Source organism: Ictalurus furcatus, chromosome 4, assembly GCF_023375685.1.
Source record: "Ictalurus furcatus strain D&B chromosome 4, Billie_1.0, whole genome shotgun sequence".
In the NCBI taxonomy this organism is placed as follows: domain Eukaryota; kingdom Metazoa; phylum Chordata; class Actinopteri; order Siluriformes; family Ictaluridae; genus Ictalurus; species Ictalurus furcatus.
Genome location: NC_071258.1, coordinates 8,565,485 through 8,853,842, shown reverse-complemented (window position 1 = coordinate 8,853,842; position 288,358 = coordinate 8,565,485). Strand labels below are relative to the sequence as shown.

The 288,358-nt window shown below is 37.9% G+C and overlaps 3 protein-coding genes across 4 annotated transcripts; 2 read left to right on the top strand and 1 right to left on the bottom strand.

Moving 5' to 3' along the window:
* The first annotated feature begins 2,938 nt into the window (after positions 1-2,938).
* On the top strand, positions 2,939-26,775 carry LOC128606576 (protein arginine N-methyltransferase 8-B). Its single transcript, XM_053622815.1, has 10 exons — positions 2,939-4,040; positions 9,428-9,667; positions 11,323-11,478; positions 14,615-14,678; positions 15,586-15,728; positions 15,799-15,886; positions 19,409-19,524; positions 22,730-22,880; positions 25,369-25,490; positions 25,594-26,775. Exons 1-10 carry the CDS (start codon positions 3,972-3,974, stop codon positions 25,675-25,677), a joined length of 1,233 nt encoding a protein of 410 aa, XP_053478790.1. The 5' UTR covers positions 2,939-3,971; the 3' UTR covers positions 25,678-26,775.
* Positions 26,776-27,184: 409 nt separating this feature from the next.
* On the bottom strand, positions 27,185-50,786 carry cracr2aa (calcium release activated channel regulator 2Aa). Of its 2 annotated transcripts, none has more exons than XM_053622813.1 (18): positions 50,506-50,786; positions 46,553-46,833; positions 41,236-41,347; positions 40,787-40,979; positions 38,991-39,137; positions 38,040-38,130; positions 37,777-37,872; positions 35,239-35,426; positions 34,990-35,061; positions 34,840-34,885; positions 34,668-34,744; positions 34,155-34,521; positions 32,991-33,123; positions 32,300-32,381; positions 31,693-31,807; positions 30,782-30,883; positions 28,952-29,028; positions 27,185-28,792 (listed from the first exon to the last, which is right to left on the bottom strand). In XM_053622813.1, the coding sequence occupies exons 2-18, from the start codon at positions 46,763-46,765 to the stop codon at positions 28,708-28,710; spliced, it is 2,196 nt and encodes a 731-aa protein (XP_053478788.1). In that variant the 5' UTR covers positions 46,766-46,833; positions 50,506-50,786; the 3' UTR covers positions 27,185-28,707. The 2 variants fall into 2 exon arrangements, with proteins under 2 accessions (XP_053478788.1, XP_053478789.1); XM_053622814.1 differs by lacking the exon at positions 50,506-50,786 and adding an exon at positions 50,152-50,454.
* Positions 50,787-114,330: 63,544 nt separating this feature from the next.
* On the top strand, positions 114,331-224,520 carry tmtc2b (transmembrane O-mannosyltransferase targeting cadherins 2b). The gene is made up of 12 exons (XM_053622812.1): positions 114,331-114,991; positions 171,979-172,555; positions 199,462-200,293; positions 200,882-200,996; positions 202,168-202,253; positions 203,797-203,981; positions 204,112-204,190; positions 207,602-207,723; positions 210,244-210,325; positions 213,423-213,537; positions 216,742-216,805; positions 219,949-224,520. The coding sequence occupies exons 1-12, from the start codon at positions 114,909-114,911 to the stop codon at positions 220,126-220,128; spliced, it is 2,520 nt and encodes an 839-aa protein (XP_053478787.1). The 5' UTR covers positions 114,331-114,908; the 3' UTR covers positions 220,129-224,520.
* The last annotated feature ends 63,838 nt before the right edge of the window (positions 224,521-288,358 follow it).

Sequence of the window (288,358 nt, the reverse complement as noted above, 5' to 3'; positions counted from 1 at the left end):
CTTTATTGATCCAAAGGGGAAATTAGAGTGTTCCAGCAGCATACATAAAAGACAAGACACAAATTCACATAGCCTAAGAAATGAAGTAAGAATAAAATAAAGATTAAAATAATTATTGAAAATACATGTGTATATATATATATATATATATATATATATATATATATATATATATATATATATATATATATATAAAAGTAAAAATATAAAAGTGTATGCATAGCTAGATATAATATAAATAGTAAGCCTATATATTATGTATAATATACATCTATAATTATGATAAGGTGCAGGAAGTACAGTAAATTGTGTTGTAGTTCTATACAGTGTAATAGTTATGTATCCAGTATTATCCCCAGATGCGATAGTTATCCATAGACGAGGTAGTTTCAGTTGCTGTATGTGTCCTGTGCAGATAATGCATAGATGTACTACAATGATACATGGATTGCAAGAAGAATGGAAGTATAACATAACAGAGAAATAAGCAGTTGGTGTAGTATACATTTGGCATTGTGATATAGTGTATACTCACAAAAATTTTCATCCCAGTTACAGCCCTGAGATAGCCTCCATTTGTAAAATGTCTATGGAGTAATCTTGAGAAGCCTGACACAATGTTGTCATATACATGAGGTACACCAATCAACTGTAAGATTAAAACAACCTGCATAATATTATGTAGGTCCTTCCTGGGCCAGCAAAATAGCTTTGACCCGTTGAGGCATGGACTCCACAAGACCGCTGAAGGTTTGCTGTGGTATTTGGCACCAAGATATTAGCAGCAGTTCTTTGGAGCCTCCATGGATCAGATGCTCAATAGGATTGAGATCTGGGGAATTTGGAGGCCAAGTCAGCACGTTGAACTCTTTGTCATGCAGTTTTTGCAGTGTGGCAGAGTGCATTATTCTGCTGAAAGAGGCCACTGCCATTAGGGAATACCGTTGCCATGAAACAGTGTGGTCTGCAATAATGTTTAGGTAGATGGTACATGTCAAAGTAACATCCACATCCACATGAATGCCAGGAGCCAAGGTTTACAGAGGTGGGTAGTAACACGCTAGATTTACTTCATTGCATTTACTCGAGTAACTTTTTGGGAAAAAAATTACTTTTAAGAATAGGTTTAACTAGCCATACTTTTACTCTTACTCAAGTTAATTTTTAATTAAAGAAATGTACTTTTACTTTGTTACATTCTGTGGCGTTCCTCTGTTACTGTTAAATGTGAATGAATATATGTGGTTCTAATAATTAGTTTATAGCATGTATAATGAGGTCATAAGTCTGGCGATATGCTGCATTGGCCTGAATGCAGACGCAACAGCCGCTCACTCATTCCTGGAAGATAATGGCCGAAGAGTGGGAAGAAGCAAGTCAAAGGAGGCAGGACACACACAAACATACTAACACACAAAAACACTCACTTTCTCACTCTACACACACTTTCTTTTCTGTTCTATTCCATAGTCTGTCCTTTTGTTCTCTGTTGTCTTGTTTAAATGCAGATGCTGACGAGGTAGTGTTATTGTTAACATGTTAACATGTTGTGAAAATAAAGACAGTCAACTGTTGGGAAAATGTTTGTGTTTTGGGGTGTGTCTGTGTGAGATTTTGTGTTGAAAATAACAGGTTGTGTGTTATTGCACCCGTCACAGGACTGGGATATGCTGCTTGATCTTGAACGCAGGTTTTATATCACATAAACAGAACAGACAGACTTTCAAGGAGAGGTGTGACTTACAGTTCTCCATGTAGTCTGAGACTCAGGATTTTCCCTTCATTTTAATCAGATCCGAAGTAACCAGTAACTTGCTACCACTCATTGGATACTTTATTATTCTTACTCAAGTAATTATTAACATTATTACTTTTACTGTTACTTGAGTAATTATTTTTATGTGTAGTTTTACTTGTTCTTGAGTAAAATCTTTGGCTACTTTACCCACCTCTGGAGGTTTCCCAGCAGAATATGGCCCAGAGCATCACACTGCCTCTGCCGGCTTGCCTTCTTCCCATACTGCATCCTGGTGCCATCTCTTACCCAGGAAAGCGACGCACACGCACCCGGCTGTCCACAAAAGAAAAAATGATTCATCAGACCAGGCCATCTTCTTCCATTGCTCCATGGTCCAGTTCTGATGCCCATGTGTCCATTTTAGGCACTTTCAGCGGTGGACAGGGGTCAGTATGGGCACTCTGACCGGTCTCTTGTTACACATCCCCATACGTAGCAAGCTGCGATGCACTGTGTGTTCTGACATCATATCCAGCATGAACTTTTTCAGCAATTTGTGCTACAGTAGCTCTTCTGTAAGATCGGACCAGACGAGCTAGGCTTCACACCCCATGCGCATCAGTGAGCCTTGGGAGTCCATGACCCTGTTGCCTGTTCACTGGTTGTCCTTCCTCGGACCATTTTTGGTAGGTACTAACCACTGCATACCGGGAACACCCCACAAGACCTGGTGTTTTGGAAATGCTCTGACCTTGTCGTCTAACAATCACAATTTGTCCCTTATCAAAGTCGCTCAGATACTTACACTTGCCCATTTTTCCTGCTTCCAACACATCAACTTCGAGAACTGACTTTTCACTTGCTGGCTAATATATCTCACAATGTGACAGGTGTCATTGTAAGGAGATAATCAGTGTCTGGTCTGGTCATATGAATGAAGTGTAACAGCGCAATATCGTCTGTGTATGAGCAACAGTTTAAAGAGAGAGAGCTAGAGAGAGAGAGAAAGCTAGAGAGAGCGAGAGAGAGAGAGGGAGAGAAAGCTAGAGAGAGAGAGAAAGCTAGAGAGAGAGAGAGAGAGAGGGAGAGAAAGCTAGAGAGAGAGAAAGCTAGAGAGAGAGAGAGCGAGAGAGAGAGGGAGAGAAAGCTAGAGAGAGAGAGAGAGAGAAAGCTAGAGAGAGAGAGAGCTAGAGAGAGAGAGGGGGAGAGAAAGCTAGAGAGAGAGAGAGAGATAGCGAGAGAGGGAGAGAAAGCTAGAGAGAGAGAGAGACAGAGAGAGAGAGAGAGAGAGAGAGAAAGCTAGAGAGAGAGAGAGAGAGAGAGAGAGGTGTGTGTGTGTGTGTGTGTGTGTGTGCGCGCGCGCTCCACACTCAGCTGTTCAGATGGCGAGATGAAAGCGGCTCTCAGTGGCTCTCACTGGCTCCCCGAGCTCTTCATCTAAAGGAATCCAACTAATTTGTCCTTCAGGATTAGACAAGAAGGTAGATCACACACCGATATGCAGGGCTAAAACGACCTTTTCTTTCTGAAAGCCTGGCTGTAACACCGCGGTGTGGACATTTTGTGTTAGATTTCTTCCGTGAGCGAAACTTTCCGTTGTTCCACGCGGGAGGGGGAATAAAATAAAATAATGCGACTTGGAAAAGAAGAGCAATTATTTCACATCCTGAGCACCTGAGATCAGGAATGCCATCCGTTAGAAGAGGAGACATGAAGGGCATTCCGTGTCGCCGACTCAAACTTGTGCTTTCATCTAAATCTGGTTGCTTTCCTCGTGTGAAATGAAGCCTCGCGCTCAGTTCCACAGGAGGTCCTGGTTAATAGGCTGTATGAATGAATGTCACCTTAAACACCGTGTAGTTTCCTTCACACTAACTAACCGGTACACAGGAGGAGACACATGACAGTCTTAGTGGTGCTTTCTATCATTTTAATGCTGCTTTCTTACATTTTAACAACAGAGACACATCCACATCGTAAAGCATCCAGCAACAGTGTGGACACCTGATAACTTTTTACCCCATGGATTCAGGAAAGCCTTCGAGTTTTCAGGTGTGCGTGTTCTCTGGGACTTCACCTTGCTCCAGGTTTTAAAATTAACCTCATTTTTAGCTCCACATTGCACTCTTATTCGATTTCACACGAGTTTTTTTTTTAAGCTTGTGAGATTCGTTTAGGATATCAGAGCGTCTTTATTCAGTTCAGTCTAGTTGAACACATCCCGGTGGCTCTTATGGGAATGAAACACTCCTCCCGCTGTTTGCTCCTACGGAGGAAAATGGCGGAACCGGACAGCCCTGAGGTAAGTGGTGAAAAGACTGAAACAACACAAATACTACACTTGTAAAAGACCTTAAATCCGGATATTTCTAACCGTGGTTTCATTCGTATCTGTAATACAGGCGAAGGTAAAGATATTTCGACTGTTTGTATTTATTTTTCTGTTGGTTTGTTGTCAGTGAGAAGTCAGTTTACTACCACACACTGATTACAAACTGCAGGAATGTTCTGCAGGTGTGAATAGCAGCTCACAACATCGACATAGTGCTGTTCAAGGGGACATATTCCTATGTTTATTTATCTATTTATTTATTTTTTAAAAAAATATTTATTCGGAAAATTGGTTTGTCACCAGCTAAGTTTCATTGTTTTCAAGTGTTGTGCTTTAGCCGCGCTTAACATATTTACCTCATGGATTTCAAGAGCGCGAGCGCTGTCCTTGGTCCTACACACACGCGCACGCACGCACGCGCGCGTTTGTCGTGCTAAATTTTGTCAGTGAGGACCACTGACATAATTTACATAATTATTTTTTGTAGCTAATTAACGCTAGGCTACAACTAAATACCCTGACCTAACCTCAGTAAGCAAAAGGAAACATTTGCTGCATTGTTTTTATTGATTGATTTATTTTTAAGCAGTTTTACTCATGGGGTCCAGCCAAATGTCACCACAAGGTCAAACTTTTCAGACAGTCTTATCCCTGTGGGGACATTTGGTCCCCACCCAGCTACAAAAGCAAGCCTAATTACGAATGACTTGTAAATTGTTGTTAAGAAAAACGTGCGCTCGTTGATATGGTGAAGCTTTCTTCATGGAGATGTTAATTTGACATTTATGACTTTACAAAAGTCTTGCTTTGTAACACATTTTCAATATGTTTTCCACCACAAGAAAGTCTTCAAGACAGAGGACTTTTTGTGCTATGGTTTCTCTGTCACACAACAAGCTGTGTTTAAAAAAAATAAAAATTCAAGAAAGAAAAAAATAAAATAGAACCTGGTGAGGGAACAACTAGTTTTAATAATGTAAGTGATAAAAGGAAGTAACTTGTTGCATGCACATTCCACAATATTAAATGTAACAATAAATCATACAATGCGCTATTCATTAATACATTTTAAATAATGTAAGCATTAGCTAATTGCTGTTGTATGAATGGAATAAGATGCTTCAGGGCATGCTGTTGTTGAAATTTCATGGTGGTAACAGTAAGTCCACTTTGCCCTAGAACACATCAGACACACCACCCAACATTATTTTACTTTAATGGAACACACCCGTGTGTTTTATTCCTTACTTCATACAGTCCTCAAGTGAATCTAGACCTTTCCTTGTCCACCCATTGATCAAGATGAGGACTGTAAACCAGTATAACAAACCAATACAAATTTTTAACTAGTACCCAGTTATAGCTAATGAAGTGGTGGTGAAGACTCAATTTCGGTGAGGTAACACCACAGAGTGATTTTTTTGAAGTGTCAGTGCCATAAATATCAGTATCAGTATATGGGCTTTCAGAAGTGAATTGCCTAAGCAATGTGTATCATGAAGTCATTGCTTGTTTCCCTCATCACTTTCACAACATCTTAAATATACAATGGTATAAAAGACTTAATTGAATGGTGGTTCCATATGGTTCGCAAATGACCGAGTGCCAGAGGTTATTAGTTGCATAGCCAATTAATACAAGGCGGGAGACACCCTAGGCAGGGTGCCAACTCATTGCATGGCACAATCACACACACCCATTCACACACTATGGACAATTTGGAAATGCCAGTCAGCCTACAATGCATGTCTTTTGGACTGGGGGATGAAACTGGAGAACCTGGAGGAAACCCCGAAGTATGGGGAGAAATGCAAACTCCCCGCACCCAGGGCAGGGGTGGGATTCGAACCCCCAACTGTAGAGGTATTCCTAAACAGAACTGTAATATATACAAACAAGAGTAAGTTCAACACTTATCCGATTTGCCATATCTTGGCCTTTTTCACAGCTAAACACACCACGTGAGACCATTAAGCTGGTCTTAAAGATGTTCTTAAAGTCATCAATATAGATAATAGAAAAATATCATTTGTATAATAGAAAAATAATGCTGGCTTTTGACCTAAACTTGAAATAAACCTCTTTTTTCCTCTTTTTTTGTTACAGCTCTATAATTTAGAGAACCACAATTCTTGCACTTTTTTTTAAATAATCAAGAAGCCTTTGCCTTTTGAAAACAAATTCACCATGTGTCCTGCCGTTGCACCTAAACACTTGATGTGTGGGTTTGTTTTCTAATTTTTTGTATCACTCTCACAAACAAAACTAAATTTTTAAGTGCAGTTTCAGCCTCTGGCTTTTTTTTTTTTATTTGGACTAAAAATAGACTGTGTAATGAGATTTGTTTAGTTGGCTGCAGAAGGAAGGACATTCGCGCCTCTCTCTTGCTGCTGTTAGATACTATCTTGGCAGATGGATGCCTCTTGAAGTAGCCACTTTCCCTGCTGCTTACGTTTAAATCCTCTCACAGTGTGGGTCAGAGATATAGGAAATCTAGATGCCGCATTAGCCGCTGGTGCTAAACCACTTTCCTACATCAGCGCCCCAGGCACATTAGCAGAGGTGAGAATCATTGGTAAACTAGTGCAAGTCTATAGAGACATGCAGCTCTACCCTTGGCTGGAACAAAATTTGCTTTGTTACAGGCGCCATAGCTTTTTCCATATATCATGTGCTATAAAGGGTATTCTACAGGGAATGATGATAATTTGATTGAGTCTAACTGCTGGAAAATCACCTCACTAGTCTGCCTCAACTACTGCAAAAAGCATAAAAACAAAGCTTCTCGAAGCTTTCTCCTGTTTAAAGTAATTCCTTGTTCTCTTGCTTTGAAATGTCAGCTATTCAATGCTGCCCGTTGTGCTGGCATTTTCCCTCACTTCAACTTAATGGGAACAATCAAGCAAGTCGCCCCTACCAAAAGGGCAGCACCAGAAACATGTGAATTTTAGCCCAAAGGGTTTGGGTGGTCACACACGGATGGACATATACATACTCGCACAACATGGTCACACACACATCTACTGTATACTCACAAACATACACAGACACACAGTGAAAGCCCCCACTGCTAATAGAGGATGTCTGAGTGATGGTTGTCAAACTTTTTCTAATACCTGACAGCATAAAGCAAACTATTCAAGCTGTGCAGGATAGCGCAAGCTAACACGCAAGCTAATGTTTTTTCTAATGTACACTCATGCCATATGTTCAAGACACATCTGGGAAATGAGACAGACTCGCTCTCAGTGAAAGAGTGGATACTGCACCGATCAGGAAAATACTAAATATAATAATAATAATAATAATAATAATAATAATAACAGTAATAAAATAAATACCATTGTAAACATACCTCTTAAGAAATTTGTAATGGGAATTTCATCTCCTGTCAGTAAATCAGATTAACTGACTCGGGTAACTAATAACAGTTGGCTTTCATTTCACTAATTCAGCAATAATGCCATGCCAGCTGTCTCTGCCATGCCTTAACTTTTCTGTTCAGAAAGAATGTTTTTTAAAGAAGAATTTGAAAAAAGTTGTCTGTCTTTGCATACTGAACCAACATCCTGATACCTGTTCATCCACCCATCCATCCATTTTCTGTACCGCTTATCCTACACAGGGTCGTGGGGAGCCTGGAGCCTATCCCAGGGGACTCTTGGCACAAGGCAGAGGACACCCTGGATTGGGTGCCAACCCATTGCAGGGCACAGTTGCACACACCCATTCACACACTACAGACAATTTAGACATGCATCTCATTGGACTGGGCTAGGAAACCGGAGTACCGGGAGGAACACCCCAAAGCATGGGGAGGACAAGCAAACACAGAGTGGAGGTGGGAATCGAACCCACAACCCCAGAGGTGCAAGGCACACATGCTAACCAGTAAGCCGATACCTGTTCAAGAACGACACAGAAGTTTGATTTGTCCCTCTATACATTTTTTTCATGTTTTCCCCAAGAGATGCTCCACGGTAGAACACCTTTAGGAAGCTAAGAAACCCTAAATATCTGAAGAACCGTTTTTTTCCCCAAGCATGTACACCACATACATCATCATAATGAGCAGAATTGCTATGAGGCTTTTGTACCTTGGTTACACACATCTGAGAGACCTATATCTTGTTCAGCAAGAACATCATATGATATGATCTATAGGTTGCACTTCCAAAAAACAGTTTATGCCTAAGTCTCACTCTTTCTTCTGAAGATAGTCTCACCTGTATAGTGTAGACTTGCACCTAAGGCTCCTTCTGTAATCGTAAAGACTGTCCGGTGCTCCTCCCAGGACCTGTAGTCACAATTTGCTTATACTGAACATATTTTCAACACACTTAGTACTGTTTGCCTTTATATGTACAGCTGTATATTGTAATGATTTATAATCACACTATTTGGTATCACCTAGAAGAGGATGGGTTCCCATTCGAGTCAGGATCCTCTAAGTGTTTCTTCCCCATGTCATTTCAGAGCGTTATTTCCTCGTCACTCTCACCTGGCTACCTCATTAGGGCTCTAAATCTACATCTGGATTTCTGTAAAGCTGCTTTGTCACAAGGTCTATTGTTAAAAAAAGTACTTTACAAATAAAATAGAATAGTATTGTCTTCATTTCCCAAAAAAAAGGCTTTTGAGATATTCTAGTCAAATCCCAGTGTTCACCTAAAAGCGTTTGCTTAAAGATCCAACTCGCTTGCGAACAGTATATCACAGTAATACATGACACAGCTTTTAATGAATGTAGTGCTTTCAGAACACAGTGCTTTGGCAGATGTGTGCAATATACTGAATTTATTTTTAATTAGTATACACCACATCACTGTTAATGGGTCTAGCACAAGTCTTGGTTTCATTCTGTCTACTTGAATGCAGGGTGTTGTTTAATCAGCTGCATTATGTCAGCGAGAGCACTGTCGTCCCTTGTGCTCTCTCTCTTTCTCTCTGTAGGTAGTGAATATGTTAATCAGAGCGAGAGAGGCCCACCGTATGTGCCACTCCTTTCACCGGCTGCTTTCTTTCTGGCCCTGACACGTCTGTTAGTATATTGAAACACTCCCCCACCGTCTCACACAGCCTGCACAGAGATGCTAGACGACCTGCATGTGGACGAGGATTATATTATTTGAGTATCTCTGCACTCAATATAGAAACTGTCTGAAAAGCAGTGAAGGCTTGATATTACAGTGGTGGTATAGATTGTGTTGATAGGTTAAAAAAATAGTGCCCTAGGACATTACAAATGGGTCATGAAAGATAATTCTACGGTGCCTTGTCTAAATATACCTCATGAGTACCACAGTAATCTTTCTTCTCTTTTTCTGTGCCTTTCTTTTTCCTGTTGGCTCTAACAGCAGCAGCCCCTCAGCTCAGCACCATCTCATTCAGCACAACCTTCTCCTTTGCCTAAACCAGTGCCCTCGGTCAACCATGCCCCACGGCCCACACACCCCTCACACAACGCACACACTCCCCACGCAGCATCCTTGCTCACCTGCCCCGGCCGAGGAAAGATGGCCAAGTTTCTTAATCCAGAAGAGATGACTTCCAGAGACTACTACTTTGACTCCTACGCTCACTTCGGCATCCATGAGGTAGGAAGAGTTTCAAACAAGTCTGAGTGTTCCACTAGGATGTACTGTAGATGCTTTCAGATTACAATATCATCCCTGTTTAGGTATAATGATTTAGACTGGAAATTTGTAAAACATAGCACTGGGAGATGCAGAGAGAACAGAGGGAGGGGACTAGGCCAAAAGAAGGGGGAGTAGACCAAGGAGAATCCAGTGAGACCTAGAGATGCATTATGTGTCATTTTTAGTATATAGGTCAGGTGTTTTTCCCCCCATTTCTTTTATATCCCTAATGTACGGTATTTGATTTTCTAAATGTGAAACAAATGCAACAAACATTGTTCTCAAATGTCATAAAAGAAATAGTTGTTTCATAGAGGTCTGAAATCATTCTAAGAAAAAATACCATCCTGTATTTTTTGTTCTTTCGCCCAGTCCCATTAGTAGAAATCTAGTCACGACATACCGCTGACACTTTATTATAAGGTCCAAAGATATATTAATACTTAACTAATGCTTACATAATGATGAATTAATAGATGCACTAATCCTTAGCACATTAGGAAATAATGAAGTGTATACATTAGCAGCCTCTGAGTCATGCAGTATGAGTAGCCAATAATAATAATAATAATAATAATAATAATAATAATAGTTAGGTATTAATATCCAGTTAACTCATTCTCTTATTATAATGCATTGCAGAAGTAATAAAAAAGGATATTTATATTACGATTTCTGTGTTTGCAGACAATATAGGTTAACCCAAATTATAGGCTATAATATAAGTTCAGGTAATTTGCGACCCCCCAAATCTAAATTAAATCCAAACAGATGGTATTATAAATGCAAATGAAATGCTATGGTGTGAAAGATCACATAATATAATATAAGGCTTCTAAAATCACCTTTACACACAACTTTAAGTTATAGGAATAGGATGTTATAAATAGGAATATAAATAGGAAATAGGAATAAATAGGAATTACTCTTATTGGCCTATGAAATAGTTCTTTTCACATGCTTGAATGGATTTACCTGCAGATGCATTTGAATGGCAGTTCTGTGGGAAGAAAGTCTTGTTGATGAGAGCGTCCAAAGGAGAATGGCTAGACTGCTTCAAGCTGACTGTACAGTCTACAAGCTACAGTAACTCAAATAGCCACTTTGTACAACTGTGGTGAGCAGAAAGGCATCCCAGAATACGTAACATGCCAGACCTAACGTGGCCAATCTCCTCTGACCTCTGAAATACTGAAATACTCAAACCAGTTCATCTGGCACCAACAACCATGTCACAGCCAAAGTCACTGAAATCACATTTTCCTCCATTCTGATATTTGATGTAAACATTAACTGGAGCTCTCAACCTGTATCTTTTTGTGCATTGCCCCGCTGCCACATGATTGGTTGATTGGATAATTGCACGAATGTGCACGTGTATAGGTGATCTTAATGAATTGGTCAGTTAGTGTACAGTATATGCTTCATTATTTATGTATTAATTTATCATTAGCATTAATTCAATAATAATATATTACTTATTTGTGGACCTTATAGTAAAGTGTTACTGACAGATTTCATGCTATAATGCTATATAATTACTAGATATTTCTTATTCAATCAATTAAGACTTGCATATGATTGATTAGTGTCTTCATTGTCTTGTATTGTAGGAAATGCTGAAGGACGAGGTCAGGACACTGACCTACAGAAACGCCATGTACCACAACAAACATGTCTTCAAGGACAAGATTGTGCTCGATGTAGGGAGTGGTACTGGCATCCTGTCCATGTTTGCTGCCAAGGCCGGTGCCAAGCACGTGTACGGGGTAAGAAGCCTGGATCTCTACAAATCTGCAGGGCGCTGCTATGTTGGAGTTTGATTACTAAAATAGCATCATAGATGGCTGCTCTTCTCTGGAGAATGAGCAGATTATTACCTCTGCTACTGTACCAGCACTCTCACACATCATTGGCAGGCTCGGATGTACCTGACACTTCCATCTCTTATTATGCGAGTGTCAGCAGAGGCAGCTTTCCTCTATGACATGTGTTTTGCACCTTGCTGCTCTGAAGTTGCAGAATCTCTCTGAAGGGCGTCATAAGAGCTAAATGCCAAAGAGTTAAGTGTGTAGGGTGATCATGTGTAGGCGTTCATTGATTCAAATGCCTACAATGCAAAAATTGAAGGATGAACCTGTGGGCTCACTCAGACTTGTGATATTAATGTCCAAGACAGTGAAGAAATGAGTTTGTACTGTACACTGCAGTAATCTGCATCTGTCATTTCCATTCTGCATCAAACATTCTGAGGACACAGCATACTGCTGGAGCTCACACCCATTACTTCAGAAACAGCTGCATCAGCATGTTGTGAAATGCAGAAACTGACATTGTAATTGGGGTGTATATGTCTATATCTAGGTTGTAAAAGTGGCAATGCAGAGAGAAAGAGTTGAGAGATGGGGAGAACTTTCAACAAGTTTTCACCCACAATCACACAGAAATCAAAGGGAGTGGTGCATTGTCGTGATTAAGTCCCAGAGTGGCTATGCTTGCTGCTCTGATAATATGTCAAACCGCTCCCCTCCCCTCTACCTATAGTGGTGGGCAATGTGCTGGGTGAGATCGAAGCACTGCTGATTGCAGTTCAGCTGTCATCTATAGTTGAGCTTGGTCTTTTCTGTGTTATGTATTTTTCTCTCTGAGAGCAAGTAAGACAGTCACCCATGTGATCTGTCTACACATGGGAAATGCAGAGTGGATGGGGACGGCTGCTGCAGACTCTAATGAAGGGTACAATTCTGACAGCCTAAATCTAAATTTCTCCCTACTCTCCATCCAGCCTTCTTTCCCCCGAGAACAGTGTGCTGATAATAGCCAAGATGCAGTGTTCTCATTAATGCCCTTTCCCCCACAATGTACCTCAGTCCTTTGAGTGTGGAGTCAGTCGCTGTTAAATCCTGAGGAGGGTTCTCGTGGCCTACTCTAATGAGCACAGGGGAGCGTGGATAGTATAGTGAATAGAGGGTAAGGAGAGGACACAAAACCTTGTGTGCTTGTGTGTTTAAACCAGCCTTGGTATATCTACATTAGCTGGCTGTCTATGTCTCACTGGCATTTCCTAACTGTGAAAGAGAGTGAAAAATAAAGGAATAAACAAGGAAGAGGGTGGTATGGTGGTGCAGCAAATAATGCTAAGTCCCTGATTCGAAACTGAGCTTGGGTTACTATCTGTGTGTGGTTTGTATGTTTTTCCTGGGTCTGTGTGGGTTTCCTCTGGATTGGCGGATTTCCTGAAACCTCCCAAAAATAATCCAGTAGATTGACTGGCTACTCTGACTTGCCCCTCAGTGTGTGCATGGTGCCCTGAGATAGAGGTGTCCTCTCTCCTGCCCCCAGGGGAGGCACTGGATCCACCACAGCCCTGACATGGTTACTATTCTCTCATTTCTTCAAAAACAGTTATAACCAGTTGTCTCAGTTGGCAATCGTTCCCACCAGAACTAGCTCCCGGGTCCTAAGCAAATGGCGCAAAGTGGCAAACTATACAGAATCTGCCCTTTAGGCAGCCCCATGTAGTAAGATTTAAAAATGTCACCAGTCCTGATCCTACTCAATCTTGCTACAGACTTCAACACAGTTAACAGTATTATGTATTTCTTGAGTTTCAACAATCCTGGAATTTTTGGTTCAGAATAGCAGAGCTTTTTGTCCTGAAGAGACTTGTATCAGGCGCTCCATACAGATTTTCCACTGGTATACATTGAGCCTCAGTACTTGGTCGTCTTCTTTTTTCCCCTCTCTACTCATTGTCTTAGTGATGTGACATCTTCACATGGTTTCCCCTAGTCTGTGCACAACCAGCTTATCCTCCTCTCTTTCCCATCTTGAGATACTCAGGTTGCTACTTGAATCTTGACAGGTCTGACAGACGTTTTATTATAGATGGTATATCATAATTTAAAGCTGAATCCCAGAAATATTGAATCCCAAAATATATTGGCATTGCCATCTCTTTTGAGAAGTCATTCTGCACAAATTTGTAGTGTTGAATGAGTTATCGTTGTTAGCAGATATTGCAAACATTACTCTGTTGTGCAGGTGTCAGGCATTTCTCCCCATGGTACTTGTTTAGTCCCTTGGCATCTCTTTGACTTGACCAGAGCAACTTGCGCCTGGCTGGTCTTAATTTAACTGCTAATAGGTCCTTACACCCGATACAGAATGTCTTTGATCTTTCTGATACACCTAAGTTTCTCAACTACTGCATTCACATTATTGACTTAATTAAACCAATTTAAAACCTTTATGGTTTCCTACAAAGCTAGACATGGATAACACCCTTCCACCTGATGGTAATGGGTAGATTCAGGAACTTTCCTCAAGCTCTTCAAGCCATAACTATCCGACCCACCACTCTTTAAGGCACAAGCAAGGCAAGCGTCAATACTCTTTTCTGTACTGCTGGTCCCTAGATACCAACTTCCATCGGCTTTCTGAAGAGCAAAGTCCCTGAATATCTTCAGAAGCAGACTGAAGACCCATATATTTAATAAGTAATCACTAAGCACTAATCATGCAATTCAGAAATGCATTGCTATATACACCTTTTAGATTAAAGCTTTAAAAGGTATGTCAGTGCTCCTTCAGGCGCAGTTATGTACCTTAAATTATTTTAATGGTATACAGGTACTCACTAAAGGTACAAAATATGTCCCCTTGATGCTGCCACCCAGCAACAAGGAAAAGTACAGTTTAGTTTGATTTATTTCTGAGAGTGTATCAGCACAGATTCTGAAGCATGGTCTTATATTTAGACCCAGGCTGATCTATAGTAGCAGTAGTTGTTTTCCAAATAGATTGCAAAGTATTTCCGTACGTTTACCTGGATAAGAGCACATGATAAATGCCATAAATCTAAATGCAAATGATGCTCTGTTGGTTCTGATCTTGTCATTTTAGATTGAATGCTCCAGTATATCAGAGTACTCTGAGAAAATCATCAAAGCCAATCACCTGGACAATGGTAAGAGCTCTGTGAATATTTACTGTGTATATGTACATTATATATCCGTATAAATGGTTGGGTCTAAGTAAAAGAAAACAAAACATTAACAAGCAAGCTGTACAAATAATTATGAACTGTTAAATGCAAATGCTAACAATGAATGTCACAGAAGGCATGAAAATATTACAACAGACAGCACACAAATAGACAATTATATGAATGAGAGATTTATCATTCAGAGGTGTTTTCTCATGTAAATGTGAAATCCAGAACATAATTCAAGCTACATTGAGCTTACTGCAAGACTTTAAACAACCATGGCATTCACCATTCATCTTTGCAAATATGCATAAAATGAGACACTAATGCATGCTGGTTATAGGAGTTTAGGTTTTTACCAAATAGCAGAATGGAGCAGAGCTGCATTCTGGCAGGGCAGCTGGTGAAGGGTATAGGATGTTTCAGGTTTCATGCTGACAAAGTCTTTTCTTACCGAAACAAATTCAATAGCTCCCCAAGGAAGCTGATTGAAATCTGGGCTGTAAAAATGCCAGTTTTGGAACAGAGTGACCCTGCTTACCTGGCAAACAAACAGGACCTTCCACAGACATAATTATTAATGCAGCGAATCAATGCTATGCCTCCACCTAAATCTAACCCGAACCGTAACTTTATTAAACAAAAACAAACCTTTTGGCAATTCTAGTTGTTTTTGTTTTTTGGGTTTTTTAAATAAATAAATAAATAGATAGATAGATAACCAGTTTTCCTAGTGGGGACCAGACCAAGATAGAAAAGCATGCCCACACACACTCAAGCTGTTCTGCAAAAATGAGATCATCTGTTTGTTGAGACACAGACTGGAGACTCATATTTGTACACGGTTTCTGTGTGGGTTTCTACTTCTCATGTTTTTGTATTGCAGTTATCACCATCTTTAAAGGAAAGGTAGAGGACACAGAGCTGCCAGTGGACCAGGTGGACATAATTATTTCAGAATGGATGGGCTACTGCCTTTTCTATGAGTCCATGCTCAATACTGTCATCTATGCCAGAGACAAGTGGCTGGTAAGTATGTGTGTGAGTGCTTGGATGTATGTGTGAGCTTTGACAGTGAGTCTCTGTGCTGTCTTGACAGAAACCTGGTGGCCTGATGTTTCCAGACCGAGCTTCTCTCTATGTTGTGGCCATCGAGGACAGGCAGTACAAGGACTTCAAGATTCACTGTGAGTGCATACACACCCACACACTGAGGAAGAGACAGATAGAGACAGCACTGTATCCACTAAGGCTGAGAGTACAGGCTTGTGTGTGTGTGTGCAATACACTTGACACAACTTTATTTCATAGTCACACCGCTGCAGGCTATGTGATGATAAGTAGTCCAGTAAAGTCAACACACATTATATTTGAGTGACATTGCTCTATAAAGCTGAAACCCTAGGCAAGCTTGTTCACTTCTCCTCAACACACATACTCACACTCATACACATCCCATAACAGAATCGGAGTTAAAACTATTTGTATTAGCCTTGAGACAAGGAGGAAAAAAACAGAGCCTTGTGCTTGAGCTGCCTCATCACTGAGGAATTACACACCAGGCATATACTGTGATCAATTGCACAGGATTTTAAAGTTATGCTTAACTTTATAAATCGTTTTTTAATGAGTAAATCATTTTGGGGAATATTATTTAATAAGCAGATTGGTGTGACTTGGAAAATGATTACCACAATGGTTTGTTTTGCTTTCTTTTAAGAAACCAGGGTCTGAAAACTCACCGGAAAAACCGAGTTCGCAGTGAATATGACAGGCATGTGGTATTTTCTCGTAAAATATAAGAGTCTATCATGTTTTTATAATCAAAAAAGGTTTGTGTGCAGACTGAAGATCATAGCAGGGGTGTCTGTGAGTGCATATTGTATATAGAAATATAGACGTGGTGTTGAGTCTATATACAGTCCCCTCTGAAACTATTGATAAAGGAGAAAGATGAATATGAAAAGAGAGTGTAGAATTTCAGCGTTTATTCCCTGGTATTTATATGTAGATATGTTAAATGACAGAGCATAGCACATTTTGTATCATTTTAGGCAAACAAAAAATATTGGAACATGTGACTGACAGGTGTTGTTGCCCAGGTGTGTCCTGTTAGATTGATTATTTAAACAATAAATAGCTCTGAACATCTACTCTTGGTTTTAGCCTTCAGTTTCACCTGTAAACACTACATTTGGTCTTAAAAAGGATAAGCCAACATGAAGATCAGAGAGCTGTCTATGGGAGAAAAGCAAGCCGTTCTGAAGCTGAGAAAAGAGGGAAAATCAATCAGAGGCATTGCATAAACATTGGGCATTTTGGAACAATTTGGAGTGTCCTGAAAAAGAAAGAAACCACTGGTGTACTGAGCAACAGACACTGAATGGGTCGGCCAAGGAAAACAACAGCTGATGACAGAAAGATCGTGAGAGCTGTGAAGAAAAACCCAAAAACGACAGTCAGTGACATCACCAACAACCTCCACAGGGCAGGGGTGAAGGTATCACAATCCACCGTTTGAAGAAGACTTTGAGTGCAGAAAAGTATAGGCCACACCACAAGATGCAAACCACTCATGAGCAGTAAGAATCAAAAGTCCAGATTGGAATTTGCAAAGAAATATAGAGATGAGCCACAAAAGTTCTGGAACCATGATTAACCTCTACCAAAGTGATGGAAAGGCCAAAGTGTGGAGAAAGAAAGGATCTGCTCGGGATCCAAAACATACAAGCTCATCTGTGAAACATGGTGGAGGTAGTGTCATGGCTTGGGCTTACATGGCTTCTCCTGGAACAGGCTCACTAATCTTTATTGATGATGTAACTCATGATGACAGCAGCAGAATGAATTCAGAAGTTTACAGGAACATTTTGTCTGCCAATTTACACAGAAATGCATCCAAATAAATCGGGAGGAACTTTAACATGCAGTAAGACAGTGATCCAAAACGCACTGCCAACTCAACAAAGGCCTTTATCAGGGGGGAAAAGTGCAAGGTTTTAGACTGGCCAAGCCAATCACCAGACCTTAACCCAATTGAGCAGCATTTCACCTCCTGAAGAGGAGACTGAAGGGAAAAACCCCGTGAAGCGAACAATAACTGAAAGAGGCTGTGGTAAAAGCCTGGAAAAGCATCAGAAAAGAAGAAACCAACAATTTGATTGCAGTTATTGCAAGCAAGGGGCATGCAACCAAATATTAAGTGTTATTTTAATTTACTTCAAGGCTTATGTGTTCCTATACTTTTGCTCAACTAGAAATTGGGTGGTCTGATACAAAAAGGTCTATATTTTATGTTGTTTAACACATCTAGCTGTAAATACCAGAAAATAAAAGCTAAAATACTAAACTCTTGTCTCATATCCATCTTTTGATCTCAAACACAAATGTCTTTGATGTATAGCACAAACAAATGAATTGGCCTTGCTGTTCCAAAACCGTTGATGAGAATGTTGGTGTGTCTGAGTCCATACAGAGACATCTTCATTTAGGAATAAGAACCATTGGCATTCATATATGCATTTTATGAATGCATAAAAAGTGCAACAATTATTGGCAATCCTATGACTTCATTTGAGAAAAATATATTTGAAATATTTTCCCATTGATATATTAATTTTTTTTAAATACCTTTTTAAAAATTCCCTTAGTCATTCATAACAATGGGTAAGACCAAGGAATATAGCGGTGATGTGCGGCAATAGATTGTTGAGATTCACAAAATGGGAAGTGGCTATAAGAAAATAGCAAAAGCATTGAAAATGTCCATTTCCACCATTAGGGCAATAATTAAGAAGTTCCAGTCAACTGGGAGTGCTATGAAACCCTGGTATATCAACCTGGAATTGGACGTGTGTCTATATTCTCAAAGCACTGTGAAGAGTATGGTTCGAGTGGCCAAAAAATCTTCAAGGATCATAGCTGGAGAATTGCAGAAGTTAGTTGCATCTTGTAGTCAGAAAGTCTTCAAAACTACAATCTGAAATCTCCCACATCGCCACAAGTTGTTTGGAAGGGTTTAAAAAAGCCTCTACTCTCATCCAAAAGCAAAAGGTCAGAAGGTTAAACAATTTAGACAATTTTTGACAGCCTTCTTTGCTCATATTTATCAATATTAGGGTGTCAGTATTAGTGAAGGGCACTGTATTTGTGGTATGTCCGTACCACAAAATGCCCATCATTTACAATCTTCTCCAAAATGTAGGCATGTCTGTACCTTTTTATGATGTCTAAGGCTGCTGTATTTTTCTATGTAGTCACCGCATCAAGCAATTTATTTATTCCACACAGAAAAATTTCTTTTTTGGTCTTCAAAAGAAATTTTGGCTGATGAGAGGTCAGAGCATCCCACATATGAGACAGGAGCAGAAAGAAAATAAGGGGGAGTGGCATACTGTATTTGCATTGTATTGTGCATGTTTACAGTAAGACATTTTTAAATGTGGACTGGGCAGGTACCTCAGACTCTGTGGTGGTCTTAAAAAACCCCATTAAATCTGAAATACCTCCAAGATTATATACAGCTCTATCTCTTCTAAGTATTCTATCCTTTTGACGGATGTTTTGGTTTGATGGTGTTTGTGATGAGACCAGAATTGAAGCATAGTAATTTTATACAATTTTCTGTCTCTGTCACTGACTGAACTCTTAAACCAAGACCAAGACCATGAAATCTGTATCTTTGTGTGTGCGTGTGTGTGTGTGTGTAGGGTGGGAGAATGTCTATGGCTTTGACATGACCTGCATCAGAAACGTAGCAATGAAAGAGCCACTGGTTGATATAGTGGACCAAAAGCAAGTGGTGACCAACGCATGCCTCATCAAAGTAAGCAGTGTTTCCACTCTTCCTCTTTTGTACAAGTTGTACAAAGTTTGTACAAGTTGTACAAAAGTGCATAATGATATATGTATATATATGTGTGTGTGTGTGTGTGTTTGAATTCAGGTATACATGTACAGATGCCCCTTCTCTAGTCAGTTCATGAAGACATCACTTCCAGTTTGTTTGTGATTGTGTGTTTTAGGTTTGGAGTTAGTAAAATATTTAGTTTGTGATAACTGACTGTGAAAAAGATCTGCTTTATAGACTTTTGCCTGATCGTTAGTTCACTAATGAGGCATGGCTGTTGTTTAATGATTCATTGAAATGAAATCTCATTTCACAGTGAAGTGCTGGATAATGGACTGAGAGAGATGATGATCAGGTTCATTTAGATGCATTCAGGGAAGTCTCACAAGGATTTGAAAAGTCATGTAACATATTTCAGCAACTCAAATCTGTACAAACACAGATATTTTTGCCAGATGTACAGTATTCAATAAAATACTTTGCAAAATAAATTATTATTATTTTTTTAAAATATTTGCCTGTAAGCCTATACTAGGGATATTCAACTCAGGTCCAATTACATAAAATTCCTCACTTACAAATATTCAGATAAGCAACTAACATGACTGAATATTAACAACAGTTACCTTTTAATGCCTAACCACTGATCATGCGTTTATGGGTGTAAATAAGACAATTCAACGTGTTTATGTGATGTTATGATGATTTTGTTTTGTAGTGGCACTTCAAGTTACCACTTATGACTAGCCCCATGGACTCTGAAGAGATTAGACAGTTGACACAAGGCGAATAATCACATACTTCTTTACACATTTTGTTTTTCATCACTGACTTTTTGAAAACCCATGCCATCGGTTCGCTACTCAGAGGTTAAATAAAATGTAAAATCGATTAAATCTGTGACAAATCCCCGGTGTCCTGCTAAAATCCCCCATTGGTCCTTCTCTATCATGGCCCCCTAATAATCCCCATCTCTGAATTGGCTACATCACACTCTCCTCTTGACTAGTAGCTGGTGTGTGGTGGGCGTTCTGGCGCACTATGGCTGCCGTCGCATCATGCAGGTGAATGCTACCCACTAGTGGTGGTTGAGGAGATTCCCCTCCCCCATACTATGTAAAGCGCTTTGAGTGTCTAGAAAAGTGCTATATAAATGTAACTGTAACTTTGTATCTAATGTTTCCAGCTCTGTCGCTAGTTTCTGGCCTGATGAGCAGCCTGCAGCTGAAAGATTTACATAAATGCATGTGGTTGGATAAATTGCATCAGAGGATCTGCTCAAAGCCCCAACAGAGGGAGCTTGGTGGTGCTGGGGCTTAAACTCCTGACCCTTAACCCAGAGCCTTAAGCAGTGAGCCACTACTGTGCCAGAGTGTGTTGTTTTGTTTTGAGAGTGTGCACAGCAAAATAATTTATACCCCCTGAAGTCCGTCATTTTACTAAGAAAATGGACAGAGTAACTGAGACCGAGTGTGCTTACAACTGAGACCCATTCCATAAATGTTAAATAAATATTTCCTTCCCCACCTCAACGATTATCGGAATTGCTTTGTTAAGCAACAACCCATTTTTAAATATATTTATTATTATTCTTATATTATGTGGAGCATCCACCATACAAGTCCCTGTGTATGTATACCATTATTATAGAAACAATAACATATAAGAACGAGTGAATTGATATTAACCCATTGTTCATGTTACAGCCAGAACTACATGTGCTGTTATATGAAAATAACACACACCTTCTGACCAATCAAATCTGACCGTTCAACTGTGTTGTGCTAACTGTTTCATATACAGCTGAAACAAACCCAATATCACTCCTTTTCCTGCTTTTCTCTTCTTTTTTTGCCTCAGACACAGACACAAACACTCTTGTTTACACAGTGGTAGATTTTAGTAATATAGGTTTTCAGTGTATGATAAGTAAATAATGTAGACTGGATGCCTGCTTACATCTTCCTTTCTGATCTGGATTAATTCCTTCTTCTGTAAGAGATGTTTGTACCGCGGTGCGGTAATTCAAATAATGAGTGATGATGTTTGTCTGATAAACACGCTGTGCTCATCTGAAAGGAATACAGTAGAGAGATGAGTGTTGTGCATCACTCCCATGATGGGAGTTTTGATATTTGATTTATCTCGAACAATTGCACCTAATGTGTACAGCCCAGTGAGAGCACATTAATGTGATTTCCACAAGATTACTATGCCTACAATCTGCCACTAATACAGCTTCATAATAAACTAAATGCTAGTGATGTTATGTAGCTTTATAGTGGACAAAATAAAAGAGAGGAATTAAAGCTTTTATTCTCCCTTTTATATCACTAGTCATCTGTAATGTTCTAGCAAGGCACATGTTTTTCATTCATTTTGAATTTGTGTATTTAACTTATACCACATTGCTTTTTGATTCTCAAATCTGATTGGTCAGCAGCTCTGACCATCTGAAATGCAAGTTTATGTTTATATAGTATGCTTGTTTTAATACATTTTCTTTTTTGTATATAATAACCATCAATTCAGGATTATGTGTGGCAGATGCTCACATTTAAATCTAATAAAAGGATTTTTAAACAGTGCCATTATTTAACACAGAAAAACGTATATCGTTGGTATGGTCAAGCTTTCTGCAAGGCGAATGTCTGATTATACTGTAGCTGCTCCCTTTGTTGTTGAATTGTCCACGAAACAAGTTTGTTCATGGTCTTACTTTCATTAGAGCAGCAATAACCACCCATTCTGCTTGCAGCTTCACCATAGCGGTGATTATACCTTTCTCTTTGTTAAATAGCAAAAAAAATATACATCAGCCTATTGGTACACTTAAATTGTGACTGACATGCACGTCTACTTGAGTTAGTTACTATAGAAACTATGACGTATTAGAATAAGTGCCTTAATATAAACTTGAGATTTGTCTTGCAGCTGGCACTGTTGTCCGAACTGGAGTTATAAAAGATTAATCAACACCTTCTGACCAATCAGAATCAAGAATTCAATAACATTGTGGTATAAATGAGGATACTTCCTAATCAATGGTTTTACAAATGCCCATGTCAGTGAAGATATGTTCTTACACTGATAATGTATTACTTTTCTATAGCTGATTGTTAACATGTTTAAATTAGTAATTAAAGTGAGTGTTTAACAAAACCTGCTTTGTCTTCTTCAGGAGGTAGACATCTACACAGTGCAGCCAGAGGACCTGTCCTTCACTTCAGCCATCTGTCTGCAGATCCAGAGGAATGATTATGTCCACGCACTCGTCACCTACTTCAACGTCGAGTTTACCAAGTGTCACAAGAAGATCAGCTTCTCCACAGGTGGGTACCCTGTAAACCTGTCCGAAGGCACTGCTTCGCACATTCCACATTATCCACATTCACATGGATTTCACTTTTTTTTTTAATGAAAAAGAGCACTTTATAGTCAAGATATTGCTCAGCTATAAGTGCACGTTGAGAATAGACTACGTTATGTTTTATTTTAGTAAGATGGCAGAAGGCTTTGTTCCCACTGAACAACGTGTGCATTCAATATTCTATAGGATTACCAGTGTATTTATAGTCATGCATGCACTTATGATTACACCAGGAAGTAAATCTAAAAGTAAAGTGTTTCTCTTTAACTTCTCTTTAATTCATTTACAAGAGGACTGATACGAACATGACTGATATTAACACTAAATGTTTTTTTTTTTTTTTTTTATGAATAGTGACTGCCCTCTTGTGGTTATACCATGTCAGAGAACAATGACCATCTTTTACACGTTTTTGAGATCTCATTTCAGTATTGATTAAATGTCCTAAAGTTTCAGGGCCTCTGACAGTTTTGATCTAATTAATATCTAGCATGAGTTTGTTTCACTTAAATGAAGGTAGACACTGTTATTGAATTACACTGTTATTCTAAACAACACACGTAGCAATATACAGTATACTATACTCACATGTAGTGATCTAAACAGTAATTAGACATTTTATCAGGTACAGCTATCATTTAAATACACAAAGATGCTAGCTCATATGCTGATATGAACAATTTGTCAGCCTTCTTCCACAACAGTATCTATCAGTGGAATGAGACCCTGTCGGACCACCATTGACTAGACATTACTTGGGTAGTGAACTATTCTCAGCATAGCAGTAACACAGTCATTGTGGTATAATAAGACTGCAGCAGTAACACTAGGTGCTGCTATGAATGGATCATGAACAGTGGTGCTGTTGGGGGTTTAACAATATTTATTCTTGCTGGCCACATTATTAGACACATTTACAGTACTGTACCTTGTTGGCCCACCTTCTAAGTATATAGTTAGAGAATCTTCTAACATATATAGTGCATGTTACTCATCCTCTACATTTTCATCAGTGTCAGTTTCTGACCATAGGACTGCTGTTGCCACAGTAGTTTTGCATGGTAGGCTGTTTCTCAACTAATCAGTAAAATATTAGTTTTACGAACACCAGATAACCACCAGGGTTCCCCCTCACTTGGAAAATTAGCCAAATTCAACAAAATGGTTCCAAATGGTAATGGCAGACATTAATGATGGCATTTTATAGTGTCATATGGTCACCATGTGACTTTGTGTTAAAGGTTATGACATCCAGGTGTTAAAACAGCACCTCTGGTGGTTAGGAGGGGTGAAATAGAACTGAGATTTTTTTTTAAACCCAAGCTTCACTGGAAACACTTGTCCCATCGCCACAAACATTACCATGTGAGCGTCACTGCAATGCTGAGAATGATCCACTAACCAAATGAGATCTGGTCAGCAGTGGTCCACCATAGGATGCGGAGAGTGAAATACCTAATGGCTGTATCTTATGTACTAGTTGAATGGGATAAGATTTCAGGACGTGTCTGTTAAATAATGTTGCTGGAGGATTTCTGTAGTATTTATGATCGATTCACATGGGATAAGCGATCTCTGTTTGGGGGAAAAAAAAAAAAAAAAAAAAAGAGAACGATAGAAATCACAGATATTTGAGTGTCTTCAGTATGTATGCATGGTTGTCACACAAAAAATTCCATGCAGCTCATTTTAATCAAACTGTATGTCACATGACTATAACATGTATGTAGGCTATACCTGTGCTAGGAACTCAATAGCTTGCCTAAATCCCTAAATTTTTACCGTGAATTAAACTCAATACTTGCTTTAGATAGAAAAGTCAATTTGCTGTAGTGTTTTTACACTAAAGGAAAAAAACATAAAACCTCGTTTCCCATAGTATATAATGGAATCTTGACCAATCTTTAACTTGAAGCAAAATCAAGACTTTACCTCTAAAACAAATAGTGGGTATCTCAAATCAACAAATTTACAGCATGTTTAGCAGACCGCTGACAGCAATTCACATATACTGTTTGTTGCATTAGAATAAAATTCTTTGTTTTCAGTTTCCATCTAGTATTTCTCATATTCGGATTAAAAGCTCATTCAGTAGCTTGATGTACTATAAAGGTTGCACTTACCCTCTCTCAGGACCTGGTATGAGATAAACTGGACCCTGAGAAGAGCTTTAAAGCAGAGAAGGGAAAGTCCAGGCCAGAGCTTAGATCTGAGCACATATTATACTTCTCTTGACCTTTGCAGCATTATCAATCAGAATTTTGGTATTCTGGTCCTATTGCCTGGGTCGAGTTGCTTAAAATTGTCGAAGGGCACCAAGAGATAACTGCTTACTAACAAATAAATGTTCACAAACAGACTCTTTGATATGGTTGCACATCATGAGAGAAATTTGATATTTATCTAGGTGGATTTTTGGTCATTCAGGTTTTGACGGTTTTGTTTTGTAGCACCGGATTCTCCCTACACGCATTGGAAGCAAACAGTTTTTTACCTCGAGGAGTATCTGACTGTGAAGAAGGGAGAAGAGATTGTAGGCACAGTCACCATGAGGCCCAATGAAAATAATGCAGTGAGTATGAAGAACAGCCTTAAGATTTAAGCACCATCCCAAGAAATAACGAAAATCCTAATACTAAAATCTTTCTTCATACTCTCTTTCGCTCTTCCTACAGCGTGATTTGGACTTCACGTTTGAGCTGGATTTTAAGGGTCAGCTATGTGAAGCAGACATCTCTCATGACTATAAGATGCGTTAAGCGTCCAGCAGGGGGCGAAAAAGTGCCCGAGTACCACCATGGGGACCGAGGAAGTGGCACTTCCCCATCCGCAGTGCCAGAGACCAGCACAGAGGCTGAGTGCTTAATAACCTGGGCCACGACTCTGCTCATCTTTGAGAGATGTGCTAATATTTCTGGAGCTGAGTGCCTCTCTGAGCAATAGCATCCTTGCCATGGCCAATAACAGCGTGCACTAGTCCAATATTTCTGACTGTTCACAAGGCAACTTTGAATGTACTGCTAATCAAGCTCAAGAATGTTACTATCCTCATGAATGTGAAGAGTCAGTTTACAGTTTCTTTTGGAAAAGAGTCAATGGAACATTAAATTGTGGTTCTAGTGAGAGTCTAAAGATAAAGATGTTAGCTTATTTTAGCTGTATTTTCATTTGTGGTGTAAAATCAAGATGTTAGGCCATTTTACTTTAAGCACTAATCTACTGCACTACAATAGAGTATTTTAGCAGAATTATATGTGCAATCAAGTGGAACACACTAATGCAGAACTCTCAAATTTAAGGGTTATTTATATATATAAAGTTTTGTTCAAGAAAATTCATTACAGTAGCTATTAAACATACAGTATTTAGGTGAATTAGAAATAATGGTAGCACATTTATTAACTTTTCTTTCTACTGTGCAATATGTAGTGAGTGTGAAGGTGTCTTGTTCCGCAGTGTCAATATTTGTTATAATGCAAAAATTGTTACATATCCAACTACAACTACCAACAGATCAGGGTACGAGAAATGGACAGAGAATAAGAACAAACCGGAGTGGGATCATGCAGAAGTCTTTCAGTACAGCAGGATGCGTGTGTGTGTATTCACCTGTGCTCTTACTGAACTCATCACCGAGGTACCTCCTCACCTTCTGTCCTGCTTCAATCCAAAGTTATTCTGGTTTAAATGACATGGTAATTCACAGACATTGATTATATTCAGTTTCACCAAAAAACCTGCTGTGATAAAGAGTCTCAAAAAGAAAACATTCTGATGTGATTAAAGCAAAGAAACAAACAAAAAAAAAACAAAATATGTACCTCTTGAATAATGTTTAAAAAGAGTTACAGAAGTAAGAAAGCATATATTAGGAAACACAGGAGTTTAGGAATATTTCATTCATGGAATCCAATCATCTTGAATCATCCAATCATCTACTACTACTAATAATCTTGTAGAAACTGTGTAAACCACGTAATGACCACTAGAGGGCAGGAAAAGCACAGTGTCTGGGCTAACAATAAAGTTAAGTATGTTCTATAGAGGACAGCTGACTTTGAAGGGAATTTTCTTTATGATTTTAATGAGTAATGCACATTAATAATGCTGCAAGATAAATGGAAAAAAGGCAGCACATTCATGTCAATGAAATCTATCAATATTCACAGCTATCAGATGTTTTGTTTGTTTTTCCAACTATTTTTTTCCAGCAAAATCCTAGCTGATGCATGTTTGGAGACACGTTTAATTTGACCATGATTAATACTATTTTTGTTCACCTTTAATTACAGGAAGTGCAGAACCCAATGTTTCAACATTTAACCATTAATGAAAACATTCATGTAAATTACTTCAAAACAATTATACAATAAAGTTCTATTACAAAAGTGTTACCCTTCATGGGAAGTGTCTATCTCCAAATGTTTTAGCATTTTGCCCACACTCAACAGCTTGTCAAGTAATCAATAACCAAGTCCTTCATGTATTTAGAGCAGGGAAAAGACAAATATACAGTACATTACAGGGGAAGTGCAGGTCTAGAAGTGGGAACTGTGCTGTGTTTGAATATGCAAAGCTCACACACGCACACACACGCACACACACGCACGCACACGCACGCACACACACGCACACACACGCACACACACGCACGCACGCACACACGCACACACACGCACGCACGCACACGCACGCACGCACACGGCATGATCTGTTAGCATGATGTAGATTTGTCACACAGGACAGAAGATGGTCAAACCAAGCACACATTACAGACAGTACAATTTGAGATCCAAATCACAAATTGTTTCATGGCCTCAGACTTATTTAATGCTATAAAAAACAAGCCCTTCTTGATCCTTTCAAAGTGCTAGAGTCTTCAATATTTATCCTTGATACAGAGGCAAAAAAAAAAAAAAAAAGTGAAAAATAGATAATAGCTGCACTACAGGGAGAACATGGACAGCTCTAAGCTTTCATTTGGCTGTAGAGTCAACATTGTTTGCACTAAATCTGTAAAAAATACTACTAATAAAAAAAATTCATTGAGATTTGGCAGTGTCGTCAACACTGATTGCACTAAACTGCTTGTGCAAAGTTAGTGGATTTAGGCCATGTATCAAAGAAACATTACAACTAACACAAATGAACATACAGGCACAAACCCTGCTTCCCAATATGAGTATTTTGAATTCACACAATGGGCAGCTTTCCTATCAATTGTTCTTCACAACTCTTCAGAAACTCCTAAAATAAATGTGTTTGTTCAGACAGTAAAATAAACTATAATAATCCTCTTCTAGATGAGCTTGACATTTTGTTTCCCCCCTCATAAAACACACGGAAGGCAAGTAATTTCAAATAAACACATTTGGAGCTTTAAGTTTAGAAATGTAAACGTATGTACTGTAAACAACAAAAGTTTAAATATGAGATTTCCTTCATCTACTTTTCTCAATAATTAATATATGTTGGTGTAAATACTATGATAAAGCTTGCTTTTGGTATGATGAGCCTATATTTTACATGTACAGTTGATCTACCAAAAACCTATAGTGCAAATCTTCACCCATCATAACACTGCTCATTTACTCTGTTGTCAAAGTTAAAAACAATTACAAAACATGTCTAAAAGTGTTATATTACGTTAAAACACAGGTGTAGAGGGTGAGAAGTGTGTAAAACTGTACCCTTGAAACCAGGGAGATGGAGGTGAACAAGCTGCCTTTAAGCACTGTGTGCGCGTGTGTGTGCGTGCGTGCGTGTGTGTGTGTGTGAGGATCTCTCTGCTAGCAGCAAGACTTCTTCTTTGAAGAGGCATCAACCAGGGAGACAGTTTTCTCTTTCTCTCTGTCCTCTTGTTCCTTCAGAATCCTACAAGAAAAGAGGCTTTGTAACACAGCAACGCATAAACAAGAAGAACAATGTCAGCATATTTTTGAGTTGAATGGATGACAATCACTCACGTACACAACAGGCTTTATGAGGATAAAAATCCTCCTTGCATTCAAGTGAAGCTTTAAGCTAACATACCTTGCCAAGTGCACCATGGACTCGGTCACATTGTGGCCAGAAAAAGCGCTGCACTCAAAGAAAATCAGCTGAGACTCCTGCAACACAGCAGGATAATAAAACTGCTTAAGTACATGCATTATTACATGACTAATGCAAGCGATAGCATGTAATCCATCTACCTTCTCCTTTCAGCTAGGCTCATGAAATAAAATAAAAAAATGTTCAAGTGCTTTTATTAGCTAAAATGGACTCAAAAGCACTCAAAACATCACAGGAACCTCAGTGTGGACATTGGAGAGGGGAAAGGATAAGAGCAGATGAAACACTAATTAAATAAATACAATTATTTATGATCTACTTCTTGGAAAACCGTGTTTCATCTCTTCACTTATGCACTTAAGTTCTTTTCACAATAGGTGGCTGTTGTATAGAAAATGTGTTGCCTGATATTTATTTATTTCTGCACAAGCGACTGTATGAGCTAATTACAAATCATGTGAAAAAATAAGTACACGCCATGGAAATTGTTGGCTTTTTTGACATATTTAGACAAGCAAACATTTGATCATCTTTGAAACAGTGCCTATTAATAAAATTGATATACTTGAACAAAACCACAAGGTAAATTAGCTTTTTTCAATCATTTATTCAACAGAAATATCAATAGATGTGATATTCTTCTGTGGAAAAAGTAAGTATACCCTTGGCCTCAGAAGCTAGTATTGCCCCCAGAAATAACTTCTCGTAGGTGTTTTGCATAATTGTCCACCAGGCTTGCTTGAATTTTTTACCTCTCTTCCATGCAATATTCTTTCAGCTGCGAGATTTTTGAGAGTTTTCTTGCATGTACTGGCCGTTTCAAATCCCCCCACAACATTTCAGTGCGATTCAAATCTGGGCTTTGACTAGGCCCTTCCATAACTCAGTCAATGAAGGTCCAGTCCCTGAAGCAGCGAAGCAACCCCAATCCACAACATTTCCACCACCGTGCTTCACAGTTGGTATGAGATGCTTCTCCAGAAAATCTGCCTTTGGTCTGCGCTAAACATGTCTGCTGTTACTGTGGCCAAACAACTCTATCCCTGATTTGTCTGTCCAGAGGACATTATTCCAAAAGGCCTGGCATCAGATGGTCGTTTTAAATCTGTGCCATTTGTAGATGATTTTCCTTACAGTGGAATGATGTATTTCAAATAACTTGGAGATCTTTTTAAATCCCTTGCCAGACTCATAGGCTTCCACAATCTTTTTTCTGAAGGCCTTATAGAACTCTTTAGATCTTTTCATGAGGACACCACACATCTTAATAACAAAGGGAATACCAGACACTAGATATGAGAGGGGTATAAATAAGACCGGTTCCACCTGCACTTACTATGCAAGTTCTAATCACTGATACCCAAAATGTCTATTTTAGGTGTCATTTGATAGTGTATCAACTTAATTAATAGGCACTGTTTCAAAGAGGATCAAATGTTTGCTTGTCCAAATATGTCAAAAAAGCCAACAACTTCCATGGGATGTACTTTATTTATTTATTTATTTATTTTACATGATCCTAGGCAGCTTAGCTTCCTATCTGGATTAGATTTATTATTAATAATAATAAATATTGGATTTACTATGGTGAGAAGTGTTATATCAGATTCTGCACATCATTTAGCTTTTTCTAATAGCACTCTATTATCCATCTTGGTTGTTTTCATAACCAAGTCCATAGTTTTATATTAAACGGCTTGATTAAAAAAAAAAGTTTTAATAAATAATTGGCTGCATTCACACGGTCTTACAGCTTCCCAATGGCCATGTCAAATTTTGAAGAGAAAAACCAAATGTGAAATCACTCACCTTAGCCAATTTCTCACCCACTCTGAACTGGATCTCTCTCTGGCCCTCTAGATCTGTCTTATTTCCCAGCAACATAACAGGAATGTCATCTCCTGCTCCTTCCTAAAGGGAAAAGAAAATAAATGATAGAAAATAAGTGAATAAGAAAATGCTATACAGTGTGGAGTTTAAAAATTAAAAATAAAAACAAAGGTGGTTACATGTCATTCTGACTCAAGTCCGTGCATGATAAACAGCTTGAGAGGGGAGCAGTATTAAGTCCACTGACTGACAGTTTGATGTAACCACAATACGTATGTCACAATGAAATTCTGTTTTGGGCAGTAAATACAATAAAAAAATAAATAAATAAAAACTTTGGAATGCCATTCAGGGCTGAAATTAAATACATAAAAAATGATTTATTAATAGTATCATCCCTGTACATTATTTGTTTGTTTGTTCTTGCAGAGAGGAGACATGTCTCTTAATCAGAGACCATGCCGAGGACTGAATTTTACACAGATAACATTATTAACATGAAACTACACTTACTTAAATTGAACTGTAAGCACAGCAGAAAAATACTTTTGTCACCTTATCCTTCAAACCACAGGTACATTTTCTTTATAAGTAAGTGCACAATTAACTGTTGGTACAAAATATTAAAAATTAAATATATTCCTGTCCTGACCTGCTGCATTATTCAACAACAGATACAGCATCTTTCAAGCTTTCTGTCAAGACACTATTACTCATTAAAAATCAGGCAACCTTAGAGATGTGAACTGCATTGTAGGTCATTTTAATCATTTGTATGGGCTGCCCAGAAAGTCAAACGAAGCATCTGCGCAGCCCAACTATGAATATGCATAAATATTTACATATCTTTGAGCTTAAGAAAGGTGTGCCCCTTGGCCATCATGGATTACCTGTACGCTGGCTAGCCATGATCTCACTGCTGTAAAAGTCTGCTCACATGTGATGTCATACATGACCACTACGCCATCTGCCTTGCGGAAAAACTGCTTAGTGATGCTGCGGTACCTGCCAGAACGTTGAGGATGAAATTAGTGTAACTGTAAAGTATTACACCATCTAAGCCTAATAATAAACGGATTAAAAAAGGCATTGTAATTTAACAAAGAAAAAATGGCTAATCATTGATATGTTAAAGCTTTTGGAAAGGAGGTATTTTTTAACATTTAAGGTCAGAGTCTTGGTATGTTTTCCGACATGGGAGTCTTTCTCAGCAATGTGACGAAGTGCATTTTTTGTCTTAGTAACTTCAGGAGAGAGAAAAAGAGAGGATGGTGAATTAATGACTCTGTATAGTCACCATAACGCAAGTGACAACAGGAACAAACTTGTCTTGTGGATGTTGAGCTGCATAAAATGTAACTATAAATGGTAAAAAGTATGAAGTGTCATTCATTAATATTTTTTTTTAATTGTTGGCTGTGTGCTGTGGTATAAGCAGAATAAAATGCTGTTGAAGGAAAATAAACAACAGCTACTTAAAATCAGTAGTGCTCTTACCTTTCCTGCCCAGCTGTATCCCACATCTGCAGTGCTACCCGGCTGTTGTCCACTATAAGCGTCTTTACACTGTAGTCAATACCTAGATGTAAATGGAGAATGGCAAAGAAATTACTTCTATACAAACGTGTGATGTGTTGCTTCAAATCGTTGTCAACAGCTCTGCTCTAATGTGCTTCGTCTCTACTCTTTGAAGCTTTCTGTCTCACTGTGGCTTCATAACAAATCAATGAGCACGTGAAGAGTGTAGCTTGAGAGTAAAGGGCAGAGATGATTGATCTGAAGTTGGGACAGACAGTGATATTGATGTACTGTAACAGGGAATAAGCATCCACCTCCGCACTGACATTCAAATCCAACTTTCAAACAAGAAACAATTCCAGTGTCAAATGATGACGTTCTATAGTGCTACCCAGTTCTCTGCACGTCAATATGTTAGAAACATGTTATCTTGGGAAAGATCTTACACTACAGAACTTATAGACACAACAAAGTATCATAACCAAATTGGTGTTTAGGACAGAAAAGCTTCTTCAGCTCTCTATGCTGTTAACACAGTCAGCAGGTTTGAAATTCCTAAACACACAAGTGAGAAAGAACCTGTTCAGAGTTTACCCACAGAACAGCCACAGGCTGAAAAACTGATGCACGTACACACAGTTGATAAGAAATGCACTATGGGGAAACTGACCGACAGTCGCTGAGGTTCCTGGGTGGAAACAATCATCACAGAAACGGCGCAGTAGAGAGGTCTTGCCAACACTGGAGTTTCCCACAAGAACGATCTTAAACAGACGGTCTGGTCCTGAGCTTGCTCCTTCCTCCTGAATTAGAGAGCAGAACAGCTACCGCTAAAATAGTTTATACCGCAGCACTGCTGAATTCTCAAATCTGATTGGTCAGGATGTGTTTATTAACTTTAGGTTATATTTAAATGCACTCATTCTAATATGCGTTTAGCATTTATACAGTAACAACTTACAAAGGGACTTGTATATAGACACTCCACATGACCAAATTTGAAAAAGTGTAACTGGTGAAGTTTTTTTTTATTTTTTTTTTATTTTGGACATTCTAGGCTTCCTAGAAGAGCTTTTTGTCCCCTAACAGCTCTTATTACAAAAGGCATAGAGGAAACAGTATGAGTGAATGGCAGGATTTGGTGAGTATGTTCATTCCGAGTACATGAGAAACACTGGGAAACACTACACCTGTAAATCAGTCAGCTGTCTTATCTAAGGGGGCTTTCACACTGGCGGTTTAGTCCGAAACAGAGCAAGGTTTGTAGGAAAAATTTTTAGGTAATCTGACAGTGAGCTGGTTTAAGGCCTACAACAACCTGTCAACAATGAAATGTATCTATAAGTTATGAGATATACTGTACTAGTGAGGTGGTAGCATTGCTACTTTTTAAAATGAGTGTCATGGAAATAGTTAAACTATTTGATCATGGAAGTAGCAGAGTAACATGAACGCTACATTGCTGCATTTTTTTGATGTACATAACACAGACAGTGTTTTTAATTTCATCATGTCGTGCATTTCTTTTCAGCTGGTTGAATACACAGTTGAGTGCACATAATGCTGTTTCCATCCTGTGAAGATGGAAACAAGCTCAATTTCTGCAGATGTAAAAAACAAAACAAAAATGATCACACTGTCTTTTCAAAATCAGATACGTAAATAATAAAACATGACAGGGCATGCTGTTATGGGAAAGTAATCAATGATGGGGTGGTGTGATACATGACCTATAACAGCATGCTAGCTGTTTTTGTGATTTTGGAACATCAGTGTGACTAATAACTACTACACTACAAGTATAACTGGACACACAGGTGAAATGGCTTCTCACCGATTGGCCAGTCTCCTTGCCCACAGGTTGCCCCCTGGGTGAGGTGGGGGTGTGTGTATGCCTGCTCTCTGGTGGAGGACACTGTGAGATTGGTGTGCTGGCAGAAGGGAAGATACTGGTCATCTGGAGGTCAATGCCGTGTTCCAGGTCTTCCTCTTCCTCACTCCAGTTCCTGAGCTCGGCCTGGTACTCTTTCTGCAGGAGCTGGGGGAGGTGGTCTTCCTCAATGGAGATGATCCTCTGTAGCTGGTGTGTAGGAGAACACCATCCCCCTGCTTGATCCTCCTGCCCTCGAGCCAAACTGTGTCCCTTTATACTAATTGCACTCTTCCTCTTAGTATGTGGCAGTATGTCCTCTTCATCATCACTGAAAAGTGCAAGAAACAACAAATCACTGTTTTACCCCTTATAAAATACTTAACATTTTTTTAATTTAAACGTTTTAGCACAGTTATCTGATTATATATGTTCTTCAACTGAAATGCACTGCTATTTTTTTTTTAAAAAACATACCTTTTAAATGATTGTTTCCTTTCTGTGTATCCAGATCTCTGTGTCCTTGATGCTTTTACAGCTGAGTTCTTTGGTTTCTATGGGACCCAACATGATTATATAACCTTCCTGCTTTTAAGCCCTTTACAAAACTGCCAAGTCAAAATAATGACTATAAATTCTATTAACTCACTTGATAGCACAGATCCTGCTCATCTCGTAAATGTTTGTTCATTTCCCTAAAAGAGAAACGTTGAAAAACAGCTATTTGATCTGTTCTGACCTTTAGCATGGTATAAACAAAACAGACTGTTGTTTACTGGATTTGTAGTAGTATTCTTGCCTTAGTAAATCTAGTTGCTTAAGTAGACTTGCTCTTTCTCTTTGCAAACCTTCTGTAACTCTGTACATCTCCCTGAAAATCAGAAAACAGCATAAAGTAACTGGGAGCAAAAAGACAGCACTACATGCTCATGTAATGCTGGTGGGCAACTTGCTGCCATGAGCAAATCCAGTGTACAGCACATGACCCTGTGAATGTGTTAATAAGTAAAGTCTGTACAGGGTGTATAAAGTCTGAGTGGGTTCTCACAGCTCTCGCTCTTCTTGTAGGCGAGAAGCTTGTCCCTGTAGCAGACTGAGCTGCTCCTGTGCTAAGCTCAGTTCCTGAGTGGTGTTCTCCAGCTCGTGAGCCAGCTCCTCATTATACTGCTTCAGTTTCACATTCTCTACTGCAGTCTCCCTTTGCTCGCTGTGCAGCTCACGACACTGTTGCTCTAACTGACACACACACACACACACACATACACACACACACACGACAGGAACGCATTAACTCAAAGCAGATTAGAGAAATACAGTGGCCTTGAGAAAAACTGGCATCTTTCAGGAATTTATAAAAAGAATAACGTGCAAAAACGGATACAATTACAATTACTATTTTGTGTCACATGTCCTGGAGAGAATCACAGCAGTCTCTACCTGTAATTTCTAACAAGGTTGGAGAAATCTCTAGCGGGAGCTTGGTCCACTCCTTAATGCAATACATTTTAAGCTCGTTTATAGTCTTTGGTTTATGTACGTGAAATTCCCTCTTCAATTCAGACCACAGGTTTTCAAATCCAGAGACTGAGATGGTTATTGCAAAACAATGATTCTGGGCTTTAATGGTTTCTGTGTTGATTTGGAAGAATGTTTGGCTCACTTCTTGAAAATACACTGAAATATACTGGTAAATGTTCTTGAAAATTTGTCTTCTTGAAAGTATACTGGTAAATTTTCTTTAGCTGAGTTTGGCAGCATACACAAGGTAATCAATTTTCTCCAGAGTCTGTGAACTACAAGCACCACCCCCCCCAACAAGTCCCATAGAATCTATGATTCACCACCATATTTTATGGCAGGTATCAGGTGTGTTTCCTTGTATTTAGCTTTTGTGCTGAAAGTTCTTTGGTTTTTCCCATGGTAGTAAATAACAAGGGGATTTAACATATGTGCAATATGATATTTATACCGCAGGAGAACTGGGCAAGTTCCTGTATACAGAGAGCAAATGAAAAATGATTATTCTTTTCCTTATTCTGTTTGTTTAAAATAATAAAAATTTATCCAACATATTGTGGGACATATTTTTGAGAACAAATACTTTTTTTTTTTTTTTTTTTTTTTTTTTTTTAAAGTAGTTCCAATGAGAATAATTTTTTTGTTAAAGCAAATATAAATCATATTGCTTATTGTTTGAGTGGAAATCTTTAAATCATTTAATTTGAATTTATGCGTGCAATGTTTATTTTATACAATCATTTATGCTCATATTTATTAAGGGTGCTAATAATTCAAGAAGGCATTGTATCTTTATAATGTACTTCATTTTTAATTTAACTGTAATGAGGTGAAACATCTTCCTTGAATCAAAGAACAGGAGTACAACCAACAAACCATCGTAAACAAAACACTTAATGCGCTTAACACTTAACTATAGAGACAGTATTTTGAGTGCTGTCAGAAGAGAGATGTCCAGCAGTAGAGGACCATGTGCAAGGACCTGTTGGATAAGAAAGTGGGTACAATGGTGCCAAGCACTGCATGATGCCGAAAATAGACCTTGAAATACTGGATCATTACACAAGCCATCTCAAAAGCAGAGATGTACTGCGCCCAGATTAGACAGCATTCAGTGTTAATGCTCTGATAAAGAAAACAATGGCGGTCCACTGTTGTTTTTGATTACTTGAACAATAGAAATAGGTCATTTAAAGAGAAAGGGCTAGTTTTAGACACGTGCTAATTTTTTTATTAGCATAAAAAGATCCAGCTGCCTTGTCTCTTCCTCATGTGCGGCATTATGATGTCAGCAGCATTAGGTTTTTGAACGAATAGATGTAATTAACTAAGGCACATCTTCAATGAAGGGAGAAATGTCGAAGTGAAAACATTCTGAAAAGAATAAACGCTGATTGAAAAGTTTCTTGGGATTAAAACAATTTTTTCTCTTTCATCCTTTCTGAATACTTAACCTGTACCACTGGACAAACCACACTGCATACATTATATACTCACACACACACGTATAAGACACATGCATACGTCTCTTCATACATAAATGCGCCACGTATGGCCACAAACAAATATACCATATCCAAAGCATAGGAGTAAGTCCACCTCTGAATGACTCAAAAAAGCAAAATTTAAGTTTTGGAGTGGCCTAATCAAAGTCGTGACTTGAACCAAATGAGATGCTGTCGCAGGACCTTAAACAGGCAGTTCGCACTCGAAAACCCTCCAGTGTGGCTGAACTAAAGCAAAGTGGACAAAATTCCACCACAGTGCTGTGAAAGTCTGATCTCCAGCTATCAGAAGCATTTGGTTGCAGTTATTGCTGCTAAAGATGGCACAACCGGATTAAGTTTAAAGGGGCATAGGTGTTGGGTAACTTTTTTTTGCTTCAGTAAAAAAAAAAAAAAAAAAAAAAAAAAAATTATATCTGGTTGTATCTAGTCCACCTGAACCCCATTATGAATGCAGCTGCATTAGGAACTATGGGGAAAATACTTTTTCACAGCAGTGTATATGCGAGTGCAATTACTTGCAAGTACGTAGAAACGTCTGGGAAATCAAAACACTCACTTACCCGTTTCTGTTTGTTTGAAAGCAGTTCAAGCTCCTTCTCTTTGCTAGAAAGCTGGTACTCGAGATTATGACTGCGAGTTAAGAACCTTTCAGAATCCTGCAGGACACATCACACCTTATAAAAAGAAAGAAGGCTCCAAGCATATAATATGCAAGTAATCAAACATGGCGGAGTGTGCTGTTATAGGAAAATAATACAATTATCATGATAAGAGCATTTCTTATTCTTAAAGAAAACTAAAACGAAGCATTACCATATCTTACCTGTAAAAGAATCCTGTCTTTCTCATTTTTGATCTGTTGCTCCATTTCCTCATAGAGACGCTGGATTTCATCATCATGGGATGCTGCTTTCCTGTATAGGACATATCAGCTCTATTGAAATTAACTGATACTTGTTCAATAATTTTTCAGTGTGTTTTGTGCACCCACAGGACACTAACATTCATCAAAAACCAAGTGCTAGTAATTCAGAGAGTGAGAACTCCCACCACAGAATGCATTTCCTTCATAAGAGATATTACACCGGATTTCAAAACAACACGTTCATTTTTGCCAGGACAAAAACAGCTTACTTCTACATGTGCTGGCTCATTTGATTGCAGCATCAGGGTCAGAAAGACAATATTATCCAAATCATTAAAAGAATAATTTTTCTGAGGTAAGGTATTTGGCTTTGTAAGCTCAAATCAAAGCCGTTATTGTCCCTGAAGTAGGTTACGTAACCATTAATTAGGTTTTTAACAGCTACTTCTCTTTTTATTTATTTTCAGCATTGTACTGTAATTATGCTTGTCTCAATAATATCCACTGGTGCAGAGAAATTGGAAAATAACAGAGAAATTAGACAATAACAAGTACATTAATGTTATACAGGATGTTAAGTGGAACATAGGACAATTGTTAGAGGTTTCCAGATTTGGGACATCGAGCAGATTTAAAATATGAGCTTCGTGAGCACCTCTTGCTTTTTTGAAATTTTGGCAAGAACAGCTGATACCAACTATCATGACATTTAAGGGTAGATCTCATGAAAGCTTCAGCCATAAACCAGATTGGCAATATAAATTTAATTAAATGAAGTTCACAGACACCTGACTATCAACTCTCAGCTCCCAAAACTATTATCGATCTCAATGTAATATTTCTAATCAAGCAATTAAGAAATACTGCACTGCACTGATCAGATAAGAAATAAAATAGTAAACGACTGACCTTTTCAAAGCAGTTTCCATCTCGCTCTTCTCCTGGGTAGCTTCTTTAATTTGGTAAGTGACCCTGGCAAGAAACTCCTCAAAGTTAGATAGGAGATGAGGCTCATCCCTGCGCAGCTGAGCCCACAGACTGCGAACTGCTCCTGGACTAAAACATCAGAGAAGATCAAATAACTCACTTCAAAAAATACCGTTGGATGATTGTGGTTTTTAATTATACTTTGAAACATGCATCCTTATCAAAACAGCACCTATTGTTTTTTTATACACTGAAAAACATAATTATTGAATTCAAATTTGTTAAATAAAAAATAGAATACAACGTCGATGCAGGTTTCTAGACACTGTAATCTGACAGAGAAAATATGTTTCACGCCTTTCTAATATTAATTCTTGTTTATAGCTTATCCTCCTAAACATCAGAGCAACTCTTAATTCTAATATTATCCGTATTCATATCTTCTATACAAACCTTCAATTTGTAAAATAAACAGAAATGCAAAATATTTTTTACTCATATCATCAGATGTTCAGCATTTATGATATTGCCTATGAAATACTGGGACAGTTAAAGACAGACATACATCCACAGAACCATGTAATCCAAATGGTCACCATGAGCCAATAGGATATATGTCATCAACTTGATGTCTCCCACTACAATTCTGTTCTGCGTCATAGAACAATTGCAATGTGGTACCGGCAAAACTAATCATGCAACACAACTGATATTTGCTTCTCAAAATCAAAGATGAAGGCTGAAGGATGAAGATGACGTCTAATATTAAAATATCTCTGTTTAATCTGGCGGGGCTCCATTGGGAACAGTGTAGTCTCACTATAGAAAATTTCAGCCTGTGTTACTCAGGAGCTTTCTGCATTTTTGGGGAACTGAAAGTTACCAAACACTGATCAACTTCTATTCTATTCAGGAGTCCAATTACAGTATGTTATCCAAATATAGCCTAAGGAGAAGATTCCGTTTAAAAAGCAATCGCAGCAGTAAAAACGTGAAATACAACACAGAAACTGTAATGATTTTCATTTGTGATATGCAGAAACATGCAACACTCAAAACAAAACCTTCAGTGCATTACACTTAAGTCACTTGATCTCTTTAATTATGGCATGATGCAATATAATATAACATAACTCACAGGTCCTGCTGTGAGCTGTAAGTATTTTTAATCATATTAATACTTTTATCATATTTTAGTAGTAAATCTGTAAAGCCTGTTGACTAAGGGTTCAACAGTCAGTGCAGCAGGAATAAAGAAAAAATGAGTCAGTAAGAAACAATAAAGGGCGTTCCTTTATATGTACAGTAATGTCTCATGGAAAACGACACTCCAATTACATCCACGTTGCTGAGTAAGGCTTAGAGCTGAGATTGGACAGTGAGTACATTTCAGTGTGACAACATTCATGCACTGATAAAAATAAAATAGAATGCGACAGGGAATTATATTCATTTCTGGAAGTTTAATTCTTGGAAGAAAAAAAAAGCAAATTCCCTGACTGTTTTTCTCTGAAGAAACTTAAATGCAATGCAGTGAAGATTTTCCTTTTCAGTCTGGAATGTTTCCGCATGTTACAAATGAAATACAATACTGTTTGTGTATTGTTTTGAAGCTTTTTGTTTTGTTTTGGGTTTTCCTTCCCACAGCCGTGACTGCTTTTCTCTCTGGTGTGAAATCATCTCCATAACATACATAGAGTATCTGACAAAGCTCAAAGAGAAATGCTGTCAGTCAGCATACTGTTCAGTGAGTGAGTTTGTAAACATGTTACACCCACTCCTCGAAGACATTGCTGGCTCCCAGGTTCTCCATCAGAATGCAGAAATGTTTCTCCTCGTCATCCTCGCTCACATTGAGTTTATCCTCCCACTGACTCTGGTAGAGCAGATCAGGAGAAATCGGCTCTGCGAAGTGCTTTGGAGCAGGCTGTGGAGTTGCTGCGGATGCTGCAGGGCCAAATATGAACTCACCTGCACCGGAAACATGCAGAGTATTATTAGAAGGTTTTAGGTCTCCCCCCCGCTACATCATCCAGCCCACCCCACTGGACAAGGTAACACGTTTACAAGTTGTATACTGGATAGAAGATTATCAGATTGCTCTGGATAGTAATAACAATAACAAGACAAAACATAAATACACTAAAGCTAGACTTGCTATACTTCTTGTTCAAAATTAAAATACAGAATAGTTTTTCTTTGTCCGATTGATAATATAAAGACCCACTAAAGCCAGAGGAGAACTCCTCTGGTGTAAGGTATCCGTTTCCATCCGTGTCCAATGTATCAAACACATTCTCCAGTTCCTCAGCACTCAGAGGAAATTCTCCAAGAAGCCTCTGAAACACAATAGGGGATAAATGTACTATGCATTTAAAAAAAAAAAAAAAAGAAAATTATATTTATACCACAGTGCTGTTGAATTCTTCAATTTGATTGGATGTATTCATTTTCTATAACAGCAGCTCTGACAATACAATATAATTTATTGAGGTGTTATTGTTTTTATAGCAACAGCTCATTCACAAGGACCTGCATGGCATACACTCCACATAATCCGTGGCTAATAATAAAAATGGATTAAACATGCTGCTATTTCACAAACTAAATATAGACACTGAAGTGGTGAAGCTTTAATAAGGGAATATTTATGGAGTAAGTTTTCAGATTCAGCAAGTTTTCTGCCACAACAGAGGATAGAGGGCTTTGCTATTTCTCAGTAACATGGCAAGCTGCATTTAAAATCTTAAGCATTTTATGAAGTCCGGACTCAGCCGTCAGCCTCTCACCCAGGCTTACAGAGTCGTTGAAAGTATTCCCATCAGCGGCATTACCGTACATTTTGGAAATACGGCTCTGAGCTACACTCTATGGAAATATTATACACACAACGTAGCAGGAGGAAAGCGCAGAACATTCTTAGTAGGGATGTAACGATTCATTGAAGCCACGATGCGATATGATTCACGATAAGATTTTCTCATGGTTGCTTTTTTTTTTTTTTAACAAATTGAGATTTAAGACAAAAAAGTGTCCTTTTATTATTTCTCAGACAAAATGCTGCCTCATGCCAAATAACAAAACTGTAAATTTAAAAATAAAAAAAAGTAAATTTTAAAACAAATCCCACATCAAATAAATAAATAAATAAAAGAAATCTCTTCATATAAACAAACTAAGGCTTTGACTGTGATCTTTCCTAGCTTGGATTTGTTTTTTAAAGTTTTTTTTTTTTTTAAAGAAATACCAGCATATCCGCATTTTCCATGACAGAAAACGGCCTCATACCTTTTGCCATGAAAACACTGATGCACCTTGCGATCCCTGTGGCTCTCACACTCGTTGCCAAGAGTGGGGCTGCAAATCCACCGGTCAGTGTGGTTTGGCCTGTTTATAGCTTTTTACGTGCAGGTGGAGGTGACTGGAGCTTCTCACTGTGGTGATGGTTTATATACTGCATCCAGGTTGTTGTCCCATTAGTGTATATTAACATCTTGCAGTATATGCACACGGTTTTTGTTTTGTCTGTTACCACCTCACTGCTTTCACTGTTAGTCTTCGGAAAGCCAAAATGCTGCCACACCTCCGATTTGAATAAGAATGGGGCATCCTCAACATCTACACTTGCCACCACCATGTTTACTACTAATGCTACAACTTGCTCGCTCCTATCACGCCTGTAAAGCGAGGTCACAGTATACAGCTTCAGTGCCCCTGCTGTTTACAACGTGTCACGATTCGTTTAACATCTCAACCGACTTGAATCATCACATATTTACATCAATTTTCAACTGGCTCAGAGTACATCGTTAAATCCCTAATTCTTAGTGATCAAAATCACCCAGCTCACTCTATGTTCAGGTGGAATAACTCAGGATATAACCTAAGTCATCAAAGGCCAATCATAAGGCATGTTTTTAATAATGGTTTTTTTTTCCAGCCACTGTCAGACTGATTGCAAAAGACATTGAGGCTGGAGGGAAATATTACCCCTCCCATCTTATTCAAGGACACTTAATTCATACACTCGACAGTCTATGAATGGCTTGTGTTTTTAATTATCTTACTGGCTATGCCAGATAGAGTTTTTATATAATAATTTATTTGTATGTATGTATGTATGTATTATATATATGTGTGTGTGTGTGTTTTGTAACATTGTGTTTAGTGTGTCATTCTAATATTACTTGACTCAAAGGGTTACGCACAGTAATTCCAATGCACCTGTACCTCCTCATACCTGTGCAAATGGCAATAAATCTAAATCTAATCCAAATCTAATCTAATCAACTTCAAGAGAGAGAAAAAAGAGACACTGGTAGGGAAATGATTGTTTAAGATTTGTTTTGTGGCTGCTCCATAAAATTAAAGTATGGATAAACCAGTGATGAGAGAAATAAAACACGTTGTCACATTCTTGTTATTCATGTTATAGGAAAATAATCAACTTCAGATTACACCAAACTGTCTCACATCAGTTACGTTCCTTACATATTATACATGCATGCTGGTGATACTTAAGACCTATAGCTGAAGAAAAGTGGGACGATTTAGTTATGTTCTATTACGCAAATAGAGATATCTACAAATGGGTGAAATAATATTTGGTAATGTGAATGTTTTAAAGCACTGGTGAATTTGTTGCTAACATTATGAATCAATCTAAAAACTTATCTTAATGAAAACAAGCAATTATGTTACTAGAATAGATTTGTGGTGTTTAGAATACAAAGAAACCCATGTCACACAGGGAATTACACTTAATTATAATTTAATTATGGCCTTTTTTGAGAGGCTCATCATGTCTTCCAGACTTATTATATTTCAAATTAGAGACTGAATGACCTAGATAATTACGTGTTTACGTCTCAGTGCCCAACCCCATAGATACAGTGTAAACAGCCCTATTCCTTAAAGTAAATAACACACCCTGTACTGTGATTAAGCAAACATTTACAAAGACAGGCAACTGATCAACTGCCTCATAAAATTGAAAAAGTTCTGTGAGCTTGATGGTAGAACTTTTAGACTAAAGCTTCTGAACAAACAGTTGTTATCAGGCTTAGGCGTAACTTGTTTGTCAGCAGACTATTCTGCTGTGTGGCTTTAAAATGCAAGTTGTTAACACTTCGGGTTCTGGTGTGAAGAAGTAAGCACAACATGCTAGCCAGTACTCCTCAGCGTGACTGGAACGCTGTATGAGTTATACAGGGGGGAAAACTAGCCTGGCCACATTGTCTTTTTTTTTTTTTTAAATAACCATACATGCAGTCTAATACACAGATTAAAAAAATTATATTACAAATGTGCAATGAGCTTAGCCATTTCTGCTATGCTTCCTGTTCAGCTGAAAGGTAATAAACTGATGCATTTATAATAAAATATGAGCAAATGAAGAGATATAAACAAAACAGTAGAATCCAAATCAGTAGATCCAGTATTCATGTCTAAATGTTGAGCCTGGTCGTTCAGCAAATATGCACATATTTCGATATTAGTTAGCATTCAAACTGCATTCACACAAATAATGAAGTAAGACAGAAAGAAATGAAATGGAAACGTTTAGGGACTTGTGCATTCAAATGTGTTGAGATTATTTATACAGAAACTGAATAAAGATGTGGAGCTGATGGATATCAGTGCATCTCCATAAACAGTGGATCAAAGGTGTTATGGCTTCAGAGTGTTTGCCTATGAGTGGGTCATCAAAGAGAACAGTCACAATAGCCTGGAATCGATGAGGCTGGCCAATCTGCACAATAATACAACCGAAGAGGTGGCATCTCAAAGCTCTGTCCTCTACCCTTTCTCTACTCATGGCTGCCCAAGGTGTTTCACAGACTCCACTGAATTAGCAGTGGCAAAGTGTAGACTACATCTCCACACATCTCGGCTGGTCTGCATGTGCTGTGTCCTCATTCAAATTCACTTCTAGTGTTAGATAATCTGCTATTTAGATAGCGGGATACAATCATTCCTTTTTTTCTGCTGGAATGGATTATGCAACTCTCAAAACACCCTTGTAGTGAGTCCACACTAACTAATTTCAGCTGCCAGTTGCAGCTGTTGAAGATAAGCTTGATTTAAAAAAAAAATCAAGGTGAAAAGTCGGTCTGAAACCATAAGGTGAACATAGTTAGTTTAAAACCAGCATGGTTACATCAAAGAGATTTAAGTTACGTCGTAACAAGTAATGCGTAAGGTGACTGTAGATCCAAAAATTTATCGCACAGAAGGACGTATTTCACCAAACAATCAGTAACACAATCTGACAAACAGGACGTACTACATCCATGGCCTGTCTTTCTCAATGTTTACTTCAAGCAAGGTCTGTACTTGAGTTAATGATTTTAATAAAATCCTAATAGACTTTGCTTACAATAAAGTGGTGACTCAAATTACCAGTCTCTTATATTTGTATTTTATGTGCTTGTCATACTTGGGTATTTTAGTAAGAAACCATAGCAACTAAAAATAAAGACCTGTAAAACATTAAAGCAGAACATAATAACATTTCATTAATGGCAAAATGTTTTAAATATTTTGTAATGACCTTTGGTGACATTTTGTGCTAGAGTAAAGTGCTTGCTACAGTATGTTTATATAAAAAAAAGTGTATCCTATTTGTAGCTTATCCTAAGATCTCTTAAGTTACAAATGGTGTATTTCAGTGAGGTAGCCATGTCTGATGATCACAGACTACAGAAATAAATAAAGCATAACACTTCTCACAAAATAAAAAAAATACATTTAAAAAAAGTGCATTTAATGTCAGTAAACATGCAATTCTTACTTCCAGGAGCTGCGTTTAAGTCAAATGTTACATCTACTAGGGGGTAGGTGTAAGTTTAAGTTATAATTTAAAGGCCACACTGAAACCAGTGCAGTTGGTAACCTGGTTAACTTACTCGCTATTACATTTAATCTAGGCTATGATAGAGAGAACATTCTGCTGGTGCAACCGACTGTAGGACTCAACTAATATCCCCACTGTGATGAGTGAATTCCAGACTATTAGGACTCAGGCAAGGAAACATAAAGATAGAATATTGTTATTGTAATATGTTACGTTACAATATAATTTTCTGAAATATTGTGGGTATCTTCTTATAACTTTTTTTTAAATAAAACTAAATCATTTGTTGGTTTAATAAACTTGAATCGGAAGCAACTGAATCCTTGTTAAAAATTTGCACTGAATCTTTACCATTGTAAAATATTTTTAAACAAATTTTGCCTTTTCAATGTTAAATTTTGCAACACTACTGGTTTGTGGGCAGCTTGTTAGCAAACCTATAGATCATATATTGTACAAAGGTATCATGATAGTTTTGTCACATAGCCCACCCCTAATTGAATCTTACACAACTTACTGACATTTCACAACTTTCTATCTAAATTGTAGTTATACTTGTGTTTTGATCGTCCAGCTAAACAATTCCAATTAAATATTGCGTAGTGGCATATAATATACGATATTTACTATTACTAATGCAATTATTCAGAATGCAGCACATTTTTTCCTGAGCATGCTGGAGTCTTACCTGCATGTCCCGTCGAGTAACGAAGCCCTTGTCCTCAGTGTCACAGATCTGAAAGAATTCCTGACTCTTCTCCAGCACAGTGCTACAGTCACTCTGCTCCTGAGGACTTCCACACACATTGGACTTGCTTTTCATGTACATTCCACGGAGCTTGGATGTCCGACTCACCTTAGAGTCACAGGTGTCACTGAAAGCTGCCATTATAGTGTCCATGTGTGTGTAATTGGTGTGTGTGAGAGAGAGAGAGAGCTCTCCAATCTCCTTCCTTACATGGGTTAGCTCTAGATGGGAAAATGAAAAGGACACAGAGCTTTAAGTTTCGACCGAATTGCATAGCCTTTCAGAAATGGTTGCTGCCCGCCATCTCTTAGCAACTGCCTCTTTAATTAGTCAATGAAGCTGCAGAGATGTGCGGAGGTAGCGAGACAGAGCAAAAGGGAGAGAGTGCTTTTAAAGCATAAACACAAGGTTAACGGGTATGAAAGTGGTATGTGATACACAGTAGCATAGACAACTAGTTAGTAGTACAAGTAGTAGTAGAACATGTTAGGTATCATTGCTGTTAGAGTTTGAGAAAACACAAACATCTTGAATAAGTATGGTTAAAATGGTTTGAGAGTAGACTGGAATCATTATCAGGCTTGAAGCCTAATTGGCATAACTGGTTGTACAAAAGAATGGAGGTTACATTACATAACATCTCTGCTTTTATTTCCCTGACCAGATACCAGGCTAAAATATATACTAACCCTACTGGAAGAGAATATTATAAAAGGTAATAGCTTATCTAAGTAATTCTAAGTAAGTAGTGATTGTGGGATCCTTTCAGAGTGTCCTCTAGATTGGTTAAATATAGCGGAAACTTGTTTGGACTTCTGTGACATGCCATATCAATATACGGCACTTACCTGCTACAAGGGGTTTGAATCTCTGACCTGATGATGAACTCATTAGTTTAAAGGTTTATTAGTTTTCAATTAGATTCAAAACTGATTACTGTAAATGAACAACGTAATTAAATTAAATGCAGAAAATGTATTAAAAGCATTGAAGGTACACTACATGGTCAAACGTTTGCGGAACCTGACCATCAAACCCATATGTGCTTTTTGAGCATCCTGTTCCAGATCTAGTCTCTGCTTTGTTGTTATAATAACCACCACCCTACTGGGAAGGCATACCACTAGATTTTGGAGGGGGTCAGGCACTGATGTCGGGCAGGGAGGCCGTGTTCAGTGGGGTTGAGGTCAAGGCTCTGTGCAGGCCACTTGAGATCTTCCACTCCAGCCTTGACAAACCATGTCTATATGGACCTTGCTATGTGCACAAGGGCACTGTCATGCTGGAACAGGTTTGGGCTTCTTACAGTAGTTCCATTTACAGAAAATTGAAGCTAGAGCATACAGAGACATCTTATACAATTTTGTGCGTCCAACATTATGGTAACAGTTTTGGGAAGAACCACATATGGGTGTGATGATCAGGTGTCCCCAAACTTTTGGCCATGTAGTGCATTTCCAAAAGATTAATATTTCTCAAGCGCACATTTCGGTTATTGATGGTTAACTTATGACTGCTGCTTGAGTCACTTGGCTGTACAGACAATAAAATCTGAAGAGTATGACCCATCACACAGCACGTTCAAATATTTTTGGTTTGATTAATAAAATCTTAATTCATTGGCTTTTTGACCTTTTTCATTTTAATTGCAATACAATTGCATTAGGAGGAATTTTTAATTCACACATCAAGAATAAATGAACGATTTACACCCTTACTCCCCCTTATACACTAGTGTCAAAAGCTTTTTTTTCCCCCCTTTTAAATGTGAAAAACTTATATATTTAAGAGGTGGAGGCCCACAGGTAATGGTTAACAGTAGCTAAACACTAAGTACTGAAAGCTGCATTTTGTATACTACGAATAACAAACACATAAAGAAATCTTTAATGTGCAATATGAAAATGTATCAAACGTTGAGGACAAATTTTGAAGTTTTATTAGGCTAAGCCACAAAGGCATCAATTTTTCCAAGCTGAAAAGTTTATCAAACTGGGAAGTGATAAACTCTTGGCAAACTAATGGTTTCTGCTTTTTCCACACCGAGGCTGTATTTGTAAGACTAACATTATCAGTGAGCCGTCATTCTTTTCACTCTATATATTGTTCTCGCATGCTCCACAGAACAAAAGGAACTTAGCACAGTACAATACACACACCCAGCCTTACGTGCATGTACACAAACTTATATTTGGCATTAATGTTGTCAAACACAACCCTATTTCCATGGTATTTGCTTTACTTAGATCATTCATTCACTACAAGGTCAGAAGTAACACAGTTGTGTGTAGCAGACAATTAAACAGCACCACTTTGAACAGCTTAAAGCTGAAACCACCCGACTGAGCCTGACGTATGAGAAAACTTCCTTGGTCACACTGGCTATTAGTAAGAACTGTGGTTGTCTCAGTGCCCATAGTCATTCCAGGAAACTAGAATTTCTGCTTTCCATGCAACCTTTATCTCTCTGTTTGACCTTCAGAAAAATGTAGATTACATCAAGGTTCTGGATGGAAATAGCAGCACTGCAAGTTGCAGGATCATATACTGTCAAGTTTGTCAATGTTTACACGCAATTTCTGGGGACTGCGCACTAATTTCTGCGCACTAGGTGGAGGACAGCCTGGACATTGTGCCAACCCATCACAGGGCACAATCGCACACACATTCACACACTATGGACGATTTAGAGATGCCAATCATCATGACTTTGGACTGAGGGAGGAAACCGGAGTACCCGGAGGAAAGCCCTAAAACACGTGGAGATCATGCAAACTCCATGCACACAGGGCAGAGGTGGGAATCGAACCCCCAACCTCGGAGACGTGAGGCAAATGCCAAACAGAAACACTGGTAATATCATTGCATATAATCACTAGGCCAAAATTTGAGGGGTTGAACTTGACTGGCGAATAAACAACAGGTTTTGTTTGTTTGTTTGTTTGTTTTTTCCAAATTCTACTGCAGAACTGGATTCATTGCAAAGAAGAAGTCAGTCTTACACACATTTGAAACTACTCCAAGAAAAAAAAAACAGAAGTTTCGCAACCTTTTTGTTAAGAACCCATATCAAAGCCCATCTGTTTGTGTTCTTGTGTCTACATCCTGGTTTACTGGAGGGATAGAGGGTTGAACCATGAGCAGTTTGTTAGTTCATCTGTTCAGTCATTCATAACCTCTTATCCGTACATTCATTCCGGATGTCTTGGCTTGGCGTTGTTGGTTTGTACTTACAAAACCAGTGTGTGTTTGAAAGCGACTAATACTGCACAACCAACACACACACAGAAAATATACTCCAATTGAACAGCAAACGAAGAAACTATTATCTTCCAATCTTTTACAAGTACCTACTAACTGAGTCCTGTTTTTTTTTTCTATGTATCATATGTCGTTTCATTTCCAACAGACAAAACGTGCCTGACCACTTTTGAACAAACGCCCACAAACACAGGTGACGAAAGAAAACGTGTACTGAGAACGTTAAAGTCAGAATAAAAAGGGAAAGAGAAACAATTTTTGAAAGCTCGTGTTCTTACAATTCACGTTAAAACAGAAGAAATCAAGCAAAGCTCACATTCCTTCTTTCATCTTTGGTGGATTCCATCACAAACACTGCCACAGGCTGAATACCAAATTACTCCCTCTCGGACACACAGTGCCCTACATAGGGTGTAAAATCCAGTACTTCCTCCTCGGTGTGTAGTGCACGTATGTAAAGCGTATAGAGTGATTTGGGATACAGCCGTAGCCCTGTTCAAGTTTATCTACAAGGGACGCACACGTTCACACTTCCTGCTGAGCCACAACAAGCCAAGGACATGGCAACTAAACGTATATCAGTTATTTAAAGCCAATTAAATCATTAAAATAATTACAAATGATTCGCCTACCTTGTGTTACTTCCTGGGTTTAAGCGTCGTTAACTCATCTTCATGGGAAAAAGTTTCGCTCCGGTAACACCTGTCCAGTTAAAGCCTGGGAAATTTCTGGAAAATTTTCTAAGGTCAAAGTAATGATGGATAACCTCCCACAACTCGCTGTTATTGGTGTTTGGTTTAATTTACACCTTCTTTGACCTTGTTTCACTTCTCTCTCTCTAAAAGCTTTGTTTGACTTTTGCCAGCTGCTGTCCGGCTGAGGAGGGAGGAGCTCACATCGCGCGTGCATTGTTTGTTGCTATGGCATCTAAGTAGTGAAACGCGCGAGGAGGTGAGGGAATTTTGCTCAATATCACTATGTGTACTATTGATGGGAATTGCACAGTAGTACACTGTGTACAGTGATTGTTTTTTTGTTTGTTTGTTTGTTGTTTTTTTTTAATTATGCTCCATTGTATGTTTTCCAGCGTTATATTCCGCTATGATATATTGATAGAGCGCAAAATGAATATTGTTAAAGAATTCCTCTGCTGAAAAAAAAAACACACACGCACACAATAGAAACCATCACAGAAATTCTAATTTCCACAACAAATATCATTACAAACCATCACCTAACCATTAAAACCATTACCATTAATGGTATCCACTAGACATAGCATGCCACCAATAGAAGGCAATAAATTACCAGTAGAGACCCACAGGGACCATCACAGTTTCTATTAAAATCAGTACAATTCCCATTGTATCCATTAAAACCATTACCAATTCCGTGAGGGTTTAATGGTTAGCACGTTTGCCTCGCACCTCCAGGGTTGGGGGTTCGATTCCAGCCGCAGCCCTGTGTGTGCGGAGTATGGGTGTTCTCCCTGTTCTGCGGGGGTTTCCTCCAGGTACTGCGGTCCTCCCCCAGTACAAAGACATGCGTGGTAGGCTGATTGGCATGTCCAAAGTGTCCGTAGTGTATGAATGGGTGTGTGAGTGTGTATGTGATTGTGCCCTGCGATGGATTGGCACCCCATCCAGGGTGTACCCCGTTTGTGCCCGATGCTCTCTGGGATAGGCTCCAGGTTCCCCGCGACCCTGTAGGATAAGCGGTATAGAAGATGGATGGATGGATGGATGGATTAATATGCATTAAGCAATTCTAAAAATTACCTCTGGCATTAAAATGTCAGGTCCTAAAATACCCTGCTGGAAAAATACCTGGTTACTATTAAATACTACCACCCTCCTTTCATGGGCAAATAATTATCATCAGTATAAAATTATTTAAGCCAGCAGGAACCATGGAAAACAGCATATCCCATTGAACTACCATTACAGACCACTGAAAACACATTAAAACTCATTACGAATAACTAGAAATCTTTAATGGTTTTTTTTTTGTTTGTTTTTTGTTTTTTTTTAGCTGTGTACATGTGTATTTAATTACTTACTAACAAACAATCTAGCAAACTGCTAGTAAATCAGCTCAAATATATCCTGTGTTGCCAAGATCTGATTATACTATTTGCATCATCATATTCTCAGTGATTTATTTCGCATTAGTCAGTCCTGTCAAAATCTACCCTAACAATCAAAACTATTGTGTTCATCATCAATATTAGCCAAGTTATCTAGCTAGCTTAGCAAACTAAGTTCTACAGCCAAGAGGTGTAACCACAGCAATCTTTTATGTTATGTAAAGCCATAGATATTTTGTGACACAATCTGAGCTTACAGGTAACTCTACTGAGAAAGTCAAGAAAAATGTTACATTTAAAAACAAATGTTTACATTCCGACACTTAAAAAGTTGCCATGCAGTGTTTTAACAATAGATGTGTCTTATGCTTTAGTTATCTGATTGGATATCATCTTAATGCATAGATCAAGTCAATGAAGAGAAAGTTAGGTATGGTGATCTCATGTGCTCACATTTGTTAGTTTTTGTATAATCATTAACCCATACATTCTTTTAGGGTGTTATGTAAATGCAGAGTTATATAATTTGAGTAGCCTTACTGCAGTTCTTTAACAAATACCATTGCATTACTTGACAGCATTTTCTACTTTATCTGTCTGTGTCAGAACCATGATCCAGCTTGCTTGGGCATAAACTCTTCAGTCCTCACCAGTATGCATCATATCCCTGACTTCCAGCTGTAACACCCAGCAAGGGCAGACTGTCTGTTAAACTGGGCTCAAGAGAGCCATTTCAGCAAGTAAAGAGGAAAAGCAGAGATAGCTCAAGAGTGAGAACATATCAGTGGGCCAGACTTCACAGGAACAGAAGTGAAGAAAGACTGAAATAACACTTGGAGGCTTGACATTAAATGTCATCTGCCTATCTGAATAAGTGTAAAATCTGAGGTGTAAAATAGTGCCAATGAAAACACATTTTTTTATCTGGTATTAACAATATATGCATACAGACCATGTGCGACAGCATACAGGTAGTTGGTTATTTTGTCATTTTTACATATTGTACATTTCATGTTTATTTTTTAAAAAATATATGCAACAACATATGAGTTACTAGTACTGCAAAATTAACTCCAGGTTGTTGTTTTTTTCAGTGGAATTGATTAAGTTTTCTTTAATGATACTATTATTCCCTTCTCTTTAACATTTCAGTTACAGTTTTCCTGTTCACTGTATAGTGATCATAATAGGGAGCACAATTATAATTCTAAATACTTCATTCACCGACAGTGAAAAGACTTTGAACACAATGTATAAACATTTTTTGTTGGTCATCAAGGAATGGGTTCAGGTTAAATACTCTAGAGGTTGACGTGAAATAAGAAATGTTTATGACCTCGTAGATCTCTCTAATTAGGTACTTGAAGCAGACAAAGTACATGTATATTGTGGATACACTGTCTAGTCCCAGAGTCTGTGGTTCGATTCTGCGCTCGGGTTACTGTCCATGTGGAGTTTCCCATGTTCTCCCCACGTCTGTGTAGGTATCATTTTAGGTTCTCTGGTTTTCTCCCACCTCCCATACACATGCATGTGTAGAACATCCCTCCAACAGCAGTGTGTCTCTAGCTGAGGATTTCCAGTAGAACCTCTTTAAGAAAGAACCCTTAGAGGAACCTTTTTCTGGCATTCTAGTCCAACATTCCACTTCTACTTGTCACTGATAGTTTTACAGAGTTATATTATGAGCACATGTCAATTTAATGGTTCATTTTACCTGGGAAAAAACATTAAGCCCAGCTTGTATCAACACTATGGTTCCACTAGGTGGCAGACCTTTCTCATAAAACAATGCGTAGTAACTGACGAGACTCTAATCTTCACATATATTACACATAACCACCGTATCCTGGTTCTGAAATTAATTCATTTGTTTAAATGCTTAAAATGTATTACAGGGCAAACACTGTTTCCAGTTCAGCAGTTTTATGAATGTATGCAGCTTTACCTTGCTAGTTTAACACATATGTAAACATAAATATGAAAATGATGTTTTTTATGTATTAAATCTGGTTTTAGGGAGATTAGCAACACACATTTTATTTAACAGCTCAGTATTTTTGTAGCTAAATTCATGGTGACAGGGGAAAAAAAACCTTTATAAAAGTTCTTTTATTAAAAGATTTCATTCATTTGGAGAAATTGGCCAGACAATGATCTCTTTGCAATCGTGAATATATTAATTCCTTATTAGAATGCATGATTTAAGCTCAAATAGCTATTCTGCCAGTGTCCATAAAAAAATTCCATAGTTAAGAAAGCTTTCACCAGATTTTATCCAAACATGCAGAGCATGCTAATTACACGCCTCATTTTCAGCCCGATTTCCAAACACTCTGACTTAGATTGCCTTGTCAGATCCTCCTATGATAAAAATGCAGATTTGTCCCTGCTGGCGATGAAAAAGCACAAAACCCTCAGCCGGGTCCAATTCAGATTATCATATACTTATCATTACCATTACATTAAATGGCATTAAAATAAATTCTGTTTTTATCCTACATGAAAGAACATAAGATATTCTTGTACAAATTTAACATGAAAATAATAATTACACTTGTAAGCGACTTTCACTATTGGTCTCTCTCCAGAACATATGGTTTTCATTGCACTGTCAGGTTTGCCACAAGCTACCAGTTATAAGGCTACCAGATATTTCACAGGCCCTTTACACCAGGAGCAATGTTTACTGACAGGCTGTAAAATAAAAATTCAATACATTAAAGTATGTTTCTTGAACAACAAAGCGTTAGTATTTTGCTTAGGCCTACAGAGAAGCATTACTTGGGAAAATATACAGCAACTTTTTCATTTTCCTAAAGCCATAATGTAGTTGACTGTTTAAGCTCCAATACTATTGTTCCACTTAGGCACCAACATCTGCACGAGAGACCCTTTAAGTCGGCCTCTTGTGTAACCCAGGCAAGTGAAAACATTATCTTTTTGTCTTTTATTTGGCTTGCTTTCTCACAGGTCTCTTAAAAACGCTGCAGGAATTAAAGATCTGCTCACTACAGAGAAGAGAAAGCAAAATGCTCTGGCTTCCATTGCTTCAGCAGAAGTGTTGTGTGTAGATATGAATTACAGGTGTTATTTCAATCATTTCAGTGGTCTGGTTAAAACATATTGTAAAGGGTTTTTTATAATGAATAAAAGCAGTTTATGGGCTTCGGCTCCTCAATATAAAGCCAGGCACAGGTGAAATCCTGCTCTTTTCCACATCCTCTCCTGCAACACTTTCAGCTTCCACTCTGTCAGTGCCATTCAGAAATGAGCTGATAAAACTGTTATAAGAAAATAAAACAAAACAGAGTAGGTTTTATTGTGCTGCACAGATGCGGCTATCAAAAATGCTGGAAATTAATAAATGTGAAATGTACATAGATATTTTTGGCAAAGCATAGCCTCTTCACCCCGGAATGACAGATAAATCGTCAGTCTCGCCATGTTGCTAATGTTATCTAAACTCCATGCATGTAACGGATAAACTGTGATAGAAATAAATAAATACTATGCATAATACTCGCTTCTGTCTCAGCAGGGGAAATCTCATGCAGCCTCAGTGATGTTTTCTTTATTTTTGTATTTTCCACAAAATATGGTTTATTACTTACATTCAGTCTTTGAAAATTTAGTTTGGAAATCTATTTCCACCCCTTTCTGTGAGTATACTAGTGGAGAAGACATCAAACAAACATCCAAAACAACATTTATATATATATATATTTTTTTTTTTTCAAATGACACCTTTGGCCTTCGGCCAGAACTGTAAGAAAAGACCTTTGGCCAGAACTGTATCTGCCAGTATCTGAGCAGTTAGTATTAAGGAATTTTTCATCTTAATGCATTAATATTTATTTTAAAGTTAATTTCATTGTACTCTTATTTTAATTGGGAATTATAAGGTTCTAACTGACAACATTGTGATTTCTGACTCAGTAGAGTCAAAACTGTTACTTAAATATATATATATATATATATATATATATATATATATATATATATATATATATATATATATATATATATAAACAGGTAGTAACCTGAGTTGATGATCGTACTAGGGACCCTGGAGCTGTGAGATGATCAGTAATAATAGTCAATAATATTAACAATTACTACTACTGCATGAACTAGCTATTGCATTTTAGTAACGACTAAGCTTGTAAAACAATTTTTCTTGGAATGATCTTAGCTGTTCTGTGGACTTTCTCTCATAGTAAATACACTCAAATCCTTCAAATATCAAAGCCCACAAGATGATGTAAGATTGTTTCTTGCAGTGCAGTTATCAGCATCATATTCTATAAAAGATCATTAAGTTTCCCAACATTACACATGTAGCTGTTGGATTCACATTCGATCATAAAATTGTTACAAGTTGTGGCCGAACATGAATGTAAAAGACCAGTCATGTTGTGTTCTTTATAGGATCTGCCATAAGTGATTGATTGATTTATAATCCTCATGGGAAGCCAGGTTCAGATATGTCCTGTGTCCTCTAAAATCAGTATTGACTCTAAATGTTGTTTCAATTGTATTTTCAGCTGCTCATTACTTTGGTCTCCAGGATAGTATTCCCTGTTAAACTGTAGGAAAGCCACCTGGGTCACTGACGTTTTATGGCTCTCGGTTCTCATTTTATGAGCAACTTATCATTCTGGCTAATAGAAGCTGAAAGCTCTTTAATATTCTGCAAAGATCAGCAGCTGATGGATTCAGGAAATGGTGAAGAGTCACGGTTCAAAAGTATAGGGTTTGCAGAAAACTTATGGATATTTTGCAAACGTAAATATTTATTTTGAACACCATTCAGATATTTGTCATTTGAAGCTAGTAAGAGCCACATGTTCTGTTTAAACAATTTAAACCATGAATTATGCATTTCGAGCTAGAAGGTAATGTCTTAATGCTGTTTGTACTTCATCAGGGGAGACATATTATATCATACTATTAAATACTATAATGCAAGACATGGATTTCCTGTTAGAGTCATCAAACCATCTGATGAGAAACACTGACAAAGTTTTAGAAACTGTAGAGAAACTGTCTTGTATATTTACTGTGCTTTTGAGGTGTGTTGTGTGGTAGAATTAATACGATTTTTCTAGATCAACTGAGTAAGTGACAAGCGGGAAAAGATCCACCAGAGGAAATGAATATTAACCAGGCGGAAAATCGTATTTCACTTTGAAATATGTACTCTGTGTTGATATGGATTCATTACACAAGCTAAATGTCAACCTTTTTTTTTCTTCTTTTTTTTCTTTCTTTCTTTTTTTTTTTTTTTTTAAATATGTGAATTATTTTTTTCTCAAAAACATCCGGAAGGTGTACTGTAAACTTGTCATTTTTGCTTTAATCCATATAATTTCGGAAATAATTTAAACAATATTACATGATTAAACCCATTCTATATTAACTGCGGAAATTTACATATATTAAATCAATCATATACATATACAATCATATACAGTATTTAGTGTGAAAGTGTGCAAATCTAATGATATGCAAACATGGTACTTAGATTTTTGTTGTGAGGTAGAAGGGGGGTGGGGTTTGGTTTATTATTAAATGAAATGTTAATTAATTATTTTTTTTAAATAGTGCTTTCTTTCAGCTAATCAATGTCTTGTTGTCTTTCAGAGGGATCTTTAAATGCATTTTCCCCTCCCTTTTCACTGTTAGAGGTAACCAGACATTAAAATGTTTTTAGATACAAACACCTAAAATGTGGTTCAGATACATTCAAAATAGAAACTATTTCCATTTAGAAAAAACAATAGATATTTTTAATTGAATAGTAGAAAATGTATTCCTAAGTCACCAGACATATTCATAATTGGAAGATTAACATCTTATCAGTGATCAGAATCCAACATGTGTCATCCATGTACACACAAACACGATACCAGAGTACACTGTGTACCTTCACTGTTATTTATACTGAATTAGAAAGATTAATTGCAGTTAAAGGGATCTTAAGCAAAGTGATAAAACAAAGTGATATGTTTACCACATGTACCTTTTCCTCACTCTTTCCATTGTCTCACCCTCCACCCAGGGGCCTTCATGTCTGCCAGATACATAACATACAGCAGGGTGTTAGATCACACTTTTACTGTTATGAGCTGTGAGAAATTTACATGTGAAAAGCAGCAATGTATATTAGGATACAATATTTGACTAGAAATGTGTTGAAGACGCACAGTTTTATGCCTTGATGCAGATCAAACCCCCATGAACGTGGAAAAAAAAATACTTTTTTTAAAACACTGCAGTATTTATTTAAAAAGGAAAAAGTCTAAATGACTCACACAGTTTCCTTTTGCTTAGTAAGGTTAAGGTTAGGCATTAATTACCTGCAATAATATTTATCAATTTATCAGGGATAGAAAGAAAAAATACATAGTGTTTGTGTGTGTTTCATATTTCATATTAAATATGAAATTGTGCTTTTCTTCCATCTTCATATAATTCATCTATCCATCCATCCTCCATACCGCTTATCCTACACAGGGTCACAGAGGAGCCTGGAGCCTATCCCAGGGTCGGGGCACAAGGCAGGGGACAGCCCAGATGGGGTGCCAATTGCACAAAAAGGACACAATTGCACACACTATGTACAATTTAGAGATGACAATCAGTCTACAATGCATGTCTTTGGACTGGGGGAGGAAACTGGAGTACCAGGAGGAAACCCCTGAAGCATGGAGAGAATATCAGGTCAGAGGTGGGATTCAAATCCCCAACCCCGGAGGCGTGAGGCAAACATGCTAACCACTAAGCCACCCTGCCCTTCATATAATTCAACATACATGTTATCAGGTTAATCTCAAATTTATATGCAGTATATTTAAAAGGCAATTTACTTAGTTACTTTACATTATCTGGATGTGCAGTCACTACACAGCATCATACAGTGTTTTAGTTTTGAATATAGTCTGGATCACTCGGTTGTGTGATAAGAGAAAGCAGATATTTTACAAACCTTTGTAAAATGGCACTGTGTGATCGCTGGATGATTGTCATTGCCATTTTAGCCATCTGTCACTAAGCAGGCAGAATGAGAGAAGGAAAGAGATAAGAAGTGCAAAACAGAGAAGACGAAATAAAAATTGCAAGTCTGTCACAATTTTAATCAGCTTCACATGAAAAGGAAAAGTAAAAGTGTCACAAATTGTTTATTTCTTTATTAGCTATACTGCAACTCTAGTGGCATTGGAAAGGCCAGTGAACTCTGTTTATAATTACTGCTGGTCAGAGAAGAGAGGCCAATTTGCTCAAATGTTTTGGACCCGACAATCATAGAGCTCTTGGCTCAGAGGCTATCCTATTGAAGTTCTATATCATTACATTACATTACTACCCTTTATACTGCATACTGTAACACTTTACTGCTTCATAAAAAAAAAACTCTCCTGTTTACTACACACAGGCACCTCACAGTTAAACATATCCAGGGAAAATAAAGACAGAAGCCAGACTCAAATAATTTCAAGTTTCTACTGGCAATGCATGGAGAGAACACCACAGCACACTGCCAAAATGTTTGCTAATGGCTTGGTCAGTTTTTGTTTACGTCACAAATAAAAAAAAAATATCAGGAGTTGTTTTTCTCTCTTAGTTTGTGGCAGTGCAATTAAATAGCAAGCTAGGTCACCATACATGAATACATTACATGAACTACTACTTTTTAACCTAGTCAATGAGTTTTCAAAGCATGGAACTATCCAGAACGTTGTATATAAGCCTGGATTTCTCAGGCAATAGAAAATGACCAAAATCAATCATCGGCTGCAGGTCTTTGTTCTGTAAAGACACAGATATGGCCATTACCATGTGCTCATTACAACACACAACTGCCTTTCATTGTGATTAATACCTGAAAACCATCTCAAAATTTTTTTGCTTTGCTTTGGAACTGAAAGAAAGAATCCAGCTGAGCTTGTTTTCAATGGGTTTGCTCGGAAATGCAATCGTAATGATATAGTGGTCCGTAATAAATGGTCTCATATGTCCAAATTCAGCCATCAGGTTTTTAGTGTGATCTTTCCTATTCTGCACAGATCATTGAGAGCACTACACATTTATCAAAGGAAAATACTCCCTCCAAGCATCTGACCTCTGCCAGATGATGGTCAGCAGGCTGTAAATAATACCCCCCAATAAAGCTATATTGGATTAGGAAACATTTTTCAGTCACTAGTCTGTCATAATATAAATGATTCTGCACAGCAATTCCAACTCCAAATTTCAGAGAATTTTTACAATTACTTTATTACTTTAATGTTCATTGAAACTAAAATGACTGCTCAACAATGGTCATGTGTTTTCCCCCTCATATGTACTGTAAGTATGTAAGAAATATGTTTAAACACCAAATTATTAAATGTAGTCAAGTCACATGTAGTAAACATTTGTTATTTTTATGACGGTTAAATGGAATTCTAGTCAAATCATTTTAATTATAACACTTTTTTAACCCTTATTTGGACATTTCAGTAACATTGCATTCATTCATTTACATTAACCACTTTATCCTGGTCAGACTCTCTGTGGATCTGGAGCATATCATGGGAACATTGAGTATGAGGTGTATAAAATAAAATAAAATAAAAAAATATGTAACTGTATGTGGAGGGGCACGTTTGCCTTGCACCCCTGGGGTTGGCGGTCGGATCCCGCCTCTTGCCCTGTGTGCGCAGAGCTGGCATGTTCTCCCCGTGCTTCAGGAGTTTCCTCCGGTTTTCTACCCCAGTCCCATAAGGTTTTCTACAAGATGTGCATTGTAGGCTGATTGTCATTTCCAAATTGTCCCTAGTGTGTGAATGGGTCTGTGAACGAGTGTGCAATTGTGCCCTGCGATGGGTTGGCACCCTGTCCAGGGTGTCCTCCACCTTGTGCCCCAAGTTGTCATTCTCAAGGATCGGTCTATGTTTATCTTTCCTGGTTTTTAACTGATTATAGCATTTTGTGCACTTTTCTGTTTCACTTTTGCAGTGGTGAATTTAAAGAGAAGTTTGGCAGACACTAATATTTATTTTATTTCATGATATGAACTTATAACACCATATCCACCACGGTGTTAAACTCAGGCCTTCCAACTCTAGTTTGCTTGCGGTCTGATGGAGACACTGCACCCTTTATGACATCAGCAACTCTGAACCTGGGCATGTTTGTGAATTATACTTCGACTCTGAGCTCAAAACTCACAACTGGATTTGTTTGTGAACCAAGTCTTACTGTTGTTTCTCAGCTGTGATTCTGGACCAGGGCTGAGTGTGTGCTGGGTTCTGTTGATGTTGCGGTGCTTCGGTGGATCACATGGGAGTTTTCTGTGGATGGTGCTGTCTTCAGCTGCCGGGGCCCAGCCAGTTGTCTATTTGGGTGTGTGTGGTGGATTTCGCGCTGTGTTCCTCGGAGTGTGTGCATGCGCCCCCTTGACCAGCAGTTCCAGTTTTGATCGATCTCACCAAATTCCCTCCCTTTTTCCTCCTTCCTTGAGGGAAATTGGCTGAAGGTAAACTATCTGAACTATTGGAGATTGCCAAAGGTGTCCCCCAAGGATCTGTGTTAGGGCCCCGTTTATTTACTATTTACATAAATAGTCTTGATTATGACATTCAAGATACTAATTTTCACTTTTATGTTGATGACACTGTCATGTATTGTAGTGCTTCCTCAAAACACCAAGCCCTCCATAAGCATATGTTATTTTCAAGTTCAAAGAAAATCTCACTTCTCTCCAGACCTTACAAGGAGTCAGTAAAAGACTATAAATGCCTTGGCATCCTTGTTGATGACACATTATCTTTTAGCGCTCACATTACTCAACGAAAGAAAAAAATGTCAATAAAGTGTGGGTTTTATTTTAGAAACAAGATTTGTTTTTTATTTAACATAAGAAAGAAATGAGTTTCTGCTACCTTTCTACCCGTACTTGATTATGGTGATGTAGTCTATCAGTTTGCGCCATCTTATCTTCTTTCTTCTCTTTATGCTGTGTATCATGATGCTCTAAGATTCATATCAGATTGTAAACCTTCAACACATCATTGTACTTTGTATAACAGAGTAGCTTGGCCTTCTTTGTCCACTAGAAGAAAAATGCACTGGTATTTAATCATTTAAAAAAACCAAAGTATTACATTGTCATACTCTCTCTGTTCTTTCTGTCCGAACTGAACTGGGAGAAAAGGCTTTTATGTATGCAGCTCTGTCTGACTGGAATTGTCTCCAATCGAAATTGAAATTACAAAACTTGTTGTCTATGGAACATTTTAAATCTATTATTCAGCAACTGGGAGATGGGTCAAGGATGTGTAATTATTTTTACGTGTTTTCATTTGTTGATTCTTCTTTGTAACTTGTGATTGTAATTGATTGTGTACCTCTGTCCATCTTGGCCAGGACACTCCTGTCAAAGAGATTTGTAATCTCAGAGACGCTATCCCGGTTAAATAAAGGCTAAATAAAAGTTCCCTGGGATAAGCTCCAGGCTTCCCCATGTAAGCCTACAGTATGTAGGATAAGCGGTATGGAACATGGATGAATGGGTAACTGCATGTTTGACAAAACATTTCATATGCTTTGAAAACCTGAATTGGATCATTAACATCCCCTGAAGGTTAAGCACCAACTTTGATTGATGCTTTTTTAAATAAAAGAGTAGTTGAACAGATTCAAATCCAACGTAGTACTCTTATACACATCACTTACACACACAGTAAAAGTGTCAAAAGTCTAAAAAGAAAGTTCTGACAAAAAACATGATGAGCAGATAGAGATATTAATAGTTATTTGTTCATGCTGAACACTGTTTCTTCATTTAATTTAGGGAAAGAAATGACAATTTACACTTACAAGATTGTATTTTCCGCTGCTTGTTCATCTCAGCCTTTTTTTCTGAAGGCACTAAGTACTGGCTTGCTTATTTTGTGGTTCTTTTATGCCCTTTTTTGGCCAAGAAGTGGTATATCAAACAGTTCTTCAATTTAGATTGAAAGCACTTAGTTCTATTGGACTTAGTTAAGTATCTTCCAGAAGTCTCAGTGAGTTAAGAACCATATCTCCTTAGACGATGGGAAGAGACAGTTTTGTTGAAGAACTATGCCTCCTTTTTTCTCCACTGTCCACTGATTTCTATCCAGAAATTATGTGTACATCTGTGCCAAAATGTACATTGGCGCCAAAATGGCTGATGCTAATTCACATTTAGCACAGACAGCCAGACAGTCTCATTAAACCACTCAACGATGAGGCCACACATATTTGAGGCCACATACAGTATACTGTATATTTATATTATATATATTATGGTGTCTTGCTGTTTTGCTGGTGCATCACAAACACCTACTTCTGATATAGTGGCTGTATATGAACACTGACATCCCAATGTTGCGATCACTCAGACTCGGCCACCCAGATATGCACTGAGTGGGCATGGCTGGCAGGCTGGGTGGCACTCAGATTAATTCCTGTGCACTTGTGGATGAGCAGACTCTGTGATTGAGCAAAAAGACCTGGTTGGGTTCAGGGCTGCTGCGTTCCAGGCTGTCACTCATGCATAGAGAAGTGGAAAATGCCCCTTTGTAATTAAGAACCCAACAAACAAGGAGATCTTGTTCAAGGTTGGTTAAGAGCGGCATGGTTCTGTAATGTTGGGTCAGATGAGTTTAGTCATGCTTCTTTCATCACATCATTAAATCTGAGAGAAGTCCCTATGATATTACAGGTGGAAATGATAACTCTAGTGCACAACCTAGCAATTAGTTCACCTCTAACCCCTAAAACGCCAACCCCACAGTATCCTTTAAAAAAAATTTAAAAATAAATAAAAACTTACTCTGGCTCTTACACCTCTACTCTGCACACTTTGCTTTTCTAGAACTCCATTAAAAGATCTTGTATGGTAGCACTACTTGTATTGTTCTCCGCTTGATGTATCGCTTTGCTTGTATTTCCTCATTTGTAAGTCGCTTTGAATAAAAGCATCTGCTAAATGAATAAATGTAATGTAATAAATGTAATTATTTGTGTCCTATACTGTTTTTTGGCATTTGACTGCAAAATCCTGACACGTTGCACTTCTCTATGTAAAATACCATTTCAGGAAATTATATATAGCGACTAGGAATCTATTTAAATAACTCTATCAGTTACAGACCATCATGACATCACCTTTCCTATATAATTTTCACTTCTCCAACACTTTTCTGCTAATCATGTCAGTCTTTATTTACTTTTTGGCCCCCTTGTCCAAAAAAGAGCTTTAAAGAGAATTTAAAACAACTGAATCTGTTAACTCTTGGCTCTGCAAGATCTCTGTAAATGTCATTTTATGGCCTGTAACTCACTGAGCTTTCTGGTCAGCATTAGAGACAGCATATAAAGTTTGTAGAAGAGACTGTTGTGATTATTTTTCCCCAGTCCCAGAACTGTGTGGCTCTTATGTTCTGATATTATAACAACAACAAAAAAAAGTTGAGCAGCATTAGGAATCTGTCTAGAAAACAAGTGGCAGTCATTACTTTTAAAAAAGAAAAGAAAAGAAAAGAAAAACTTGCTAATGGCAACAACATCAGGTTTATCAAGCAGGTCTACTGTGCATGATATCTGAGCCTGGGACAAAACCTATTCAAATAAGGCTTTTCTACATATCAGTGGATCTGGGATAATGTGTTGGTTGTTCCTTCGTCAGTGACGCTGTCATTAAGAATTAACTACAGTGCCCTCCAATAATATTGGCACTCTTGGTAAATATGAGCAAAGAAGGCTGTGAAAAATTGTCTTTATTGGTTAACCTTTGAACTTTTATTCATATTTTGTTTTGTAATTTTGTTGCAAATACAGCACAGGTTTATCCAAAAAAAATTATTGGCACTCCTATGAATTCATGTAAGAAAAATATATTTGAAGTATTCCAATTGATATTTCACATTTTTTAGTACACCTGGGTGACTATGAACAGGAAATTGTTCAACCATGACTTCCTGTTTCACAGAGGTATAAATATGAGGTAACACATATGCCAAATGTATTTAGTCATTCATAACAATGGGTAAGACCAAGGAATATTGCGGTTATGTGTGGCCAAAGGATGTTGAGCTTCACAAAAGGGGAAGTGTCTATAAGAAAATAGCATAAGCATTGAAAATGCCCATTTCCACCATCAGGGCAATAATTACATTTACATTTACATTTATTCATTTAGCAGATGCTTTTATCCAAAGCGACTTACAAATGAGAAAAATACAAGCAAAATGAATTAATTAAGAAGTTCCAGTCAACTGGAAATGTTATGAATCAACCTGGAATTGGACGTATCTATATCGTCTCACGCACTGTGAGGAGGATGGATTTGAGTGGCCAAAAAATCTCCAAGGATCACAGCTGGAGAATTGCAGAAGTTAGTTGCGTCTTGGGGTCAGAAAGTCTCCAAAACTACAATCCGAAGTCACCTATATCACCACAAGTTGTTTGGAAGGGTTTCAAGAAAAAACTAACCTCTATTCTCATCCAAAAACAAACTCAAGTGTTTTCAGTTTGCCAGACACTACTGGAAGTTCAAATGGGATCGGGTTCTATGGTCAGATTAAACCAAAATCGAGCTTTTTGGCAATAAACACCAGAGGTGGTTTTGGCACATACAGAGAGATAGCCATATGGAAAAGTACCTCATGTCCACGGTTAAATATGATGGTGGCTCTTTAATGTTTTGGGCTGTTTTTCTGCCAGAGGACCTGGACATTTTGTTAGGATACATGGCATCATGGACTCTATCAAATATCAACAGATATTAAATGAAAACCTGACTGCCTCTGCCCGAAAGCTTAAAATGGGCCTTGGTTGGATCTTGCAGTAGGACAATGATCCAAAACATACATCAAAATCAACACAAAAATGGTTTACTGACCACAAAATCAAGGTCCTGTCATGACCATCCCAGTCCCCTGACTTGAAACCCATAGAAAACCTGTGGGATGAACTGAAGAGGAGAGTCCACCAGCGTAGACCTCTTAATTTGAAGGGTCTGGAGAGATTCTGTATGGAGGAATGGTCTCAGATCCCTTGCCATGTATTCTCCAACCTCATCAGGCATTATAGGAGAAGACTCAGAGCTGTTATCTTGGCAAAGGGAGGTAGCACAAAGTATTGACTAAAAGGGTGCCAGTAATTGTTGCACATTTATATTTAACATATATATATATATATATTCCATAATTGTATGCCCCGAAACACATGTGAACTTAAGTAAATCCATGTGACATCATGTGAATAATATGTTAAAAATGTTGGAAAATAAATAAATAAATAAAACCACATACCCTACAATGAAAAAAAATTCACTTGAAAATAAATGAATCGTGTCAAACAATCGCATATGGAAAAAATGCACTAAACTTTTCTGTATGGGTGGGAATGCAGATATAAACTTTTTTTGTTGTTTTTTTTGCTAAATAGTCAGATAGCGGCTCATAAGTTCCAAGGTCCAGTGTCTACTTATATATTACATCATATGAAAATCTGCTCTCTGGAATGTCTGAGTATAATATCTGAGCATAATAAAACTATTAAGGCTTTCAATACCAGAGAAGGACAGGGCCATATTTCCCAAAAGCATCCCAGCACCAAGATCATTGTCAAATGTTAGACAAAGAAAACAAGACTTTATTTTTTCTCATAAACATTTACAGTGCAGTAAAATTCTTTTCTTCGTATATCCGAGCTTGTTAGGAAGATCGGGTCAGTGCACAGAATCACCCATGATACAGCAGATAGGTTTACAGGTCTTGCTAAAGGGCCCATCAGTTGTAGGTCCCCATCAGAGACCCTCGACCTTCTGATTAGTAACCCAGAGCCTTAACCACTGGGCCACCACTGCCCATAGTGAGCATCACACTGAACACCCTCTCTCGCAGTTAAATGATTTTTCCTTTGCGATGCTTTTGGGAATGTCAGCCCAGACTGTTATATCTTACCCTAATACACTCTGAAATTATTCATTCTTTCCAGCATGGTGGACAATTTATAGAAAATTACCAGTGTTGTCTGAGGAACTAAATATCAGTGTAATCTCAGCGTGTGTGTTATGCTTGAAAGAAGCTGTACATTAGATTGTTCTTCACAAACATTCATTGCTAGATGAAATTGGAATCTAATATTCTTTTGTAAATTTGGTGCAGTTTACAGAGCATCATTTCAGAAAAAAGATGAAATACATTAAGATAAGATCTGTAGCAAAGCCATTATAAACAAAACTATCTTTGCAAACAAGGCGAGTAAAAAGAATTCCTTTGTTAAATCTTATTCATCTTTTTTTGTGTGTCTTTTGTGTGTCTTTTGTGTGTCTTTCAGTAGGCTTTCTGTGAGACTGCCTGTGATTTCACATCTTTTGCTCGAGGAAAGTTAGTCTCCTGAGTTGTGTTAGACATCGCATCCAGCTGTTACTACAATGTCAGAGAAGGGCACAGAGAGGAGCTGTAAACTATGATAAAAAACCTGTGATTAAGCTGCAGCTTGAACTTAGATTTAATGGAGAATATAAAATCTGCTTTTATTCTATGTTTCATTGCATCCAATTGTGACATAGTACAAAACTACATTTTCTTTTACTTTGTTTTAAACATTATTTATAATATGATTCGAATTTTCAGGAATTGTGCTGTAGTGCTAGAGCTCAGACACAGTTTATATTTGTAGGTAGTAATGGCTGGTCATGTGATGATGTGAGAGCTATACTACAGTATATAGGTTATAGTACAATAACTACAGTATACACTATAGTCTCTTCTTTGTTTTAATTTGTGCTTGTTTAACTTAATGTGTGCTTAGTCTATATCCTTTTAGTTTCTTCTCCAAAGAACATTTTTGGGGAAAAAAGGATGATAGAGTAAATATTCATTTTCATTCGCATTCATTACACCCCTGATTGTATTTCCCACGCATCTTCTCAATCACTGCCGCTGATGAGTGATGGATTAGTTATTAGTGTGTCAGCGACCTGGCTGAAAAATATCAGCCCAACTGGAGATCACATCTATGGGGCATTTTATTGTGTGTAATCACCGGACACACTGATAGGCTACATGAATGTATAGTCTGAGCTAGAAAGAAATCAGCTTTTATTGGTCACATATACATTACAGCCCAATGAAATTCTTTTTTCACATATCCTAGCTCATTAGGCAACTAGGGTCTGAGCAGAGGGTCAATCAAGATACACCACCCCTCTAGCAGAGAGGGTTAATGGCCTTGCTCAAGGGCCCAACAGTGGCAGCTTGGCAGTGCTGGGCTTTGAATACCTGACCTTCTGATCAGAAACCCAAAGCCTTAACCATTGAGCCACCATTGCCAAAAATACAGAGTTCTGAAGAAGTGCATTATTCTCAGCTGCCAAAACCCAGGCTTGAACAAGAGACCTTTAGCGCTTCAGTCTAATACACCTACCTGGAAATCAGCCCCAGCATCATGTCTTCATTCCTTTCTGTTTATTTTTTCATAACCAATGGTGGTGCTGTTGCACTTGCTTCCACAAAAATCCAAAATAATTTGCTTTTACAATCTACCTAAAAGGGTAGACAATCTACCTAAAAGGACGTTCTTGGGAAGTAGAAGGAAAACAGAGAATCCAGAGGAAACCCACATGGACACAGGGAGAACATGCTCATACAGGAACCCAAGCTCAAGACTGAACAGGGGTCCCTGGAGCTGGGAGACAGCAACTCTTCTTGCTGTGCCACCATGCTGCCTGTATTAATATTTAGCTAAATGTGTACTTGAAACAAGCCATTATTTACATCATACATGAAACATTAATTTCTTTTTAAGGCAAAGTGCTGACAGGAAAAGATAATATATCGCACAATATGAAATTTAAGATATAGACCTCTGAAAACCGAGGTAGTGTGCCCAACAGTCATAAATGTACTACTGTAAATGAGCATATTAATCAATGAATGAAACAATATAACAATATTACAAAATAAAATTGTGCTTTGGCAGTATGTGTTTTGCTCCCCACTCTCCCATGGATACTCTTTCACAATGAGCCCATAAGTCTGGAAGAAAATCTTACAGCAGAAGGTTGCATCATTTGGTATCAAGCATCAAAACAAAGCACCTCTGTTGCATATAAAACTCACAGAATTAGAAACACAGAAGCTTATGAGCTTGCAAGGGCTTTTCTTTTGCAAGTTGTATATTTATTTCAGCTGTATTAAGTATTTGTTCTGGCACTTGTACTTAACTCCATACAGGATTTCACATAGTTTTTTATTTCTGTGATTGTTGCAGCCCAGAAATGCTTGATTTTGCTGCATTTTTATTTATTTCTTTATTTTTGTGCTTTTTTTTTTCAGAAAACTACTTGAATTGGTGAAATTGCAGTTGCACAAAATTGTTCTGCACTGTCTTTTATAGTGATGTTTGCTGGTAAATGAGACCTTTCAGCTGTACTCATGTTCGACATGAATCAAAAAGGGCTTTGTCTGAATGCGTGTTCTGATGATGTCAAATGATGCGTCTTGACAAAAATCTGCGGTAATTTAGAAATATTGCAAACGCTCCTTGGAATATTGCAGCGTTTGCTTGATTCTGCGTTCATTTCTGTGATCGCAAAATCACAAAATACTGGAGGGACTGAAACTTGATTTTATTCATTTATTTATTTATTCATGTATTTATTTATTAGAACACACACCAGAAAGAGTTCACAGACTATTGGTTTGAGACTAGAATAAAAACCTTCCGGTTTAGGCCACGCCGACTTCAGGTTTAAATCCATGGTCCAGTCTTGGTTTAGAAAACAAGCTCCTGACCCTGCAATTGTCAGTTGTGAACTAAAATGAATGAAATATTATAACAGCATGTCAGATGCTTTTAATATACAATACTTTCAAGACAAATCTCAAGGTCATGAATGTTATTGGACTTAAGCCGGGATGTTTCATATGGTTTAAAGCAGCACTCACACCCAGCCGTGTTCACTCATTCTTTGTGTTTGTCATGAGGTCAGGCAACAGCACAGACTTGCCTGAGATCCTGACATATTCTGAGGCCAAATCCAGCTGAAAGAGTGGAACATTTTGGAAACACACATACCGTGGCTGCTGATGCCTAAACTCCTTTTTGGAAATAAATCTCCTACAGAGATCCATTATTGCTGGAGGACTTACCTTGGACAAGAGCTGCACCACCTGCTCGTTTATGTCTCACATTTGAGGTTCCAGGAACAATAGTAACCATCATGTGGACACATAAGCAGGAGGAATAGATACACTACATAGAGTATACTACAATATACTATTTCACTCTGATACTCTGATTGATTTGTTGAAAGAATGTCTGCATATCCAGCTCATCTCAATTACAGTTATCAGTAGAGAAAATAATGTTGATACAACAAGATATCAGTGACCACAGTCCTATTTTATATGATCTGTATGGAGAGTTGTTACTGACTGAAACCATCTGAATGTGTTTTCATTCTTAATGTCCAGTTTGACAGGCTTTCTTGTGAAGCTCTTCAAGTATGCTGAGGTTGGAGCATAAAAGTGTTCAAGAATGTTTGGTATCAAAAGCAAGAAAGTAAGAAAGTGTGAAATAAACCACACCACTCCAACTTCCTTTGATGATCCCTGTATAATGACTGTGGAGGGCAATATGCCTAACAGATGTGTGGCCCGTACCTCAGACTCTCCTGTGGGCAACATCATCATGTTCAATCAGCTCAACCTAAATGCTTGCATTTGGAACTACTTTCTGTAGGTCTTTTGCGGAGATGAAGGCTCTTCATCTATTTAAAGTATTAAAATATATTAAAATGGTGACTCTGGTCGGTGTAAGACACTGTTATGAAGTCTCATTTCCTCCACCAGAAGCAAAGTGTGATCCAAAGTGGATTATTTTCTATAACAGCATATCCTGAAGTGTTTTATTCCTCATATACCACAGCAAAGCACTAAGGATTACAACTGCAATTTATTAATAAATGTGTCATTGTGCTTTTTAATAGTTTATAGTTACAAAGTTAGTGTTGTGCAACATGTGCAAAGGAAGTTAGTTCCTGTTATCAATTGTTTGTATCAGCTATCACAGTTGTTCTCTCACCAGCCTCTCTTTCACCTCTCTCGAAGTGAATTTAATTTAGTGGTTAGCATGTTTGCCTCGCATCGCTGGGATTGGGGGTTCGAATCCTGCCTTCACCCTGTGCTTCGGGGGTTTCCTCCGTGTACTCTGGTTTCCTCATGCACTCCAAAGATAAGCACTGTAGGCTGGTTGGCATTTCCAAATTGTCCATAGTGTGTGATTGTGTGTGCAGTTGTGCCCTGTAATGGTTTGGCACCCCATCCAGGGTGTCCCCTGCCTTGTGCCCCAAGCTTCTCTGTTGGTTATATCTGAGCTTATGCACATTTTCACAATATCCCTGGGGCACACCAGGTCACATTGACTATCTTCCAGTTTCAGCTTCTTCATACATTCTTAGACGTTTTCTTTTGGAAAATGAATAACCCTGTCAAAAGAGATAAGAGCCTGTCAAATTGTGTGAGGGAGAACGAATCAATTGGTCTATGGACGGTAGACATGTGTTCACCACATGGATTGTAAATTGCAAAGTACCTGGCTGAGGACAGAGATCTCAGGCCCTTTACCCTTCCTATCTTCTGTCTGTCTGTCTGTCTCGTTCTCTCTCTCTATCTCTCTCTCTCTCTCTCTCTCTCTCTCTCTCTCACGCAGGTCTATGGAATGTTGGGATGTAAAATACATAATATATAATACAAATACAAAATGCATATACTGTACTACATGTTTGATCTCTGAACATTAATGCATTAATGAAGTTCTGGGTAAATGTTTTTCTTTTTTATTGCCAGCTTTTATTTAAAGTTGCTCCTCTATTCTTTTTATGTTTGTATGCATGTTTTTTTTTGTTTTGTTTTTGGTTTTTTTTTAAGTTCTTTTTTTAGGTACCTTGCCCTTCAGGACCATTATAGCAGACCAAAATAAGGATGTTTTGTTCAATCTCTGAACAATAATGCTGGGTTCTGGGTAATGTTAAAGTGAAGTCAAGGAGGTAATATGCACACTAAAATAAAAATAAATAATTACAGTAGTGGAAATTTTGTTATTTGTCATGGATTTCTTCTAAGACACTTTTGCAAAGATTACAATGGCCAATGTTAAATAAATTGAAATAAGCCATTTTAAACCAAAAAAACAACAACAACTGGAATGCCCTGAATTCTCTCCTGTGGTGAAGAATTTGATACAGTGCTGACACAAAGTGAGACTCCGTCCATAAACATAAAATATCAACTTCACCATATCAGCATGTTGTTCTCTGGTAAATAACATCACTGCAAAGTCCCTGCGTGAGCAGTTAGAAACGATAACATTTTAGAACAAGTATTAATTTGTCTTGCAGGCAGAACTACTGTCAGAGCTGCTGTTATAGAAAATGAATCAGCTCCTTTTGACCACTCAAATCCGAGTTAACTACTTTAACAAAAGTTGGATTAACATAATAGGAAATAACCCAGAAAAGTGACCCATCCCCTCATCCCAGCAACTGGATTGTAACCCAGCATTTTTTATTCTAACAGTGTAATATAATTAATAACGAAAATGTTCTACAACTGTTCCAAGCTATTTAAAACATTATAGTCTGAACTTGTGCCCTGTGGCTTTATGAATATTTCACTGTGCGTTCTGATTAATTCTGACATTTGCTTGCTATGAGTCATGATGTCTGAAAAGACAGGGTGGAAATCTATGTCTTACTATAAATCAAACCAATATAACAATATGATGTAACATTCTTTTAGAGTTCTCCAGGAAAAATAATGCAGTAAAAAAAGTAGTCATTTGACTGCACATTACACATGCATAGTATATGATGATGACTTGAAATCCTCTGACTTATCGCACTAGTCACTTCTTTTATAGTTATCTACGGCATCTAAGCATTTAACATTTGGAGCATAAAGAGGATTTTAAAGAACTCGGGTCCAATCATTCCTAAGACTAATTCATACAATGGTGGTCGTTGTTTGGAGATTAAAACAATACCACATGGAATATTATCCTGGAATTATACTTTTTTCAGAGAAGTAGGAAACGACAATAAGAAAAAGTGCTGTCATTAGCTTTCATCCAAAAAAAAAAATCCATGGTTTGAGGTCATGGGAACTCTATATAAGCCAACTCACTGCATTGCTTTTCTGTTGCTGTTTTCTGTCATATTATTTCTGGACCCTTTACAATAAGGCTGGCAGGATGATATTTTTAGCAGGTCTAAGCAGTCAGAGTATCTTTGGACTATGCATTTCAACATCTGCACCCACGTTAGATATTCTTATACCACAGCGCTGTTCAGTTCTCGATTCTGACAAGTCAGATGGTGTTGATTATTCTTCTGTAACAGGATAGCTCTGGCAGTAGTTCTGACTGCAATGTTTATATTAATGCACCTGTTCTTATATGTTTGTTATGTAATGGAGGACATGGGTGCAAGTGCAAGCATTTTATTAAGTAACAGACAAACAAAACATACAAAGTCAAACCAAGAGTCCTAATTTGAGCAATCGAGAGAGAACAAAAGAGTGGCTGCTGAAGGAACACCTGTTTACATTTCACAGATGTTGCACCTCATTATACATAACTATAAATGAATGAAAAGCATTACATGTCATTTTTTAATAAATAAAAATTGTTAGCATTGGCAAACTGCTGTGGTGTAAGAGGATTCAAACACTCTGGGACATGCTAGTTTAGAAAATAAAACTTCACATGGCCCTCTGCTTCATGTCATCACACCACCCCATTGTTAATTAGTTTGCTATAACAGCACACTCTGCCATGTTTTAGTCCTTAGATAGTAAATGTAATACTATTTGTATAATAATCCATAAATGATTAGTCCAGGAAAAGAAGTCCAGGTCAACTTTTCCTTAATCACTCACGAATAACAAAGATGCTTTAATCACAAACTTCACTATAATCCCAGATGTAATTATGCTAATCTCAGGCTGAACCCATCCATTCAAGAGAAAATTACACGTATTGATAAATTACTACAGCGTTTGATCTTTAGGATTCGGCTGTGTGGCTCTATTTGTATGCTTTACAATGAGTAAATGCTAAAACAATGCCAGGCTGTAACTTTCATTAGAGCTATTACACCAAGGCCCATGGAATGAACTCAAGTTTAGGAGTTTCTCAGGCTTTTGTGCTCACTGGTTCTTACAGTGTGTTATCCAGCTGCGAGATCAAAAGATGGAGTAGGGCTAATGTTAGACAACTGCTGAAAATGCATGTCAAAACACAGCGGTTGTGTCCTATTACACCAACTCAACATGACACAAGTTCAAAACCAAGGCCAGGAAGAGTGTTGATTTTTTTTCCATGCTGACTCGACTTAAGGATGTTATTGATGTGGAATTTTATTCATTAATAAATAATAGGTAAGGAAGAAAGGTCATGTATTAATTTTTATGTAAAATGCTCACTATTTATATATGGAATTACTAGTTCACTAGTTCACTATTCTATTCATGACTAAATATGAATGAGCATAAATTAAGTAACAGCATATTTTTAAAGATCAACTGAAATCAACCATTCCTAAATGACGGAATCCATCAATTATTGACACATTAATTTTGTCATTAAACTAAACACACTAATTAAGGCATAAATTCATATTGACTATTGTGGATGTATTAAACATTAATTATTACAGGTGTTATTAGATTAGTTTTTGTAAAATCAGTTAATAGAAGAGCTGATACAATTACTTAATATTACATTACAATACATTACACTGTTGAATTCATAGAAGGTGTTGATTCATTTTCCCTAACTGCACATCTGCAAGACAAATCACATGTTTCTATTAATAGACTTGTTTTAAAACATTATCATTTCTAGAGATGAAAACATTATCATTTCCAGCATTTCCAGATGGTGGACAATCCACATAATCTAAGGCAAACAATAAACAGACTTTTTCAAATGAAAAGAAACAGATATAACCCATTGTTTGATATGGTGAAGCTTTCTGTTCTGTAAGGAGATGTTTATTTAACATTTATGTAATGGGTCTCCAGTGTCAGTACTTTGTAACAGTCATTAAGTTTTCCATAATAGGAGTCTTCAGGACAAATGACTTCATGCTTCCCAGTTTCTTGTAGTGTTGTGATGTTCATTTTTTTTTTTTTAAATTAATTATTGGCATATTGCAGTGGTACAAGAGGAATAAAACACTGTAAGAAGTGCTGTTATTGGCAAACAGTGAGCTTCACTGTGATAACAGTGACTCCACTTCACCTTAGGGCAGCATCACAACACTCCGTTGTGAATTATCTTTAATAATATCAGCATGTGCTGTTGTGTCTTGTTCATTGCTTCATTTGATTTGTTTGAAGTGAACTATTGCTAATAAATAGTTCATCCAGCCTAAATATAAAGTGTTTCCAAGTCAATTCATATAAACTATTCATATAATCATTGACTTGATTTTTTTTGCCTGCAATACAAAATCTTATAGATTTGTATTCAATAAACTGTTTTCCTGCTTGAAATCACCTGCCTCATCTCAATCAACCTGATCTGAAAAAGTCAGGTTGTGAAATAAGTGAAATTTTATTAGATATCACATGAACGAAATTGTAAGAGAAAAGCGGTAACACTTTACACTAACAGCATATGACTAATCATGCACTAATACCTGAATTAATACTTACTTAAATATGATCTAATGATGAGTTAAGGTATGTACTAATCACGAACTAATGAAGAGCTAACCTTATCTACGACGTGAGTCTTATGAATTCATGCGTGAATAACGACCACCTTAAGTACGTCAGTGCCTGTTTGTTAGTTAATGTATTAATTAACACGTATTCGTAAACTAAATCAAACATGCTCTATAAGAAAGAATATGAATTAAACGTACATCATTTTAAACTGTTTAGATAATTTACCATATGCAGCTGCGTACACAAACATCATTGGATGGTGCTGGATTACTTTCATAATTTTCATACACAGGGCCTCGTTATCGAACGTATAAAGACGCACTAATAATAAACACCAATAATTTAATCTCAACCCATTTTGCATCATTATCCATCCATTTCTCTTCAAATTCCACTGTAGTACTAGTTCATGCTCTGGGTAGCTAGGGCCTGGGGAACTGCTCCTTTGCCCACAAGGGTGAAATTTGATTTACTTTATGCCTGAGTATTAATTAATAAATTAGCAAACAAACGTAGTTAAGATGGTTGTTATTCTTGCATGAATTCATAAGATTCACGTCGTAGTTAAGGTTAGCTCTTCATTAGTTCGTGATTAGCACATGCCTTAACTCATCATTAGTTCATATTTAAGTAAGTATTAATTCAGGTATTAGTTCATGTTTGTTCATGTACTGTTATTGTAAAGTGTAACCAGAAAAGCTATAAACAGTAAGCCCATCCTTTATTTTACTCTTAGCCAATCTTCACTGTTCATTATGATTTCCATGTGTGAGACTCATCAGCTCATTACCAAGCCCTTCATGGATGTGTTATGAGTAGAAACAGGGAAAACGCTAAAATGTGTTGTGCATGAGTACTCTAGGACTAGAAAATGCTGACCAATATTAGCACAGTGTTGTAATGGAAAAAGCTCAGTGGTTTGGCTATTGTGGTTTTTCCTGTTGTCTCCACTGCCAGACATGCTTAGGCTGGATTTCATCCACACACACAGCCTCTGCCATCATGCTGTTGTCTTATTGTAGTCCATCAAAACATACTTTAATTGTTCCTGGCCTCGGAGAATAACATTTCTCAGAAATATTGATAGTTAAATATGACTATGTAGAATTATATTTGACAAATCTAGACTATTTGAACAAAATCCTAGCATACATGATACAATTTCATATCTGTATTATGGCTAGGAATACAGCTGGTAAGCAGCCTGTTATCCCTCCCTGAATCTTATAATGCGATGCTCAGCTCTCAGTAATCTTTTCTTGTTGCACATAAAAAATATCCAGGTCACAGGCTTTCATTTCTTCAGACAGACTTTCAGACAGTTTTAGTGAAGTATAGCCTTAATGGTTGATGAAAAGCTAAAGGAGAGGTTAGTCTGAGACCGCTTTTCCATTACTCCCAAAATTATCATAGGGAAACTTCTTTCCTAAGTCCTTCTAGGAAAATATGGGTCTGAAGATCTAAAAGGATGAGATTAGGACAGTTTCCTTGCTAACGTGTAATCTGAAGATGAGGCTACCCTTTTATTACTTTAAAAAAAAAGGGTGAATAATCTGATCTTGTCGCATAGAATATGGGTGTTCTCCTTTGAACCTGTCAGATGGGTTGATGGATTGCTCAAATATGTGTCCCTGTACTTTCTGTCCAGTGTTTATGGTTACAGAAGTGAGTTGGGTAAATAAAGAGATTATAACAGAGGCTGGATCTGCCTTATGTCTGTGCTACACTGTTGGAAACCTGCGGCGTTTACCTCAGTGGCTCTACTGCTGCAGTTTTCCAGAATCCATTTTGAGTTGTCAGGAGTATCAGAGTGTGTTATGTAAAATGCATGAGATGGAGAACAAATTACTTTTAAACCACCCACCTTCTTGTCACTAAGCTGCGTTACACAAGTGTAGTCAGGAATTACTGAACTTGTACATATCGATATTTAGACCTCAGACATAACTAAGGACTTAACTCCTTCTCAGACAGTTGCACAGGAGTTAAATGTACAATGTTACTCAAAAAGTAACAGGTTAGGGTCCACAGCAGTTTATTTGTGTTTTATTCCTCTTATGCCACAGCAATGTGCCAATGTTTATGCTTTCATTAATTAATTAAATGATCATACGTCAATCACTTTATCCATTTATAGTTACATTTAATGTTGGGAGTATCCACAATGCAAGTTAATTCATGTAATCACTAATGTTAGAGCAGCTGTTATCAGTCATTCTATCCCCAGCCTCACTTTATACTTTCTCTCTCTTTAAGTTAATCAGACCAAAAAAAAAAAAAAAAAAAAAAAGCATCTTGTCATGTTGCTGAGAAACCACAAAACCGTCTGTTCTGAAGCCTTTCTCATATAGGAAAACTTAAAAACAACATTTATTTATTACAGTTATTTTACCTCTGATAGATACTGACACTTCACCATAAAACTTAGACATTTTATTACAGCAATTACACACATTTTAATCAGTTTACATGGAGCATCCATCATACTCATCTCTGTGTAATATAGAAAGTTATTATAGAACTAGCTGGAACTACTGTCAGATTTGCTGTTATAGGAAATTAGCCAACACCTTCTGGCCAATCAGAATAGAGAATTCAACAGCGCTGTAATTTAAGCTTATTTTTTATATTCTTCTTTCTGCTTAGGGAAGGAAATTGTTCATGGAGGGATCAAGGAGAATCGAGCAAATAAGAAATTGATGAGACTTGGCAGGAATGATCCAGCCTTTATAACCACCATAAAAGTAGGGCAATCAGTAAGGAATTACAAATTGACGTAACAATGAACAGCTCTGACTTTAACCCAATGATGTGGTACTGATTATTTCTGTGTGATGTATAAAACATATTCTAGTTTAACTGCTATCTAAGTATTCAGTATATGGCAAAATGAGCAATCTTGAAATTTGGTCAAGTGTATGAATAATGGAACTAATGTACATGGTAGCACAAGTCATTACATGGATATGATGGGGAAGAAAAATGCTCTGTGTGAATTAAACCATGATACAAAGCATATGGCTGAATGATGCCCCTGTTACTGTAAAGACAATCTTCATGTAGTAAATGTAAAGTTATATCCAGATTTCCTTTTCAACCAGCATGAAAAAACTCACATGTCGAAAGCTAGTGTTACACAGAAGACAGTAGCCAAAACCAATTAAATCTAGCCCACTCCAGTCAACAAGTACTTGAACCCTATACTGTATAATGCAAAAATAATTGCATTCTATAGTCTCCTGGACTCAGCTTTCACTTAGCATAAAACTCAGAGCATTCCTGCTGTCCGCCTGTGTGTCTCTGAGCTGAGCTTTATGAATCTTTCATCACAAAGATTTACCTTTTTTCCCCCCTTTCATCACGAAGATTTTCCAAGTCTGAAAGTCCTGTCAGAAATATATGAGGAGAACCACCCAATTAAGGAAGCTTTCATATGTTCATTGGTTTAAGATCAGCTCACCATGAACTCAGACCTCAGTTTTATTCTACTATAATCAAATATGATTGGACTGATCAATTAATGCACTGCAAAAGGGCAAGATGGTAATGTTTAGTACAAAATCAACTGACATATCAAGGCATCCTATGATTAATAATGTCATTTTGTAGTAACACTTCTTTGAGCACAGATCAAATCAATCGTAAGTCCATGCTATAATGAATAAACCAGGTTCCAAACAGAAGTGAAGGAAAATGATCCAAACAGCACTTTATCTTCTATGACAGTCAGGCATTTTGCAAAAGCTAAACAAACTCTAATTGTACACAGTGCATCACTGAAGTGCTTTGAAGGTGGCTTTAGAGGATGTCTTTAAATACATTTCGCTGACACACACAGTGGTGTGCTTAGAAACTTGGAGCAGCAAAGAAATAAACATGGTGACTGTCTGAAGGGATCTTTGGATACTTTAGCCATCTGTGTTTAGGAGCTGACTAGACACTCCGGTGATTATAGGAGAAAAAAATTAAAGAGGCATCACTTTTTCTGTTTGTGGCATTTATAAACATGCATCTGTGCAAAATGCTAATTACACAGAGTAAAGATTTGGTTCCCACATTATACCACAGCACTGTTGAATTCTCTATTGATTGGTCAGAAGGTGATTAATTTTCTATAACCGCAGCTCTGACGATAGTAGTGCCTGCAAGGATTATATGAAAGTGTTCGTTCGTGTATGGTGGATGCTCTAAATAAATAAAAAATTGTTTGGGACTTTATTTAACATTAATGGAAGGAGTCTCCAGTGTCACAGCTTTGATTTTGAACAGTCACAGATAATAAGATAATTTTACATTTTCAGACACAGGAAGGTTTTCAGGACAGAAATGTTCCATTCTCTCCCTGTTGAAAATAAGAACCAACCTTCACAGAAATTTAAATGGTTTCCACTACAAACACCATTACAAACCATAAGCCAACCATTAAAACCATCACCATTACAATTATTTGTCCTTAATGGTATCCACTAGACATGGTAAATGGTAAAAATGGTGCACTTATATAGCGCTTTACACTGTGTCTCATTCACCCATTCACACACACACTCACACACCAATGGTAGCAGAGCTGCCATGCAAGGCGCTAACTTGCCATCAGGAGAAACTTGAGGTTCAGTGTCTTGCCCAAGGACACTTCGGCAGGTGGAGTCATGTGGGCCAGGAATCGAACCGCCAACCCTACAATTAGTGTACAACCCACTCCACCACCTGAGCCACAGCCGCCCCGACATATCATGCCAACAAAACAATTTCCATTAAAACCAATACAATTCCCATTATAACCATTAAAACCATTACAAATTCTATGAGGGTTTTTATTGGTTTTTTTGTTTGTTTGTTTGTTTGTTTTCTAGTTTTGTTTGTTTTTCAGCAGGGCTGTAACATGACCAGCTGCATGTATTTAAAAAAAAGAGAAAGTCTGGTGAATTATGACTGGTGAATTAGTTATATGAATTATAACTATTTTCACAATAATAAACGTAACTATACAGTAAATGGATAAAAAGTATGATGTGTCTTTAATCAATAACAAAATAAATAAATTTGTCACATTGCTGTGGTATTAAACGTATAAAACACTTCAGGACATGGAAATTAATCAGGATGCATATCCAGCATGCCTTTTTTTCATGTCATGTTTTATTTCTTACTTAACCAGAAAGTAGGTAGGAGTAAACCAGGACAGGGCTAAACTCCAACTTTAAAAAAAACAAACATATACATCAATTGTTTGTTACATCTGAAGTAAAATGTAAATGTACAAAATATTATTTGGAATGTCTGGAAATGGGAAGATAACTTTTATGACTCCCATAAGTAAAGAAAGCTATTTGGAAGCTACTCTTGTTTGGGTTGCCGAGAAGTGTGCTCTAGATTGTGAGATTTCCACAGATGTTTCAGCACATGGGGATCCCTGATGCTATGCATTAAATCCAGCATGTTTTACTATAGGCTACAATTAATCTAAACCTCATCCAAGAAGGACATTCTCCAAAAAAATGCCTCCAAAATATGTTTGTCCACAGTGCTCTTTGAAAGGCTGATGTCACATTTGTTTTGAGGCTTGAGGCGCATAATGTGGGAATTATGAACACTGTGACATGTTTGTAGCTAACAACGTGTTAACGCCCTACTTTGTTTTTTTGAGCTGAATAGTGCTTTTTATTAATTCATATGACAATGATACACTAGATCACCACGGCCATATGTGCCGAAACGTCCCCAAACTGTTGCCATAAAGTTGGAAGCACACAATTGTCTAGAATGTCTTTGCATACTGTAGCGTTAAGATTCCTTTCAGTAGAACTAAAGGGCTGAGCCCAAATGTGTTCCGACATGACAATACCCAAGTGTACACAGTGAGGTCCATGAAGACGTGGTTTGCCAAGATTGGTGTGGAAGAACTTGAGTGGCCAGCACAGAACTCTAACCTCAACCCCACTGAACTGTTGGAATGCCAACTGTGCCCCAGGTCTCCTCACTGAACATCAGTGCCTGACCTCACTGATGCTCTTGTGGCTGGATGGCAAATCTCCACAGCCACAGTCCAAAATCTAGTGAAAAGCCTTCCATAAAGAGTGCGAGATCAACTAAATATTAATGCCCATGGTTTTGGAATGGGATAGTCAATATTCCGGTGTCCACATACTTTTGGCTGTATAGTGTATAATGACATGGAAGGAACTTTTAATAACTTCAAGTATATGTTCAAAAATATTTATTTTCATCTGAATCACCATTGAGGATTTATTCTACTAAAATAACTACTATAAATGTTTTGTTATAAATCTGATTATTCTACGCCAAACCAAAGTGATTAAAAATTTGTACAAACTCAAGAAAGAGCAAATATGTTGGATTTTATTAATAATGGCTGCAAGCTATGGTTCCTAACTCCTACCATAATCTTAACCATTTGTAACTTCATACTCATTGACTCGTGAATTCTTTTAAATTTCTATTCATGACACTATGTTTACTACAGTGTTTTTACTACTGTCCCATTGATTGAATCTACAACAGTATTTCTTAATACCTGCTTTTGTTTGATCAGAGGTGGGTGGTAGTCATCGACTGCTTCCAATTCTTGTTAATATCTCAGGACACTCATCTGGAGTTTGGTGTAAGACCTGTAGTAAGTTTGTGTATTCCCCTGTGTGTCATGTTTTCGTAGGTCTTTCTTTTTCCATGCTTAATCTACCTTGCCAAAACTCTATATCATTCCAGGCCTCTGGGTGATTCTCCTTTATGAGACTGGGGGAATTTTCCAACATCTTTACATGCAGTTCATAAACACTTCCTACCTGAACCACCAGTTTGCTTAATCCTGCTGGGAGAGAAGCAGAGGCCCCTCATCTTATTAAAGCGCTTCATATATTCTTATATCACTCCATGAAGAGGAAGGCACATCACTGAGCCAGAGCGATGGAAATGATATGAAGGTTTCTCATCATAATAGAGTACCTGAAGTACAGTGAAGCCATGGATCCCCACAGGGTTTTATCATCTGTCTGTGTTCTCAACTTCTCTACACACTATGTTCATGAATAATTATTTTGTGAGGTGTCTTATGAAAAAAAAACTTGGCTGTGAATATGTAAGGAATAAAATATTAGTTTACAAGCACTGGTTGTGCTTGTATGAGAAAATAAACAATGACAGTGTGGTTTAATGCACAGTTGGATATTACATATTATATTCCATAGTATCACTTCCAAAAGTGTTTTATTCGTCTTATACGACAGCAATTAGCCCATGATTGGATTATTAATTATTTTTAAAAAATGATGCCACATATAATCTCTCGATGCATGACGTTTAGCTATCTACAGTACAGTTAAATTTAATGTTATGGAACATCCATGAAACAAATTAGTTCCTGTTATCACTTATGTTCTGACTGGAATTATTGTTTATTCTAACAGTTATTAACATAAGTCATTCCATTACTCAGAATTAATAAGAAAAATGCAGCTTGTAATGTTATCGAGTGCTCCGTCCGGAAGACTTTCCCGTGGAGGAAACCCTACTCACTGTTACAAAGCACTGACACTGGAGACTCCTTCTAAAAATGGTAAATAAACATCTTTTCACAGAAGTGAAGTTCACCATATCAACAATTGTTTGAATGATTTTTTCTTTGTTGAATAACAGATTTGTTTAGGCTGTTTATTATTAGACTTTTTTTTACTATAGAAAAGATAACTTATTAGAACAAGCACACTGATATACTATTCACCCCATCTGTATATACTGTATGTAACTGTTTGCATATTGTTTTGGCAAAGATGTTAGTCTGCGCTCTCACAAAATCTGTCTGAATGTCGCCATATTAGCGAGTAACGGCATTAGATTACTTCAGAATTATAGGGTTAACTCCATTTCTTTCTTGTTACTTGTTCTTGTTACTCCATTTCTTGTACAGGGTTTTATTTACTTAAAGGAAAGAACAATGTACTACCTACTTTACCTACAAAGTCTACCTACTTTGTTTATTTTAATTAAGTTCTGAGATCATAGTGCAAAGTGGATATGTTGGCATGTTACTATATCATGTAGCCATATAACAGAATTCGAATGCAGATACAGTGTAGAACATTTTATTTTAAAATGTCAATTTGGCCAGTTCATAATAATACAAATTTACCATTCCTAAACAATATATTATCCCTTTATGAATAATACGGAACCACAGAGTAAGACTATGCCTTATACGTGAGCTGTATTCCCAGGAAGCAAGGTCAGATATACTACTAGTTAATTATGCATGCCTGAACACAGGTAGTGTCCTTGACGTCTAAATGTCTTATTTGTTTCCTGTTTATTATGTCTATTCGAACATGGTGGACACACCAGATAAGCTCTAACATAATGCATAATCGCAAGCAAGAGACAAAACCTGCTACAGAAATGCATTACTGCAGGGCATTATCTCAGATATATGCTGCTTTTTAAAGCCAGCGGCTTCCTTCACAATTATTGAAATTCACCATGCGAGAAGGCCCGTTCTCATTATGGCACCACAATGGAGGCAATAGAACAGCCGTGTACATCAAAAGAGCAATATTCTCTGGCAGCTAATTATCAGTCTCTAGATTTTAATGGCCTATTCATGAAGGTGAGAAGCAAAATCAATCAGAACTGTTGCCCAAAGATGGTCCTCTTTGAAGGACCCAATTTGTTTACGGGTCTACATCAATACCAAAGTAAATGCAAAGTAAATGGAAAGCAGAGCGAGGTGAGAGAGGATGGACCTGGCAAGTTAGCACTAGTATCTGCAGTGGTGTTCAGTATCAGGCAAGGGGGATGAGGAATTGGGCTTGAGCACCCGCTTTCCACTGAGCAGCAGCTTGCTGTTGTCAAGCAGCACATTGAGCTCTCCCTACACTCCCATCATCATCACAGTCATTCATCACTGGCTGCACCAAGCAGGTTGTCTGTTTGGGCACTTTTCCAAGATTCTGATGCAAGTAGAAAGAGTTGTATGAGACCCCAGCAAAGAAACCCCTGTGTAGGTTTCTCAGTGAGAGTATAAACGCTTATATAAGATGAAATTAAAAGAAAAGGAAAGAATACTAACACAAACATTAACCCGTCAGTTGTGCAAACTGTTATAAATTTGCTAATGTCACACTAGATCCGCTCTAACATAATGCATAATCACAAGCAAGAGACAAATCCTGCTGCAGAAATGCATTACTGCAGGGCATTGTCTCAGAGATATGCTGCTTTTTAAAGCCAGCAGCTTCCTTCATAATTATTGACTTGTCAAGCATTGCAAGATTTGCATAATTATTTGTTTTGATGTGCATGTGAGCAGGTAGAACAACTTCAAAGATTGGAATTGTTAAGCATTAGCCTGACTCTATAGATCAGTCAATTTATGATAATTAGAAAAGTCAAAATAATCCCAAGGAAACAAATGGATCAACCTATGGGGGGAAAACAGGCATTTAATATATTAGTTTAACTGAAATTGTCAGTGATGTTATGCCTACTGGAAGTACACAAGCTTTCATTTCAAAGGTCATGTGTTTTCAAACTTTAACTGTAAAATAAATGTCACTGACCTCCTCTGAGAATAATCCAACTATTCAAATATTAGGCTCATCATTTAAACGCATACAAAAATATCTTGCCTATTTATTAGAGAAATAAAAGGTTTTGTTTGTTTGTTTTTTTCTGAACTTTCCATTGTTTAAATTGACCTACAGGCTGATCTATTTTTTTATATACCTATTTTTCAGTTATTGATGTTTGGATACAACCCATTGAATTCAAGTCAAATTAGCCAATAAGTATAAGAACTCAACAATAAATAACTTAAAAATGAAGAACTATATCACAGATCCACTGACTATGCCTCACAGAACCCAAGGTGGCCCCATACACCACTTTGAGAGCCAATGTCAATTATTATTATCTGATCTTTGGTCACAATATATTTTGTCTGTAAATACTCTTAACCAATCCAATTTGTGTTTCCAGCCTGTTCTTTATCTTGATGGCTAACACTAGCCAGATCTCTTGCTACTGTTGGTAAAAGATATATTTGTCATGACCTTTATGTCCAAAAACTCCCACCAACTGTGAATGACTGATCGAGCAACTTGTAGCAGCTCAGTACTTGTGAGTATTTCGATATATCTTTTTCTTCCCCAACTCAATAATAATGTCTTATTATTAACATTAACATTATTAACAAACTCTTACACACCTTAATACAACTTAATACAAGTGGCATACAAATATCCAAGCCATGGATTCTGGGAAACTTAACAAGGCATCATGACATATACTGAAAGTATAGAGTAGTGCTTAGTGTCCTGTCAAATGCAGAGGAAAGTCAGAGAAAATGATGGGGAATTAAATCCCACAGTGCTGCAGACCTTTACTTTACCTCGCCCTTTTTGTGCAAAACAAGGACAAGCTTCATCCACATAGTTGTTGGTACAAACTACCCCCACTGCAACTGTATGTATTGCTTTAATTGCTATTTTGAATTCTTGGCATGGTTTTAAGATCTATAAGAACTCCAACAATTTTAAACCCCTTTTGAGCCAAAAACTAATTTAAACTTCTTTAAAAATCTAAGGCGGTTGTACAGCATCACCTTCTAAAATGGTCTACAATGACAATCATAATCTTTTTTTATGCTTTTAAATTTGTGCATTTCCGGAATTAGTTTAAGATTCTGTCATGATGACGCTGCACAGGAGTTTGACTTCATAGGAATGACTGAAACTCTAAAGACCAGGTCCCCTGCTTCTTTAAAGCTCCATAACTCAGCTCTGACATGTTTGAGCTCGGCTGTTCATTAGAGTACCAAAGCGCTCCCGAAAGGGAGGTTGGTCTCTTATCTCTAAACGACCCCCCTCCAACATCTCGCCCTGAAGCTAAATCTTTTCCTATAAACACATGGAGTGATATAAGGACCAAACAGACTAAGTACATGGCCGCTGGTGGTTAGGTCAGTGCCTGAGAGTAGTTCATGTGTCAGTACACAGCGATCGAGTCCAGATGCTGAAAGATCTATGGCTGCTTAACAGTGGCTCTGTAATATGAACATGTAGAATGAGAGTTCACAGAGAGAGAGAGAGAGAGAGAGAGAGAGAGAGAGAGAGAGAGAGAGAGAGCTGTGCCTCTTCTCTTGAAATGGAAGTGTGGGCCTCATTGTAATTACCATTCTCCATGACCTGCTTGAATGCTGTCCTGATTGTAGTCTCATTATCAAAACTGTAAAATGATTACAAAGCACACAAAAGCTTTGTTATTTGATAATTAAAGAAATTCTCCAGTATATTTCAACCTAATACGTATCTGTCCTCCACCTCTGTAACATCTGTGTTCCATGAATTGTAAAACATTTCCCTGTGCTGAGAAAAAAGCAACAAGCTGTTAACGTTAAGCTCACTTATAAAGAGAGTTGTTGAATTATTACAACGATACTACATAATGCAAGTTTAAAAGGACTCAAGACACGAAAGACCGTTTGAGCAAAGTTGTTCTTATTCAGTTATTTAGTATTTCCAGTACCAGAGAAATAAAAAGTAAGTGAAGTTACTTGTGCAACAGGTAGCATTGCCGCCTCACAGATCTAGGGTCTGCTGTTTGATCCTGAACTTTTGGTTACTGGCTGCAGAATTTTGCATGTTCTCCCTGCATCCAAATGGGTTACCTCTGGGTTCTCCCAAAAACCTGCTAGTAGGTGGATAGGTGACTCTAAATTGCCCCTAGGTGTCAATGAATGTGTCAGTGTGTGTGTACATGATGCCCTCTGATGGACTCTGGGCCAATCTAGATTGTATTTCCACATCGCATAGGCTCCAGATCCACTAAAACTAAAAGTGGTTACCAAAGATGAATGAATGAATTAATGAATGAATGAATTGTGCTATCCATACATGCTCAGAACTACACAAATACACCAATTAGTCATAGCATTAAAGCCACTGACAGGTGAAGTGAATAACACTGAGTATCAATGGCAACTGTCAAGTGGTGGGATATATTAGGCAGCAAGTGAACAGTCAGTTCTCGAAGTTGATGTGTGAGAAGCAGGAAAATGGGCAAGCATAAGGATCTGAGCAAAAATAAAATGGAAATTTCCCTCTGAGATTAGTAAAGTTATCTATCTATCTAACTGTCTGTCTGTCTTCTAGTTGTAATTGTATAGCTCATCACTTCCAGGAGATAGATTTAAAAAATTTATGATTCGTATCTAGGCAAAATGTCACGATTGTCCAATTAAATGTTCCCTAGAGTCATTTACACTGACCAGCCATAACGTTAAAACCACTGACGGGTGAAGTGAATGAGACACCTGTCAAAGGGTGGAATATATTAGACAGCAAGTGAAATCAGTTCTCGAAGTTGATGTTATTGGAAGCAGGAAAAATGGGCAAGCATAAGGATCTGAGCAATGATGACTGGGTCAGAGCATCTCCAAAACGGCAGGTCTTGTGGGTTGTTCATGGTATGCAGTCATTAGTGCCTACCAAAAGTGGTCCAAAGAAGGACAACTGGTGAACTTGTGAACAATCTGAAGCTATTTGGTCTTCCAATATTGTCATATTCACCCCATTAATTTTAATATATATTATTATCATATTATCAATATTATTGAATATATGTACTTACAAGTGGCAGATAATCACTGCTGAACTCATATCTGCTTAGTGAATAGTCCAGTGAATAAGACTGCAAGCATTTGACTATGTTTTTCATTAAAGAAGAGATTATTGGGCCTATTAAGCTGCGTCTTTTTTCCTTTCTAAAGATGATCACTTTGTTCCTCTTTTAATCGTGCTGTGTTCGATGTTCTCTGTTTGTATAGAGTAATTGCATGGCTGGCTGTAGGCAGGGTAAATGTGTAATCAGTAGTTAAGCACAGTGAGAACACTGCACAGTCATAATGAAGGGAGGAAGCATGAGACTAATTGGGCCATAGCAAGCTTGCGTCTCATCAGTCTGGCCTTTATGATGTATGGGTGGAGCGGACCGGAGCCAGCCAGCCCACCACTTCAGAGTGCACAGCAATACAAATAACACTGTGCTGATGAGATTAAGCAATTCAAGATGTGTGTGTGTTCATTTAAAGCACATAGAGAGGCGTTTTTTTTCCACCAACCGCCCCCGCTGACGTGCGACCACCGCACACCACTGAGTATACAACCACACACTAGATTTGTCCACAGTAAACAGAACTCAACTCTTTCCTTTGTTGTCTTGTGTGCCTTGCTACAGTAAACATACTGAATGATTTCCTGTAAAGTCAAAGCATGTGGGGAAAAAGAAAAGGGCACAGGATATTGTAAAAGACGGTCTCCAAAAGCGTAGCATTGACGAGAAACAATGCTCTCTGCCACATTCTTGGTGAACCTGTATGTAGACAAACCAGATATAATGGAAATTCAAAGACAAGATGAAGAATGGGGTGTGATCTCAGCCTTTGATCCAAGCAGAAAGAATTGTTTCACACTTAAATAAAAAATAATAAAGAACCCACAAAAAGTAAAGAAATTTTCCATTTCTTTAGCCAGCACATGACAGGTCATGGGAACCTGATCTGAATGCTAAGTTCTAAATTACAGTCTAAATTAAAGTCATTTCAACAGTTAGTTTTAGATTTTTGTACACAGTCATCCACTGCTCTTCTGGGCCAGATGACCTGCTTTCCAAACGACCACATACTCCTGATTAAACCCACACAGAATTTGGATTTCTTTTCCCACTGAATCTATCTCTAAAGAAACAAATATAATCAGGAATGTCCCCACCCTTTATAAAAATCCATCCAACGGCAGACCTACTTGAGATTTTGGAACAAGATTTTAGAATGTACTCTTCACCACCATGATTTAAAAAAAAAAAACAAAAAAAAACTGAGGGGATATCTTTTGGAAGAATCTTGTCCATCCCTCCAGTACTGTTCTGGCGACGTTTAAAATCAATGTCAGGGTACAGTGACACTTATATAGAGGCTTGCAATGGCTCAACACACTTTATGATGGTGCAGTGTACTTCAGTAATGATAGTAGATATATCCATCCATCTACCCATCCATTTTCTATACTGCTTATCCTACACAGGGTCGCAGGGAGCATGGGGTGTATCACGGGGGACTCGGGACATGAGGCAGGGGACACTCTGGACAGGGTGCTATCCAATCGCAGGGCACAATCACACACACATTCACACGCTACAGACAATGTGGAAATGCCAATCAGCCTACAACGCATGTCTTTGGACTGGGCGAGGAAACCGGCATACCCGGAGGAAACCCCTGAAGCATGAAGAGAACATGCAAACTCCGCACACAGAGGGCAGCGGCGGGAATCGAACCCCCAACCCTGGAGGTGTGATGCAACCATGCTAACCACTAAGCCACAGTGCCCCACTTTATAAAAAAATATAAGGTTCAATATAAATCAATATAAGGTTTCATTTTTGGCATCCACATCATGGTTTTGCTGTTAACAAATGTCTTAAGGCAGAGTTTTGTGAAACCGAGCACAACAGAGCACTAATGCATAGTTTTATATAAATGGCCCATAAAGACAGTAATAATTTGTGTGTGTGTGCATGTGTGTGTGTGTGTGTGTGTGTGTGTCTGTGTGTGTGTGTGTGAGAGAGAGAGAGAGAGAGAGAGAGAGGGAGAGAGAGAGAGCGTGCTTGGGGAGATCCAAGGATACAGAATGCATTCATCTCAATGCATTCGGAATTCAGCCTGCTGCTCCAGCCTCAGAGGTGAGTGGTAGCGGTGTCATGCTGATAACACCCACCCACCCAGCCACACACACGTACTGGTTCCAGAGAGAAGACACAATTACCATCTCAATATGGGCACATGAGATTACAGCCCTGAGTCCATGACCGAAATTATCCCATCCACCTTCCACTGCAATGTTTATAGAATTGTTCAGTAATACATTTAAAACACTTTCACCTTTTATCTCAGCAATAATATGCGATCACTTTCCCATAACCAGATCACATACGTGCATAGCATTTTAACCTAAGGTTAACAGAATTGCTATTCAGGCTATTTCTTTAAAATGCAAAATATATCACATACTGTATAATCCATGCACAATTCATGGCAAAATGTATCACCTTCATTTTGCATTACTAGAAAATCAACAGGAAGGCGTTCAGTATGAGAATGAGGAAACCGGTGATGATGCAAATGAAGGTACAGTTGCAGGCTTGATTAGGATGATTGTTAAATTCATTACAATGCATGTCATTCACAACTCACAATTTGTTTTTGTTTTACTTACAATAAACTGATTGTATAGTTTTGAAATGATAACTTGATGATATGATGGTTTGGTAATACTTGTGTTCCACAATGGTACTGTGTTGCCTGAGAGCAACAGCTGGATATGAAATGCTACTTTTTATTAAATATGAAATGTGCAAAACATTAAAAACTAGATAAATCTGTTTGTTCAAGTATTTGGTTAAATTTGCTTGTATTTTTCTCATTTGTAAGTCGCTTTGGATAAAAGTGTCTGCTAAGTGAATAAATGTAAATGTAAATGTAAATAAATTGATGTTTTCAATAAATATATTGAAAATATCTAAATGATAAATTATTTTTTTCTGCATGAAAATGTCAAATGTTTCAATTTGTATTTTTGTTGTACAATGTTGCCTTGAGGCAACAAACTTTTAAAAATAAATAAAAGTCAAACTAAAGAAAATGTTTATTGATATTGTTATAGTGCCCCATTTTAAGCAGGAAAAACATCACAATTAATTTTTTTCCTTATTGATATCATTTTGCATACCATAGAGGGTTAATGCACTGTAATGCAAATGTGATGTTCTTTTACCTCTACATTTAGTCATTTAGCAGATTCTTTTATTCAGAATGACATGTAAAATGTGTAAACTGCTGAAGGAATAGCAATTTAAAGCACTTAGGGAATATGCTAATATCATTGCCTGTGAGACAATATGCTAGTTGTGCTAGAATGGTAATGCAATACCATTGTCTGTATCTGTGTAATGTTCCAAATATTCATATCTATATCTGTATTTGGATTTGCCCCCGATGTGGGTGTGGCCTAATGTTTTTTTTGTTTGTTATTTTTGTTGTTTTTTTTTTGTTTTTTTATGGGACTGTTTGTGTGTGGGACTATTTTTGTTGTTGTTGTTGTTGTTTTTTTAATATAAATCCTGCTCACATGGTAATTTGTTTTGTTTGTACCTGCCTGTGGAAATTTCGAACAAGTTTAGTTGGTTCTATTTGACAAAAAAATAAACAAACTAGTCTAGGAGTCTGCTTTAAGCCACTGTGACCATGACCTGGCAGTTACTAAGGATGAATGAATGAACACTGTAATAAAACAGCATCATTCATGCTCGCACGAATGAATGTGGTCTTTCTTTGTCCCCAGAGCTTCGCATCTGACCTACAAACTTCATGTGATCGCCCGTATTAAAGTAAAAATCCTCCCAACTGTGTTCCTTTTTCATGATGCACACCTATATTTTGTGAAGTCTCTAGATTCTTTCTCATGAGCTTTCTTTTCTTTTTTTAAAAATCCTCCCTGTATTTGTTGCAGTTTAGAACACATTATCTGTTCATTCTGAATAATATATTCATATTCAGTTTTCCCTATTATGCACACAGTAGCTGCGGTCACCTTTTAACCGCAATTATCCCAGCAGACTGGTGCAAGTCTCTGAGGATAAGCATGTGCCACAATACTGAAGAATCTGACAGAAATTATTTTCTCTGTTCACTGTGTAGATCCGTGATATATATAATTAATTTCAATATAATTTCAGCCTCGACCCTCAGTTAATTGTGTGGCAAGGACAGCCATTTTAATTTAATGATGCTGCCACTTTAAAGCATATTGTGTACTGAATCTTATAAAGTAAGGCACATCACCCACCTGCCTCTGCTGTTGGACACAGCAAGAAAAAATGGGTGAAATAAATGCTATTAAACCTGTACTAATTACAAAATAATTGAGTGAGAACAACATTACCATTTATGAATGAAGTGATTAGTAGAAGCGGTGGCTCAAATAAATAAGTAATATGTAAATACTGCCTAAACAGTGTATAGTGTGGCTGCGTTGCTAAACTGTTTACAGCACTCCGAAGGTAAAGCAACTCCTATAATCTCATTGAATCTGGCAACTGGTGAGAAGAGTCATAATTTATAAGTTGTAGCACATAACATGGACAGCCACTAATATAAATAATTCTGTTCAGCACATACAGTATTCCATCTCAGATACATCATCACAGCATGCTACTCCATGAACCTTAGCTAGGTCTCTGAAATGCAATCTTGAAAACAAAATACACAGATCAAATACAAATGCCAAAAGCAAACAGAAGCATGTGTTTGCTTCTGAAGACTGTATTCTAGCTAGCTGGAATGAAGCCCTGTGATACTGTTGGTTCTGCTCACCCTGTGGCACAAGCTGTGCTGAGAAATCTGAGCATAAATAAATCTTTTTTCCCTTCAATAGAGCTTGTCTTTTAGGTAGCTAACTAATGTTAGTTCGCTAAGTAAAAGACAAGCTCTTATCACAGGTGAGACATTTTAATGTTACAGTCACATATTGAATAGTGATAAATTTACTGTGAACACCCCCGTCTCCGTTCCTTTATTAGCACTTTCTTTGTTCCTGTGTTAACACCTTTAACTCTTCCCAACAAGGTACAGACAGATAATCCTCCTCACCATTTGCATATTCCTTTGGCTCCCAGAATATCATTTGCATACATTTACATACCTTCCTGAATATTCCAGTGCCTTCCTGAAAACCATATATGGAGTTGTTCCTGTCCTACATTGATATGATTCCTGTTTTATGCAAATATGCTTAGCTTCCACCTAGCTAATCAATAGTTAACCCATGGTCTCTGTTGTATGTCAAGCATGATATATACTCTGCCTTTCTTGGAATAAATGAGACATCTTGCCAATTGAACTTTGTGTGTCTGTGTTATTTGGCAAACTTTCCCAAGCTTGGTGCGGGAAGTGAGTAGCAAGGCGAGGGCGCCGTCTTGCCTGTGTACTTTGTGTACTCGCTTTCTCTCTTCTTAAGAATCATAACCCGGATATTGTCCATTCTCAAATCCCCACAAATAGGTGTTTTTTTAATTCTCATAATTATATTGTAGAATTGAGGATTTAATGATAGCATTAGCATGTTACATGTTAACATTAACATGTTACTGTACATCCTCAGAATCTCAAACATCAGTACACTGTTTTTTATTTACTCTTTGGTGTGTAGGATGTACTTTGGACCACAGTCTTGAATTCACCTTGAATATGTATTGACTTGTTCCTCGCAGCTGTCAGATTAACCCTCATGGTAGATTAAGCCATATTCTTCTACAAGTAGCTTGGAATAGAATATTCCAATCAGTAAGGGCTTCTAAACCCACAAATCCAAAACTCTTCCATCCAGCTAAAAAGAAACAAGACTAGTTGTTCCAAAGATTAAATATAACAGACATGATAAGTCTATGATGCTGAAATGAAATACAAATTGCAGACGTGCAAACGGAAGATGTGTACATACCCATGTTCCCATAAATCTTAAAGTCCTTGAACACCCTAAGAGTTCTCCTCTAGTTTTAAAGCGGAATTAAAAGCAAACACATGGCTGTCTTTCATCTCTTTATTAAGCATGGTGTTGACCTGTAGCCAGGCAGTATGACCTCACCATGGAAAACCTGCTCGAAATCACGGTTCGAGCCTCAGATTTGGCTACGCTCATGCACTCCAGCACTGTCATGTCATTGCTTCCATCTGAAAATGATCTACCACCCTGTTTTCATTGCCGTCACATCATTGTCTTAGAAATGAGACAGAAACCAAATTTTCAGACTGTTTATTTGCCATTTGCATTCACACAGTCTGATGTTTGTCATTCTGATAGACAGAATTGTCTATATGTTTACAGTGTCAAAGGCCTGAACAGTTCGTTATATTGAGTATTCAGCAATATGGTTTTCTAACAGAATCAGACGAGTGGTGAAAAGTTTTTAGATGGATATACACACACAAATTGTGTGGTTGACCAAAACAGGAACTGGAAATAAAAAGCATATTTCAACCATGTTTATGATGTATGATTCAGTGTGGGTGTGTGTATATCTTGCTTGTGCAGAGTGGAAGCAGTCATGGCCTAGGGTTATGGAGAAAGAGATTATGTTGTTGAAGGCTGTCAAAATATTATCAATCAGTATGACCAATCCAAATATTTTCCTCCATGTTCTCCATTCCTAACTTTTATGCCCATCAACTGACATACCTACTGTGTGGAACTACTGCCCACACAAAAGCCATTTCACATGGACAAATAGACCAGAGCTCACATTTAGTACTGAACCAGGGACCAGGGAGATTGTTTGTCCACCAGACAGTATTATAACCAGCTTGACATATTACATACACCTGAAGAGTTTGACTGTACTTCAGAGCTTAGCCTTTTCGATGGCCATTATTTCTGACAGAATGCATGGCTGTGCAGAGATTTCCAGAGATTTAATCTTTCTGTCTTGAAGCTCACCACTTTCAGATCTTGAGTGTCTTTCTACCATGCTGTTATTATAACGTTATTAAACACACAGCCGTGAACAGCCGAGATGTTTTCAGCCTTATACCAAAAGAATAAATAAAGTAACTTGCTGTATCACGGTTGTTCTTACAGCTGCTTTGTACATCATGTCAAGATAATGTAAACAGATATGAAATATCTTCATCACCTTCATGTTCTTACTCCGGTTTCCTCCCCCAGTCCAAAGACAGGAATGGTAGGCTGATTGGCGTGTCTAAAGTGTCTGTAGTGTATGAATGGGTATGTGAGTGTGTATGTGATTGTGCCCTGCGATGGACTGGCACCCTGTCCAGGGTGTACCCCGATGCTTCCTGGGATTGGCTCCAGGTTCCCCCGCGACCCTGAAGGAGGAGTAAGCGGTAGAAGATGGATGGATGGATGGACCTTCATGTTCTTAGATGACTTCATGTGCTGTATTTAGAAAATGCATGCATGCACAATTGTCGAACAGAAAGAAAGATTAATCCCACATATAAATAGTGCTAATAAATATTTATTTTTTACTAGTACAACTTGCATTGTTTGAAGAAGAGGGCCTCGTTATCTGTTTAACTATCCTGCATGATGGCCTGTAAGTGCAGAACACATAAACAAACCAAAAAAACACAAGAGCCAAAACCAAAATAATATCACAAATGTAAAAACACTATAGCTTGGGGGTTGGGGGTTTTAAACCCCTTCTCTGCCCTGTGTGCACGGAGTTTGTATGTTCTCCCTGTGCTTTGGCGGTTTCCTCTGGGTACTCCGGTTTCCTTCCCCAGTCCAAAGACAATAGTAGGATAAGTGGTACGGAAAATTAATGGATGGATGGATAATGCTAGGTCCTTAGTGAACATCACATACGTACTCGTTGCTCATTGACTTCAATATGCATGAGTCTGAGAGATTATGGACGGTTGGGGGGTTCAAATTATAGAGGAAATAACAGGGCTCACTAAATGAATCTACTGATGCTTTTATTTATGATTATTTTATCAAGGGCATTCATTTGATGTTATTTTAGCTAGGCTGTCAATTTTGCACCGTATGAATATGAGTATGTGTTTACTGTGAAAACCTGCCTAAAGGAAGCTGGGTTATTCAGAAGCAAGAATTCCTCACTATAATAGCATAGCTTACATACGAAATCATTTTCTCTAGACTTGCTAGATAAGAGACTGAAAATGAACAGTTGTTTTTCATTGTTATAGTCATCCGCAGTGTCCGATTGGAAATATGCAATGTTCAGTAAGACCATACCCTTTCTTTTGATGTATTGCTGAATTTGCTGGGGTTTTTTGTTGCATTTTCTGATGTGTGATTGGTTTGCTAAAATGCATTTTATGGACCACCATACCTCTGTTCACCTACTCCATAGTAACTCAAAGCACTTAGTGTGAATAAGGTTTAAGTGTATGTGTTTATTGGTAACTGTGTCACATAGGCAGTGCTGACAAAATAAGTTAGGTGCAATATTTTATTTTATTTGAAAGTTACAATCTGTTTTAGGAGCCTGCCTGGCAGTGGCCATGAACCAAATGTTAAAAGGGTACAATAAGCCATTTCACTGCAGTACAGCTATGTATAAACACACACACACAAAAAACCTTGGAATTCTATCTAGGGACTTGAATGTGGTTTCATAAATACTCCATCAATCCACATCATGTTTTAAAGCAAGGTGTGGTTTTATGGTATTTTACTGGGAGCACAGTCCAAGATTATGAGCACAGCATTGCCCAGATTCAGTGTGTGCATTACTCAATAGTAGGAGCATAAATACATAATCATTACTGAGAATTTACTGCTGTAAAAAGTTCATTCATCCAATTAAAGTCACTTAATTCCACATTGATCAGTTTTTTAACCAAGACAACACTTCAGAACACATAACTGAACCCAAGTGACATATTTAAAAGCAATATGTCCATGATGGACATAGATATATAGTCCCTTTTCAAAACGACGTCAGAAAACGTCTGCCTTTCCGCAAAGCAGTGTATGTGTATTTCCGTTTGACCTTACGCTCGCTGGATATTTCAGGAGAATGCAGGAACTTGCTAACTAACAACATGAAATAATGAATAGAATTATTAGAATTATTATTTAGAATAATAATGTTTACGTATTTATGAGTTCTAACATTTTGATTCTTTTGATCACCTATCCCGGCACTGATATTTAGAATAACTGCCTCTTAATCAAAGCTAAATTTCATTCAAAACTGTATTCCAATGCAATGTTTTGGCAAAAGGGCACAACATGGATACATTACTGACTTTTATCTAACAATGCACAATCTATAGCTAACATCAGTAATATGGAAACATGATTGCAACAAGGGTTTGCGGTCTGTATTATAGTAAATGAATCAAGAATAAGGACTTAAAGACTTTCTATTTGCAGAAGAGAAATCTAACAACTACCGTTATCCTAACTCCATCACTAACGTAAGCTGGGCTGGACAATACAAAAATGCTTACCTTCATAATCAAACTGGTACTGCTCAATGAACGTGTTGTAAGTGAAAATTTGTCTGCAAGTCACTGTACATCATCTAGACATATTTCTGGCAGATGTAGAAGGGACTGCGTAAACTCCATATGCTGGCGGAAGTAACCATACACTGCTTTGAGTCAGAACGGACGTTGCGTGATGTCATGTGAAAAAGGGTCTATTCCTTTGCAATTTCCAATATAAAGTAGATAATGACAAAGGTTCTTGCTTTATTTTAAAATAGCACAGACAGACTTTTTTTCATCTTTAGCCTTAATCCTATGAAATATTTCCATCATGATGGGAGTCGTCGCTTCCAGCTTGACCCCGCCCACATTCACAAGACACAAGGGCTCACTGAATGGTTTAATGAGTATGAAAATGATGTAAATCATATTCCATGGCATTCACAGTCACCAGATCTTAAACCAACTGCAGACCTATGTGAGATTTTGGAACGATGTTTTAGAATGCACTCTTCACCACTATTATCCAAACACCAACTGAGGGAATATCTTTTGGAAGAATCTTGTCCACCCCTCCAGTACCGTTCAAGCGCCATGCAAAATCAATGCCAGGATGCAGTAACACTTTTATAGAGGCTTGCAGTGTCTCAACACACTTTATGATGGTTGAGTGTACTTCAGTAATGGTAGTAGATGTATCCATCCATCCATCCATCCATTTTCTGTACAGCTTATCACGGGGGAGCTTGGGTCACGGGGGAGCCTGGAGCCTGTCCCAGAGCACAAGGCACGGGACACCCTGGATAGGTTGCCAACCCATTGCAGGGTACAATCACACACACACACACACACACACACACACACACACACACATTTACACACTATAGAGTATTGGAAATGCCAATCAACCTACAACACACGTCTTTGGACTGGGGAGGAAATTGGAGTACCCAGAGGAAACCCCCAAAGCACAGGGAGAACATGCAAACTCCACACACATAGGGCAGAAGTGCGATTTCAACCCCCAACCACAAAAGTGCGAGGCAAACCTGCTAATCACTAAGCCACCATGCCCCGCTGATAGTAGATGTAATAAGCTTAATACACAAATACACAAAGTTTCTAGAGAAACCTGTCATTTCCAAATTGGACAGGACAGGACAGAAGTCCTGTTCATTTACTACATTTATGTACAGAATATGTATAACTATATACTCATATCAACAGACAGACACACACACACACACTCACAGTATTTCAGTGCACCAGTGACTAAGCCCTCTGTCACTGCCACTGTCATTGTTGTCACCTCACAGCAGGAAGAAATGGAGGAAAAAAGAAAGAAAGTGAAAAAAAGAGATAGACAGGCAGACACACACACACACAAAGAGAGAGAGAGAGAGAGAGAGAGAGAGAGAGAGAGAGAGAGAGAAATCTTGTTAATATGCAGGGCAAGGCTCCGTCCCATTAGAATTCAGACAGTAAAGCCAGCCTCCACACTCCTGCCTGTACACTAAAAATAAATGACTGAATCTACAGTGCAGTTATTGCAGTTACACACACACACACACACACACACACTGTTTACAAATAACCTGGACATTCACACAATATGAATTCTGAATTAAGACAAATAAGTATGTGTATGCATTCGATATTAAATAATGTAAAAATGGAAGATTGGAATGATGTAAAGAGCTGTATGTACAAACTCATATGGCAGAGGAAAAAGATCTTCTGTAGTTATTTTCTCATATACTGTAATTGTCTCAGTAGAATGGCTCTCGGGAAGGTCATTTATAAGTCACCAGTTGTAGGAGCAATTCAGCACGGCTTCCTCAGCAGGGCTTAATGCTGCCCTGTACCTGGTTGGATAGATTCACAAGAAACTAAAAAAAACTACCCACTCTCTAATCATTTCCTGTTTTAACAATTTACTCTTTTGCTATTACTCTGGCAAAGTAGCACTGTGTCACTCACCCTCTCTCTCTCTCTCTCTCTCTCTCTCTCTCTCTCCAATTCACATTTTTTTTAAAATAAAAAAAATAAACAGAGGAATGTCAAATTTTTTTTGATGTTGTTTCTACAAACCATGTCAGACCAAGATTCAGGGCACACAGCTCACTCCTCTCCCACACCACATCATTACTTTCAACACCTGCTGTTTATGTCAGAACACTGCACACCCGATCGAACCACATCTTTCTCTCTGACTCTCTGCCTTTGTTTGCTGCTGTCTCTCTGTGCTACCTCTCATTCCTATCGTATACTTTGTATGCCTACCATTAGATCCACAGCGTTAAATTAAGTCGGCATGTATGTTAAGTACTTTTATCCTCATAAAAGTACTTAAAGTAAAAAAAAAAAAAGGCTACTACAGAACACAGAGTTCACATCAAGGTTATTTAACTCTTATACATAATCAGCATGAGTAGGCAGCAACATGAACATGCAATTTGACAGCCTGTTATAATTCCACTTCCTATTATACAAGTACACAATGCTGTCAGGTTCACGATTCTGATTGGTCAGAAGGTTGAATCATTTTCTATTTATTTTTCTGAAATATTTTCCAATTCCAAGTGCTTATTCCTGGATGGTTAACATAACACACATAGCTCATACAACACAGCTTATTACATAATTATAGCACAATTACTTCACAATCAGGAATAACAAAAAAGAGTTGTAAAAAGTATATAATTACTGATATGGTGAAGGTTTCTATGAAGAGATGTTTATTTCGCATTTTAGAAGGAGTCTCTATTGTCAGCACTTTGAAACTCAGCATAGCGAAAGCCGTTTCTTTGTTTTACCAGCACAGCTTTGTGCTTTGTGGTTTCCAGGTAACATCAAAATCTGTATTATTTTGTCTTCTCAATTCCAAGAGAAAGAGAGACTGAACAGGGAAATGACTGTTTATAGTTGCTATAAAGTGATACCAGGAGCTAACTTATTTTTCTGATGTTAAATGTAACTATACATGGATTTTTAAAAATACAGAACGTGGTTGTCTTAGTGGTTAGCATGTTTGCCTTGTCTGTCTGAGGTTGGGGGTTCGAATCCTGCCTCCGCCCAGTGCATGCAGAGTTTGAATGTTCTCCCTGTGCTTTAGGGGTTTCTTCTGTGTACTCCGGTTTCATCTCCCAGTCCAAAAGACATGCACTGAAAGATAACTAAAAGATCCTGTACCATATTTCCTCTACATAAATGTATTTTCCTGCTGTAATTTCTTGTGTACCACACCTTATTCACAAGGCAGAGCTTATTTATGGGCCATAAAAAATATACACAGAAGCCTGAAACTAGGTCCACAAGCTTTTGACATGTGCTGGAGGAACCAGCTTGATGGAGAATATTGTTTTTCATTAGTGAAGTCCATGCCTCAAAGAATTCAGACTGTCATAAAAACCTGAGGGGGAGCAACAAAATACTAACTGATGATTCCATAATTTTTTTCCTCAACTTGATCTGGAAAAAATATGCCATTAATTGAAACAATTGAATTTAATTTGTTTGAGGTATGTTTCATGATGCCGGAATGTTCAGCTATTAAACAAAAATTGCTTTGTGTCATATCTGTGTCTTGTTTATTTGCTACGAATTAAAAAAGCCGGGTGAACATCCTCTAAGTGTGGTGATTCTATCGTCTTTTACCAGGAGTTGTATGTAGGCTGTGATAAAGCATGTCGTGAATTCACTGATTAAGTAGTCTATCATTAGATTTAAAGATATATTCATATAAAATAAAAATAGTAAACTGCTTTTACTGTATGGATCTACTTCTTGTGCATCAGTGAATTGTTTTACTCAATCTTTAAAGGAATCTTTATTTAAGACAAAACAGTAACAATATGAGAACTTTTTCAGGACCTGGGTGAAAAAACTTTTAGGAAAACTGAGTAGATTGAATGTTGCTTTATTAAAAATGTATTTAATGCTAATGGTTTTTTAAAAAAATGGTAACAGTTCTCTAAATTATGGCACTACTAAAAACAAGTGTGCATTTGATCTTCTAACCGTACTTCCTGCAGTAGGACCGAAGAGGATAAGCACCCCCTTCTAAATCTCCATCCCTTTCAAGAATTCTCCCATATCCTGTCTCAGGGAGCTCATGTATACTACTTCCATCTCTGGCTTCCTTCCTGGGCTTCTATAACAAAACCTCAGTGAACACTGCTTGTGTCTATATCATTTGTGAATTGTCGCAAATAAAAATGCACCGAACTCTTTTTTATGCATGACACATATTCATAAAACAATTACAACTGCAGTGATCATTTGTAAGATTTTAATACTGCAATATTACTCTGTATAGAATATGACCAGATGCATGGGAATTGTATATATATAATTATATAACGAAAAATTTAACACACCTGCTCCACATTCACACCTGAGACCTTGTAACACTAACAAGTCACATGACACCAGGGACGGAAAAGGGCTAATTGGGCCCAATATGCACATTTTCACTTATTGGTGTACTCACTTTTGTTGCCAGCGGTTTAGACATTAATGGCTGTGTGTTGAGTTATTTTGAGGGGACAGCAAATTTACACTGTTATACAAGCTGTACACTCACTACTTTACATTGTAGCAAAGTGTCATTTCTTCAGTGTTGTCACATTAAAAGATATAATCAAATATTTACAAAAATGTGAGGGGTGTACTAACTTTTGTGAGATACTGTATGTATATATATATTCATACCTCACACCATTCTTAGACATCTCAGTCTTGGGCAGCTACTTTACTTTCAGAGTAAATGCTGTTGTTTTAGGAATGGCCGCATGACTGTCCTACATGCTGTCTGCTGTAAGTGGGTATTGAGTTGCGAGGAGTGGCAAGCTTGAGCTTGTGTCTGAGCTTTAAAGGATGATTCAGCTTTCTGCCAGACGCGTTAGCTCAAATCAGCTGGGATTCCCATCACACGCTTCTCGGCTTCAAAATGGCACGAAACTTACCGCAACCTAATGCTGCTGCATCTCTCACAGCAGGAACTTTCATTAAAGACCTGTAGCCAGAAACAGTTCAGTTGCCTTTATTTTACTTTTCTTTCAGGATTGGTAGTGTGTCGATCATGTAAACAATGCATATCGCTTTTTTTCTTTTCTTTTTTTTTTTTTTTTGGCTGGTAGTTTTCAACACTTTTTTAGTGCTGACTGGTATGAAAAGGCACACGATGAGCCCTTACCCACGCCAACACATGATAATGTGCAAATTCCTCAAGGCGATTTAGCTCTCAACTGGGTTGGATAATATGATATGAATAATAGAGTGTTGCAGAAATATCTCTGTCCTGCAAAACGTTCACAACACAGGAATGCTCAGCACGCAGTCAAGAAAACTTAAGGAATACTAGCCCTTATCTTGCAGATTATCCACATGGTTATGGTTTAACTAACTACATTCGACAGATCATAAAATGGGAACAATTGCACTGCTACAGCATCAAATACAAACTGTTTCGAAAGGTAGAACACAGAGACTCTTCCTCAGAAGAGTGTGTTAGTTTTACTAAATGCTTTACTAAATGTTATCAGGTTGCCTTTTAGCAAAACAGCCCAGCTACCACCTCCATCATTTTCTATCAACCTTTAAAAATATGTTCAAAGAATAGAGTGTTCCTGCTAACTGTGCTATTCTCCAGTACAACGCGTTCAGAACAGACGAACGCTGAGCACAGCACGGAGATAAGCGACAGATTGCCCATCACTCACAGGTTCACGATGAACTGAAAAAATGAAATTTACTGCAGACCAAATTGCATTTATATAACTGCTGAAACAACATAGACAGGGATGGATTAAATAAATACATGTTTATGTTGACATTAACAATGTAAGACTAGACTGTTTATCTTTAGCAGCATTAAATGAAGCAAGCTTTCCCTGTGCAGTGGAACTACTTGGGCAGGATCATTTCATTATGTAAATTAAGTAGGCAGAGGTGGCTGGATGTAAACCAAACCTGATTCAGACTGCTATCCAAGCCTTTCAATGACAGTTATTGACCCTGTCCTGTCTATGACTGATTGGGGAGAAAACCACAATCCTGCATCAGAATAACATAAACATCAAGAAGGCTTAAAATATTCAGGAGATCGAGGGAATGTGAGTCCACAACAGTATCAGGAATCAATGAAATAAATAAACCAAGGAATAGCCGACTGACGGAAGGAAGCCAGAAGGGAAAGAAGGAAAAGGAATGAATGAATGAAGCAGTTCAGACTGATGACAGCCTACTCCAAAATCTAATCTAACATCTTATCCAAATACACACTTAAAAGAGAAGTTTAAGTATATGAATCTTTTGAGGCCTGTGTTTTTGTATGAGAACTCTTTCTTGTGCCAGATAAAGCTCATCAAAAAAAAAAGGAAAACGTTTTCCAAATACAAACGATATAGTGTAGACGCTTGGATTTAGAATAATGTTTTATTCATGGCGGGATATTAATGAAGAACTATCCTGTTTCCAAGGCTAATACAGCAGGCTCCGGTGTTCTTGTTATCATTGCTAAGGTGTCTAAGGAATCATTCAAAATGTAAAATGATTTATAATGCAGTACGTTAGCACGCAAGGGTGGCACAGTGGTGCACTGAGTAATGTCTCTGGTTCGATCCTGAGCTCAGGTTACAGTCTATGTGGAGTTTCACATGTTCTGCTTGTGTCTGTGTGGGGTTTTTCTGGGTTCTAAGAACTTTTTCAATAAAAAAAACAAAAAAGTTTTATCTGGTTCTCTGGTTTCCTTCCACCTCCAAGGTGGACTGAGGTTTCTAAATTGCCTGTAAGTGTGAATGAGTGTGTAAAGCAGCCTGTATTCCCACTTTGCACTCAGGGAATGTTCCTGGAATAGGCTACAACAACCCTGACCAGGATCAAGTGTTTGTTAAAGATGAATGAATGAATGAATGAATGATGTTGCAACAAGTTTTCAACATGTTATACCCTGAAAAAAATTGTAAGTAAATTTGTCATGTGATCACATGATAATAAATGAACCATGCAGAAAAACAAAAGAAAAAAAATGAAAGAAAAAAAAATCACACTAATTGTGGTCTTAGTGGTTAGCACATTAGTCTCGCACCTCCGGAGTTGGCACTTGATTCCTGCCTCTAGCCTGTGAGCTGGGTTTGCATGTTCTCCCTGTGATTCGAGGGTTTCTTCTGGATACTACGGCTTCCTCCCTCAGTCCAAAGACATGCGTTGTAGGCTGATTGGCATTTCCAAATTGTCTGTATTGTATGAGTGTGTGCGCTTGTTCCATGTGATGGGTTGGCACCCTGTCCTTGGTGTCCCCCACATTGTGCCCTGAGGTCCCTAGGATAGGCTCCAGACTGCCCTGTGTAAGATAAGTGGTATGAAAAATGGATGGATGGATGGATGGATGGAAACTAATTGTGCAAAAATGACAAGTGAATGAAAATAAAGGAATCACATAAAAATTGCAAGTGAATGAAAATAAAGGAATCACGTAAAAATTGCAAGTGAATGAAAATAAAGGAATCACGTAAAAATTGCAAGTGAATGAAAATAAAGGAATCGTGTAAAACGACACGTGAAAATATATGAAGTATTAATCATATGCAAAAATAAATTAATCATGAAAATAAAACATGTTGAAGTAAATGAATCATATGAATAACATCTTGGAAATGAAGGATTTGTGTAAAATACACAAGTGAAAATAAATGAATCGTTAAAAAAACATGTAAGGGATCCTGGCACAATAAATATTTTTAAAGATTTCTTATAAAAGAAATGTAAGCCATACCATCTAGAAGAGTTCATGATTATTTTTTTATTTTTTTGTAATAAAACTGAGCAGCAGAATAAAACATCTGTTCATGACTCTTATTTAAGACTTGGTATTTTTTTCCCCTTGAACATGACCAAGTCTTAAATAAGAGTCTTAAACACTACTGAGGGAAGAAATTTGTTGTTCTCATACAGGTTATGCAAAACATACTACTACTACTACTACTTTCCATATTACTTTTCCTCATCTCTCCCCTGTGAGTAATCAGAGGTTTCAAGGCTTCCCACCTTTCCTGGAAACCTTGACCTCTTCTGATGCGTAGCAAATGTGTGCAGGTGCAGGTAGTGAAGCGGAAAATATTGATTCTTTGAGCTTTATGGGCATGAAACACATTGGCTCAGCTCATATAATCAAGAGTGACTCAAATGGATATGGCCCAAACAGAGAACTCTCTCCTTCTCCATTACAGACCCTAATGATTGGATGGCCTCTTTGATCGATGGTGGATGTGGATTCTCTGGCTTATTTATCCGTGGCTCATGGAATCCAGGTTTGTCAAATTTCATTTTGGTTTTGATTTGAGAATTTCTCACAAGAGCTCATTTTCCAGCATGATTGTTTTTCAACACAATTTTTTTTGGTATTATATGATGAGTGGATCCCCATGTGGCCATTTGGAGAAATAATATTAAATTGCTTGTTCTGTCTGAAAGGCTGGAATGAGTTGAATATCTGTCTCCACCATGGTGTGAAGGACAGCAGATGTCCCAGAGTGAAATAAAAGTAACTCGCTGACTACTGAACTACCACGCTCAAATATACCCCACCTGTAATTGTGATTTTTAATTAAATAGAAAGCTTCTTGCCTTTAAATAATGAATATGCTTGGGAAGTTGCATCTTTAAATGTTCTCACTTCTGGATTGTATATTAACATCATCATAGTTCTTAACCTCTTCTCTTTAAAGGTCACCTCATTTTTTAATGTGAGGCAATTTCAGTACTCTCCGTTTAGCTCTGGAAGGGGGCCAGACACTCAGCTAAGCCTGGAATTATTACAAAAAATGTTGCTTAATTCTCCTCTCATAACCCTGATTAAATGTGCACCATTCAGGTTTTGGAGTGTTTATTGCTTGTCCGTTTATATAGTGCTAAAATGCATTATGCAATCTGTAAATCCACTCAGCATGACTCTAAGAAGCTAATATGACTGTATTAAACCACACAGCCTCTTTTATTACCTCTTTAGCAGCCCAGCACTCACAAACACCAACAGCACTTTGGAGAAATATACAGGGTGTGAGCATTATTAATGACTACGTCACTGCTCCCATTCTCATGATGATGAATACGCTACTCTAACCATTCGCTCGATCTATCCATCAGTGACCAGTCTTTTTCTATTACCACTTCAATGCTAAAAAATGAGAATGGGATTTAATAGCATCCACCTGATACAGACCTGCTGAGAAAGTGTTTTCAGCTGCATGCATTTGACAAATGAGAGAGTCGCCTCCCTCACGGCTGTTCACCATTAGCCACAACAAATCAAGCCCAAGCAGAAATGTCTCATATTTTTCCACTGATGGTCCAAAATGATTTTGTACATGCAGGTCTTGAACATATGTTGTTGTTTTTTTTTAAATGACCCATAACCTTTGCTCTACAATATGACACTAAAATTTACGATTAGTCAGCAGGCTAAATTTGAGAAAATGTCTGGGATTCAGCTTTAGTTTCATTATGATGTGCTTATGGTTTAATACTGCATCATGTGTGCGCATGTTTGCATTGCTTTAACCCCCTCTGTAATTCCCGCCTTCTCACACACCAATTGGTCGATTATAAAAAGCTTGCAGTAACTATTGGCCAAATTCCTGCCTCTCAACCATTAGCCAACTCTCAGCAAATACGCGAAGGTGAAGTGCTGTTGTGTACACTGTCAAACAGAGCACTAAAATAAGCTGTAAATAAAAAGTATTTTAGATCATCTTGCTTTTCTCTTGACTTTATTTATATATGTGGCCTTGAAGTAATCCAAAAATTATCAGATTACATTACTTTCATATTGTGATACTTGGATTGCGTTACAGTTTTTTATGAAGTAATATGTAACTCTAACAGAATACCTTTTTAAAGTAACCCTTCCAACCCTGTTAGTCAGCCCTGATCAGTCCAAACTAATAGATTAGATTTACAATGTTCGGCAGACATCCTTTTCCAGAGAAACTTACAGAAGTGCTTTGTAGTCTCCATCAAAAACATATCCTTATGCTAGTGCAAATAGATCAGGATCTAAAAATACAATCAAACTAAACTCACTTAGAGAGGAGTTAGTGCAAGGAGTTAGTACAGCAACAAGAACCATACAAGTTTAATTTATCTATTTATTTATTTATTTTAAATTTGTGCTTGGTGAAGAGATAGGTCTTCAGTCTTTGAGGACAGTATATTAGCTGTTCAGATAGCCAGGGGAAGTTCATTCCACCACCTGGGTGATAGTACAGAGAAGAATCTTGATGAATGTCTTCCTGGTGTCTTGAGAGATGGTGGATCAAGTTAAGTCATGCTAGAGGCTCTAAGGGAACGTGATGCTGTGGGGTATGATAAGTCTTTGGCTTTGTACGCAATAGGGGTGTAACGCAATGATACTATCTGTGTCTGTACTGAAAGAAGGCATAGTCTAAACCAGAAGAGAGTTGTTTGGAAAAACCTGGGGAAAAAACTCTCAGCATGGTTTGTGAATACATGCTCTGACAGTTCCTTGACCTCAGCTGCATCATTTGAGTGCGTAATTGGTCTCAACTATATCCACTATTTTAATCTATCTTTCACAGTTATTATTTTCTTTGTACCTGCCTCATTTCCTTAGGAATTTATTTGGTACTATTTCCCAAAATATAAACAAACTAGTAGATTAATTTAAACCATTGCAACCCTGACCAGAGAAAAACTAAAACTGTTATAATTGCATAACATAGCATTGAATGTTCCTGTTAATAAGTGCGAGCTTTCTTTGTCCCACAATCTGTATATCTGACTGCTCGCTTTTTTGTTGTGTCCCATTAGATTACAGTCCCAATGCACACCTATACTGTAGTCTCAACCCTGATGATCGCTCTATCAATTGTTCTTTAAAAAAAAAAAAAAACACACCTAGAATATATATCTGTATTTGCATCTGTTTAGAGCATATCTGTTCATTCCAAAAAAATGCATTTGTATACGGTTACTATCTCTACTAGGCAAGAATCAGTGTTTTAAATCTGATGCAGGCAGCTACAGGAAGCCAGTAGAGGGGACACCGCAGTGGTGTGATGTGAGAGAACTTGAGAAGAAAACAAGTCATAGAGCTATATTCTTGTTCAGCTACAGGGCGTACCAGGAAAGACCTGCCAGGAGCTAGCTGCAGTAGTTCAATCTCAAGATAACAAGTGGCCAAACAAGCATCTCAATGGCGTCCTTGGAGAGAAATGGAGAGAAACCTTCATGACTATGTCAGGTTAGCAATACAAGAAGAGATCATTCCTATTTGATTTACTGACAAAATTAAACTGATCTCTCATAGTAGCTATCAAAATTCAACTTCATCTTTAGGTCATTTTGACATTTGTAGTTCTCCTGCTTCATTTCTATACAACAGTCATTCAGGCCCCAAGCCATGGGCCTGCACCATTAATTATCCCACTCACATTCACTCGTACCATACCTCTGAGATGGAAAAAAATTAAGGCCTAACTCTAAAACAGTAGATGTCACAGTGCATATCCCTGACTGAATACATGATTTCAGCCAGAGCTGGAACAATCATGTGGGTGTGAAGCTGGTCCAGAGCGGCCACAACTCTAACACCCAGGGAAAAGCAGGACAGAAAACAATGTCATAACTCAGAGACTATAAGCATAGTGGAGCTGAAACAGAGCTCAGCAGGGGATAGTAATAACTCACCCAAAGAGACTGATTACAGTAGTGCTTGAAAGTTTGTGTTTAGAATTTTCCATATATCTGCATAACTTCACCAAAAATATCACCAGAATCCTAGTCCAAGTCCTAAAAGTAGACAAAGAGCACCCAATTAAACACATGATACAAAAATATTATATTTTTGCTTGGGTATATACTTGTACATTTATTATTGAGGAAAATTATCTAATATTTCATATCTGTGAGAGGCAAAAGTATGTGAACCTCTAGGATTAGCAGTTAATTTGAAGGTGAAATTAGAGTCAAGTGTTTTCAATCAATGGGATGGAATGTCTTCAATCAAGTGTGAGTGAGCACCCTGTTTTATTTAAAGACCACAAATCTATCAAAGTCTGATCTTCACAGCACATGTTTGTGTATCATGTGTTGAACAAAGAAGATTTCTGAAGACCTCAGAAAAAGTTGCTGATGCTCACCAGGCTGGTTACAAAACCATCTCTAAAGAGATTGTACTCCACCAATCCACAGTCAGATTGTGTACAAATGGAGGAAATTTAAGACCATTGTTACTCTCCTCAGGAGTGGTCGACCAGCAAAGTCCAAGAGCAAGACCTGTAATAGCCTGCAACGTCACAAAGCAACCCAGGGTAACTTCTAAGCAAGTGAAGACCTCTCTCACATTGGCTAATGTTAATGTTCATGAGTCCACCACCAGGAGAACACTGAACAACTACGGTATGCATTTCAGGATTGCAAGGAGAAAGCCATTTCTCTCCAAAAAGAACACTGCTGCCCTTCTGCTGTTTGCTAAAGAACATGTGGACAAGCCAGAAGGCTAATGTAAAAATGTTTTGGTGAGGGATGAGACCAAAATAGAACTTTTTGGTTTAAATGAGAAGCATTGTGTTTAGAGAAAGGAAAACACTGTACTCCAGCATAAGAACCTTATTCCATTTGTGAAACATGGTAGTGGTAGTATCAGGTGTGAAACGGGTGAACCTTATCCCGTATGTGAAACAGGTGGTGGGTGTGATTTGCTGCATCTGTGCCAGGATGACTTGCCATCATTTATGGAACAATGAATTCTGTAATATACCAGTGAATTCTAAAGGAAAATGGCAGGACATCTGTCCATAAACTGAATCTCAAGAGAAAGTGGGTCATGCAGCAAGACAATGACCCTAAGCACACAAGTCGTTCTACCAAAGAGCGGTTAAAGAAGAATAAAATTAATGTTTTGGAATGGCCAAGTCAAAGTCCTGACCTTAATCCTATAGAAATGTTGTGGAAAGACCTGAAGCAATCAATTCATTGAGGAAACCCACCAACATCCCAGAGTTAAAGTTGTTCTGTACTGAGGACCACGCTAAAATTCCTCCAAGCCGATGTGCAGGACCGATCAACAGTTACCGCAAACGTTTAGTTGCAGTTATTGCTACACAAGAGGGTCACACCAGATACTGAAAGCAAAGGTTCATATACTTTTGCAACTCACAGATATGTAATATTGGATCATTTTCCTCAATAATTAAGTGACCAAGTATGATATTTTTGCCTCATTTATTTAATTTGGTTCTCTTTATCTACTTTGAATACTTATTTTGAGGAACATCTAATGATGTTTTAGGTCATATTTTTGCAAAAATATAGAAAATTCTAAAGGGTTCACAAATTTTCAATCACCACTGCATTTACCTAGTCTGTAGAACATATTGCGTATTTCTGAGGTATTTAACTATCTGATAAATCTTATACATGCATTTATATAAGCAATCCCTTAAAGAACTAGATTAAATAAAATGCCTTTCATATCATATCAAAAATGTCCAACTGTAGTAAATTTTATGTCTAAATTCTACAAATGTTTTTATTCAATTATCACAATGTTAACTTTAGATATGCAGCAAATCTGATACACTGTCCAATTGAATATGTTACATACTAAGCTCAATGTCTTGTAACGACTGGCACAATTTGATCTGGATCTTTAAAGCTGTTTACATTCCCTGAAATAAGTGCCTCTTGGTTTTTACATATTTTATAGTATCCATGTAATATTAATCTTGCAACGCACACTATACTGCAGACATCAGAAGTTCACTGCAGCCGTAATGTAAAGTAGCAACGTTTCTTTTAGCAAAAGCAATTTCGAACAAATGTTAAAATAAATACATTCTTCTGGAAATTCCAACCTGATTACAGTTACACTCGTTTACATGATAAATATGAATTTGACGTTGTTGTCAGAGACATGCACATGGATATATTTTCAATTTAGCTCTGCAGTCTGGATGGAGCAAAACACACACACACACACACACACACACACACACACACACACACACACACACACACTACTAACCGACTCAAAATAAACACCCACTTTCCTTGCAGTAGAACCATGCACTGAGGGCAGACCTGAAGGGTATTTCACTACAGCCATCTGCATATGGCATCCACATATGGATGGCTTACAGTGAAGCAAGGAATAGGGCCTAGTTACAGTGCTTGCTTTAATTAATAGCTCAAATAGATTACATCATAGTGTTCAGTTGTCCTGTGAATAGCTACATTGAGGCCTGCTTCAGTGGACTGGCTCGGGCTATTGAAACAGGAATGCATCAATATTCACTGGACCGTACTGCATTCTTTGTCTCTGTAGCAACTCCAAGATTAATTCTCTCGTGTTTTCTCTTTCTCCTCCCCATATTTTCTTCTTCTTCTTTTTTCAACTTTAAGTTTATTCTTTCGTTCTTTCTTTCTTTATTTTTTTAAAAACATTTTTTCAGGTAAAAACAGCAGAAAACTTGTATGTATCAGAAATGATTAGTTGGAATCTGTGAAAGAAAATGTGATCTTTTTGGTTTGCCCTTCACTGGATGTTTTGCAATGCAGCTTGTCAATGACATTGATTACAGTCTAAAGAAAACTATGAACCTGGCTTATACAAAATCCTCTATATCAGTGGTCACCAACCCTCTTGCTTGAGATCTACCATCCTGCAGGTTTCAACTTTAACCAAAATCTAACACACATTTTAGTTGATCAAGAACATCTTAAGGCGATAATTGGATGGTCAGGTGGGCACGATTATGGTTGGAGCTAAAGTCTTCAGGAAGGTAGATCTCTAGGAACAGGGTTGATGACCATTGCTGTACATGAATACTATGTTTTCAGTTATTAGAAACTATTACAACAATTTCACAAAGACTGTAGCTTTGTGGTAGAAACACCTGACTTCACTGCATATCACTTATTTGCAAATCAAATATACACTTTATGCACACGCTAAAAGACAAACACGTCAGTATTTGACTGCAGAGCTGATTATTCAAAATATATTTAAAACCTAAAGCCTATGGGAAAACATTTTCATGTATACAAGGACATGTAATGCTAATAATGATGCCATTTTATACATGTATCTAATGAAGGGGGAGTGGTAGCTCCGTGGTAGCTCTGTGCTAGCGATGTTGGACTACAGATTGGAAAGTCAAGCTGCTACTGCTGGGCCCTTGAACAAGGCCCTTAACCCTCAACTGCTCAGTTGTATAAATGAGATAAATGTCAGTCTGGATAAGGGTGTCTGTTAAAATGCCACAAATGTAAAGAAATATGCCCACTAACAGTGTAATTTAGTAGTGGACAAGTTCAAATCTCTGTTCAGAAATGCACCAGGTTATGAGTTTAAACTAGATAAGATCTGAAGTGCAGATCAATTTCATTGTGTTTACAATGTCCATCCATCCATCCATCAATCTTCTATACCGCTTACTCCTTTTCAGGGTCACGGGGAACCTGGAGCATCGGGCACAAGGCGGGGTACACCCTGGACAGAGTGCCAATCCATTGCAGGGCACAATCACATAAACACTCACACACCCATTCATACACTACGGACACTTTAGACATGCCAATCAGCCTACCATGCATGTCTTTGGACTGGGGGAGGAAACCGGAGTACCCAGAGTGCCCGGAGTGCCCACAGGGCCACGGTGGCAATCGAACCCCCGAACCTGGAGGTGTGAGGCGAACATGCTAACCACTAAGCCACCATGCGCCCCTGTGTTTACAATGTATTTAATTTATTATTTTTAAAAAATAATTTGCTCAATCCCTGGATTAAAGTTAGATTAACATGGAACCGCAGACCACAAACTTGAGTATCTTTTACACAACCTGCATAGATGGATATAAGCAATTTAAGGAGACACTTGGGACTTTTAATCCCTTGAAATTCATGTTATAACCACAAACATTTTGAAATTTTAGATTTTAGGACTCCTACATTATCGAGTCAGTACAAAAACATTTTAGATTTCCAAGCGTTAGTTTTCCAACATAAACTTAAATGTTGCAGTAAAATGTTCATATGTCAGTAAAGAAAGCAGCATATTACGAGACCACTTTTCACACACACACACACACACACACAAACACACACACACACACACACACACACACACATAATAAATGCTAGTGGATTTTGCTGCAAAAATACTAAGAACGTGTGACAGTCAAAGTCTCCAGAAGAAACGTGGCTTTGTTCTGCAAGATGCTCAATAAAACTTACAGCTCATTTCCTTATAAAACTGCACCAATTCTACCTGAGACTACAATTTTTGTTTGTTTGTTTGTTTTTAGCAAAGGGTCTTCACACTACACATTGACTTTGCTTCATTTACTACTGTTTACTGCTCTTTATAGTATATATATATATATATATATATATATATATATATATATATATATATATATAGCCTTGTGCACAGTACTGCACATGGACCTAGGTAAAAGGTACAAAAATGTGACCTCTTGAGCAGTATCAAAGAAAGGGCAAATATAGTAAACTTTAATTTATTTATTTATTTTCTGAGAATGCAGAAACACTTGGCACACATCCCCCAAATATTGTGACTTGAACGAATTAAAGGAGTCTCTTGATGTTTTCTAATCACTCGTGTGTTCAGTAATATGATTGCTCGAACTCCTTCTGTCTTGCTGAAATCGGTGCCTTCTGTCTTTAATTCTGCCCGGGAGAGGGAGACGCGCTCGGGGGAGGTACCGGGCGCATGCGCACTGCTCACACCGACCACACGCGGCTCAGTCGCGACGTTTATTCGGCGTCCACCATGCAGCACTACACTACACAAACACTCCGGCTGGAAGGAGACGCGCGCGAGAGAGCAGCTTGTCTTCCTGTAAACACTGCGCGCGTCCGCGGCTTACACTGTGGATCAAAGCCGTGCTGGTCATACTCATCATGGGCTAAGAGCAGCACGCCGGGATTACGCGCTTCAGCCATGGAGACGCGGATTTTTTGCTCTGATTTTCCTTTTTTCCCCTGAAGACGGGAAGCGCAAATAGTGAACTGATAGAGGGGATCCATTAACCCTGTCGGCTTGTGTCTTGGTTTGCTCTGCTTGCTGTTCTTTTGGTCTTGTTTTTGGGGGAGAGATGATTGCAGATTTGGTGTGTAGCGCTGTGGCTCTGGTCCTGTATGTCAACACACTGGGCGCTGATTTCTGCTACGATGACAGGTACTGACACACACACACACACACACACACACGAATGAATATCTGAATACATGAGCCCCACTCATCCCCCCTCTTTCCTAGTAGTGCTAAACTCCTAGTCTGATTACGCACATCTCTCAGCATTGGACTTCCGTTTTCTCGGAATGATATTATTACGTCATAATTCCGTGCACCACCGATCTGACAGAATTCATACATTTATCCATGCTCCTATTAATGCATCAGCACATGATCGGTTACTAAACCGACACAAAATTAATGAAATCAATCATTTCGTTATGATTTGACAGAACAGTTGCTCGAAATCTTGTCTCCATTACTCTCATCTACTTGGACTGTGTTTATATTCAAAGCTGCTCCGCGTAACTTGAGCATTTGGATTGGATTGGATTTGTCCGGATCACTTGAAATGCACAGAACCAAGCCAAAATATATTCCAGTGATCCAACCTCTCCTCCTGATCTAAAACAAATACCTACAATATATGTGCACTTTAAAAAAAACAAAAAAAAAAAACAAAAAAAAAGAAGTCCTATTTCCATCACATATGGACATGTTGGTCATCCAGACTAAAGTGCTTTCTATGTACTGCACATGCGCTGAGACTCGTTCAACAATTTACATATCATTTTCTCATCATAACTCTTCAGGTGCTTGTTCCAGTGATGCATGAATGAGAGCTCTCGAGCTATAGCTTATCGAGTTTATTCCACATCTCCTGGCATCAGAAACATGCAGGATGTGGAGGAACGTCACACGAACTTCTTAATGTAGAAGACTATAAACAGTGTATTATACAATAAACTACCGCCACATGACGCCAGAACAAAATGGGCTTAATATTTCAAATGCTTCCAAATCAATCCATCAATAATAACGCTAATAATATGTTCAAATTAGTGTTCTATTCCTTGATGTTAATCCTAATATGACCTCTTCTGGTCTGAGCATATGTATGTCGTATATATCTGCTTTCATAGTCATAATCATCACACCATGGGTGTTGAAACTTTTCACACACACACATCTGAACATAATCCTTCCATTCAAATATTTAGGCTCAGTGTTTGTGTACAACCCACATATTAGCTTTTTTTTTATTCCTGAAATCTCCGTCAACAGAACACATTAGGTCCAAGTAAACATTATTTATTACTTTTTAAAAAATATTTTTTTTTGATGTTTGGATTAAATCCACTAGATCTGAGGGACCAACAGGCTAATAACTAATAAGATCTCAGTAATAAATAAGGGTGAAACGTCAGGCTTCCACACTTTACAATGTAATTTTAAATCCTGAAGCAATGATTTGTTATTTGATGAAACGATTTGATATGTTCAGTAGCCTACGATCGATGTATGACCGACTTACTGTTAATTTAATTGGCAAATGATGATGTAGAGAAGGACTAATTTAAATGTAGCAGAGTTATGAGCAAATCACCTTGCTAGCGTATTTACACAAATCATTTTCAAAATATGAATATACACTTTCATATTACTTTTTTACACCCCCTGTTGATTGTCCTGTTTTGAGTCTAGTCAATTTATCCATTATACTTAATTAATCCCTTATACAAAGTGTCCTGAAAGTCTCCGTACATTGGTGGAAATGAACACTTTTTGGTAAAATGTCTTCCAAAATTTTTCATACTTCATTTATAATGTATATATTTTTTTCAGATAGGCTTTAAGAATGCCTTTGACAAAAGAAAAACATATTGGAATCATTCTCATGGCTCGATCAGTAAGTTGTTGCAACGTTGCGATGGACTTTAACAGGAAACATGCCGAGCACATCACACACGACACTGCTGGCAAACTCATTAACAACTACAAAATGACTGGAAGTATTGTGGCCCAATCGAGAAGTGGACGTCCACGAACGTCTACTGACGAAGGCACAACCGACGTGGTGCTGGCGTACATAGTCCCCTGTGTATGGGGACTTTTGGGACACATTTTTATTTATTTGATGATAATCGATTTGTTATTGTTGCATCGAATCATCTTAATCGCTGCCTTTTAAATCGATGGATTAATCCAGATCGCTGGATCGATACACCCGTAAGAGTAAAATAAAGTCTTTAATGATTATAATCGGTAGTGATTTCCACCTCTGCAGCACAGACGCCGCTTTGAAAACAGCTGTAATACACTGAGAAAGATAACATGTCTAGATTAACGATCAGTGTGGAGACTACTTGAGGAACAAGGTGGTGATGTGATATAGAACTCCTAATTCAATCAGCAATTGAACCAGCAAATAAAGCTCTGGATAAATAGATTTTACATGCTCAAACCAAGATATTTTTTTCATTCAGCCTGTGTTTGCGCTACAGTGGAATTTATTATGGCATGTAGATTTATTAGAGAAGCAACACAAGTAGGCCTGTACTTTATCTTTTTCTGACCTACAAAGTGTGATGCAGTGAATAAAATGTAATTGATTTAGATCCTCCTCTCGTCCTGTTTGTGCGTTGTTGCGTAACAGTTTACTCACTCGGTATTACAGTAAGTGTCTCGGCTCAGAAGTGATCGTATTCCTGCTGCTTTAGCTGCTACCTCTAATCTCATTCCCAGCAGTGGTCATGCTAGAAATAATCCGTATGGGAGGAAACGGAGCAGGCATGGTCCAGATTGTGTAGTGTGACCTTTCTGCTGGGAGAGATAGTGTAAAAAAGGAAGACACAAAGGAAGTGTTCATTTGAAAGGAGGCTTGGGGGATAACGTGAAAAGCATGCGGTTCATTTATAGCAGGTTTTCAGAATGTATATGAGGATATGTTTTTAATATCGGGGTGATATGAGCACCATGAACGTATTATGTTTGCAATGTCATCTGGAGTATACTTCTCACACATGTTTTGATTACTTAGATCCAACAAACATTACCAGTATGTCACTGATGTAGAGTTTTAAGATGCTACTACATAAGTGCTAATACATACATCCTAATATCATCTGACTTTAGTGACTAACTAATATACACCAGATACCAGTGTTTCTCAAAGTGGGGTCCAGAGACCCCCAGGACCCCAAGGATCTCCATGGGGCCTTGTTTGTTTTTTGGTTACAGAAAATCACAACCCACCATTTTCAAAGCTTTTATTTTGGTATTAAATTACATTATGTTCATTATTCATCCATTTTACACACTGCTTATCCTACACAGCGTCATGGGGAGCCTGGAGCATATCCCAGGGAACTCGGGGACACCCTGGATGGGGTTCCAACCCATTACAGGGCACAATCGCACACACATTCACATAATACAGACAACTTGGAAACACCTATCAGCCTACAATGCATGTCTTTGGACTTGGGGAGGAAACCGGAGTACCCGAAGGAACGAGAAGAAAATGCAAGCTGTACACACACAGGGCGGAGGCGGGATTCAAACCCCCCAACCCCGGAGGTGTGAGGCAAAAGTGCTAACCACTAAGCCACAGTGGCCCCCTATATTAATTATATAATTTAATATATACTGTTACGTATATTTAGACATATATAAATAATTGTATTTTGCTCATAAAATAACTTTCTACTGAGAGGGGGTGAAATTTGTTTTCCAGTTAAAAGGGTCCTTCAGAGAAACCATGCTGTATACTGTTACACCCTCATATGCTATTGGTTACAATAGCTTACAGTGTCATGGGATTTTCTCAGTCAGTTTGCTTATCCTGTTTTATGCATGTTTATGCCTCTTGATTGATCCTGTTGTTTTGTGTAGTTAAGGCGTAGTCATGTGTATTTATTGTGTTACCAGTTCTTGAGTTGTACACTGACTTGTCATACACTTCATATAGCCCTTACATTCTGAAGGCACCATATTTCTTCTTCATATATTTCTCATATTTCATGTCTCTCTGTGTGCTTATTTATGGATGGGGATGATGATACAAATCTACTTGCCTCAAGAAGTTTTAGTAGAACATCATGGCCACCTGTAGAGGATTACAGGTCTTGTACACTTCCCACAACATCAGGCTTGTATCCGTGAGATAAACCCTGCCTTAGTGTCTTCCGCCAATGTCACTCATGCGTACAGCATGTTTTTCCAATTTCCAAATTCCATGTGCATGTTTGGCAACGTGTTTTTTTTTGTTTTGTTTTGTTGTTTTTTTTTCCTCCATCAATTGTTTTAGACTATGATATATTTAGGTTCGCAATTAGTGGGCTTAATTCCAAACTGAAATAATCCTCAGTCCCTTAGTCTCACCTGTTGTGTAGTGTGAGGAAAGGGAGTTGAAAGCATCCCATCAGCTTGGTCCTGGCCAGAGTTACACAGCTCAGCCTCATTATTCTTTCATTTGTGTTGAGAAGGAGCAGATGTGGCGCTGTAGGAAAACGGAGCGTGATAGACGTGTGCAAGCAGGAAATGTTCAAAAGGAGTGTACGGCCATACCCAGGCTGAAATGGACTGCTTTTACTTCACATACAAGTGGAGATTGAAGTGAACAGAACTCCCTTAGATAACCACAGCCATGTAGCTGCTTTATTAAAAAACGGGAGGTTGTTATGAGAGTTCGAAGTGCAGTAAGAGTAAGGAAGGTGATTAATGGTTTTTAACACTGAGACAGAAAACTTGGCTTTCATTAGACTGGCCTGAGTAATGCACAAAACATCTCATACCTCATATAAAAGGTTTGCAGAAGTCTGAAAATTATCTATAAAATAAGGCAGAATCAATGATAGATCTTCATTTAATTCCTTTACCTTATCAGCATTATTACGGTATTTAAAAAAAAAAAAAAAAATTAGTTGCTTGACTGTTATTTATTTTTATTATTAAGCGTCCATACTAAATAGCTGAACTTAATTAATTAATTAGCTTGGCATAATTATTTAAATTTTATTACATACAGAAAAATCAATTTCTCTGATGGTACCCACATTTCTTTCTTCCTAAAAGTAATAATACATAGCACAGAAAACGGATAAAAAGCCTATTTATAAATTGAACAGCGAAACGAAAAGGCGATTTGTGAATCAAAGCAGAGCTTTCCATTTAGCTAATGGTTAAATATTAAAAAGTGATGCAGTCCAGCACCGATGTCCATGGAGACTCTCTTGGACACATCGGTACTGAGCAATGCCAGAGGATAATGCATTATGATACTCGCTCATATTTATGCAAGCTTTTTATGGTAAGCATTTTTCTCTTGGCTTAAGTAATCACAGAAAATGTACTGTTTTTCCTTCGCTGGAGTGGAGCCAGCGTCATAGCCAGCGTTAAAGCATAAATTCTCATTAGGTATTCACGTCAACATAAAAGCAAAGCTCTCTTTCTGTTATGGGAATGTCTTTGGTGAACAGCTCGCATGCCGGTGACATCACGTCACCCAGGTTCATGTGGTTCTTAATAAGTAGCTTATTAAGGTTGGGTGATGCAGTTTCCCTTAAGGGGAATTGTGTTTGTTCTGTAATTCCCAGTGCTTTGGAGCTGACGCCTGCAATAAGGAGTATATTATTTACAAGTTTCATATTTCTGCTGTAGTGAACACCTAACCCAGGCTACAGATGGACAAATGCCAAGGGTAAAATATACCTGGTCTCTGCTTCGTGCAACAAATCTGTCCATAAACCTGATGTACAAACTCATCTCAAGGCTTGTGCTGAAGTGATGGTCAAGGTTGCTGCTTTTTCTGGGCCGTAGTGGTGTTACAGGTTGAAATTTTCATGGTATGATAACCTATTCTAAAAAATATCAATATGAAATATCAAAAAAATATGACGTTCATGGTATCACAGTAAGCATTTAAAAACTGGCGGTGAAAAACTAAAGCAGATAATTATTAAATCCTTGCATGGACATCTTTTTGCACATCCAAAAACCAAAAGGAAACAAGAAGATCCTTTAATTGCTGTTCAAAGCTCTTGCATTGTTAGTCACACTGTCATTATAAGCTCAAATAGAGAAAGGCTGTGCAGAACAGCAGAGCCCTGAACAACAACAACAAAAGTCTAAATAGTGAAGCACTTCTTAGTCAAATGTGGATACTTGTTTTGTTTAGCACACAGTGGTTGCTGATCATGGCAGCCATTAAGTTGTCAGATCACGTCATTCTAAGAAATATGGCCCACTTATTGACTATGTCGAAACAGAGATATCGTAAAAATCATCTGTTTTGTTTTGATTGTCAGACTGGCACAGGACAGTTTAGGGCTGGGTAATATGGACAGGATCTTATCACAATATGGATAATTTCATATCTTGAAATTTTTTTTGAAATCTATCTATCTATCTATCTGTCTAACTCGCTCTCTCTCTCTCTCTCTCTCTCTCTCTATAGATCATGATATATATAAAAATTTCTCTAAAATTGATGAAAAGATTATCTGCACACATTCATGACTGGTCTGAAGTGTACCTTCCCTTTCTTGTTAGTGTCTGCTATACCGAAATCATATCAAAATGATAGAAGTGCTTTCCTTTTTAGATACAAGTTCCTTATCTTTTAGTTAGGCAGATGCCTGTTCTGTGTCGGAGTGTTGCGGGGAGTTTGGCTCTGTGTCACGCTCCTCCGTGATTGTTATTGTTTGTGTTACAGCAAAAACGTAATTTTTACATCATCTTTAGTGACGTAAATCAGCTGCAGGAAAGTGTTTTTTCCGACATTGGTGATATAGACGATCTAGGAAAATATAATCAATAGATGTTTTTCTGTCCTCTTGCGATATGTATTTGCCAGATCACACAGCTCTAGAACAGTTGTGTTTATTGGTACCTCTTTGTGATTTTTAAAAAAAATTGTATAAACAATGGAAATAATATATGGGCACCCTCGGATTCAAAACTCATCATTTTCTAAGTCTGATTTTCTGTTTGTTTTTTGTTTGTTTTACTGTACAATGCGTATAGTATGATCACGTTACGAACATGCTAAGAGTGCCGGCAGAGATAACATGTTTACAACAGTTTTACAGGATTACATAGTCAAAGTGTTTTTCAGTGCAGTTGCATCCCCTGCGTGGAGAACTGGAGCTTGCTGTAGTATGATCTAGTCCAGAGGGATTGGGTTAAGAAATATTTGGGCAGCTGCTGCTATACACAAAAGCATGAGAACCACAGGATTAAGGAACTTGATCGTGTAAGAAATGGGGTGTACCCGTCCAATCGTACACTGTGACTATCTGCGACGCCGTGACACCATGACCATCACCCTAATGGGCGATTTGGCCATTTGTCTGCCTTGAGGAAAATGTCACGCAATTTTACCCCAATTTGACATATTAAGTATTATATTCTGCAGAGTTTATTTCAGAAAGCTGAGCCTGGGTATTAATCTAAACCCGCTAGCATGTGGTTGCGTTTCCAGGGCCTGTGTTGCAAGCCTCAGCGATGAGTTGGTGTGTACTGGAAATAGGTGTGTGTGTGTGTGTGTCTTCATGGGTATGTCTGTAATGTCCTCATGCTCCGACACCACGGTTGTGGCGAGATCCGAGGGCGGCAACCCAGAATCCGAGCATCTCCCTGTAATTATCTCTCTCTGAGGGAGAGAACGAGAGAGACTTACTCACCCTGTGAGGCCTCCTCTAATCCCCCAACTGCTGCGTCCAGATGGCCCTGTTTTTGCAAAGCATTGTGGGATTGTGTTGTGATTTTTATTCATATATATATATATATATATATATATATATATATATATATATATATATATATATATATATATATATATTCTTTTTTTTATTTTTTATTTAGCGAGTACTGAGATTAATGATCTACTGAGTTGTGATGCAGTCATCAACACTACAGAAGATTTAGCAGCTGGATGTAGGAGTGAGAGTGAGAAGAGCGGTTCTCACATATTGCGTAGTTCTTTTTTTTTATCTCCAAAAATATCATTGAGACTTTGTTTATGGAAATAGTTTCACAGTGTTTGTTTATGTATTTGTAAAAAGACCGTGGTCATCATGTGCTCAGTTGTCCTAATTCAGACTGGCACTTTGCTCTATTGTTGAAAGCTGCATATGGCCTTCACATCAATTTTAAACAGTCATAACACTTTTTTTCCCCCCTGAAGAATGTGATATATTTCTGAATAAAACATGTTTTTGATCAGTAATATCTGGGGATGGGAGGAGGATGGATGAGACAAAATGTTATGTAATATTATTGATTAAAATAGGTGGTCGTGGTGCCATTTAACCATTTAATAAAAATGATTTTCAAAGTAGAATCTAAAAAAAGATGCAATTAACCATTAAAAAAAAAACTCCTGCAACTATATCTAAGTTTTATGTCAGAATTTCTTTGCTGTCATTGGCTCCATTTTGCTCTTGAAGTGCCCCTGATATCACAACTGATGTTTCAGAGTTTTTGTTTCTTTCCTTTAGTGTTCTGGAGACCGACACCTCACTATATATATCTGAAAAAATAAAGTGGAAATTTCCCTCTGGGATTAATAAAGTTATCTATCTATCTAACTGTCTGTCTGTCTTCTAGTTTTAATTTTATAGCTCGTCACTTCCAGGAGAAAAAAAAAAAAAATTATGATTCGTATCTAGGCAAAACATCACGATTGTCCAATTAAATGCTCCCTAGAGTCATTTACATCGATCAGCCATAACATTAAAACCACTGACTGGTGAATTGAATGAGACGCCTGTCAAGGGGTGGGATATATTAGGCAGCAAGTGAAATCAGTTCTCGAAGTTGATGTGTTGGAAGCAGGAAAAATAGGCAAGCGTAAGGATCAGAGCGAATTTGGCATCTCCAAAACAGCAGGTCTTGTGGGGTGGTCCCGGTATGCAATGGTTAGTACCTACCAAAATTGGTCCAAGGTAGGACAACCGATGAACCAGCGACAGGGTCATGGGCACCCAAGGCTCACTGGTGCATGTGGGGAGAGAAGGCTATCTACAGTTTTCATCTGTAGGATGTGCTGGACAAACTAGTCTGATCCATGGAAGGCCGCACCTCGCAACTTACAGGACTTAAATCATCTGCTGCTAAAGTCTTGGTGCCAGATACTACAGCACACCTTCAGAGGTCTTGTGGAGTCCATGCCTCGACGGGTCAGAGCTGTTTTGGTGGCACAAGAAGGACCTACACAATATTAGGCAGGTAGTTTCGATGGTATGTCCTGCTACTGGAGGCAGGTCTTGCCGTACAGTGTGTTCTGTTAGCAGCAAACATGGTTTGTCGATGTTTTCTAATCACGTCCTTGAGGAAAAAATATGGCTGGAGTTTTATTCCTTTTGAAGTGGGAGGAATTAGTCAGTTGGCATTTATTTAATAGGCAATTTCTGTAGTGTTTCACCAACTTGGGCCTTTTCAGTGCTGGAATGTGTCATTTGTTGGGACAAAAGCCAAAGAGACACCATTCTAGCTTTTATACACCTTCGGGGCCTCTCCAGCAGTAAAAGCAGATAAAATATCTCTCTAATCTTTGTGATGTTCTACATATTTAACTAGCTCATGAAGCTGCTGTCAGGGTTTTAGATCGTGTGTCCCAGATGACATATTATATAGTATATACTTATACTATTCACTATACACTCTGCCGTCTGCCGAGTGTATGAATTTTTAGAAGCGTAGTATCGTCTCAAATCACGATGCATTTGCATTTTAAATCGATAATCATCCAACACTAACGATCATTGAATCAAAAATCATACTTCAAGATCGATGCATCTGGATCGGCAGGATTAGTAATCGATGCATTGAGAAAACGATTGAATCGTAACACCCCTAGCAAATATGCACAGTGTGGTTAACTAGCATCCACATTAATAGCATGAGGTCATTTTAAGGACATTTTTTATCATGATAACATTTCAGTAGGTAGGTTTTTTAATGTTTAAAGTCATTTATCTGAAATATGCATATACTTGTGAAACTTGGGTCACGTTACCTAAAGCCGGGTGCACACTGTGCGATTTTTAATAGTCCTTTGTGATTGTTGCTTGTCAGACTGTCCGAACATTATCCCCGATGTAAGCCATGTCACACTGTAGGATCTCAGCTGTCATTAATATCGGATTGTACAGTCAAGACGCGAAAAAACGCACACACAAAAGAAGACTCGTATGGTGTAGGAGGAGCCACACTAGAGGACTGTGCCTCACATCTTCTGACACTGCCAGAATTTAATCGGGGCAAAATTTGATCGCAACGGCCGTTAATCGGCTGTCGGGGAGCATGTCAAACTAGCGAACAAAGACTACAGATTTTGACCTAGGATTATAGGAATCTTTTAGGATTCTCAAAATTTGTCTCAGACGACCAAACCGTGGCCAAAATCGTACAGTGTGAACCCGGCTTTAGTTTCGAATGTCTTTACATACATATTTGTGAATATAATCTCATTATGACACAATTGAAACCCTGATCACCCATATAGTGTTTTCTCTGTCTGCTTGTGCAGGATGATGATCAGAAATCAGAAAATATTCAGAGGCAGACAAAATGTGTTGAATTTTCGGTAGATTACAAAGAAAGACAAATGTTGTCTTGTAATAAGCGATGAATGGCTCTGTAGAATCTCGCACAGTGTGAACAAGAGTATGATCTGAAGAAGTAAAGAAGGGTCAAAAGAGATAAACTTTCCTATATATGCCCTTACTGCACTTTTAGTTGTCAGTATATTGATTAATGGTGGTACAGCTACCAGAATAAATGATTGTTTTTTTTCTACTTGTGGTGATTTATCCTTTTCTCACACTGTTCTTTATCATGGCAGTGAACTGGAAGAAGACAAAGGCTACCATTTCTCTGTTTTTTTTCCAAAGTACTGCAGTGTTGTGTTTATATATATATATATATATATATATATATATATATATATATATATATATATATATATATGTGTGTATATGTGTGTGTGTGTATGTGTATGTATGTGTGTGTGTATATATATATATATATATATATATATATATATAAAATAGATATCAAAAAATTATACGTGGCAGCATGCATGAAGCTTAACAACCCGTTATGGTATGAACAAGGGATTGGTTTAGTGTCCAAAGCTCAAATTCTGAGACTATGAGACACTTCTCATAGCTGGTGTTGCACAGGTGGGAGGCCAGATTGCATTTTCTTCCCTTCACACCACAAAACTATGATATGGAACGCACATGAGAGCTTATCTGCTGCTAAAAATAATGTTGGTGACCTACTGCAGTATTTTGTGTTTCACTGCTTTACAAGTACTCCTGGATCTAGGCACAAGAGTGCATGTGGTTAGAGGAACATCATCAACAGCTGGGTGGCATTGTCCTCAATTCTGGGTCAGTGGTCCCCTCAGACATCATAAACACTGTTAAACATAACTTACTGTAGAGACAGGGGGAGAAGAAGAGAATGTGTGTGTGTGTGTGTGTGGGAGGGAGAGAAAGAGAGAGCACATCACATGCTTATGTTAAGTAATTTGACCATCTTGAGCACGACCTGATGAGGTGAACTGTGTCCTGCCATATGCAAAGGTTAAATTGTTGGTAGTACACAGGAGAGTGGAGGTCCTCCATCTTTTGCCTTATGTGAAACAGAGCTCTTGGAATATAAATGTAAAGTTGATGATCTATAAATGAAAAGTTGATGATGTTAGCTGGACTGTTAATCATCCGGGATTGAGCCCAGATTCTTCTCCATGCATTTTTTTTTCAGCTCAGCTAGTAGGCTAAGTTTTGTTTTATGGAAATGTCTGTAACTTAGCTGTCAATGTATGACATGATCAGAAAAAATTGGAATTATTATAAAACTTGCCTCAGGTGTTTTCACTGTTTGTAGAACTAACAGACCGATAAAATATAAAACTAGGCTAGTTTGTTGTCGCTAGTAAGCTAAGCTATCATTGTATGGTTTTAGCTGTTACAGTACCATGCAAGGTACATTATCTTTCCTTATGCTCTGCTCATATCATGTTCACGTAAACTGGAACTCGTATAGACATTTACACACCTTGTTTTCCTGCTCAGCATGAGAGGATTTTACTGTTTCAGTTTCAACCCCTTTACTGGTTTTAAAAAAAAAAAGGCGCATATCCATTTTCCGTCACACTGACTGTGAGCTAGTGTTTGGGAGAATTGAGATCTGTCAGCCAATAAGACACAAATATTTAAACATATTTTCCTGTAAACCCTGTCTGATTGTTCTCGCCTCTGTTCACTGAAGATATAAAATTACAGGCAGTCTTCTTTTACTGATGTTCAATTAAAGTAAAGACAGAAAATGTGCTTAGTTATAAAAATAAATAAATAAATCATTTAATATATAAAAATGGATATTATAATAACTTCATAAAATATAAATAAAATGAGAAATGAAAATGTTTAATTACTATGGGTTGAATTTAATATCAATTTTACATTAAGCTTAGTTCCCTATTTCATTAGAAGGCTATTAGCCTTTTTTGTGTTAATTTACTTTTAATTAGGACTCTTTATTGTTTAAGATATATAAAAATAAATATTTTATGCTTGTTTATTTATCAATTAACCAATAGTATTTCTCATTGCTATTATTTTAACTCAATTAACAGTGACCATGAGCAGAGAGCTTACATTTAAATGTTTATGATAGATCTCCTGATTAAAGTTTAAACAAAAAAAGATTGGTATCTAGATCGATATCAGTTGTAAAAATCTTGATCGGTGCATCCCTAATGAACACCATTAAACTAAAGTGCTTTGCATCTGATGGGTAAATGAACTCACCCAATCACATCCTATATGAGATTATTCAGATATATACACAATATACACAGAGCGGTTTGAGAACTGACTCCAGCCCAGAACCATGACAGTGGAAAATGTGTAATAGTGTAGCTTTAAATATATTTAAGAGGAGCAGACTTCAAACACTGAACATTGATGTTTACTGTATTTGTTTACAAGGTGGAACAGGTTAACAGTTTTTTTTTTTGCATACAACCTGTAAAGTTAACTGAAAATATTACATTTAGTTTTATCAGAAGGTAAATTAATTTGTTATGGCTCACACTATGTTCCTAAATTTTGTCATAATTGACTAGCTCAAATTTTCTCATGCCTACTTTCGTGTTTTATTGTGGCACATTAACATTACCATCTCAAAAAAAATAATAATAATAAAAAAAAACTAAACTTCAACCGTGCTACAAAATTTTTGACTGTTCTCCTAAATTTTTGTAATTTTGTAATTGTAAAGAAAATGTTACCGTAGAGCCCTGAAACTGGTTCTCACAACCCCCCCCCCCCCCCAAAAATGTGGATGAAGATTCCTCCACAGAGAAATCCGTATTATGGAAAACGTTTTAAATAAAGTTTGGAAAAGTTGTCGGAAGCTTGGTGATGGTGACGTTGAAGTCGAGCGACCGTGGTGTAGTTCGTTCATAGCATACGGTTAGCTGTTTATTTCTGCCGATTGTATTTAGGCTTCAAACTTCATAAACGTTGTGTTTATTTGTGAAAATTATTTTGATGGACAAAATGTGTTAGTGTTATAAATTTTTGTTGATCACAGAACTTATTTTTTTTGCAATAATCCAAAAGCCTATATGAAAATCCTATTGGGTTTTTGTCAAGGGAACCGCTACGATGAAACTTCTGGGTTCCGGTACAAAATGACATCATCCCTGTGTCACTGCTCTGTTGGGTGATTTGGCTGCGTCTTGCTCCTGTAAACACTGTTATTGACTTTTCTGCATACGCCTGAATTGTTTTCATTTGGTTGCATATTGTTATATTTGATGCATATTTTCATTTGGTTTATGGCATTTTTATTTTTACTTATCCTATATTTTGGGTACAATTTTATTTATATTTTGCTTCTATGAGATGATGCACTTTAAGGATCAGTCTAATTTCATGCAAAGATTTGTACATTAGCAAGAATGTAGCACAGCATGGAGGTGAAAGCAGCGGTCTGTTTATTTAAATGTGAAAGTGCAATAAAAATGTTGTCCCTGAAATAATTGTGATAAATAATCGAGATCTCAAGCTTGATCAAAATAAACAGGATTATCATTTTAGCCTTAATCGTGCAGCCCTAGTGTATCCCGATAAGTCTTCATGTATTGTGATGTGATGTCTCTTTAAAAAGTTAACATGAGGTGTTATTTATGATGGCATCTTGGAAAATGGGTCAAGCACATGTGAGACAATGCTGGGCCATGTGATTTGTTTATTTTCTTAGTGCTGGTAGTCTAGGGATCTAATCTCTGGCATTCTGCTTGCTAAGTAACTATTGTTAGACGCTGTCTAGACAAAAATCTGTGCAGATTGTCAGCAAGCCTGTTTTTTTAAACAAAATTTACCCCCCTGAAAAGTCAGTCTTTGGGATGTGGAGGGGATTGTGCTCCTCTCCAGCTCAGCTTCATTACTGAAGTGGTGCTTAGTAGTGGGGGAGGGTGTGTGTGTGTGAGGGGCTGGATTGGATGCCTCTTATCATGTTCCATGGCGAGTAAATGGGTTCCGTGATTACTGGGGCACATGATCGGCATTCGGGTTCCCAATACGCACTGAAAGGAACTGTTGTTCATAGATGCTAGGCTTACAGAGGACCTCAAATCAGGCAGGATGGTTCAGGCAGCGAGTGTGCTTGTGCGAGGGCAGAAATGGGGCAGGTTTGCTGCACAGTAATAGATGAGAGAGGAGATTAACTTTAGGGTACTATTCCGAATCCCCTTCCTGTCTCCCATCTCTGCGACCGTTATTTAATTAAAACCAACAGCTTATCTGATCAAATCGTATTATTTTTCATTCATTTTACCAGGTATTAAGCTGATCACATTAGCCACTTATAATTAAGATGGATTCTCTTTAATTATTAGTGGATCATTTCGCTACAAGCGTCACACTCATATCCTGTACATCCAGCATCACCGAAGCATGTCTGTGTATCAGCAGATTAAGAGTAAGTCTTGTGGGTAATGAAGATTGCCGTTTCAGTATAATTAATCACTCCAGTTCTTTAAGAAGACAATAAAACTTGGCAGTACAGACAGACAGATTAATTTCACTGCTGTTAAGAGAACGCTGAAAGGAGGCCTTTCAGTAAGTGTAATGTTTCACCCTCATCAGGCTTCTCAAATCCTTTTCGCTAGGTGGCTAATGACTCTAGACAAGAGCTCTGATTTAACACTAATGTGTGCTGATGGATTGGAGAACCATTCCATTTCTATCCTGCCTATATTTTAATGGGATTAGAAAGGCTAAAGATGGCGACTAAAGAGTGAAAAGAACGAATTTGATTCATTTAAGGAAAAAAATATTTTTTTGTAAGAGTGTTTGGAAAAGAAAGTATCTCTTTCCTTTTTGACCGCTGCAAGGTGGTCCGACAATGCACTTACTTTTGTGCAGTCCTGGATGGTATGTGTGTTCATTTGGACAGTCAGTACTTGCCAGCACTTGCCAGTGAGCGGAAAAAGCGTGTTTTGTTGACTGATGGCTGCGTCGAACAATGGTGGAAGTGTCTCTGGTTTGGAGCAGAGGGAAGTTGCAGTGCCTGTGTGTACCAGCCTGTCCAAAACCCTCGGATCATCGCTGTGTGGTTGTAAGTTCCTGTGTGTGTTTCCTACACAGACTAAAGAAATGAGGCTTTGCCATATTAGTCCTTCTCTGTGGCTGAAATAAAGGAAAGAACAGGGAAAGGCATTAAAACCTCTAGAATAGGTTTTAGATGTATCCGATATACATTTTTAACACCACAGTACTGTTCAATTCTCAATTCACAATGGTTTCAGAAGGTCTTCATTAATTTTCCATAGGAGCAGATCTGAAAGTAGTTCCAGTTCTAATTCAGATCGTAGGTTCAATATATAATATGTTAATGTTTTTATAGTAACAGCTCACTCACAGGGACTTGTATCTAAATCTGTAATCTAAAGCTAATTATAAACCATTTTTCTTTTTAAAAATGACATTATTTAACAAATAAAAATGTATTATCATTGATATGGTAAAGCTTTCTGCTTCATCAGTTTCTTTCAGTTTCATGGAAGGAGTCTCCAGTGTCAGTGCTTTCTATTAAGTTTTCCACCAAGAGTCAGCTTCACCTGCATATGAATACAATGGCTTTTTATTTCCCTTATTCAGGCTTTGTTAATGGCCCGTTTCTTATTGATGCTTGAGAAGTTTTTTATTTTGTACCCAAGGACACATAACGCATACAAACTAACATCTTTCACTTTCTTTTGCTTCTGTTTTATTTATTTTCTCAACACCAGGTGTATTGGCTCTGAAAATAGTTTCGCTCAGAACCCACAATAATCTGAGCTCTCATATTCTCCATCCTTTTATGTTGTCTAGTAATAAAATCTTTTTTTTTTTAAGTGTTTCACCATAAACGTTGCTCTTTGTTCTGCAGTCTTCTTAAAACATTTGTAACATCTTGCATAGCTTTCTTACAAGTTTCTATAAAATGTACCGCAGTGAAAAACAAAGCAAAATTGTCCAAGAAAGTTTCCCCTCAAATTTAATTTCGTGTTTGTTCAAGTCTAATTATGTGTGTAGTCAGCAAATAATGTGGCAAAAAATAAAATAATTGACTTCTGCACTTTTGGACAAACACAACGTTTAGGGTTCGTTAAGCTTTAATTATTGTTTGACTTTGCTGTTTATTTTAAAATAATCATGTTATCTTGTTTATCAGAGGCTGAAAAGCCTGAGTAATGAGCAGTCTAGTTTTAATATTTGTGCAGAGTTTAAGGTTACACGACAGAGACTGGAGTTTTATTATAAGTGGATAATTCACTGGTGTTGACTAATAAATGCTTTAAACATGAAAAACATTTACACACACCTGCTCATAGAAGTGTTCATTTCTTCGAATACTAATGAAGATATTATCACTATGAAAAAATATGGGATTTTTCAGTAAGCAAGAAAAGTATTAAACAAATCTTTTTTTTTTTTTTTTTTAAATTCAGTTGATTCATATGAAAAAAATTTTAATGACATGTAAAAATGACATGATAAATTTGATAAAACTTTAGCAATTTTTTTTTTTTGTTTAAACCTGTTTCTCGCCAGGAAAATAACCATGGTAGCTGGTATGTTATATGTTGTTATGTTATGGTAAATTATAAACAAAAAGTCCCAAAGTTTTGACTTTGTGTAGGTTTTAGGTCTACTGTGTGTTAGGATTGGTCCAACTCAGTCACATAGAAAAGCATGTTTGCGTGCAACTAATTTGCAGCACCTTCTATACATCTAAGCTTAGCGTTCTGTCACACACATACAATATATACATGTGTGTGTGTGTATTTACATATATGTGTGTGTGTGTGTGTGTGTGTGTGTGTATTGTACCACTCTAATTTAACCAAGCCCACCTCGTTTTTTTTTTTTTTTTTGAAAAGATTTGTTTGTATTAAATAATTTAGCCTTTTTTTCAATATATTGTACATTGCCCACTTAATGTGTTAAGTTTGTGCTTTTCGTGACATATGATTAGACATACTGGGCTCGTGAAATAAGCCTCATTTCTCCTTTTCTCTGGTAACACAATCAAGCTTGCAAGTCATGTGGTACGGTAATGCAGGAATTTTCAAAACATGGAAAGTCTTTGTAGTCTCTGTAGCCTAAAGAATACTCCATTCCAATATCACTTATTGTTTAAGAGTATTGTTTGGGATACAGAGACTTTTCACATTTTGAAAAATACCCTCATTGCCACGTGACTTGTGTTACCACATGACTTGTGTTGATATTCATCATATAGAAAGTGCATAATAAGTAGCATAATAAAGTTTATTTAACATGGGTTGGCTTGGCTTGGCTAAATGTCATTCTTTACTTTGGTTATTGGGTCACTTGTTTTGTGTTTATGACAAAGCCTGTATTTTTCATATAATTTTTTTTTTCAAGCTTTTATAATGCTATTTACTGTCTCCTGGCTCTCTGCAATCCATCTCCATCCCCCAAGCTCTGAAAGAAAAGTGAGAACCTCTGTTTGTTGAACAATCCTGCTGACTTTTATCTTGGTTAGGTCTGGCTGGAGTTAAAGGTTTCAGTTTAAACCCTCTTCAGTGTAGCAGGGTCTCAGGTGTTGGGTGGCATATGAAGGAATGGAACGAGAGATGCCTGTAGGCTCAGTCATCGCTCTTGACTTCATCGTTGTTTTGCTCTCTCCCTACTCTCTGGCTGCTATAGCCATGCTAGGCATATTGGACCGCAGCTGTGGGAAGCATGTGTGCTGTACTGGCTCTGTTCCTTATGTTCTTGCTTACCTCAGACCTGGATGCCTACAGCATGACATCATTCACACGCCTGACATCATCACGGATGATGAAGTTGAATCCATAACACACTTGTCCTCTGTAGAGATGTACAAGCTGACACAGCTCCAGATGGCAAAGCGCTCACGCTGCGTTGTGTGCTGTAAGCCAGTTGAGCTTTTCTGCTCATTTCTGAGTCGTAGGGGGTCGATATGTAAGGAGGAATCAGTGACACGGAAGTGTGATTCTCCATTACCCACAAAAAAGTTTATCTTTTCCTATAATAGCACGTCTTAAGTTTTTTTTTTCCCCTCACATACAGAGGAATATAGAAGGTGCTGTAAAAAAAACTTTATTATACACAGGAATTTTCCAATGAATAAATTGTTTTGTATATTAAGGAACGACACAGAATGTTTCTTATAGGCCTCTCTAAGACTTGAAATACACCTGGCAGTGTTACTGACAAGCTGCATGCTCTCCTTCATGATGATTTTCACCTGGCAAAAAACCTTAGTTATAGCTTTAACCTTGACTCACACTAGAGACTCCTTCCAAAAATGCGAAATAAACATCTCCTCACAAAACACTTCATCAGATCATCAATTACACATTTTTTAAAGACGTTTATTTGGAGCATCCGCCAAATAATTCCCCGTGATTTCCCTAACAGTCGGAACTATTGTCAGAGCTGCTGTTTATAGAAAATTAATCAGCACCTTCTGACCAATCAGGTTTGAGGACTCAACAATGCTGTGGTCAGTTTAATGCTGCATGTATGTATGTAATAGGGCTGGGCGATATGACAAAAATATATTCATATTTCGTATACATTCATATTACGAAACCTGAGGACATTTCTACAATACACGATGTGTATCACGATTAAATGTAGTAAAAAGAACCCATTAAACTGAGTTTGACGATACTTTACAATAAGTTTTTTTTTAATTGCATCAAATCAGTAGCATCCATTCAGTACCATTTAATTTGTAATTATTAAAAATGTTAAAATACATCACCATACCAACGATATCTCCGAAAAGTGTATCACGTAATCATTTATCATGATATTGATATTATATTGATGTATCACCCATCCCTGCTGTAATGGTTAATAGACAAGCCCTGACTCAAGAACTTGAGCATCTTCTGTGTAGTTTGTGTTTATTAATGCTTGTTTCTGATGTCCTGGCTTACTTTCAAGACTTTGAGTAAAGAGAGCTAGAGGGAATTTCTCTTGAGCTTGCGCAGCGGTATGTATGTGCTGCGAGATCATACAGAGATAGTGCGGTCTTCACCAGAATGATGAGCAAACAAGTTAAATGAAGTTTATTTTTAGGCGCCATGCGGCGTTTGAGTTTCGGTTTAATTTTCTCATTTCATGCTTAGTAACTCTTGTGGGAACCCATGAGTCAGTTAATGTATATTCCATTTCATTTCATAGGTCTGAAATGTAATATCACACATTTAAGGCAAATGAAATGTAGGTTTTTTTTACACAGCAGAAATCTCCAAATCAGTCTCTAAGTTGCATTGCGAATAATATGGGCGAGCTCTGTGGGCCTGCTGCCAATGATTCGAAGATTTATGGCTGAGGAGATGGCAGATACGATATTCTTCTTAGGGCCGTGAACATTCGGTTCCTCCCAGAAGGTCTGAGCCAATTATAGCTCACCAGTCAACTGTCTCATGGTGAAAACATCCTGCTTAATTAGAACCAGTTCAAATGAAGCAGACCCACTGCAACACGTTTTGTGAGAGCGACTGCTGGAAGATTGAGGTCCTCACGGCTCCATTGTAAGCAATTCTTATCAGAGGGTGAATTCTTTTAAAACAAAGAGTTCCTCAGAAGCTCAGAGGGCTGCGGGGTCTCTAATGAGGGTCTGATGCCACTGTCTTTGAGCGGCCCGTGTGATTTTAGCAGACATGGTGATCTGGATTCATTTGACATGATGGGAGTTTGGGGGAAGGCAGCTGCTGGAGATGAAATGAACTTTGGTGAACTTTTGTTGATCATGATGTACCGCTCTTCCTTTCACTGCTGGAATGCTAAAATTGTAGTCATTTAGTGTTTTTCAAATGCACATACACCCACACACACAGAAAATTGAACACATTCTTTTAAGATGAGATTTGGCTCGTACCTTTTGTGAAAATCATTAGTAATCAGTGATAAGCTAAAGTCATTCTTTGAATATCCAGATGTTAAGCCATCTGGCCTTATCACATAATCAAGATACCCTCCACCTAACTGTATGATTGACTTTCTCACTTATTTATTCCTGAACATCTGTATATTAAACTTCAAATCAGTACTTTCTTATTGTTAACATTACAGGAAAGCATGCTTTTCACCACACATTGAGACTGTTCTATCTTGGGAAAGGTTTGTGAGGAAGTAAACAGTGTCTGTGATTGATACTGGATGTCAGTAGAAACAGATGAATTGGCAAGCGATAGGGCCTCACTCTCACACGTTCGCCTGTTAAATATGCCTTTAATTGCATGATAATGGCTTGTCATGAGAAAAGACTGAGATGGCTAGCCATCCCAAGCTTTGGAGGAAATCAAATTTCATGCTTAATTTCAGTCGGTAGTTCGCCAAAAAAATAACCTTTGTCCTGAAAAGAAGGAGTATCGTCATCTTGCACCATTTCATCATAAGTAATGTAGCAATGCACAAGCTTAAAAAAAATAAAATAAAAATAGACACCAAAGTGCAGTGACTTCGAATTCTTCGTTTTGTCCCAGTTGCATCCTCGGGTTCCTCTGTTGATGTCATCGCTGTGAAAGTGCCAGCTTTTAGCTCTCAGAGCAGAAAAGCATTTACATCTTAACAATCTTAAAGTGGCAGCATTGAGATGCTTGTTGGGGGATGACACACAAAGGCCTTAGATCGAAGCTGTTTCAATTGCAAATTATCATGCCTCTCACACCAGACACATCCTTTGGTTGGCATTTGACATTGTCGCAGCTGTTCCTCCTACCTTATTTTTTTGCTCACTGAGTGAATCAGAGGGACGGTTCTGAATGTTGTGCTTCCTGATAGCTAATCAGATGTTATTCCACAGCCTGGAACATGAACAGTGTGGTTTCATTCCTTCAAAATAGAAATACAACTAACTACGGTTATTCCATGGCACTGTTGAATTTTCAAATCTATTTGATGTGATGTGAGATGTTGATTCATTTTCTATAACAGCAACGTTGACAATATTGGCAGCTACAGGTTAATATTAATGTGCTCGTTCTAATATGCTATCATTTTTACAGGGTGTCTCAAAAGTCTCCAAACATAGCGTAAATTAGCACTTTTTAGCAAAACGTCTTCCAAAATATTTCATACTTTAACGCATCGGACTTTAACAGGAAACATGGCGAGGCACATAACACACGACACGACATTGTTGTCAAACTTATTAACACATTCAAAATGTCTGGAAGTGTCACGGACCAAGCGAAAAGTGGACATCCACTAACATCCACTTACGAAGGCACGACCAACGTGGTGCTGGCAAACATAGCCCCCTATGCATGGAGACATTTGGGACACCGTGTATATTAACAACTTACACAGGAACTTGTATGCACACACTTCGCATAAATCTATCTATCTATCTATATCTATATCTATATATATATATATATATATATATATATATATATATATATATATATATATATATATATATTAGATAGATAGATAGATAGATAGATATATATTTTAAATGTATGTAATTGTTAATTATGGTGAAGTGGAGACGTTTATTTTGCATTTTTGGAAGGAGTCTCCAGTGTTGGTACTCTGTAACAGTTAAAGTTGAAACAGTTCCTTTAAGTTTTCAAACACATTAAGGTCTTCAGGACAGAGAGAAAATTGCTATGACATAAATGATGAAAGGAACTTCTTTTGTAGACACTGTTCCACAGCATTAACTGTACCTTTAAATGGATAAAAACAACAGCAAATTGCTATTGTGTTAAGAGGAATAAAACACTTCAGATTGTGCTTTTTCAGGATTGTAGAAGTTTCAGTGGCACACCAGCCCATTGTTGAATATTTTCCTATGACACTATTCCTTATTAAGTTTCTGCTGCCCACTTCCTGTTGTGGAATTTGACAGCATGTGTAAAGTAGCCATCTGAAACATCTTAAGACACTTTTATTTGGTAACAAGTCTACGGTGTCTCCGAATCCCTTGTTTTTTTATCAAAGCAAGCATGAGTATTGGATCATTTCTGTTTTGGTGGCTTGCTGTACTCTTTTGACACTTAAACTTGATTTCCGACCTTCCATCTGAGTGCATTCAGGACAGCTTTTCAGATGCTTTAAAGTATCCGGTGTCATTCTGGATCGGATCTGTGTTGCATCAGTGGCACTGAGAGACATTTATTTCTTAGCTCAATTCTGATTTACAGTGGAAAAAGACTGCGTCAGAAGCCGCAGGACCCCATGGCTTTTCACAGTATTACGTTCATTGTATTGCGAATGCTTGTCAGTGGTTATTATCCTAAATTCAGGCATGTTTAGCATACTTTAATCAACTGGGATTTTTCCCCCCTGGGATCTTTCTCCAGGGATTGCTAGAAGCAGCTGGTCAGCATCCGCACAACGTAACCTGATCCACTATGTGGACACGTGCTGGAGATATGCGTGTTATCAGCAAATATTGTGGATAAAATAATCTATGAAAGTTATACCTTTGTACTGACACTAACTAAAGTGGATCTGTTTACCCCTTTCATTAATGTGTTTTGACCACAGTTGGATCTCGTTTGACTACATTGGAGAAAGAAAACACAGGTGAAATTGCACAGAGGATACTTGCTGAGTGGAATGTGATCAGACCAACCAGGCCACCTCAGCGGTGCTCAGAAAAGGAATGAAAATCAATCACTCTGAGGAGAACGATTGCTTTTCAATTTCCGTTCATGCATTCCAACCTCAACATAACTTTCATAATTAGGTTAGAACAAAACAAAATAAAACAATTACTTCCATTTCTTTTACATTAGTTATATGTAGTCCTAATATTAACAAGAATAGGAATTTAACCTAGAAGCTGTGTTTGTACTGATAAGAACATGTGTACACACACACACACACACACACACACACACACACACACACACTAGTCTTTGTGCTTCAACATGTAGGTAGGACAAAGCCCATAATAATTTACCAGATGTTTCTATTGTTATTATAACTCTAAACACAGTGTTACACATAGGGTGCATCTCAGTCAGCTCACTAGTTCAGTAGTCATGGCATTGATCAGGGTGTCGGCCATGTTAAGGTCTGTTTTGATCACAAAATTCTTCCCGTGCACTGGAACGTTTGCTCCTTAAAAAATCCCACAATGCACCACAAAAACCAGAGAGCATCAATGCTCACTATGTTCCCTTACTGGAAATGACTTCATATTTTCAGAAGCCTCTCAGCTCGAAACAAAAAAATGTTGGACGAAGTCACAGCCGACTTCGTCTACAAATGTAAGTAGCTTGTTATTGTTGATGTAGCGCTCAAATGATTATTTAAATTAGCGATTTTTTTACTTTATTTGATGTTCTATATACACTACCGGTAAAGTTTTGACATGCTCATTCTTTATTTATTTTTTCCCCCCACATTTTAGAATAATAATAAAGTCATCAAAACTGTGGAATAACACAAATGGAGCTATGGGAATTATGTTGTGATGATAAATCTAAAATAAATCAAAATAATTTAGTATTTTAGCATCTTCAAAGTAGACGCCCTTTTTGCCTAGAATTTCCAGAAATGTATTCTTGGCATTTTCTCAACCGATTTCTTGAGGATCCCTGAGATGCTTTTAAACAGCATTAAAGGAGTTCCCACCTACGCTGGACTCTTATTGGCTGCTTTTCGCGCCGTCATCCTTTAAAAATATATATTTTTTGTAAATAAAATGTTAGTTTTCTAATGAAAGAAATGAATATGTTGGCACGATTATATTTTTGTCTACAACACCGGTTTCAAACATTTAATCATACACCTTCAGATCAAAAGCTTTTTAAGATCATGAAAAACATTTCAGTCGAGTGTCTCTGAACTTTTGACCGGTAGTGTACCAGTATGTTTTTTTTTACGCGTTTAATGATTTTTTAAAAATCCACTAGCTAGCCTACGATAGAGTACCATGACAGAAATGTGTGATTAAGCTAACAAATTTATATGACATGTAATGTCAGAAAGATATCGGTCCTGCCTCTTGTTGATAAATGCCAGTGGTGAAATTGAGTCGTCAGTGTCCCAATGTGTAGTGAGCCAGGGTCCTTACCAGTGCCTGAACCCGTGTGCACGATATACTGATTCACAACTTGGGGAGTTAGGGAGCTAATCGAGACACACCCATGGTCAATAGAGTAAATTCTCTGTTTCAAAATACACCTAAATGCTAGCTGGCTAAATGTCTATTGCTAGTCTGATTCTCACAAGCGTAGTGCAACAGCTTTGTTATTTGTCTAATGCAAACCTTAACATTATTAGATGTTATGTGTAAGTGTATGGTATGTATGGTATGGTAAGTATGGTATGTTTTGTTTGTTTCTTTATCCATGGACCGAAGTCATGTAAGGTTATAAACTATGCTGCACAGCATACATAAATCATAGACGTTTGGAGGCAAGACATAAATAATAAGCTAGTGAGCTATTCTGATTGAATTGGTAAGGATAATTACATGAGCTGTTGTGTTGCTGTTCCTGCACCTTAGGGCTCACACCTGAACAGTGAAATCTCATCAGGTTGAGTAAATCGATAGCACCTGTCTACATGTTTACGTCATGAGAGCAACAAAACAACCAGAGTGAAGACTTAACTTCTTTCTGTTGTTGTTTAAGTCAAGTTTGTTTGTCATATAATAGACAACTTGATGTTGATGCCATCCTTGCCAAAGTACTTGTACCAGTAAGTGAGTACTGATTATACGGGAAAAAAATTTACTTTCTGCCATGTCAACAGCTGGCTGGTTTCTCACACTCTACAGCTGGTAATTGTAAGCGTTCTCGCTGCCCATGCAGTACGTAAATAAGCTAACTAGATTGGATCGCTTATAATTCAGATACCCAGACACAGACAGTTATGGTGTAAATGTGGTGTAAGGTGTAAATGGGCCCAAAAGTCTCATTTCATCAAGTTTAATGCAATTTAAAAGACTAATACAATTTGGTCGAAGTATATTTCTCAATCAAGATTATGTCTTTGTTCACCAAGTAAAAAAGAAAAAAGCTCACAGAAAACACATATTGGTTGTTTTAATTTCACATGAATTAATTGTATATCAAAAAGCTACAGAAATTCAACTTTTGCTTTGCTACAAAATATGCTGCTTTCCGTTGCATGTTTTCTTCCTCTACATTCACTCTAGCAAGTGACACATTGGTTGTTTTGCTTGTCGTTTGTCTCTCGTGGCTGTGTGGGAACTGCTTAAGTGGGTGACGAAGTTAAATAACTAATGCTTAACTAATTGCGCTTGAAAAAAAGTTGAATGTGGAACTGAAATATGTCGGTGCACACGTGCCATAGGATCTGAGGAATCTGAGGAGACAATGGTTCAGATTTGTGCTGTCACTCTGTCTTGCTGAAATTGCTGCTCCGTGGTGCATGTGTACATAGAAAATTCCGCGTGCAGTGTAAGGTGACTGTAGGTTAACATCTATTAAAGCACAATTTTTAAGAAACTCATCCATCCATTTGACTTATTGCATTACTGCCCGCGGTGAACTACATAATGAGTTAAGCCTCCGTAGATGAGTCGGAGAAATCCCTAAACCCTCGCTGTGATTTATATCCGTCTCCTCCGGTTGGGGGTTGCATGTCTGCGCTAGTGTAATTGCATTTCGAACCCAAACATCACAAGAAGCATCTGTTTTATCGTTGCCCCCAGACAGAAATGAGGCACAGATTCAGCTCAAACCTGTTATGCAATCATATTACTAATCAGTGGCCTCGCATAACATATGAAAATATGATTTCCTAGATTTTGATTGACTTTAGTAAAGCGCAGTGAAGCTTTCGTTCACATACAACTCTTGTTGATGTGGGGCTTTGAATTTGACAGTTCAGCATATTGCAGCACGAGCCTGGCTGAAGAAAGAAGCCTGGAATGAAAACGATTTCTGAAATCCTCACTGGAGGAGGTCAGTCTTTTTTTTTTTTTCTTTTTTTTTTTTCTTTTTTTTTTTTATGTGGCAAAACTGATTGGCCTTGGCGAGGAAAAACAAGGCATTCTGACAGGTGTTGTAAAGGGCAGTGCCGACTCCTTCTCCGGGTCTTGTTTGGAGTGAGCGAGCGAATTTATTAAGACCATGCACGAGCATTTCCAGCTGTGGAAACTGGACGTGAACTTACAAGCCCCATCCATGAGAGCCTTACAGGCACTTATGAATTCCACAGTTACTGTCAAGAGTGCTTCACACATTATCCTTCAATTTGAAAAGACAATCTTATCGTACTTGAAAGAAAAACAAGTTTGATTTATTTCCTTTGCTAATGCTGGTACTCCTGCGATGCTCTGGCATCCCATCCGGGGTGTATTCCTGCCTCATACCCAGTGTTCCTTGGTCGGGATATGCTCCGGATCCTCCTGGATCAGGTTGAAGCTATTAATGAAGATGAATGCATGGATAGTGTTTGTACTGATTCTAACCATTTACATTAGATCTTAGTTTACATCTTATGATATTTGCACCAGTACAATTTATGGTTCTTTATGTGTTTATGAGGCGGCACGGTGGCTTAGTGGTTAGCATGTTTTCCTAGGACTTCCGGTGTTGGGGTTTTGATTCTCATCTCCGCCCTGTGTGTGCCAAGTTCTCCCAGTGCTTCGGGGGTTTACTCAGGTTTCCTCCCCAGCCCAAAGACTTGCATTGTAGGCTGATTGGCATTTACAAATTGTCTGTAGTGTTTAAGTGGGTGTGTGACTGTGTGTGCGATTGTGCCCCACCGTCCAGGGTGTCCCCCGCCTTGTGCCCAGAGTTCCCTGGGATAGGCTCCAGGCTCCTCAGCAACCCTGTGTTGGATAAGCGGTATGGAAAAAGGATGGATGAATGGATGTGTTTGACGTAGAGCCTGATAGGACAGGTTTCATTGCACAGCAGTCTTCTTTACTGCTGGCATTTAATTCCCAAAATTATTTATTTATTGCCGTTATAATGTAGGTTCTGTCTGCACATAATGTATGTTTGATTTACAGGACATGATTTGCACCAAATGTCTCCTCCCTACATATTTCATAAAGCTTGATGCACCCCTTCTTTACAACCAAACTAAATGAATCAGCCAAGTGCTTTATTTGTGAATTGTAAGTCATTACTTGGATATTGAATTTTATCACGAAAGTGGAAATCTGTCAGAACAACCTTCGTCTTTCTGAGAATTGCATTTCTTTTGGATTAGTTTTTGTAAAATCAACAGTCAGTGTAGAAAATAGGAGTGTTGTTTGACAGAAGAGACAATAATGTGTTTATTCTGTGTGGAAAGCAGCTGGGAAACAGGTCACTGCATGCTTTGAAATGTGGTTTGCATGGATTTTAATGGCAAATTACATGTGTCAAGGTCACTAAAAACAGCCAGTGTTGCTGATTGACTTTTTGTGTCTAAGCTTTTTTGCATTAGCACTGACTCTTTAACATTAATCATCTCTTTGTTTACTGATTGCACTCGCTCTATCCTGGATATGGTTTATTTTTTATTCAGCTGCTGTTATAATAACCATATTTGGTCGTCCCATGTGCTAAAAGAACATCGAGTTTGTTTCGAACTTGTTTCTGTTCTCGGTATGCTGTACTCAGTGTTTTTTCTTTTGTTGTTGTTGTTGTTGTTGTTGTTGTTTTTAGCTGGATGGTGTGTTGAGGTCACCGCTGGTCCGGTCTTTCAGGGACGTTGAAGGCCAGGTCCATTAGTGAAAAACCTGGCTTGCAGCCAGTGATGCATAGGCAATTCTTCTTTTTAGGCCTTTGCTTTGTATTGATGAAAACAGATCACCATTGCTGACCTCAATCAACTCTATGGTCCAGGCTTTTAATCCGCTGTCCTTGATTTCCTAACTGTAAGCAATTAATCAATAGGAACAGGGCTGCTGTAGGACCGATTTGTTCATGTCCTGTCCACTGGTATTGGCTCTGATCGTACACGCCGTGACTGATCCAGAGGCCATCAGCGGGATGAGGAACTGAAGGACTGTCTGGGCTCTAACCCAGTTTAATGGGGGTTGGCTCGCCTCGGGCTAGTCATCTTCTGGCTCGTCTTCACACAACATTCCTCAAAGAGACAAAGGCACACAAATGGTTTGTCGGTTTCTAAAGGCGGCGCTAGGCATTCTCAAAAGAGATTCTTTGCATCATTTCAATGTGTGCGATAGAATGTACAAAATACCTGTATACATGGTTTTCTAATTGTATGCTTTTCTCTTCTTTCCCATTTATGTTCGTCAATGCTGACTTGCCTGCTCTCACATCCCATGACTTCAACACAGGTAAAAAAATAAATAAATAAAAAAAAGAACGAAAAAAACGTTATTGATATTTTTATATTTATGAAATATTTTCCAGCAGCATATCCTTTTTTTAAACTTGTAATTTTATTTTCACATTAGGCACACTGAATGCATTAAGAACAGGGATAAAACAAATACAAAATACCCCAAATGGTAAATGGTGCTTCTGATATGTTTTAAAATAAAATACTATACTACTACAGTATTTTCTATTTTGAAAATTAAGAAATGCATTGGGGGTTTGTTTTTTTTAGTTTGATTTAGAAAAACATGAGATGAGTAATGCTATTTTGGTTGATGTTAACATTTTTGTGGATGATAGTCTAAAAGATTCCTAGCTTTAGCTTTAGCCGTTTTCACACCGAGTTTGCTTGATGAAGTCCACACTGGAGTTCTTTTGTTTTGTGATATTTCTCAGTTGGTTTAGCTGTTTTGTTTCATGTTGTGGTTTGAGTGGCTTTGATGGACGACTTATTGGTTCTCATGAAAGTGATTTTTACCACTTTTAGGTGAATTAATTAGAGAAGACTATTCTCATTACAGATCACTTTACTGTTTTTATATTTAATATTATAGTATTAGTGTATAGTGCATTTTTATTAAAAGATGGTAACATGGCAGTACTAGTCATTACTCACACTGAAGTCATTGGGCTGACCCCCATGCGTCTATTACCATTTGTTTACACCCATTTCTGTTGAGCTATTACATGAAATTGTACATCACTTCATATATTTGAAATACAAAAATGCAGAACTCAAAAGCATTTTGATGCATTTACCCACCCTATTTGTTTTCATCAGTTTTGTTTTATAAAAACTGTGTATTTTTAACTAGGAATTGTAGCAGAAAAGATTGAAATGTTCATCACCATTGTCTCTTTTCTGAGTTCTCCAACTGCAAACCAAATGATTCCAGTCATACTCTTTGAGAAAGCTGCCTTATGCAGTTTGTGGCCCTTAATGAAGTATAAAAGCAGCTGGGCTGGCCGGAGTGTCCTGGCCTCCAACAGTGTGCTGGCTCTGATAATTGATTTGATGGAGCTTTACCCCGCAGATCAGAGACCAAACCACAAGAGCAGACTAGATGATTTCAAAGAAGGAAAATGTTCAATTTAACTGTTTAAGATGAAATAAATTTGACCATACACTGTGGTTAGCGTTACAGATCTCGCCATTAATAATACATCGATATTTCTTCATAGCTTTTAACTATCTGTCACTTCTGTCACCTATAAAGAAGTCTGAAATTAATTGGGCATAATTTGGAATACAAAGTGACAGCTATTTATGTACTGACTGTGCCTGTATGAATGTAGTTAACTAGCTTCCCATCCTTTCTTGCATTATGTTAGCTATTTGGCTAATAAATTTATGGTTTGTCCAGCCCTGAAATAGGATTGCTAGATTTTCTAAAATTTGTCAAAGCTACATGTCTAATGCAGGTGTCAAGCACCAAGTGCTCCTATGTGGAATTTACCTATGTGAAGGTTTCAAGTTTCCACGTTCTCTTTAGTTCTGTGCCTTCATACTTCCTCAAGATCAAATCTGCTCCTTATCTCTTATCACTGTGATTGACTGTTTAGCTGTTACTTGTTAATCTGGAGGTCCTCTTAGTTTTGCTGTACCTACTATTTTCAGAAATCCCTCCTATTTTGGACTCGGAAGTGCCGTATTTGTATTCCTTGCAGACTGACTACACCAATAGTCAAGTCATGTGGGTTTTTATTGTCATCCCTGTATATAACTTGTATAAATTGGAATGAAATGTCATTTTTCCAGGACCATGGTGCAGCACGTAACAGTACGGAACATTACATAAAGTGCAAATACACAACGCTGTGAAATGAGTCCATGACCGTAAATACACAGAACAGAACAATAAATTCTCAGAACTTGAATTGTTCAATATAGGAATCCATGGGATGGGTATTTTGCAAGGCCGGTAGCTTTGTGGTTGTCTTTTTACTGTACTTTTCTTTTACTTAAATGGTGGAGTTATTTCTTTTAGCTATTGTTAACTGAAAATGAAATAAAACGGAGAAAATGTCGTTTACCGTATACATAACTATATGTCAGTAGAATGGATTGGAAAGTATGTGAGAAACAGATACTTAGGACCAGATTGGTGCATCCCTACTGTCAATATTTCTATGTGTGTTTGTCACTTGGTGCAGCCTCTCAGTGCCTGCTGCATCTGCCTGCATCTCGTACCCTGTTATTAGGTGCTGGATTGCTGCAGGGGCTTTTTTGCTCCGTCAGAGCCTGGCCATTTATGACTTTTTTTAGTTCGTTCCAGGAACCAACCTGATTTGTCCTGCTTCCACAACATATGGAGTAGACCTTGTTAATGTGGGCAACGCCTGAGCCAGCATGTCTATCTTTGTCCATCCCATTTTCATATTTCAGAGGGGTTTTATTTCAGCACTTGTTCTACTTTTAAAGCGGATATAACTGTGATTTTATGGCAGATTTTCTGCATGGTAAACACTCTAATTCTTCTGTTTTCATGCACTTAGCCTGTGTATACCTGGCAACTTATTTTCTGAGCAGTAAAACTCTGAGAACACATAGTTAAATTTTTAAATCTCCTTTACAGGTTTGGGTTTTTTTTTTTTTTTTTTTTTTAGAATTTGTGACCAAAAAGCAAAAAAAAGGAGGAAGGGTGTAGGGTGAAAAAAGAATGCCCTGCTTTGCACCTCGTAAATAACGAAGTATGAAGGAGGTTTTCCCGAGCGTTAGGCCACTCATCGTCTCCGAGTGTTATTTGAAGTGGTTTGGGAAGAGCCAAGAACACAAATCTTTCTCACACGTTTCAGCCCTCATTTCAGGAGATAAAGGCCAAGGACCTGTTTGCTCTGGAAGAAGTATGATACTATAAGACTCTTATCTGAAGACTTTGCCCTGCTTCTGTATGACTTTTTTTTTGTACAGCTTTATTGATTCAGTTTGAACAGGGGGTTGTTTTACATTGTCGTAACAGAAGTCTGGAGAAGACTTGGGTCCTTTTGACCTCCTCTGGTTTCCATAGCATGGATTTGGCACGGGGTGAACAGCGAGATGCAGGGCATTGTGCACTTAGATTATGCGCGTTAGGCCACACATCCAAGAAGTTGGTCTGTGCCTGTGGCTGGCGAGCTGAGCTGAATATGTCTTCTGTGTGAGGGCTTTAACCCACTTTGTGTGACTTGAATTTTTAATGAGAGTTAAGCAGCAGGAATGCACTCTCCAGAGCTGTAGATGTGGTAAACTCTCTCTCTCTCTCTCTCTCTCTCTCTCTCTCTCTCTCTCTCTCTCTGTCTCACTTTCCCTCGTTTTCCTCTGATTGAATTATTCAGAAGAGGCGTGGGCAGACGACTTACTGATGCAGAAGTGGTGATTAGATTCACCAAGAGTACAAAAGGAATGAGACACACGGTCTGGATCAACAGAGCTGTCTCTTCAGAAATCATTAAAATAATACTGGTTATGTTTTAAGTGAAAGCAGTAATGGCATCATGAACAAATTTTTAGTTCTTTCAGTTTCTGAATTGTTCATTTAAATTAATTGCTGAGCAGATATTATGTTGGTGGTGGACCGTTCTCAGTGCAGCAGTTGACATGACTTTGACATGTGTGGTGCTGGTACAAATACTATCATGTTTAAACACATCATCATCACTGCTGGGGTGATGTTAAGCAATCAATCCATCAGCAAAAAAACATCCAATTAACACCAGACCTCTTGCAGCAGTGAAGGATTAGTCAATGATTAAGCTGCACTGTGCATGGAAAAAACATTATTGAGTATTTATTGTCTAACTGTATAAGAAAGATTCCTGTTGAATGCCTTAATACCTAAAAACACCAGCATTGCTGCTGCACCTGATGCACCTGGACAAGAAAGTTGTTCTCAGAAATCAGACACCATGCGTATATCGTTATGATATCAAAAGTAAAAAGCATATTATGTATCTTTTAACTTGTTTTTGGTAGTGTGTAGCTACCTGTTGAGAGCAGTTTCTTCATCAGTTGAAGACTTGCGTTTGGTCAGTAATATCAGAAAAAGGTTGCTTTTAATGTATTTGCATTGTTTCTATTAATTCCATGCATTAAGTCCACTGGTTGTGTGCAGTTTGTACCCATGTCTATGTCGTATCCCTTCCCCCACTACAGTTTCTGATTGACAGCTGCACTTGTGGGTGGGACCTTGTCTCGTGTCTTGCTGGGCCCCTCAGATTTGCAGTGTGCCACTGTCTAGACCTACAATAATCATGTAAATGAAAGGCACCATGTACAACCTGACATGCGGAATTGCCATGCACTGAATGTTGTTTGTGTCTTTCTGTTCCTGCACCTGAGCCTATGTAGGTTGAGCAGATTTTCCAATAAACTAATCACCTGTGGTATTAACCACACTGACACACTGGCCTGGTTTCATATCCTCCACCTGGGTTTCAGTTGAGGCTGCAACCAAAGCCACCGAACTTCAATTAATGGTTTTAATACCTTTCTCTTTGATTCGGCGTGGTGTTTTTACATGCTAATTGAATGATATTTAGGATTGTTATGTAGGTTAATTTACACGTGCTGTAAACATTGAGATGACGCAAGAGACAGCTAGTCATTATAAAGAATAAGCGTCACATTATGAACCCTTACTAGTTAATGTTTTATCTGCCTCGAGGACTTGTATGTAGTACAGCTCTCCTGTATAATACATGAGTAAATGTTGTGATGTTTCAGCCCAAGCTTCAGTCCTACTTGCTATTGATTCTATGAGTCTGTTTAACAATAATGGAGGCATGATCACCATTCTTTCAAAAGTGGGGTCTAAAACGTCACTTCAAAATCTTCCAGAGAGAAATCTCTCATTATATCATTTTCATCCTCATCAATCAGTTCAGTAAGTCCTTATGCCATGGAGATGTTTCAAAACTCCACTGTAGTAAATTCAAAGGAGCCAATATCTATGGTTTAGTGGTAGCATTTATGATTTTTGACTGCTTGCTAGACACTTGCTGATCTGCTTACTTTTGCTTCATGTTGACTTTATCCAAGTGAACTTTGACCTATGAATTTGCAAGCCTCTGTGTCTGTGACTCAATAGAAAACAAGAAGGCAGGACTGTGGTGTCTTAGGTCAGTAAAACAAAATGGAGGAGTCGCTTATTATTAAAGTAGCAGATTTGTGATTCACTGTTTTCTTACTGTTATTAAGTGCACTTCTCAAAGGAAAGTGTTAGGAATGTTAGGATTTTCTTATAAGAATTTGGTAGTTATAAGTATTTCTTATAAGATGAAGCCTGGGGCAGACAACAGAGGGCAGGCGTGGATGCCTTGCAACGTGTACGTATTGACGGTTAATCAAATGCACTCCACATGCTGCTGTGTATAATCTTAAAATGTGTTTGAAATGGTGGTCGTGATGAATGTATGACTGTCTTGTTGCAGCTCTTCCAAACTAATGAGATAAATATGTTTGAGCCCATGCTGCTCTCAAATAGTGGCTTTGAGCATACGTCGAGCACTGCCAGGTTTTTGTTGTTAGTGTGGGAAGCCTCCATAGTTTATGTTCTTATTTAACAAGCTTGCGTCTGTAATATCCTACAGCTTGGATTTACTACCATGGATGCCTATGGGATGAATCTGCTCGGTTCCCAGTCATGCTGCAGACCTCCCAACTTCACATTTTACCCAAGCTGCTGTAAACAGGTGGTCCTGAGGACACATGAACACAAACATCTGTACAAGAGCAATTTTATTGTCTTAAGTTCTCCTGTTTTGGGTTTACTTGATGGCCTTGGTGTGAGTCTCACTCCTATTTACATTTTATGAGATAACGCCAACACCTCAGCTCATGGCCATGATTTGCTTGGTCACCAGGACACTAGTTGGTCAAACTAGATCCTTAAAAATGTTATAGCAAATGTTTTTGGGCAAGCCATTTGTTTGCTTTCCTGTATTACAGTGGCTTGTAGCTACAGCCGAGTTGGAAAGAAAAGTGCCATAAAAAAGCTATTAATTGCTTCCAGTAGGTTCCCTTCCAGCTGCCCTCAGGTCTGTTGTTCGCACCCTTCATGGCACTGCTAAGTTAAATATTATCTGGTATGAGAACTACTTGAACCTCTGGCTCATTTTACATAACATATCCTGGGATTTGTTTTAAAAGCAACCTTGCATGAAGGGTAACAAATCATATTCATATATAATGCATTGATCCATAACATTGTTTGTATGTATACTTCTACATAATTTCTTAGATTTTATGACCTAATACAGATGTCAGCAAAAAGATGTTTCCTCAGATTACTTATATTTTATTCTTACTTCGGGTGCTATGACTAAGAGTTTACGGGGAGTAACAGATGTCCAGCCCTTTCCTTCTGAAAACATTATCACAGTTCACAGTTTGAAGTAGCTGAAGAACTCCAGAAGGCGTGGTTTGGTTGTATTTGTGCTGAAACAAAAAAAAAAAGGTCTAGGATTGCATTTTCATGCATTTTCAAGATTAATGGTGAACTAACCCACAGTAAGCATGAGTGTGTGTATGCTAGTTGAGAAAGTGATTGTCCTTGTGTTTTTTTGTTTGTTTGTTTATTTGTTTGTTTGTTTGTTTGTTTGTTTTTTAAGCAAAATATTCCAAGGAGGCTCTTAGCTGTCCATCAAACAAGTGGTTAGGTTAGTGAACAGCATGAATAGGTAAAAGCACCTGTTTGCTGTTGTGTGTTTACATAAATTGGTAGTACTCTTCAATTGAGACAAGAATGTTTCAGGTTTGTATATTAAGCAGAATAACTTGTTGTAAAACACTTATTTGAAACACACGGAAAAGTTCTGCATATAATGTGAATTTTACGCAATTGTTAGGCTATTATAAGGCTTGAATGTGATTACTTTAAAAAAAAATGTGTTTAGCTAAGTTACAAATTATTCCACATGAGAACAATCACTAAACACAGACTTCATAAAACAAAGCTCCATTTCCGCTAACATGGCTAAAAATTCAAGTTCCCAGCAGCTTCTACTCCCCTTCACACATCAGCACTGGCCAGATGCTGTGGAGGTGTGCAGCCAGTTCTGGCTTTTTTGGCTTGCACAGCCACTTTTATAAACTGCTGCTCTCCGACTTTTCCGAAATGCCTTTCTGATGCTTTGTTCTGTTCTGAGACCTGTTTAGACAGAAGCATGAATCAGACTTAAATAAGGCTTCAGGTATGCCCAGATTCAGTTCAGTGAAAGAATAAAGCCACTTGTTCCTCACACCAACTTTGCACAAGCATGAAACCATGGTTCAGTTCCAACTGTTGTCCAGCCTCTACTCAGTAAGCTCATTATAAGAGGACAAACGCCCCCAACGGACTCAAAAACTGTAGAACAAAAGCAAAAAAAAAATGTGTGGTTCATTCTTTTTGGTAAAATATTGGAATTCTGTGCAAAGTCATCACCACAGACCTCAAACTGATGTATTGCACTGAATAAAATTGCTGATAAATGTTTTCCCAATAAAAGTGAAGCGCTTCAGATGATTAATGCTGGACAGAAGGGGTCTGAATTTGCTATGCAGAGAGAATAAGAGGATTTGAAAGAAGAAGAGAATGGCTGCAATAGCTCTTTCTCTCTCTCTCTCTCTCTCTCTCTCTCTCTCTCTCTCTCTCTCTCTCTCTCTCTCTCTCTCTCTTCTTACAAGATCTTTTTTTTCAGGTTCTTCCAGCAGATGACTCAGAGAGGCAATAACTGTTGAAAGCCTTTGAATAATTTCTGCTTGGATTTATAGGTCACTGTGCCATTTTTATCAGACCCAGCCAGTGATGCAATGACTTGTCCTCTCTCTTTTTTTTTCTTCACATTTTATCACTCCCTTTGGCCTAACCCTCTTAACCCAAGAATGACCCAGAGTTAACCTCTCTCACAGCCTCGAATAAATTATAATTAACAAAAAAATAGTGTTACAAAGCACTTTTCTCTTACTAGTGAAATGTGTCCCAAAGTGCTTTATTCCTCTTATATACACAGAAATTTGCCAACTAATCCATTTCTATTTATAAAAGAACACTGCATACTATCTGAACATTACACGTAACTGTAAATGTAGTGGAACATTCGCTAAACAAGTTGGTTCAGGTTCTCATTTATGCTATAAAAGCTATAAACAGTTGTTCCCTCACCACCCTCACTTTTTTTTTCTCTCTCTCTTGAAGTTAATAAGACAAAAATCAAAAAAGTGCAAAGTCCTGAACACGTTCCTTTGGTGAATTTACAGACCGCTACAAAGCTCTAACACTGGGGATCTCTTCGTTGTTAAATAATAGTATTTTTAAAAAATCTGTTTATTATTAGCCCTGTGAATTAGCTGATGGACCATGGTTGACCTCCATGTTTCTGGGGTGAAGTGCCTGGTTTGGCGCTGCTCTGGAGCCAAGTGCATCGGCCTCAGATCCTTGCCCTTTCTGCTAGTGAGCACTGGAGGCTATGGATCACGTTTTTTTTTTACTGTCTTTACTCCTATTGGTAGTCGCTGCGCCAAGTCGCTCCACATTTGAGAAGTTAAACTTTTCTCAACTTTGTCGCATCACTGGACACACCCACATGAGACACAGTGTAAAGCGCTTTGGATAAAAGCACTATATAAGTGCGCCATTTACATCTAGTTGCCAACAGTCGCTATCGCTCATGCCGCCGGAAGTCGCCAGCTCTCGTTGAAAATGAATGGTGTACGGTCGCGAGTCACTGTATGTGTCAATGTAGCTTTAGTAAACAACGCTGGCATTTTCCACAAGTGCTATTCTTTATCAGCTTCTGTTTACTTTTCAAGTCATTGAATATTCAGATGAAGAAGAGGGAAGATCCGCAACCTTTATTCTCCACTAAACCAGATTCCTGCTGAACTTCTCAAGTGTTAGACAAATCACTAAGTTTCTCTGATAGCCTTGTCCAAGTGTTTTAGGATCTCTCTAGTAGAAAGAGATATTTGCTAATGCGTTCTTGGTGCTTGTTATACAAGCACAGCTGTTTCTGCAATTGTTATACATTCTTTGGAGTAAAACACACCGTGTTTGAGTGTCATTGTCGACATGGATTCTTCACCACGGGACATTTTATAACTAATGATAGGGCTTTATAATAGCAACTAAAATAAGCCATCTCTACTCAGCCAGGATTTGCCGGATTTGAGGCTATGATGGAAAGATTCGGAGCTGCAGGTTACAGTGATTCATGTCTTCGTCGCTATTAAAATGAAGTACAGATCTATCAATCTATCCACAGTCTAATCCTCAGTGCTGTCATTCCGTGCTTAGGAAGTAGTGCAGGGACGATCGGTCCACATCAGATGGCTTCGAGACGTACGTGGAGCGCGGCTTGAAATGTTCGCCTCACTACAGAAGCCAGTTTCCATGCTTGGTCTTCTCTGATGGATCTCAGCTGAAGCAGCCAGGGTTGGACGTGCGCTCAATACACACGCAACAGCAAAGACCTCACACTGTTTCTTCACAATATCTCAGACATGCACACACACATCTGTCAGCACTGGTAACAGTCTGATGACATGAGGATGTGTGTGGTTTATGTGAGCGCTAGAGCCTGTCACACGTACAGGATATGGCAAGAAGCCCATGGAGACTGCAGTCTGTCTGAATTTCTGAGTAAAAATGCTTTTTTTTTTTTTTGGATGAATGATTAAAGAAATCATTTAAATGTGGGGAGCTGAGTGTGTCGGTCAGCTTAGGCTCTGCATTGTATAAGAGCTAGCGTGATGTCACTGCCCTCTTCACCTTCCGGTCTGCATGACCCCTTATCTACTGATGCGCAACACACACACACACACGCACACTCGTGCGCACATATATAATAGCTAGAAGGCTTCCTGCCCTGTGCTCCGTGACCTGGCTCCAGGGAGGAAAAACTTGATGACGCGTGTTAGCACAGCTGTCGGGATGCTCTTCGAAAATATGGACAGCTTGGAGCGTTTGATCTGTGCAAGAACAGTTCCTATCTATTTGCTTCTCACTTGGGATTTGGGAAGAATAAAAGTACTATTTATTTTCATGAGAATGTTTATTTTTCAAGAATGTGTGTGTTTTTTTTGTTTTTTTTTTAAATAAATACACAGCATTTTTTATGCGCCTTTTCTTACTTACCCCGATTTGACTTTCTGGAATAGAATTCCAAGCTGTGCCACCACCAGGACCGTATAAACATCACAATAATCCACCAGTAGGATTACAATCTTAGCAATGTTTGTGTGTTTCTTTTTTTGTTGTTTTTCTGTTGTCTGTCAGATTCCACACTCAGCTTGAATTTATTGTAAAAAATAACTTAAACAGCATGCTCAAAGCAGCCTTTCCCTTACCAAAGAAGCAAATAAAAGACCTCTGAGATTCTCTAGCAAGGCACGCACTACGTTTTTTCCTCTCCTTTCTCTCCTTCTTTTTCCATTAAGCACCTGTCAGTGTGGGTTTTTGTTTTTTTCCTTTTTTCTTTCTCTATCTTGCTGATTGAGCTTAAGTGGCCTTACCTTTCAGCTCTCAATAGCACTCTTGCTGCTAATGAATGGACTTAGCTTGTTTTAAGAAGCCTTTTCTAAGCTCCAAGGTCCACTCATCTTTTTAAAAAGGAAAGAAGAAAGGGGGCTGAGGGTGTGACTGCACTTGCTGGTGCGATAATGGACCACACATGGACCACGCTGGCCTCCTGTTGCTATGCCCCAAACCACCTCATCTTCTCCGCCCTCTTTGCAGCTGCTGGAGAGCCACAGTTGTTCCTTTATGTGGTTTGTTCGCAAAGCTGTCATATTGACAGAGCCTGGGCCTGTTTCATTGTTCTCATCGCTGGGGGGAGAGGTTCGGTACGGCCCTCCCTTCGTCTTTGTCCCCTTCACCCATTTGTGACAATACGCTACCGGTGAATATCTCCGACATGTTGTTAATGCAGCTTCCCTTTTGTGAATTAGAGCGATAAAGGCAAGAAAATTGGATTTTGCATCGCAACCTGGACAATTGTTTTATACCGTATTCCGCTGAAGAATGGTTCCCAGTTGGAGATGAAAATTTTCCAGTTATTATTATTTTTTTCTTTTTACAACCTGATGAACGTAGCCATCTATCAATAGTAACTGTGGCGGAATATCTCCATGATTCCCCAGGAAGAGAACCGCAATTTCTTCTGTCTAAAATTTTCACGTTCACCAACGGAAAGAGTATTTGGAAGCAATGTTTATGGCTAAGATTTAATGACCGGTTAAAAGACGATGCTTTTGTGACACGGAGCTTGACATGTTTCTTCAATCCACAGCACTGTATTTTCAACCGCAGAAATGCATAATTAGGGTCAAAGAGCTGAATCTGGAACTTTATTTACGATGCCACATGGACAGAAAGGAGCTCAGCTTTCTGTACCATAAACATACCTTCTATTCTGCAACATTATATACACAAGTCTCCGTTTCATTCTTTTAACATGGACCCATAAATCTTGCTCAATGTGAAGGGATTATAATTGGCCATATCGGGTTCAAACACGACGCCGTTTGATGTGTCACCCGCATGTTGGAGACGTTTTCTCCGTGTCATTTCTGGTGATGGCAGAGGCCCAGGGTAATTTCTTCAACTGCTGCACTGCCGTGGGATTCTTCCCAAGTCATTTAAACTCCTATAAATGATATTGGTAGAGATCAGTGTATTCTTAGGAAACATGTAGTAAAGGTTTACAGATATGGCATTTTCAGATTTTCTAGATTGTAGATATTGGTTAGTTTATATCTTTCGAAAATATCTGCAGTGGATGGATAAATCATAAATGAATTTGCAAGTCCGCTAGACAGATCAAACCTCCAAAGTTCTTCCCAGTCCCATCTTTTAGTTGCCTGGGAACTCAATAAACTAAGCTAAAAAAGAAGGTACTCGCATAATAAAGACAAGTATAACCAGATAATTCTGGGCATTAATACATTAAGGAAAAGGGTTGAATACTCGAATCCCTGAGAGCAGTGAGTTTATGTAGCCACAAACCTTATCCGCTCCTGATAACGTTTCTGCTGATGAAGCATCATATTAGCGCCTGCCACAAAAAGGCAGAAAGGCTTTAGCTAACATTTTGGCTGTGAACTGTGGTGTCTCACACATAAAGACATTATCTGGCTACCGTCTTACAAGCGAGGTGACTGGGTGTTGCGCTAGCTTTACATTTATAGCCTTTGGCAAACACTCTTATCCAGAGCGGCTTAGAAAATTGAATCGTTTTCAGAAGTGGAATTTATAGCCATGCTTCCAGAGGAGACCTGAATGTGTAGCGCCTTAGATCACTCAGCCATCCTGACTTTAGACAGTAATACAGTGCACTGTACTGTGTTTTGTTTTTTTGACCACCATTGGTATTCCTGATTTTGGAAAGCTTGTCTAGATTCTGTGCCACCTAATGTCTGGTAAAAGCTAGTTCTTACCAACAGCCAGCCCACATCCCAGGAACGTCACTTTTTGTCCTTTTTCTGGATGGTCGAGTAAGGAAAAAAAAACATCCTACTGAACCTACTTGTCCGCTGGGCAACTGTGAATGAATTTGAATGTTTGTCCCAGATGCCCAGGATATCAATTTGACCCCCTAACCCCCAAACCCCAACCCCCATACCTGCAAATTTCTTGCATCTTGTCATATGTTCTCCATATGATCAGGACTTATGTTCTAGGCTGTATAGAAGTAATGAAATACACTTGCCTAAGCATGTGGCTCTGGCTAAACAGGAAACAAAAAACAACAATGGTTATTTGGTGGGGGGAAAAAGACTCGCCTCGGGCTAGTTTTTACTTCCAGAAGAAAGTAAAGCCCTAGAAGAATTCTTGTATTTTGTTTTTCACTTAGACTCTTTTGAGCATCAAGCGACATTGAGGCTCATCAATCGTCATACAGTCTCGATAGGAAGCATGGATGTTCTGAGCAAAGTCAGCAATTTCCTGTCCTTCCCAAAACCTGCTGACTGAGCCGCAAATATTCCTCAGGCAATCGCTTTTTATCGCCTTTTCTCCAAGTCCCGACCTGCACATATATGATTTCTCTTCACAGATCAGTCATATGCGTTCTATTCCATTGTCACTGTTTCCAAATATAGTGCAGGACGATGTGCAGTAGTATCTGATGTAGATCCTTCTGTAAGGTGTTCCATCAGTCCTATCTGTTCCTCAGGGATTCTGGATGCATGTCTGGAGATCATTATGCAGGCAGCGGAGATGGTGGAGATTTGGGCACATCCATCTAGGCCAATAAGGAGGATCCGGGCCCTGAGTGGGAGAATTTAGCATGCGGTTGATGGGGTCCCCTATGTGTGGTCAGCTGCAAGCATGCACATACTGTACAAGCACAGTAAGCTCGGCTTGATTGAAACCCTATGATCGTTTCATGGGGGTTTGTGAATGAGCGAGATCTTGGAATGTCAGTTTCTCTGAATTCTCCTTGCAGTTTAATTGTATATATTTATAATATCTGTATCATTCACTCGAGTGTACAGTAAACTGATGGTTGGTTTGTGAGATGCATGTGAGGTTGATCTGATTGTGTACTCTCTCACAGCACTGGGGGGAAAAAAAAATCAGTTGCGAATTCAAAAGGCTGTAAAGCACAATTGCTTACTTGCATGGCCGTGTGGTTTCTGCGAGCGCCTATAAAGTCAGAAATGCGTAAATGAGCTCCTTTGCAAAGACTCAAATTGACACCATGTGGAAGACAAAGCATTTAAAAATAGTTAAGTGGCAGTTGGGTTCGTTTTTCAACAATTTTATGGGTTTACCCTCCTTCCTCATCTCACGCAACAGCAATACTAAGGATATTTTAGCATCTTTTGAATTAATGTCATGTCTTCAGGCGAATCTGTACGATTTGATCCGGAGCATATTTTAAAACGATCTCTCATTTTTCACTGCAGTTACTAGTTAAGGGGAATTGTAAGTTTAAATTGTCAGCGGCCAGCCTTTTCTTAAGTAATTTGGGACGCCTAATTGCTGTTTCATCTAGCCACAATTATAATATAGACTTGCAAGTGCTCTCATTTTGTTTAGTTCATGTATAATTTCAGATTGTTACAGAATGTCTGCTTAGTTACACAGATGGCGCCTTCTTAAAGACATGCAATCAACAGTCATCATCTCCACAGCTGTAAGCACAGAGGGGAAATTAATCTCTGTCAGAATTCAGATATAAACAAGCTATAGCAATTTAAGTTCATGCATTACTACCGGAGGATAAACTCTAGGTTTTAGAGATCTGCCTTTACGATCCCTGGTCCTCTTGAAAACGGTGGTCTGAGGCTCACTTCAACCAGACCATCAGGTGAGGAAGCCAAGTAACGTGATTGGTTCAACTTTTGTCACATTACTTCTTGTTTCAAGTGGAGGAGACAGAACACCTGATATATAAAACCAGACTTTCATAAGACTGGGACACTAGCTCATGTTTGTTGCGCAAGTGCTTGCACTGAGAGCATCACGAAAAATCCACATCTTGAGCCGGTCTGCATGACTAAAAATATTCTTGTACAAGAACGGCTACTAGTTATCCAGCACAATGTCATGCCATGCATCCAAAAAGTGCTGTTCTTTGCCACTTGAGTGTTGGCACCAAATCAAAAAATCAGCAAACGGTTGCACATTATCATTTTGTAATCCAGCGTAGCGTATGAAATTACACAGTCGGTCCATGTCTCGGAAGGAATTCTACTTTGTGAAAACCAGTCCCTCAAGGATTTAGCAATTTTGCGATCGTAGAAATTAACGCAAAATCAAGGAAGCTCGCAATATTTGGAGGAGCTTGCAATGTTTCTAAAAAAACACAGATTTTCCGCAGATTTGGGCCAAGACGCGTCGTGCCACATCACAATTCAGTCAAAGCCACCTTTGAGTCAAACATAAGTACAGCTAGAAGGTCTCATTTAACAATTAACAGTCACTGCGAAAGACCGTGAAAAGCAGTTCCTTGCAATTGCAATTTCACCAATTCAAGTAGTTTTCCACACAAAAAGCACAAAAAAAATACTCAGCAAATTGCATCGCAATTTTTGAAAAAAAAAAAAACTCAGCATAATTAAGCATTTTTGTCCGCAATGATCACAAAAAATATCTGCAAAATCCTGTACGGACTGGAAAGCAAACCTGCGATTATAAGCCCCTCCCCAAAACGAGCGCCGAATTAGTCCTGGATGTGCACTCGGTATTCAGTACTCTGTATTCACTAAGTATTCAGGGCCAAGTGTAAAAATGCCCATAGAATATTTTTGTGGTTTCTAACTCATTATAAATGACTCTACCTGCAGTCCTCCAGTAGATAATGTAATGAGTATATTCACCTGGTGCCTCCCCATCTCCGTGCCATGCCGGGTCAAATGTTGAGCCACTCCCGGGTCACCAAAGCAACATATGTAAATTCAATTAGGAACAGACACCTAACGGGAGGTGGATAATTTATGCGCTTGTAAGCAAGTCATTGTGTGATGGCAGTTCTGATGTGATTGCATCTAATGAGATCACACTGTGCGGCACTGTGACGGATCCCCTGCGATGCTTTATAATTAATGTGGACGTTGAAAAGTGCTTTGGGCTCCAGCTCACTCATTAGCACAAAGGAAGAGTTGTATGGTAGCAACCTCAATTGAAGGAGAAATCATCTTTGCCAGGAACAACGTATGTGCTTTGAAATGTTTTTGCATAGAGGATGTACAGGTGGGAAGGAGTGAGTTCATGTGAAGATTATGATGAATTTGGAATTGTGAAATAAACGCAGTACATAGAGTGGAAGGAAGCAGTGTCGCAATTTCCCTGGAATGTTCAATCAAGCTTGGCCACTTGTGTTTTTCTTTCATCATTCTACCCTTTGCCCTTTCTACTCAGAACGCAATATACTTATCAGGAGATAAGCGTATGCCTTGGAGAGAATTGAAAGAATGCATTTCAGCTCTCGTCACACAGTCATTCACGAGCAATCTCATTCCCTCTCATTGATTTACTAGCTTGGCTGTTGTGGTGATGGATTTCACAGTGCTGTGCAAAAAGCCTGGCTAATCAGAATCCTGTCTAGAGCATCAGTTCTATGATGAGCAATGGTTGATGTGTCAAGATTTATCAGAACGCCATATTTCATTGGCTTTACCTCTGAAAACACAATGCAAGTAATCATATTCTGATCTACATTTCCACTTTAGGGGTGGACAAATAATGAATTCATTAACTAGCCCACTTGGCAAGGGAATGCTCCAGTGTGCTTACCTAGTCCCATGTTTTGGTTACCCAGAAACCTAATAAAGTAAACTGAAAAGTGGTAGGTAATGTAATGTAACCTGATAGCTAAGTTCAATAATACAGAACAAGGACGGATGTAAAAATAATTGACTAATGAATTAAAATTTTCCAGGGAGGGAATGACAGTATGTAGTCTTAATTAGTGTTAGGATAGGATAAGATTTTCAGACGTATGTCTGTTAAGTAACGTTGCCGGAGGACATCTGTAGTAATTAGGATTGATTAGCGTGGGATAAATGATTTCTGTAGAAATTCCAGAGATGGGATTGTCTTATACATGTCGTACGCCTTATGAATGGTGAACTGGTTGTTTTGGTATTTCTGGTATTTGTTTTGGTAACTGTTTCTTTTACCTCTTGTGCCTGCACAAGTTGCGTTTGATCGTTAGTAGGTCATTTAACATAACATGTATGCAGTCTGCACCCGTGCTACGAACTCAAATGCATTGCTTCTTTAAGAAGGCATTTTAGATTGATATTTTACTTGGTTTCTGTTTGGTTTCAGCAGGATACAGTAGAAAAGAGTGTTTCCTGGAGTGTCTCCATACTGAAAAAAAAAGTGAGAAACCCATAGGACATAATACAAGCCTTAGCAACATGTCAATTCTGACAGGTTACATTCTACCTGGGGTTATTTGTAGAGTTTCTTTTATGCTAGGTAAAAGGCTATATAATACTTCCAGACAGGAAAATGGTCCGTAAATCCCAGAGATAAACTGGTAATAATTACATTACCCCACCTCCCCATGTAAAATTAATGCAGCCCGAATAGGGCTTTAGTTTCTATAATCTCTTCATAGATGTAGCATATCTTATGCATGCCTTTGAATAAACAAAGTCTTTTGGTAAACTTTCCCACATTAGTTGTGTTTGGCTAGCATCTTAATTTTTGCTCTTTCTAACGATGGCCTCATTGCATCCTGGGTCGATGTCCATAGTCGATAGTGCAGCATTGAGTCACAGAATTGAGACGTGTCCTGCCACCAAGAAATATTCAAACACACTGGGAATGCGTTATTCGAACCTATGTCTCAAATGGAAAAAATTGTTTTGTGCAAGTTTATAAAGAGTTATTGGACAAGGAGGAAAGAAAAAGCTGGTATCTGCTGTGTCAGCAGTCTGAACCTGTTTGTCCGCCAGGCAAAAGAATGATAGCTCATACACTTAATCGCAGTGATGTGCTCACCCTTGCATATTGTGATATTGTGCATGTGTGGGTTGTTCTAGCGCTGCATCATTATCATTAATATTTCAGTAAAGGTGCTTTGCTGTGGTCTATTGATCAATTGATATTTACTCTGCTAAATGCTGCACTCCTAACTGCAGTGAGTCTTGGCTAAAGTATGCCATACTGTAGTCTGGCTCAGCCTGTTTATGCCTCATAAATAATTCCTGTGTCTTGTGCAAACAGGCACTCTAACCCACAAGTGCAGAACATCCGCCACGTGGCTTAAGAGCTGGAGTTGGTACGCTTCAGTGGCGAGAATGAAGCCAACTAAAGCAGTCTAAAAAGACATTCATCAGATTCCAACTGGGTTTTTGTTTTCTGTGTATTAGAACAACAGTTTGTGAACATTGAGAGCCCTGTTGTGAGCTATGCTAACAGAAAACCTGGCAGATTGTTGAAATCAGTCTTGAAAGCCAAGACACCCAACTGTAAAGGCAATAACCAAGACCGTCACCCACACAGCAGCTTGAAAACAGAAAAGCCATTTTCTCTGAAAATGTCTCTTCAGTGTTTGTATAAAATGCCAAATCTCCCAAATTGTGCTGGAGCTCCAGTCTTGCATTCCCATCCCTGTGCCACATGTTCCCCTCAGCGAGATTGTTCAGGCCTATACTTATTCATACGCTATCTGCCTCCTCATTTCACCCTGGCCTGCTGGTGGCCCGGATGGGCCTCAAACACAAAACCGGACAGACTGACTACCCTTTCTGTCAGAGGACCTCAGTTGCAGGCAGGAACAAAGTCCAGCTGATTTATTGTCCCCTGGCCGGAGGGGCATGCCGCATGACAAAACACCCCCTGTTGTGCAGAGGCCAGAGCGTGGGATGTACTTTCAGACCGGGGTCAAACTGGGATAAAAAGGCTTCTGTTCCAAGCAAGAGGATTCACAGAGCATGAAACATTTGGCTTTTTAGGCTAATTGATAGGATGGCTCACATTCGCTTTCAGAAGCAGAGGATAAGCAGCAGTTGATGTGGCTCATTTGTGGAGTGCTTTTAAAGCTGGTAATAGGATTTTAGCAATGAAGGTTTCAATGCTTTCTCTGCTGGTATGGAAGGCTTTTTACGCATGCGATTATATATTTAGGTTTTAAAATAGAGTATTTAACAACAGTGGAAAACACTACAGTCCATAATCTCACACGGTTGCCTGATTGATTCTTCGAGTGCAAATCCTGCATGTCTCCCAACATCACCTTTGTTTTAAATATTTATTCATTAAAATTACAACGCTCCAATTACTCTTCTGTTTCTAGACGTATAATTTACCAAGACAGTTGTAATTCTGTGACTTGGCATTATTGGTTTACCTAATCTCAGTGTCAGAAACCCATGGAGAAGCTGATCTGTATTGCACCTATTGGTTACAAACTTCACAGTCTTGATGAAATATAATTAGTATCTGGAAAAACTGGCCTTGAAAACTTTGGGCAATGTGACATAAACTTTTCAGAGCATGATTTAGTCACTGGAATTTTTTAAATGCCATTTCCATAATGCCATTTGAATAGAGTTAGTGGAATAGAGATAGTCCATGCATGTCTTTGGCCTGGGGGAGTGTGTGTATATATATATATATATATATATATATATATATATATATATATATATATATATATATATATATATATATATACTCACATGCAAATACATGTTGGTTGATTCTGTAGTTTGTAGTCAATTTTCCTTGTGAGTTACAAAATGTGACAGGATCTAGAAACCAAAGCTTACACTTCTATTCTCTTTTGTTTCTTCTGGCTTGTTTATATTTCATTTCCTTGGGTTTTTTTTGTTTGTTTTGTTTTTACTTTTAGCTTAGAGTCCTAAGCAAATAGCTCGTGTTTTGGAAATTCTTCATGAATCTGCCTTATGAGGTGACATTGAAACAAGACATTAAAAATGACGTGAATTTATCCTTGTGTTTGGATTGTAAGACCGCGCTCTGCCTTGTGCTGGTGATTTATGAGCTGCTGTAACGTGGGTGTATATCACTCAGCTCTGCTCATCTTGCTCAGGCTGGTTGTTTTATTGACTCTTACACCTGCTATTGGTGATAACTTACCTGCAGACATAATCCACCACCGGGGAATTGACATTCCATTCTTTTCAGTTTTTCTCCATCAAACTATCAAGAAGATAGCACAGATTTCTTGGATATAAAAGCGACCCCTTTTTCATGATCTCATGTATTAGTCGTAATTCGAGGTGTTTTCTTGGTCTGGCTCTTGTTGGTTTGCATAGCGGTGGGAGAAACACGGCTATCAATCACAGCAGTGTGTTTTGTGTACTGAAATGTTAATGGTGCAACAGAGCAGTGTCTTGCAGCTACGTTGTTTTAGAATATAAATAACTCACATTACGTAGTCGAAGTCCAAGCTTGCTATCACTAAGCCAAGTTGTGTACCTGTCTCAGCTGGATTCTACCTTTACAACCTGAAAGTGAAATATGATCCCACTGCAAAACAAATGGAAAAACAATTACCTTACGGAAAATATTTGAAATTTCAGATGCATGTGGTGATGGTTTGAGAGCGTGCGCCTATGTTGCAATGAGGGGAAATAGAGATGTCATTGAATTGAGTGCCAGGTAATAGTGTAGAGTAGTAGTGGTCTCAGTAAGCCTCTCTTTCTTTATCTACTATGGCATGAAATAAAGTGGACCCTGGAAATTGCATGCTTCTTATAGCATGACAACAAAGCTATTACATTGAACAACTCCTCAGCTCACAGATCTTAGAGCTTCCTTTTTCAGAACCTGCATCTTCCATTATTCAAAGACGGCTATTTTTGTTCATGAAGTAACACAAACTGGGGTAATGACCCAAAATCTTGGTACTTATCCCCAGAGGATGTGACATATTCTGATGAAATGAGGTGCTGATCTCAGCCTTGCTCTAATTTATTACGCAGTGATAATTTTACTTTCTTTGTATCAGTGTAGCTTAACCAGGGACTGCACTTGCATCATTTTTCCCATTAAAAGAGGATGCTATTGTATATGAAAATCTGTTAGCAAGTGCTAAGTGAGGTGTGTTTGTGTGTGTGTGTGTGTGTGTGTGTGTGTGTGTGTGTGTGTGTGTGTGTGTGTGCTGAAGAAATCCCAAAGTGATGAAAAATCTCAAGGAAAAAAATGAAAATAGAAATGAGCAACTCCAACATTTTGGAGTATTTATAGTTCTGTACAAGCCTTCACACTCGCCCTGCCCTTGTGTGTGTTTCCACAAGCTTGCTAATGTTGCTTTTATTGCATTGAGATGAAAAACATCCACCCATGACAATGTTAATTTCATGGTAGCCCGAGTTGGTTTGTACCGAATACAAAGCTTCTGACCCTCTTTTTGTGTGTGTTTTGGCTTGTCCTATGGCCTGGGTGAAGTTCCTCTCACTCGCACTATTTCCACATCAATTACACCTACAGGCTAACATTTTTGACTAAATATCTGCCAAACCGATATGTGACACTTGCAGCTAAATCAAATGCTCTGGGGCCATTTGTAACTTTGAAAAAGAAGTTAATTTCCTTCCTTGTTGTCAGTTGCTGTAGCACCATCGTTCTAAGGTTGTTCATAAATTGGAGTTCGAGTCTGGAGTCTAAATCATTAGGACATCCCCCCCCTCCTCCCCCCCATCTGAATTGATTTGTACTGTTGCTTTCTTTTGCCAAATTACCTGTCTAAAGTTATGTTTTTCATCTCCGCAATATGCTCGTGTATAAATTATTCATATATGCAAATTGGCTTTTTTTTTCTCTCCACCAAATTGAAAGAGCACATGATGAAGAATGACATCTCGCCTGATCTGCATATGGTAATGTCCTTATATCGAGCGAGCCACCGGTTTCAGAGCCGCTCTCTGGTCATTTTTGGAATCCGTGGTTTCCTTGAAGAAGAAATAGAGTGCAAAAATGGACCCTCAATCAAGAGACGTCTTTACCCCTCTAGCCATTCATTCTTAAATGGAGATGGTATTTTGAAGTCTGAGAAGCACTTGCCCTTTGTCGAGTATGTTTGCCATCTAAAGCTTGAACTGAGTGTGGAATGCATAAGGCCAACTCCTTTGTTATGAAGCCTTGTTGTCCAAGACCCAATAGAACTACTTCTGAATATAAACCATGAATAGAATTGGACAAATGGCCAGATGTTTTGATGCTCTAAACTTGTTCGTACTTATTATTCTGTAGCAGTTGATTGCATATAGTCCTGCAAATATAAAGACGTTCTTTTTTTTTTTTTTTACATGCCTAAAAAAACAGCAGTAATTATTCTTACGAGAATAAAGCAGCAGTCCTTGAGAGTTCTTCACGAGCACCACTGGGGACGAGAAAGTTTTCTATTATTGAGCCGCAGGCATTCTCATGGGAAGAAACTGTAGACAAAGGCTTGGGAAGCAAAGCTGAGTGGTTGCAGCAGAGGACCTCCCCATAGGCATTCGCAAAATATGAATGTGGCCCTTTCAGACACCGAAGCTGGGTGATGACCCATGCTTGGCAAAAAACACTGTCCCCTAACTGCCAATGCTGCCTTCCACTTCCCTAATGCTGCCGCAAAAAGCATTTCATTGTTTACTGATGAGAGATCATGTTTTACATCATTTTTTTTTTATAGTTTGTTAGATTCTATATTAAGTTTAATTCAAGTGTTTCATTCAAACATGATCTACATTGCAGATATGTTTTGATTACTTTTTATGGTGTCTTTTGTTTTCAGCTGAAATTGCATGCCTTTGTTTTTCATGTAGCCAGGCAGTGCTGGTCTGGAAACGTCAGAATGCTATTTACACCGCTAAGGGTTTCTCAGTCAGCCGCAGAGTTTACTGAATTTCTCCTTTAGTCTGGGGAATGCAAGGTCCAGATTACAGCAGCTCCATTTGAACATCACTCCTCATTAGCACAGCTCCAACCCAGCATGGCAGACCACGCTACTCACGGCAGGGCGAACGTGATGGGCAAACGGGTTCTGACAGGAGCCGTTTCAGAAGCCCCGGCTGAGGCGGTGTAGACTTTTTGGTGTTGGTGGTCACGTGATCCCACCATCCCCTCAAGAGGCCAGAGGTGTGCGGGCTAACAAAGAATGTTTTACTGACTGGTAAATGCATCACTAGAACTCTAGAATTCCCTCCTTTATTTTTTTTTGTTTTTTTTTTCTCTTCACCTCTCTATTACTACACAAATGTGATGCTGGAATTACTCAACTAATAATAGTAATAATATTGCGCCAGGTTAAAGTTTCATGTTACTTTCACGGCTTGTTAGGAAAGACTTGGAGTATTATGAAAGGCGCCAGAAGGCATTAGCTCTTGAATCGTCTCGACCTAATGCAGCGGCACTTTAGTCCTTCAGTCTGTCGAGCTCTCACACCTCCTCATCTGTACACTGGGCTTGAAAAGATATGTTTCCCAAGCTTCAACTTTAATACTGTTACTATTTCAATGTGCTTGTCATCTCATAGATAGCTAATTAGCCGTGCCAAGCTATTACTCGGCACTCAAGTTCATCATATAGCTGCATTGCATTGTGGAACTTTGAGTCCAGTGTTTGCTTTGTCCACAACTTGTACATTGGATTTCCCATTAATATGCCTTTGAACATTGGTGGAAAATGGTGAGTGAGAGAGGAAGGTGATGCTCTTCTGTTTTTACGAGCGGACAGTGAAATCTGACGTTATCCCTTATGTGCGAGATTGTTTAAATGATTACTTCTATTAAATGGCCTTTCTCATCGTATTATTCTCATTACAGGTTACAAACATATCTCATGATATTTGAAGACATTTTACACAGAATGTATCAGGAGATTGTTTACAATTGTTTAATTATACTTTTATTTAATAATGCATTACAATTAACACTGAAAAGGAGGGAAATATTTAGAAATCTGTAAAAATTAAAGTAGCACTTTGCAATTTTAAACATTCAAATAAGTAGAAAGACATTAAATCAGCTGCTTCCATTCATGTCATGGACTGTTGTAAAAAAAAATTTTTTTAAACTTTTTTTTTTATAATAGAAAGATATTGTGTACTGTAACATAATTAGTACTACAGTAATTAGTATTATATCGTCCTATTGCCCAGTCCTAGTTCTCATCAGTGCCTCACTTTAGGCATTTCTGAATATGACAAACTACAGATTCTTTTACCAAAGAGCTCCTCATTGAGACCCCTGACTGAGCTAAGCATGGCAGAAACTTCAGTTTTCGCCCCCGGGTTGCTGAGTGGTGTTGGTTTTTCCAAGCCTGTCGTAGTGAAATAATCCTGCATACAGCTTGGGTCTCCTATACTAGCTTTCTACCCAGCAGGATGAGGCATTCATTTGACAAATGGTTTATAGCGTGTAAAATGGACCTGAATAAACAGAAAGAAAGGAGGAAAAAGATGCCTGCCAAAAGGAAGGATGGAATTATTTTTACATTGTGCGGTTAATGTTAATGTGTTGATGACGGATCGTTCATTTTCACGGAGCTTTTGCTTGCTTAGCTAGCTTTCTGTATTGAGTTTTTGCAAACACTGTAAAGCCTTCCTTTTGCCCTTGACTTGAGACTCTCTAATTGTAGAGCTGCGTTTGGCAGTGTGTCGAACAGTGTGCTGAAATCTCGTCGTCTCCATCTGTTCGGTAAGGTGGCAGGTGGATACGGTCACTACAGGCAGCAAAACAAGGCAGTATGCCAGATATAAGCATCTGATCAAAGTGGCAAAATACTGCATGGAAGGATGAAATGTTTGGCTTCATACAACGCTGGTCTGAAAATCTGATTGAGGAACTGACGAGTTCTGAAGAGTTTATACTATGTAAATGAAGTCTTGTATCTTATTGGTCAGAAAGGTGAGGATTAATTTTCCAGAATAGCAGATTGTACAGTAGTGCTGGCTGTAATTCAGATCACAATATTCTATTAATGAGCTTGTTTTAAATTCATTATTATTTCTATAGTCTATAGCTTTCGGTTATATCTGTGCTCGGTTTTTTTTCCTTTTTTTTTTTTGGTCCTTCAAATAAAGAAGCTCGTAAAACAACGACTGTTCGTACTCAGACTGTATATACTATACATTTTATACAGGATCAGATTCTACTACAACAGCCGTATTTGTCCAATTATCTGTTTATCTCGACGTATCTGTTCTCCGTCGCAGCGTTTGTCTTTTTGACATGGGCGTCCCGGGTCTGCGTGCATCTGTTGTTTTTCTGTTGCAGTCTTAATTGCCTGCGGTAATTACGAGTGCCGTGGGGAGTGATTGTATTGTGGCGTAGAAAAGCGTGTAGTCACATGCGCCTTGTTCCATCCATCGCAGATTTTAATTACAGGCCTGTATGTTTCCACACACATCACAAAGGAGACTAATGACGCTTGCCAATACTCCCCCTGTGTACACACACTCACCTTCTGTAAGGGCAGAATGTGTGTGTGTGACTCACAGTAAGACATCACATTGTAGGGCAACCAAGACTGTGTCGTAGATGACTGATAAATAGGTTAGAGAGTGTGTGTGTTTTGTCAGGGCCAGAGTAGACAGCATGCACCTCAGGGGGTGGGTGTGGCCCCCGGGGCATCTATCCGGTGCTATCTCTTTCTGTTCTGCCCTGCGGTTTTCCTGTTTTATTGTGCCTTTCGGCAAACAAATTTGGATGTTCCCCAGGTTGCTCTACACGCTAAGCGAGAACAAACAAATCATTCTTTATGTCTCTCTCCATCACTTACTTATCCTCTTTCCTTTTTTCTGTTTGCCCCTTTCCCCTCTGCCTACCACATGCCCACCAGTTTGATTGAGTTGGCTTTACTCTTGGTCTCGCCATGCTTTGTTACGCCAGTATGGACCTCCCTCTTCTTTTTCGTTGTTTCGTTTCTCTATGTTTATAGGTGTGGTGCACGTCCTTGATCCCCGAATCCACAGGAGGAGGCTGAATCATTTTCTGCCTTTGTCTCCGTAGTCTGGTCACTACCTCACGTACACGCTCTCCTGGGCTGTCTTTGTCTCGCGAGCGTTAAGCTATTTAGTAAACACCACACAGTTCCCAGGCAGAATGTCATGAATTTTAACTAAAAAGTACTCGATATGAATACAGCCTTCTTGTTAATGGTGGATGCCTTTAGAATTGAATTAATTCTCCCGCTTCTGCTCCAAATGGACTCCTAATAATTATGAAATCGTTCAGGGATTTTATTGGTTTTATCTCCACACTGTGGAGTATCATTTGGCTGAAAAGAACATCTCATCTCGTATAATCGATATGGCCTTGCACGATTCCATCACTATCCATCATCCTGATCCAAGGACAGACTCTGGATTTAAGTGCAGCTCAAGCTTGAAGGTGAAAGTGTGAAAGCCGGGCACAGGTGCTGAAAGATAAATGACCTTCAGAAAGCTGGATAGCTCTGTCACCGTTCAGTTCACACACTTTCATCCTCTCATTACACACACACATGCAATCATGCTGCACTTCACACTCTCCTGGCAAGAATAGGAGGGTCAGTCCACTTCTTTTAGACATCTTTCAAGGCTGGCTTGTCAGCACAGGAGGTGATGAATGTCGACGGCTGTCCACTCGGGGCCCTTCGTGCAGTCACTGAGCAAGCGCTGAGATATGTGAGAAGCTCTGTCCTTTTCTCCCTAAAGCAATGTCCGTGTGCAGAGTGTTTCAATTCAGTTCAATTTTCTTAGCAACCAGAGAGCTCTGCTATTCCAACCGTCACATAACACACATTGTGAAACTGCTGGGAAAATATAAACAAATTATCTTTTAACTTTACCTCTTGAAGTGGCTTCTTCTTCTTATCATTCTTCTTCTTATTATTATTATTATTAACTTATACATTTTAAAGCAATATATTGAGTAATTACTATGAATAATTCAATATCTACAATATAGCATTGGATTAATATAGAGTATTATATATATATATATATATATATATATATATATATATATATATATATATATATATATATATATATATATATACAGTGTATTATATATACAGTATAGGATTGGATTAAAACCCAAACTCATCTTGGTTGCGTTGTTATTATATAAAGTCTGATTTTTCTTGAAAATGATCTCTGTAAGAGAAAGCCTTTGAATGAGACTTTTACGCTTCATCTGCTCGTCTCAGTGCTGGGTTTCAGTTGTGCCTCTCTGTAGTCACATTACATAAAATGAATAAAAGTTAATATCCAGTAAAGAACTTGAGCTCTTTAATAGAAAGCTGTGTTCCATATTTACTGTTGTACATAATGGATGTTTAGGTGATCCTGTTTGATAATAAAAGTCAGAATATGTACATGGGGTATTTGGTTATAAACGGAAAGGTGAGCAAATTTAAATCTGCTTCAGTTGAAAAGCCAAAATGACCCCGAATATGTCAATGAGTATCGATTTTATCAATTATTGTCAGTGGAGAGGTCTGATCCTTTTTGCATGACTTTTACCACATATGTGCTTATACAGTAAAACATTAACACCACCTGCCTAATATAGTGTAGGTCCCCTGTGTGCCACAAAACAGCTACCTGTCGATGCATAGACTCCACAAGACCTCTGAAGGTGTGCTGTCCTGTAAGTCATGTATGTTGCGATGTGGGGCCTCCATGGATCGGACTTGTTTGTCCAGCACATCCTACAGATGCGCGACCGGATCGAGATCTGGGGAATTTGGAGGCCAGGTTAAGTCTGAACTCTGTCATGTTCCTCAAAGCCTTCCTGAGCAATTTTTGCAGTGTGGCAGGGTGCATTTCATTATCCTGCTGAAAGAGGCCACTGCTATTGGGGAATACCGTTACCATGAAGGGGTGTACTTGGTCTGCAACAGTGTTTAGGTAGTTTTAATGTTATGGCTGATCAGAGTATATGGTACTGTTAGAGAGAGATGATATTTGTTTGGTCAGCGGGAATGTATAGATCAGATGCATCAAACTCAATTTCCGTCCAGGTTACATTACCATTTGTGTGAACCCTTGAAGGGCCATAATCTAAGGCTATTCATTTTTTTCTAATATATATTATCTATGCTGTTGATTACCAGTAGATTATTAACTGTATACACTATTAGGCCTAGGTGATGAAGTTTATTAAAATGATTTAAGATTATTTAAGAACTCACACCGTGTCTGCTAAGAGAGACATACCTTCCTCAGACACTAATCTCTCTTGTCTTCATGCTCCAACGACTTTTCGCTTTTTTTTCCCCAACATGTTTGTACGTCTCTACAGTGGGTGGTGCATGGTTGACTTGCATCAAACACAGCAGAGAGGTGTTGATTTTGAACACTTAGCGTTTCAGCCCTGTAAGGTGCGAGCCCATGTGCTATACAGTGGCAGTGGCATGCGTGGAACGTGAGTGGCTGCTATGCTACAAGTCTGCTGTGAATTCTAGATAGTGTAAAAATGTTGAGTAATAGCATACCACGGGCCATTTCAGTATAACTTTTTGCAAGTTTGTGCAGGCCGAACGCAGTATTTTGCCCACAAGCCTGGAGTTTGAGACGTTTACCACATGTATTGCGATTTGTGTAAAAAAGAAAAAAAAGAAGTGTTCATAATGGCAGCAATTTTTCACCTTGCACTTTGTTGGACACTAGTGGCCAAACTACATGGCTAGAATGTACTGAAAAAACACATGTCTTGGCCATGATACCCACAAATCAGGTGTCGCCTTGCTTACCGTGCAACATTTCTTTAAAAAAAGATTCTCTTCTTCAAGTTGCTATGAAGCTTTCATTAAAAATGAATGACTTCTGTCCGCTTTGTTGTGCAGCACTGATGCTGTAGTGAGTGCAGGTAGAGTCCATGTAGAGTGCTTCACAAAAAGGTTTCACAAATATTCTTTCTCCTGTTATTTTCCAGCCGTGCTATCAAAACCAACCAGGACCTGCTTCCCGAGACGCCATGGACCAACGTGTTCTACAATGATTTCTGGGGTACACTGCTCACACACAGCGGCAGCCACAAGTCCTATCGGCCACTCTGTACACTCTCCTTTCGCATCAACTATGCCCTGAGTGGCCTGGAGCCATGGAGCTACCACTTGGCCAACGTGGCACTGCACTGCGCTGTAACGGCACTGTTCACGCACCTGGCGCGCCTGCTGCTGGGTACGGGCTGTTGGCGGCTGCTAGCAGGCCTGCTTTTCGCCTCGCATCCTGTTCACACCGAGGCTGTTGCGGGCATCGTGGGCCGGGCTGATGTGGGTGCTGCGCTGTTTTTCCTCCTGGCATTGCTCTGCTATGTGGGGCATTGTGACCAGCGGGCGGAGGGGGCACAGCGTCAGTGTTGGGCGTGGTTCGTGGGCAGCCTGGCCTGCTCAGCCTGCAGCGTGTTGTGGAAGGAGCAGGGTATCACCGTGCTCGCCGTGGCAGCTGTCTACGACGTGTTTGTCTTCCACCGGATGAAGCTGCAGCAACTCCCCGGAATCTTCTACAAGGTAAACAAGTTTGTGTTGTGTTTTCGTTGTGATTTTTGGCAAGTCAGCTCTGTGGGTTTTTTTTTTTTTTTTTTTCCTGACACATGCAAGTGATTTCCTCCACTCCCTTCTACCTCGATGAGTGCTCAGTGACCCACGGGTGGAAAGCCAATATCGTTGTGCGGAGCCAGTGGGCGTAAATTTGTGTGCGCGCGTATGTTGTTTGCTTTTCATTAGGAAATCGGTTTCTGTGTATATTCAGCTGGATGATCTGAAATGAACTGGAGTGGGGTTTTTATTCTACAGTGCTGCAAAAATATACAAGAGCAGAGGCAAACAAAAGAAACATTTGTGCTCGGTTTGTTTAAATGCAACGGGCCAATGAGTTTGTGTTTGTGATTTCATATAGGAAGTGTGTAATGGTTCAGTAAAGCGTTGCTCTTGCTCCGAACACTGTAAATACCAGCTCTATAAGCACCAGTGATTCAACCTCTAATTTAATGAACCCGTGATAATGACACAATTTCCACAATAATAAAGTTGAGAGTGGCTTGATAATGTTCAAAAAGGTTTAATTGCCGCATTAATGCAGGGCAGGCGATGGAGATGAATGGTCCTCTTAGGACAAATAATGATGTGGAAGTCGTTTTCTTACATGAGAAATCAATTAGTGTGGAGATAAATCATAATCTGGAAGAGAAAGCGAGAGAGAGAGTGTGTGTGTGTGTGTGTGTGTGTTTGCTAAACAGAGAGAAGGAAGAAAAAGTGTCTGAAGCTAACCGAAATCACTGGCAAGAAACGGATTTCACATAGTGATGCAATTCTCTTTAGTGCAAACCCTCTTTTCAAGCATCTGACCATCGGAGCAGCATTTCCTCAGCTGTGGCTTGTCAGGAACATTTAACATCTACCCATGAGACCTGGTGACTTCGTCGACCTCCAGTGAGATTGTACAAATTAAACACGACATGTGCACCACTGTGACTTGAGGTCATGGCTACTTCAGGATGTAGTGATGCAGTTTAACGTCTGCACGTCTATGTGTAATCTATGTGTATATCACTATCCTTTAAAATAAATGCTCTAGGCTGTGAGCTGTTTGCCATGAGCTGTAGTTCTCTCTCTCATTTCACGTAAGTGATTGAGGCCTCTGATGCAATCATCATATTCATGGCTTCACAGCTGACAGCATCTTCTTTTACCGACTGGATACAGACCTTTCAGAAGCTCAGTCAGACTGGTCATTAAAGTATAAACCTGAAGCCTGAGTTGTGCTTCAGTGCCAACAGGCTTTGGACACTTTAGATGGGGTGGAGCCGTCCGAAACTGAAGTGTCTGTACTGTCCACCCACCTGCACAGAGACTTTGATATTGACGTGCGAATGAATCGGAAATTTGGATTGGAAAACCAAAGGGTCTGACTGTCTGTGATATTCTCTTCTCCTCAGACACACTTATTAGAGTTTCGGAGTAGCGAATGTGTTAATTTAAGTGCATTTCTCATAGTGAGGTGGAAGCATTGTTCTCTTCGAATTAAGCAGGTGTCTTTAAAAAAATGATGCTTTAATTGACCAAAGACAAATGCTACATCATTTAATTTTCTTAACTTATTCTGCATAACTTCACTACTCAATCAACTGGATCCACTGCAAGTCAGGACAGTGGAGCTGTTCCTTACAAAATCAATGTTTAGGTACTTTTGTAAATTAGGTTGCTCTTTTGAGTTAAAATATGGGACATCAGTCAGTGACTATGTTTACGTGGACAGCAGTAATCTAATTATTGACCTTATTCTGAATAAGACAATGTTCTGATTAAGGTGTTTACATGAGTCGCTTTTATAATACTCCTTTCATGTTCAGGTTTTACATGTTATAGAACATAGAGCGATTAACAGTACACGTCATTACATCACTGCGCCACACCGTCCGACGTTCCCTCCAGAATTTCACGTATCAACATACAGTTCGTCTTCGTTACGGTACTGTATACAGTTTTGGGTGTTTTTATTTAAAATTTTTACGAACACTTCAAGTGCGCTTAATTATTTGTCATGCTGTACGTACAAATAGACAACTGCTTGAAGCCGTGGGCTGCGTCCCAAACCGCATACTTACCTACTATATAGTAGCTGAGATGCATGTATTTCAGTTCGTGACCACACGACGTTAATAGTGTGATTAAGGTGTGTACATGTCTGTAATACACGTCCATAATGCGACTAAAACAGGAGTACTCGCATGTCTTAATTCGATTTGTGTTTACTTCGAGTGCGACTTTAATCGGATTAAGGTAATAAAAAATTGCTGTTTACATGGTAGTATCTTATTCAGAGTATTGTCTTAATCGGGTTAATATTGGATTATTGTTGTCCATGTAAACGTACTGAATGGCTCACTCACTTTCTGTAACCACTTTATACTGGTGGCTCAATGGTTATAACTCTGGATTACTGATCAGAAGGTCAGGGTTCAAGCCCCAGCACTTCCAAACTGCCTCTATTGGGTCCTTAAGCAAGGCGCTTAACCCGATGTGCTCCAGGGCCGTCGTATCATAGCTGACCCTGCGCTCTGATCTATCTACTAGTATGTTTTTTGGGATAGGAGGAAACCTGCAGGAAAACCTCACAGACTTGTGGGAGAATATCCAAAACACTACACGGACAGGAACCCGAGCTCAGGATCGAACCAGCAACCATGGAGCTGTGAGCTGACAACGCTAACTGCTCTACTACCCTTTAACAGATAACAGTAAAGCATACACTTTAACATACAATATCACACCTTTCTGTTTACTAACATGGCTCATTGTTTCGGGGCAGCTAGGACCCTCTTACTGTTCTGAAAGATTGTAACCGTACGGCGCATTCAGAAGATCCATTTCAGACCCTTCTCCAAAGCAGTTCTGATGAAATATAAACTCTGATTTAGTATGTGTTTGCCTGGGCCGTGCACACTGGCTTCATCAAACACTCATACTATGTGTACATACCCTACATGTTTTTCCACTCAGCTATTCTCAGAGCTGTCACCCTGTGGTACAGTTCACGGGGCTAGCGCCAAGCCGGAGGCAAATAATTCCACAGTTTCCCGTTTGACAACATGCCACATCACATATGAAGACTGATTATAAAGGAGAGAGCTGCCAGAATTACCAATGAAACATTTTAAGCTCTGCGAAACGTCTCTGATCCTCGATCTGAAGGACAAATTTACTTCATCAATGACATTGCAGTTCTGTGATAAATCCTGACAAACTGACCTGAAGAGCTGACAAACTGCTTCCTGCAGCACTAAACATGTTTGGATCAAAGCGAAAAACAAGGCAATGACATGCTAAGGCACTGCGTGTCAGCAGCTCATAATAAACACTTTCGTATGTCTTTCTGCATCTTATTTACAAAGCAGTGTGTCTGAAAGCTTGAAAAGACCTCAGCACCGAGGGACACATTACTGGCTGTGTTCCTCGTCTGTGTAAGCAGTCGACCAACGGTCGCAACGCTTCTGTGTAGAACTTTTTAGAAAGCTTAAAAAAAACTTTAAGAGATGTTTATTTTAAATTTTTTTCAAGAAGTCTTCGGTGTCAGCGCTTTGTAATAGAAGTAAAGCTGCATTTTTCTCTGCACGCTTTTTAGGACCAAGAGCTTTGTGGTTTCTCAGTAACATGACAAGCTGTGTTTCTTTCTTTTTGTCTGATTAACTTCAAGAAATAATAAGAGGAAGAGAAAAAGAGAGGCTAGTGAGGAAACAACTGTTTATACCGGCTTTAGTGTGCATCATTCTTTAACTAATTAAAGATTGTAATTGTTGATTAATTATGAGCATTTTATTCCTGAACATGATCCAAAACTGTTCAAAACATTTTGTATTCTATTAATAGCACTTTAAAATTATACTTGGAATCAAGTTGACATTATTAATGCTTGTTTTTAATTTATTGAGCTATAGGGAAATTAGCAAATACCCAAGAACACTTCATTGTCACATGACAGTAATTCAGATGAGCCTTTAACTATAATCAGTCCCTCCAGGATTTTGTGATTTTCGCGATCGCAGAAATCAAGCAAACTCTATCAAGGAATATTCTGAGATGTTTGCAATTTTTCAAAATGCTTGCAGATTTTCCACAGATTTGGGCCAAGACATGTCATGTGACATCATCACAACTCGCATTGAGCCAAAGCCCTCTTCGATTCACGTGCGTCGAACATGAGAACAGCTAAAAGGTTTCATTTATCAATAAACATCACTCCAATAGACCGTGCAAAACAATTTCGTGCAAATGCAGTTTCGCAAAAAAAAAAAATAATAATAATAATAATTTTTTAAAACGCCGGAGAAAAATCAAGCATTTTTGGCCGCAACAATCACAAAAAATTTCTGCGAAATCCTGTACAGACTGCATAACTGTTAGAAGTTGGTAGTCGTTTCCACAATCATCATCATCACGGATCCTATTACTGTAGCTTACAGCTGTCTAAGGATCTCCATGCTCCACTTTGAAAACCACAGATCTTAATAGCCGTGCTAAGGTCATGTGGTCTCTGTTCCTTCTAAATATTCATCCAATGTCTTAAAAAGCGTTCATACTACTCTTTTAAACTGTCATTCATAATCACTTTATAGTCATGAGTGGCTTGTAGATTTCAGTTGGAATTGAATAGAAGTGTATAATACACTCGTGCAGTGTAACGGTATATGTGTAGGCGTGTTACGTGGTGCATGTTGCTGAAGCTAAGCCAGAGAGATACACAGTTCTTGTTTAAACAGTGTAATTAATATCCTCTGCTTGTGTAGAGGTTTTTATTAGGCCATTGATGGTCCGTATCCAGGATATAACCTTCCCCCCATTTACTACTGGGCTAAACACCGCAGGGGATTAATCTCAGTGAAAGCTTCTGTATCCATTTCCTCAGGGTCAATGGGAGCTGAACAACGTAGCCCAGCACTTCCAGGGATTAACTAAATGTCACTGGGCCAAGGCACTGAGCTAGCCAGGCGCTGCTAAGAATGGCTGCACTGTGTGCTAGTGTACACTTAAATTTGTTGGTACTCATTCAGACACACCGTGACCAGCTATGTTACACGTCAGACCTGGTTTCAGAAGAGAATTTGCAGTTGTACTATCAGGGACTTTTGGGTGGTTTTAGCTCCACTAGTTGAATCATTAGTAAAGAAAAAAGGTCATTTTTGTTATTAGTAGTTAGCCTTATGCATGTGAAACTGCACCAAATTGTGTCGTCGCATTGGTTTGTTAGCGACATTGCTATTATTGTTATCCCACCCACGCTCTTGTTCTAAATCCGTGCTAAACCCAGTGTAATTTGCGGCCAATTTGTCCATGCAGGCTTTCACATGCTAATGCTTTTTGTGTGTGCCGGTGTTTAATGGCCAGTCCGCTATTCTTCAGATTCTCTCTTTTAACTACGAATAATGATAGCCTGACAGCAATGCGGCGTCAAAGCAACTTGGGCACGGTTGTTGTTTTTCCTCAGCGTGGATAAGCATATGCTAGGTTTCAATTTTTGAAGTAATTTCTGATGTAATAATTTCTGATTCTGAATTTAAAACATAGTTTGCTGTTTGTGTGTGTACATGTGAAAGATATTTGGGAGTATTAGTTCTTATAGCATTAACAGAAAGTCAGGGTTTGCAGCTCTGCGGCTCAGGGGAGAGCTTAGCAGAGCTCTTAAATGCTTTTCGCCATTGCTCGGCCAGACAAAATAATCATTTATTGTTATGCCAAATGAAATGGCTTGGATTACAACATCACCTGCATGTTTTCCACTTTATCACATTATTCTTGTATAAATATTATTTATGTATATAAAGCATTTTAACACAGCTATTAATGTATACTCTTACCTAAAAATTGAATGCAAAAGAACCTAAAAGCCCAATAAATACATTATTATTTTAAATATGACATATTACTGTACATGTGTATGAATGTGGAAAGCAGCCAGTGATTGAACCAGATATGTACAATTGACTTTGTTGTCAATGGACATAAATAATATAAATAAATAACAGGAAAATAAATTACATAGAGATTAATGAAGAAGAAAATGAAACAAATACATATAAAAATTTGCAAATGAAATCAGTAATTAAGAAAATATATTAATAGTAAAATAAACAAATACTGACAGTAAATAGGGTTGTATTTAATCTATATTTATATACTCGATACATGTATTTAAAAAAAAAAAAAAAAGAGCGGAGGAAATTTATCCTGTGAGAGACTGGAATCAGGTATCCACTACTTTTTTTTTTTTTTTGCATTGTTAGAGTTTTCACCATATATTTGCTATTTTATTATATTTTAATTGTTGGATTTGATTGTAATTGCTTTTGCATTCTCCATACTAAAACAACCACATACTTTTTGTTATTTGACTTTTTTGGCAGCTTACGGTTAGTATTCTTCTTAAGAAAGATTGAATAGTAATGTCACCTTAATTTTGTATAAAACCACAACGGTGTTGAATTCTCAAATCTGATTGGTCAAAAAAATAGAAAAAATAGAGAAGTCGGTGAAGGAGTGACTGTTTTTATCTACTATAACCTCGCTTACAACAGGAACTTGTTTTGGCAGAGGTTCAATAACATTAAATATGAAAATCCACAGATAAAAAGTGTCTATCTTTAATAAATAAAATTTTAGTATTGGCAAATTGCGTGAAAACACTCATTACAGTTGCCATAACTGATTGCAGTAATGCTTCTAAGCAGTTAGCCGCTACATCCAATGGTCAAGTACATCATTGTTCAGTACAGCATCAGAGGTCAGAGGTCAGCTGATATCAGAAGTAGATCTATGAAGAGCAATAAGCTGAGTTTTGGCTCGTATAGGACAATTGTGTTAGTACTATTCTCTTTCTACCACCAGAATGCAATCTGTCTGGCAGCTGTTTCATATCTGTGGTGTAGTTAGCTTATCTTAATGTGGAAAAAAAAACTTTTATTGGCTTATTTTCTAGGTGGAAGTGGTTAATCGGCTCATTTTCAATAACAGATACTGATGTCAGGAACACGTAGCAAAGTTTGGAAAGCACACTGTTATTTTTTAGTATGAGCTCAGAATTGTTCATTAGCAGTGTGCAGTAAAATATCTTTCCTTGGACTTGGCAATTAATCTGTTTTTCCACAATGCAAACTACAATGTTGCTTTTCCCTTAAAGTGAAAGTTTGACAGGGTGTATTGCCAAAGGCGTGTGTGTGTGTGTGTGTGTGTGTGTGTGTGTGTGTGTGTGTGTTTGAGTAAACATTTTATATAATAAAAATCAATTAATTGAGAAATCTTCTTAAAGTTTCAACACAGTCACCTATTCTGTTTTAGTTTAAATGAACAATTAAGTGAAACGTAACCTTTCTGCTGATGGGAGGAGCTTTGCTTGAATTACTTTCCTGAATAGGAGCAGAAGCATATCTTTAGGCTGTGCTATTTTCTTTTATGAAAAGGTCTTAACTACTTAGTCTTCCTGGGAATTGCAATCATTTACAAGACACGCAGGATGCTTGACACACATAAACTTTCATTTTACTTTGTTGGAGAACATGTTGTTTCCTGTTGTTTTGTAGCTCCTTTTTAGAGGTAGATATGTACACATCCCCAAGCAATACCATATTACATTAGATTTTATATGTCTGTACTCAGTGTGTGGTGAAGGAGGAGGTCCTTTTAGATGCTGCCTGAGTCTTGTGGCACTGCTGTTACTCCTGATTATTAGTTACCGCCTAACATTTAGCTGCCAGCTCAACTGACTCACTTTTATTTTTCTTCTGCGCATAGTTCAAATTTAGGTTATGTACGGCAGCTTGTTATAAGAATGGTTCAGTTAAAACTTGAAAGTGTACAAAAGTTGATCAGGGATAAGCCAAGATATCTTAAAAAAAAAAAGCTGGGGCAGTAGAGTTGCTAGCAGAACAATTGGCTGGCTAGTTTACTTAGCTAACCAGTGTACTTTGGCATCACTGCCTTTCAAATCTGAAATGAGTGAAATTAATGTACACTATATATTTCATTGCATCATATTATGTAGCTGCTAATTAGCAGAAGCAGTGATGATTCTTGGAAGCAGTTTCCATATAGTTAATCTGTCTCATTGTGCATGTTAACTAACATGAGCTATAGACTTTCTGTAGGATGCAATCAACTAATCTTGCCTAGCTAAAGCATTTCTGAGGTATTGCTCATCTCATTATGTTGTATCCCATCACATGGTCAATGTACTGTCAACTTATTTATGTAAGAGTAATATGTATGTGTACATAAACTTCTACATAGGCAGATTGAAGTTTTATGCATCAGCGATTTTCTTAACACTGACACTTATCAATTGATTTCTGAAGATTTTTTATTTTTTTTTTAAATGTTGTTTTTTTTGTGGCTTTTTAAATGCAATCAGATAGATCAATACTCATAAATACTCTAAAAAGTACAGATGTATGCATTTCGGGATTTTTTTCGGCTGTAATTTCTTCTTGAATTGACTTGTTTATATTCTTATATAAGGAGGAATGTGTATAAACTGTATGCAAGGCTTGTATATTCACTAGAAATGTCTGCCTTCAGGCTCCTAAGAACACACGTTCACAGTAGCCATTTAGCTCCAGATTAAAGACCAAGCTGTTATAATGATATATAATCACACTTATCTCTCTTTCTCGTTGGATGCCAGATTCTCATGGATAAATAGTGAATGATGCTGGATTCGGAATAAATAAATAAATACATGATAATTATGGTTTCAATCTGCTGTGACATACCTACCTCATTGCTGCTTTATTCTAAACGAAGCTCACTGAACAGTTTAACAGTGTAGGAAAAAAACAAAAGAGGCATTCCGTAAAAGTTTTGTACCCTGAAGGAACTCATTCATTATCACACTTCATCTCTACCTAGGCGTATTTGAAGTATCTATTTCTATATGCATATTTATCAGTAATACTTTAAGAAGCACGGCAGCTTAAGCATGATTAATGACGACTAAGTGGATTATCAGATAATTGGACAATCTCGCCTCCTCCCTAGTGCTGATTATGTGAAAACTGTGCTGTTTATGCTAATGGACTCAAGCTGAATCAATGATATTCTGCAGCTGTTTTTCACCCACATACTCCCTCCTCACTCCCTCTTTCTCTCACTTTTAAAACGTATGATAAATTAATGTTGTGTATTGAATATATGGAGTGCAGTTGGTAAGAGCTTAAGCTTTAGCTTAATACAACACTAATACACAGTGTTGTAAAGAAGAAAACTGGAGCTCTTGTTTGCTGTGAGATGTTTATACAGCATTTATGGAATGAGTCTCCAGTTTTAAAGCTTTATAACAGTTAGAGGAAAATCTGTGACTTGAAGTTCTCAGACACAGGAATGTCTTCAGGACAGAGGGCATTTCAGTTTCTTGGTTACATGGCAAGCAGCATTTTTTGTTTTTTGTTTTGTTTTTAACTTCAAGAGAAAGGAAAAAAAAAAGTCTGGGGAGGGAATGTTTATAGCTGCTATAAAGTAACATATGTGGAACTAACTTGTTTGTTGGAAGTTCCGCAACATTAGGTCTAACTGGAATTTTTTTTATTAAGTATGTCGTTCTTTTAAGAAATATAAACAAATGTTAGGACATGCAGTTATGAGAAAATAATCAACTTTGAGGTGGGAAATAATTATACCCACAGTTATTGATTATATTCCTATAATGGCACACCTTGTTGTATTCTACACCTAATTTAATGTCTACAAAAAAAACAAATTGTTTAACATTGAAAAGGAGGAAAAATAAAATTCTGCATTGCATTATGTCACAATCTATTACCGTATTGATGATATGCCGATCCCGTCTGAGTTGCTTCCTTTATAATCCTCTTGGACATGTTTTATATAGATCATGAAAATAATAGCTGAGTTGCATAAAGCTTGGCCTTGAAAAGTCTGTGACTTCAATCATTTTACCAGGCTAGGCTAAGATTTTATATGGCTGCATAGTTCTCATAAGCAATATAACAGCCATGATGCTACATGCCTCCAAAACAATAGAGGTCAGAGAAGCATTAGGACGATCACAAATCATACTCACGTCAACCTTGGAAACTCCAGCAAGCTCCTCTGGGAATTTCTCTGCCCTCCAAGGATTCTGTAATGGAGAAGAATGCTGTTTAGCAGAGCATGTAACCAGCCATCATGCTGTAAGTAGAGGCCAAGACTACAGGGACAGTTGGAACAAGCAGCATTTAAGATTTGCAAAAAGGAGTCATGATTAAAATATTCACGAACACCCACGCTTCCTGTTTTTCCCCTCAAAAGCATGAGACACTCCCTTATCTAGTCTTCCCAGACATCTTTGCACAGAGATTCAGCCACATGTGTTTCATTTACAGTTGATCATAAATCTTTTTCTTTCCACTGCTTGCCTTTTTTGTCTACGCATTGTAGAAGAGGTTATCTGTAATCGTCAGTAGACATTAAAGACGTGTTTTGTTGAAGACCTCATTAATATTTGTGAATTTGAAAAATTATATTCTTTTTTTGTATTCTGTTATAGTTTCAACTATGAGATTATAATACTAATAAATGACAAGGAATTTTCTCAGAGTGTTTTACTTGCTAGAATATGAGGGTATTTGATAGAGATATTTTTTTTTCCATTTTTAAATATTCTATAATCTGGTGGCATGCTTGCCTCACACCTCCGGGGTTGGGGGTTCGATTCCCGCCTCCGCCCTGTGTGCGCGGAGCTTGCATGTTCTCCCCGTGCTTCAGGGTTTCCTCCAGGTACTCCAGTTACCTCCCCCAGTCCAAAGACGTGCGCTGTAGGCTGACTGGCATTTCCAGATTGTTCATAGTGTGTGAATGTGTGTGAGATTGTGCCCTGTGATGGATTGGTGCCCTGTGATAGGTTGGCACCCTGTCCCTGCCTTATACCCAGAGTTCCAGGCCCCAGGATCCCCCATGACCCTGTGTAGGATAAGCAGTATGAAAAATAGACGGAGATCTCAATATTAAAGATTGCAGATTGGCCAGCACCCAATCCTGACATCCTCACAGTAGCCATATTCTTGTACATACGAAAGAAATTGTGTAAACTGTATAATAATCTGTATTTTACATTCTCAAGAAAAGACTGCCCTCAGGCACCAACACACATTTACACTAGCAGTTTAACTGCAAATTAATGCCCAAGTCATTTGTAGAATTATAAATATCACGCTCCTAATCATAATCTCTCTCTTTCTCTTTGGATGCCAGAATCTCATCTATAAATAATGAATGATGATGCAGACATCCCTCATGCAACAAGTATTACAGCACCAGAGCTCTTGAAGCACTCCAGTGTTAACTAAGCACAGTAGTGCTTGTGTTTTAAAAGATGAAAAATTTGTTACTTTTATTTCAATATTTTAATTTAATGTCTATACAAATATATTATTTAACAATAAAACATGGGGGAAATGTTGTCTAGAGTATTGCGATATTATTGTACCAGTTTTGATGATGTATTGTCATATTGTCACATGTTGTGATATTCTGTTTCAAAGGTATATAAAATGTCACAGGCATGATAGCAATGTGTTTCTGAGATAAAGACATGTCCCATGTTCTTGTGTTTGATCTGTGTTGTGAGTCAACGGGTGTTCATGACATAAAATTGCAACTACTGACACAGCATTTTGGAACAGTGTTGGTCCTAATACCGATACAGGTGCATCCCTTATACCTAATAGCTAATAGCTAAAATAAAATCTAGAATTTCACATGAGGTGGACAAGTTGGAAATGCCAGTCAGCCTACAACTACGGCTGCAACTAACGATTATTTTGATAATCGATGAATCTGTTGATTATTTCTTCGGGTAGTCATTAGTTGGATTAAAAGGTCAGGTGTTTTTCTCTGGGGTTTTTTTGTTTTGTTTTGTTTTGGGTTTTTTTTAAACATGTAATTTCACATTCTGCCCAATGTTGTCCTTCAAACATTGAGCAAATTGAAGGCTATGAAAAAGGTATTAAATGTATCTATGTGGGCTATGCTATATACTGTGCAAAGGATTTTTAAAAAATTATTTTAACATTATATTTTGAAAACAAAAAACAACGGATTGTCCACAAGCTTTAAAGCGGAAGTTAAAGTACTATATTAAAAATGCTACAAAAAGAAAAACAAAAGGTCCGACTAAGTGTTAACTGGTAAGAGGTTGAATGTTCTGAGGTAACACACACATTCACTCATTTGAACTCAGTAACATGTTACTTTATTCTGTAAATGTAGGGCACTTCTTACATTTATATACAATTACATGTTATAACCCCATTACAGTTACTGGTCTCATAAAAAACACAATTACTTTTGTTTCTAAATATCGCTAAATATAGCATCAAACAACATATTTGATCAAAATTAATATTTTAGTCAGCGTTATTGCTCTTCCTTTCTATTGCGTGCTGTTTGATTGATGTGCATGCGTGGTCTCGCGCTCATTTATTGAAGTGTAATGGAGACTCACTCACTGTCAGGACGAGTCTTTATGTAAAATAGAAATACTGGCATGAATTTAGAACGTTTACAGATAGGGATATAAACGTAAAAATGTCACATCTGCGGTGAAGAAAACATGTCTGGAATACATTAAACAGCACTCGCATCTGTCGCAGGATCTGACATGGCAAGCCACGTTAATACGCTTACAAGTTTGTTTGATGCGCTTAATATAAAATATTCTCATGTTTTGGACAACCTGGATCGTGCACTTTTCCCGGAGCAGCTCAGTCTGTGACCTCTGCTGTTTTTCAGATGTGTTTTATGCATAGAAATGCATTTTTCACCATTGGGAAGTGATGTCACTGACGGGGGTTATCCACAGTGACATCACAGACCCAAATAATCCATAATGAAATTCGTTGTCAATTATTTTAATTATCGATTAGTTGTTGCAGCCCTACCTATAACGCATGTCTTTGGACTTGGGGAGGAAAACCCCGAAGCATGGGGAGAACATGCAAACTCTACACACACAGGGCTTTGGATGGATTTGAACCCCCAACCTGGGGGTGTGAGGCACATGTGCTAACCACTAAGCCATTGTATCATTTTACACTTTCATCACTGCGGACTGTTTAGTTGTATCTTGTTCACTAGCCTATTTCAGGTGTAAATAGTGACCATAGTGTAGGAGTGGACCACGGCTGAGATGAAGACCCAGCAAAGTATTTCAGTGGCCCAATCCGAGTTCTTAAAAAATGCTGATGATCAACATATAATAAAACTAGCTATAATTTGGCAACTCTAGTTTCGTAAACATGAACCAGTGCAGCTTCTGTAGTAGATCCTCTGTTGTGGGTTATCCAATCACATGCATTTATGTGAATTATTCCACTGAAGGCAGCTCACCAGACCAAATGGTCTGTACTAGGGATGCACCGAATGTTCGGCAACCGAAATTATTCGGCCGAAAATAGCAAAAAAAGCATTTTCGGTGTTCGGCGAAATAAGTGAAAATGCAGAATAAATTTGACCGATCAATGACGTGTTTAATGACACGACCAAATAGCCTAGCAACCAGAGTGAGACGCGCGAATGTCACGACCTCGATGAGGGGGCGCGCGCGAGCTACGTGCTCTTCGGATGTTTACTTTTTTGTTTCTGTTCCGGAGTATTCTGTCACGTCGCGAGACGTAAGGGAGTAGAGTACGGAAGCAGGTAAAGACATATTTATTTAAGGTCAGGCAGACAAATCCAAATCGTAATCCAAAAAACGTAGTCAAGACAGGCAAAGGTTTCGGGCGATCGGCAAACAGGCATAAACAGGGCAAAGCAAGAATCAAAGTCACAGAAAACAGGGTCAAAACACAAAACAAGAAACATGCACTAGTACTACGGACTGGGAGCGGAAAAACCAGCGGGGACTAAATGAACTAATCTGTAGTTTAAACTAACTAAATCTATCAAGGAACATAACATTAACAACGTATCTAACTATACTATATCTACTATAAAACTCCGCGAGGTGTACAGGGACGCGAGCGGTATATATCCCCAATATAATCAGTCGTATAGAACCCAATAGAACCATTTTTTGCACTCTTGTCAATGCACTTTTTAATGCACTTTTTTGTTGTAGGCTACAGAGAGTTAAATTCATTCAGCAGGCAGTTATAGGCCTAACATAGGCTATTCAAGGGGGGCTCAAAGATGACCACATCAAAATATTTTTATTTTGCTCATTTATTTATTTAAAGTTATATTGTGCCTTGTTGATAGCCTATGCTTGCTGGACTGAAAAAAAAAATGTTCAGTGTTAAATAAATATTTTGAAATTGTAGTTTTTGTAATGTTTTTGCATGTAATTTTTTTCTTTGAAAAGCAAGACAAAATAGTAAAAAGCACATTTTGACTATTTAATTTATGCAACGGTGAAAAAAATGGCAAAATAAATGGAAAAAACGCGTTCGGTTTCGGCCCTCGGCCAAGTTTTTCATTATTCGGCTTCGGCCAAGAATTTTCATTTCGGTGCATCCCTAGTCTGTACTTATATAGCGCTTTTATCCAAAGCGCTTTACACTGTTTCTCATTCACACACACACACACCATTTGTAGCAGAGCTGCCATGCAAGGCGCTAACTTGCCATCGGGAGCAACTTGGGGTTCAGCGTCTTGCCCAAGGACACTACGGTATGTGTAGTCATGTGGGCCGGGAATCGAACTGCCAACCCTACAATTAGTGGTCAACCCGCTCGACCACCTGAGACCAGAGACTAGCTACAGTGCTAGAGACATTAGGTTAGAAAGTGAGAGATATTCCACTTTATTTACTCTCTCAGGTCTGATTAGTGAACTGATGACATGGCTTAAAAAAGTTAATGATGAAAGCAGAATGTTAACAGATGAATGGACATACTTCCATATCTGTTTATTTCCCTCAAGCCAAATTAAAAACAGATGTATTATCTGTTCAGAGTGCATGGAACAAGTCAAATGGGATAATAGTAACATCACAAACCACTATAAATTGTCTTCTTTATAGCCAGAAACTAACCAACAGTGGTTAAGAATTAAAAGGGAACTTTTTTTGAGCTAAAGTGTGCATTGAGATGAAAGTTCCATGATCCATGAACTGGATCCTAATATGTGCTTTTTTCCTTTGGATGCATTTAACTTTTGCTTTGAGTGCTATAGCACCGAGCTACTCACTCCATCCCACCACCTGCTGTGTGGTCAAGTGTAGAAAGCATGGTGTGGTTTCCGCTCTTATAAAAGTGTGTCAGGGCATTGTTCTGACTGGGTTTCTTCAGTGTGATTCCTAGACTTTTTTTTTATATTAGAAACCTAAGATGACCACACCACTGTATCATAAAACAGCAGGCTGATGTATACCACAACTGATCACATCACACTCACTTACATAGACTTTATTCTCACTGGTTAAGCTCAGCCAACACAAACAGCGCTGCACTTTCTGTACACTGTCACAGTAATGTGGTGGAAAGGGAAGAAGTCTAAACATGTCATAAACCGCACGTTGGAATCAGTCTCTTTCTTGGAGAAAAACGACTGCAATTTCAAATCGTGAATTTCCGACAGCTGACATCTGAGTGCAGTCCATAACTGGAGTCTTGCCTCAGATCTGTGCTGTGATTGCACATGCTCTCAGTTAATAGTGTGCATAATTGGAGCATTTTTAAGTAATGCGTTTTGAACTGAGCAATAGCTGCATTTCATTGAGGCCGAGCTGTCAAGAATGGATTAGACTTTTCATGCACTGGTCTTTTTAAACCTCTATGTTCAAGCCGTTCTGCTTGATAAGATGAACCCCTGATTCAAAGTGCAGACATGATGTTCCTCTCTATTTTCCCTGCTGAAGGAATGAATCAGCCTTTCTTTTCATCAGGTTGGGGGTGTGGACTTGCACAGCCTAGCAGAAACATTATGGCTAAACAAACGCCAACAGAGAAAAGTGCTGGAAGCTGTTGGAGATTGGACCATTGAGGTGTTTCCATGGTCACGCTCAGGAAGTTCTTGCCATAAATGCATTCAAGTATGTTGGTAATAAAGATTTCTTCTTGTCATCACTTTATTTGTATTTGAATTCTTCCACCTTTTTGGCCGACAATGATGCATAATTGCAAGTGTTTCTCTTGGCTGCCTTGCAAAGCTCCTTATTATTTATATATAGGTAGAAAAATTACTTCTTGGTGTCTCTGATATGGACGTGATGGCTGAGGTCTTCTGACCCAGCTGTTGGATGGAGAGTAGTTTGGAGAATAAGCAAATTGCTTGCCAACCATCATTCTTGACTTTTTTGATCTGCAGTGAGCTTTGCATATCGCCTTGATGGATGGTAAATGTTTAACTTCATTATAACATATAAAGTTTCATACACCTAGGTTTAAAATCAAACATCATTCATAGCCTTAACACATTTTTTGCTGTTTGTTTTACAAGTATGGCCTTTCTTACACGCTGATCACCTTGAATGGAATCAAACTCCATTTTCTTCTTTGAAAATTCAGCCATACTGCCGAATTGCAGGAGTTTCTGTTGCTTTTGCCAGATATTGAACTTGGCCCAGGATAGCGTCCTTGATTAGATAGTAAGCCGAGTTTGGCGTATTCTACATGGAGTTTTTATTTTCTCTTTATTCAAGACTGCTTTAGCTGCCTGCAGCCATGATTTATATTAATCCTAGGTATTGTTTGTACTTACTACACTTCGAGTGAAGTTGGAAGTTTAAAAGGGAAGCTCATGGCTCAGGCTGATGGCTCTGACAGAGCTTCTGAAACCGAAAAACTTTTGAAATCGTCTGCCAGTAAGGCTTCGGAAAATAAAAACGTACAATGTGACCATGATTTTCTTCTATGAGGAGAGCCAATATAAAGTAATTTGATGGGACCGGCCAATAAAACCAAACCTAATTGGTTGAATTTCAGGGTCAAGAAAAGGTGCACTTCTGTATATTTCTCTTATTATGGTTCATGGAGAGTTTGCCTAGCTGATTTAAAAACTGGCCAGTTGTTCTCTTTTCTCAACTCTCTATTGAGTACTGTACATGAATAAATGTTAGTGCCATCCTTTAAACTTAGAACAGCCTCGATTCTTAGTGGAATTGTTTCCTCAGTGTAGAATCAATAATTCGAGATTCTAATGCATGTTGACATGATTGCATCACATAATTGCTGCAGATTTGTCAGCTGCTGGGAATCGTGCATTTTACTGCATCCCAAAGGTGAACTCATTGTCATGTTCAGGGAACCAGTTTGAGACTGCTTTGTGGTGCATTATCATGCTTGAGGTATCTATTATCAATACTCAGATAGGCTGTGGGAATCAAGCGATGCTCATTTGGTATTAAGGGGCTCAAGGTGTGCCAGGAAAACATTCCCAACACCATAACACTACCACCACAAGGAAAGCTGGGTCCACGGATTCATGCTGTTGATGCCCATCCGCTTCAAGGTTTGGCATGTCATGTTCTGAAATGCTTTTGTGCTCGCCACGATTGTAGAGTGGTTATTCGAGCTACCATAGCCTTCCTGTCTGGTCAGCTCAGTCCAGTCTGACTGTCCCCACAGACCTCTGTTATCAGAGTGTTTCTGCCCACAGTACTGCCGCTTACTGGATGTTTTTGCACCATTCTGTCTGGTTTATATGAGAATCCCAGGAGATCAGCAGAAACACTCAAACCAGCCCATCAGGCATCAACAGCCATGCCAGAGAGATAACATTTTTTTGTTCTCATTCTAATGACTGATGCGAACATCAGCTCTTGAGTTTTATTTTGACTGGCTGATTCGGATTCATTGCATGAATGAGCATGAATGTTCCTAATAAAGTGGCCGGTGAGCTTTCTATCAATGTTAGACCCCGTTTAAAAATCTTGGAAGTGTGTGTGTGTGTGTGTGTGTTCACTAAAGCATATCACTTGAATGCAGGATCTTGATTTGAGAGTCTGGAAGCCCAGGGATTTGTTTCATTTAACTTATCTCAGCCTCTGCAGTAATAAATGTCATTGTTTATTGGAGACTAATTCCTGGCCATCTCTGCTTTCTGTCTGGCTCCTACATGTGCTAGGTTTTGGCAGGGAACTCTGCTGAGGTGTTGTTGGTGATCTCTCGTGCTGAGGGATTTGGCTCTAAGAGATAAGCCGGACTTTTTTGGGTGCTGCAGGTTAAACACACTAATCCAGCCTTCTCATCTGCTATCCGCAGAGTGAGAATGTCTTATATGGAGTGTGTTTAAGAACAGAGGCCGGAACCACTCATTAACCATCCTCATTAAAGGATAGTGCCTGAGAGGATTTCTGTATATTTCTAGCAATAGATGTCAAACAATTAAAAGTAACTTGCAACTTGCTCTTGTCCCATTTCTAATAGAGCATTAGAGATTGTGTACAGTACATGGTACAGATTTAAAATGCAGTGATCCTGCAACTGCAATCATGTTCCTTGCACTTGTGAGATGTTGTCCAGTATTTTATAAAGAAGTGGCTAAAAAACCTCTGGCTTTCCGGGGTATTTCCTCTGTCATTTCATTGTATGTAATTTTGCAGTGTTCAAATCATTAAATAATTCTATTCATTTATTCAATGTGCTTAAATGGCTATTTTTGCCCATAGCTTTGCTACATCTCATGAATACACAGTGCACATGTCAACATAGAAATTCTCTTGTTTTCATTTCAGTCAGTGTCCAATTTTCATCACTATAATGCTCTGTAGCCACAGGATAATTATGGGTAAGCAATGACATTCAATACTGTCTATTAGAGCAATCAAAATTTTCTCTGTCAATCAGTAATAGCAAGCTGTGGCGTGCGAGCAACTAGTCTAGAAATCTCCACACATGGAAAAAGCATGGGGGGGCAGCCCTTAGTGTTAATATGCTTAATGCATGGATCAGATTAATGGTGTCAAATGAGGCTATATTGGGAAAAGAGTGCGCACATGTTCACACTCTTATTTGCATGCTGACAACACAACCTGCTGGGGTCAACCATGACATCCAAATATATTTTGTTAATTGGTGTGAAACATTCTGTAAATGGCATTTTCCCGTGGAGAACCGTGACTTGTCAGGAAGCCACCTTGTGTTCACATCCCACTCATAGGCTTCAGATTTTAACAGTGAAATCGAATACTGTAGGTTTTTTTTTTTTTACTTCTATGTATACTTTGTATACTGTAATTTAGTCAAAAATCAAATAAAAACAGCTGGAGCTTTATTTTATTTTATTTTTAAATAAATGCACATAGTTAAAACACATGGAAAGCCTGTAGACAAGTGGTCACCGACCCTCTTCCTTGAGATATACCTTCCTTCAGGTTTCATGTCCAACCAAAATCTGTTTTAGTTGAACAAGAACTTCTTAAGTCAAGGATTGGATGGTCAGGTGGGCACGATTATAGTTGGAGCTAAAGTCTTCAGGAAGGTAGATCTCCAGGAAAAGGGTTGGTGACCACTGCTGTAGACAATGGTGTGGTCCACATGAGGTGTAGAAGTGCTCCACGTCACGTGATTGGTTCAACTTGTCCCATTACTTCCTGTTTCAAGTTGCGTGATGGCGGGGAAAGGGTTGTTATAGTCAGCAGAGGAGACAGAAAGCCTGATATACAAAGCCAAACTTCCATAGGACTGGAGCACTGTAATTAGCTCACTCAGCTAAAAATCTTCTTATTCACAAATTGCTACTTGTTGACAATGACATGCCATGCATCCAAAAAGCACTGTTCTATACCGTTGTGGGGAAAGGGGGATTACACATTCGAACCATGGTTCTGGAGGAATTCTTCCATGTGAAAGCAAACCTGTGATTATGTGCCCATCCACCAAACAAACCCAGAAACAGCCTCGTGTATTCGAGCCAAGTGTGAAAACGCCCTTAGACACCAGATATCTGATGTTAAAAAGTAGAAGGGTTTGGTCTGGACATTGTTTCCTTCAACAGTGGTTCATATTTTCTCACCACAGTCAGAATCTTCTATGATCTTACTTCCATCCTTGTGTTCTGTAAACCAATAAAAGAGTCTATCCATCACGGAGTTCCTCTGATGACCATTTGAGGGGTTTCGTTAATATAATAAGTGGAATGAGGCCTCAAGTCTATTAACTAGTTAAGGGTTAACGTTTTCAATTGAAAACGGAAAAGTTTTTATGCATTTTGGCTGTTCGTTGACATGACAACTGCGTTTTGGGGCCTGGAAACGCAAACGCAAAAGGGTTTCAAAGTGCAAGGTTTTCATAAACATTCTTAAAAGTTTGTTTACAGTAAATGGTAAATGGTCTGCACTTATATAGCGCTTTTTTTTTTTAACCTTAGCGGTTCCAAAGTGCTTTACACTGTGTCTCATTCACCCATTCACACACACACTCACACACCGTATATTATAAGCGAATATATGATGGTTTCTACGTATACTATAGTTAGCAACTCTCGGTCACTTCGGCTACGTTCACTTTGCTGTCCAATTCAGTGCATCACAATTGTTTTTAATGTTAAAACATATAATTTATTCACATTTGGTGCTCATGCTCGGATTGTTGTCCATCTTCTATGTTGCCAGGAAAAAGTGCAGTCACTGGACCTCTAATTCGGTAGGTAGCGTTGTCACTAAAAACCTAGGGTCCTAGAAATCCGGTCCAAGGACTGCGGTCCTGACAATGCAGCCCCCGGTATTGCAGGATTGTGCTACACAACTACTGGGCTGGCATGCATAATACAGCGTTTTTAGTCGTTTCCGTGGATCCATGTGAACGGAGATCGTTTTGATAATGTTGTCGTCTGTACGCGAAACTTTTCAAAAGCGCAAAGGAAAAACTTTTCCATTTTAGTACATCGTTGTCGTGTAAACGCACCCTAATTTTCACTTTGCAGAAATGGTTAGACTAATTGAGGGACTATAGAGAGATGTGCACACCATTTTAATGGCTGACTCTGACTGTGCATTGCCTGCAAGCACTTTGCCTTCATTCCTCTGAATTATGAGCACAGTGAGAACGTTCATGCAATTTTCCGACACTGAATGAGGCCTTGTGTGTTTGCTTGTGTGAGAACATTTTCACTGATGGTCTGTCATTATGCATTTTCGATGGGCACCGCTCTGTCACTGTGGTGTACGTTTTTTGAAGATTGCACTCAATTTTTTTGTATATAGAGGCTTGACATATTCCCATTTCAGATTTAAAATCAAATTGTGCTAGATGTATATAAAGATGGATTAATACTGTGACAATGCCTGTAGTGCCGATATATTCATTTTTAGCGTATCACTTTGTCCATGAAATCTTTTTCCAAATGAGCTAAATCATGCATTTACCAACTGTGGTATTATTCTGTTTTTTATTTAATCTTTTTTTTTCCTTAAACCACTTTCCCTCCCCAGTGTTTGAAAGGAAAAATTTCTCTGAATTAAAAAAAAAATAAAGCGCGCCCCCCCCCCCCATCCTTTCTTCTAATTGGTCCATTTTGCACTTCATCTCCAAGGATATTATCCTCACATGGCTGCTTCATAAAAGCTAAATTGTTTCATTTTAAACTGATTGAGGCTGAATTACAAAAAGCTGAGAATAGGGGGATGAAAGAGCCTCTCTCCCTCCTACTGGGTTTTGGTAAACCACTTATTTCAAGCTAAACTGGATTATAGACAAAGGGGACAGTGCTTGAATTCCTCAGCAGGCCGCCGTGGCAGCCCTGCTCTGCACATCTCGCACTTCACACAACTTGTGTTTTCAAGAGTTTGTCTCGTTAAGAACCCGGTCCTCATTATAGAGATGCGCATGGTTGTTTACATGGGAGTTGATCTTCACCGAGATCTGAACTCAACATGCTGCAGCATCCTTGGCCAGCAGACATGCTCAGGACAAATTTGGGGTTTTCAGATGTTTTTTTTTTTTTGTTTTGTTTTGTTTTTTTAATTGCCTGCTTTTTTGGCTGTTTACATCCTGGTCGTTTTTGGAAAGTGAGCGTTTAAGTGCTCAGCGGGACATTGCGTGCAGAGCCGTTATTAAAGAAGCTCTGTTTGTGTGTGATACTTTTCAGAGGCACAAGTCTGTTCTTTAAGTATAGACATGTAACTAGTGAGTCTTCAGCACGCATATGGATGTGGTTACCAATGCGGAGGTTCTCCGTGTGCCAGAGACCAGACAGACTGCAAATGACACAGTTGTTTGTCCCCTGTGTGTGCGTGGGCATGTTTTTCTGTCTTGCTGAGGAACATGTCCCCACAAGGATGGGAATATCTGACAGTTTTAAACTTGTGATGAAGTTTAGCTAGTCTCGATGAGGAAAGCTTTTTTATTAATTTAAAATTGTTTTTTTTTTTTTTTTTTTTAACAAAAACTGACGCTTTTATTTAAAAACATATAAGAGCCAACAGGTTTTCTTTTGGTTACTGGGGTTAAGGTTAGGGTTAGATTTAGGTGTAGGCATATCATTAATTAACTGCATTAATAATTACATCAGTGGAAGGTCCTTTTAAGGATAGTATGACCAGCGTGTGTGTGTGTGTGTGAGAGAGAGAACCAGATGGTAACCAACACTATGGTTATCAGGATTCCTACAATACATGAACATAACCTTGAATTAATTGATATGCAAGCATGCACACACACACACACACACACACACACACACACACACACACACACACACACACGCGCATATATTAAAGGAAGTCTCGAAAGATGAGATGAATCTCTCTGGTAAGAGGAGTCATGCTTACTGTTTCTGACCTTGTTCTCAACAATAATTCATCAGCCGCTCACCAAATCACATAAACGCATATCTAGGAATAGTGATAGAATAGTGCACCTGTTAAACCTCCAATTTGACTGAATCTCTACTCTCTCACACAGACATACAAATCCACATATCTGTGTGTTTTACCTAAATGGTGTGAGCATTGTGTTAAATCCCGCTGGGCCCCACGAGCCGACACAATCCCAGACGCATAGTCTCCTCGTAAATCTGCCAAGGATCCTGAGCAGCATGCGAGTATTAACACGGTCTCATGACCTCGCTGGCACAAGGACAGAGTTGTCTCCCAACTCCGCACTCACACTTAGCGAGAACAGCATTAATATGTGCTAGATGGATTTTCTGCATGAAAAAAAAACGTGGCTCTATTAGTATACCACCTGATAATCATGTGAAGTAGAAGAAGTCAGTTATTTGGGAAACATGGTGTGTAGTATAGCAAAAAAAACTGTGTAGAGACACACTGTGTTTGCGTTGCAGCCTGGGAAAATCCTTCACATGGTGAAATTGTGACATTTTCTACTGTATATAGGTCTACAGGCTTTCCAGAACTAAAATATGCTTCTCTTATGCATGTCTCTCAAGCCAGCATTTTAAATTCTATGTTCCCCAAAAAAGTGGAGGAAATTGCATTTGAAGATTCCACTTCGGCTCCATTAAAACAGCTTTTAGACATCTTTCTGGTTTTTAACCAAAATGATATTTGCAGGAAGAAAGCCTAAATAATATTACAAAAAAGTGTGTGTGTGTGTGTGTGTGTATATGTGTGTGTGTGTGTGTGTGTGTGTGTGTGTGTGTGTGTGTATATATATATATATATATATATATATATAATATGTTTTCTTAAAGTTGAAGAGTCAAAGTGTATTATAGGCCCAATTTTGTTCAAAAGCCTTCATCTTCTTCCTCTTCTTCTTAATCTTTTTCCTCTTATACTTCTTCTTCTTCTTCTTCTTCTTCTTCTTCTTCTTCTTCTTCTACCGAAATACAGTACTTCAAATTGTCTTTTGTTTAGAACAAAAAGAGAAGGAATCAGGCAAATACTTTTTCACAGCACTGTATAACACATTTAAAGCTTTGAACTCCTCATTTTTTCCACGAATAATATCTAACATGCACTATGTGAATATTTCACTACATGTCGTACTGTGTATGGTTGCGTGTGTGACAAATAAAATTTGAATTAGAAATTTCGCTGGTTTTAATGCACTAAATATCTTGTTAATGTAAATAACTTTTTGGTCCTGATTTATTTTGTCTTAATGGTATACAAACCTTTTGCACTTAATTGTGTGTTACATGTGATTTATGTTGAGTTTATAATGGCTGGCTGTACTAGCCATATGAAAATCTTTTTTTTTTTTTTTTTAATGAAAGAAATCTTATTTGACTTGGTGCAGCAATGTGTAAATGTTGTGTTTTGTAATTCACTTACAGTTTCTGTTTCTATTAGACAAATGTATGCAAATTTGAATTTATTTCTATGAATATAGGCTTATCGTCAAGAAAGCTAAAGGAGTTTCGTTTTGTTTTTTTGGTCAGAAGACAAATCTTTGTGAAAACTGTGTGTAAAAAAAAAAAAAACCACTTTATGCATTTTTATAGCTAATATTATGGAAACCTTTCACTAATGCAAATCATTTGACCAGTGGAATTTGAGCCCCCTGGACATTTCATTGTCCTGTGTAATCATCTTGGTCCTGTAGGGTGTTACTGAATGTCACATAGTAATACTTCTTAGTGATACTAATATAGCCTAGCATAGGCTAGGTCAGGTCATTCTTTGATGACTAATCTGTACAGTGAGATGTGCCATTCCCATAGCATGTCTTTGCTACAGAGATTACCATATTAAAGATAATTAATTTTGCATGTGTGTTTATTTAATAGCAAGCATGTCATGTCCTCTATGTAGACATGCAGGTGCTAATCACATCAGTCCTCAAAGGCACTGAGTGGTAATTGGATTTTGTGGGGGGAAATATTTTCCATATATATAATATATATATATTACACACACACACACACTGTACGCTGGGCCTTATATCGTTACTCAGACTTCCACTTAGCTTACGTCCTGGTGTGCTGTGCACTTATTCAGACTTCCTCTCAGCTGTACTGAGTGCTTCTGCATTTCTCTTTAGTCGGCTTGTTCCGCTTGGCCTCTATAGCCTGCTGCTTAAATGTGCCACTGGGATGGACCTTTTACATCCTCTTTTCTTCAGTCCGTATGTTGTCCTCAGGGGTTTGCACACTTCACCTGAACTCTGGCTGAGATATGAAAACCCGATCAATCCCCCTAAACGTGCATTCTTTAATTAATTGTGTCACTCAGAGCTGATGAATTCCACTTATTTTGTGGACGTATCATTATTATAAGTCACATCATCAGCAGTACACTCAGGCAGTTTATTTTTATACCAATCTGGACTTTTACTGATGACAAATCGATATGCCTGATGCGTATGGAACCCTCTTTGTGGGGGGAAAAAAGTTGGTGAAATAACAGAAGGGGTATATTCTTCTTGCTTTCCTGGAACATCTATTATATAAAGCTATAAGTGCATCAGGGTTCAGCAGAGGTATTGCCATAAGGGAGATGTCCACTACCTGCTAGGTTGTTCTAGGCTAGATAATAAGATTAGACGGATTAGAGGAGAAATTGGCCTCTTTAAGAGATTCCCCTTGAGATGAGTTTACTGTCCAGACTAGATAAGAACAAAAATGATAAAAGGACAAGAGGAAATCAATACTGCGGTACTCTGCTACTGGGAAGTATGTGGGTAAATAATTTGTTTTGTGCCCATCAAAGTTGTCATGATACAAGAGTTTACACTGTAAATGAGAGAGTTGGATAAATGGTTGTAGTTCACAAAACCCAGGGTGGACAAATCACTAGCCTGGGTGCCTGGGACAGGCAGATTTCATGTCTGGGATTTTTAATTCGTAGTTGCCCAGTGGACAGTCAGGTCCAACAACCAGAAAAGGAAAATAAACCATTCTTCCTACTGACTTCTGCGAAGTAAAAGTTCAAATGTTTAAATATAATATGTTTCATGGTGGTGTGACGCACCTTTATGCTGTAACTGTAGCATGTACTACACATATTAATTAGCATACCCAGATGAAAGCCGTCAAATAACTCTCCTGCTAGCACAGCACACAGTCACCTTGCGACTCCACTGACTTAATTTCCGTTAGTCTGTGTTAGTGCACTTTATTATAGTACTAGCTCACAATACATAATAAGATTACATTAGCTATCACTTTTTAGCCTTGTCAGTTAGGTTTCCAGGTAAGCACACATGGTATTGGGCAGCACATCGGAGCGTCCACTTGCCTGGTGGGCTAGCTAATGACTACATCATCATCAAGTTTAGAACATTACCTGTATTTATGGTTAATATGTGGAGAATTAGAGTAGTTAGCACTCATTTGCTCAGGGTATTGCAACAGTCTGAACAGGAAGCTTTAAAATCACTTGAATGCATGTCTCCATTATCATTAACACTAAGGCCAGCTGATCAGCAGTCAGTCAGCGGGGAACAATAGACAAGTGGCCAGTTTTTTTCCTCACAGTGTAAAATGATCAAACACTATAAATATACCATAATCATTTCCATGTTGGCAGGAAGGCTGTGTCTAATATTGGCACTGTTGTATGATGGATTGGTATTGGTATTAACATTTACTTGGTAAAGTCAGAGAAATCCAGGTGTAGGCCAAGACAACAGTGGCATGGTCTTTTTTATCATGGCATAAAATGCGTAACAGACGTCCATATCTTTTATTTTATGATTTGAACCACAGTAAAGCAGATGGGAAAAGACATGGATCTCAACAATTGGCCAAGAATATTAAAATGATAACACTGATTGCATATCCTTTCAACTTGCTCAGAAATAAAATGACTGTTTCTTCTTTTTATAATGCTGAATGATGTCATGGTGAACTCATACATAGCCTATACCTCATGGTTGAACGAAATGTGCATGAAGGCTACTTGTGTTCCAGATTGCACTCATGAGCTATAGCAGTTGTCAGGTTAAAGACAGGATCTGGTAAAGATTTAAGCTCTGGTTTCAAATTCATTAACCAACCATAAAACTACTTTGGCTCCATTTCTAAAAATATTTCTCTTTGCAGTTGAAATTTAGATTTTAATTTTTTTTTTCTCTGTGCTTTAGAAGAAGAACATGCGCCTCCTGCTGAGTGTGTTTCTTCTGGGCTCCTGGGGGATCTTCTTGCTGGGGTTCCGCCTCTACTGGATGGGCAGCAAACCTCCAAACTTCTCCAACTCTGACAACCCTGCAGCAGACTGCCCATGTTTTCTGACCAGGGCTCTCACTTTCTTCTACCTGCCTGCCATGAATGTGTGGCTCCTCCTTTGCCCAGACAGGTTGAGCTTTGATTGGTCCATGGACGCGCTACCTCTTCTGAGGAGCATCACCGACTGGAGAAACCTCCATACCATAGTATTTTATGCCATGATGCTGGCACTGGCATGGTTTGGCATCTTTACTCGAACATTCAAGGAGAAGGAGACAAATGGGAAGGCCCATGTAGCAAACGGAAAGTCCAGCACAAATGGACACAGTTATCATTCTGACTATGAACACTCCATTCCAGACTCAGACTCTGTTCAGACAAATGGGACCAATGGGACCAAAAAGCACTATATAGCTAGGACTTCTTTGCCCACCACTGAGAACGTAGTGGTCTTCTCATTAGGGCTGTTGGCCATCCCTTTCCTCCCTGCCACCAACGTCTTCTTCTACGTCGGTTTCGTGGTGGCAGAGCGGGTCCTCTATATCCCCAGCATGGGCTTTTGTCTGCTGGTGGCAGTGGGGATGAGGGCACTCTGGATCAGACTAAGGACGAACTCGTCCAGGACACTGGTGCTCGCCTGTAGTGCATCTCTCGTGCTGTTATTTGGAGTTAAGACATTTCTGAGGAACCAGGACTGGCATAATGAGGAGATGCTGTACAAGTCAGGGATAACTGTGAACCCTGCTAAAGGTCAGTTAAATATTATGTGCTTTTTTTGTATGCCTCGGTGAAGACATTTATGGAAATGTGATTGACTATGAATTGACAATGAAGCATTGGATCTTCACCACTGTGACCCATGAAGATACTGCCCTTAGCATCTATAGTCTCTTTGAAGTCAAAAATAATACAATCAGCAGACCTAATTAAGAATTGGCACTCAGCAGTCACTGGAATAGTTTGGAGTTTCATTTAAAAAAAAATGTTTTGTTTTTTTTTCTATATTTTGTATGTGTAACATTTAAACTACTCAATGCAAGTTTCCTGATTTACTCAAAAGTAAATACAGTAAAAGCCAAATAGAAGTCATCCTGTGTTATACATATATGTGATTTTCTGAATTTTCTGAGTATGTGAAACTGATGTTCACTATGATTAATATAAATAAATGTGAGTTAGATCAGATTTTTCATATATAAAAAGAAGTACAAGAATCTATTATAGGCATATGCTGGGCTGATGGGTTTTGTGTTCAGCCATTAGTATGTTTTGTTTCAAACTGTTATTTCTGGTGGGAAAAATCTCCATCCCTGTATCTCTCTCTTCTTTCCTCTGTAGCTTGGGGGAACCTGGGAAATGTCTTGAAGAACCAGGGGAAGATGGCAGAGGCTGAGCGAGCCTACAGAAACGCTCTATACTACCGGAGGAACATGGCCGACATGCTGTACAACTTGTGAGTGAGCGCTCATCCTTTCGCTTACACGAGCCGATGCAAATTTACACTAGATTCCTCAAAAAATAAATAAATAAATCCAACTGCACTATCATTAATCATCCATCTGTCCCCTGCAGGGAGACTACAGCTTTCTTATGAACCCCAGGAGTCAGTGTATTTATACCTGGAACTCATAACGCTCTGTCCTTAAGTTCTTGTAGCACACAAAATAATGATAACGAAGTAGTGTAGACACTATCTTTTAGTTACTCACACTGTGGTCTAACAAATTATAGTATAAGTTGATAATTAGTGTAGGAATATACACTGAATTGCTTAACTAATTTTACGTCTCCAGCAATAGCTGTTCGAATTTAGAGTCAAGTTCACTAGCAAGTTAGTTAATATTTGCCTTATTACTATAATGAATTTAAGAGAAGTTCTAGCCAGATTCACTGAGAAGCTAGTAAACATTAGGCTAGTAAACACTAGTAAACAAGTACTGTGTAATTAGCCCAGTTCACTAAGAAGCTAGTTAATTTTTGGCTATTTATTATGTAATGAAATAAGACCAAAATCTGTAAAACTAGCTAACATTAGACTATAATGTAATTTAAACATTAGCCAGGTTCACTAAGAAGCTAGCTAATATTAAGCTAACGATTGTGTGATTTAAAACATTAGCCTGGTTCACTAACACACTAACTCAAGTTTAGCTAATTATTATATAATGAAATTAAAATCAAGCACTATCAGGTTAGCTAACATTGGGCTAGCTACTGTGTAGTTAAAACATTAGCCAGGTTTAGTAACAAAATAGCTAGCATCAGGCTAATTACTATGTTGGGTAAACTATTAGTCAAGGATAAGATCAAACTATAGCTAACGTTATGCTCATTATTATATTAGGAAAGCCAGTAGCCAGGTTTGTTTGTGATTCCGGGAGACTTTGCTGAATTGACAGAGGACTAAATTAGGAGCAAACACCAAACATTTCTATTTTCACTCAAATAGTGTCTGCTTGTTAATAGCCTATTAATATCCTAATTAATGTTGTGCCAAGTGTTTTCTGGCGCAGTAACAACAAAGCCAGGCTCGTTCCACTTGTGAGCATCTCCTTTTCAGGTCAGTAAGCAAGCTGCATGTGAATGCTGACAACTTAATGAGTACCACTGTTTCCCTTTCTCAGGGGTCTGCTCCTACAGGAGAGCAACAAGTTCTCAGAGGCGCTCCACTACTACAAGCTGGCCATCGGGAGCAGGCCAACTCTCGCTTGTAAGTGTGCTTTCATTTTATTGACAATTTCCAACTCCTGCAGTCGTGACTGTGCCAAGGAAACTGTGTATTTAGCCCTGCGTGTGTGTGTGTGTGTGTGTGTGTGTGTGTGTGTGTGTGTGTGTGTGTGTGTGTGTGTGTTCGTCTTTTATTACTCAAACTTTATTGAATAAATGACTACCCAGGTTTCTGGATACAAGAAATCCCACAGTGCAACAAACTAGTTTACAGTGTTGCAGATGAAAAGACTTTCCCAACTTTATTTTAGAAGAAAAATCCACCCAGAATCACTTGCATATCAATATTTATATAATTAGTATGGAATTTATGTCAATTGTGCAAAACATTTACTTTGAGTACAAATTCTGAGTTGACTTTTTGGTCAAGGGTTAACGTTTTCCGACATTACCCATAATGCTGTTCCAACTACCTGCTGATATTGGAACCAGTAAAAATTAGCTCTTGCTTCATTACTTAAAGAGAGTGACCCAGGAGTGCTTTAATGCTTGAGTCTTTAAGTCTTTCCATCTCTCTCACCTCCTCATCAGATCACGTTCCAAAGCTTCGACTTTCATGATAATACCGCTATTGATGTCATCTCATAAACCGCTACATAGGTGCTTAGAGCCCAAGGTTTGCTTCCTCCACTTTTTCAACATTGGATTTCTCATTAATATTACATTGACCATTGCTTCGTAAGTGAGAAAAGAAGCTCGTACTCTTTTGGGGTTTTTTGGCGAAAACAGCAAAATCTGACCTTATCCCTTATATTTGAGTGTTGATCTTTTTTCTCCTATTGAACACCATAGTAACTGTGCTAGCAGTGTCCCCCCGTGATGTCAGCATGGCACATCACCACTAACGTCTCACAATAATAACAAAAATACAGCACCAACCAACAAGTTAGCACCAGAAACACTAAACGCATCACGAAAATGTCAATATACGCATATTTAATGTGTTTTGGAGTGGACTTTTCCTTTAATGCTACAGTTATAATATTGCATTGTTTTATTTTATTTTGTACTGCAGCATGAATTTGAAGGAAGATCTTATCCATTTTAAACAAGAAAGGCATCATATGTAATGGCTTATGATTAAAGGCATGCCGAGTTCCCAGTCTCATTTCTATTCATTGTGTGTGAGGTAGGGAGGAGGTAAGAAAGATCAGGATTGATCAGCACCCTCGAGGCACATAGACAATGAGTAATTTATCTGATCCACTGCAGAAAATGGCTATTTAGCACAGCAAATAAAAATACGCTAAATCAGAGGTAGTCCATCATGTCTCTCGGATCTTAACCTGCCGAAGAAATCGATATTTCCCCTCATTCTTGCTTTAGACTGTATCCCCCCGAGTGTTGAATATGTATTGGCACCCCGCAACCCAGCCTGCGAATTCATCTGCCACAATCAGTGGGAGACCTTCCCCGAGTCCCAGAGAACCTAATTACCCAAAGCCCTGTATGGTAATGGACTTTCACACTTCAAACTCACACCCTCCCCCCCCCCCCCGCCCTTTCTCTCGCTCACTCTCTCTCAGCTGCCTACTTGAACACGGGTATCATCCTGATGAACCAGGGCCGCCTCGATGAGGCCAAGCGAACGTTCCTCACCTGCGCTGACATTCCTGATGAAAACCTGAAGGATCCTCATGCACATAAGAGCTCGGTCACCAGCTGCCTCTATAACCTAGGCAAACTGTTGCATGAACAAGGCCACCAGGAGGTGAGTTTGGCCCTGACAGGTTGAGCTTTGATTGTATTGTATATTACATTAGTAATTCCTGTGACATTATAAAGGCTCAGTAATCACATCATACTGTATCAGACACATTGGGATTTTCGTCGTATCACAGGAAGCCCTGTCTGTGTATAAAGAAGCAATCCAGAAAATGCCCAGGCAGTTCGCTCCTCAGAGCCTCTACAACATGATGGGTGAGTGCATGTGATTCTGCTGTCTGATGTGAATGGAAATCTGTATGATGTCAGGTAGGGTATGCCAGTTTTTCCCGTATTTAATTTCAATTCTGCAGCATACAGTAAAAATATTCTGTTTTATTTGTATAGTGCTGTTAACAATAGACTATCACAAAGCAACTTTATAGATATACGGATGTAGATTTAGATCCATAATGAGCAAACCAGAAGTGACAATGGTGGGGGTAAAACTCCTTGACATGACATGAGGAAGAAACCTTGAGAGAAACCAGACTCAAAAGTGAACTCTGGAATGAACACAGGACATTTTTTTATGATTACAGCAGCAGGTCTTAGGTGGAGATCTACAGTATCCAGGTGAGATTATCCACTAAAGCAAGGAGTCTTGGGCACATGATACCTATTCACAGTGATTTCAGATGAGTGGGAATATTTGAGGTGATTGTGATTAATGATTTTTTTCAAAAATCATATGTTAAAATAGTCTCAATTAGTTTTATGATATAAACAAATTCCTGCATCGTCATGGTTTTTTTTTTATCAGCATTATTCTCTTAAATCTATGAACTAGATCATCGATCTAATTAGATTTATCGTTATGTGTGCAAATAACAAGATTTAGTATATAATAGTGCATTATTATTATTATTTTTTAACATGCTTTTTGTTAGTGTAGAACACAACGCTGTTATTCTGATTGGTCAGAACGTGTTCATTAATCTTCTATTATCACACGGCAGTGGCAGTAGTGCTGCAGCGCAAACGACCGGTTTATATTAATGCGTTCGTTCTAGTATGCTATCTATTCTATAGTAACAATTTACATGGGCCTTGTATTTCACTCGCTCCACAAAAGAGGATTTAAAAACAAAAGCACGTAATTGTTGATGAGGTGACGTTTTCTTCAAGGATCTTTTTTTTTTCTGGAAGTACTCCAGTTTTTGTAACAGTCAAAGCTCTAGCTTTAATTTTTCCGACATGGTTCTTCCAGTTGGAGGGCTTTGAGGTTGCTCTTTAACATGACAAGCTCTATTTTATGTCTTATTAACTTGAAGACAGAGAGGAAAAATGAGAGGCTGGTGTGGGAATGACTGTTTATGAGTGCTATAGCCAACAAAAGTACTTCTCTTTAGAAGTAAGTCTTAGTAAGTATCTCTTTAGTAAGTATAAATAGATCAACTTTGGCATTTGCTCCGGTGTAAAAGGAATAAAACTCTTGGAACGTGCTGCTACTGGAAAATAATCAGTTATATGTGATAGAGTGGATGTTTAGACAGCTTAGCTACTCCGGGACCCTAACCTGAACTTTTATTGCGCAACGGAGCATAGTGATATTTGATATTCTAAGGATTGTATGGGACTGACTCTTCAGTTTGCTCAGTAAAATTACTTGATCTAGAACATCAGGTTTTAGTATTACTTGTATAGACTTATATATAATAGCTTACGTCAATTTAGACCCTGAAGTATGACAGAATGCAGCATAGTAATGACAAACAAGTGGGGTGTAGGATACATAGAGAAAAGAAAGAAAATGACAGTTTGACTTAAATATAAAGCAAGCTGTAAAATTAAAACTTACCTTTTTTTTTTTTTTTTTTTTTGACTGACTTCGACATCAAATGTGACCCTACCATACATCTAGCCTTTAGTTATTTCTCCTGGTCTTACTTTCACTCTTCTTCCTTGATTCCTGGCTCATTTCTCTTCTGTGATCTTTCTATTATTTAGGATTTCACTCTCTATCCCCACTCTTAAGCCAGAAAGACGCAGAACCCACTCACCAGACAAATCTGACTCGACAGGCGAGTTAAGATTATGACCTCAGTACACTTATCAGGATTTAAAATTCTCCACCATACATTGTAGTAGTATTTAGGAAGTTGGAAAGTAAGGTCCCTATACTTTACAAGATACAGTAAATGTCTAATGGTAAATATTGGTAAATTTAATCCCCATCTCTGGTATAATTCTCGCACTTATTGCGTGGTCTTGAATTTCAGCTTTCACTCTGTCAGCTGCACAGTGGAATGGGTTTGCGCCACACGACCGTGTGCCTTTCAGCACTATAGAATTTGTGTCAGTTTTAATTGAATCTCAGTATAACTCTCCTGCCATAAGACTGAGGCAGAACTCCAGTTTTAGCCCAACACATGAGGCACTGCAAACACTTAAACCCTCAACCGCAAACTCTTGAAAGTCTTAATATAGCAACAAAATATTTCTGAGATTGCATAAAAACTCCATTTCCAACGTTCAATAGAATGTCAAGTTTGTATTGTGGGTTTTGTTCATAGGGTTGATTGAATACATGTGCAGGCTTTCTTTTTGTGACACTTCCCAATGTATGAGTTAAATAAACATATTTTTGTAACATAATAAACGCGAGATCGTTAAGTAATAGTGCAAAAGCATTGCTATTGAGTGATATTAGGTTTGCTTTGGGCATTATCTGATAATGGGACTGTATATGGAACTGATGCAGATGCATTCTTTCACTTCTAAATACTGCATAGCAAATTATAGTGATTATGGCAAGTGTAAGAGGGCTAAAGTGTAATCATTCCAGCTATCCTCAGAATCTCCAGTTGCTTATCTTTGCAATAATGCCCCAGTTATTTTAATTGAACATACCACTTGAATAACATGTGCTGTAATTACTACAAAATAGGACATGGGTGTGGATTGGTTTGTAATCCAGGATACAAGTTCAAGTGAAACTCCATCTTAGTCACGTCTTAGTCACCCTATCTTTTTACGATAATTATATTAAAAACATTGCTTGGCACTTCGAAAAGCTGTGCTGCCGAGGTCCCTGTAATAATCCACACAGTATGAGGAGGGGTTATTATTACAGGTGCAGGGCTGCTTTAAGCCTGGTGTCAGATGATGTCTGAAGGATCAGATTGTGTGTGTCTAGCTTGAGTTGCAGAGAAAAGCCTTTAAGCCTGGTTTCCTAAGAGCAAGGTTAACGGCGAGCCGGTCTTGCCTCTGTTCCAGAGCAGTACACTGATGTCAGCCATACAGGAAATCAGCCTTTAGTGTAACTCCTGTCTTCTTTAATTCCCCTCTCAAATTGTTTTATCAGATTGTTTCTGGTGATAGTAGATGTTGTTTGAATTCTGTTGTTTATCTTGTGATAAGTGAAGCAAATGAGCAAGAGCAACATAGCTTTCAAATTTACATATACGTCAGTTAAAAAATGCAGCGGCTAGACCGAGATCACCTTTTACTATTCAACTGGCTGTGAAGGTGCCGGATCAGGTTTCACAGTCAGTCTGATTTGTCTTGGGTCACGCTCAGATGCCTGCCTGTTATAGGATCTGGTAATAAAACAAAGGGAAGGGGGGATGTGTGCTTCCATAACCTCTGACCTCTCAACCTGCCCCCTGTCTCCACCCATTACAGGCGAGGCCTACATGAGGATGAACAAGTTAGCTGATGCTGAATACTGGTACAGGGAGTCTCTCCGGGCCAAACCAGACCATATACCAGCACACCTCACCTATGGCAAGCTTCTGGCCATGACGGTAAGAGCAAACACTACACTAAACTTGTGGATGTTTTATTTTTTTTTTTTTTTTGCTTTATCAGTGGTCTGAAATCTTTCATAGTAATCCAAATGTTAAAACATCCAATGTAAGGCTCCGTGTTTCGTTGTGGGCTTTCACTCCACCCTCCCCCCCGCCCCTGTCTCCTCTCATTTCAAGCTTAACCTTACAGAACCATAAGTCTCACGCTGTAGCCTGGTGACCCTTCAATAAAGAAAGAAAATAGTGGTCTTTTTCAGTTACCATCTTCCAGAACTCAGCACAAGCATAGTGAGATTGTTGAATAGGTATTTGTTCCGAACTGGGCAGCAGTGGCCAGTGTGCAATATGAGTACATCAGATTTCAAAAATCGTCTTCATAAATCATCATCAAGTTGTCAGGTTTGGTTAAAATTGAAAGGATGTACCTTAAAGTTGAAGAAATGCCAGCAAATTTGCAACACTGGTCATGTATAGTGGTCCAGACTGTATTCCTTTCTTAAAGCCAAACATTGGTTTTAACTTTCTTTATAAGGTTAGAAGAGGAGAACAGTAGTGCTGTATATCTGTCGTGACTGAACTTCAGTGTTCCACTGATATTGGCTTTACTTGTTTGGCTGAATGATTCTTAGTGTTGATGTTCCACAATCCCCTTGACAATTAATGTTTTTCGATCTGCAGTGCATCCATTGGATCACGGTGAACAGAAAGCAGTCAACAACCTTTCTGAATGATGCTGTTTGGGCAATAAAGAAACAAGCACAGTCCATTAGAGAGCACTTTCTGCACCAGACTGAGTTTGAACCCAGTGGAGTGAGGAAACTTGTCTTAGCTTCAGAGCAGTCTATTGATTCTGAAGCAGGGATGTAGCTTGTACCTTGCAGCCTCATTTATTTGCTGAGAGCTGAATATGAAGAAAGTGAGCGATGAAGGGGCCACACAGTCCTCAGTCGACCCGACACTGTTGAGTAACCTTGAAAAGGACTCAAGAAGAAACTGAGAAACGTTTCAAATGTGTTTGAGGCCTCAGCTCATGCGTGTAGTAGTTGGGCTTCGGCGTTGTGGTTTCTTTGCATGACATTTTTGTTTGAGTGGAAAATTAAAAGTAGTCCACTTTTATTTTTGGTTTGCTTTCCATAATGAAAACAGATGTGTCTTTTAAACGACGAATCCTATGTCAAATTGGAAACACTCTTATTGTAAAAGAAAGTCAAATTTTAATATAATGGCTAAAATGAATGCTGTAAAACACAATGGATTTTTCATCATGAAAAAACCCCAAACAGAGTCCGATGTAAGACTGACCTTTGGATTTCCTACTTTCTTTCTTTTTTCCATATAAAACAAAAGGTCGGCTCAGCTGTCTGCAGCTGACGTTAGCTGTCACACATGATCTGGTATTTGAAATAAACCCTCAAAAACTTCCATCAACCTTTCATGTTTAAACACACACACACTTGCATACACAGTGTTTGTCCTGTCTGCAGGCAGGGGGTGATGGGATACAGGCAGTCGGTTAAGGGGCGACGCAGGATGATGTGATGAAAATCGATGCTTTCCCCTGCTGAGCTGACCCGCTTGACCTCTCCGCAATGACTCTGTACGGTCATGGAGCCAAAGCCCAGGGGTGTCAAAGGGCTCCTCAACCGCGTTATCAAATTCTGTCATTTCCGCAGCTAATCACACTCAGATTCTTTTCATAAACACCTCGGTGAGGCCAGAACAGCGGCCTGTCTGTTGTCTGTCTGATGTCACGCTCAGATTAGGGGGTCAGAGGAAATGGGGTGGGGAGTGTGTGTGGGGGGATGTGTGTGTGAAGAGGTGTAGGCAGGATATTGCTTAAGAGTGATAACTTGAATATGAACACATGCTGTAAAAAAGCCTTGACATTTATAACATGAGACCTGGCTTATCTTTTTTTTTTTCTTTCACCTATATAGCAACCTTTAAAAAAAAAACAAAAAAAAACAAAGATGCAAAATGCTCATGAATTTGGAACCTCAGCATTAAAATATGATCTATACTGATTTATACTTGTCCTTCTCATCTTAGTTATGTTGTGAGGAAATAAGCATCCATGTCTAACAAGGAAATGCATGAAACTGATTTAGTGTTACACACAGCTGGCTTTAGGGTTTAACTATATATATAAATATAAATATGAATGTCACTTTTACACTTTTACATATGCTCTGCAGCTGAACCCTTCCTCTGTTTATCAATCAAAGGGTGAAAGTGTGTTATGATAATTCTCCACATACCAGAACCACTATGTCTCTCACACATAAATAGGCGTTAAGTGTTGACTCGTATCAAGTCAAATATTCCATCATATTCACACTACTGTTTATAACATAGATCAGATCTCTAGGTTCAAATGCACATGCTATCTGAACTGGTGAACTGAAATGAAGGCTTGACTACATTCGTAATTCGGCGTTCACTGTTCATAGTATTTGAAAATTAACTTTTCTATTATCTGCAAAATCTTTTCCTTGAAAATGTGTTTGTTTGATTTAGGGTCAGAAAGCCGAAGCAGAGAAGTACTTTATGAAGGCCATTCAACTTGATCCCGCTAAAGGAAATTGCTACATGCATTACGGTAAGCACTGTTGTATTTTTAAGGGTTGAACAAATGTATTAAATGCATTATGAAATATATTCTGTTCTTGTATTTTTTAGATAAATATACACTTATACACTGGGACTTTAAATGGTTTGTTGGGGGTCGTCTCCCCCCCCCCCCCCCTCCATTTTTTTTTTCAGAAAAAGTTCCAATTAAATCTCCTTTAGATGCTTTAGAAAGCTAGAATCATCCAAAAAAAAACCTTTGAGGAGCATTTTTGTTGGTCATGACATAGCACACCACCCTGCTGTTGATTACTTTCCAATAAATTTATTTGCCATTTGCCAACGATTATACATTTTTATTTTTTTTTAATTAAAGAGCAAAGTCATACTTTTTCTTCATTTAATGTTATGAAACAACCACGGAACAAGTTAGTTTCTGATATCACTTTACATTATAATAGCTATAAACAATTATTCCCTCAACAATCTCTCTTTAAAATAAATAAAAAGCCTGGCTTGCGATGTTACCGAGAAACCTCTGTCCGGAAGACTTTCCAATATCTACAACCATAAGCTAGCAACAAAGTGCTAACACTGAAAAAGCTTTCCAAAAAGGCAAAATAAATGTTTCCTTACAGAAAACTTCACCATATCACCAATTACACACATTTATTATATTATTAATGTCAACCTTGCAGCCAGAAATACTATCAGAGCTGTGTTATTGTAGCAAATAAACACTTTCTGACCAATCAGAATCAAGCATTCAAAAAAGCTGTGGTACAGATGTGATTATAGTGACATCACATGAACCCAACCAGTCCTTCTAGTATGAATGATATGATGTTGTGCCCATTTATCTTAATCAGATATTCTTAAGCATTTCAACTATGCTGCTATCTGTAGAACTGTTAGTACCAGTTGTTATTGTTGTTGTTGTTTCTTGTTTTTATTTCTATCTGCATTTAGCATCCTGCTAATTGAGGCCAAGTTTGCACTCTCTTTTCTCCATTATATAAATATTGTGTTGATGTAAGGCCTTGTTCCACTTGGGATAGAGATATTAATCTGCCAGAAGCAGGCAGTCCATGCATGAAGGAATGGAGACAAAATAATGAGCTGCAATATTTCTTTGGGGAATTGACATGCGTTCATGTGTGTACATGGTTTAACCTAATGATGTCCAGTGGCCATTTGGAAGTCCTCTGAGACTGGATTAAAACAGAGGAATATAATTGATATGAACTGCATGCATTTGTGGAGAAACATTTCTAGTGAGCGTGACAAGAACAGGGGAAAATATATAGGAACCAGTTGGAATATTACCACAGGTTATCATTGGTAGGCTCTTGGCATATTTTTCTTGCCAACACCTGTGCAACATTTTCCACAGATTCCTTTTAATCACACTTTTCGCATAGCCAAGTGGGCTCCAAACCCAAACCTCTGTCAAAGTAGTGTTGACTAGCGCTACTGACAGGTCTAGCTGCAAAGGAATCTACATAGAGCTGCTTTGTATGTCTGATCCAGGGATCACATGGAGCTGTTTGGCCAATATATGAAGGCTCACACATTTCTTTGGACATTTCCCTAAACTGCATCCAGCACACTAGAGAATGTGACTCCTAATGTTTCTTACTTCAGTGATACGGAGTATGGATTTCTAGAGTGGATCCTAATTCAACCTGAATAATTTCCTCATGGGGATTTGACTGGAAAAGATTTCTCCAGCACTGCAAAGCTGACGAGATTGAAGGCAAGCCATATTTGTCCTTTCAGCCCACAGATGTAGCCCAAATCAGTGACGGTGGTGGAGCACTGACATTCGCTGGAGAGTACTCGTAGTGGTTCAGGTTTCCTCCACAGCTATTTGGGAAAGTATGTATGGTTTGGCGAGACATTATGGGAGTGTAATGCTTTGGAGAAGCTTACCAAAGTCAACACTGTGTTTATTCTAGTGCGAACTTGGTTCTCCGCTCCTCCCCTAGTCAGTACCCGCATCTCTTCAGATGTAAGGAGTGGTAGAAGTAGTTCTACCAGCAAATCTTTTCACACCTGTTTGTTTGTCCATTTGCCAAGTCTGAATCAGAGCGAAATTGATACTTTTGGCTTAAATTCTCACTACACATAATTAAGCGAACAAAAAAGCAAAAAATGTGGCAGAGGGATGTGTACAGCTGAAAACCTACTCTCATTTTCATGGGACTGAAATATGGTGACTAAATAAACCTTTGCTAGGTGTGCTCAGAAATCACAAAAATCTGAAAACACTCACTAGTACTCACTAGTTTCATTGATGATGATACAACACAAATTCCAAAAAAGTTGGGACACTGTGTAAATAAATGTAAATAAAAACAGAATGCAATGATTTGCAAATCGTATAAACCCATATGTTATTCACAATAGAACATAAAAACGTATGAAATGTTTTAAGTGAGGAAATGTACCATTTTAAGAAAAAAATAAGGTAATTTTAAATTTCATGGCCACAACACATCTCAAAAATTTGGGACGGGGCAACAAAAGACTGGAAAAGTAAGTGTTACTAAAAAGACACAGCTGGAGGTTAAATGGCAACAGGTCAGTAACATGATTGGGTATAAAAAAAGAGTATCTTAGAGAGGCCGAGTCTTTCAGAAGTAAAGATAGGCAGAGGTTCACCAATCTGTGAAAAATTGCAGCAAAATGTGTTTCTTTTTTTTTTTTTTGGTCCATATATCCAGAACCAGAACTCAAAATACATGGCATGTTTGCTTCACTTCCCACAGTCGAGTCGATTCAGAGATGCTTTCTTGTGCCAATTGAACCGCACTAGTTCAATTAGAGAATAGAACACTGGTTGTTTTAGTCCTCACCTGAGTGCGAGCGTGCCCAAATGAACCACACAGAGGGGGAAAAGGCACCAAGGTCAGATTCAAACACATGCATATGTGAAAGCACCTGTATTTCCCCATGGCCATTTGAATTTAAAGGCAGACTTACTATGCTGTATTAAACTCAATAACTGGGAGGGGCTGAAACAGACCCATCTCTCTGAACCAAAGGAAGTGGTTCATAGTTCAACACTAGCCCTTTGAAATGAAACACCGTGTAACTTCCTCTCACTCTCCCATTTTCTGTCTCAGGTCAGTTTTTGCTGGAGGAGTCCCGCCTCCTGGAGGCTGCCGAGATGGCGCAGAAGGCTGCTCAGCTTGACAGCGAGGAGTTTGATGTGGTTTTCAGTGCGGCGCATATGCTCAGGTAAGACTCCAAGCTGAGATTTATTTTCAGCTTTCCATGAATTGATGAGACTCTCAAGAAACTCACCCTCAAGAAATTCTATGAATGGTAAAAATCAGAGGCCTGTCTTCTTATGCATCCCGTATGTTCATTAGCAACCCTGCTGCTATGAGAGGGAATCTCTTAATGTTTACCAGAACCAAAGCGACCCCACCCACTAGTAAACTCTCTTCTACCTCACAACAGCTACCGATTGGAGATTGTGAGGACAAACACTTGCTTCCTCCAAGACTCATGAAGTTAACCACTGCATGTTTTTGAAGTGCTGTTCATGCCGCGTCACAGTGCAGAATAATACACTCGGAGGAAAGCGCTATCTGCCCTCTTCCACATACATGAGCTCACAGGATCCCATGATTGGCTAGTGTTGCTGTGATTGGCAGGGGAGAAAGTAACATCATCCCTCCCACCCAGAGAGCACAGCCAGTTTTGCTCTCTTGACTTCCTGCCAGGAATGGCTGTGGCAAATTCAGCATTCAAACCTGCGAGTGTTGTTACCTTTTAAGGCTTCCATTCCAGCCTATAGTCATCCAAGACAAGCAAAACCATTCCATGTTCTGTATTTCTCATGTGGTAACAGGTGTTTTGTTGCACTTAATATTATATACTACAGTGTTTTAAAGCGCTGAAGGACTGTAGTTGTTGTCAAGTCTTCAGCCGATGGTGTACATGTGTTTGGCTGTTAATCGCAGTCTTGAGCTTTGCCTCCTGCTGTCCTACTGACATGTGGTCATGCTCATTCAGAGCGCATGTTCTTTTAGATGTTTGTTTTGGAAGGACACAGTGAAGGATCTCAGCTTGGGAGGGTGAGAAGCAAGAGGGTGGAGAGATAATGAAGGAGGTTTCAAATATCCTGCTCCCTCTTATTGCTCTCTAGGACCCTCCTCCTCTGACAAGTCTGCTTCCTCACTATCCATTTCCTCAGTCATCTTCAAACAAACATTGGATATTCGAAACCCTGCCAAGGCTTAATTTCTGGCAGGTTAAGCAAAATACACTGGACTCCTGGATCGCAGGGGGAATGTATTTTACTCAGACTTCTAAAGAGTTGTTTTTAGGTCTAGTGAACAATTAGCATGGTCGATTTTTATTTGGATCAATATTCTGCCATGCATGGTGAGCTGGGTACAGATAGTATTTCCAGGGCCAATCCAGTGCGTCACAGTGGTCCAAGTCATGTGACGCATAGCCACGCCCGATTGTTGTTATTGTTTTTTGTGTGTTTTTTTTTTTGTTGTTGTTTTTTGCTGTCAGTAGGCAGGCCGTTGTGGCAAGGCAATGACTGACGGGGAAAAAATGAGAATACCAATTCATGGAGGTCCATTTATATTCATGGAGGTCCACTTATAAACACACTTCATTTGCCTGCTGTTCTACCTTTAATCAGTCTTCGTTGTAGTGTTTTATTCCAATTTTGTAGCTGCGGTCTTGAGAGCAAACCCAGTCCCATCTCACAAATATTTACTTATTTAAATCCCACTTTCATGGCAGACCACTTTCCCACTGGTACAACGGTGTGGCAAAAGACCAAGGCCACATTTCATTGTGTGTATGAAAATGTGAAAATAACACATTATCATGTAGGCAGGGATTGTAAAGAAATAAAAAATCTTGTGGATTACACATGAACATGCTTAAATACTAAACCCACATTAACCATCACAGTATGTATTAAGACTTTATATTTGTCAGAAATGGAGGGAAGAATTTTACTACTGTCATCTATGAACAGATCAGACTAGTTCAAAATATCCTTGAGATTTTCAGATCTTTTTTGATGGCTATGGTAGGTGTAGAATTGTAGTAGTGGAGAAACAAAACCATAGAGCTGGTCAGTTTTTTTTGTTATTAATTTCCCGTGTCTGTCAACGCACGTAGACTACACAGTGATAAAGAGAAAGCACAGGAAAAGAAAAGCTGTGCTGTCCAATCCAGCAAAGTTTTCAGAACTTTTCATTGTTTTGTCTCTAAACTACTTTAAAACATTGGTGTGGCGAGAGATGACTAGCAAGCGTTTTCTGCAATAAGTGCAACCTGCTGAATTCTCATTTTGATCCTTGCATTAAAATCATTGTTCCCAGTCCACCCCTGGCCTTTTTTAGTCTTCAGAATGGTCTGAGGACACTGATGATTCCTCATAATGTCAAGCGCTGAAACATGGTGACCCATATTTGCAGTCTTTCACCAACCAGAGACCGAATGCTGGATAACTCGTTCGAAACTTAGTGCATGGAGGTGATGTGTGACATCTCTGAAAATAAAGCTTTGCTTTTCAGCACTTTTTTTTTTGCCTCAGGGCACATGTTGATTTTTTTTTATTATTTGTGTGTGTGTGTGTGTGTGTGTGTGTGTGTGTTAACGAGGTCTCAACACATATCAGTTCCACATAATGAGTGCACTTATACCTTTAACAGGTTTAGCTTTATTATCTGAGGTATACATCTAGTCCTTATACCTTTAACAGGTTTAGCTTTTTTTTTTTTATCCGAGGTATACATGTAGTCCTCTTGTATTAGAAATGTCAGATTGGTGTTTGGCTTTGCATTTTGAATACAAGAGTTTAATAAGGCTAGGAAGCCTGAATGCAAGCTTTGGTTGAGCCGCCTTTGTTTCCTTAAAACAAATCAGTCAACCGCCTCTTTCATTATTATAATGACCAAGACTACTGCAGCCATCAGTCCCTGTCTGTCCTAGTCTCAAAACAACGATAAGAAGTTTGATACCAGAAAATACAAGCAGCTGTATGCTGTAAAACTGTTTTGGAAAATTAATAAATACAGGTTTCAGGGGAAATGAGGGCTAGTAGAAAGATCCAAAGGTAGTAGGTTTTATAAGTGATGAGCAAATGGAAAAGTCTGCTGCCTTGTGCTTTTATAGTTGCTTCTATAGACAGCAGTCTTCTGGGATGGACCAAAATGTTGTTAATCTTCACTGCTGGTTTCACTGTTATTGTTTTTTTTTTTTTTTTTTTTTTAGTCATGGTGCAATTTGAAGGTATATTTGGTTAGTGTGGGGTTCTATTTTTAAAAAGCAATGTAACTCATCCACTACATCATGAAGACAATACCATGTGGGTGACATTCTGTATTATGAGGTGGTCTAGAAGCCAATGCCAAGGCTTTGATAAATCTACCCCATGTTGATTTGGTGTTTTTGCTCTTTCAGACAAGCCAGCCTCAATGATGCAGCAGAGAAGTACTACAAACAAGCTGCTAGCTTGAGACCTGATGTGAGTAACAAACCATGGTACTCTACTGTGCCTTACAGTACATTAGACATTCACATATATGTGTCTGACTGTAGAGGGATTTTGTCTGACTGGACATCTGCAAAATTAGTTTGATAAATGACCAGGCCGTGCAGCAGTCATATGTTAAACAATTTCATATTTTAAACAATTAAGAATATTAGTTTACATTAACACTTTACATTAAAGATTGCATATATTTCCAGAAACAGGATCAGGTAACACTAAATATAAAAAAAAGAAATAACAAACAAAAACATAAAAACTAAATAAAGCACTAATAATATGCTAATGTTGCCAAGTAACTGCTGTATTTACTACCTATATGCACATGCACTAGTTATAAATTAAGTAAGAAATAATACATGTCCAGGAGTGCTGTTATAGAACATAATCATCCTGAAGTTAATTAATTTCTTGCAACAGCATTTCCCAAAGTGTCCCAATTTGTCAATGAAAATGAAAGAATTAAAGAACAAATTGCTGTACCTTTAACCAGATAAAAATTAAAAAACAAATTGTTTTACCCTTTATCCAGATAGTTCCTGTTATCACTTATGATATAGCCGCTATAAACAAGTCTTTCCCTCACCAGCTTCTCAATTTTTTTCTTTTTTTACTTGGAAGTTAGTAAGTAAAACACTGTCTGTCATGTCATGTCACTGACTACGTTTACATGCACATCAATATTCCGATATTAATCAGAATTTGACAATATTCTAATTTGTATTGAGTCATGTAAACTGTGCAATACGATTGCCAAATTCAGGTTAAGACAATATTCTAATTTCCCAAATTCTGATTCCTACCCCTAGAATATACCTATTTTAATCTGAAATTTGTTGCATGTAAGCATCAGCAAATCCACTGAAAAACGATATATGCACATGCTCAGTCTGCAAGGAATTGAGGGTGCTTACAGATGCTTAGCTCTAGGCTAGATATTTAGGAATGGCAACTCGGCCATACTTACAACAACCATGTATACAGGAATATTCAGATGTCTGTACGTATGTAAACATTGTATTCAGAATATGGCTGCAACCCTAATATAGACCTTAAACAGAATTTGATGTGCATGCAAACCTAGCTACTGAGAAACTGGAAAGCACAAAGTCCTCTGGCCTGAACAGTCTTCCGTGGTAGGAAATTTACTGACTTTTACAAAGTACTGACACTGGAGACGCCTTCCATAAATCTGAACAATCTGGGGGGGAAAAAAAAGGATAGCGTTTTTTAATCCATTCATTGTTATTAGCCTTAGATTATGTAGAGTGTCGTCCCTTAACTGTTACTATAGAAACAATAAAGTATAAGGAATGAGCAGACTAATATAAACTTGTGATTTGAATTACAGTTGGTACTGCTGTTAAACCTTCCGTCCAATCAAATTCAAGAAAAGCACTGTGGTATAATATCTTATATGTGACTTACAAAAAGTAATGTGTTAACAATCCAAAAATATGTTTAAGGTAACAGAGGATCCTTCAATTTTAGTTAGAGATGGAACATTCCATTGAAACACTACAGTCTCACAGCCCTGGGTTACCTGCTCATCTCTGCTCTCCAGCTGATTTGTCTCTTCAACAGCTGGTTCTGTTGAGGTCATCTGATCCTCTCCCCACATCTGGAGCTGCTGTTGTCTCTGCATGCTTTAGGAGGGAGGAATGGAGAATGGCAGGTTGGAGTGGGGTGGACCAAGGGGATTAAGGAGGAGGTGTGTGGGTGAACGGAGAGGGTTGTTTGAACCTTTTGATGGAGCAATGTTGAAAGCACATCCATCAGGTTTTTCATTCTGAAGTGCCAGCATGTCGCTGCGAGCTTGACCATTACTCTTTCTGACAGTATCTCGTCTTCAGAGGAATAGACCTGAATTGAACGTTATTTTATGTGTTTTGCTGTTAAAGTCACTGCTTCCCCCACAAAGAGCCGTATCCAAGTGGAGGCTGTTTTTAAGGCTACTTTAGATAACAGTGCATTAGTTAATACAGCCAGTTTATCACCATTTTTTCGCAGTTTATTCCGTTTGTTCATTAAGGAAACAGCTCTGAACAATTAAGCACGGAAAACTGGCTCTACTTAGATTGTATTTTATATCATACCAAATTCATTGGCTATGCTGTGACTATACAGTAGATGTAGCAACAGATATATTGAAACTTTAAATATTGAATTTAAATGTGATGAGACATTTGCTCCCACCCAGAGATAGAAGGCTATTTGGCAATAAAATGGTCGACTGATTGTAAAAATACTTGTGCTCTGTGAATACTCTCTAACATGTGTTGACTGTCTGATGTGTTGCCTGTGAATAGTTAATGCCAAAGCTACACTTAGTTGGTCCCTAGATCTCATTTTGTGGTTTGTCCTCTTATTATAGGGTCACATACCTGAGTAATTTATTACTTAATGTGGCACCAAAATGACCAACTTCTTTTATATTGCAACTCTGAGGCCTGGCAGCTTGCCAAAAATTGTCTGCTAAGCTAACCTTTGAGGTCGAAGTCTCCAGAGTGTTGCAGAAATATACTGCCGTCTTTCCTCAGAGACACCAATTGAAGCATGAAATGGTTCCAGAAATGAGTTTAAGATTAAACCGCGATCACTCACTTGCAATTAAATGCTTTAACATATTGGACACAGCACGAGCTGGGAACTTTGCGCATGCCAGGCTTGCCTTTATTTTGGCTTCAGCCACGGTAGTAAATGTGTTTTCTTATGAATGTATGGGGACCTGAAAATCCTTCGACAGTACGCCGAGATTATGTCAAGACACATTTGATCTATTTACCTACTTCAATCCCTTTCTCCTGGAAGAATCACTGCACTCGACATATTGTTCCCATTGAAATCTGCAAACGGGTGGACATAATTCATCTGACCTTGACACAAGGAAAATAGATGATGAGTGTCCAGAAGGATGATGGACTGTAAAATAACAGCATCTCGTGCACTTATAGACACCGAATTGCTTAAGACTGAAGCCTGTGGTGTATTCACAGCACGATAACAACAAAGTAGAGAAAATGGATCATTATGAAGTTTGCCCTTAGACGTCCTTTCTAAATGAGTAGAACCCATTAATTGTGCATTTTGTGTGATATTTTGTTTTCTCTGTCCTTTAGTACCCTGCAGCCTTGATGAACCTTGGTGCTATCCTTCATCTGAACGGCAAACTTCAAGAGGCTGAAGCCAATTACCTGCGAGCCCTGCAGCTCAAACCTGACGATACCATTACCCAGTCCAACCTGCGCAAGCTGTGGAACATCATGGAGAAACAAGGCCTGAGGACAATGGCCCCTTGACTCAAACACACTACGTGGGGTTCAGTGTGAAAGATACCTTCTCACGCGAAGTGATCCATATCTTTAGCAGTTCAGCAGGAATTGTTTTTAGAGACTGAGATGTTTCCCTCATGGGGAATTTTGGGATAAAAAAAAAATTTGGTACGTTGGAGAACTTGCTTGAGAACTGCAACTTTAACACATGCAAGAACTTCTTTGGAATTTTTGCCCTGCGCAGGACTTGGCGTTCTCAACAGGAGCACTTAAGTTGAAGTGGGCTGTTGGTACATACTTGAAGTTTCTCAGTACTTTGGCTATTAATTAGATAAATGATGCCTAACGGAATATGTAGGGCTGCGTTTGTCATGAAGAAGTGCAAAATTAGGAAAGAACGAGTTTTGTGCTCGGAAACAAAAGGAGCATTTTAATATCATTAGGTTCCTTGATTCATATGATTAGATTGTCTAATCTTTAAGGAAGCTTTCTTGATGCTGATCACAGGAATCACATAGTCAACAAAGAAAGTCTGTCCATCTGTAATGGTGCACCATTGTTTTGGGGTTTTTTTAACCACATTTTCCACTCTTTTTTTTTTCTTTTTTTTTTATCATTGTTGCACTATTGCCAATTCTTAACGCCTAGCCAATTCCCCCTTACTACAGTTACAAACGAGAGAGTGCAAAGGCTAGAACATGCTTCCTCCATGACATAATCTTTTCACATTGCTGCTCTTGCAACATCACATAGCAGCTGAAAATGCATGAAGGAAAGCGTTACATGTTCTCATTTGTATGCATGAGCTGACCATTTCACACAGTTGACTAGTGATGCACTAAACTACCTGAAAGAGGCAAATATTGGCCACCTATAACGGGCAACAATGGCCATCCCTCCATCACTGAAAGGAGGGCTTTAAAGAAGCAAATAATGGCTACCAATAATGGTCAACAATCGCCATCCCTCCATCACAGAAAGGAGGGCCAATTATTCTCTCGTGGATGTCTGGCCACTTGTTTGTCAGGATCCAAATTCACAATCTCCTAACAACAGGAAGAACATTTTACAGTTTAGCTATTCAGCAGCCTCGATCATCTGTTTTTTGTAATATCGAGTCATTGTCATATTTCACACAATGTTTGGTCATTCATTTTTATACATTTCATCTGCAAACATATTTGTCAAATGATTGCATGATAATGCGTAAGCTCTGAAGGCGCTGACAAGAGATGATGAATTGTCATATTGAACATAAGAAAAGGTCATATACTGAAATAAGCTCTTGTAGCATTTTTGGCATATTAGTGTCATGGATGGTGATCATCGTTACAGTTGGATTCATTTGAAGTGTTTTGCCAAAAAAATGACATGCGCCCATGAAGATAATAAGCTACATATAGCTTGAAGGATTTTTTTTCTTTTTTTTTAAAAAAAAAAAAAAAAAAAAAGCAAAACATGTACTGTAGCACAGATGGTTTCTTTGCTGGTTGTTCATTTCTTTGCTAACTAAGAAGTTCAGTCTATAATTCCCACAGAGCTAAATGACTCTCCGATCACTTGACTCTGTGTTTTGCCCAACAGGGTTTTATCAGTTGTAAACATTGTACAGAAATGTATAGATGGGATGGTGTAGTAATTTAGGTGTAATCTGGACAGGATTTATGCACACAATGCTACACTTTGGCCTTATAGAAATTTGTTCAAATCATATTTTTTACTATTTCAACCGAAAGCTTTATCTACTATATATGTGCTGAAGCCTACAGTCTGCCTTTTTCTGCCATATGAGTAACACAACCTGAATCTCGGATTTCTCAGTCATTTTAAAGCATTCATTTAGAGTGTGCTGTATTATTTATTTATTTGGGACGATTTCCAGTCTGTTAATTTTTCTAGATGGGTTAATAAAAATGACGAACATTGGGCTCCATTTATCAATCTTTTGGTACAGGCCAAACCAAACAGAACATATTTACAAATGTTTAACGAAAGCTATTTTCCTTTGTCCTCACGTGTGTATGTTGTTAAATGCCAATCCATACATTACCAAGTGTGTTAATGGTATAGCTAATTGACATTTAGTTACTCCATAAAAGGTAAAGTTCGTGGTGAACAAGTGTCTTCTAAGCATGGTGTGCGCTAAATATTCCAGTAGTGCAGCTCAGCCATTGCAGCACATCGGCTACGATAGACACACACTAACTCTTCCTCCTTTTATAGGATGCCATTTCTTTTTGCTCATATTAAATAGCTGGTATCCTTTGGCTTCATTTATTAATCTGTTTTGGATTTCATTTGAAATTAAGTTTTACACAATGTTCACTAAATTAGTGTGTGCAATTGAAATAAGTAAGCTATTTAAAGTTTTAATCTGTATGTACAAATGCAGTAACAATTATACGATTGAAAGCCTGTCAGTGGAGGTTTACAATAGTGAGTCGCCTTATACATGAATCTGCACAAAGTCTCATAGGATACGGAAAGGTTTTTATTCCAAACTAATAGAATTTTCATGAATGGCAAATTTCTTGAATAAATTCCCTTTGGGAACGATTTACAAATAAATTTATTCGTATCCAATGCGATATATGAGGCCCAATATCACATACTGGAAATATACATTTGAATTTGTGTTTAATTTGGAAATGGGTCAAGCTTACAGTTTAAAGATGATTAGGTATGAGACTCAGAGCATCACCTACAGCCCATGCATTACCAAGCTGGCACCAGGCTTCATGTTCCTCCAGCAGTATGATTCCACAAATATCCCCTAGTTAAAGACATTTTTTTCTCTGCTCTGTCAGAACAAAGCCTCTCTGAGCCAAACGTTTAGCTAAAAGCTCTGCCAGTTGGAAAACAATTCGTTGATGCAACAGTGCTAAACAGGAAGCGCTTGAGCTACTACATGGCCATGTTCTTCTGATTGCCTTTCACTTAGTTTCACAGCAAAACTGTAGCCGAATTGTGTCAGATGCAAAGCTCTGAGTGTCTCCTAACCAAATATAAACCGCATTACACTCATCTAACAATGCACAGCCATAGGTTTGTAAGGGATTGTTTATATGTCATCTTGGTGTTTAATTTTTGTGATTTTATCACTCATACTGAATTTTAGTGTATAAAGTAAACGTAATATATGCCATTATGTAAAAGACGCCTGAGATTTCACGAAGAACAGTGAGCCAGAAATCACTAAATCCTAACATCCACTTCTCTTTCTATCATTTTTTTCTCTTTGTTTTTATTTCAGATGTTAATATTTGTACATATCGTGTGCAAATATATTACTTGTAATTAAGTTTCATGTACTGTAGTCAACCCTACCACTAGCTCATGTTTTTCTTGTTTATTTCAAATCATGAAGAATATTCAACTTTTATTTTATTTTTTTTATTTTTTTTTTAAATAAGTTTGCTCACTATATTTGAAAGGCATATTATTGGATGTTTATCATATTATTTAATTTATTTCCATTGTGGTGTCTTGTGAAAAAACAAAAGCAAAAAAAAAAAAACTAATAATAAACCAGCTGGCACTGTGTTGTATAACCAAGTAGCTGATATCCATCTATTCTTTCTTTCAGAGCCATTTTTGTAAGCACATTGCTATTTATAATAGGGTATAAATAGCCAACCTGTTAACTGCCCTACTCTTAAATCAGTTGGGGTTTTTTTGTTGTTGTTGTTTTATGATGGGCATTCATCTATAATCTCAATAACATAAGCATATTTTACAATCAGGCTTACTGGATTATAATAAAGTAAAAATGCAAGCATTGTGCCACTATCATTGTTCCTTTGCTTCTCCCTGTATTTGACCTGGCCACAGCCCATCTCCTCTCCATAAATCTTGGCTCATGATGGATTTAAATGGCTAAGACTGTGTTCAGACCATGCAGTGTGTAGCTATACTCAGCTATACCATTACGTGCGAAAGTAGTGCATATTTACCACCATCCTTTTTCTTCACTTGTACAAAATGAAAACCATTAAACATGAGTCTTGCGTGTGTTTGTCTTTCCTCAGGGATTTCAGTCAGTGGGGTCATCGCAGAAGAGTGCTTATTGAGCACTGAGAGTTTACTAAAAAAAATTTTAAGTGTGTTGTATTTGTATAAATTATCAATTTGTAGCGTTCCTTTCTTCCCTTTTTGTAATATAAAATAAAGTATGTGCCAGATATGACTTTTGCTCATATCACAAGCTGGATTCTTGTTTTGATTTTGTTTTCTTTTGGGGGTTTTTCACAAATTTATCATTTGTCCAAAAGGTTCTAGGACAGGGTATTCAAGTAAAATTTAGGAAGGTCCATTTACTTCAAATTCCTTGCTTACAAAGGTTTTGCCTCTCTATTGCAATCTCTGTTTGAAACATAAGATTGCAAGTTACTTGAAGAGTCATGCAGATTTGTGCTTCGGCACTGCTCCTCTGCGCGGATAAATTTGTGTTGTATATTAGCTCTAATACTTGTTTGTGTTGTATATTTGCTCCAATACTTGACAACGGAGGTGGTGGCAGATACGGTTTTCTTGGAGTAGAGGTGAATTGCTCTCTCTCATAACTAGCAGAAAATAGGTACAATTTACCACACTGACCATAGCCAAACAAACAATAAAAACAGCATAGGAAACATGATACCTAGTAACAAGTGTGCTAATGCTAAATGTGCTAATGTACTAGCTACCTACTGAGCCAATGAAATGTCTTATCTGTTCAGCAGAAAAAAAAGCCATCTCTGCATCAGTATTCAATCCCTTCAGATCTTAGAGTTTTCACCACCTCTCAAAACCCATGCCGACTGTCGCTTTCCCTTTTTGACTGCAGGCTCTCTGCTGTTCGAGGTTTCTTGGTTTTGGCAACAGCTGATTCCCCAGATGTCAACGATGATTGTATTTAGAACTATCCAGATTAAAGCAGCCATCTAAATGACAAGTTTAAATTCTAAGCAACTGTTGTAAGAACAAGCTACAACCACTCCACCATCCTCAGCACCCACCCACACACGATATAGTAGCCGGGTCTTCTTCTTTCAGTTTATGGACGTGACATAACCACGCAAAGACGAATGACATCAAACTGATATTTCCCACAAAATCCGACCGACAGCTCAAATTATAAATCGTTATCATAAGCTTACCGTTGCGAATCAGGGTGAGGTAAGGAAACAGGTTTGAAATCTAATGTACTTGATCGATAATTGATTTTTATTCATTATTAACCAAAAAAAAGTTCAGCACTGCAGCTTTAAGGAACAAACATGACTGGATGGTGATGAGTTTCCTTTTACTGCTTAACCTATATTACATAGTTCCTGGATAAATAAGACATTTTGAGATTTTTGTATTTTGTTTCATAGTGGCACTTCACCATATCTTTTTTTTTTTTTTTCAAAACAGTTAAGACGCATCTGGTTTAAATTTAACACTGGGAGTATAAACATATTATTCTTAGTGTAATCTTTGACTTTTCTTTAACCAAGCCAGGTCATCAGTTCGCTAATCAAACCAGAGTTATAGAAATAAAAAATCAGTGAAAAGTCTTCCCTTTCTGAGATAATATCTGTAACTATGTTCTGCACAGATGAGCTGCCTTCAGCTAAATAATTTACATAAATGCATGTGATTGGATAAACCGCAACAGAGACTCTGCTACAGAAGCTGCAATGGTTTATGCTTAGAAAACTAGAGTCACTGAATTACTGGGTTTTATTTTATTAGTTCTGTTACAGTATGTTTTTTTTTTTTTTTTCATGTATTTGGTTCTGTCCACTGAAATAATTTACTGGGTCTGACTATGGTCTGATCTTGACTACAGTCTGCTAGGTGATGACTCCTGCTCTACTAGGTTCCATTTTTGCTGGCCATTATTCAGCCGCTTCTTTTAATGCCAAGATATCTATCTCACCTGTAGTGTGTGGGATATAGCTGACAACACTATTTGAATTTTAATATACTTTTTACTGCTATAAATCACTTAAAACTTCACCTGCAAGGTTTCTATGGAAACTTGTCCGAGTTGAAGTGTCTCATGTGCAGTGTGTTTGCTGGAAGTATTCATGAGGTCTTATGACCTCATGAATACTACAAAATATAACCAATTATACATTTGTTCCACTTTCCTCCCCTCGGGGCTGCACATTTCCGCATGTTAACAGTAGCAGTCTTCATTTCATTTAAGGTCCCATTTGCAAATTTATTAAATTGTGTCAAACCACGCTGCTGGTTTTGGAAAAGAGGTTGCATCATGTAAATATTCCCAGATGTGAAAGTGATTTTTTGACATATACATCTGGGTATGTGGTACACCCCTCGTATATACAGATACACACAAACACACACTGCCCTGATGACAAGCAGAAGCTCTGATCTATGTGATGTTCCTTACATGTTCTCCTCTGATCTTTTTCATAATTTATCACATGCTGTGGGGATATGTTCCTTCTAAAATGAATGCGAGGTTGGAGCTGCTTGAATGAATAATGTAATAGTTATCAGTTATTTAGAGTTATTTACAGATTTTGTTAAGAATTTTAATCAGGTTCAATATGCTTATATAATATATAGATATAATATATAGATATATCCTGATTTCTTCTGTTTTCGTGTATATCCCATGCTAAATTGTTTCAGAAATCTATGATAAAACAAAGGCAACCTGAGTAAACACAAAATACAGTTCTTAAATGATAGTTATTTATTGAAGTAAAAAGGTTATCCAATACCAACTGGGCCTGTGTGAAAATGTATTTGCCCCTGTAGTTACTAATTCCCCAACTCTATGAAACTGCATTCATAATGAGGTTCAGCTGGACTAGACGCAACCAGACCTGATTACTGCAAACCCTGTTCAATCAAATCAGCACTTAAATTGAACTTTTTCAACAACATGAAGTTGGTCTTACACAGTAACACACTAAGTTGTGAAATTCAAAGTTGAAAGAAATTCCAGAAATGATGAGGAAGAAGGTGATTGAAATACATCAGTCTGGGAAGGGTTACAAAGCTATTTCAAAGGCTCTGGAACTCCGAAGAACTGCAGTGAGGGCCATTATCTCCAGATGGAAAAACTCTGCACAGTAGTGAACCTTCCCAGAAGTGGCCGACCTTCCAAAATTCCTCCAAGAGCACAGCAAAGACTCATCCAGGAAGTCACAAAAGCGCCAAGGACAACATCAAAGGAACTCCAGGACTCTTTTGCATCATTAAAAATCACTGCTCATGAGTCAACTCTCAGAAAGACACTGGGTAAAAATGGCAACCACGGATGAGTGGCGAGGTGAAAGCCACTGCTAACCCAGAAGAGCATTAAGGCTCATCTGAATTTTGCCAAAACACACCTTGATGATCCTCAAACTTTCTGGGAGAATGTTCTGTGAACTTATGAGTCAAAACTGTTTAGAAGACAGGGGTCCCGTTACATCTGGCATGAACCAAACACAGAATTCTACAAAAAGGATATCATACCTACACGCATGGTGGTGGAAGTGTGATGGTGTGGGGATGCTTTGCTGCTTCAGGGCCTGGGGAATAATTGAGGGAAACATGAATTTTACTCTCTTCCAGAAAATCTTAAAGGAGAATGTCTGGTCTTCAGTCCATTAGTTGAAACTCAAGTGCAACTGGATTATGCAGCAAGACAATGATCCAAAGAATAGGAGTAAGTCCTAGACCTAGAAGTAAGTGAAAGACTGATCCCCAGTCATCTGAAACATTTGGTTGCAGTTATTGCTGCTAAAGGTGACATAACCAGATTTTATGTTTAAGGGGGCAATTAGTTTTATATATATATATATATATATATATATATATATATATATATATATATACTACCATTTAATAATGGGTGACTCATGGAAAATAATTTTTCAAGTATGAGATGTTAAATGAATTCACACATTAATGGTAGAAAATTTTTAATTATTCTAATGATTATACTTCTAGCTAAACTGTGGTTCCAGTGCGCTGGGACAGAAAAAAATACAGTTTTTGGACTATATTTTGTCTGTGTTGCCTAATGGTTACATGCCAGTTCATTTGTTCCTCAGAGTTACACAGTGAATGCTGAGATCCCATCCATGTTTTCTTTTTCACAGTATTGAAGTTCTCATCAGGGTTGATCTGATTTCCTGCTCCTCTATCAATAAATGCACATTTTAATCTGAGTATTAGCCATTAGGTCATGGACTCTCTGTGTCCAACACTCAGAGGAAATCAGGCACATCTGTCTCACATTTTCATGACCCACTTCATTCCAATATTGCCTTTTTGCATTCGGAAGACTCTGCACTGAAGCAGAGGAGCTTACAGTTTCCTTATGAGCCTCTTTTTCTTATTACGTTGTAGGGTAAATCTGCCTGCTGTTATCAAGCGAATATTGCTAGGAATGCACAAAGGACCTATCGAGTCTTTGATCTGGCCAGCAAGGTCCAGCGGCTTTAGGCGATCATGCAGGGGCTTTTGAGGAGAGCCAGCTGCGTGACTGGTAGAATCTCTCTCCTTTGGAAATAATAGCTGTTGTTATTGCATGATAGAAGTGGTATTAGAAGAGGGATTGTGCTCTGAATGCTTGACTCGACAGTGCAGCTTTGGAATCTTTGTGCCACTGCTTCCTATTATATTGTTTTCTGTAACATGCAGAAATTGAATTTGTTTTTTAACTGAAGCCTGAGGATGTGAATCAAATGAATAGACTGAGCTTGGCCATTTGTAAGTCTCGATAGAGTTGACTTAAAGTCCTGAGTCCTACTGGTGACATACCTACTTCATAAACATAATGTGTTGCCAAGAATTAGTCAGATCGTTATTAAAATTGAGATCATTAAGATGTGGGAATGAGATAATTAAGTTATAGACTTTATGTAACATGTAACATGAGGGAACAAGATAATTAAGTTGTGGCCACTCTGTAGTAAAACAAGGGTATTTGATAATTAAGTCATGGCCATGACTTAGTAAAACGAGGGAATGAGATAAATACTCATGGTCGTGACTTAGTAACCCAAAGGAATGAGATAATTAAGTTGTGGGCATTAATTCCTCATATGATGAAATGAGATAATTAAGTTATGGTCATGACTTAGTAACACGAAGAAATGAGATAATTACATTGTGGCTACTGCTTAAGCAACACAAAAGAATGAGATAATTACGTTGTGGTTATGACTTAGTAACACAAAGAAACGAGATAATTAAGTCATGACCACAACTTACTAGCACAAAATAATAAGATAATTAATTTGTGGCTACTGCATAGTAACACGAAAGAACAAGATAATTAAAGCTGCAGTACTGAACTTTTGTCTCTCTATCATTATTTATTTATACCGATATTTATTCTTGTTTTAGCACGGGCTCTGTCGCATTCCCTTTTTGACTGCAGGCTCTCTGCAGTTCGAGGTTTCTTGGTTTTGACAACAGTTGATTCCCCGAATGTCAATGATGATTTCATGTATAAGTATCCAGATTAAAGCAGCCATCTAGATGACAAGTTTAAATTCTAAGCAACTGTTGTAAGAACAAGCTACAAACACTCCACCATCCTCAACCCCCACACACACGATATAGTAGCAAAGACGACTGATGTCAACTGCCATTTCCCATTTATAATTGTCATTGTAATTATAAATGATTCTTCTAAGGTTACCATGGTGAATCAGGGTAAGGTAAGGAGACAGTTTTGAACACTGATTTTTTTTATGTACTTGTTCTGCAACTTTAAGTCATGGCCATGACTGAGTGTCATGAAAGAATAATGTCATTAAGTCGTTGCTACAACTTAAAATAGCAAGGGAATGAGATCATTAAGTCATGGCTCCTGCCTAGTAACACAAAGGAACAAGATAACTAAGTCGTGGCTACTGCTTGGTAACACGAGAGAATGAGAAATGTGGTCACATCTCAATATGGTGGAATCATTGTGTTGTGACCCCAAGGTGTGTGTGTGTGTGTGTGTGTGTGTGTGTGTGTTTGTGCGTGTGTGTTTGTGTGTGTAAGGTTACACAAGGAATTCGGGGGGGAAACTGCCATTTGTCTGTTTATGTAGACACTAGATTGCACATATTCCAGTGTTTACAATTAGAATCTGCACTTTACTTACATACTATATAGGCATACATCTCATACTGTACATACCACCCATACTAATATATTCTGCATATTTTGGGTATACATAAATGTAAATGACAAATAAACTTAAAACTTGAAACCTGGAAACTTGAAACTATACAAAATTATTGTATAGTTATTGTATAGAAAATGATTCACACCTGATTATGTGGCCAGGCATGTCAATAAATTGAGGTTGTGCATTATTTTTATGATTTACGGATGTCACTAGCGGGACTCTATACTGACCTGATTTTAAGATCAATTTCATTAATATACTCACACATGCTCTAATATAAACCTACAAGCTGTATGCTCCTCATAGTGAATAAATCAGCATGTATAAACACAGACTTTTCATCAGGTAAAAATGACTACTGAGAGGAACATGCTTACATGGATTTTCAGCCTGTCATCAATATCCTGGCCAACAATAAGGAGCGAACAGATACAGCACCTAGATTAAGGTATGATTCATTTTATCCTTTACTGAGTGTAGCGTCTTAGATTGCTTCGGTAATAAAAAACTACTTTAGTTCTTTTTCATCACTGTGCACCATATTCATACCATTTTTTTCACAGTGAATGCAGGACACTATTATTCATTAAGCTGTCTAAATGCAAAAAAAATGTACTGGGGATATATAACACAGGCAGTGTTATCACGTGATGATTTATGTTTTCATAAGAGGGACTACAAAATACCTTCATATCAAGTCTCTTCATTAAAAACTGCAGAACACCACCATAATTCTTTTGTGTTCCTGTGTACATCTAGGGCAGAATCAAATGCAAGTTATACCCTGGGCCAAATTTATATTCATGAAAGAGTTTTGTCCCAGCACTGAAGTGATTATTTTAGTGATAATAATATTAAAATGGTGAAGAAATGTGTATAAACCTTAATTTCTGGGAGGTTATGGCTGCTTATCCCTGAAGGAAACCATTAGTTCCACAGACAAAAACAAAACAAAAACAAATATATGACAAGCATAACTATTATATATGAACATAGTGTGTCACTCCTGCCAATTTAATTTTTTCCTTGTATGCTTAGTATAATTCTTCCTGGAAAAAAGTTGTTCTTTGCTCTGTTCTTCAGTGGATCGGAACGCACACACAAGCCACAACTGTGACAGGAAATTAGCGAAAATTAATGGAACGATGTTTAGTCAAGTAGTATCCTAATAATGTGAAGCTGTGTGTTTCTGTTGTATTGAAAATCAGCATGTTGTGCACTGTGGGATAAGTAGAACGGAATAAGATTAGTCTCTTATCACAATAACAGCTACTCATATTAGTTTAGTTTGTGTTTTCTGGGATAAAAACTGCTGTTGGACAGCTAATCAGCCTACAACGCATGTCTCTGCACTAAGGTGGAAACCAGAGTACCCGGAGGAAACCCCAGAAGCACAGGGAGAACATGCAAATCCCAGGCACACAGGGTGGACACACCCCCAACCCTGGAGGCAAACATGCTAACCACTAAGCCACTGTGCCCCCGATCTCAAACATTTATTGATCTACTTAGTCAGTAATATAAAAGCTGTAAAATAACTTCTCAGCTCGCAAAGATGGTCTACTAGTTTGGCCTGCATTTTGGCTACTCGTAATTCCCAACCTCTGACTAGGAAAAACAATAGAAAACTTGGAATTCCTACTTGGGGTCTCCTCGACTCTGAGTTCAGCAAGTAATGTCAAATCAACATGGCTCTGCACAGCATCAGTATGAAACAAAGTAGCACTTTTTACCATTAAATCCATTATACTGGATATACACAAGTGTATGCTTTAGATCAATTAATATAAACATATTAGCTTGTTAAATCTATAACTAGGACTATACAGTTTGCTCTTCTGAGGAGGAAAATATATATCACTCATTAACTTTGTCTAGCTGGCTTGTTGCTAGCAAAAGACAAACATAGAGTTCACAGATCTATGTTTTTCTTTTCACTTTGTAGTCGAATGCACTGAGGTAAAAATAAATAAATAAATAAATAATTACTCAGTTCCAAGCTCCGACTTCCCACTTCCGAGGTAAATCAAATGCAGCATTTGGGAAGGTAAAAAAGTAGAACTGGAAGCTATGCAAAATTTTATTTGGTTGAAAAGTAAAAAGAATCTAGGCTTAAATGTACACATCAGTAAGTTTACAGTGACTGAAATTTAAAGGATGCCCTTTCCTTTTACCAGCATGGTCTCACACACTAACAAAGTCTGGGGTGAAGTTAGCATTTATAAGTTTTCGTAGGAATTCATTCATATGAAATCAAACAAACTCCTACTAAAATCCTATTGCTGTTGTTGTTGATTTTAGAATTCATTTGATGTTTTATTATAATTTATAAAGTTAAAATGCACAAATTCATAGATTAGGGGATAATCTAAAGTGTAGTGATGTTCAGACTGCTGAAGAACGCCCTTGAAATGAATCTGAATTAGAAATAGGCCTGTTCTTGTTTGTACATGAACTGTAGACTAATAAGAGGGAGATTGATGGTTTCAACATGAAAATGCTATACAGAAAGTGTCTCGTAAAAGGCACAGGATACAGGTAGTGTATAAGCATGTCACATTTCTACTGACTGTTTTAAATAGCACCCTTTTAAAGAAACAAAAGCTAATCCCCTCGAAGCGAACAACTATCAGCCTGCATGCATGGCTTTACAGGGTATAATCAGACTGGGTGTGAAATGAGGAGTGACTAACATAACCCAGACCTAGGTCATCCCAAAATGCGTCTCTCCACAGAATTATATGGAACAGCAGTCTTGGCAAGAGGAGAGTGCTTTCTGAAAGTTGACATGCCAGGCAGAAAACAAATCCTATAAGAATCACAGCCCCCTCACCCCAAATCACCCTCTGTCAGCATATTCACTCATCACTCCCTTTTTTATATGTACCCTTTTATTTGTTATCTCTGTATTTACATCCCCATTGCTTCTCTCTATTTTCTTTGTCTTCTGTCCTACTCAGTCACAGCTGGGCCACCCGGCTCTGGGCAGGACTAAGTGTGTGTGTGTGTGTGTGTGTGTGTGTGTGTGTGTGTGTGTGTGTGTGTGTGTGTGTGTGGTACAAGGCGTCAAGATTGATTTGCTTCAGACGGACAGGAGCACCCAGTGACCAACATCCGACTGAGGTGCAGTCTTCCGGCTGCACCGACAGCTGGAGATCAATCCCCAAGAAGATTGAATGGTGCCTGGAGAAAGGACAAGAAAGGACCCTGCGTATGTGTGTGTGTGTGTGTTTGTGTGTGTGTGTGTGTGTGTGTGTGTGTGTGTGACTGTTATTATGCAGAAAAATCCTCAGCTGGCCAAAATGAGTGCTTTAAACGGCATGCTAAGTAAGGAGGAATATGGCAGAGAGCTTTACCACCTGTTCCTCTGTCTCAAGGGACGGCTGTGACCACGCAGCGAAGGGTGAAGCTGAGCTTTCCCAGAACACAAGTAGATTAGCACAGGATTATGTACTAGCATGTGTAATCGTGGAAATCGATTATGCACACAAAAATGACATGCCAAAATGTATTGTACATAGGACAAATAAGCATGAAGGATGTATAAAAATCGGATATATCGTAACTGCTGCAGTCTAAATCCTGTGACGTTAGTACAGTAACTAGGGCTTTCCTTTAGCTTAACAACATATTGTCACTGTAAAAATTTCTAACAACACACTGCTACAATTTTCTCTCTCATCTGTATTTTACCCACTTTAATGCTTTTTGTTTTGTTTTAATATGCATTCACTGCCTCTTAATCAACACCCATAATCACTTTTAGCCCCAAACGCATGGTTTTTTGTTTTGTCTTGTCTTGCTTTGTTTACTTTCTTTTGTTTTGTTTGTGTTTTTTTTTATGTATTGAGCACATTATGTATTAGACCATGTTTCTGATTTAAAAAAAAAAAAACATCATCAAAGCTGTCTATGATTTTAACTGCTGAGATATAAGAATTGTTGTAAGTTCTCCAAGAAGCTTGGAACAACCTATTAGTTGATTCCCTTGGATTGTACAAGTGCCTTGCATAAGTATTCACCCACCTTGAACTTTCCACATTTTGTAGCATTATAGCCTGGAACTGAAAATGATTTCATTGGGATTATATTCACAAATCTACACAAATAGAGCATAATAGTGAAGTCACAGGCTCAATATAATTTGCTAAATTATTTTTAAGAAAATTTTAATGTGATTGTATAAGTATTCACCACCAGTTCCTGTGAGACCTCTATAATAAAGTTATGTAATTAGTTGAATGGAGTTCACATGCGTGCAATTAAAGTGTCATGTGACCTCTATAAATGTATCTGTTTTTAGATGGCCTCAAAGTTTGGTAGAGAACATACCTAAACAAACAGCATCATGAAGAACAAGCAGCTATCAAGGAAAAAGTTCTGGAAAAGTATAAGTCAGGGTCAGAGTCAGAGTTTGGTTATAAATATCCCAAACCTTGAACATCTCATGGAGCACCATGAAATATATTATTTTAAAATGGAGGCAAAAATATGGCACATCTATAACTCTGCGTAGAGGAAGTGGTCCAAAAAAGTCATTACTGGGTAAGGAGGGTGTTAGTCAGAGAAGCAATCAGAATGATATAGGCTGCACATACTTCCTCCAAAGCACATAGAGGCCTTATTAATCCCCAAGCTGACCACAATCATTTAATACTTCACACTTGGGTTAGGGCAGAATGTTTTTGATTTGTGTCACACTAGAAGAAGAGATGATAACATCAGTCATGTACCACTCTCACCTACTGAATCTAAAGTCCTAGTATTATATCCTGCATTTATATGATTGCTGAAGCATAACTTGCCTGTCGCCATAAGTATCTGATCAAATTAAACTTAACTTTACTGTGAATTAAGCAAAGATGAACTGTAGACAGAAACTCTATTGCTGTAAGTATCCAGCTAAATTAGTGCCCCATGAAAACAAAGCATAAAAAATTCTGTCTCATGACGTCATCTTGGGTTTCACTCAACTGCTGTCCATAATGAAATTACAGTACATGTTTTTCAACACTTAGCAATTAGCTCCCATTTGTATGTCACAGTATAAGGTGCTATGTTTTGCTTTAGGAAATAGCATGTGGTTTTTATGCTGTATTTTAAAATGCAGCTCAATTGAATTCTGGTTCGTGCTTGTGAATACTGGCTCCATTGTCTGATTTGTTTCTATCTTTTTAAACTCTAATCTTCCTCCAAGAAGTGAAAGATCCCACGGTTTGCATACCTGACCACAAAAATCTGCTCGCTAATAATTTATCCTCTCCAACATTAAGTCTAAAATAGCTCTAGCCAAATTTCACTTGGTCTGTGCACCAGCCAGCCAAGAACTTTTTTTTACTAAGAACTCAAGCCACAGAAATAAACTCCATTAGATGCTGTTTTTCTGTTTTCATTGCATCTGGGGATCTCTGGAACTGCATGAACCATAAGTACACCTTACACTGCCCATAGACACAGATTCAACCATCCCGATCATCTCACACACACACACACACACACACACACACACACACACACTGACAGGTAGGCCTCAGGTTCAACATTAAAGCTCATAGTCAGTATATACTCATCTGTCTGTCTTTCCTTCAGGGATCATTATGGATATTATATTTCTGAAAGTGGCCTACTGTTTCACTAACACAGGGTGATGCTGATTCCCTCATAGAATCCCAGAGCTAAGCCAAAGCAGCTCGTTATTCATTCATGTAGCTTTAGCAAAACCTGACTGAGGTCCGTTGGGAACCATTAGACCAGATGACGCATCCTAGCCAACCACCACATTCATCCATCATGTAAATCTGAAAAGCTGCCAAGCAACCAGTGTTACAGCGAGCTCCACCATGTGCAGTACCATACTAGCATATCGAAAAGGGTCATAGAGTTTTGCTAACAGGTATGGACACTTCAAGAGGGAGAAAAAAGCAAGTATGTAAGTGCTAGAAATGCAACACCAATGGGTGGCTACACAGGCATGACATGAGTTCTAACGAAGAGGATTGTCTTATCTGTTTTTGGCACTAGTGGCCTGGCTCAGCAGACCTTGACCTAGGGAGCGCTCAGCCTGTCAAGACACTGGTGTTATTCAACATGATGGTCCCTGAAGGGGCCTAATCTGAAAATAGTTTTCAGTCAATCTGTGGCCAATGTACTTCTGAAATATTTGACAGCTAAGACATAAACTCCAAAGAAATGCAGCTATAGCGCTTTTTACCGCAGTCAGGTTCCTCTGTTGGTACTGAAGCTGGTGCCAGAGTTTGAGCTTAGGGGGTCAGAAAGATATTTAACAAAGATATTTTTGGATAAACCTGTGTTGTATTTCTAGTTGTTTGGTTAAACAATAAAGACAATTTTTCACAACCTTCTTTGTTCATTTTTACCATGGGTGCCAATATTAGTGGGTGGCACTGTACATGTCCCTAAAGCCACATGTTTGTTATTATTTTATTTTAATGCTGTTCAACTCCAACGTCTACATAATGGTTTGGTTCTGGAAATGCATTTCAGAGTTTAATGATAAAAAATATTCATTATCCATTGGACTTCTTACTTAGCTAAAATATAACAGATTTCTGTTGGTGGAATAAGAATAATATAGATAATAGCTCAATATGAGCCACCAATCATGTTGACATCTTTAAGCCTTGCTAAATTATCTACTCTTGAGTCACTAATAGGCTCTCAGACATATCCACAACATTTTGGGTTAAGCAGGGGTATAATTTCAGTCAACACTAACATTCTTTCAGCCCAACAATATTCTCTTAGGGTTCCTTTAGATACATTTTTATAGTAATTCAAGTATATGATGACACTGAGCTTTCAAAACATGACTAGTGCTTAAGAAGTATAGAGCTGCTTGATATCTGAGGAATGTTTGCTAGTCAGCACTGAATAAACAACTAAGACAAATGACCACTGAACACAAACATTCTGTGAAATTCAGATACAACAATGAACAGTAAAGTTACAAGCAGATTTGCAGAACCAATTGTTTTGGAGACTTTAATGCATACCACTAATGCATCTTTAGACTTCCAAAACCTATCATTTCCTACCAAAATTCAATGCAATCAACATAATCCCATACGTTCTCATAGAATATATAGAACATTCATAAGAATTGACATGAGCCAACTTTTTAATAAACCCAATTAAATAATTTGTAATAAATTCAATCTAAAACCTTTCCTTGCTCCTATACATTTTTTGTCTAACAGGACAAATATGATAATGTATAGAATATCATATTTTTTTCAACATTTTGAGACATTATTAAGAAGAATTAAGGTCTTGATTTGTTAAAAATGAAGGATTCAGTTCCATACTGTGATGATTGCTGTTTGCTCCGTTACTCTGGGTGCAAAAATACCAAACCCTGTAGATGTTGGCAGGTAAAACATTTGCAGATTGGCTGACTTACAGTCAGTACTGCATGGACATTACCTCTGTGTGAAACACTTGTTCGCAGACTTGTTGAGTTTCAGTGGTCCTGGCTTTTTTTTTTCCCTAACTTTTTAAAAAACAGACAGATGACACTGGGTGTTTGATAACCACAAAGAGCTGATATGTTGTATATTCACAGCTGAATTAAAGTACAAATAAAATCTGCCCAGGTTCCAGATACTTGTGGGTTTCTGAGCATAGTCCTTGTTTAACCTGCACACCAAAATTAATTTTATTTCCTACACTGTCCCACAGTAGACACTAGAGACAGAGCACTGTGTTTTAATCAGAGCGAATAGCCCATTGAGACATCAGTAATTTCAATCTGTTCTGAATTTATATGCAAAAGAAGCTCTCATGTATCCATTATTAACAAAAAAAAAAATCTATTTCCAAACATGTGACTGATCTGTTTTTTGTTCATTAAGATTGTGAAAATTACTACAAAATGTCAATTTTATGTATAATTTGATCGTGTATCACCTTCATTAATAAGCACTATTTCAAAGAGGCTCAAATGTTTGCTTGCCAAATATGTTAACAACATAAATAAATAAATAAATACATAAATACATAAATACATAAAAATAATCCATTGGGTGTACTTATTTTTTTCTCATGACTGTATAATATCTGTTAATTCCATATAATGTTTTCATATTACATTACATCCCTAGTATGTAGTAATATTATAACAACAAAAGGAGGAATGCTTATGCCTACTCTAAATTAATTTGCAGCAATTATGTAGTATTTCATTGAATACTCATTTAGTGTAACATGAGGTACCCATTTATTTAATTACAGTTTTTTTCGCCTACAACACCTGAAAGGAAGTATTAAACAACCATGAAAGGCGAGTTTGATCTTTTACATCAAAAGGGTCTGCTTTATGTGAAGTACAAAGCTATAGGTCAAAGCAGGACAATTTCACCTACACATAAAGGGCTCCTCTACCAGTGTGAGCAATCAAAATGCTTTGTAGAGTGGATATAACGGCTAAATATTCAATTCAATTCAATTTCATTTGAATAGGGATTTTTAGCTACTTACACTGTCGCAAAGCAGTTTTACAGAAATCAGGATGTATATTTAGATCCAGATGTGACAGTGGCAAGGACCTACTCCCTGACACAACATGAGGAAGAAACCTCAAGGAATCAGACTCAAAAGTGAACCCCTCGTCTTCTGTGGTTGTAGGAGTATTTTGCTTGCATGTCAAATGGGCAGTTCTCCTGCACTTGTTTGGTATATTGTGAGGTATACAAAAAGTCTATGAAACTTGGATCATTTTGAAATAATGCATAACAATGTACAGATACTTAAACAGATGAATATAAATCCTGCACTGTGGCATTTGCTGTGTGGGCGTCTGTATAGGTGTAAAAAAAAATAATAAAAAAAAATAAAAATAAAAAAAATAATAATAATAATCATAATAATAATAATAATAATAATTCCCCTCAATCATTTACACATCCAGTTAGACTCTTCTCTGTACTAACACCTAAGTGGTGGAATAAACATCCCTTGGCTGTGTGTACAGCTGAGGCACTGTCTTCAGACAAAGTCTGAAGATCTACCTCTTCACCAAGCACTTATATGAACACTAACCCTTAAAAAAGTGATGTGTTTTCTTGCTATACTAACTTTCTCTAACATGGTTTTAGCTTAATAGTATTCTTAGATCCTGACTTTTTGTATTAGCATGAAGATGTGTTTTTGATGAAGACTACAATGCTATGGATAAATCTGCCAAATGCTGTAAATGTAAATGTGTCCTTACAATAATTCATGGTGTAATATTAACTCGAGTGTTAGTTAAAAGTTTTGAGTTTATACTTCACCAACACTAAATGAGCTATGAGGAGGACATCTGCCCCTTCCCTCTTAAACCAAAGGCTGAGGCTGTGTGTGAGACACCTTGCCTATTCAGCAGTGTAAGCACACTCCAACATGTGTATACCATTTGTTTCAAACAATAGCCAAACACAGAGGCCAACAGTCCTGTATTATGTATGTAACCATATGCATGCAATCCAAAAATAAATGTCCAGGGTCTGTGAAACAAAACAGATGATTTTGTTTTAATGAGGCACCTTTTGTGGGACTGAAATATTTGCGTATACATGTGTAGGTCTTAGCAACCTAAAATCTCCAAATTATGAATCCACAGCTGGTGGTCAGAGGAACTAATAAACCAACCAGCGGGATTCAATTGGAAACTGCATGCTCTTAATTGAGGCACTGAGAATAGATTTATGCTTCTTTTTTTTCACCCAAAAAGGATGTATAAGGAATTAGACATGTTTCTGATGGTTGTTACGTTTTGTAATTGAAAGAAGCTGCTACCAAGTTCTTATAAAGACCTAATTATACTATACACAGAGTTAATAATTGGCTCTGAGGAAGAAAAAAAACTAAGCAGTTCCTTTCCTTCTATACTCTCTCTATCTGTTTTCTGCCATCTCAGTGTACTTCTATAGAACTTTATAAAACATTTGTATGTTTTTTTGTTTGTTTGTTTTTTTGTTGTGTAATTCGTTTGTATACGATGATTATTTATTTAGTTGTATAAGATTTTTGTATGCAATTTTTAACATTTATTTGTTTTATAATCAGTCCGTAAAGTATTTTGTAAAGTTATTTTTGTGATTGTTGTGGCCAAAAATGCTTGATTTTTCTGCAGTTTTCGTGAAAATTTGCATGTTTTTTTTTTGTGGGTTTTTTTTGTGGAAAAATACTTGGATTGGGAAAATTGCAGTTGCATGAAATTGTTTTGCGCTGTCTTTCGCAGTGATGTTTGCTGGTAAACGAGACCTTTTAGCTGTACTAATGTTTGATGCACATGAATCAAAGAAGGCTTTGGCTGAATGCATGTTGTGATGACATGTCTTGGCCCAAATCTGCAGCTTGAAAAATTGTAAGATCCTCCGAATATTGCAGAGTTTACTTGATTTTGCGTTAATTTCTAGAATCGCGAAATCCTGGAGGGACTGTATAAGATTGTTGAATGCAATAATTATTTGTTTATTTATTGTATAAGATGTTTGTATGCAATGATCAACTTATCTAATAACTAATAAGTACTTAAAATATGGGGGCAGCTGTGGCTCAGGTGGTAGAGCGGGTTGTCCACTAATCTCAGGGTTGGCGTTTTGATTCTCGGCCCACATGACTCCACATGCCAAAGTGTCCTATGGCAAGACACTGAACCCAAAGTTGCTTCCAATGCCAGGCTAGCACCTTGCATAGCAGCTCTGCTCTCAATGGTGTGTGTGAATGGGTGAATGAGACATAAGGTTAAAAGGTGCTATATAAGTACAGACCATTTACAATTTATTTTGTTTTTCTAAATTATGATTTACTAAATAAAGCAACTAGACTATTTATTTATGAGCATATTTATTTGAAATGCACCAACATTTTTCCATTGCCTTTCACTGTGGACATAAAAATGTTTAAATGAAAGCATGAGAAAATAAACAGCGCATTGCACATACACAATGCTCAGTACTGTTCTCAGAAATGATCTCTAAAAGTCACATGGGCAAAAAACACTGTCTGGCTGTTGTTTTTACTACCTTTCATATGTGGACAGATCATGTCACGAGTCATAATTCCTTGGATTAAAATGATGCGGGAAGACTGTGGATGCTTGTTTAAACAAAGGCCGTCTTTTAGCATCCTGTCGGCACAGCTGCAAGGATACAACGTCCGCATGCTGAGCTATTGAAAATTAATGCAGCTTATCTTTTCAAAATCTCAAGTGGCAGAGAAACACTGTGTTTTTTATAACACTGAATACCAAGAGTAATGTTGGCTGTGTAGAAAGACATTTATCAAACAGCTATAACCTTTTACAAGTACAACCATATCTAACATGAAACACATGAACACCCTTTTCCTGTGTTTTCGATACTAGCTTTTTTATGTGTTCTGTACTATTCATTTAATACAGTGGCCAAATACTTACAGTATTTAAAGTGTTGAGAATAAATATGTCTAAGATTCATGTAGAATATAAATAAGGAATAAAACACAATGGGTGCATGCTGTTAGGTAAATATTCAACTATAGGATGGTATGATGCAGTTTATTCCTCTTATACCACCGTAATTTGCCACCACTAACAATTTTTCATTTATTAAAGAACAGAGCATCGTGCTTTTTATCCATTTAAAGTTATGTTAATGTTGTGGATTATCAGCAAACCTAGTTAGCTCTTGTTATCACTTACTGTATGCCTTAACATCGTTAAACAAGTATTCCCTCACTATTTTCTTACTATGTTTTGAAATTAATGCAACAAAAAAACACAATTTGTCATGTTACTGAGAAATTGCGAAGCCCTCCATTCTGAAGACTTCCCCTGTACGGTAGTGGTAATGGCCGCAGCGATGCATTGTGCTTCTTTCCATTGTATGACCTTAGTGTTATAAGGGTAAATCTGGATTAAAAATGAATGAGATATAGAACCTTATAAGAGTAAGGTCATGCTTTGCATCTAAATGATCTAGGAATTTACTAAAAGAGTGGAGACAGTAGGCCTCATTTATCCAGCCAAATACGAACAGATTTATTTATAAATTGTTCATATGAGCATTTACACAAGAAATCTGGTATTCATAAAAGCCATGTAATTTTGGAATAAAATGTTTATATTCTACTCATGCTCATGAGTGTTTGTAAATTTACTACAAGAATTCTAACTAATGTAAACCTCGGCTGATTGGCTTCAAATCATATCATGTGCATGGATTACTTCACTTTTATATACGACTGCCTCATAGCTCTAGGGTTGTGGGTTTGATCCTGAGTTCAGGTTGCTGTCTGTGTGAACCGTCACTTTAGATTAGATTAGATTAATCTTTATTGTCATTGAGCAGAGTACAAGTACAAAACCAATGGAATGCAGTTAGAATTAACCAGTAACAAATAAGAGCAAGTCACATAATGTGTAAAGTGCAAATAGAAAATGAGGTAGGATGACAGTAAAGTGCAAGTGACATGTGCAAATGGAATGTTGTCAACATGTTCTCCCCACATTGGCTACACCAGTGGTCACCAGCCGTGTTCCTGGAGATCTACCTTCCTGCAGGTTTCATCTCCAACCAAAATCTAACACACCTGTTTTAGTTGATCAAGAACTTTTTAAGGTAATGGTGAGATGGTCAGGTGGGCACGATGGTTGGAGCTAAAGTCTTCAGGAAGGTAGATCTCCAGGAACAGGGCAGGTGACCAGTGGGCTACACTAGATTGCCCCTGTAAATGAGTATATGAATGTATGTGTACAGGGAGCTCTGAGATGGACTGGTGTCAAACTACCCATTGTATACGCAGTGTTGCCAGGATAGGCTCCGGATTTAACACAACCCTGACCAGGAAAAAGTAGTTAAAGAAGATGAATGCATGTTTCACTCTTTTGTCCATCTTTATTTTTTGTAGATTATTCTGAAATTGAGTGCAGTTTTTAGATATGCAGTTATTTCTGGAAATGTCAGGAAATGTCATGTATTGTTTACCTATGTAATGATTAACTGACTGACTGCCTGATTGATTGATTGATTGATTGACTGATTGGTTGGTTGGTTGGTTGATTGGTTGGTTGGTTGATTGATTGATTTATTGGTTGGTTGGTTGGTTGATTGATTGATTGGTTGGTTGGCTGGTTGGTTGCTTGGTTAGTTGGTTGGTTGGTTGATTAATTGATTGATTCATTGATTGATTGATTGGGTGATTTTTATACAATTGCAATACAACCACAACCATGCCACACAGAACCAGGCCCAATGGGCATTAAAATGTGAAGTGTATGCTAATTGTAAAACCATAACCTCACATATTCAGTGTTGCTCTTTAGTGGAGCTCTATTCAGGATGGAAATTCACTCACACTACAAAAGTAACTGAGACTCTTGGCTGACTGACTGGATCACAAATTTTTATGTACATGGCAACCCGCAGTGTAGACTCCCTAAGGACTTAGACCTATCATCACCTTTAAATTTCAACATTAAAATCTCAGCCTGGCACAGTTTAAAAACCCAGAAGAACAAAACAACAAACCACAAAACCGTGTGTTTTGCTCATAGTGACAAAGTCACCAAACAAAACCGCTGATTTGTTGAGTTCAGCCGTGTGTGTGTGTGTGTGTGTGTGTGTGTGTGTGTGTGTGTGTGTGTGTGTGTGCATACTTGTTTTTATATCTTTGTGATCCCCACAAGGATTGGAATAACTAACAGATTTAGATTAGATTTATGTGTGGCATAACATTAATTGGATGCATTAATAATTATTTAAATAGAAGTTGAATAATAATAATAATAATAAAATAAAATAAAATCCTGATGGCAGTTATTGGCCTTCCTGCATTGTGAATATCAGTGTTTTCACATTAAATTCACTACTTTAGTTTGATTAATTTAATATCTTACCTGAAATGACAGCACAGACCTAAAACATTTCACTGGTGTCTAGTACAAGTTCAATCATGTAGGTTCATTACCCTTCATGACATGTTCAATTGCTAGTATACAGACATTTGACATTTGACTATTCTATACACATTGTGCAGTTCCTTATTTAGATACTTGTGTATGTAAACTTTTAAGTCCCACAGTCAGGCTACACAGGGAAACTATAACGCTGCAATCTATGGAAATTCTACTAGAATTATGCTAAAATACTCATATTAGACAGTAGTTTGGTAAATGTGTGTAAGTCTGCATGGGTGGCTAAAGACTATGCTATCCAAAATAAGCTGAGTTAAGACCTTTTAGTGTGTTTAGCTTTCCAAAACTCTAAGCCCAACAAGCCATGATGGATTTTAGTCATGTGAAGCATTATAGTGTTTAAAGACATGCAGTTACTTCCTGTGGTTGATATTGTGCAGAAGGCATTACATGTCATGTCTGGGTGAAGCTTTCGTAGAGTGGCATTTATTAAACCTCAGTTCCCGTCCTGAAAAGTTTGAGTAAAGTACAGTTTGGTTATTTTTATTTAATGCTCTACTAAACTTGGTGATTAACTGGTAAGTTGAATTAGGAGAGTTTGAATCATCAAACTTAACTCTGGCGCCAGAAAGCCAAGTCACTTAAATACCAAGCAATGTATACCAATACCATGGCAGGTTGTTATTAACCTTCTGTAATTCAATGATGACAATGTTTCTCGGAGTTAATGCCTCTGTCTGCTATATTAATATGGTTCAAGACCATGATGAAAATATTTACATCTATAATTCATATGTTTTCAAGCATGACATCTTTCCTAATGGATATGCCATTCGTTTAGGTCATCTAGGTCATTGAACTTGGGTAAATGTAATTGCCAAAACACATCGGGTAAATTTTAGACTAAAGTATAAGGTTTTCTTCTTTGAAACATTTTTTTAGCTTAAAAACAGTGTTCAGTCTGAGTCTTCTAAAATATGAGTGTGACTGCTGGACCATGGGAATGAGTTTGCCCTTATCTAGCTCTTATACTCAAACTAAGGTAATTAGAACTTACAGTTCTGACATTTGTCCCATTGAGTAATTTGTCCTTCGATTGGACAACTTGTGCTTATTCTATTTATTTACTTCTACTACTCTGTGACCAAATACAAGTGCCTTTGCAGTATTATATATCATTTAATGTCCTATTTAATAATAGTTATGCAAGTATCATGATTATATTGTTTTGTTCTACAGGTACCATACCATGATTTTTTATATACTATTCTACACTATTTTTCAGGAAGGGACTAATATGTACCATTAAAATAATCTTGTAAATGAGTCATTCTTCCATCCTTTAAAAGGAATTAAACAAAAATTTGTATTCCAATAGAAAGGATATGATGTACCTTGTGCTTGGCTGGCATATAAGTATTTTTTCCTGTTTTTTCCCTACAATGTAAAGCATGCAAAACATAAAAACAGATTGCCAGCATCTGCAGCTGCAATTTCATTTTAATGTTTCACAAATCCTACAAGAAGCATTTTACCTTGCTACAAGTACTGAGACTTAAAGATTACATTGTTTTTGCTTTTGTGTCCTTGTTCAAGGTGCCAATTCCCAAGCTGTGACAAATAGACAAACATGACATGAAGGACACTCTGTTTTTGGCCCACAGCTTAGGAAAGGGTTGGAAAACAAAACAGAAGTTCTACGGGAAGAAGGACAAGAATAGCACCAAAGCACTGGGACAAAGCACCGTCTCCTGCAACATCCCTTGAAATGTCCTTAAAGACCATCACACTGAATGTTGTGCTTCTCTTCTACAGCTTTTTCTGAAAGTACAAAGAACTTACAATTAATGATCATCATTTTGTGAATACTGTCTCACTGTAACTTGTTTAATTTTTTTTCCAGAGAAGCCATTAAAGTGAGGGATGCCTACAAGAGCCGATATTGTCACTTTCACTTGGGTTTCCATTAGATATTGCTGGGAGAATTTAGAGCACAATAAGATACATGCTGTCACTTCAGATCAGCCTGGGGCTCAAAATGCAATGCTGCAAACTTATAAAGTATGGCCGTTACATATGTCACATCCAGCTCCACCACCGCCAATACAGGAGCCACTGCTCCAGACTCCAGTCCATACATTGTATCATTCACCTGCTGATTACATCTGTATCTCATTTTCATTCATTAACTCTGTATATAGATGTTTTCTCACTAGAAGTTTGTGAAGTTTTGTGACTGTTTGCATTTAATTGCTTAGCCTTGTTCCCGGTTCCCTAGTTTCCCTGGTGTAATTATTAACACTGCACTTCCGACTTCTTGTTAAATCATTGCCTTGATTTACCTTTTCCATCATTTAAACTGGTGCTATCCAGTAAAGGTTCCCCAGCTGACATGTTTAAAGCATCACATGTCTTCTCACTGACAGATACCACTTACCCTGGCTTTGCACAACATGAAGCACTTAAAGTTCCATCCCCTACTGATAAATCACTATTCAATGAACCATAATGATGCTTGAAAAAGTAGCTGCCTCAACAGTGGTCATACAGTCAAGCTGAGGCAGAGATACATGTTATGATTGGCTGTGTCCTTGTGCAGAACTAATGATTACTCCATTCAACGTTGGACGGAATCCATTTTGTTCTAGATGTTGCTTTTGTTTCTTCACTTTCAGCTGTACACTAAGCACATTAGCTCAGCACATTAAATGCCAATTATAACAAGACTCAGATATGCTTGACACATTATTCATAGACGCTCCATACCTGGTTGCCAAGTCTAGCAGCGGGTCAAATCTTCCATGCACACTTCACCTCAGTGCTAACCAGATCTGGGATTTTTTGCTCTTTTACTTTGGTCCATAAAATGTGTTGGTTTTGGATGCCCTCTGTTAATGTATCCTTTGATAAATTCACGGATGTTGCTGGATGTTTGTGTAAGGCTCATGGCACATTTAGTGTGGTAATTTCTGAGAGATTCCAGATTGACCACTGTTAATGTGAAGAATAAATTATGTGAGTTTAAAAGCCCTCTTAGCATGCTGAAAAGTCAGTATTTACCTCCAGGCGTTTTATTTATTTAATTTTTTTTTGCTTAGCTTGCACATACACAGTCCCAGTAGGCATGTGCTGGTTCATTTATGCCCTTTATGTTACTGACTATATTGCAATATATAACAGAAAACACAACACGCATATCACATGCTAATACCCATAGCACACTGCCTTTTTATATTATTTAGCATTTTAATGAATAAAATACTCTTGGGATTTAATTTATAATTAAACATAGAACATTAGTTACAGGTAATACTCAGGTGTCTTTAAACCCATTTTTACCTACACTTATGGGTGATTAACAAGGACACAAATTTAAAGACATCTCCCTGTACTGAGAAAATAACAAAAAACCTGTTTATTAGCTGTTCACTTATACTAAATGAAGTCTAAGGGCAGTTTTCAGAGCAGTCAGTGAACACTTGAACATTGCCAAACATTTAAATTGAAAACAAAAGGTCACATATTTAGCTGTGGTTCTATCGCTGAATGGGTTTCCTGTGGAGTCTGTGTATCAGAGTCATTATGAGGATTTGTAACATATCTGGATAGTGCGCATTGCCAGACAGTAACAGAAATCACTACTAAATATTGCAAATACCATACTTTATTAAGACTTAAATCCCTCAAGTGTTAAAATACTCCACTACTTTCAAAGGAGATCATCCAGAATGTTTAGGAAGGAATGTGTGGTTATGTTTCAACTAAGCACAAAAACGCTACAATCACCACCGGATTACACATGGATACAACAAAACTGCTGGGAAAACATGAATATTTTGGAAAGTTGAATAAAACTACATAAGAAAAACCCTGGTACAACATTCTCTCATATCTGTCTGAATTTAAGATATTTGTTGTTACCGTGTAATGGTTGTAGTTTTGAATGTGTTATGCGTTATAGATGTGTACTTTACATGTTTATTGGAGGAATTCCCTTAAACATTTATTATATTTTTTTTTTCAAGTAAACAGGTTCTGTTCTTTTCTCAGTACATTGAATCATCTACAAACACATATGTGACAATCACACAAATTAATATTTAAAAATGTTTGTAGAAGCTCCTAAAGTGAGTTTGGAGACATTGTGCCAAATATGTAGAAGACATCTTCACTGACTTTTCTGAATTCTTCATTTATAACAAAAAAAAAGTTCATTCATTTATACAACTTATACATAATAAATAATAAATAAAATGTATACATTACATTGTGTCAGCATGAAATCAACAGTTGGCCTAAAAATTTTCATTCCTTTGTATCAATTAAACTCAGGAGCTCATGACCAGCTTTCAGGCTGCCATGAATTCATTTCCCATATGAGTTCATTTCCTTCCACAGAATGCTTCAGTGCCTTCTCCTCTCAGTGGACAGGTCGGGGGTCAGTGGACAGGTCGGGGGTCAGTGGACAGGTTGTAGGTCAGTGGACAGGTCAGGGGTCAGTACTAAATGATTTCTTTGATGCAGTTAAAGAACCAGAGCATATTTTTGTTTATATTTTAGTTCTTAGCAATTATATTAACATATTAAAAAATAGAACATACAAATGGGTCTCTCATGTCATATATCAAGGAGGGAACTCTGGACTTCATTTCCCAGCAGCCACTGCACCATTCTCATCGATGTCACATGACCACCTGCACCTGATTTACCTTTCGGTTAATGAGCACACTAGTATATATGCCACTGTTTGCACTGCTTTCTTTCTCACGTTATCGTCATTCCATGCTTTTGTCTATGCCACCGTATTTAGTTTTTGACACAGTATTTTGTATGTTTGTTGCAGAGTCCTTTTTTTGTGTTTATCGCTTATTAAATGTTTGAAGATCTGCGCTTGCTTCCGAAACCATCTTTGAATCGTGACATCTCATAACAGTTTAATGAAATAATTTCTAATTATCTTTCATATACTGTACTTATATTGACCCTTTTCATTAAATCCTGACCAAAAGTAATTTTGGGTATGCTATTTCAATGAGTCAACTTATGGAAATAAACACAGCTCACTGCCCATTTATACTCGAAGCAAAATATACAAAAGTACACATCCATGTAAGGTCAGTCAGCTTCCTTAGAGAATTCTGGTTTTCCAGTTGCTGTATTCTTAGTGTGTGGCCTCTCTTTAAAATTGCTGCAGATATACTGATGTCATTTCAACAAAAAAAAATAATTTAAAAAATAATTGTAATCACGCCATATTAACGACATACAACAGCACCATTTTATTATTTGATGCTTGAAGCATTCTGACTTCTCAATTTCTACTGTTTTGGATACTCACATGTACACTCAAAAGATCTGCACTTCTCCAAAATAGTTTATGCCATGGTCTCACTCTTGCTTCATTGGATTACATCACCTGGAAACTGAACTGCTGCTGTTCATAAATCAATAAAAAAAACTCTCCTGTGCTCATCCTATTCAAAATATGGTCATAATGACAGTCCTTTCAACACACTAAACACTGCTTGAGTTTATACTTCTACACCTGTATAGTGTATTGATTTATAATCACACTATCTGGCATCACTCAGACGAGGATGAGTCTCTATCGTCCTTGCCACTGTCACCTCTGGCTAGCTCTTTAGGGATATAAAGCTACATCTGGATTTCTGTAATGCTGCTTTGTGACCATTTCTATTGTTAAAAGCACTATTTAAATGAAATTTAATTGGTTTAAAGAACTAGCCTAATTAAACCTGACTTGCATTGAATGACAGGTGTATGCCCAGACTGTGCTGTGGTCTGAACATACACATGTGCTTTAAGTTTTGGTAAGGTAATGCAGTGGGATTCATACTTTTCTCAAAGTCAGCTCAGGTCCAGATGCCTCTGATAAATTTAGTATAAATGTAATGTGTTTTCAGCCTTTTTTGACAGCAACGGCAGGGCTTTCAGCAATCTTTTCATCATATAAAAAGATATAAACCAAAGGCTCATCCAGCACCAACAGCTGATCAAAGATTTAATTAAATAAAGAAGGTTACACAGCTACTAGAAGAATCATGGAGTAGTGTAAATGATGAATAGATGTCTGATAAAAACACAGTGAGGGATATATGGTGTATTTGAAGATATAATAGACATTCCCCTACTCACATCTGTCAACAGGAATTTTAGAGGTATTCTTACCCCCCAGATATTTGGAGAAATCTACAGGTCCTTCTTATGGCTGGAGCAGCAGCTCATGTGGTATGTCTCAGGTCTGTGTTTCTTCTATGAAAACCTTTTCTTCTTGGCTGACTTATGATCTGAGCTCTGTCTGTTCACCAGCTTCATATTTATCACCTAATACTCAGGCTTAAATTCCCCTTACAGGCTAGACCCAGATCCATCTGGTAAAAGAGCAGTATGTTTTTTTTTTTTGTTGTTTTTTTTTTCTAAAAGGCTTGCAAAGCATTTTATAGTGCTGTTTGATTCATACTCATAGTAGCTGCTTCTATCTTCATTGTCCAGAAGATCTGCTAGAAGACAGACAAAAGGTCTTCTGCTTTGCCAAAGGAGACACACAAAACTAAACAACAGTCATTTGTGTGATTCATATCTAAATGTAACACAGGGTATGTTGTTATTTGGAAAAGGTGGAGGCACACACTGATGACAACAGATGACCGATTGGTTAAAAAGAAATCTGTTCCAGGAAAAACAAATAGATTTTTATTTTAGGATCACTTAAAGAAATCATGTTCACCATAGGCCCATAGGGGTTTTTATTCTTTCAAATTACACTAGAGAACATAACAATATGTTTCATACAACCTTTAAGTGCAGAACAGGATTAAGACATCAACAGCAATGGCTTTTACTATGTAAAATCATGCCCGTTTTTCTGGTTTGTGGCCAAGTGAAAGTGCTGCTAACTGTAGGATGCTCCTCAAAACCAACAAACTGTTCCAGATTTAAGTAGCTGAGCATAAAACATGAAAATGTTCATAAATGTGATGCATTCATACATTTAAAATCTATATCCTGAATTTATAGATATCTTCAAAGCTGCTTTGGGATATATATATATATATATATATATATATATATATATATATATATATATATATATATATATATATATATGGCGCTTGAAGGTTTGTGAACCCTTTAGAATTTTCTGTATATCTGCACAATTTTGACCTAAGACATAGTCCTAAAAGTAGACAAAGAGAACCCAATTAAACAAATCTAGAAAACTATTATACTTAATCATTTAATTATTGAGGGAAATCCAATATTACATATCTGTGAGTGGCAAAAGTTTGTGAAACTCTAGCATTAGCAGTTCATTTGAAGGTGAAATTAGAGTCAGGTGTTTTCAATCAATAGGATGACAATCAGGTGTGATCCAGTGCCCTGTTTTATTTAAAGAAGAGGGACCTATCAGAGTTTGACCTTCACAACACATGTCTGTGGAAGTGTAATATGGCACAAACAAAGGAGATTTCTGAGGAAATCAGAAAAAGAGTTGTTGATGCTCATTAGGCTGGAAAAGGATACAAAACCATCTTATTATTAGATGTCAAATAAATTGATGATTAGTAAAGAATTAGTAAAATAAAATTACCGTGTTTAGGAGGTCAGTTTGGTATAGGACGTAAATACCCAATTTTACTGAAATTAGAATAATAATCTATAAAATTGAACTTGTAGATATAATAATACATATAATGTACACATAACACCCAATTCCCAGCCTGCAAGAAAAAAAACTCAGTGAATGTTGTCACATTAAGTTGGCAACCCTAGTCTCGTGTCATTTAAATAAACCCACATGTTCAATCTTTTCAATTTATTTTACTTACCTTTCTTACATTTCCTTTACTTACATTTCAACCTGCCAGAAAATCTCTGGGATTTTTTTTCCCCCATTCTGTTACTCTGAGCCAAATTCCCAGAGTCTGACAGGGTTGGTAACCCTAGATACATAGAAATCTATGTCTCATAGAAGTCTATGTCTAAGAACATATAAATGTGAGATTTCAGGGTTTTTTTTGTTTTATACATTTACAAAACTGATGTTTTGAAAATCTATTAAATACTAATCATATTCAAATAGATAAATTTGTCTTAGCGTTATGTTGTAACAACTAAAATAATATGCTTCCTAAGAAACCTGTGTACTACATATATATTGTATATCTGTAAACACATTAATATCTATATGTATATCTATAAACACAAGTAATAATTTATTTAATTACCCCCTCTTCAATTAAATAAAAATCCTTAGATTCAATGCCATAGTTGCATCCACAGACATCTGGGCAGCAGACAATGCCATCTCTTTTCGAACACCAGGGGATGTGTTCTACAGTAGGTCCAGACAAACACAGATGTTCGACGAATTTTTACCATCTGGGGACCAAGGGAACCACGAGAAGGCCTCAGCTAAACTCTATTAACTGTTAGAAACAAAGCCAAATACTCAGAGGGTTAAATTCAACCTTGAAGCATTGCCACTTCAAGGTTGTCTGGCCAGCATCAACTAACCCCATAAATTCTCAGTGATTTATCCTAAAGCATATTATTCTGTAACCGCTATGAATTATTTAGTAACTGCACTGAAACTAACAGGAAAGGTATGTAGTTACAAGAGTGAGGAATGCAAGTCTGGGCCTGCTGACAGGTTCTGGGAATTTAGGGGTTAATTAAAGCCACCCACTCAACGTATGTCACCAGCACTTGACTCTGCAGTAATGTCAACCAAATGCAAATACATTATTTGGATTATATGTGTTATGAAACAGACACAAACACAGATATGAATAGTAAGTGCGCTATTTAAGGTATTATTTTAGAAAGCTTGCTCAGAAAAAAATTAGGATACTATGGGATAGAACAAAAAAGTGAGTAGGAGGTATTACCTTTATGCAGGCATGAAACCACATTCATAAACATGAGCTTATGGTTCTGCACAATGCATTTATTCATAGCTGCCTGGTCAGGGTCTCTGTGGCATAAATTGGGTTACTAGGTTTTTTTTTTGTATTTTGAACAAATAAAATAATAAATAAATATGCAAACATGGACCTGCAGACATCTCTAGTTGTTCACTTAAGTGTTGTGGCTGAGGTTGTGGAACTGTCAGAGTCAGAATTCACAGAGACTATGATGACAGTACTGGCATAGTCTCTGTGGATAGGCATAGGGTAGGGTTCACATTAATATACAGATACAGATATGGATATTTGGAGCACTAAACATATACAGATAGTGGCATTGTGTTGCACCCCTAAAATATGGCCAAAAAAATAGCAGGACTAAATCGGAGTGTTTTGCTGGAGTACTTTAATATACACCTCTAGCTGTGTAAGCATATTTAAAGGACTGTGAAGTAGTGTCAAATAGAGTATTTTCCCTCCAGCACTGGCAGCCAGTATGAGAAACTGAAGATCAGTAATGCTCTGCATCCAACCAGAATCTTCTTTAACTTTCCAGCTGCCAGCACTAGGTGTTTGAAATGGATTACAACTTACTGTGTATAGCTAAATACTTTGGAAAACATTAGTATGTTGGTAGCAGAGGTACCAGTGAATAAAGTAATGCAGCACTGGCAGGGTTCAGAGAAAGGAAATAGGAAACAGCTGTGGCAATAATCTGCAGGAGGACATGTTTGCATGACTGGCACTTGGGAGCCAATGCTAAAGAGAAGTTTGGCAAGTGTGCACTGAACTACTAAAGGTGATTTCAGCATGATATGATTATGCTGCGTAGCAATATTATGCTTAAACCAAAGAACTGTTAACATGTGGTTTAGTGAAACTGTATTTCTTTTATTCTTCAGTGAATAAGAGGTAATATCACTGAGATGTAACATAGTATGGCAAGTTCTAAGGATATAACCAAATATGAATTATTAGGATTGAACAGATAATGATACAAATACAGATACAAATAGGAGGCACAATATAATTTTTTTATAAAGCTTGCCAGAAAGGATCATGTCATCTTGCTAAAACAGGGATGCACAGGTTCTTATTTTCATGCTTGTGAGCAGTTGGTTATGAAGCTCATGGTACAAACAAAGACCACATTCATTAACATAAACATGAACAATGCATTTACAGCAATGAATTTACATCATTCATTCATTATTAGTAACTGCATGTGTCAGGGTCTCTGTGGTTTTGGCCTATATTCTGTAAAATAGAACTAAATTCATTAGAAAATGTAGTGGGTATATGCAAACAAATATAATAATTGTACAAGAGTAAAAAAAAAAAGTTTATGCCATGGTCTCACTCTTGCTTCATTGGATTATATCTGGGCTGGTTGAAAAATAGTCTATGGTTGCCAACATCTTGTTTAGAGCAAATAATCAGCTTCAAATCTTATCAATTTCAAATATTGGTTATGGTAAACAAAGAGAAAATGCATGTGTACCACAGTGAACTCTTTTCCCATGCAAAACTGAGATAAAGAAGAAAAATATGTCTTCTTTTCCCATGGCCAAACTTTTGTGGCTAATTTCAGGTCATTTTGTGCAGTTTTTGAGATGCACTTCGGCTGGAAATTTTATGAGACCTGGCAACCCTGATATGAATATTAGAATCACTAAATAGACACAGATACAGATAGTGGCATTGTGTTACACTCCAATGCAAATATAGATAGTATTATTGCTTTACACCCCTACTAAGATCTCTTTAGAGTTCCATGTACAGTATAATGGTTTTTAATGTATACACATCAGCAGGTTTCCTATGCCTCTGTATTCAACAGAGACTCTGAGTTCAGAAACGTGTGGGATTCAGGTCTGGACCACCATGGCTCACTGAAAGTAGGTGAAGCAAACTTTCTTGCTGTCATATTCGCCTCATTATTCATCCTAATGGTCTGAGATGATATATCCCACTCATTTCACAATCATGGGCTATTTCTGGAGCACAACTCCCAGGATATCCAGTGCAAAGCTTCTCATGAGAGTTAAAAGCCCTTTCACAGGAAGGAGTGGCAGATATATATTCACCATTCCCCATGAATTTTAACTTTCATGAAACTCTTAATGACATTCTTTGATGTCTGGATAACATAGAAGAAATGGGAAACTAGTTGTGGGCTGTCTTTTTTGCCCTGTAAAACTGCTCCTTGGTGGTTTGCCCTAGAAGCAGCTGTAAGCCTACCATGCCAATGAACAGAGGACTTACTACTTTAACATGTTGAGGATGAAAGAGGAGAACGTGATGGACAAGCATTAAGAAAATGAATGAAACCAGGCCACTTCCTGGAGACTAAGAACAGAACTAATAACTATGTTGGAATTTTTATCTGACCCAATCGTCACTGTGTCAGGGAGGAAAAAACTAATAGTAATAACAAAGACTGATAGTCATGTTTTCATAAGTTTTCATAAGTTCTACCTTTCTCAGGATGTAATGTAACTAATGTAAAACATTCTACACTCAGAGCAGAATTACACAGATTAAAAAACATGAATTGGACTCTGACACTCTGACACTCTGACACTTGGACTCTGTTTTTCAGCCATTGCTTCCTTTCACATAGTGTGCTGAATTTACATGGTTGGATCACAATGAAAACAGTCTAGCTGAAAAAAAAAAAAAAAAAAACCTGCCTTCATATGGATAATTTGATCCAGCTGTCTCAATTAAAGTGGTAAAGGAAAAGAGGAAGTTCCATCCATGTTTATGGTCCCTCTCAAACCCCAGAACATGCAGGCTACATCATTGATCTCATATGGCCACAGTGACCATAAAGCCGCTGAACACTGCACATGCAATCCTAACCATTTAGTGCTGACATTGAGCAGTACACATCAGATTCAAATAATACTTCTAAACATAAAGCAGTGTAAAGCAAAAGATCCTGCTGGTACTGTACTGGTACAGTATTATAATTAGTGCCTACTGCATATATAAATCCATTTATAACAGAGTAAGCATTGTGAAACCGTTTTAAATTATCAAGTTTCTTTTTTTTTTTTTTTTTTGACTTCATCTTTGTACCATCACTTTTCAGAACAAAGTTTTGCCAATGACTTGCTCACATCCTTTCTGCTGTATCTTCATGAGCTAGCCAGCTATGTTAATTCCTTTAATAATTAATCTTCAGTAACCTTATTATCCTTATTATCCTGATCAAGATCATGGTAGAACCAAATCCTGCCTCTGACACTAGGCACAAACCAGCAATACACCTTGAACATCCATCGAAGGGCAACATACACATTCATTCACACTTAGGGACGATTTCGAGTAGACAATCCACCAGCATATTTTAGTACTCAGAGGAAACCCATGTGGACAGGAAGAGAAGCCAGCTGTGATTTGAGAAGAATATTTTCTGCAATTTTGGTACATGTTGACAGCAGAGAAGTTCCATCAATTTCCAATGTGGTCTAGTGAAAATATTTTCGTGTAACTAATAGAAATTAAGTTCCTATTATTCAGTAGCCAGTACTTTGATGAGTGATTGTGTGGGTAGGATCTGTCTTAGTCATTATAGTAGTTCTCCTCGTAACTTATTAACAAGCTACACTACAGAACCTACTGTGAACATGGACCTCAACTTCAACATGGACATCAACCTGCTGAGATGTCTATGAATGTATCACATTAACCAGATGTGTGGCCGGTGTCTTCAGGCTGCAGTTGCATTTAAAAGTCACCTGAAGTCTCAGAATTCAATTTGACTGGAGAGCATAGTGCTTCTCCTGGTTGAATGAGAACAACCAAAGTTTGCATGTGGTGACTTTCAGTGTGTGCAACCCAGATGTGCTCTCACATACAGAAGCTTGCCTTCACCACTTATGCAGATTCTATTTTAGATCAAGCTTCATTGTTAAATCCAGAAATGACCTCCCATAAACCTTAGCCAATAATATAGTGACAATTTTATATGCCTTGTATCCTCAGCAACACTGAAATACATACTGTACTAGTCAGCTCCAAGACAAGCCTAATGGCCTATAAACCTGATTGCACAACAAGTTGCTCACATGTATAGCAGCAGTACTGGAGACACCTGACAACTGGGGGCAGCATGAGACTGGAAGATACTGCCAGATCTGGCCAGAAGGTCTGTTTCCCAGCTGAGATTGTCTCAGCAAACCTCAGGCCTGACCTTGTACTGTGGTCCTCCTCTGTGCTCCTGGTGTGCATCATAACGCTTACAGTGCACTGGGAAGATGTCATGAATGCAACAGGATGCCACTGATGCTGAACAACATAGATGGAGAGTCAGGATCCAACCAGTAGAGGTAGGCTGTAGAGGATTTGTAGCCATGTTAAAAACCAGGTTCCTAAAAGATTTGGAATTATGAGGCCAGGCTCATTGGCAAGCCATCAAAGGCCTCTCTGAAGCCTCCAAAGCCACTGAGAAGAGAAGCCAGTGTCTTCTCAGCAGCCAGTGGTTCAGGACGAAGAGGAAGGAATTTAGGAATTAATTTACGATGCAAAGTTTTACTGGTGAACCTCTGGATATGTAGTGGGCTCATCAGTGGAACAATGAGGAAGGAGAGTATCTACTTGATAACCCTGTAAATGCCACTATCATTCCTCTAGAAGCTTTGAGGCAGCAATTCTCAGGTGCATGGAAACATTACAGGGACTATAAGAGCTAGTCTTGTACAGTGTTATACATTGTGAAAGATAAGATGTAATACCAATTTTTTGCACTTTCGTGAATATGCTTTATTAAATACAGATTGTATATACTGTAGCATAGTATCATTACTGTGCTTTATGAATAAACAGACTGCTTTAAGAAGTTCAAACTACTGCTTCTTGATATCCCCTGCATTCCATTAGTCACCACAAATATATAGTGTGTTTTATTCTGCACTGCTTTTATGCTGCACAGCATAACATGTTGTCTAGGTTTAGCTTTTACCTTTATAGTAAAGCATCAGTCTGAATCAGTTGATCTCATTCCTGTTAACTATATTATGAATTATTCAAGCTCTATATGAGGAGTACATTTTAGGAGAAGGCCTACAAAGGAATAACATCAAGAATACTAAATTGGCTCCAGAATAGAGTTATATGACCAAAGGCTATTCATTAATTTAGTGTTTCCAAATGTTTCTGCTACAAATACTCCACAGATTGAAAAACTCAATGCAGTTTGAAAGAAAATGTGCCAGTGTTGTATATTTATCAAAGCACGTTATACATCGTTCTCTGCTTTTTCGCATCACATGTTGTAAATCTGCAATTGGATCATATTAGAAGCAGATTTCAGGGCATTTCAGTAGGCCATGTGGAAAAGACATGCCACGTTTCCACATCTCAGATTTATTACGCCTAAGCTATCTGTCAGCTACCTTGTCATGGAAACGGTGTGTTTTGACCGTGCCCGAGTCCCACGCAAGGTTGCTATTTGACAAATTTACATATGCTTCAATTCTGAAGTAGTCTTTTGAACTTCTAATCTAAAGCAGTGTTTAGTGCCAGCTATTTCTATCGTAGCAGAAACACACTCCTTAGTGGGAAGCTCAGCCATGCACAAGCTTCTCATTTTATGGTTTCTCTGCTCAAGATACAGACGCCACGTTAACCCAGAACATATGGGCTGGGATTGGTTTGCTTTTATTTTACATCAAAAGTGAGTTTTACAGTTCTGGTTAATTTAGTGTAAGATAGGTAAGTAAATAAATACTACAACTACTACTAACAATAATAATACTAATTAAAGCTGCAAGCAGCGATTAATGGGGCCAAGCACCTAAAGCGCAGCAAGCACAATGCAGAGCCCAAAGAACACAAAGAGGAGAATAGAATGTATATGAATTAATAAAAGATAGGTTCATAAGCACAGCGGAGAATAAGAGTGAACAGGAAATTAACAGAACAGAGGCATTTATTTGCATGCCAAGAGGTTGAAAGGTTAGTGCAATGCTGAGCCACAAAATAAAGGAACCAAAAGACACAACATTTTAAGACCTTGCCCCACGCAGGAACCCAACCCTGGACCTTTAGAATCAATGCTTTCCATTTATCACAGTGCGCCACACAGAGAACACGTGTCAGAAAGCCTGTCCTAGGAACTAATGTTTGATTATAGTTTCCTGCACGTTCCATTATTAGCAACGCACAGATGACTGCTAATTCTTACATGCTGCTGGTTATGTTCTGTGTAATGCGTTCATGCAATACGTACCACATACAATATCACAGCTGCATACCTCGGATGTATATTTAAGACTGTATATAAATGCTTCATTATCAAGAATCTCTTCTCCACTCCTGATTCTCTGATCAGAATCTGATCCATATTCGGCCGCCTCAACCAGTTGAAATCTTGATTGTAGTGAGACTTTGCTACAACATGTTTGTTCGGGTGCTGATGAGAGCTTCCAAGGTGAGAATGAGCACACAAAACCATTAGAATGTTAACAGATACTGTATCATAATTTTTAAACAAATATGAATATCAAAATTCTGTTCAGCCATTTTTGAGCGCTGATCATCTGAGACAATTTTGGTAAGGTTTTTTTTTTGTTTCGTTTTTTTTTTTTTTTACAAAAAAACATTAAATATCTAGAACACTAGATGTCACTGTATTCAAATTTCAGGTATCTAGAGGACATGCTAGGAATGATCCCTACCAAATTTTGTTCAGATATGTCAAATATTTTAAAAGATATTACAATATATGACACATTTCAAAATGGCAGACATGCAGTTCATCGGATCCTGGCAAAATTGATATCCATGGATTTTCTATGACCCAATGAATCTAATTTTTAAACTTACTATTCAAAAGTTATTAGCAAAAATAGATTTTTTTCAAATCTCATGACCCGTAGGTGGCGCTGTTCTCAAATTCGGTATTGACCCTCAGATCATGTTGCTGATGAAGTGTACTTTTTAATTTTGATTGATGAAAGTATGGCTGAGATACAGCCTCTGATCCAATTTTGGGTCAACATCATGAAATTTGCGCCATCATAACTTTTGAACAAATATGGAAAAATCTGTTTTTTGTGCAGATCTGTCCACTGATCATCTGAACCAATTTTGATAAGAATTTGACAAAATTTGAATGAGGAGTAGTGAAAATAACACCATTTGGTTGTTCACAAAATGGTGACTACTGTAATGGGTGAAGTCTTAATGTAAGATATGGATTGCGATTACCATGAGGAGAGTAATCTGATTAACTAAAGTTCTTTTCTCTAGAGCAAAGTATTCAACAATTATAACCATTTGAAAAGTGAATTTGTGAACTAGTGGTGGCACTATAGAGTTGGTCCTAGAGAGCCCATAATTGGTCCAGATACTATTCATGGTTATATTTATAAGTGTGCCAAATTTCATTATTTTCCTACTTACGGTTCATAGGGCTGCCATAGACTAATAATAATAATAATAATAATAATAATAATAATTCATCCATTCCAAAATATCCCGAATTAAGACCAAATGTACCACCCCAGAGAAACCTTAGGACTTTAGAATAGATTAAACTAATGTAAGCATTTCCACAGCCATAACATTTTCATGGTGTTTTTATATAGATTTTCATTATGATCTGTGAAGCCCAGAGTCTGTAAGCATTATAAATCCAGATGTTTCTGGGTGGTGGGGGTAGTAATTTGGAAATCATTTTTAATTATGAAAATACATTTCACAAAACCATGGAAATGTTTGACATTTATGAGGGAAGTTTTCTCCTTTTATACTCACTGTATATATTATTTAGATGAAGGCTTTTTTGAAAAATCGCATGTGTTACAGGAACTGAAATAATTCAATAAATGTCCTGTTCTCTTCTTTAGCTGTCTGTGTTAGATTTAATTTTGTGTTATGATCCTACTACAGGATACAGTTGCCATAATGTTAATACATATACAGACACCGTGGACCATTTTTGAAGGTTTTTGTTTTATGCACATGTCATATCCAAACAATACCAGAACAACCAACTAATAAATTTGATTAAATATGATTTTGGGACAGGGACAACTATCTTTTTTTAAATTTCATATCATTGTGGGGCGACTGTAACAGTCACACAATAAATGTTAATATGACATTTCAATTTAAAACATAATATGGTATAGCAGTTGATCTGAAGGCCAACTAAAACATGTGTTAAGGTACATATGGTATTTCACAGGTAATAACGTTCTCAAACATTATGAGTTGGAAGATGAGTTGGATGAAATGTATCCTCATGTAAAAACCTTTAATTTAACAAATCCAGCATGATTATAGTGGCCACCATTTTGCTACATATTTAAGCACATGACCCTGAATCCCTAAAACATGCAGCATCTTAAAGGGCTTGTTTTGGGAGAAAAAAAAAAAAATCAATACCATGTCTCCTTGGGTTAAGACGATTCTGTAAAAAATCTGTGATCAATGTGTACAAAATTAGAGTGATTCTGGGTTTTAACCAAGAAGCTAAGACAAAGACAAATAAATCTGAAAACTCCAGCATGGTGTTCCTGGTGGAAAAGTAATGGGGATAGGAATGCTCCTCCAGAATAGAAATAAAGAATATATGCACTGTAATGGTTCTGTACATTTACATATTTCCTGCTCAGTTGATTTATTGAAAACACATGCAGTCAAATCCGATTAAAAGGTGTTTGATAATAGTGGATACGGTATATTATACAGTATGTCTAACTTGTTTGCTGTGCTTCAAACCAACAAACAGTTAAATCTCTAATGCTGCAAACATTTATGATTTCTCTAAATGACCTTATGCATAGATGATGGCAGTATTTTTAGGTACAGCTACTGGCTTGGGTCCGAGGCTACATGCTTGTCTCTGGGTCTTTTAAAACACTATTCATCGTAAGTAAAAGTCAACCATGGCACATGATAGTTAGCGAGACGGATGCATGGATGGACTTCATTGATCCCTGATGGGAAATTTTGAAAAAAAAAATTATATATTTTTATGAAATGTAGCATAGAGCATTTAATAATACATTGTTTTATATTATACCACAGGGCTGCTGAATGCTCAAATCTGATTGGTCAGAAGGTGTTGATTCATTTTCTGTAAGAGCACTGATGATAGTGCATCTGCAAGGAATATATTAATGCCCTCCTTGTAATACATGATCATTTCTATAGTAACTGCTTATACAGGGACGTATCATGGAGGCTCCACTTAATATGATTAAAAATGTGTGTAACATTGATATGGCAAAGTTTTCTGAGAGGAGATGTTTTTAGCATTTTAGCAATTTAGATTTTAGCATTCAAGCTTTTTGCTTTTTTTCAGTAGCATGACAAGCATAATTTTTTTGTATGTGTTATTAACTTCGGGATAATTAACACTGATGGGTGTTATAATGGATAATTTATTGGAAAAGAATCATCTTCAACAGAAGACAGAAATCACACTACAACACCGCTGATTATTATTTTTCCTATAAAAGCATGGAACATTGTGTTTTATTCTGTACATATGTACTGTTAAGCTTTTAAACCTTGGTGGTTTGGAGCTTGCCATTGTATTTCAGAAATGTTAAGTGCGCCCTTTTTAGTACCAGCATGACCATATGATTAGTGTCATGAAAAGAGAAAACTAAATGCAATCCTAAGCAATCTTTAGCCTGTAGGCTAAAAATTGGGAATTTTTAGCCCATATCCTGTTGAATAATAAGGGTTCTTTTATTACATTTATCACATCAGCATTGGCTTGCCGTGGGCAACATTATTCCACAGTGCTGAAATAGGTTGTGTTCAAATTATGTGAGGTAATTGAGAGACAGAACTCTATGAGTTTGTGGGAGACCTTAGAGACAGTTATATACACACATTAATGAACATCACAGTGCTATTTGGTGAAAAGATTCAAAATCTCAAGTCACATGACATTTTAATTTAGCTGAATCAATAAAATACTGACAATAAATTTGTCATTTCCTAGTAATAGAAACAATACCACTACAATACCAAACTAACATTATTATAGTATGAAGCTTACTGGATTTCCTGTTTGAAATCATTACAACCTTATGGACTGAACGATCCATTTGATTCTGCCTGTTTTTATGAACACATTATTTATCTATTTTGATGTGTATTACGCTCGTCCTATAATCTCAACTGATTGAGTTGTGGATAGTAATAATGAAGGTTGTGGTTTTTTTTTTTAAAATTAGATTAATTTTGTCCTTTTGATTAATTATACCAACTATGGAGCGATTGTTATCAGTCAAGCTAACTGGTCATGTGATGATGCCTTTGTACTTAAGATTATGGTTTGTAGGATTTTTTTCTCTTCATGCATTGATGATGGTCTAACCAACTGAAAATGTTTTATATTTTTGTAACTTTATATCCTATTAAATTTAGTTCTGCTCCGTTATTTTAGAGTTTTCAAGTCACACTGTGCCCAGCTGCTCAGAGCCGGAGAGAGTTTCTGTAGACAGACAGAAGCACAGCAGGGGCATTTAATAGGACTATAATTAACGTTGTTTGCAACATTTCATTGTGACTTTCTCATCTGGTTTAAACACCAGCTTCTATCTGAATCTTCCCTGAAATCCGTGCAGCAATCACTATACTGGTAAAATATATGTAATGTAGTGTGAAAGTAATATAAATGAGCCTTTGGTACAAAAAAAAGGCTCGTCTACTATCCGCTGTTTGGTTTTGGGCTGTTACAAATGTAATATATTAGCCATAACTTCTGCTAAACTTAAACACACAAAAAAACAAGAAATTTGAGAACGTTTAATGACACATTAGCATTCAAGCCTTTAATGAGTCACTTGAACAAATATTTTTTCAATAAACATGTCTCATTCACAACCTCAAAAATCCGTTACATATAGGTCCAAGCCCATTATAGTACAAGAACATCCCATAATTTACTCTTTGGTTAATCCAATCCATGTTTAGACTACAAGGCTTTCATTAAAAAGTTATATATTTACAGTGTTTACTCTCTTTTTGCTTGTCGTCTTGTGGCTTTCGGAGAAATGTTCTTTTTTCCACTTGTCCCTCTAAAGCTATAATTTTGTAAGATCAACTCTGTCCTCTTCTAACAGAATGAAGAATCCCCCAACGGCATTCTCACTTATGCCAGATGTTCATCCCCTCCACGGCTGGATGCTCGCCTTCTCTCCCACAGACCAGCCCTGAGAAAACAACGAAGAAATAATTCTGAGTGAAGACTAGGGTATAAATCAGAGATCTAGTTTAACAGGTGTTTAAATAAAATATAGTATGAAACATGAGCAAGCGAAAAGTGTTTTGGTTACATTTTATATTTTCCCAAGAGAAGCCAAACTTTGTGAACTGAAGAAAGAATCAGTCTGTCCTCATTGTTAGCTGTAGGTAGTTGGACACCAAAAAACATGATGTAATTCAACATAAAATATGATACAGTAAAATTATTTTTCTTTCATTATTTTGTTTTATTTTTTACAAACATGCAATAGCACTGAATGGCATTTTCTCTGACATTTTCGTCCAATGACATTTCATCAAGCATTATTTACGGTCATTGGGCTGTATTCACATTCAGAGTTGAGTTAAGTGAAACAGAGTGAGAAATTTAAACAGGAATTGCGAAATTCAGAACTGAGACACAACTACAGACTTTGGAAGTTAAATGAAAGTTATGCATGAAAAATAGTCTAATTCTACCCACACATTCTTGGTCTGTGCAGTCACTTGCTACACCAAACAGCAGATGTAGTGTTTATCAGCCCTGCCTAACCTTCACACTGTTCCGCTGTACCTCTAGTTCATTGTGCAAAAATTATGATGTGCTGAATCAAGTACTATTTTATAAGCTGCTAGATAATGATGGTGCTTAATGGGGTGATTTGTAGTGATTAATGTGTTCATTACAACAAGAATTATTCATGCAGCAAACTATAGTAGCAATAAACTGTACATCCTATTACATGTTTATTTAAGTGCTTGCCAAAATCTCATCTATATGCAGTGCCCTCCAATAATATTGGCACCCTTGGTAAATATGAGCAAAGAGGATCTTTTGTTAAAAAAAAAATTCACAAAAATACTGTGCTCTCATGGATATCAAACTATTGCAAACACAACACAGGTTTATAACACAGGTGTGCAACAATTACTGGCACCCTTTTAGTCAGTACTTTGTGCTACCGCCCTTTGCCAAGATACAGTAACAGCTTTGAGTCTTCTCCTATAATGCCTGATGAGGTTGGAGAATACAGGGGATCTGAGACCATTCCTCCATATAGAATCTCTCCAGATCCTTCAAATTAAGAGGTCCACGCTGGTGGACTCTCCTCTTCAGTTCATCCCACAGGTTTTCTATGGGTTTCAAGTCAGGGGACTGGGATGGCCATAGCAGAACCTTGATTTTGTGGTCAGTAAACCATTTTTGTGTTGATTTTGATGTATGTTTTGGATCATTGTCCTGCTGGAAGATCCAACCACGGCCCATTTTAAGCTTTCTGCCAGAGGCAATCAGGTTTTCATTTAATATCTGTTGATATTTGATAGAGTGCATGATGCCATGTATCCTAACAAAATGTCCTCTGTTTAACCATGGGCATGAGGTACTTTTCCATATGGCTACCTCTCTGTGTGTGCCAAAACTACCTCTGGTGTTTATTGCCAAAAAACTCTATTTTGGTTTCATCTGACCATAGAACACAATCCCATTTGAAGTTCTAGTAGTGTCTGGCAAACTGAAGACGCCTGAGTTTGTTTTTGGATGAAAGTAGAGGCTTTTTTCTTGAAACCCTTCCAAACAACTTGTGGGGATGTAGCTGACTTCGGATTGTAGTTTTGGAGATTTTCTGACCCCAAGACGCAACTAACTTCTGCAATTCTCCAGCTGTGATCCTTGGAGATTTTTTTGGCCACTCACACCATCCTCCTCACAGTGTGTTGAGACAATATAGACACGCGTCCAATTCCAGGTTGATTCATAACATTTCCAGTTGACTGGAACTTCTTAATTAATGCCTTGATGGTGGAAATGGGCAATTTCAATTCTTGTGCTATTCAATGACCAATGGAATTTGGCCTACGTGTTACCTCATATTTATATCCCTGTGAAACAGGTTGAACAATTTCCTATTCCAAGTCACCCAGGTGTACTAAAAATGTAAAATATCAATGGGAATATACTTCAAATATATTTTTCTCATATGAATTTACAGGGGTGGCAATAATTGTTGTATACCTATATTTAACAAAGATCTTTTTTTATAAACCTGTGTTGTGTTTGCAATTGTTTGATATCCATGAGAGCAGAGATATTTTGTGATATGTTTTAACAAAAGATCAAAAGGTTAAACAATAAAGACAATTTTTCACAGCGTTTGTTGCTTATATTTCCAAGGGTGCCAATATTAGTGGAGGGCACTATATTATCTCATTTTTGTATCTTCCTTTTTATTTGTTATATATTTTTTTGGATACATTTGACAGCAAAGAAAAAAATGCAGCCTGACTCTTATTTAATATTTTTTTATTGACGTATTTTCTATCCCCATTTTTTTTTTTTACAGGTAAGAGCTTGTGTTTAGACTATTGAACATCCCCATCTCAGACACCTCTACTCAAGAAAAATCTCACTAATCTGGCATTTCAGAGGTGTGAACTGCATGCAGGTATTTTTTTAAATAATATTCAATTCAGTTCAGTTTTATTTGTATAGCACTTTTAACAATGGGCATTGTCCCAAAGCAGCTTTACAGAAATATATCAAATACGAACACGTATATGTTCAATAATATGAACACGTTTATCACATCCACCATATACAGTTCAACACCAAGCCACAAGAGGCTATCTTCTAATGTATTTTTGAAAATGTTCTTCTGAAATTTAAATTTTTCTTCTACTCATTTCCTGTGTTTATGCACACCTGTTGTGTGTTCCAGCTGATTCATCTCCCTATATAAGTTCTGTGTTTTGTCCCCTTTCTGTTGTTGTTGTGAATAGTGTGTTGTTACCGGTAATTGTATGCATGGTCCTAGTTTTTCATTTCCTCAGTTTATGACTCTTGCTATGGCTTTGTTTGATTTGGTTTCTATTTTGTTTGATAGCATGCATTTGCATTCACCTCCAAATAGTTTTGTCAGGTTGTCAGTCTTTGCCGCCTGACAAACTGCGTAAACCAACTCTGAATACGCAGAACTTTCCAAACTCTATTGACAAACTCTAAATATGGCCCACTGTGAATTAATTCAATGATCAACAGCAAACTTTACACTAATCAGAACCTCATGGTTTTTTAAATCATTTTACAGCCATTCCATACATTTACTTTCATTTTATATTTAATCATGATTACAGACCCAACACAAAAAGGTTTGTTTTTTTGATACAGAGAAATTAAACTCAGATTGGTAAAAAGATAATAGACATAATCAGCACTCTTTTGTCGTGATAGAAATTGTGTTTTTCTGTCTGGATATCAACGTCTCTGATCTTCCTGAAAGGCACTGCATGCATGCAATGGTTTGGATTGGTTTCATGGAGAGGTTGAGAGAGTCATTGAGAGTGAAGTAAAATCACAGCCAGCATGTGAGAATGTGAAGATTGGAACAGATGGAGCGAGGCTTCATTTCACATCTCACCTACTGAGTTAATATCACTTAACTGAGTTTAGAGAACCTCCTGCCTTGTAAATGTCAATTGAAGGACAAGAGCCATCCTCACACCTACACGTCTCGTCGATTTGCTGCATGTTCGCGAGCTGATGATGGCTTTTATAAGGAAAGAAATCCTAGTGGAAGGGTGAACTATTTTAAGAAAGCCAGATTTAAGCATTTTCAGCATAAAGGTAATACTAACATGCAGTCATTCTTACTTCTAAACAGAACCCATACTTAGCCGAAAGACTGCAGGTAGACTTTTCTAATTAAATATTTTTCTCAGATCTTTATAGCTCTTCAGGTAAAAAAAAAAAAAAATAGCAGATTGTGGGTGTTATTGAAATGTGTGGTATGTCTATAATTGCTGAGGATTTGCGAAACATGTTATAATCATTTGTTTAATCTTCAAACTTGCAATACCAAACTTTCTCTCTCTCTCTCTCTCTCTCTCTCTCTCTCTCACTCTCTCTCTCTCTCTCACACACACACACACACACACACACACACATACAACAACAAAAAAACAAATAGTAGAGTAAAGTAATAGTGTAGCAAAAGTCAAATGGGATGGCCTGTGCATGATTGTAGTGTATAATGTGCTTGTAAGTATTTTAATAATTATCATTTTCCCCTCAAGGCCATAATATTACCATATAAAATAGCGAGTCTACATTCCGCTATTTCCTTCATTTTACCATGTTTAAATTTTGGACCTTCTTCAAATGTCAGCAAATGATTGCTATGGGTTAGCTATACAAGGTTCACGGCATTCATGCTGGCTGACAGGATATTTATTACAAGGTTCAGTTCTCATCAATCCAGGACATATGAATAAGCAAGAATTTAATGCGAAATTATTCATTTTTGAAGGGTAAATGATTCACTTTTTTGTCAGTTTGTTTTAACAGAGAAAGAAAAACATCTTGTGCACTTAACATCTTGGAACATTCTTTCTTTCTTCCTTCCTTGCTTTTTTTTATTTTATTTTAGCCTCAATGCAATTAGCCTGGGAACACTCAGACCTGGGATCAGTCATGCATGTATCCATTAAACTCTGTAGACCTTACAATAAACTCATGAAATGCTCCGGAGTCTGCCTTTTACAGATGATGGAAGTCTGATTTAGCGAGCAAAGGAGTGGCAATGGTATAAAATTAAGCTTGCATCTTCCTATAGCTTCGACTATTCCGAGTTATTTCCTTTGGAAGAAAATGCATACTATAGCATGTATACACTACAAAAACCCTAATTATTCTCATACTCAGTTTATTCCAATAACATCAATTGTATGCATCTATTACACTAATATGAAACATCTGCAGGTCTGTTAGATGATTCCATCATTAATAAGATACACAAAGTCTGTCTGAGATCACTTTTCACCACTGAAGAACATTCTACGAGGACCACTCTTGCTCTGTAATCTGCAATTATGAGCCTTTAATCCTCAAATATGTGTTGCTCACCACACTGGTGATATGTGAGGCCGCAGAGCTCCAGTGATCTAGGTTGCGGCGAATGCTCTTGTTTTTGCTCTACACAGAAGGCTTCCATTATATCATAATCTATAGCACTATCATCTCCAGACAGCTGTGCTGACAATGGAAAAAGCTTTTTGCTGGTTTTAAGAATGTGTAAATGTCACCCCTATAAAGTTGTGGCACGGTCTGGCTTCAATAATGCAGTACTCTCAGGGTAGCTCTGAGTAGTGTTTTTCAAGGTTTAGGTCAAACTCAAGGTTCAGGTCAAAAACAGTAAAGGAACACTCCACATGTACGAGACCAAATACTGTAATCCATTTTTTATGTTCTACACTGCCACACAACACTGCTATTTTGTGTTTGTAATTCACAGTGTTTATGGTTACATGATAAATATTTTAATAAATTAAACACAATTTAGGTTAGGTTAGGTTCAAATGTATTGTCATTGTCAGAGTACAAGTACATAGGCAATGAAATGCAGTTAGTATCCAACCAATTGTGCAAATAGTAAATAAGTTAAATGAAATAAATAAGGTTATGGTGTGATAAGTTAAGAAGACAGTATACAGGTAAAGCTAAACAGAATGATGCATACCAGTGATGCAAATGGCAATTAGGTTAAATGCTATAAATAGGAATTGTGGTGCTTGAGATAATCAGTACACAGACAGAGGTAAACAGCATGATGCATGCCATATGATACAGTAGGTACATACAGTGGACTACAATAAATGTAGATGTGCAAATAGCAATAATATGCAAATAACCGTCTGATATAAATAACTGTAATATGACAGAGAATTGCACTTATAAATAATTGCAGATACTAGCGGTAATGTATGATACAGTATAGTATGGGGTATGCTGTTATAAGAAAACAATCATTGTATGGTATGATGCAGGTTCACAAACATTTCACAACATTAAATGCACCTATAAACGGATAAAAAAAATACTATTCTTTAATTAATAAAAAAAAACACTTTGTACATATGTTTATCCATTTATAGCTAGGTTTAAGGTTGTGGAATAGCTATAAGCTTCAGACAGTTCTTTCTCTTGAAGTTAATAAGAAAAAAACACAACTTCTCATGTTACCCAGAAACCAGAAACAGTCTATGTCCTAAGGACTTTCTTGTGGTGGAAAATTACTGACAGTTACAAATTGCTGACACCTGACACTCCTTACAGAAATTTTCACAATACCAATGATTAGACTTTTTCCTCTGTTAAATACATTTATTAATCAATTTATTATTTGTCTAAAATTACACAGTGTGTCCACCATGGAATTTCCTGTGAATTAGCTGTCACTATTGAATTGATAACGTATTAGAATGAGTGCATTAATATAAACCTGTGACTTGCTCTACAGCTGGTACTACTGCCAGAGCTGCTGTTATAGAAAACTAGTCAACACCTTGTTACCAATCAGATTTGAGAACTTAACATCGCTGTGGTATAACAGTTGTTAATATGTTCATATTTGTTATTTTTAAAAAGCTAGATTGGCTTCAAGTTCCAGTGTAGGTGTATGGTCCCTTCAGCCATCAAATCAACAAACTAATTTGGTATTGTGGCATTTAACTTGTGAAATACTATACTAAACCACTGTATACTGACAACTCTTGTCTTGCTTACTGGCATGATCATGATACTTGAAAATATACAATTGAGCATTTAAACATGAAAATGAATAGTTAAAACCAAAAAAACATTTTTCATATATTGCATATTTTTCAGCTATTTACTTTGGAATATACAGTAATTATAGAGGAAAATAGTAGGAAAGGTAGGTGTAGTTACGAGAATGAGGAATATGAGTCTGGACCCATCAATGAATAAGTTCATGGCTAAGAACTGGTTCATTAGTTGTTCTGCTTGTTAGAATTCATAAAAAAAATTCGAGTTGAGTTTCTTTCAATGTTGTTGAAGTGCCTACAGATTTGCAAGATGAATGACTGCCCTGAGTTTATTTACAATTCAGAGAAGTGAAGGACTACCTAGCCATTGTCTCTGCAAGCAATGTTAGTGCTTGGCCCAAATGTCTATGCTTTTGTATTCAGTTCAGACTTCTCACAAAAGATTCTAAATTGCTTTTACTTACAATGAAAATGGTAAAACAGTTTTTTTTTTTAATCCCATATGTTATATAAAAAAAAATTAAAAAACCAAGTAGATTTTTTTGTCTTATGCCTGTTTCATTTGACAAGCAAAATTATACACTCGTCTCATGAGAAATTTACACATATTCAAACAAACTAAGCTGATGGGGTTGAATTTCGAAGGAATGAACTCATAACAAAAGGTTGTACCTTTTCATTCGGCTTGAGTTATATGAATTGTTATGAGCTGTGAGACCATGTTGGCATGACGACAGGACAGTTTTTTGCATGTAATATTCCTCAAAAGATATTACGGTTCCCATTCACAAGCTCCACTGAAACCTTCAGTGTTGCAGTGAAGTATATGGGGCACAGAAAGGATGAATGTACGTTTCAGATCAATCAGCCAAGCTGCAGTTCAGTCCAAGTTTCCCATCCAATCCTTGCTTTTTTCTCTTTGACGTACGAATCATTTGGCAGAGGAGGTTTCTGGCAGGAGCATATCTGGCTATAATCCCAATATGGTGTTCTGCTCTCTGCCCCAGTCCCCGCTGGGTGGGCAGCACTGCAAGATGTGGCTTACATGATTTATTTTCCTTCTTTCCTACTGAGTCAGCAGGGCAGACCACAGTGTGACCTATATCAGCTATAAACCTAAATCAATGCTAAACTGTTGATGGAAATATAAGCAGGCCAAGAGTGAATGAGTCCACTCAACTTGACTCACAAAACAAATTATTTTTGTTTTTAAACAGAGTCCATAGAACATCAGACAGTAGTGTGTCTTGCACTGTAGAAGTTAGAAATATCTACAGTCACACATCTGTTAAAATGTGCTTATGCAATCAAAATATAAATTTTCCATAGCAGGCATTTCTCTATGATGCTGTTCCTTTTTATGCAACCCTTATTTGACTGTTTTGCCGCAAAGCAAAAATTTGAATTTGCACCACCACAGAATGTAGGACATTTAAAGTGGGTAAAAATAGTACAAATATGCCATGTCCATGCCCTTACCATAGCCATAATCATTCTTGTTAGTACCAAAATGAAGGTTTGGCCAGCTTTACAAAGTCCAGCTCAGAGACTGTGGTCAACAATAAGCCCCAGTTCTGTTACGGGAAAGGCATTGACTCAGCCAGTGAGGAACATTTTCCAAATTATTTACCCACAGCTTTCATTCTCAGTACAATACTTGCATTATCTACCCATCACACCTGCCAGGTTTGCTCCCCAAATCATTTGGTTCTTCAAAATCATTCAAAATATGTAGTCACTTGGTACTTTGTGCTTCTCTTCTTGACACATGGTTGAAAAATCTGTCGGTCCTAATGCAGTATGATTGTGAACATGGTTCTGTAGCTCATAACTGTAATTGCTTTGCCTTTTTTTAAGTGAAATTTGAGAAAATAGTCTTCCAGTGCTGATTACAGCTTCAGTTAATTATGCATACTCAAGTGTTTTTCTCCCCAATCTAACATTAACATCTATGCATCAATCATCATTAGGAGCAAAAGCCAGAGTTTCTTTTAGATGTTAATTGCACTGAAAACACAATCTAGGTCATGTGTTACTATAGTAGAAGAGACATAATTTAGGTTATATTACTTATATCATTTATCATTCATCCTCATGGTGGTGCAGCGGGTACTGTTGCCGTCTAAAACTCGGGTTACCTTCTGTGCGGAGATTTGCATATGGGGTTCCCCCTGTTGTCATGGATTACCTTCAGGTTCTGTGGTTTCCTCCCACCTCCCAAAAACATGCAAAGTGAGTAGATTGGCTGCTCCTTTAAATTGCCCCTAGGAGCACATTATTATGTGAATGAGCTCACTGCATATCATCCAATGTGTATCCCTACCTCATGCCCAGTGTACCTGGGATAAGCTCTGGATCCATCACAATGAAGATAGAGGTTACTGAAGATAAAGCTAATCAGTCAGATGAAGGCACTGACTTGAAATAACCTAAAATAATGGTATAAGGTTTTCAGCCATTCATCCATCTGTTTTCCATATCACTTATCCTACACAGGGTCATGGGGGAGCCTGGACCCTATCACAGGGAACTTGGGGCACAAGGCAGGGGACACCCTGGATAGGGTACCAACCCATCACAAGGGACAATCGCACACATTACAGACAATTTGGTAATGTCAGCCTACAGCACATCTCAAAGTTTCACCCCAATTTGGTCACCTCTCAATTCCCAACCACCAACCAGCTCTCTCCTATCACACAGCAGCTACAAAATGGGGAGGGTGAAGGTTAACACAAGCTTCCTCCGAGACACATGAAGCCATCCATCCACATCTTTTGAACTGCTGCTCTTGTTGCAACACAGGGCAGCATACCACACTCGAAGGAAAGTGCTATCTGCTCTGTTCCACATACATGAGCTCACAGCTGCCTACGATTGGCTACTGTCACTCAGACAGGGCGCATAGTTAATTTTGCTCCCTTGGCTCCAATTTTCCAGCATTTTTAAGATGGGTACTCAAATTATTTTCTGTATAACACACAACAGCTGTCACCTACCAATAACATTCAACTCATCTAACTGAACAAAGTTTGTGTTCCCCAATATCATCTGAGAAAATCATGTGATATATTATAAGATATTATATCAACGAGGACAATGCTAGCTATCAGATTCTCAAATCTAGATATTGTACTGTACACTATATGGCCAAAGGTTTGTGGACATCAGACCACCATATCCATATGTGCTTATTGAGCATCCTATTTGATTTAGTTCCACTTTGATGTTATAATAACCTCCCCTCTTCTGGGAAGGCTTTCCACTAGATTTTAGAGTGTGGATATGGGGATTTGTGGTTATTCAGCCGTGCAGTAAGAGCATTAGTGAGATCAGCCACTGATGTTTGGCGAGGAGGCCTCACGTGCAGACTGCATTCCAGTTTATCCCAAAGGTGTACAGTGGGGTTGAGGTCAGGGCTCTGTGCAGGCCAATCGAGTTTGTCTACACACTGTTTTCATGGACCTCGCTTTGTGCTCAGGAGCATTTCCATGTTGGAACATGTTTGGGAGTCTAAGGATCCGTTCATGTCTGGCACTAACATGCATACTGGGTGAACAGATCAGCTGAGATGCCATTCACATGTGGCATTATGAACGTGTCTGTAGTGACCACTTGTGATCGGATTTCATACATCGTTTCCATAGGAGGAAGGCTGTAGCAAAAATTTGTTACATTAGTCTTCTGCTGGATTTATTTTCGAACAGAAATGTTCTGCATTGTCGTGAATGACATATCGAGATGCATTCATGTTCACACTACACGTCATGTGGCCATATGCATCCCAAATCACCTTCGAATATGGTTTCAATTATAGGATCACAACTTAACACCTGTACTGTACTTAGCACTTACCACTTAAGATCCAGTCGCTCAATATGCATGTTAATGCCGGGTGTAAATATAGGGCCTATGTTTCAGAGAATGCTACAGCATACATCTTACAACTTTGGGGAGAGAAGAAACACATATGGGTGTTTTGATTAGATGTCCATTAAAACCTTTAGCCATATAGTGCATTTCAACAGTTTTCTTTGAAGCAACTTTCTAAGTGAAAGAAATATTTATAAATGATCACTTTAGAAAATACAAGATGAGATTGGTCGAATGTTTTTTTCGCCTTTTATCTCCTCACTTTATCTCAGGTAAAATTGTGTGGACAATTTGAGTTAGCATCCTTGAAGAAGGGAAATTTCATAGTTAATGGACTTGTAGTTCCATAGTCAGTGAATTTATACTTTTGGACCAGTTAAATTGGTTCACAAAAAGAGAAAGGCAGCTGACATTTCCAAATGGTGCAAATTATTATGCAAAAAATGGTAACAAGGCTTTTTGACACATGCAAAACAGTGATAGCCAATTACCTTTACTAGCTATCCTTACAATCCTTACCATCACAGTAAGATTAGACAAAATTAAAAAGCAATAATGAGTTCTCATGACATCTAGACAAATGCTAATGATTTCTAGGTACGCATTTACAACAGCTAGCTAGTTGATCATGCTTGGATGTGATCTGTCTGCAAGTAGCTAATTATCTGCAATTAACTGATCCATAAGAGAACAGGATAGCTAGTTAGATATTCAGATATTAGAAAATTGATCCAGCAGTGTTCTTGTTTCTCTGTTCTTAATTATACTGAAGTTACTGGGTTGATTGGGTTGAGTAATTACACCATGAATGTTCCATAATATCTGAGTCCTACTTCATCCCATTTTTTATTTATCTACTCACTGTAATCATCACTGTGGTACATCTTTTCCATAAAAAAAAACATTAACAGATATTTCACAAAATAAGCAAGATAAACAAAATGTTTATGTGTATGGCAGCAGGCCATTTGCAATTAAACCAGATGGACAGATGAAGGTGTTAAGCCTCTTCCAGCAGGGTTAGCAGAGCAAAGTTACACCTGTCACTCAGAAATCTTTTTCAACAACTTTGGAAAAGCAAACAGAGGACTGTAATACTCTTGGTATAATATTACTTGCTGCCATATTATCTTTAAAGGAATTAATCCTGTTTGAATCATGAATACATTCATTCATTAATTCATCTTCATTAAGTGTTTTGTCCTGGGCACACACAGACATAGCATAGCCAATCCACCTATCATTATGTTTTTGGCAGGTGGGAGGAAACCAAAGAAATGGCAGAAACCCCACACAGACAGTAACCCAAGCTCAGGATTGACCCATGGATTGTGTAGCTGTGAGGCTGTAACATTACCCAATGCACCGCCATGAACCATACAGCCCATGAAATAATGCATTATAAAACTTTAAGATAAACATGCATTGATTTTTGGCTTTCTGGGAACCTAGATTGAGGTAATGGGACTTTCTCGAAATTACAGCCATGAGCTGAGCTGTTGATATAAAGTTAACCAAATAATGATTAACCTCAGACCAAGTGAGAGCCAAAGCCAGAGATAATTATACTGAATATAAGAGAACAAGGTTATATGTCACATGGAATATTCTGAAATCTTTGATGTACACATGGTGCATATAAAGGTTCTGTAACTCTTATCTCCTGTTATCTCCTGTTGTCCATGCTACTTTTCTTCTTTAGAGTGGTCTTGGATATTTCTCAGAAATGTTCGAGCCATGATGAATTGCCTAAACTCCCTTGCTTCACTGCACATGTTCATGTGTTCATTAAATCTATGAACCTGCAAGTATTTGTATAAGTTCAGGAGTTTTTATCTTCACTGTTCTTCAATCAGATATAAGCTATACTATTAAAGAAAACTATAAATACAGCAGTAATAATTTTAATAGTATACTCAGTACTGTAAATCCAAGTATTTTAATGCTACTTGACAAAGAAAACATTTGAACACAGAAGACCTCTCTGGAAGGAGATATTAGGACAACATTAAGAAATACAGTATAAGGTTCTATGTGCTAATATGCAGGGAAACTGTTAAATCAGGTAAGTGCATCTGCAAAACATGGAATTGAAACACAAGTCATAGTTTTTTACTGCATCCTCCAAGCCACACTGACTTAAGTGGTCATTTAAAAAGTGAAGGCCAGAGTCTCGCAACCGCAGAAAGAAAAGTCTCAACACTAGGGCCTTAAATGTTACACTAATAGAAAAGAGTAAATGTTGCCAAGGAGCAGTAGTAATGGAGCTCAGTGGGAATGTAAAAACTGAGAAAAGATATGATGTGGATACATGATAATGATTTTATCATAATACTACTACTCATAAATGCAGTACTACCATGTTCTTAAACTTTGTAGGTTTCATTTATTTTTGTTGGAGGCGAAAGCTGGCACAATTGTAATGTTTGTTTTCTTAGAATACAATTATGTCACTTCTTGGAGGAAAAAAACTGTGGGATTCATCCACTCTGGCTGAAGATATTTGTGAAAATCCCATTTTGTGCCAGGTAAATAATAAATTGTATTTTTCTAACATTATATTTTCCTTACATGTTCAAAAATGAAAAACTGTACTGTTTTGTACACTAATCTCTCCAATAACTGGTAGCATCGTTTTCAGAGTTTGTGCTGCTTCTGTTTTCAAGATTGTGAGAAAGCTGTGAAACTGTAACAACAATTATAATTCTTATAACTGTACAGTATCTTGTTTCCGAGGTCTCATTCTTCGTGCTTGTAAGGATGAATTTAAATTGATGCAGAGCATATAAAGTCTCTAACCTTTAATTACAGAATAATGTTTAAACTACTGTATAGTATCCATATACTCCTATCAGCCATAACATTAAAACTACCTGGCTATTATTCTGTAGGTCCCCCTTGTGCCACCAAAACAACTCTGACCCGTCGATGCATGGACTCCACAAGACCTCTGAAGGTGTGCTGTGGTATCTGGCACCAAGACGTTAGCAGCAGATCCTTTAAGTCCTGAAAGTTGCGATGTGGGACCTCCATGTATCGGACTTCCGAGCAAATCCCACAGATGCTTGATTAGATTGAGATCTGAATAATTTGAAGGTCAAAACCTTGAAGTCTTTGTCATGTCCATCAAACCATTCCTGAACAATTTTTGCAGTGTGGCAGGGCGCATTATCCTGCTGAAAGAGGCCACTGCCATTAGGGAATACCGTTGCCATGAAGTGGTGTACTTGGTCTGCAACAATGTTTAGGTAGGTGGTACATGTCAAAATAACATCCACATGAATTCCAGGACCCAAGGTTTCCCAGCAGAACATTGCCCAGAGCATCACACTGCCTCCGCTGGCTTGTCTTCTTTCCATAGTGTATCCTGGTGCCATCTCTTCCCCAGGTAAGCAACACACACACACACGATTTTAATGTTATGGCTAATCGGTGTATACTGTACCACAGTAATCATAGTTACTATGATATCATACAAAAAATAGGGGGGGACACAAACAAAGCAATAAAAAGGCAAGAATTATGAACTGTGCAACATCAATAAATTGCAGCACATCTTTAAATATGTGATTATTCTGCATGTGTGTACATCCAATGATGTTTTGTAATAATTTAAAATTAATTCAAATTAATTAAAAATGCATGGTTTTTCAAATTAAAATGAGCACATGACCCCAAATGGATAAGTCTTGGCATTTTGCTTTCTCCTCATTATTTACAATCAAGCACTTAGAACAATATTCAGTAAAAGTTTCAGCATATTTTCATGTACATTTGACTTCTGACTGAGTTAGTCACTCAATGTTCCCAAGGAACTAGCAGAGGTACACAGATGGAGAAATTTGCCTATTTTTGTTGCTGAACTCCTACACTAGCGGATCATAATCAAGGGTAGCAAAAAGGACAAAAATAGACTGTACTTTAATTTTTTATTTAAACATGGCTTGCTTGAATGTGACTCTCAGTAACATTTGAAAATAGTCGTAATAGTAGAAAATAGTAGTAACAAAATCTGTCTAAAAAATTATATTTCTCATATGAAGTTGTAAAATAAATAAAAAATAGAAACGAGGACACTGAGTTTCTTTCACAATTCCATTTTTAAATCGAACAGCGTTCTGACTCCTAGTTTGGGAACCCCTGCTGAAAGGAATAACACACTGACAAATAAATGTATGATGGTTTAACACTGATTTTTTCTTATGTACATGTAAGTCAAGTAAGAATACAGCATTTTTGAGTGGTGTTGCATGTACAGTATTCTCTGATGATGTAGGTACACATGTACTTCACAAAAGAAGCACATGTATGCATTATACATACAGGTATATGCAAGTTGGAAGTATGATATCTGCCATTTAAATCATCATGAATAATTTAGCTCAAACCAAAAAAGTGTTACATTGGTATTAGGTTTCGCCTTCTACTGTACTATAAATCACTCTCCCCCCATTTTTTATGTATAATCACTCAGCCGTACAACCGGATAATGCTTCATTCCTCCTGTGCCATTGAACTCTTCCTCTAATCTCTGTCAGTGTTTTGCTTCACAACTGGACAGTTCCCATCTGAGCAGTGGACAAAAACAACTAAGAGATAAAAGGATTATAAGCCAACATCATGGCTCTGTGTCCTCCATTTGCAGAATCCTGCAGCTGGCTCATCTAACACTCTGGAGAGAGGAGCTAGAGAGCGGAACAAGATGACCAGGATGTGCAACAGACCTTATTCGAGTCATTGTCTCCAGAGGAACCATATTCACAAACCCCAAAAGCAATCAGATAGTAGAAGAGTACTGTATATGGATTTCTCATGGCCTCCTCTGCAAAATGTCACATTTGTTTCCGTGGAAAGTGAAGAGGAAACCATAGTGTAGTTACTGCATGAACATTTGATGGAGTGAACTGGTTATAATCAAGGTTTGAACATCAGATGGTTTGGCTTTATCCCCATCACTCTGTGCAACTTCAGTAATTTAGCTGTCTTCAAAATGACAGATGGATGATAACAGGGAGCTGATGATGACAATATTTACTCTTACAATATCTCTTTAGACCTCTATGGACCGGATTGGGGGTGGGGGTGGGGGGCATGACTGTTCAATAAATAAATAATATATGTGTTTTTATAGTTTTTCTGACAAAAAATAATAAATTTGTTAATAAAAATAAGTTTGTTTGTAATGTACATTGACCTTTGACCTAGGAAAATATCATTTATACTCAATAATGGAACATAACATAGTGTTTTTTAATCAAAACCAGCATCAGCAGCATATAACATGAAATTCACTGTCTACTTTTTTAACTCTAAAATTGAGGAAAAAAGTTTCTTGAGAGTCAACTGATTCATAGTAAAACAAAACTAAGTTGAAAGAACCCTAAACACTTACAGTAATTCATTGTGAGATTTAAGCCACTTTAACAAAACAAACTGTCATCACTCTAGACTAGAATGTCTAATCTATTCATTTACAATTTTCATTCTAGTATTGACACCATCATGCCACATCGTTCCTCCTTCTGTCAAACTTATTGACATCTACTTAAAAATACATAAAATGCCTAGATATACTGTATCATATTCGCTGTAACTGAGGTAATGCTAACCTGCACTTATACACATATATACACTATTTCTTAATTGTCATTTATGCAAGACACGTTGTTTTTAATCAATTTGGAAGCCGAAGTTTAATTATTACATATGTATTACACATGGAATCAACAGCAATAACATGAATCTGGCCGCTAACATTTAATCTGTTTTTAAAACAACTGACAATTTTCATATAATAATTCAGACAATTTTCTAAGAACCTTACCAATTATCATATATGTATGAGTATTGGATGATAGTTACAAACTTGCCAGCTAATTATAATTATTGATTGTCTTTTGAGGATTTGGAATAATTAGCTGTATTAGGTAAGTGTAGAGTGGGAAAAAAACAGGTCATATATCAGAATAATTGTTCTCAGTGTAGTAGACCAACTTAAGTTTATATATAGTAGATATTTAACGTCTACACAGCCCTGTTAAAATGGCAGGTTTTGTGATGTAAAAAAAAATTAAACAAAGTTAAATCATGTCAGAACCTTTTTCACCTTTATTGTAAAATTGCAACATATAAATATCAAGTGACAAACACCCACATATGTTTTTTTTTGGGGGGGGGGGGATAAAAATAAAATCTTCCAATACCCAGCTTGCATAAGTGTGCACAACCTTTTATAGTTTGGAATGTGGCACTGTTCAGAATCAACCCAGCACATTCAAACTCATATTAAACACTAATTAGTATACACCTGTCATCAAATTAAAGTGACTGATCACCCCAAATAATGTACAGCTGTTTCTAAAGGATTTTCCTGACATCTTCTTGGTAACATCCAACAGGAAAAGCCATGGGCCACAGAGAGCTTACAAAGCAGGTATAGGATCTCATTGTTAAAAAATGTAAATCAGGAGAACAATAATTAAAAAAAAAAAAATGCAATCTCCCAAAACTATGATGAATAATGTGTTATGGTCTGATGAGACCAAAGTTTAACTTTTTGGCAATACCAATAGATATGTATGGCACAAAACAGCACATCACCAAAAGAGCATTATTCCCACGGGCAAGCATGGTGGTGGCAGCATCATACTTTGGGGCTGTTTTTCTTCAGCTGGAACTGGGGCTTTAATCGGGGTGGAGGGAATAATCAATAGCTCCAAATACCAGTCAATTTTAGCACAAAACCTTAAGGCTTCTGCTAAAACACTTCAGCTGAAAAGGAATTTCACCTTTCAGCATGACAATGACCCAAAGCAAACCTCCAGATCAACAAAGGATTGGCTTCACCAAAACAAATTCAAGGTTTTGGAATGGTCTAGCCAAAGTCCAGACCTAAATTCAATCAAAAATCTTTGTGGTGACCTGAATAGGGCTGTGCACAGGAGATGCCCAGCCAATTTGAAAGAGTTAGAATACTTTTACAAGGAATAATGGCAAAATATTGCTAAGTTAAGATGTGCCAAACTGACTGACTCTTACCCAAAAAGATTGAATGCTGTGATAAAATCTAAAGTTGCTTCAACTAAGTTTTAGTTTAGGGGGGTGCACACTTATGCAACCAGATCATTGTACATTTTTCCCCCTAAAATTATTCTTTTCTCTTTTTTTCACTTTAATTACTAGGTTAAAATATCACAATAAAGGTGAAAAAAGGTTCTGACATGAATTACCTTTGTTTAATTTTTTTTTTTTTTACATTACATTTACATTTTAACCAGGGGGTAGAGACTTTTTATATCCACTGCAGTTGGTGCCAGAAAGCCCCAGTGTCTGTGTAAGAGGATTTTCTTTTTTGGTTTAATTACAGTGATCAGCTTCTACAACCCCAATTCCAAAAAAGTTGGGACGCTGTGTAAAATGTAAATAAAAACAGAATGCAATGATTTGCATATCTCATAAACCCATATGTTAATTAGTTACAGTTACATTTATATAGTGCTTTTCAAGAACCTCAAATAGTATGGGGCGATGGCAGCCATAGTGCGCCAGAATGCCCACCACACACCAGCTATTATATGTTATTCACAATAGAACATAGAAAACATATAAAATGTTTAAAATGTACCATTTTAAGAAAGAAAATAAGGTAATTTTGAATTTGATGGCCGTAACATGTCTCAAAAAAGAGACGAGGGCAACAAAAGGTTGGAAAAGTAAGTGTTACTAAACAAAAACAGCTGGAGGAACATTTTGTAACTAATTAGGTTAATTGGTAACAGGTCAGTAACATGATTGGGTATAACAAGCGTATCTTAGAGAGGCAGAGTTTCTCAGAAGTAAAGATGGGATGGAATCTGGATGGAAGCATTTGTTTCTCTAAAAACTGTATATACCTTTCAGCATTGATGGTGTCTTTCCAGATGTGCAAGCTGCCCATTTCATAGGCACTAATGCACTCAAATACCAGGGTATTTGCAGGCTTTTGAACTGAGTGCTGATAAAAAGACAGATGGTCCCTTTCCTCTTTAGTCTTCTTTAGTTTAGAGGACGCAGCGTCCATGGTTACCAAAAAGAATGTCAAATTTCGATTCATCTGACTGCAGAACAATTTTCCACTTTGCCTCAGTCCATTTTAAATGAGCTTTGGCCCAGAGAAGACGGCAGCGTTTCAGGATCATTTTCACATATGGCTTCTTCTTTGTGTGATAGAGCTTTAAGCAGCATTTGTGGTGGCACGGTGAACTGTGTTCACAGACAATGAGTTCTAGAGGTGTTTCTGAGCCCACGCAGTGATTTCCATTACAGAATCACGCCTGTTTTTAATGCAGTGCCGCCTGAGGGCCCGAAGATCACGGCCATGCAATATTGATTTTCACCCTTGTCCTTTGCGAACAGAGATTTCTCCACATTCTCTGATTCTCTTTATGATATTATGTATTGTAGATGATGAGATATTCATAGTCTTCACAATTTTATGGTGAGGAGCATTATTCTGGAATTGTTCCACAAATTGCAGATGTAGTTTTTTCACAGATTGGTGAACCTCTGCCGATCTTTACTTCTGAAAAACTCTGCCTCTCTAAGATACTCATATTATACCCAGTCATGTTACTGACCTGTTGCCAATTAACCTCCAGCTGTTTTTTTTCAGTAACACTTACTTTTCCAGCATTTTGTTGCCCCTGTCCCAACTTTTTTTGAGACGTGTTGCAGCCATCAAATTCAAAATGACCTTATTTTTTACTTAAAATTATACATTTACTCAGTTTAAACATTTGATATGTTTTCTATGTTCTATGTTGTGAATAACACATGGGTTTATGAGATTTGCAAATCATTGCATTCTGTTTTTATTTACATTTTACACAGCGTCCCAACTTTTTTGGAATTGAGGTTGTATATGAAGAACAGATGGATGATGGTTTTGTTGTTATCTGGTAACGTGTAATGGCCTATAGGGGAAAAATGAGCTCTCATGTCTAATTCAATGAGTCTTGTTAAGTGATTTAAGTATAGGGGGAATTCAAAATGAGGCTTGACGATGGAGAGATACTGTAACAGTGGATGGCCTCCAAGATTCTGTGGAAACTGATATGTGGGTGCCAAAAGTTGTGCACTCATCAGTAGGATGTAGGATGGAAAGAAAGAGCAGCAATGAGGTCAGATCTTCTACAGAGTATTTTCTTCCATAGTTCCTCTGTTGATACCCAGTAGTAGTGGCACTCGCATTCATGGTAACATGAAATCACATATTAAAATATAAGATAAAGGCTGAGAAAGCCACATATATTTGTATAATTCTATCCTACTTTACCTGGCCTAGTGCAATTCTAAATAATTATCTTCTATAACTGTGTACTATGTAGTCAAAAAGTGCAATTGTTTAACCAGGAAATTCATGAAGTACATGAAGTCTATTTTGTTGAAGTTATTAACTGTTCACTGATGAAGACGGCAATTGCAGTACTAAAGCTATCACAGCAATTGATAATTCTAAGTGGTTCCATCCACAGGGTGATAGCATCCAAACATCCCAGTTCACCAAAACACTCGTGAGCCCATGAACCCTCTAGATCTGCCCATTACCTAAGAAAAAGCTATTCACAAAAGGCTTGACTAAACAAATATGTTTTCAACCTAGACTTAAACACTGAGACTGTGTCTGAGTCCCGAACATTAACTTGGAATATGACTAGCTGCAAATTTTTTGTCTAATTGACTTTAAGACAATAAAGAAGAGATGCTAGTGAGGGAAAACTGTTCTTATTAATTTATAAAAGGAACTAACTTGTTGTTTGGATATTCCACAACATTTAATGTTACTATAAATGGATTTTTAAAACAGTATGGCACGTTGTTCTTTGATTTAAAAAAAAAAAATTAACTGCCTTGAAAGCATTGCTGTGGTATAAGAGGAATTAAACACCTCTCTTATAAGATTATAACTTTCGGGTCGTAGCAGGAACTAACAGGAACTAATTTTCCTATAAGAGCAAATATTATTATGTTTTATTCATTACTTCAGGTGCTTGTGTGCAAATAGGTCTCCAATAATAAACCAATTTGTTAGAAAAATTCGCGCCCAAATTACATTCATACAGTTTGTTCATCTTATTAAATTGCAAATCCTTATTAAATGTCGTGGGAGGATTAAAACTGAATTTGAAATACTACAAAGGCAGAAATAATGCAATTTACATTTGTTCAATATGCTGTACTCATTCTGGACTAATAGTTGCTATAAATTCTCCTTGTCGACAGTGAAACATCATTCAGTCATTTGGATTATTTGAAAGTTTCAATTACTGATAATGTTCCTAGTGTGTAATAAAATGTAAACCCTCAGGAGCATTTGGCCAGTTCAGCTTTTTTCACTATACACAACTTTCCTATTGTTCTCATTGTAATTACTGTTAGTCAAAGTTGCAGAATATTTAGCTTTAAGATAATGAGTGAATATTCATTTAAGTAGTCAAGGAAAAATAGAACAATACATTTTTCTTTTGAAAACCTCACTCTTTCAAATTGTGGAGAGATGGATGATGGAGAAAGGGATTTTTATTGTTTTTACATTTTTGATTAACAAAAGTGTGGGTAATTTTTTACACATGATCTTTCTGTAGAACATCTGGAACAATACAAAATTATTTATTTTTTAGCATTTAAGAATGCATTGCTAATATATCCTGTACAATATTTCATAGATTCTTAAACTAGACAATCAGGAATTTTCATGCACTTGCATATAATATAATTTATTGCATGTAATATATAGTACTCTGAGGAGACCTACCGCAGTTTTTCTACTGCTTTCTGCTCTTTTCCCTCCAGCTGTACACACTCCTGAACCATGTTTCATAGTCTATTTTTACTCTCACATGGGGTGAACACTTGTACAAGGAATGCCCACAGGAATGCACAACAGCCTCTTATGAAATTGCAGGTCAAGTTGAGACCAATTTATCTATCCAGCTGGTGTTATAAGCCTTTCCATCAACTTTGCACCTTGGAGGCATTCCAGGACAATAATGTTTATCAGAAATGTAACAGGTGCACTGTTATATGTTCACCTCTAAGTCTTCTGGCTAGGTGTTTTATCCTAGGATTTTTTTAACCTAGGGACCATGCTCAGTCTTTTTTTTTTAGTCACAATATTGTACAGTTGAAGAAGTTCTGAATATAAATTGGTTTCAAGCCCCAAATCAACCTTTTCCGAATGCCAGATATTCTGTAGTTAACTAGAGACATCTAGTGGAACTTTGAACCAAATGCAAATGCTTTGTGACTAAATTCACTTTAAAGACAAGAGTCACTTTAAACTCTTTAAACAATCTAAACAATTGCATAGACAAACAAACCACAATGTATGCTTCATATTCAATCTAGTTCAAAACTACTACTTTATGAAAATGAACAGATTAGCATACAATGGGCCTAATTTATCAAGATGGATATGAAAGGATTTAGTGTTAAATCATTCATAGGAGTGTTTAAACAAGAAATGTGGTACTTATTAAAATCCTGTAAATTCAGAACAACTTTCATAACCTACTCATGCTTCTGAGTGTGTGTATTTATGCATAAGAAGACTATTACTAATGTAAACCTCATCAGATCAACTTCATATTAATTATATGTTTAACATTATATGTTAAATCATTAACATATAATGTTAATGATTTACTGCACTCCCTTTAGTGGTGGGCTACAATTTTGTATATGGATTACCCTGTTAAATTTAAATAGATTTAATGTATTTCAATTACACATACAAGTATAGTAAAAAGTTTGCAAAACCTAGTGATTTTATATTAATTAAAGAAATATTAGAAATAAAAATGCAAGCCAAGTTAAATCCACAAATTAAGACAAATAAGCATTCAATTAAAAAGAAATGCTGCCATATAAAAGTGGGACGAGCTGCATTGGCTCAGCATATTCAGTACAGTTCCATTTGTCCTGACATCTTTTAATGCTGTGCAACATTTTATTAAAGCCAGGACTCAGTGTATGATAAGTAACCAATGTGGTATGCATCAAGCTCAGATGCACTGCATACTTCCTAGTGTGCTGTGTGCCAACATCAGGCTTCCTGTAACAGATACACTCCTGCTTTTCCAACACAGCACTGGGAATGGCATGAGAGATGTCTGGCTGACAGTCGCTGAGAGACTTCGAATTAAAAAAGAAAAAGTTTCCCTGCACAATGTGCTTGGTGTCCACGATTACCTGGGTACAGGAGAGATATTTTTTCTGTTTTCATGCCAAACCATTTTCTTTTCACATCACTTAATTGAACTCTAATTCACCTTTTCTGTAATTCAGCTCCAAATTTTGGCCTTTTCAGGTGCTGTTAAATATTTTTATTGGCATTGACATGTCTCAAAATACCTTTCATATCCTCCTTTTACTTGTCGTTTCAGCTCTCTGAGCTTTGTCTTTTATGGAGTCAACAAATGAAAATTATTTACAGGTGATTGGCATTCATCAACATAAGCAATTTCAAAAAGCTTTTGTAAATCCTGGAGAAATGTTCTATTCGGTTTAGTTTACACTCAATTTAACTAAAGGACTGATAAACGAGGCCCAATATGAGTATCACAAGCAATTATTGGTGTTTTGAGCTGAGCTTAATATTTGTAGAAAATATTTTCCTGTAATGTATAACACTAGGGTCTTGAACTTCTTGGCACTCCTCCATAGGAACAAACCATAGGTTGCACAACCATAGGTTGCACATGTGCGTTGAACTCTTCAAGACACCAGGATCACTGTTGATTTGGATGTGTGTTTGGAGTCAATGTCTTGCTTAAATATAATCTTGATTTCCTAGTGTTGCTGTGATTGACAAGGGAGAGAGTGTATGCTATCCCTTCAACCCTGAGAGCACATCCAATTTTACTTTCTAGACCTCTGGCCACAGATGACTGCGGCATTGTTAGGATTTGAACTTGTTAAAGGGAATTTTATCATTATAAATTTGACTAACAATGAGACATTCAGTAAAAAAATTTCCATGTCTACAAGTCTGTACAGTTGCTACGAGACATCTGGAATAAAGCATAGGTTACACTTGAAAAGTTCTTAATTCCTTAAAATTCAAGAAAGTGCAGACATTATTCTTGTATATATCAACCAGGGATTTTCATGACATGTGTATAAATAATGAATGCAATATATTAAACACAGTACGAAGACCCACCACAGTTTTGCCATTATTTTGTTGTCTGCTGCATTTGTCTCCATTACTAAATCATCCGAACACACCCAAAACACCTGAAGTGAACACTTTTACAAGGAATGTCAACAGTAAAACAAAATAACCTCTATGGAAATAACAGATCTATTGATTAGTTTTCCATACGGTGTAACAGAATTATGCACCGAATTATGCACCTTTATAAGAAATCCAGTTAGTGTGGTGATGTGAAGATAATTGGTAATCATAAACTGGGTTAGATTTAGAGGTCCAGTGCAAAACTAAAGAATCAAGATTTGGACAACAAAAATGTTTTAATATAAATTAGTTTCAAATGAGTTGAGGAAAAGTTGAGGAAATGCTATCTCAAAAAAACAAAAACCAATATAGTGTACTGATAAAGTAATTAATAAACTGCCAACTCAAGTATGTGTTTGTTCAATGTATGCAAATAA

What these genes read in the sequence shown, in the direction of transcription:
- LOC128606576 (XM_053622815.1), top strand. Translation starts at nt 3,972, where the DNA reads ATGGGAATGAAACACTCCTCCCGCTGTTTGCTCCTACGGAGGAAAATG. An exon ending in GTGCCAAGCACGTGTACGGG is followed by an intron (nt 11,479 to 14,614) that starts GTAAGAAGCCTG and finishes TTGTCATTTTAG; the next exon opens with ATTGAATGCTCCAGTATATC. An exon ending in AGCCAATCACCTGGACAATG is followed by an intron (nt 14,679 to 15,585) that starts GTAAGAGCTCTG and finishes TTTGTATTGCAG; the next exon opens with TTATCACCATCTTTAAAGGA.
- cracr2aa (XM_053622813.1), bottom strand. Translation starts at nt 46,765, where the DNA reads ATGGACACTATAATGGCAGCTTTCAGTGACACCTGTGACTCTAAGGTG. An exon ending in GGAGTTCTCCTCTGGCTTTA is followed by an intron (nt 40,980 to 41,235) that starts GTGGGTCTTTAT and finishes TTTCCGGTGCAG; the next exon opens with GTGAGTTCATATTTGGCCCT. An exon ending in AAGCAACTAGATTTACTAAG is followed by an intron (nt 34,886 to 34,989) that starts GCAAGAATACTA and finishes TTTCTCTTTTAG; the next exon opens with GGAAATGAACAAACATTTAC.
- tmtc2b (XM_053622812.1), top strand. Translation starts at nt 114,909, where the DNA reads ATGATTGCAGATTTGGTGTGTAGCGCTGTGGCTCTGGTCCTGTATGTC. An exon ending in TCCCCGGAATCTTCTACAAG is followed by an intron (nt 172,556 to 199,461) that starts GTAAACAAGTTT and finishes TCTGTGCTTTAG; the next exon opens with AAGAAGAACATGCGCCTCCT. An exon ending in GAGCAGGCCAACTCTCGCTT is followed by an intron (nt 202,254 to 203,796) that starts GTAAGTGTGCTT and finishes ACTCTCTCTCAG; the next exon opens with CTGCCTACTTGAACACGGGT.